Below are 241457 nucleotides of genomic sequence, written 5' to 3' on the forward strand. Positions count from 1 at the left end.
CCAAATAATTCATACCGACTAATTAACTAACCACGAACCCTCACTAACAATCAGGATGTTACCAGGAACGAACAGCTAAGCAGAAAGGTGCCAGGGTGAAGGCCAGTGGTTCCCCGGGAATGCTGGTTGACTGACTGGGGGAAGGGAGAACACGGAATGGGAAGTAGAGGGGCAGCTCCAGGGGAACTTTGCCTACTTTACAGTTTTGCCGAAAGCAGGACCTGCTGACTGGCCTCCACAAAAAGGAAAAACAAAATTAAAAAAAAAAAAAAAAAGTCTGCTGCATGGAAAGATTTCAGCTAACAAAGGAAGAGGAAAGGGCCAGGAGGACAGGGATACACGTGTTTGGACACATCCCCGCATGGGAAAGCTGACTCCTGAAAAGGCCAGTATCTGATGAGTGTGCAGGAAACCCTTTTGCCCCGTCAGCTCCTAATAACAACTGGTGTGTTTTATTTACTCTGTCAGAGCACGATGCAGAGGGACCAGGAAGGGTGTTCGGGGCCAGGTAAAGGCATGGACACTTGTCCATCTGTTTGTTCAGCCCTTTCTGTCAGATGGGAAACATTACAGGGAGGGGATTCCTGGGCCCCAGTGTTCATGCTACCTGAAGACAGATGCAGCATTTCAACCAAAACGGATAGCCCCTTGAGCCCTGGTGTCTTATGCCCACAATGATATCCTTCCTGGAAAATTCAGTCCTTGAAGAAGGGCAATGGACGAAGAGTGCCTCTCTATGAAGATTAAAACTTTAGAATATTTCCTAACCATGTAGAAGGCTAAATATGTATACATGCTAGGGTACACCATATGAAGTTGCTGGTATTAATCCTTTTTTCCCCCTAAAATAGTGGCTATTTCATATGGTTCAACCTGATATCTGCCTCTGCAGACTGATGAAATAGTGTGGGCAAAACACCCCCGGGGCAATAAACCTTAGCTTAAGTATATCGCACTATTCTTTCTTCAAAATCCTAGAGTGTTTCTGTTTCCTTGGAGAAAGTAATTTTGAGGGATTGGAGCATTTCAGATTACTTGCAGGAGGAAACAATTCACTTATATTCCTCCAGGATGTACCCAGCATTTGAGCCAACCACCAAAATGTTCAAGGCCCGAAGAAGTTTGGTGCTGGGGGAGGGTAGAAATCCCCTCGGGCTGAGAAGTGTGAAAAGAAATGTTTACAGTCCTGTAGATGCACAGAAAGAGAGTGAGCATTTCGTCATCTCATCCTATTATGTTCTCATGGAGGCTGTGTCCTTGCTCAAGGATAGGGTCAGTGGTTTGGGGCAGGACTAGAGCCAGACCCTGATGTGTGTTGAACCAACTCTCTCTTCTGAACCAATACTCATCACATAGGGAAAGAGTCTGAGAATCTGTGGATGGAAATCACTTTCATTTGCAGAAAAGAGAAAAATATTTAACACTCGCAGATATCAAAATAAAAATCTAGGAACAATAATGATAAGAATGCAACAGAATAACATGTGGAAAAGCCAAATAACAAGGGGATTTCAGAATGCTTCATTGAGAGGAAGGCGCTGTGGCAGAGCGGAGTGGTGCAAAGTGCAGAAAGAAGTAATTTTATAATTGGCTCAGGGAATTTAAAAAAAACAGAAGAGTCTGTTTTAATAAATTTTTTTTGGAGGATGGTAGTGTTTCAAGTTGGGTTTTGTGTGTGTGTGTGTGTGTGAGAGAGAGAGAGAGAGAGAGAGAGATGGAAAGAGCAAGTGGGGGAGAGGCAGAGAGAGAGGGAGAGGGAGAGAGAGAATCCCAAGCAGGTTCCACGATGTCAGCATAGACCCCAAGGCAGCACTTGAACTCACAAATTGTGAGATCATGTCCTGAGCCAAAACCAAGAATCTGACGCTTAACCAACCGAGCCACTCAGGTACCCTGTGGAGGATGATGGTATTTTAGTTGAACTATCTAAACTGCTTACCAACATAGCTGAGAAAATTTCACTTCCATGGATTATTCTGTCAATCATTTGTATTGAGTGCTTACTACAGACCAAGCACTGTTCCAAGTATTTGGGATATTATCAGTTAACTAAACAGAAAACATCCCTGCCCTTAATGAGCATATATTCTAACTGGAGAGACAGTGAACTAACAATAGGCATAGTAAAAAGCAAACTGTAGGGTGACTAAGAAAGGGATACATGCCCCAGGACAAAGAAAAGGATCAGGACAAGAGGAGGTGGGACATCAGGATGGAAGGGACACACATAGCAGTTTTCAGTTGAGTGATCTGCACAGGTCTTGTGGAGAGAGTGGCTTTGAACAAGGGCTTGAAGGAAAGGAAGGAGTTAGCTAAGTGTCTCCGGGGGGGAAGGTCATTCCAGGCCCAGATAAGCCGCTAAGACAGAGGCATGACTGGCAGGTGTGAGCCTCACCATGTGGTCCCTAGAGCTGGTGTGGCACCTGTTTCTAGAACATGGCTGAGATCTTTTATATGGAACATGGAGCCTTGATCCATCCAATTTACCCATGTTGTGCTATGCCATGCAGGACAAGACAAGAAGACCATGTAGTGGACCATTGGGAATCAGCGACCTGACCCTCCGTTCTGGTCCAAGTATGCCTGTGGTTGATCTCAACCATCTTCTTTATATTTGCTCTTCAGGACTTCAGTGACCGTGGCTTTCTTTCAGTGTGACAACAAATAGCACTCAATTCAGTTTAGAATGTAGTGACTGAATTAGATGAACCGCAGATAATCCATTCATGAGCTTAGGCATCAGGTATCGGAATGGTGGCCTATTCTAACAGGCAGAGTAGAGTGAGATTACCTGGCATCTAATACTAGTTCATACTAATTGATTGACCCTGACTAAATCACTCGATCCCTTCATGCCTCCATTTTCACATCTACCAAATCGAAATACTACTCTTTGCCAAGTCTATTTTCAAGCTTCTAATAAGGTTTTTTTTTTTTCAGTTTTATTTATTTATTTTGAGAGACAGAGAGAGAGAGAGCAGAGGAGGGGCAGAGAGAGAAGGGGAGAGAGAAAATCCCAAGCAGGTTTCTCGCTGTCAGCACAGAGCCTGATGCGGGGCTGGAACTCATGAACTGTGAGATCATGGCCTGAGCTGAAACCAAGAGTCAGACGCTTGACCGACTGAGCCACCCAGGCACCCCACAAACTCGTGATAAGGTTTAAGTGACATAATACGGGCAAAAGTATGGTGGAAGCTATAATGCAGAGTGAAATGTGGCTTACTCACCCCTGTGTCCTCAGCCCAGCAATAGTGTCTGACATTCCACAAGTGTTTATTGAATAAATGAATAGGTAAGTGAAATTTACAGTGTGACAGCAATCAAGAAAAAAGTCATTCTGTTAGATATGACTCATGTCTACACAATCAAAGTAAAGATGGGTCTTTGGGATAGCTATCTATATAAATCAGGCCAAAAAATATATTATTCAGACTTTCGCTTGAAGACTTTTAAACAGAAGTTATTTCAAAACATGATAAAAAAAATTATAGATTACTCTCAGCTTAACTTATTAACTCCTTTGATCTATAAAAACACAAGATATTCTTACCCAAGGCAGGGAAGGAAGAAGACAAATCAAAAAAGAATTAATTATTGCTCAGCAGATCAGTACAAGAAAGAGATTTTTTTTTAATGAAGACAAATGTGAATTCCTTTTTAATAATTTCTATATTGGGATAAAGATAGCTGTTGAATTGTTTCAATGTTACAATAAGATATGAAGGAGAGAAGGAAGAATTTTGTACTCTGGCCAAGATGTTTTAAGTGTGAAAAATTCTTCCCAGTGAGTACACACACACACACACACACACACACACACACACACACGTCCAGGTGAATGTAACCCCAAACTATTTGTTTAATAAAATTGAATTCCATTGAAAATGCTTACTCTGCATGAAAAACACATGCTCAGGCAGAAACATCCAGTTCTCCTACTGGGACACTACTTTTAATGGTAAAACGGGAATTTAATACTGTGAACTGAGATTCTGAAAGCCCGTTTTATTAGTCCTGCTTGCTCCATGTTGCCCAGCATCTAAGTTTTATCAAGGACCACATTAGGCAGAGAGGACTTCAGGTAGGAGTGGGAGGCATCTCCAAAGAATCTCCACTGATTTCTGCTCCTGGAGGTTTTCAGGGACATACGATTATTTTCCCTTTCCTAAATGTTTACTTCCCAGAGTGAAAACTTAGAAAGGGGAAAATTGTAGGAGCTTGTGGATTTGTTAAACTATGTGAAAGCAATGGTTATAATTTTCTAGATTGATGCTCAAGAAAGATCAAAACCTAGCCGCTATTCTGCGAGATTTTTCTTCTTCCATCTGGCAAAAATGGCTGAGAGAATGAAACATAAATTCTAACCAGAAAATCAACCTTAGATCCCAATTTCTGCCCTTTTATTTCCAGCAAAGCAAAAGAGACAATTGACCGCCATGTAAACGGCTAGGTTTGTCCTACTTCGGAAGCATAAACTTGGGGCACCTGGGTGGCTCAATCGGTTAAGCATCTGACTTGATTTTGGCTCAGGTCATGATCTCTCGGTTTGTGGGATCGAGCCCTACATTGGGCTCTGCGCTGAGAGTGGTGCCTGCTTGGGATTCTCTCTCTCCCCCCACCCCAGTAAATAAATAAACAAACAAACAAACATTAAAAACAGAAGAAACATAAAACTCTTGCCCTGTTGGCCACCTCATGAGGTCCATAAGAACGTTGTTCAAGATTCAAGAACCAAAGCGTGTCATGTGAATACCTCAGCATCAACCTCTGCTCCACACTACCTGTGTTCAAGGCCTTGTTCCACCACTTGCTAACCTTGTGACCTCAGACAAGTTACTCAACTTCTGTCTGCCTCAGTCTTCTCATCTGCAGAATGGGGATGGAGATAAGGTAATAATAATACCTGTGTCATAGGCTTGTGGGGAAGATCAAATAAATTAAGTGAGCTAATATTTTTTAAATGCCTGGCACATGTAAAAGCTGTGTTTGGGTCTGTGATGAGGAGGAGGACAATGCAGGTGACAATGACAGTGATGGTGAAGGTGTCCCTTCTTGGCATGCTACTCAAAGCAGACATGAAATACTTTATTACCAAGGACTGAAATCTTCGTAGCTGGCATGCTGTAGAGAAAGGAGCAGTTAAACACTAACAACCCAGCGTCCTGGAGCCACAGAGGACACACAACAGTGTCACCCAGCAAGTGTCTCAGCACCTCTTCTGCCATTCCCAAAGAGGAGACCATCCCCTCCCGAGTTACCACACTAAGAACAGACACCAGAGGAGAGGTGTGCTAACCCAGGAGGACCAAGCTGGAAGCCGGGAGAAGGCAGAAGGGCAGCCCTGGGTAGAGGAAAGCCAGTCCCACATCTTAAGTAAGTGACGGCAACACAATAGGGGATACTGGAGGGAGCAAACTGTCTGAAAAATGTGACTGATTAAAAACCCTTGTCTCAGGGGTGCTTGAGTGGCTCAGTCAGTTGAGCATCCGACTTTTGATTTGGGCTTAGGTCACGATCTTGTGGTCTATGAGTTCGAGCCCCGCATCAGGCTCTGGGCTGACGGGGGGGGGGGCCTGCTTGAGATTCTCTCTCTCTGTCCCTCTCCCTCTCTCTCTCCCTCCTTCAAAAAAAAAAAAAGCCCTCACCTCAAAACAATTTTGAATGGTTAAAGACAGAGATTACAACAGTCTGCAAAAAAATGAATGTGGGTGGCCATCAAGAAAGTGACATTCCACTGGGGTCCCTGGGTGGCTCAGTTGGTCAAGCGACCGACTTCAGCTCAGGTCATGATCTCACAGTTCATGGGTTTGAGCCTTACGTCGGGCTCTGTGCTGACAGCTCAGAGCCTGGAGTCTGCTTCAGATTCTGTGTGTGTGTCTCTCTCTATGCCCCTCTCCACCCCCAAAAATAAATACACCTTTAAAAAAATGAAAGTGACATTCCACTAAGGGAGGACACACAGCTCAGCAGAAATGGGGCAACTCAGGACAGGAAATCCAGACCCAACTTGCAGCTACACTGAGATAAGGGTAGAGGTTTGTGTACCTGCTGTCTATGACATTGGCCCATTTTAATAATATGATGATAATAATAATGATGAAGAGTGATTGAGCACCCACTATGTGCTAGGCACCATTCAGAGCACGTTGCTTGTTGACTGCAGGGACAGGTGGCGGTAGGGGTTTGAAACAACTTGAAGAACGTCTCTTCATAGCCATCAAATGAGCCCAACAGAAATAAAATTAATTAACAAAACGATTTGAACAATTTCTAAACAAAGCCATGAAAGTTATATGTATTTGTTAAGGCAAACTGATTAGTGATGTATATGAACAGGTCCTAGACTATGGAGTCTCCATGGCCAGTGGCAGGCTGACCTCTACTTCCCAGCAGCCTCTAAAATAGAATATTTGACCTCCTAAAATCTAGGACAGTATCTCTCTAAGAGTGATCCATAAAACACTGGATCTGGAAGTTTCATTTGCAAGGGAGGGTCTTTAAAAATTGGAAAATACTGCTTTAAGCAAAGTTGAACTGTTTTCGGTTGGTTTTGTTACATTATGCTTTACCGCAGGACTTCTCAGAACCTCTAATGGGCTAATGAGCATGGTTAATCCATAAGAAAGGGACATCAAGGGCAGGGTTTTCCAAATTATTTGATGAGTGAATCCTCCCCTGGCTCTCCCGCAGCATCTCCCGGAACTATTTTAGGAAATGCAAGTGTGAGTTCATTTTATCATTTCCCCAGGTATCTAGCCCATTCCAAGTCCCAGATATTTAGTCATGTCCTTCAGAGAGAAAAGAATCAGAAAGAAGTCTCCAATGTCTTTCCCTGGTGGAAGGAAAGGTTGAGGCAACACACCCGTGCGACAGATAAGCCTCCAGATCTCATTGGCTTCACACGATAGTTGCTCATTTTTCCTCAAGCAACAGTCCCATGCAGGCAGAATCACCCAGGAAGCCTTGAAAACCATTAGTTCTGTGCCCCGCACCCAGAAGTGCTGATCTGATTGTTCTGGATGAGGGCCGAACATTGGGGGATTCCTTCTAAACTCCTCCAGGACCCTAAACCAGGATTGAGACGCACTGAACCAAGGGATGGTAAGAACTTCCTCATCTTCCAGTCAGACCACTGGGTTAGCCTCTGAAGGGCCTGTCCGTATTGGAAGTTTCTTAGATTATTGAGCCATATAATATAATGTTATTTCCAAAACTCAAAGAGAGAAGGACTGCAGAGAGAGAAGAATTATTTAACCAAAACTAGTGTCTATAACTGCATGAGTCTCTCAGTTAACTCAGTGTCATGAAACACAGCCTCATATGCCTGACTTGTGGATAAGCCCAGACTTTATCCTTTCTGGTTCTGGGCCTGACATTTTTCCATCATGTCAGTGAGACTGGAACACCACCTCTTAGCTATTTATGCATTAAATAATCATTGTTTCAGGCAGGAGAGGGGAGTGGTTCATAGTACTGACCCTGGGGCCACACAGTTTGAAAACTGGATGCCCACCTACTAGCTGCGTGACCTTGGAAAAGTTGCCTAACCTCTTTGCCTCAGTTTCCTTCTCTGTAAAATGGGGAAAATAACTATTTCACTAAGAGTTGTGAGGATGAAACAAGGTAATCCATGGAGAAGTCTAGAATAGTGACTAGCATACAGAACATTTTCAACAAATGTTGACTGTTACTATTTGTTTTTATTATTTTCAAATGCAGGTCTCTGCTCCAGGCTCTTAGAGATACAGAGAAGATGAAGGCCTCTCTCTGTCCTCAAGGAATTCACAATTGGGCCTGGGAGACAGATATACAGACAGATGGATTGTGACAGATGTGACTGGGCTTTCCTAGTATTACATGCAAAATGCTGGGGGGGTTTCCCAGGTGGTATTGGAGGGGCAGGACAGGAAGGCTTCCCCAAAGAGGTGGCATTTGACCTAGACCTTGAACGGTAAGATGAGACCTATACACTCAGTCATTTGTTAGGACGTGACATGGAAGAGAGGAAGGGAAGATCGAAATGCCCCCTGTCGGCAACTACAAAGAGACATGTTTTTGCAACAGAGTCTGGCAGCCGTGCCAAAGTGACGGCCACCACCCTCTCCCAAGTCGAAGCCCCGAACTCCTGCAGCATTCCCTCTGTGGGATCGTTCCTGTTTATGGGGACTCCCACAAATACTGCCTGGCACCAAGATTGGGACTTTGCATTCGGAGAGAGGGGCCTGCAGTTTTCCATGGTGTGGCTGGATACGTGTCCGTGGGGCTGTGGGTCCAGGAGCAGGCAGGACCAGAAGCGGGATGGGCAGAGCCCTGGGAGGTGGGAGCTCGTTCTTGGGAGTTGCACGAGGCACAAAAATTCCAGAGCATGTCTCCGCCTCAGCCCCTTCAGGATATCCTGTCATTCAACCAAGACATATATAGAGTCGAGAGTGGCCAATTTCACCACGACCCCTGAATTGGCCATTTTTCCTGTCTCGAGGCAGTTCTCACATATCATCTGCTTCAATCCAGGAAAAAGAGGGGGAAGGATTTGAAAGCAAACACTGAAATGAAAGAGAATTCGCTAGGAGTTCATCAGACTAGGTCAGAATAGCTGAATAGTTCCGACAGGTGCCTGGAGCCAGAAGGAGCAAATATTTTCTCACTATGCTACAAAAGTTCATGCTTTTTCTTCTTGGATTGGTGGTACAAAATTTCTGCTCCCCGCCTGAAACTACAGAGCAGGTAAGATGAGACTCACATTTTTGTTGTTGTTGTTGTTGTTGTTATGTTCACGGTATGCTAAAAACCTTTTTGCTTTCCTCTGTGGTGATGGGTAAAGGGTACTCTCTGGACTTCATAAAATAAAGAGAAAGGCTTCAGAGAATAGGATCCTAATGGTCGTGAACCATCTTTCCAAAGGTGAGCTCACCCAGCTGGTTCTATTCCTATGCCAAACCCCGTTGTTAGGATCTCTGACGCTCATGCTAATGTTCCTCTTTCCATTGCAGATGTTGGTATCCCCCTGGGGCAGGGGGGTTTCTTTTGTGTTAATAATTCACTGTGAATACCTCCCATTGCATCATTTTGAATATAGAAAATAACCACGGCTGAAGACAGATGAGCAGACAGATGTTCTAGGGAGTTGTAGGTGATGTCTGGTTGAGAAACAGTGTTACAGAATGCATCAGGAACTCATCCCTTCTAGCTTCCACAGAGTTGTAGTAGAAGTACCCAAAGGGGTGCCTGGGTGGCTCAGTTGGTTGTGTCCAACTTTGGCTCAGGTCATGATGTCATAGTTTGTGGGTTGGAGCTCCATACCGAGCTCTATGCTGACAGCTCAGAGCCTGGAGCCTGCTTCGGATTCTGTGTCTCCCTCTCCCCTGCTCACACTTTGTGTCTCTCTCTCAAAAACAAATAAAACATGAAAAAAGAAAAAGAGGGGCGCCTGGGTGGCTCAGTTGGTTAAGCTCCCAACTTCGGCTCGGGTCATGGTCTCACAGTTTGTGGATTCGAGCCCCGTGTCAGGCTCTGTACTGACAGCTCAAGAGCCTGGAACCGGCTTTGGATTCTGTGATTCCCTGTCTCTCTGCCCTGCCCCTGCTCACGCTCTTGCTCTCTCTCTCTCTCTCTCAAAAATAAACATTAAAAAAATTTAAAGAAAGAAAGAAAGAAAGAAAGCGAAAAAGAAGTACCCAGGGTGGTAGGGTCAGCATCTCTCGTGAAACCCACTGGAACACCAACATCTCAAGCAGGCTCATGTGAGCTGTCTTTTTTTTTTTTAACAACATTTATTTATTTTTGAGACAGAGAGAGAGAGAGAGAGCATGAACAGGGGAGGGCCAGAGAAAGAGGGAGACACAGAATCTGAAACAGGCTCCAGGCTCTGAGCTGTCAGCACAGAGCCCGATGCGGGGCTCGAACCCACAGACCGCGAGATCATGACCTGGGCCAAAGTCGGATGCTTAACCAACTGAGCCACCCAGGCGCCCCTCACATGAGCTGTCTTAACAGAACAAGTTGGGTATCAGATGTGCAGCTAGGTCAGCCGAAATGAGGGGTAGGAACAAGGCAATCTGAGTGATTTATTTAAAATGCATTTCCCCAGGCATGATTTCTATTCATCATAAAACTTAAACATGATTCTGCATCTGAGCCAGGCAAATATTTATCCCTACCGACTCGATGCCAGTTGGATGTCCTCTGATAATGCTTTTCACAAAAATGCTGGAAGCTAGCATAACGGTTTCGTGCTCCAGCTTAGAGGTTTGAGAGTGGTGAGTTTGAACCGTGGCTCTCATATGTTTGTTTATCAACTATGTCTGAGGACCGGTCACTGTGCTCCACAGCCGACTAGTGGTCCAAGCCTGAGCAGGTTAATTCACCTCTCTGAACTGCAGTTCCTCCCCTGACAGTGCTCCACAAACAGCCAGAATCATCATCTTCATTATCATCATCACCATCGGCAGCATCGAGTGCTTGCTTAAGTGCAGAAATCAGGCCTTGACCAGGTTTAAAGCTGAGTTTGCTTTTCAGAGGAGACTGTGTAAGAGACCAAATAAGCCATTCCATTTGAAAAGGACAACTTGAAAGTCAAGAGATTTCTTGAAAAGCAAGTATTAAACCTGACCTTTTGAGAAAGAAAAGAAAAAGTAATGTCCTTCCATCTGCTTATCTAAGTGGGAAAACCTAATATAAAGAAAAGCCGGTTTTAACAGATGTAGAGGCTTCATGACCATTAAAGGGAGTTGATTCAAACTCTAGCTAAGGGTGGCTTTTACTATTATTCCATAAAGAATATTCCAGGGCTATTTTGGTTCATAATGATCATCAAATGAAAGCTGCCCATAAAAACAGATTTTATTTTTCTATGTGCCGTTGTACAGCATGCAGGGAAGAGGAATAAGCTAATCAAGGAATCAAAAGACCTAGGAATGCAAGCTGGTACAGCCACTCTGGAAAACAGTATGGAGGTTCCCCAAAAAACTAAAAATAGAACTACTCTACGACCCAGCAGTTGCACTACTAGGCATTTATCCACGGGATAAGGGTGTGCTGTTTCAAAGGGACACATGCATCCCCATGTTCATAGCAGCACTATCAAAAATAGCCAAAGTATGGAAAGAGCCCAAATGTCCATAGATGGATGAATGGATAAAGAACATGTGGTACATATATACAATGGAGTAATACTCGTCAATCAAAAAGAATGGAATCTTGCCATTTGCAACTACGTGGATAGAACTGGAGGGTATTATGCTAAGTGAAATTAGTCGGTCAGAGAAAGACAAAAATCATATGACTTCACTCATATGAGGACTTTAAGAGACAAAACAGATGAACATAAGGGAAGGGAAGCAAAAATAATATAAAAACAGGGAGGGGGACCAAACAGAAGAGACTCATAAATATGGAGAACAAACAGAGGGTTACTGGAGGGGGTGTGGGAGGGGGGATGGGCTAAATGGGTAAGGGGCACTAAGGAATCTACTCCTGAAATCATTGTTTCACTATATGCTAACTAATTTGGATGTAAGGTTTAAAAAATAAAAAATTAAATTAAAAAAAAAAGGAATCAAAAGACCAAAAGCTTACAGTGTGGCCTTGGCAAGTCACAGAACCTCCCGTCACCTCAGTTTTCTCCCCCCTAGAATGGGGATGATGATACCTCCCTGTTTATCTTCAGCATAGTCAAGATCAAATTAGGTAATGCGCTTGGAAGTATGCATAACCATAAATTTCTCTGTAAAAATAAGACTTATTCTTATGCAGCCTTTATATATTTCAGTAAACTTAGAAGTAGTTATGACATTCTCACCACCCCTACCTAGTGCTGGCCTGTGTGCTATTTGTGGATGGGAGTAAGTAAGAAGTAAGAGACAGGGTCCCCTCCCACAGGGATTTTTAAATGGAAAACAAAGACAACAAAATGTGTTCCACTGGCCAACCACATGAAGAGAAGAAGTTGAGAAAAGGAAGAGAGATGGGTGTGGTTTTGTGGAAATAGTGTCTCAAGCAGGGGCTTGAAAGATGAAGTTTGGGGAACCAAGAGGAGGAAGAAGCACGTTTCTATCAAAAGAGACAATAAGCAAAACACAGAGGTGGGGACAGAGAAGCATTACAGGAGCTAGCATTTACTGCCTAAAATATTCCAGATACTGGGCCAGGCAATTTGCACATATCATTTAAAGGTCTCCGTAACCTGGAGAGTGATTATTTGCACCTCCCCCTTACAGAGGATGGCAAAGGGTGAGGAATGCATTCAAGACTGTACACTTAGCAAGATACAGAGCTTGATTCCAATCTTAGGTTTTTTGACTCCCACATTTTGTCTCTCTTCATTGTATGAAACTGCTTCTTCTTAAACTTGATGGGAAATGAAGGAGATTAGAGAGAGGGGACCAAATCTATTTGGGAGAACCACCACCAACATCTTGGACAATGAGAGATCCTGAAGACAGGGTCAACGTGAGTCTGCATCATTCATACTAGCAGTTGATTCTCTACTGCTTAATGTTGCTAAGTGACTGTTTCTAGTGGGTCTGTTGTATTTCCTACAAGGCATTCAATCAACAAATATTTTACTAAGCACTACTATGTACCAGGCACTGTTCTATGTGCTTGGGAAATATTCAAGGACCAAACAGAAAAAGATCACTGCCTGTTGGAGCCCATAGTCTAGCTGAATTCTAATCAAAATGTTGCAAACACCTTTGGAGCAGGAACTATATGCTTCGTAGCATTTAGCACCCAGACTAGACTATTGCTGTAGAATCAATGCTGAAAGAATATTCTTGAGACCTGTTGATCTATGACCAATTGACCCTAAATAACCACTTTAAAATTTTTCCCATTTGGAAAGTGTACTCTATATTTCAGGATTCCCAATTGGGTAAGTGTATGTAATGAAGTTACCTTGCTTTATTTGACTCCACACTTTAGATCAAGGACAGCAAACAGGTGGCACAAGCAGCCTCCTTCATCACCTACAGCCATGGCAGACATTGCTTGTTGATCCCAACACTCTTTCTACATAAGGTTGAAGGCAACCAGCCAGTCATTACCAATCAACCTGTTGCCATCCCTGTCATTCCACGGACATGAAGCCAATGGGAAAGATTGGCCAACCAAGGTTCTGCTAATGGGACTTGATTTTTTTTTATGTCTTCACAGGCAAAAAGGTGTGATAAGACATCTCTGCTTACAATTAGGACTGAGTGCCGATCCTGCTTGCTCAACTTAGAAATTAAGTGCCCAGATGGTTACACAAAGGTTACCAATGGCTCCGTAGGGGTTCGAGATTGCAGGTACTCATGAGAAAATAAATGTACTCAAGTCTTGAAATGTAAGGGATTGTGAATCTAAACGGAAACTTCCCATCTCAAAAACTACAAAGCATTTCCGTGATTTTCCCTTACTTTAGGACTACATTCAATCCAAACTCACAACTTACAACCTTGCATCTAAAAAATATATTTTTGATTCACATTTCCATACAAAATTGACTATATTGCATTGCACACAAACATTTTCCCCTCATCGTGCCCTTCTTTATTTTAAAAGTCTGGGTTTTGTTTCATTTGGAAAGTTTCTAGTCAGAACATGGACTGAAAAGCCATGGATCTGGCAGTCATCTTATTAGCAAGCTATGGATCCTGATACTAATTAGAACCTAACGAGAGAAGACAAAGGAGTTACAGCTTCATACGTTTTCTGTGAGCATTGCATTGCTGAAATCCTCTAATGATTCAAAACTCTCATAATTCAAGGCTAATCCTTGCAAAGGAAGACGAGCAGTTTCACTTACCGGCTAATGCAAGCAGCCGCACAGCTCAAGTGTCAACACAATGTTCAGTGTACTAAGTCTACTGATTTAGACATTAGACATCTCTCAATGAGCTCATTCCTAATTCAGGGATGAAGGATCAGTACTATTTCTGATTTTGTATAAAATGGAAACTTAACACTGTTATATTACACTATTTTAAATTCATGTTTGCTTAATATGACCATGATATATTCTATGACCAAAATAATCAGTTTTAATAAAAGATTTCTGGGGCACCTGGGTGGCTCAGTTGATTGAGCATCCAACTCCTGATTCGGCTCAGGTCATGATTACAGAGTCATGAGATCGAGCCCTGGGTTGGGCTCCACACTGAGCATGGCACCTGCTTAGATTCTCTCTCTCTGTCTCTCTCTACCTCTCTCCCCTGCTCTCTCTCTCGCTCTCTCTCTCAAAGTAAAAATTTTTTAAAAAAAAGCTTCCCAAGACTAACTGACCTAGAATTATCAAGCATATGCAACAGGTGACCATTCAGGTACCAAAATGGTCACCCATTTTGACCAGATTCTCTTAGGAAGTATATAAAGATTTAGGATTCGAGGTTAAAATTATACGATGGCTTTATTGAAGACCTCTTTGTACTGGCAACTTTTTTTCATGGCCCAGGTGGGCACTTGGTTATGTCCTCCCCACCCTACCATCCCCTCCTCCAACACACACACACACACACACACACACACACACACAGGATAAGATTATTATACTCGTGCTCTCTGTTGCAGAATTGAAGACTTTGATCCGTCATTCATTTATGCTGAAATAAACCCAAGATTGGCCCCTGAGGGGATGTTTCGTTCTGCCCTTGGCTCTTCCTCTTCCCATCTTTGCGAAGAGATGCCCCTGCCAGTATTCTCAAGCTTCCAGAGGAATTGTCAACTCTGTCTCCATCTTGACGGCCCATAAAGCCAGTAGCTCAGGGACTGGATTAGAAGTACAACCTTAAACTCACCTGCACACTATTCTTAATAGCCCAGTTGAAAGAAATGATATTCCTGGAGAATCGTCTCTAGATACACTAAAGTCAAATCCTGGAATAAGCCATCCATGCAGAGATTCCATCAAAATAGACAATGGTGTTTAGCCTCCACAGAATTGCTATTCCAGATCTGTACCTCAGATGGTATAAAAACTGTTCTAAGAAATTCATCATTACATCTCCCTTGAGGATATTGTGACATATATTGCCCACTACATTACACCACCTCTCACAGAAATGTTTATATATAGAGTCCCTGCAAAAGACATTCTCATCCTAGGCAGTTTGATCCAGAGATCCTGTGCATCCCAGAACCTACGATCTTTTCCTTCTTGTATTAGCTGCGACAAGTGTGACGTCCACCGGTAGCATGTACCCAGAGCCTAACACTATTTCCTTTATCTACCAGCCCCACTTCTGACATCATTTCACCTTTATTTTCATTGTGCTCTGATATTTCACCTTTATTTTCATTGTCATCCATTTTATACAATTAAAGGTAAATCATGATTAAGTTTTATTCTCCCTAGACAGCAAAATTCTGTTCAATCTATGTTTTTTAACATATAGGCAAGTGTAAAGAAAGACCTAAATAAAAATCTAGGAAAATCCCACTGCCCAGAGTTAACTGAATTGCTCTGATCATGGGTTTATGTCTTCTCCTTCCTCTCTAAGGTACACCTTTGAAATCAGGAAGTATTCGCTGTCTCTCCCTGGATGCCGCCATATCTGTAGGAAGGACTATGTCCAACCTCAGTGCTGTCCAGGCCACTGGGGCCCAGACTGCATGGGTAAGTAGCACAGCACTTTTCTTGGACTTTGATACTTGATTTTCAACGTCCCATTTCACAGAAAATTGAAAGGAAGGAAGTCTGATAAAAGGAGAGTGTCAGCACCTTTTTTAGAAAATTCCATCTCAGTCTATATGTAGAAAATCTTTCTTGCCCTGTCAGCTTTTACAAAGAAATCTGCTTTCCTCCAGTTAGAGATCTCCCTTTAAGAGAATTCCCTTACAAGTCAGAAAAAGGGACAATTGAAAGGATATCCATTTTTATAAAAAAGATAACTGATCATAGAGAGGATGTAAGAATTCTGGGCTACTATAACCCCAAGTACAATTTTCTTTAAGGTGAGATTTTATTATAGCATCTCAAAGAACGTAGTTATTGTTTGACAACCGAAATAATAGTTAAATCTACTAAAACTTTAATCTTAAGATGGAATCAAACTCTATAAGGACCAGTTCCACTGTAAGAAAAACTACTAGCCAAATCTGAGCCAATAGTATAGTTAGACTCCTGTGGTCAAGCATAACATTTGTGAGCTAAAATTGAACTTCTAACATGATTAAGGATGTTAACACTCAAGTAGTAACTAGGTCCTTGCTAGGATAGGCAAATTATGAAAAATCTCTTTTTTTTCCCTTGGATAGTAAAAAATCAGGCATTTTAATTCATGCATTTACCATTTTTCCCCATTTTTCAGCGTAATGAAACATCTCCTTAAGAGTCCACTTAAGGAGAGGGGCGCCAAGAAGGCTCAGTTGGTTAAGCGTCTGACTCTTGGTTTCAGCTCAGGTCATGATCTCATCGTTTGTGAGTTTGAGCCCTGCATCGGGCTCTCTGCTGACAGCATGGAGCCTGCTTGGGATTCTCTCTCTCTTTCTCTATCTGACTTTTCCCTGCTCACATTCTCTCTCTCTCTCTCTCTCTCTCTCTCAAAATAAACTTTAAAAAAAAAAGAATCCATTTAAGGAGAGAGATTAGTTCTCTTTTGCTTTTCTTTTTTTCTGACTAAAATAATACAAGCAAATTGCACACAGCTTGCAAAGTTTAGAAAGGTATAGAGAAAGAACAAAATAGCAAAATAGAAACTTCTTTCTGTCACATATAGGAAACCCTAATCGGTTTAGCTCATTTCCCTGGTCTTTTTTTCTTCCCCTGTGGCTTCTAAACAGTCGAGCCCTTCTTGCCTGATGTTGACACTGCTTTTTTTTTTTTTTTTAAGTTCATTTAGTTATCTTGAGAGAGAGCAAGCGAGCAGGGCGGGAGCGGGGGAGCAGAGAAAGAGGGAGAGAGAGAGAATCCTAAGCAGGCTCTGCACTGTCAGTGTGAGGAACCTGATGTGGGGCTGGAACTCACGAACCATAAGATCATGACCTGAGCTGAAATCAAGAGTCAGATACTTAACCGATTGAGCCACCCAGGTTCCCCTTACATTGTTGTTGTTGTTGTTGTTGTTGTTGTTGTTGTTGTTTAAACTAATGATAAAATGAATAATAACTTCCATTTATTCAACATTTCTGACATTAAGCACCAGAGAGGTACTCATCCTGTATTACCTCCTTTAATTCTTAAAACACATCTTTGAGTTAGACATTTTTATCTCCATTTCGCTTGTGAGGAATCAGAGATTTAAAGATGATATCTTACCAATTTCTTTTGGCCTGATCAATGATAAAGCAAGTTCAAGTTCAGGGCTGCCTGTCACCAAAGCCTGCTGTCTTTCTACTCTGCCCCATTGCTGGAACAGAGCTTATAAAAAAAGAAAGAAAGGAAAGGGAGATCCTCCAAATGTGTTTCTAACTTCCCTCTTGATTGGTAGGTCCCTTTAGCCCTCCCAGTCAATGACTGGGTTATGCTCCTTATCCTGGAAAGGTCAAGGTTGGGGTTCAGGAAATCCTGGCCTTCTCTCTATTGACTGTTCTGTCGGGTTCACACCAGCATGGGGGCACTGCGTGATCGTGTGTTACAACAGAATCAAGTGGTTAACCCACCCTTCCAGATTTCAAGACCTTTTTTAGCTCCAGATGTGATCATGCTCACATCCAGTTCTTAGAGACATCCTGATATGATACAAAAACTTTTAGGTTGGTTTTTCTCTTTCTAACCCACAAAAACTAATCTGATGCTGTTATTGAACAGACCCCCTGTAGACAAGGCTTTGCCCAGGATACAGCAACCAAAGTCAGCATGTGCAACAGAAGGAATGGCAATGTGCAACAGAACAGAACAGAAAGAATGTCCCCCACAGCCAGGGGGACAAAAAAGACACTAGTCGTGCTCCCACGTTTTGGCTTGAATCCAGTTCTGTCACCGGGCGAGTTAATTGCTGCCATGCCAAATGGGGGTACAAAGTCCTACTCTACAAACCTGCAGTAATATTATAATATTAATGTAGATGAGAGTGCTTGACAGAGGGACACAAAGAAGGCACTTTAATAATGTTTTATAAATAAATGAATGAGTAACAGTTAAAACAGACTGTTAATGAAATGAAAGCCAAATAAAGTGGCATTCTTTCTCTGAGCCCTTCTTAAACAGCAGGTAACTCCTAACATGAGCAGGCAAACGGGATCCAAAATCTTCAGTGGGCTTCATGCCGTCACAATGTGCCAGGCGTGAATGGGGCAAGGCTCCTGCCTGCCACTGAGTGTGCACGGTTCCTCGAGGGGTCACACATTTCCTTCTGCTGCGTCTTGAGGCCCGAGAAGCAAAGTATGTGAAAAGCAGGGACCGGACAGATGGTCATTCTTCTATCCTCTTGTTGGAGCAAAAGGACACTTCCCTTTATCTGCATCTTCCAAACATACCAAATGTCTCCAAAGGCTTCCTTCCTTTAGTTCAGGAAAGAGATAAATGTTCTACTTGGCTGTATATTTCACCTCTCACATTCTGTGGTGATGACAAGTGAGATCTTGCCTATCGCTCGACATTTCCGCAAGGATAAGGCCATTTCAGAGCTGCTGACGTGTGCCCATACATCTTTTTGAGGAAGCCCAAGCCCTGGAATGGCCTTCTTTCCAAGGCAATCATGGCATCCGGTTCCTTTTCAAAGCATCAACAAATTCATTCACTCTGGATACCTCTGGGTTACTTCTAACACTGTTTTAAGAGTGCCTTATTCCAACTAGAAAATAACGCTTGTTTCAATTCTGAAAAATCAGAAAACACAAAAAAGCACAATGAGAAAAAATTACTCATCATCTGCTGAAATTAAGAATAAGGCATGAATTCTCACTTGGGGGGGGAAGATATGTCATCCTGACATAAGGAAGTTGTTTCTACCCAGATTTAACTTGCTTCTCCCTCATTAAAACTTGTACTGCTCTATCAGATCAGCACATAGAAGTCTTTACTCTATAGCACAAAAACATATTTTTAACGTTGAAACAATCACATTTCAACAACCAATATCCTACATGAGAGGAAATAGATTTTTTTTTTTTTATTGGAACATCCCAGTTCTTTTTATTCCACCGTGAACATTAACTGATTTGGGCAACAACTCAAAGTAATGGAAAAAGAATGCAGGCAAAAGGGTTACACAGAAATTGGACTGTGGCCAAAACAACCTGATTACTTCAAAGGGAAATGGTCTTGATTCTTCTTTTTGAGGTCAGCGTCATCAAATCCTGCACATGCATTTTTTCTTCTGCTGTATTATTTGTGTTTCCAGATCTCTTTCTTTCCTGTTCTATGTTTCTTGCCATTCACTGCACAGGTTGTAAATAACGGACTTCTACAGATTTGAAACCAGTCTTCTAGGCACATTCCTTTCGGCTTTGAGTGAGAAATAAAGCTGCGTTCACACGAGGAACCTATTTCACATCAGTTTCCCAGGGAGACAATTTCAGCCGGAGCTATAAGTGGTGCATATTCTCTGCCTGAACACTGTGAGCCAAGCTTTTAAACAAAGGTGGTCACGTGACGAAGTAGGCATTTCTGGTGTTCATTGGGAGAGAAAATTACAGGGAGGACTTTGGCCAAGATCTTGCTGCCCGGGAAGTTTATTATCTTCCTTTAAAGAAACAGAACTGCTGATGATTTGCTGACAGCTTATAACAGGTGAGCCTCCTGCGTGAGGAAAGTCCCAACACAAGAGACCACCAGAGTATCTAGTAACCAACAGGAAATGTGATAATGACCTAAAAGAGTTTTATCAGCTATTTGAGCCTCACAGTGCATCAGCAATGTGCTCTTATAGCACATTCTGTAATATCTTTTCAAGTATGGTTGCTGAGAACATCAATGTTATCATCTTTCTTCATAATGGGGACCTGAGGTGGTTGAACATGATTTGAGAAACAGGAATAGAGTTGACACTTTGGCCTTAACATTTTTATTTAAAAACTGAACAAGTCATTTCATAAATTTTGAACTTAAACCGTTCAGTTTAGGATATAAAGTGCAGACCCTTTGTACTCCCACCCTCCGGCTATCTTTTTCCCAAAGTTCCCTCCAGGGTTGGCCAACTCATAAAAATCAAACATTTATTGAGCACCGACTATATGCTGCACATAATCGCATATATAATAGATAGGTCTAGTCCCTATCCCCAAGGAGCTCACAGGTTAATATAAGAAAGAGACACAAAAGCAGACGAGGAGAATCAGTCATACCTGAGAGCCCCACAGAGGACCTGGGGATTGGGAGGAGCTTTGCAGTTTGCCCGAAGGCAGCCAGCTGGTAAGTGCAAAGGGCATGTCTCATGGGAGAGACCCAGCTCTAACCCGCTACTCTCCCATTTCCCCAAATGACTGCTGGTTTTGCCAAGTCAACTACTGGGAAAGCTGCCTGCCTCTCTCTAGCCTTCTCCTAGAACACTTGCTTCCACCATTAGCCAGATGCCTGTCACTGCCTGGAGTCGATGCCATGACCCCTGGGCTCCCTCTCGTTCTAACCTTTAACTGAGAGGACATGTGGTTTTACAGTAAGATGGCTCACAGACCCCAAAGTCGGATCAGCCTCTGGTCCCAGCATGCCCCATACTCTTGTTCTGGGACCTTGCAAGTTCCTTACTCTCTCTGTAGGGCTATCAGATTCAGTAAACGACAATGGAGGACACCCAGTTAAAATAATTACAGAGAAATAAAATACATGCATAGTGTCTGGGACATACTTATTCTAAAAAATTATTCATTGTTTTATCTGCAATTCAAATTTAGCTGGCATCCTACATTTTATCTGGTAAACCCTTCCTTCGGCCTTAGTTTTCTCATCTACAAAATGGAAATAATGATGCCAATACGGCTACCTCCAAAGTCGTGCTGAGGATTAGGTGAGCTCATACATACATAGGACTTAGGATGCGCCTGAAAGATGGCAGGTATTCAGAATATGCTAGTTACCATGTCTGTCTTTTGTGGTTCTCAGATCACTGGCTGGCCTCTTTATTCCAGCGGATGTGTCTTGGTTAGATTTTTTATTCTAAGGTACTGCTCTTGTACGCTCTGGCTTCGTGGTTCAGGACTCGAAATCTTAGTCAGGCCTGACTGCAATGCCCATTCCAGCACTTACCAATCATGTGATTTGGGGCAAGTTACCTACCTCTCTGGGCCTCAGTTTTCTTATCTATCACCTGAAGATAATGATGATGATAATGATGTCAACAGCATCCGTGCCTTCCTCAGTTGTTGTGAGAATGAGACTGTGCATGTAAGGTACTTAGTGACAGTAAATGCTCAACGAATTCTGTCCGTCTGTTGTCAGGCTGATAACTCACAGTGCTGGCAGCCTGGTTGAAGATGTTCCTGTGTATCCCAGTTTTTATGTAGCTTGTGGCCCTTAGGTCTATTATTTTTCTTCCCACCATTGTCTGCCCTTCTGTGGACTCTATGGGCCACTCTGATACCTCAGGCCAAACCAAAGGCCTGCTCTTCAGAAATGTGGGGAGAGGAGCCTGGGTGGCTCCGTCGTTAAGCGTCGGACTCTCGGTGTCAGCTCAGGTCATGATCTCGAGATTTGTGAGTTCAAGCCCCACATCCCAGAGCCCGCTTGGGATTCTCTCTCTCCCTCCCTCTCTGCCCCTCCCCTGTGTGTGTTCTCTCTGTCTCTCTCTGTCTCAAAATAAACAAATAAACTTAAAAATTTTCAAAAACAAAAAGAAATGTGGGGACGGTAAACATCAGTCTGTGTGGGCTGCTCTAAAAGAATACCATTACAACAGACATTTATTTCCCACTGTTCTGGGGGCTGGAAAGTCCAAGATCAAGAGGTTACAGGGTGCCTAGGTGTCTCAGTTGGTTGAGCGTCCAACTCTTGATTTCAGCTCAGGTCATGATCCCAGGGTCATGGGATCAAGCCCTGCATTGGGCTCTGTGCTGATCATGGAGCCTGCTTAAGATTCTCTCTCTCTCTTTTTCTGTCTCTCGCCCTCTTCCTCTGTCCCTCTCCCCCTCTTGCACTTTCTCTCTCTCTCAAATAAAAAAATTAAAATTAAAAAGAAAATTAAAAAAACAAGATGCTACAGATTTGGTTCCGGGTGAAGCTCTTCTGTCCCCACGAGGCAGAGAAAGAGAAAGTGCTCTGGTCCCTCTTTCCCTTCTTAAAAGGACACTAATCCCTTCATGGAGTCCCCACCCTCATGATCTCATCTAAACCTAATGACCTCCCCAAAGCCCCACCTCCAAGTGCCATCCTGTTGGAGTTTAGGACTTTAGCATATGAATTTGGGCTGGCACAGACATTCAGTCCATAACTGTAAGGATTCACCTTGGCCTTTAGCCCATGGATCACAAGCCACTGGAGACAAGGCTGGGCCAGGATGATATACCTGCTAAGAGAAAGCCTTCCCTCCTCTACAGAATATGTGATGTTGAAGATCAGGAAGATTCCAAGGAGACAGCAAATTGATACTCAACCAGTAGATGCCTTCACCCACAGGCAGACACCCAATGGGACCTGAATAAAGTGAGCTGCTCATCTCAATGAGAAGTATGTGTTGAGACACCTCTTTAGAAATAAGTCTAAAGCACTGAATCTGGCCTCACCAGCCCCTTCCTGCCCATAGCAACAGGAATGAAGGCCTCTTTTCTGTTCAGGCTAAATCTCATTTCACTTTCTTGTGAAAACACAAAGAGAAAACATTAACTTTGAATGTTTTGAAAATAATTGTAGGCATTCACTGAATCTTGATTACTTAATTAAATGAATGATTTGTAAACACATTTAAACCATGGAAAATAATTTTAAGCCGTCCACATAGAGAAGCACAATTCTGAGCCTTTAAAGTCAGAGCTCAGTGGGAATTGCCATCTCCAAGTCTGACAGCCGTGTGACCTCATTAACGGTCCTAACTGAGGCCCTACCTCGCTTCCACATCCTCTTAGGTAAAATGGCTATCGTTAACACTTCGTGGGGTGAAATGCCAAGGGCACTACATGTGATGTAATTGTAAACCTTGGCATGTCATCCAAGGCTTAGACTGCTAACAATAATAATGAAACGAACAGCACAGAAAGGAGACAAAACCAAGTCAAGTTGGTCTTTTTAAGACCGACATCTGGCCCATGAAGGTGTTCAGTAACAGTCTGCCAAATGGTGATGTGGCCCTGAAGAAACGTTTCCTGAACATCCTTGTTCCAGAACTATACTGAAGTATTCAGATGAAAAGTTTCAGAGATCAAAGGTAGAAAACTGAAGGACTTTAACCATGTGTTCAAGAGTAGCCCTTTCCAATTCTACTGTCTTCCCCTGTTTTCCTTTCTGGTGAGTCTAATCATAGAAAAGGACATCTCTAAGGACTAAACAGAAGTCAGGTTTCATTGTTTATTTACGGGGACATTGACTACATTTTCTAAACCTAGCATTAGGGCACATGATGAGCTAATGGATTGTTCTCTTTTTTTTCTTTTTTTTTGAAGTTTATTTATTTATTTTGAGAGAGACAGAGACAGTGCGAGTGGGGAGGGGCAGAGAGGGAAGGAGACAGAGAATCCCAAGCAGGCTCCATGCTGCCAGCGTAGAGCCCAAAGTGAGGCTTGAACTCAAACCCTGGAGATCATGACCTGAGCTGAAACCAAGAGTCAGACGCTTAACTGACTGAGCCACACAGGTGCCCCGTGTCCTCTTTTTTTTTTTTTTTTAATTAAAAAAAAATTTTTTTTTAATTTACATCCAAAGTAGTTAGCATATAGTGAAACAATGATTTCAGGAGTAGATTCCTTAGTGCCCCTTATCCATTTAGCCCATCCCCCCTCCGAAAAACCCCTCCAGTAACCCTCAGTTTGTTCTCCATATTTATGAGTCTCTTATGTTTTGTTCCCCTCCCTGTTTTTATATTATTTTTGTTTCCCTTCCCTTATGTTCATCTGTTTTGTCTCTTAAAGTCCTCATATGAGTGAAGTCATATGATTTTTGTCTTTCTCTGACTGACTAATTTCACTTAGCATAATACCCTCCAGTTCTATCCACATAGTTGCAAATGGCAAGATTTCATTCTTTTTGAGTGCCGAGTAATACTCCATTGTAACTCCATTGTATATATATACCACATGTTTTTTATCCATTCATCCATTGATGGACATTTGGGCTCTTTCCATACTTTGGCTATTTTTGATAGTGCTGCTATAAACGTGGGGGTGTATGTGTCCCTTCAAAACAGCACACCCATATCCCTTGGATAAATGCCTAGTAGTGCAATTGCTGGGTCGTAGGGTAGTTCTATTTTTAGTTTTTTGAGAAACCTCCATACTGTTTTCCAGAGTGGCTGCACCAGCTTGCATTCCCACCAACAATGCAAAAGAGATCCTCTTTGTCCACATCCTCGCGAACATCTATTGTTTCCTGAGTTGGTAATGTTAGCCACTCTGACAGATGTGAGGTGGTATCTCACTGTGCTTTTGATCTGTATTTCCCTGATGATGGGTGATGTTGAGCATTTTTTCACGTGTCGGTTGGCCATCTGGATGTCTTCTTTGGAGAAGTGTCTATTCATGTCTTTTGCCCACTTCTTCACTGGATTATTTGTTTTCTGGGTGTTGATTTTGATAAGTTCTTTATAGATTTTGGATACTAACCCTTTATCTGATATGTCATTTGCAACTATCTTCTCCCATTCTGTCGGTTGCCTTTTAGTTTTACTGATTGTTTCCTTCGCTGTGCAGAAGCTTTTTATTTTGATGAGGTCCCAGTAGTTCAGTTTTGCTTTTGTTTCCTTTGCCTCTGGACATGTGTTGGGTAAGAAGTTGCAGCGGCCAAGATCAAAGAGGTTTTTGCCTGCTTTCTATTAGAGGATTTTGATGGCTTCCTGTCTAACATTTAGGTCTTTCATCCATTTTGAGTTTATTTTTGTGTCTGGTGTAAGAAAGTGGTCCAGGTTCATTCTTTTGCATGTCGCTGTCCAGTTTTCCCAGCACCACTTGCTGAAGAGACTGTCTTTATTCTGTTGGATATTCTTTCCTGCTTTGTCAAAGATTAGTTGCCCATACATTTGTGGGTCCATTTCTGGGTTCTCTATTCTGTTCCATTGATCTGAGTGTCTATTCTTGTGCCAGTACCATACTGTCTTGATGATTACAGCTTTGTAGTATAGTTTGAAGTCTGTGATTGTGATGCCTCCTGCTTCGGTTTTCTTTATCAAGATTGCTTTGGCTTTTTGGGGTCTTTTCTGGTTCCATACACATTTTAAGATTATTTGTTCTAGCTCTGTGAAGAATACTGGTGTTATTTTGATAGGGATTGCATTGAATATGTAGATTGCTTTGGGTAGGATTGACATTTTTAACAATATTTGTTCTTCCTATCCAGGAGCATGGAATCTTTTTCCATTTTTTTTGTGTGTCTTCTTCAATTTCTTTCATCAGCTTTCTATAGTTTTCAGTGTATAGATTTTTCACCTCTTTGGTTAGATTTATTCCTAGGTATTTTATGGGTTTTGGTGCAACTGTAAATGGGATCGATTCCTCGATTTCTCTTTCTGTTGCTTCATTGTTGGTGTATAGGATTTCTCAATGCAACTGATTTCTGTGCGTTGATTTTATATCCTGCAGCTTTGCTGAATTCCTGAATCAATTCTAGCAGTTTTTTGGTGGAATCTCTTGGGTTTGCCATATAGAGTATCATGTCATCACCAAAGAGTGAAAGTTGACCTCCTGCTGGCCGATTTGGATGCCTTTTATTTCTTTGTGTTGTCTGATTGCAGAGGCTAAGACTTCCAATACTATGTTGAATAACAGTGGTGAGAGTGGACATCCCTGTCTTGTTCCTGACCTTAAGGGGAAAGCTCTCAGTTTTTCCCCATTGAGGATGATATTAGCGTTGGGTCATTCATATATGGCTTCTATGATCTCGAGGTATGCTCCTTCTATCCCTACTTTCTTGAGGTTTTTTTATCAAGAAAGGATGCTGTATTTTGTCAAATGCTTTTTCTGCATCTATTGAGAGGATCATATGGTTCTTGTCCTTTCTTTTACTGATGTGATGAATCACGTGAATTGTTTTGTAGATATTGAACCAGCCCTGCATCCCAGGTATAAATCCCACTTGGTCGTGGTGAATAATTTTTTTAATGTATTGTTGGATCTGGTTGGCTAATATCTTGTTGAGGATTTTTGCATCCATGTTCATCAGGGAAATTGGTCTATAGTTCTCCTTTTTAGTGGGGTCTCTGTCTGGTTTTGGAATCAGGGTAAGGCTGGCTTTATAGAAGGAGTTTGGAAGTTTTCTTTCCATTTCTATTTTTTGGAACAGCTTCAAGAGAATAGGTGTTAACTCTTCCTTAAATGTGTGGTAGAATTCCCCTGGAAAGCCATCTGACCCTGGACTCTTGTTTTTTGGGAGATTTTTGATTACTAATTTGATTTCCTTACTGGTTATGGATCTGTTCAAATTTTCTGTTTCTTCCTGTTTCAGTTTTGCTAGTGTATATGTTTCTAAGAATTTGTCCATTTTTTCCAGATTGCTCATTTTATTGGCATATAATTGCTCATAATATTCTCTTATTGTTGTTTTTATATCTGCTGTGTTGGTTGTGATTTCTCCTCTTTTATTCTTGATTTTACTCATTTGGGTCCTTTCCTTTTTCTTCTTGATCAAACTGGCTAGTGGTTTATCAATTTTGTTAATTCTTTCAAAGAACCAGCTTCTGGTTTCATTGATCTGTTCTACTGGTTTTTTTGTTGTTATTGTTTTCTATATCATAATTTCTGCTCTAATCTTTATTATTTCCTGTCTTCTGCTGGTTTTGGGTTTTATTTGCTGTTCTTTTTCCAACTCCTTAAGGCATAAGGTTAGGTTGTGTATCTGAGACCTTTCTTTCTTCTTTAGGAAGGCCTGGATTGCTATATACTTTCCTCTTATGACCACCTTTGCTGTGGCCCAGAGGTTTTGGGTTGTGGTGTTATCATTTTCATTGGCTTCCATATACTTTTTAATTTCCTCTTTAACTTCTTGATTGGCCCATCCATTCTTTAGTAGGATGTTCTTCAGTCTCCAAGTATTTGTTATTTTTCCAATTTTTTTCTTGTGGTTGATTTAAAGTTTCATAGCGTTGTGGTCTGAAAATATGCTCGGTATGATCACGATCTTTTTGTACTTACTTAGGGCTGATTTGTGTCCCAGTATATGGTCTATTCTGGAGAACATTCCATGTGCACTGGAGAAGAATGTATATTCTGATGCTTTAGGATGGAAAGTTCTGAATATATCTGTTAAGTCCACCTGGTCCAGTGTGTCATTCAAAGCCATTGTTTCCTTGTTCATTTTTGATTAGATGATCTGTCCTTTGCTGTGGGTGGGGTGTTGAAGTCTCCTACTATTATGGTATTACTATCAATGAGTTTATTTATATTTGTGATTAATTGATTTATATATTTGGGTGCTTCCCTATTTGGCACATAAATGTTTACAATTGTTAGGTCTTCTTGGTGGATAGACCTCTTGATTATGACATAATGCCCTTTTGCATCTCTTGATACAGTCTATTTTAAAGTCTAGATTGTCTGATATAAGTATGGCTACTCCAGCTTTCTTTTGTTGACCATTAGCATGATAGATGGTTCTCCATCCCCTTATTTTCAATCTGAAGGTGTCTTTAGGTCTAAAGTGGGTCTTGTAAACAGCTGATAGATGGATCTTGTTTTCTTATCCATTCTGTTACCCTATGTCTTTTGATTGGAGCATTGACTCCATTGATGTTTAGAGTGAGTACTGAAAGATATGAATTTATTGCCATTATGATGCTTGTAAAGTTGGATTTACTGATGGTGTTCTCTGGTTCTTTCTAATCTTTGTTACTTTTGGTATTTATACATATGTGTGTGTGTGTGTGTGTGTGTGTATGATGTATGTATATATTCATCTTTTCTTCCCTGATAGAGTCCCCCTTCAAATTTCTTGCAGGGCTGGTTTAGTGGTCACAAACTCCTTTAATTTGTGTTTGTCTGGGAAACTTTTTATCTCTCCTTCTATTTTGAATGACAGCCTTGCTGGATAAAGAATTCTTGGCTGCATATTTTTCTGATTCAGCACCCTGAATACATCCCGCCACTCCTTTCTGGCCTGCCAAGTTTCTGTGGATAGGTCTGCTTCAAACCTGATCTGTCTTCCCTTGTAGGTTAGGGACTTTTTTTCCCTTGTTGCTTTCATGATTCTCTCCTTGCCTGAGTATTTTGTGAATTTGACTATGATATGCCTTGTTGATGGTCTGTTTTTGTTGAATCCAATGGGGGTCCTCTGTGCTTCCTGGATTTTGATGTCTGTGTCTTTCCCCAGGTTAGGGAAGTTTTCTGCTATGATTTGCTCACATAACCCTTCTACCCCTATTTCTCTCTCTTCCTCCTCTGGGACCCCTATGATTCTGATATTGTTCCTTTTTAATGAGTTACTGATTTCTCTGATATCTTAAATCGTGCTCTTTTGCCTTAATCCCCTCTTTTTTTCTGCTTCATTATTATAAGTTTGTCCTCTATATCAATGATTCTCTGTTGTGCCTCCTTCATCCCTGCTGCCGCTGCATCCATCCATGATTGCAGCTCAGTTATAGCATTTTTAATTTCATTCTGGTTATTTTTTACTTCATTTATCTCTGCAGGAAGGGATTCTAATCTATTTTCGACTCCAGCTAGTATTCTTATTATCATGATTCTAAATTCTGGTTCAGACATCTCGCTTCTATCTGTGTTGGTTAAATCCCTGGCTGTCATTTCTTCATGCTCTTTTTTTGGGGGGGTGAATTACATTGTTTTGCATTTTGAATGGAGAAAAGGAATTAATTAGGTAGGAAAATTAAAATTAACAAATTAAACACACACACACACGCACACAAAAATCAAATAAATGATGCTAGATCCTAGGTGTGTTTTGGTCTGGGTGTTGAAAGTGGTTTGACAGATTAGAGAAAAAAAGGGGGGAAAGAAAAAAAAGGAAATCATTTGAGAATTTGAAAAAGTGAATACACTGAAGTAGACTAAAATGAGATGATGGAAGTAAAATAGAATTTGAAAAAATTTACACAAACAAAAATATAGGAAAGAAATTAAAGACAAATATTTTTAATAAAAATTGAAAATAAAAATGAATTTTTTCTTTCTGTACTCAAGAAAAGTAGTGTAGGGGCGCCTGGGTGGCTCAGTCGGTTAAGCATCCGACTTTGGCTCAGGTCATGATCTCACGGTCCTTGAGTTCGAGCCCCGCGCTGGGCTCTGTGCTGACAGCTCAGAGCCTGGAGCCTGCTTCAGATTCTGTGTCTCTCTCTCTCTGACCCTCCCCCATTCATGCTCTGTCTCTCTCTGTCTCAAAAATAAACTTTAAAAAAAATTAAAAAAAAAAGAAAGAATAGTGTAAAAGAGAAAAAGAAAGAAAGAAAATTGAATACATGGACTTGCTAACATATTGAGATAGGACTGAAATTACTTCGTTTTCCCCTTGAAGTCAGACTATGTAGCTCTTTATAGTTCATAAACTAAGTAGGTGGTGAGACTTGTTGTTTTTTTTTTTTTCAACGTTTATTTATTTTTGGGACAGAGAGAGACAGAGCATGAACGGGGGAGGGGCAGAGAGAGAGGGAGACACAGAATCAGAAACAGGCTCCAGGCTCCGAGCCATCAGCCCAGAGCCCGATGCGGGGCTCGAACTCACAGACCGCGAGATCGCGACCTGGCTGAAGTCGGACGCTTAACCGACTGCGCCACCCAGGTGCCCCGAGACTTGTATTCTTGAAGAGGGAGGGTGGTTGGCCCTGTTGGGAGGGACTAAGTGTAACAGCTCTGTTCTCCACTAGATGGCGCTGCTAGCACACTGGGGTGGATCATTGCGGCACTCAGAGGTGCGTAGGAGCATGCGCGGGAGTAGTGAAAAATGGCGCCACCCAGCCACCCAGTCTGTTCTCCCCGATCAGCAGTCACGCACCCGTCCTCTGTCTTCAGCTTTCGTCCACTTCCCACTCCTTCACTGTCCGTGACCAAGCCCCAGGCAGTACCTCTCTCCTGAGTTTTGTCTCAGATGCGGCTGTTTTCCCCGGCCCCTTACTTCCAAAGGACTGCGGCTTTGACCCGTTCCGTCCCTCTGCGAGAGGGTCTCACTGAGTAATGGCTGAATGAGCAATGGCCGAATGTCGGCTGCACCCAGGAACGCTTGCCGGACTCTGCTGTTGCCGGTGCCCCGAGACTGCGGCCAGGTACCAGCCCGCCCCAGAAAAATTTCGCGAGATAATGTCGCAGCAGCTTTTCAGGGATTATGTTAAATCACAACACCAGGCTTCACCCTTAACGACCTTGTTCCGGCACCAGCGAATGTGGCCATTCTCTGGGGTCTGCTGGCACCAGGTGGCTTCAACAATCTCTACCAAATGTCCTTCCAGCAGTGGAACCGCTTTTCCCCAAGTGGCCCGAGAACCTCCCGGACCCCACTCTGCCCCTGGGGATTCGCCCTTCCCACCAGAGCACCGCCAGGTATGGAGCTGCGGAGTTGCAGCCTTCGCGCTCCCCTTGTTCACAGTCTTAATGGAATTTGAACCCTCTCCTTTCTCCCTTTTTAGTTTAGTCCCTGCGGCTGTTTCCAATTTTCCACTTTCTCTCCAGATGCTTTTGGGGAGGGGTGCTTTTCCCGTATTCTCCCTCCCCTCTCCACCTGCAAAAGCACCTCTCTTCCCACGGCTTCTTGCTCCCCAAGTTCACCTCTCCACGCCGCGTACTTGCTGAATTCTTTGGTTCAGGTTGTGCAGATTGTTGTGTTAATCCTCCAATCAGTTTTCTAGGTGTGTAGGATGGTCTAGCGTTGGTCTGGCTGTATTTCATGGACGCGAGATACACAAAATCTTCCATGCTGTTCCACCACCTTGGCTCCTCCCCTCTTTTATTCTTAATTTATAATTTTCATACAGTAAAACCCACCCTTTTCAGTCTGCAGTTATAGGAATTCTGACAGACCTAGTTTGTATAAAACCACCACAATTAACCTAGAGAAGAGCTATTCAATTCCCCCCAAATTACCTTTGCTATCAAGTCCCCCCACCCCTCATCCCCCAAGTCCTGGCAAATACTGATTTGTTTACTGTGCCTGTAATTTTACCTTCATGTCATACAATCGGAATGATACAGTGTGTGCCTTTTGAGTCTGGCTTCTTTCACTTAGCATAACGCATCAAGGTTTGTCTGTGTTGCTGTCCGTGTCCGTAGTTCATTCTTTTCTAATACTTCATAGGCTGTCGGGACCTGGCTGCAGCCAGTCAATCCATTCACCAGCTGGGAGACATTTGGGTTTGTTTCCAGTCTGGTGCAACTAAGAATAAAGCCGCCATTGTGCGCATGCTTGCACAGGTTTTTATAATAACCTAAGTTTCCATTTCACCTGGCAAAATACCCAGAAGTGGGAGTCCTGGTTGTATGATCAATGCATGTTTCACTTGGTAAGAAACCGCCCGGCTGTTTTCCAATGTGTGTGTGAGACTTCCATTTTTTAGCGTCCTTGCTAGCAGTGGATAGAATCAGATTTTTGAAAAGCTTTTGCCATTGTGTGAAGCGGCATTTCATATTTTAATCTGCATCTTTTCATATGCGTATTTGCTACTCATCTATCTTTCAAGTTGTTTGCTTTCTTGATTATTGAGAGTTCCTTAAATGTCTGAGATACAAATCCTTCATGTAATACGTGATTTGTAAATATTTCTTCGCAGTCTGTAGCTTGTCTTTTTTCTCTCCTAACACTAAGTTTTGATGAGCAAAACTTTTGTATCATATTTAGATACATATTTAGATAGTGTCTTTTGTATCATATTTAGAAATCCTTGCCTAACCTAATATCACAAAGATTTTCTTTCATCTTTTCTTCTGGAAGCTTTATAATTTTAGGAATTATGTTTAGGTGTATCATCCATGCAAGTTCATCTTTGTATATGATTTGAGGTACAGATCAAGTTTCGGTTTCTTACATATAAATACCTAATAATTCCAGCATTGTTTCTTGAAAAAACTATCCTCTCCTCATCGGATTGCCTTTGGACTGTTGTAGAAAAAGCTGACCATCTCTGTATGGATCTATTTCTGGACTCTCTATTCTGTTCCGGTGATCTGCGTGTATATATCCCTTTGCCATACCACACCATCAAGATTACCATATCATCACACTAAGTCATGAAATCAGGTAGTATAAGTCTTCCAACTTGGTCATTTTCAAAATCGTCTTGGTCATTCTAGCTTCTTTGTTTTTCCAGGTAAAATTTAGAATCATTTTGTGACTATCTACCAAAAAGCCCTGCTAGAATTTTAACTGGAATTACATTGAATCTATAGGTCAGTTTACAGAGAAGGGACTTTTTAAAGTATTGAATCTTTTAAACTATAACCACACTGTATTTCTCCATTTACTTAAGACTTCTTTTATTTTGTTAGTGTTTTATCAATTCATCAATTTTATCAATTTATTTTGTTATTTGTTTCTTATTGATATTAGCTTGCAGATTTTGCACAATTTTTATTATGTTCATACCTAAGTTCTTGGTTTTTGGTACTATTTTTAACGGTATATTCTTATTTCAATTTCCACCTGTTTCCAACTAGTTTATAGAAATACAATTGATTTTTGTGTATTGATCCTGTATCCTGAGAACTTATTAAATTCATGTATTAGGTCTAATAACTTTGGGGGGATTCTTTTGAATTTCCTCTGTAGACACGTTGTCTAAGAATGGAGACAATTGTATTTCTTCCTTTCCAATATTTATGCACTTTATATCTTTTTCTTATTTTATTGCACTTGTCATGATGTATTATCTGTTTTGTACATCGTTGGATTCAGTTGGCTACAACTTTTAGAATTTTTTAATTTTTGCCTTAGATTTTTTAAATAACTTGTGTGTCTATGTTCATTAGAGATGTCGGTCTGTACTTTTCTTATGATGTGTTTGTCAGGCTTGGGATTCAAACTAAGAATGTTCTGTGTATATATGGAGCTGGGAAATGTTCTCCCTTCTTCTTTTTCTTAGAAGAGTTTTTGTATAATTTGTATGATTTCTTCCTTAAATGCGAAGTAGCATCCACCAGTGAAGCCAGCTGGCATGGAGTTTTCTTTGTAGGAAGGATTTTAACTTCAAATTCACCTTCTCAAATAGATAAAAAGATGCAGATCTGACCCTTTTAAATAAGAGAGGGAACCAAGAGAGGTTAGATTGGAAAAGTCTTAGATCATGTGTAGTTCCAAGAACATTTGGTAAAGCTGATGGGGAGCACTCCAGCCAAAGTCACCCAACAGAGGAGTCCTCCGTTTTGCAAGAATGGACCTGCCCTGGTATCGCTGCCATGCACAGGCATGGACCAGAAGCAGTGGCGGGAGGTGTGGCCTCATGAACAGGATGGTTGCTCGCTGGGAAATTACGCTCCCACAGGGTACACCTGAGAGGTATACGTTCATAGCGACTCTAGCCAGAGAGGAGGGCCTTGGGAAGCTGCCTTTATAACAACCACCCCCCCCACCCCCCAGGTGATTAGAAACAGCGGGTCCAGTGAATCACTCTCAGAGGAACACCTGCTTAAATTTTTAAAAAGAAAGGCTGGGGCGTCTGGGTGGCTCAGTCGGTTAAGTGTCTTGACTCTTCTGCTCAGGTCACAATCTCACAGTTTCGTGGGTTCAAGTGCCCTGTGAGGTTCTGTGGGCTCACCTTGCAAAGCCTGCTTGGGATTCTCTATCCCCCTCTCTCTCTGCCCCTCTCCTGCTCGCATTCTTTCTCAAAATAAATTTTTTTAAAAATTTAATAAGTGAAAAGAAGGGCTTGCTAACTGTCTCCTAAAGAAAAAGGAAGCCCAGACTTCTTGGACACAGCATCACAGTCTTGGGAACTGGGATGAGAGAAGCAGCCTAATTACTCTGGCATCAGCCTTTGGCCTGTAGTTATATTCTCAGAAAATGGCTCTGCCCTGTTTTCTGCTCTATGCTTTTTTAATGTTTACTTATTTATCTTGAGAGAGCGAGAGAGAATGGGAAAGGGACAGAGGGAAAGGGACAGAGAGAATGGGAGAAAGAGAATCCCAAGCAGGCTCCCCATTGTCAGCACAGGCTTGATCTCACAAACTGTGGGATCATGACCTGAGCCAAAATCAAGAGTCAGACCTTAACCAACTGAGCCATGCAGGCGCCCCACTGCTCTATATATTATCACAAGGCAAGGGCCGAGCAGAAGGGACACCCAGAGGTTGGAAGAGTCATATCTGCCTCAGAGGAGGGTCCCAGAGAGTGTGTTTGAATGGGGGGAAAGGTACAGGCAAGGTGAGGAGGGAAGGGCATGCCTGGGCCGTGGGAGGGACAGAAGGAACGGGAGATGGGAGAGGAGGTGGCTCATTGCAGGGAGGAAGCTAACGAGCAGAATGCGAGCGCGGGAGACTGGGATTCTGTCGTCATTGCCCGCAGATTAAAAATGCCTTGGAGAGAGAGCATTTTTGCAAGGCTGCACCGAGTACTGAGTCCCAGGGCTGAGGATACCCTGTGTGCTTCTGAGCCAGCCCAGAGGGCAAGCTACGGGTCACTCAGCACCTTGCACGCCTAGCCATAGGGAAAGGCACAGGGGCCACAAGAGGGAGACTGGCAGAACTGGTCCAGAATCTTCCTGGTCCTGCCCAGAGATGCGCCCGGTTCCCAAAACACCACCTCAGCCCCAGAAGGGCCTAATATCAAAAGAAAACGTTAGAAGAGCTATTTGATGGTCAACAATCTATGGAGACGCTCTCCCAGCACCCCTTGCTCGGCATTGTGAACGCAAGTGGGTTTCAGATGAACTTCAAAGTGTATGCCTGGCACCTGCTTGGTTAGACCCTCAGCCTTCCTCTTCATCCCCAACCCCCACTGCTCTTTTTAGGATAAAGACACAATCTTTAACAAGGCTCTTCTTTAATAATGTTGCCCCCTATTGAGACCAAATCTAAGTCAGCTGGGCCTTTGAGGGTTAGGTTTTTTGGTGACTGCCAGTAGGTGGATTGAGGAAAGTTTCCCCCCTTCCCCGCCCTGCATTAGCTTTATCCTAGTTTGTAAACCAGTGTTTACCTGATGGTCTGTTAATCCCTGACTCTCTCCCCACCAGACTGGTAGGACCATGGAAATAAGGGACCGAGTCCTGATTCAAATGGGTACCCAGTGATTTAGTCCCTGAGTATTGTTACCTATCATAGTGCTAATCTGAACGAACAGAAACTGGAGAGGATGGGGAGCATCCTAAATAACAACCACCATTTATTGAGCACCTAATATTTCCATCCCTACTGCAACCTGCCAGGAAGACACTTGAATGGAATCTCAGAGCCATGCATTGACTTTCCCAAAAGGGTACAGCTAGCAAATGGTCATACTGGGGCTCAAACCCAGGAGGTTTTGACTGCAGTGTCCAGGCTTTTTCATGACACTATTGAATCTCGTGTAGCCGGTGCCCCAGCTGGTGAGAGCAGCCCAAACCAACATATTCGTTTTCAAGGTGATTTATAAATATTCGCTACATGTCCGTGTGTCTTCTCTTTTGCTCACTCCATGAACATTTCTGTTCTCTGTGCTGTGACGCTGGTACACATTGGTGCTTGATGAGTACATAGGATAGTGACGGATGGTACAAGTGCAGTAGACTCTGGGGCACCTGCCAGGGTTCGAAGCCTGGCTCTGACCCTGTAGTGGGAAGGAAGACCACAGACGCAAAATGTATAAGCTAGACTCTGTAGGTTACCAGTATTCTGCATGCAGGAAAGAGACAGGGGAGCCAGGGAGAACACCAGCCACAGGTGTGAAACTACACTCTCTCATCTCCCCATACCTACAAGTACCACTGCTCTTTTATGTTTTAAGTTTATTTATTTAGAGAGAGAGGCGGGGGGCGCCTGGGTGGCTCAGTCGGTTAAGCGGCCGACTTCGGCTCAGGTCGTGATCTCACGGTCAGTGAGTTCAAGCCCCGCGTCGGGCTCTGTGCTGACAGCTCAGAGCCTGGAGCCTGTTTCGGATTCTGTGTCTCCCTCTCTCTGCCCCTCCCCTGTTCATGCTCTGTCTCTCTCTGTCTCAAAAATAAATAAACGTTAAAAAATTTTTTTTAAATAAATAAATAAACTAGAGAGATAGAGGGTGGGGGAGGGGCAGAGAGAGGGAGATAGAATCCCAAGCAGGCTCCGCACTGTCAGCATGGAGCCCGATGCGGGGCTCAAGCCCATTAACTGTGAGATCATGACTGGAGCTGAAATCAGGAGTCCGACGCTTCACCGAATGAGCCACCCAGGCACCCCTATAAATGTTCCTTTAAAGAACTAACCTAGTGACTCAAATGAGCCATCGGGGTCTCTTCCGGAGAACTGTTTCTCTCAGTAGATAAAAGTCTCTTTCCAAGAACCGTTTTTCATTTTCTATGGATGCTGATTTCTTGGAAGATACATGGCAGAGCGAGGTTGTGGGCTTTGTCAGTCGGGGTTGGAGAGGAGGGAGGGCTGGAAAGTGGACACTTCAGGTGCAGGAGGGGTGAGTCCCTCATTATCCCTTCCTTACCAGCTGGGTAACTCTAGGCAAGCCACACTACTACCCTGTGCCTCAGTTTCTTTATCTAGAAAACAGGGCAAAAGATAGGACTTAACCTCAGGGGATTACTTTGACCAGTAAATACGTGCATCCGTTATTATTATCTAGAACCCCATGTCATTTGCTATTTTGTGGAAAGCATTTGTCCTGCCAACTTTAATTTGGGATAATATTTGATTCTGCCTCATTCACACAAACACATTTCATGACCATTGCATGATTTCTGCTCGGTGTTGGCTGGTCCCGACCACTTATTTTAATGGTCAGACTCACCCAAACTGACATGAAATCCATGCTGACTCAGCACTCAAGGTGCAGAACAATGGCAAGTATAAAAAGAGAAAGAGGGGCGCTTGGTGGCTCAGTCAGGTAAACGTTCGTCTCTTGGTTTCGGCTCAGGTCATGATCTCACGGTCCGTGAGTTTGAGCCCCACATCAGGATCCACGCTGACAGAGTGGAGCCTGCTTGGGATTCTCTCTCCCCTTTCTCTCTGCCCCTATCCCACTTGAGTGCTCTGTCTCTCTCTCTCTCTCAAACTTAAAAATATGAAAGAAAGAATGAAAGAAAGAAAGAAAAAGCTTTTCTACCTCATTACAGCAGTACCTTCTATCACTTCCCATTACTTTAAATCCTCTATTTGATTTTGGGCATTGCAGTATCTGACTTTCTAGCTAAATGTCCCTCCCCACCAACATGTAATATAATGCTTGGCACATAGTAGGTATTCCCTGAATGATCAGTCAATGACTGAATTCCTCTAATGTCTAGAAAAGCTCCAATTCAGGTCTAGTATAGCCCAAAAGTGCAAAGTCCATGCTTGTTTGGAATTAGCTTGTGAGTGAAATCAAAATTCTTTTGCCATATGAAGCATTTCCTTAATTGGCACCAACCTCCTATTAACCCTCATCAACCACCACTTCTCCCAAACCCCAACAACCAAGTTCCAGCCCCAATAAACTTTATATTATTCCCAGAATAGGTTGTGCCCTTTTACAACCCTGAAGCTTGGTACTTCCTGTTCTGTTTCTGAAATGCCCTTCAGAAGGTCATTTAAGCATGGCCAACTCCTTCTAAACCTTCAAAACCCCAGCTTGAATGATTCCTCCTCAAGGATGTCTCCCAGACTTCTCAAGGCAGGATCGATAGCTCTCATCTCTGGGCTCCCTCAGTGCCCTGTGTAGAGCACTGAGTAAGAGGCCTGGCTTTAGAGTCCTGCTGAGGGCTGAACTAAATTCCCAGCTTTGCAACTTATAAAGTGTGAAACCTGGGGCAAGGTACATGGCCTCTCTGAACTTCAGTCTCTTCATCTGCTAATCAGCACCAAGAGCACCACCTGAAGGTTTCAGTGGGAATAATTTAATTAAAAAATTATAAAGTATTGGGGCACCTGGGTGGCTCAGTCGGTTAAGCGTCTGACTTCAGCTCAGGTCATGATCTCACGGTTCATGGTTTCGAGCCCCACATCGAGCTCTGTTGCTGACAGCTCAGAGCCCTGAGCCTGCTTCAGATTCTGTGTCTTCCTCTCTCTTTGCCCCTTCCCTGCTTGCACTGTCTCTCTCTCTCTCAAAAATAAATAAACATTAAAAAAAGAAAATTATAAAGTATAAAAATTAAAAAGCCTAAAGGATAGCAAATGCTCAAGAAATAGTAGATAGTCCAATGCCTTCTATCACAGCACCTGACTATATTGTGATTCATACTCCTTTGTGTGAGACTGGATGATGCCAACAGGAGTTTTAATTATTCCTTATCCCTGGCCACTAGCACAGGACCTGGCACACAGTAGGTGCTTACTGCTTCCATGCAGAATGCTTTGTGCGGTCACAAACGAGTGAATCTGAGACTTTTCATTCCCTAGAGTGCCCGGGAGGTGCCCGGTCCCCCTGCAACGGCAGGGGCAGTTGTGCGGAAGGCATGGAAGGAAACGGAAGCTGCTCCTGCCAGGTAAGATCAGAGACGTGGTCTCCTCCCCCTTCTCCTTTCCCGTGGTCCCTCCTTGAACACCTGTACAACAAGTGGGGTCTCTAAGAAATAGCGAGGTTCGTGAAAAGAGTATACGATCAGCAATAAAATGACCTCTTAGGGGCTGGAGACCTTTGAGAGAGTCAGTTCACTGCTCGGCCTTAAGTGCATCCATCTATAAAATGGGTTTGAAAAACATACCTATGTAATTACATCTGTTGAAAAAGTGAAGTGAGATCATCTATGTGAAAATATTTTGTGGGCCTCTACAGAGCTGTATAAATTACTGTCTTTGTTCCTGTTAATAATCACCACTATTGGGGCGCCTGGGTGGGTGGCTCAGTCGGTTAATCGTCTGACTTTGGCTCAGGTCATGATCTCACGGTTCATGGGTTTGAGATCTGCATCCAGCTCTGTGCTGACAGCTCAGAGCCTGGAGCCTGCTTCAGATTCTGTGTGTGTGTGTGTGTGTGTGTGTGTGTGTGTGTGTGTCTCTCTCTCTCTGCCCCTCCCCTGCTCATGTTATGTCTCTCTCTCTCTCTCTAAAAAATAAAATAAACATTAAAAAAAATTAAAAAAACAATAATCACCACTATTGGCAAACTACTCTGTGGTCACTGGGTCTAAGAGAAGAAAGTCTTTTGTTGTCCCATGAAAGTGACATGCTGTGAACTGCAAGCCTTAGATAATTTAAATACAAAGAAATTCCTCTGAAAGGGATGGACCTCAACTGTCTTCAGAAATGCAAAACTTGGGGCGCCTAAGTGGCTCAGTCGGTAAAGCGGTAAAGTGCCTAACTCTTGATTTCATCTCAGGTCATGATCTCACAGTTCGTGAGTTCGAGCCCCGTATCAGGCTCTGCCCTCTCAGCACAGAGCCTGCTTGAGATTCTCTTCCTCCCTCTCTGCCTCTTCCCCACTCATGCACATGCTTTCTCTCTTTCTCTCTGTCTCTGTCAAAAATAAAGAAAGAAAGAAAAAAAAGACAAGAAAAGAAATGCAAAACTGAGAGAGTTTTCATTTCCCTCTTGAGTGAAATTAACGATGAGGCTGTTAGCATTTACCCTCTGGTTGTATCTCTGGGCTAACAAAGCAGTTCCCTTCGGAAGTTCTCCAGACTCTTAGTGAAAAGTGAGGCAGGGATTAGTCTTCACGTTATAACATAAAACCAGCAAAGAATAAAGGCAGAAATAGAAGGAGCTTCAGGAAAGCACAGATGGAAGATACAGTCGAGAAACAAATGTTGACCAGAGCATCAGTGAGAGATCCAGGGCTTCCCGGGACATAGATCACTTGGGTCTCACGCCATCTGCCTGGGTGTTCCGCAGGACGGGTTTGGGGGAGCGGCCTGTGAAACCTGCACGGATGACAATGTATTTGGACCCAGCTGCTCAGCAGGTATGTCTGATTTTTGTGTAATCAAATGCATTCGTAAAGGCTGAAGATCAAACATGGCTTATGCAGCTGAAGGATATGTCAAGTGGCCTCAGAGAGGCTATTCTTAGGGAGGACTGGGGGGAAGCATCAAACAGTTATGCAGAACTAAGTCTACACAGGCAACACCAAGAGTGGACAAAAATGCAGTCTTTGAAAAGAGAGACAGTGTTTTCTGTGGTTTTCGGGGACCCCTCGCCAGAGATGCCTTCTGGCAAACTTGGCAACAAATGGTTTCCTCTCTCCAGGTTCCAGGATCCAACATCCACCTGTTGCCTGCCCTGGAGGTCTTTCTGGGTCCTGGTCTCAGCACAGACCTTCTCCCCAGGAGCCTCTTCTTCCACGATGGGCCTCACCACACTCTGTCCCTTCCTTTTGGGGAGTTCTCAAATACCTGAGGTGATCGAGGATTGTGGGCTCCATCTTGCAGATTAAACAAACAAACAAACATAACTGACGCTGGCTTGTCCACTCTCTTGGTCCCCGCCCCCCAGAAGTGGACTCTGAGACAAGGTAGCAGATTTGTCAGGTGACCCCAGCAACACTAAGAAAATGGCACGGGGGAAACAAAGGGTGTGTGTCCCATCAAGCCAGACAAGTGTGGATGCTTGGAGATTAATGCCCTGGGAACAGGGGCATCAGTGTAGAATAGTCATCTGAGAGTCATCCCACCAGAGGGGAGCGGGAACCGCAGCATGGTAGGCAGACTGATGGCTTCCGCAAAGTGTCCATATCTAATCCCTTGGACCAAGGAATGTGTTACCTTACATGACAAGGGGACTTACGTTTGCAGAAATAGAGAGATTTTCCTGGATTTTCCGGGCGGGCCCACTGTACACAAAGGTCCTTAAACGTGGAGGAAGAACACAGAAGGTATAGTGTCAGCATGATGAGAAGTGAGAAAAACTCCACCAGCCTTTGCTGGCTTTAAACATGAAAGGGGGCCATAAGTCAAGCAACGTGGGCAGCCTCTAGAAGCCAGGAAAGACAAGATAACAAACTGATTCCAGCATGGGGCACCTGGGTGGCTCAGTCGGTTACACGTCTGACTCTTGATTTCAGCTCAGGTCGTGATCTCAGGGTTGTGAGATCGAGCCTCGAGTCAGGTTCCAAGCTCAGCACAGAGCCTGCTTGGGATTCTCTCTCTCCCTCTCTCTCTCTGTCCTCCTCCACTTGCTCTCTCTAAAAAAAAAAACAAAACAAAACAAACAAAAACAACAAAAAAACCAGCCCCCAATGGGCATTTGGGCAGAGCAGCCTTCCTCGGAAGGGCTCACAGGCCTTACTGGAAGTTGGCCGCAATGCACACAATTAGTAAGGCTTAGAGAACGTGGGCATGGAAGGGACCGTGTCTGCCGGATTCAGAGCCTCCCAAAAAGGATATGTCCTGTAGCCTTTCTCCAACACCACCTTGGTTCTGGCCTTTATGGAAACGTCAAATTTAGTAGGCACGGCTTTGATTCAAATATTTTTTGCAAGAAAACCTATGCACATACATAGACATCTCATCCCCATACATTTGCACTGCGTAATAACTTTGACCTGAAGCAGCAGAGGTATTGTCTCCTTCTAATCCATGGTTCCTTGAAGGCAGGACTTGTCTTTATCTCCAGTACCTCCCACAGTGCTGCCTGATGAGTAATTGAAGGAGTGTATAAACGAGTGAATGAATGAATGAATGAATGATCTAATTCACTCCAACCACGTTGTCCTGACCCACAAACTTGATTTTGAGAGGCAGCATGTAGAGATAATTAGAGCCTTGGCTTTACACTCAGACTGGCTTCAGCCTAGGGCTTCTAATTGTGAGAACTTTGTTTCCTAAGCACATTCTCGGTCTTTGTCTTCATCTGTAAAAATAGAAACAATACTGTCTCCTTCAGTGTTATTATGAGGATTTAGTGAGATAATCAGTGTACAATATATGTTAGCAGTTATTAATACCTATTATTTCCTAGTGGCCCCCAATCTTATGTTTTTGTTCACCGACCACTCCATAGATTATTTCATAAAGTGTTGGCAAAAACTAATTTAAAACAGACGTTGGTATTCAGTGTGTTTTTAACATTATATATTATATTAAGGGAAATGTCTCCCAAATTGGCCCTTCCTTACCATAATACTAGGATCTGAATCACATATTTTAAATAAATATTGAAATGGAAAGGGAAAAAAAATAGCATCCAACACTGTTTACTTAACCAAGAAAGCCAAGTACGGTTTGGGGGTGAAAATTTGGAAAGAAGATGAGTCCATGGTGCCTCCAAGAGTTGGTGCTGGTTGATGATACAAGGAAATTCTAAACACTTCTAAAGAAAGTGTCCTGCCTTCACACCTGTTTGTGCCGTGGAGGGAGGGAGGGCAAATAAGCGGGAGAAACAAAGGGAGGTGGATCAGGAACCTAACCTGACGCTCAGGGAAAAAAAGTCCAAGCTCTAGGTTCCAATCAACAGAACTTGGGAGATAATGGAATGTCCTGAATCTGCACCATCCAAGCAGGTGTTGGACATACATGGCCACTGAGCACCTGAAATACAGCTAGTGCAATGAAGAACTGAGTTTTAAATCTTAGTTCATGTCATTTAATTCAGATTTGAATAGCCATGGGCTGCCTGGGGGACTCAGTTGGTTGAGCATCAGACTTTAGCTCAGGTCATGATCTCCTAATTTGTGAGCAAGCCTGAATCAGGCTTGCAGCTGCCAGCCCAGAGCCCACTTCACATCCTCTGTCCCCCTGTCTCTCTGCCCCTCTCCCCCTCCTTCTCAAAATAAATAAATATTTAAATATGTATACATATGTGCATTATATATATAACACACATACATATTATATAAAGAAAAATAAATAAATTTAGATAGCCGCATATGCCACACGTGGCTAGTCTCCACCATATTGTATGGTGCAGCTCCAGAACATAATGGTTAAGAGATCAGGCTTTGAAATCAGACTGTCATGAGTTTGAAACCACCCCAAGCTGCTGTGTGACTCAGGGCAAGCTATTTAACCTCCCAAAGCCTTCTTCATCTATAAAACAGGAATAATAACACCTGCCTGTGGGACTGACAGTGTAGCAAAGCCCTAAGCAGCAGGTCACAAACACTCACTCAATGGAAGCACATAGGCAGTGAGGACAAAATCAGTCCAACAGTAAGCAAGCCATGGATGGACAGATGGATGGATGGATGGATGGATGGATGGATGGGTGGATGGATGGCTCAGTGGTGGCTGGTCCTTTTCCATTAACCAGGACAAGAGCAACTTACAAACTTTCTCAGCTGGGCCTCCGCTGGGTGCCAGTGTTGTTTCATCCAGTGAGGCACTGGTCCCATAGCGGTGGCAGCTCTGTCTGTAAGTAGGACGGCTCTATTAGCCACAGTTTATTTTTAACACTGACTTTAACCTGCTGCCAGAACCCTCTCCTATCCTGCTGTTTATTAGTTTAGAAATGATTTAGAGTCACATCAGCCGAGGATTTTTATCCCCGCTGCCAATGCCCTAGCCTGCTCTGTGCCTCTCTCCTGGTTAGTGCAGATTGCAAAGTCCACTTTCTCCAACATAACCCTCAGATTGTTCCCACAGCTGTGTCACGTTCATAGCAGCAGCTAGCATTTGTGGAGCACCTGCTATGCACCAGGCAGTGTGCAAAGTTTGACATGCAATGGTCTCTCTGGATTCCCACAACTGTGCGAGCTGGGTTCCTCATTTTATGGAGAAAGAAGCAGGTTTCTCAAGGTCAAGCAGCTATTTCAGGGGCAGAAGCAGAATTTGGCTCCAAATATCTGACTCCAGAGCCTGGGTGCCCAAACACGGCACTGTTCTGCCCCTGGTGGTCTACCACACATTAGACCCCTGACAATGATATTCTAAAGAGGAGACAGATTCGCCAAGGAGCTGGAAATGCAGGTGACAGTTGTGATCTGTAACAGGATGCTACAGGAACACGGGGGAGCTAGCAGCTCACTCTGCCAAGTGGCATAGCACTGAGGGCTTCAGGCACAGTCCCTCTGACCCAAATGGCCAGAATTTCGACACCTTTAAAGTCACACACCCCAAGTTTTTTCATGTCTCTAAAGATTTGCTGACACCAGTTCAAAAAATTCCAAGGACTCTTTGAAAAGACATATCAGAATCCCTCCACCACTCACTTCTCCTTCCCAGGGACACTTTCTTGGCAATGGCTGGTGACCCTGCAATGTGTATCAGACATTCCCCAAGGCTGTCCTTGCCTGGTCAGTTAATCCAGTACAGAGTCTATACCAGAAGACAGGACACAGGGAGAAGCTCACAGCATGTAGCCTAGAGGGAAGCTTAGTGACAAAGACAGCTTTAGCAGTTAGCATCTAAGTTGGGAGCCTGGGCTGAGTTACATTCAACTCCGCCTTCTGCCTCCTCGCCCTCTTCCACTGGCTACATGACACTCAAGACCTTGAACCTCTTAGTCCAGCTTCCCCACTGCACTGTGAGTCCTTGAGTTTAGGTATTGTGAACTACTCATATTCATATATTCAGTAACTCCTACGGTGACTGCCTCTAGGTAGGAGCTGGGTAGATAACTTTGTTTTTTTTTTTTTTTAATGAAAGAGATGACTTTTTTTAAAAATGTTTATTTATTTTAAGAGAGAGGTCGGGAGGGGCAGAGAGAGAGGGAGAGAGAGACTCCCAGGCAAGCTCCACGCTGTCAGCACAGAACCCAACGTGGGCTCGAATTCACGAACCGTGAGATCATGACCTGAGCCAACATCAAGAGTTGGACGCTTAACCGACTGAGCCACCCAGGTGCCCCTGGGTAGATATTTTGTAATTGAATTGAATTGAGCCTTCTCTACTGAGACATAGTACACCTCCCTCCACACCCCAGTTACCTCCGTGACCAATTTGACTTCTCTCTGGAACTCCTCTTCCAACAGCTACAGCCGTAGGTGAACATCAAAGTGCTCTGTTAAAATAGAAAGGATGGCAAATCAGTTTTTGAAGTGAGGATGACGATTCCAAATCCAATTCAAAAGTTCACATTATCTGAATGAATAGTTGAGCTAGGTGTCTCCCATTTTTCATACGTAATTCAGAGTTAATGAGCCCCCCCTCACAGGGTGCGGCTAGCATCAGATGAGATAATGCTTGTAAAGCAAGTGGCAAAATGCCTGATGGGTAGTAAGTGCTCAACAGAGGGAAGTGCAGGGCCCGTTCTACAGTGAGCTGAGGGAGGGACATGCCTCAGGTGCCAAATTTAAATAGGCATCAAAAACTCAGTAATCATGGGGTGCCAGGGTGGCTCAGTCGGTTAAATGTCCAACTCTTGGTTTTGGCTCAGGTCATGATCTCACAGTTCGTGGGTTTGAGGCCCATGTCGGGCTCTGCACTGCCAGTGTGGAGCCTGCTTGGGATTCTCTGTCCCTCTCTCTGCCCCTCTCCTGCTCATGCTCTATCTCTGTCGACATAAATAAATAAACTTTAAAAATAAAGTTATTAAAATATTAAAATTTTAAAATATTTATTAAAATAAATAGTTATTAAAATATTAAAATAAAGTTATTAAAAAAATACCAGAGAAAGGCAGGATCCAGCTCTGCACTTGAGCTACCCTGTCTCATTCTCCCCACCTTCTGCCCTGCCTGCCCCTTCTCTCCCTATATCCTGTCTCCCCTCCTCACCTGAATCCTGGTCCTGCAGGATGTTGTCTTTGTTGATAATCTAGTTGTACAGTTATTGGTATGGTTATAAAGCACCCACAAAAAATGTTGTAGGTAAATACAGAGAGGGGTTACGGCTTCCAAGGGATTCCCGTCTAATAGAAGAAAAAAAAATGCACACACTGAGAAAGAAAAAGCGGCCCTGACAACTGTTGGCAGTCAGCCTTTTTGCTCCCAGCTAGGCTGTGGTGCTGCCCCACTGAGCACAGACAATTTCACAGAATATCACCATCGATGACTATATCCATACTGGAACAAGACACAGAAACCAAGCCACTGCGAAATCACATCTGGACAGAGAAATGAACAATGACAATGGGCAACAATAAAAATAACCCGATAGCTGCCTCTCCTGGTCACCGTGAGTCGGGGAGCTGCTCACCCTTCGAGGCCAACCAAAGCCCCCACCTCCATGGTGCCACTCAGTGGTCCCAATGCAGAATCTGCTTCTCTGGGCTCCAACAGCACCTTCTTTGTACCTTGTCCCCTACCACACCCTATTGTGACTACCAACTTTAAACCTGGTCCACTATCACACCAGACTGTCTATGCCTGAGAGCCTACTACCACCATTGGTCAAACAAAGTCAGCAGCAAGGGTCAGCAGTCGTGACAGAAGCAGCAGAGCCACTCGGGGATTTCCGTTGGCATGCAAAAGAGAGCACGTTGGAGGCCAAGTCATGGAGGTGTGAGATGCAGGAGGCATGTCTCTCCTAGGCCAGCCCACCCATCTCTTCCTCCCATTGTCATTGATCTATCCTGTCCTAGTGTGTGTCACGTTGTGTTGGGATGGGCTGCCTTCCTCTGCCGTTAGACTTGGAGGGCACGGACTTTACCCTTTTATCTCTGGGTCATTAATCCCAAGCACAGCACCCTGAACAAGAGAGGTGTTCAATATGTGTTATAAAGGAAGGAAGATAAACTAATGAGTCGTCCCCATGTGCTTAGAACCTAAGATGTATAAAAGGAAGCAATGGAAAGTGAAAAGTAAAGTTGTTGGAATTAGATTGGACAGAGCCTTGTTCACCAAAGAGAGGGATTTAGATTTCATTTGGTTATCAGTTGGGAGTCACTGAGATATTTGGGGGGAAGATCACCTGATGCCATTACTGATCATATGAAATGGGTGGAACGGAGAGGTGAGAGCTTGGACAGCAAGGCCAGGTAAAATGCTACTGCAGCAGTCCAGGCAAAACATGATCAACACCTGAAGGAGAACAGTTCTGATGGATACAAAAAGCAGGAGATTGAGGTGGACACAAGAATTCAAAGGATTTTTTTATTAGATGTTTGGAATACTTTATTAATCCTTGCTTTTCCAGTATTTGGTTAGGTTTTTAAGCAAGTGGGTCTTCTTAATTATGTTTCACTTGAATTAATATGAAGTTGGCTGACACTGAATGCATGTGTAGTAGGCAGAAGTATGGCCCCCCCCCAAAGAAGTCCGTATCCGGATCCCTGGAACTTGTAAATGTGTTAGGTTACATGGCAAAAGAGAATTAAGAATTAATTAAATAATTAAATTAAGATAATAAATTTGTGTGGTTTTAAGTCATAATTAAGTTGTGAGGTAATTTGTTCCAGCAGCAAAAGGAAACCAATACAGTATGTTGCACAGAGGTCTGGGCCTAGGATGCTGGCAACCCAGCCAGGTAATAAATCTTGCTACAAATGAGCTGCAAACTGAGTGCTAAGGAATTGACTATTTATTTCAAATGCCCCCTCATTTGTCATTTCTGAAACGGTCTGTCAGTGAGCCAAAAAGCCTGCTATTTCAAGCTAGAAATCATGGCATAGTTATTCTCTGCCCTTTCAAATTTCTTTTTTATGCTTGAATTTCCCCCATCATTCAGGAAGTAGGATTTACTCTAGTAGAGAGCAGATCCCCACCACCAGCAATGATTGAGCCAGTGGTAGCTTCTCTGTGTTAAATATGACAGACGCATACCAAACAAGTTAATTCTCTTCTTGAGGTGTACAAAGATGAAGTAACTAGTTTAAAAGTAGAGAAAAGCACTCCAGTGCATTCCAGTGCACCAACACATTATCTCATCCAGCTGGAGAAATTGCCTGAGGAAGGGATTACTGCCCTCATGTTATATGTAAATAAATTGAAGGTAATAAAAGGAAAATGAAGCCAAGATCTAAACCAGGGTCTCCAGGACCCCAAATTTATGGTTCTTCCCCTCTCATCATGCAGATTCTCAATAAAAACTATCTCAAAGCATTACTCCTCCAGAATCTTTGGAAGAGGTCTACATTGAGTAATGAACAACCCCCGTGTTCTGTCTGCAGTGTGCAGCTGTGTGCACGGCGTATGCAATGGTGGGGTGGACGGTGACGGAAGCTGTGAGTGCTACTCCGGGTACACTGGCCCCAACTGTGACAAGCGTAAGTACTGCTGCTTTCCTTGATGCTATACTGGGTCAGATAGACACAGACATATGTGCTTCAACTTTGTATTCACATAGTTGCATCCTGGGGCTCTACATGGGCAAGGTGCCATCAAATGTTTTCCTGGGAGAACACCAAAAATTAAAAAGACAGGGAAAAAAAGAAAAAGAGAGGATGGGAGGGGGAAGGGAGGACTGGGAAGGGGAGGGGAGGGAAGAGATAGTCTAGAAGAGTGGAACTCATGGAAGATTTGGGAGCAACGTACTGACATATCTATGCTTTAGGAAGGTCAAGCTGGTGACAGTGCAAAGGATAGAATAGAGAGGGTTGGAAAACCAGCCAAGGTCATTGTAATAAGTCGGCCACCCAGTGAGGGAGGTAAGGTGTGTTCTCAGTTGCAGGTCTCAAGGACAGAACATATTCATAGGAAACGGAGACCCACTAAGGTTAAGTGATTCACTAGAGGTCATAAAACTACTAAATCGAAGAGCTGGAACTCAGATCATTTGAAATTCTTTAAATGCTCTATCACACTGGGCCCAAGCAAGAGGTAGAAACCACAGGGTGATCGAAACAAGGGAAGTATAATGTAAAGAATTAGCAAGTTATGACAGGAGAGTGGCCACAAAAACGCAAAGTGAACTCTAGGGCGGCCGAGCATAACAGAGAAGGACAAACTTGGAAAGGGTGGCCATCCCCAAGGCTGAGTTCAAATCTTTTTGGAGAAGGTATGGTGGCAGCCCACTGGGTAGAGAAGAAGTTTTCTGGTTTGCCCAAGCCGGCATGGATCCACAGTCATTAGGCACACGAAAAACAACCCTCCGGGACACTGATGAGCCAAGCCTGGTGGGCAAGCACACAGAGGGAGTTGGGGTGTGGTGGGTGCCAGACTTGGAGTGTGCAATGTCCGTGTGTGGAAAAGCTGCAAGAAGGTGGTCACTGGGTCCAGGTTGAGGATGCAGGGCCACCAATAGAGTGTATACTCTGAGTGCATGGCTGGGGCAGAGCAGCACTGAATGTCCTCACACGTTTGCACCACTGACAGACTATGCAACAGCAGCAAGCAAACACAGCAGAAACACAACACTGCACAAAGGAAGCAACAAGTGGAGCCTTCTCCTACAATGGCCCTCAAGCACCCCCTACTGGCCAAACTTAACATATCACTGTAAAGGAGAAATGTTCGGAATCTTATCAAAGAGCAGGTAATGAAGGGTGAATTTGGAGCTTATCCATTATGAAATTGGACATTCTTCCTGTGACACTAGCCTCACTTATCCTCTGGATTTTACTCTTCTGATCTATAAAATGAAAGGATTGGACAAGATTCCAATTCAACGAATTCCAACTCGTTTTATTGAAAATCACTGAGGCACTATTAACAGTAAGGACGATGAATAAAACACAGCCTCTGGAGGGGGCAGACGCTCAAATGACCCGTTCAAATCAACAGCAGAATGAAACTCGAATGAATAGGATAACCCCTTTTGTAGACCTCAGTCAGCCTACTTCTAAGGCCACTCCTGTCATTGCCCAGTGGACTCATGAGCAAAGATTTTTTTTAATAAGATAGCAGACATAGTCCAGAAGCCAGCTTCATGAAGAACATAGACATATTTGCCTCCAAATGAAAAAATAATTCTGCCAAATCAAAAGGTAAACAATAGACTGGCACAAAATATTTGCAACCCACAGAGCAGAAAAGTTTTTCTAATAACATAAAGTCCATAGGCCATTTGCCAAAGAGCAGCGACTTCACAGGAGAAGAAATAAAAACTAGCCAACAGGTATAGAAAAAGTGCTTACCCCCAAGCAGAAATGCAAATGAATCACAGGTTCATTTAAAACCATAATGAAGTGGTATTTCAGAGATTTGGAGGTTTGGGTTTGGTTTTAGTTTTTTGCTCACTATGTTACATAGATTGCAAAGATAGATAATACCCACCTGTGGGTATGAGGAAAATCACAGTACTGTCAACAGAGAGATGAATTGCTGCAACCTGAGGGAAATTTATCCATTAAATTTTAAAATATGCTTATAGTTTGCTGCTCTGGCCCCAATTCTAGGGATTTACCTGGAAAAAGAGAGACACAAGCACCAGTAGGTAAAAATATATGTACAAAGAAATCCATAACAGTGTTGTCTGGAAACGACTGGAAGATTCATCAGTAGAAAATGGTTGAGTGAACTGTGGTATATCCTATACCAGTCAGGATAATGCCAGCTGCTGTAAGAAACAAACACAAAAATTCACTGGCCTAACACAAAGGTTTCAAAACTGTACCAAGGCACCCTAAGGTACCACATCAAACTCACAAGGGTGTTAGGGGGATATTGTAATTTTTTTTTAAAGTTTGCTTACTTACTTTTGAGAGAGAGCAAGAGCACAAGCAGGAAAGGGGCAGAGAGAGAGATAGGGAGACACAGAATCCAAAGCAGGCTCCAGGCTCTGAGTTGTCAGCACAGAGCCCAGTGCGGGGCTCGAACTCACAAACTGTGAGATCATGACCTGAACTGAAGTTGAATGCTTAAGCAACAAGCCACCCAGGTGCCCCTGGGATATTTTAAACTTTTGAGGGAGACAGTGATGCATCTGCAGAATACTGTACAAATGCTAGCTTGAGTTAGTTCATAATTTCAACATTAGGTAGCACTACATCCCTTTCAACAATATCATATCTTTATAAAGCTGTATTTTCAGTGCTTGCTAAGATAAAAAGCAGGTATCATGCAAAAATCCTTTCTAATGGAATTAGCGTGATGGTTTCCAATCTGATTCCAAGATTTAAGAAGTTGGGCAGTGTCCAAAAGCTCACACATTCCAGGGGCACCTGGGTGGCTCAGTCGGTTGAGCCTCTAACTCTTGATTTTGGCTCAGGTCATGATCTCACAGTTCATGGGATGTGAACCACGCATGCATGTGCTCTCTGTCTCTCAAAATAAATAAATAAGCATGTTTTTTAAAAAAAGAAGCTCACATATTCCATTTACAAGTAAATGTGGCTATTTAAAAATGAAGTAAAAGTCTTTCTCTTTATATTAACCACATTACTTTTTCAAATGGCTACTAAGGTCTCATGACACACTGAATTCCTTGGTTCTAACAACTTAATAAATGGACCTGGTAGGTATTTCTTTTGGGACATGAAGAAAGTTAAGATACTAAACACTATGACCTGAGAATTTAGGGAACCTCTGGCTTACTCATGTACAGTCCAGTGTGGGAATCTGACACCAGCTTCCCGCTACATGGTGATTACAGTTCCAGATTTTTCTATTTTGTGCCTCTGCCATTCTATAGCACCTCAGAGTGCTCTGCTTTGAGCCATGGAAAGAAGAAGACAGGACGGAAAAGTCCCTGCTTATGAAATCCAAGATGACACATACAAATTCCTCTCAATATTCCATCAATGGAAAGTAGTCACATGACCCCACCTGGATGCAAAGGGGTTGAAAATGTAATCCTTGAAAGGGCAGCCGCTTCCTGGCAACAATTCTACTCTATGGAAAGAATTGGGGGAATATTCTCTATGAATGTTTGGTTCAACTAGCCACTGTTGGGGACAATCCCCAGTTGAGTGTCTCATATTTATATGCCTCTTGAGTGTGGCACACTGACTGCTCTTCACTCCAATATCTTTTCAAGGATGTTTGTATCACAAACAGCCTTGGAAGATGTAGGGTGTCTCTTGGGAACGAAGTATAGACAGGCTTACTGCCTGTTCTAGTTATCAATGGCTTGCCTTTCAGCTCAAAAGTTGTCCTCTTTGCCTGCTCTGTGATAATGGAGGGGAACTTGTAAATATCTCTCAGTTGCCAGCTAGCAAGACATAAAGTCTTATCAATAGAGAGTTTTGGAGGGACACTGAAGAAGGAAGGGTTTTCTCTTCCTGTTTCTGGTTTAGTTCACTCACCAGAGCCCCCAGAGAACATGGTTTTTCTCCACTGCTCAGTCCTACACAGTTTATCCAGTGATAGATTCCTGCAGGGCTCAGCTTCCTCCAGGGTTTGACCACTGCATACTTTGTCAAGTGCTTGACTGAGGTGGCAGCAGTAGAGCCAGGAGCCCCAGACAGCACAGGCCTGTGCCCCACCATGCAGAGATGTGCTCGCTGTTTGGTATGGCTTCTCCTTGATGCCATGCACACCAAGGTCTCTGCAGGGTTGGCCATCTGGAGAGCCAGCCATCCCACCTCTCCCACACAGCTGACCCCTGAAGATGCTCTGGCCCCAGCCACAGAACTATACTACACTTCTGTGGGGGTGGCTTCTTAGTTTCTGGTTCCAGTAGCACCCAGTGGCCAGCAGCTTCCCCAGGCACTAAGTGAACCCGGGAAGCTGGGCACCTCTTTGTGGATGACCTTCCCTAGAGCCCTAAGGGGAAGATTTCCAGCAAGTCTCACCATTAAGGCACCTCAGCACCTTCTCTACCATTCAGTGACCAAGGCATGCCTTTTCCAGTGACATCTGGATCTCAGTCCTGGACAGAGGAAGGCTCTACCTTGGGTATTTATTTATCTCAACCCTAGGAAAGAGGTTGCTCTTTATATACCTGCTATTTCTTCATTCTTTAGAATTCCTTTTAACACTCATGAACCAATTCCCCATTATTGTAATTTTCCATTGATAATTCTTTACACTAAAACATTCCCTTATTGTGTGGTTTCTGTCTCCTGCCTGGGCCCTAACTAATACATTGCCTAGTACTTAAAAAACAAAACAAAACTTAGATTCCTTAATATTGGGGCTCCTCCCCTGTAATGAAATGAAATCCACTTCATGACCCTTTCTACATTGTCCCAGGGGACTCAGGGCTTGGAAGAACTAATGCAAAACTGCCAACACTCTGGCTATTACTCTTGATGTGAGCAATAAACTGTCCTTCATCTCTGACCCAGGAATCTCATAGCTTCTACTAGCATCCATGGAACTACATTAGCTCAATTTCGTAGCTTTGCATATTGGATAATATGCCAGATTCCTTATAGTTTCTGACAACCATCTGTGCCCCCGATGTGATGAAGCACCACACAGTTGTTAGAGATTACAGTGGATCCTTAAATAGCTCCATAATATTTGGTTAAATTAAAAATCAATTTGCTAAATATTTTCACAGGATTCCATTTTGTTTAAAAAAACATCTAAATAAATTTATAGGTGAATGTAGTATATGGGTTGTTGATATTGTTTACTTTGGGAATGAAATGGAAGAATGAGAATAAGAAAGAGTTCATTTTTACTTTCTACATTCTGGGGTTTTTTGAATGGTTGCAGTGAGTCTTTTTTAATTACTCTTTTTAATCACAAAGAACATTACATTGGTTGAATTTTTCAGAATCAGTTATTCTACTAATGCAGGTACCTCAACAATATTCCTTTGCAGCCATCCCTGAATGTGCAGACTTGCTCTGCCCAGAAAATTCCAGATGCTCACCTTCCAGCCAAGATGAAACAAAACTAGTATGCAAATGCCTTCCCAATTACCAAGGCGATGGCCAATACTGTGAACGTGAGTAGGATTTAGATCCTGCTAGTCATTCATTGAGATGTTTAGGTTACTAAACAGAAAAAAAACAAAACTTCATAACCTTTCTAATGTTAACACAATGACACTTCTATTTCTCTCTGTGTTAAGTTAAATGAAATATATAACAAGTACCGAGAAAATGTTCATCTGTGGTAGCTTTTCAATAAGTGGCAATTTCTGCTTCTATTATCGAAGCACATAAATAGATTCTTACACATAGTTTTATATCAACCATATCAATGTTAGGATAAAATACAGTCTGTCTTCCTTCTTTCTTTATCCTTCCTTCCTTCCTTCCCTCCTTCCTTCCTTCCCTCCCTTCCTTCCCTTCTTTCTTTCCTTCCTTCCTTCTTTCCTTCCTCCCTTCCTTTCTTTTTCTTTTCATGCTCATTCACTTTGTGAGAGGTTGTGTTATGTATTGAACATGAACTCTCAAGTCAGGCTGCCAGCATTCAAATCCCAGATCTGCTTATTATGAACTACATGACCTTGGACAAATTCTTTAACCTGCCTGTGCCTCCATTTTCCTATCTATCAAATGAGAATTATAATGGCTCCTCTCTTAGAGAGTTGTTGTAAGAATCAACTGAGTTAATGTATGGCAAATGCTTAGACAGGGCCAGTGCATATAAATACTACAAGAATTAGTGCTTTCTTTCATGCTATTTTATATTTAAATCCACACATAACATGGCATAGTAATATATCAATACAATATTTTTAGTTATAATCTCTGACAGCCATACATGAATCTGTTCAACAGGTAGGGGGCATCAGGTGGGATAAGATGAACTGTTTCTCTCTCTCTTAAAACAATGAATTGCCTGTGCAACTTTGATGAGCTCTTGTCCTGTCATTGCCTCTCAAGCCATCAATCCATGTTTAAAAGAAATATGCCATCCTCACGCTCTTTGCACGTACGAGGGACCGAATCGGCACAGTTGCACGTGCCAAGAAGGCTACCATGGGGATGGCCGAGTGTGCTTACCAGTGGACCCCTGCCAGACGAACTATGGAAACTGCTCTGCAAAGTCTACAGTGTGCATATATGACGGTCCTGGACAGGTGAGCACATGATGCTTGGAACTGGGGTGTCTCGCAGTAGGACAGCCACCAAAGGTAAAACCGTGCCGTAGGTGTCATTTGTCTGCTAGGTTGGCCCAGTTTGCCATTTTGATGCTCAGTTTGGGCCTCCTCTCCAGGCACACCTCCATGTGCTCAGGACGAACTTCCGTGTGTCCCTTCTCCGGTCTGTCTTCTGAACTCACACTTTCCCAGCTCCCCAGGGAGAATTTACCTGCCCTACACTCTCTTGTGTCCTGGTCCTAGACAGTGACGACTCAAATGCGATTAACAAATTAACTGTTAACCAAGTCTTGAGTGAATATGTCATTGACTTTCACCTACAATCCTCCTTTTCTCTCTCATATCTTTTCGAGGCAAGAGAGGACTCTTAGAACCAAAAGACTGTGCCCCAAAGAGATGAGCACTGACAAAATGTCAGGCAACACTGAAAGACAGTAGGCAGCACTGAGGATGTTCTGGGGGGGAGACCCTGCCCCTCTAACTCACATCATGATCTTGACCGCTAAAAACCAGCCAGGTCCAGAGACCTTTGCTGAGGAGTTCGGCTGAAAGATCCCTTTTACTAATACCTCATCCATCTATCAACTATTTAGTGGGTGTCCACTGAATCCATAACTGCACATCAAGTTCAGGGGAGAAAATCTATCCACACAAAAGGATATTGCTGCCCTAGTAGGAGGAAAGGCTTCAGTGTCTGACCCAAAGAGAGTCATGTGTCCCTAGCAATCCAGTCACCCCATGGCTCCTGGAGTCTCCTGCAGAGTACCCACCCAATCTCATCTTCCAGGGAAAATGCACATCACATGCCATTTCTGCTGTCAATGCCTGAGACAGATTTGGAAAGAAATTCAAGGAGCTGGGCCTCCATCCTCACAGTGCAGTCCCTTATGGGAAAAGTCACATTACACTCTGAGCCAAAGTCCCAGGACCTTGGGAGTGAGATTAAAAATAAACTTTGTCTCCAAAAACCGGACCCCAAGGCAGATTTTCAGGTCTTAGAAAGCCCCCGTGTTCACACAGAAACAGGGCGTTCATTATTTCCATTATTCCAGAGAAGGTTTCCTCAATTTTGGCATTATTAGCACTTTGGATTCTTTGTTGTGGGGCTGTCCTGTACATAGTAAGATGTTTAGCAGCATCCCTGGCCTCTGGTGACACTGCCCCCCTCTCCTCTTGTGACAATCAAAATATCTCTAGACGCTGCCCAACGTATCTTAGGTTGAGACTCCCGGCTGAAAATCACTCTTTTGAAGCAATGATATCTCCCATCTGAACTTCAGTCTGTACTCAACTGTAGACAATCTAAAACCGGGAATTATGGAGCCAGAAAGGCCCAGGGTTAGGAAACAAGAAAACCGAAAAGGTAAACTTTACAAACAAGGTGTAATTACACGTTTCGCAACCGGTGAGGTACATAAACCAGATCCCCAATTCTGGATACTTTGACACATTTTTAAGCCCGTGCTTTGGACCTGCCGCAAGTTAGCTTTTATGGCAGAACACAGATGGATTGAAGAAGGATGTCAGCTTCCATGACTAACGAGAACCCTTTGTTTTTCTCTCCGTGTCTTCTGAAGTCTCACTGTGAGTGTAAGAAACATTACCGCGATTACGTGCCCGGAGTGGGGTGCAGTGTGATCGATGTCTGTAAACTCAATAACCCCTGTCACAGGAATGCTAACTGCACTACCATCGCACCAGGCCAAACCAAGTAAGTCTGTTCAGTTCCATCGCCATCATTCCAAGTGCTGGTCAGTCAGTGCTGTGCCTTCCTTGAAGGGCAGGAAATGTGTCTTAGTCTCGTATTCACCCTCACCCCCACAGAGCACGATGCAAAAAGCATAGTAGGGGCTCAATAAATCTTTCTTTAATCACTGAATCATCCAACAGTCGTTTCCTTTATAATGACCATCAGAACATGCTGAAATACTGACCTGGCCCGGCAGCTCGGTAGTAAGTGGTCAGAGCGTGGGAGAAGGAAACCACCGTCGCTAGGAAAACAAACATCTGCTGTGATGACAGGCATTTGACCTCTAATGTATATACCTGTTTCCTCAGTCATGAAATATTGCTTGCTGGTAGTACCTAACAAGACAGGGGAAGGTGAATAACATGAGTGGTGCTTCCTGGACTCCAGGTTTTACAAGAAGGGGCTTACCGAGAGTAAAAATATTTGTGTGAAAATTCCTGAGGCAGAGGTGCTCTGCATGGTGTTAAGAAGATGGTATTCGGAAGGGAAGGAGCTGGGTTTGAGTCTCAGATCTGGTATCCGCCAGGGGAATGACCTTGGGAAAGTGGCATCATCTCTCTGGTCTTTGTTTCTCCATGTACAAAATGAGCACAGTGATGTCTACTTCACAGTGTTGTGAACATTACATAACAGAATGTTCTAGAAATTACCATAGAGCTATTATGTTTTTATGAGTAGGTGAGCTGAGGCTAGAATCCCAGTGTTTTGCTCCCAGACTGAGGCTTCTACCTTCTGTTCTCACTGTCATCGGTGTTGGAGAAGAACTCACTGTCACTGTAAGCTCAAAACCTTGGAGCACCTGGGTGGCCCAGTCGGTTAAGCATCTGACTTCAGCTCAGGTCACGATCTCATGGTTTGTGAGTTTAAGCCTCATGTCGGGCTCTGTGCTGACAGCTCAGAGCCTGGAGCCTGCTTCGGATTCTGTGTCTCCCTCTTTCTCTGCCCCTCCCCCGCTCACGCTCTGTCTCTCTCTGTCTCTCAGAAATAAACACTGAAAAAAAGTTAAAAAAAAAACCATAGTCGACACTGAACCATAAAATTATTAAGCAGTTTCTGTGCTCCTAGAGCCCCTTTCTGTCTTCTTTGAAGCTTATTCTTTTTATAGTTGGGTCTCAAATGTGTGGATCTGCCCAGATAGGTTTTATGATTTTCATGTTTTATCTGGGCAGATAAGTCTGTAATCACTATGGGTAAAGTCAAGAGAGCTTGATATCAGAACACCTGGGTTCAAGTCCCAGCTCTGCCATTTGCCTTACCCTCTCTCAATGATGTTTCCTCTGTCATAAAAGGAGGAGAATTGTACCTCCTACCAGGCCTGTGAGCAGGATTAAATGAGAATACATTCATCAGTCTCTGAGCAGAACATGGCATGTAGAAATCACACATGTGAGTGCAACACCAACATGTCACAGTCATGCGTGTAGACACATGTGCACCCAACACTCGTGTGTGTATCACTTACGTGCCTTTTACCATCCTCTCAGAAAATCTGAGAAGAATACTTTAAATGCTTTCTCTCCTTTATAAGTGGCATTAAAGCTTGTGTTTAGAATGTCAGTTGGGGCTGTCAGTGGATTTTAAGAGTAAGTGTGTCCCTCACAAACCTCGTTGATCATCGCCCCGACCAGAAAACGGACTGTCTGGAAAGGCTGGAAAGAGGACAAAGTTAAAGACTGGAGATGTTACATTGATAAAATAAGGGGCCATCACTCATTTAGTTCAGGCAATTTAGTTTACCATGGACAAAGATTTGTTTGTTCATGCCTCCCCAACATGGCAAGAAGTTTATGCAGAATATTCAAAATCATACTGTGTTAGTCACAGAAGTCCACCCAGTAAAGAAAAATGGGCTTGTCCCACTCACCACTGGAGTGACCTTGGACAGGTCACGTAACTTTTCTGAACTGCAGTTTCTTCCCCTGACAGGTCCGCTAAAGAACAAGAATATCTCCCTGGAAAGAGTGGAGTTGATGCATATAAGCATCCTTTTAAAGTTGAAGCTCCATGTGGATTATTACTAAGAACAAGTATCTTCCTGCCCTGCCCTGGGCACTACATTTTAGAGGGCTCCATTCAGGTCCTCCACTAGCTACACCAGGGCAAGGGACTAAAGGACTAAGGGGACCTGCTCCCCCAGAGCCTGAGCCCCCCTTATAGACCATGCTCAGATATCCAGAACCCCATAATTCTCTGCCTAAATGTCTCCAAACCAGCCTCCAGGACCTGCACAAGCTCTTCGGGGTATCCTTCTCCCCTGGGTATGGCAGAGGCTGATTGTTTATGGAAGGTGTGGATGAGCAACTTTGTTTCCACCGCTCTCATGAACACCCCCTTGGCTCCCGTCCCACCCAACTACTGTTCTTTTCTTCTAAAGTTTGTTTATTTTTAAGAGAGAGAGTGCAAGTGGGAGAGGGGCAGAGTGGGGGGGGGACAGAGGATCCAAAGCAGGCTCTGTGCTGGCAGCAGGGAGCCCAATGCAGGGCTCGAACTCAAGAAACGTGAGATCATGACCTGAGCCGAAGTCGGACACTTAACCGACTGAACCATCCGGGCGCCCCCCCAACTACCGTTCTTTAAACAAGCCAAGATATTCCCAGCTCCACACACTTGCAGATGCTTTCCCCCCCGCTTAGACATAGTTCCCTCTGCACCTCCTCTGAGTCAAGCTAATGCACTGATCCTTCACTGTTCAGCTCAAGTGTCTTCACCTCTAGGATGTCTCTCCTGGACTCCCAGTCCATTCAGCTCACCCCGGGCTCCCAGAGCGGCCCGGAATGCTTCTGTTATAACACTGATCACCCTGAACTGTGAGGAGTACATAGCACAGAAGTGATGTGCACAAATACTGCCACCTACAGGCTGCGTGATCTTGAGTGAGATTCTTAACCTCTGTCCCTATGCTCCCTCATCCATCTATAACGGGGCTAGTAACAGAACCCACCTCGTAGGATGGTTGTATTAAATAAGACACCATAGTAAATCCCCTACAAAGGGAACTGGGAAAGCAGCTATCAATAGAGGTTAGCTGTTAGGATTACTGATCTCTATTCCAATTAGAATGTAAGTCCCTGGGAATCCATGTCTTACTCATCTTTATTGCAACAACTTCGGTCATCAATTAAAACAATGTCATGAGGGACAGTTTGGAGGAATAAATGAAGGAATGAAGTGAAGAAGTGAAGGAAGGAAGGAAGCCTTTTGGGACACCCTATAATTTCACTAAGTCTCATCCAGCACTCTATGCAATTAATTCCATCCCATAACATATAAAATGCCAATATCTTATGGGTGTTTTTATTTTTTTAACTTTTTTAAATGTTTATTTATACTCAGAGAGACAGAGCATGAACAGGGATGGGGCAGAGAGATGGAGACAGAATCAGAAGCAGGCTCTAGGCTCTGAGCTGTCAGCAAAGAGCCATACGCGAGGCTTGAACTCACGAACCGTGAGATCGTGACATGAGCTGAAGTCAGACACTCAACCGACTGAGTCACCCAGGCGCCTCTCTTCTGGGTGTTTTTAGAGCCATAAGACAGCAAGAGACCTTTACTCCTAACAAAGAAGCAATTTACAGAAGAGGCACCTGATGTGAATGTGCCACGGCCAAATGAGAACATCTAAGTCAGAAAACTGTCTCCTAAAATCTCAGACTCTGGACCAAGATTTTAAACAACAATAAAAAGTATTTATATCTCATGCATTCCGTTCAGCACTGTGACCATTAAATTACGATTCTCCTGCCATCCTTAGGCAAGACAAGTCAAGTCACTTTACACAAAACAGACCATTGGCCTCATAAACAACTTAGAGAACTTTCAGAGAGAAACATACTTAGCAGTTTGTAAGTTCATTGTCTTGCTATTATTGGCTGCCTTCAAATGAAATTTATGTGATTTCGAACAAGAACTATTGTATCACTCCTAAGAATTACCAATCTCCCCGTGTGCTTCTCAAATTCACTGTCTTGTTGCACAGTGCTTAAGAGGAAGTGGATGCTTGAGCAGGAAACTCTTAGTAGACTATTGTTTCATGGTTAGATCTACCTTAGTGACTCCTTATAACAAGGTTTCCCAGGCTCAGCACTTGATATTTGGGGGCTGGAGAACACTTTGTTGTGGGGGCTGTCCTGTGTGTTGTAAGGTGTTTAGCGGCACCCCTGGCCTCTACCCACTAGATGCCAGCAACACACCTTCACCTAGTTGTGAATATATCCCCAGACATCCCCAAATGTCCCCAGGGCTGGGGCAAGGAGTAGGGGAAGCGGGAAAATACTGCTCTGTAAAAATCCCAAAGGCTCAGTCAGTAAATATCTGCCAATCTTCCATGCAGCCGGGAAACTCAGATGTATTCTAGAAATATCTTCAATGGTACTTTCTCCTAGAACCTGTCCCATATTTCTCCAGGCACAATTAGTCACTTCCTCCTCCGTGTCCCATAGCATCCTATTCAATCTGCCATTGTGGCATTTCTCCGGAACGTCAGCTGTGTGTTTGTGGATTTGTCCTGCTATATCCCGGCTCCCCGACAGGACTGGTGGTGTTATTGACACCATGTCTATCGCCATCATCATCACTATCATCATCATCATCATCATCATCATCATCGATCATCATCTATCAAGTACTGAGCTTTTCCTGTGTGTCTGTCACTGTGCTAGCTACTCTCCATGCATTATCTCTTCCATCAACAATCCTAAAGGTATTAGTAAACTCATCTCATGGAGGAGGAAGCTGACACTGTAGGTGGCTAAGTGGCTTTATCATGTTGCTAAAAATTGTTTCCAGGCCCATCTTCAGCAATGAGACACTAAAAGGACAAGATATCTGTTATCATCATCTTTGTAGCCCTCCTCCCCAGCCAGGTTCCTAGAGTTAAGTAGGTACTTGGTAAATAATCAGTTCAACAATTAGGCATTGTCCCAAGTGCTGGAATATAATGAGGCATGAGTGGGATGCAGATTCTAGGAGAGCTTCTCCTCCAGCAGAGGAGACAATATCTCAGGAGCTCATTTTGGTGGGGAGGGTTGTGCTAGAGGAGGGACCAACAGACTGCTCCTGTCGGGGAGAGTCAGGAGGCCAGGTAAGACCCCTTAGAGCAGGTCACACCTGAGCCAGGAGGAGAGCATTAAAAAAGAAAGCAATTTAGTATTGCCAGAATTTGCAATGCGCAGCAGGAAGGAGACATAAGCAAGATCCCCCTTTGGGGGTCTTTGCATGCCATGCTAAGTACTTAGACCTTCTTCTGTAGATAGATGGAGTCCATGAGAGTTTTAAGAATGAAGGTTTTCCAGATTTCCCTTTCGGAGAGACCAGTGAGAGGGTAGATTTGAGGGGAGGGAAATTAAGAGCAGGAAGACCAGTTAGGAAGTCACCGCAGCAATCCAAGCAGGGAACATAAAACTCTGAAATGTTAGTTCAGCCAACCTGTTGAAAATATGCCTATTTGCCATGGGACCATATTTGGAAACACAACTGAACTCGAGTGTATATCTGTCCTTTGGAAGCCTCTCCTCTTTATGAGTCATGTCTGCGGTATGGATGACCGCAGCCTCCCTGCAGCTCTCGTCTCTGCAGTGCCGCTCCCTGACCTCGTGTTTGGTTCTTCACTTATCCCAAGATCCTGTTGAATGTTGCCTTCCAAAGCACCTTGCCAGATTTAGCCAGCTGTCAACTAATCTTTGCTAGGTAGCAGTGGTGTGCCAGAGCCAGGGTTTACTGAGGCACGAAAGCTGATGGTTGAAGCTTCAGGATTTTGCAAGCTGGTTTTCCTCACGATGGCAGTTTGAGATTGGCCACGGTGGGAGTAGGACCTGTGGAAATTGGCAAATCCTGAAAAGCAGGGGCCCTGCCCCAGCTCCCGCTGAGAGCCGGCTATTAAACACTTACCAGCACAATACTGCCAGTGCGCCTTTAAACTTCATCCTTAACTGTATTCACCTTTTATAAAACTAAGCTATTGTATAAAATTTCTGCAAACTTCATTATTTATATATTCATTGCAATTCAATTGCTACTTATCATTCAGCTGTTAATTATGTACCTGTTCTGAACCAAACCCTGCCCTAGATCCTGACGTTAAAACAGGGCATAAATATGCACACGACCCTTGCCTTTTCCCTGTTCTCAGTGTAGATGCAAAAGCAGATACAAATCAAATAACTGCACAGGTTAGGATGAAATTACAGCTGGGATCGCTGCTACAGAGAAGGGCTACATGGTCCCATGAGAGCACACACTAAGGTGGGTAGGGTCCTGATCTACTGTTGAGGGTGTGGGGAGAGGTGGCCGATAGCAGAAGTTTCCTATGAGGAAGGGTCATTTGAGCAGACATCTCAACTAGGAAGACAGGGTAAGGGGAAGATCTACTAAGCAGATCAGTAGCTCTACATCTTGACTTGGAGCTGACTTCAGTAGTCTATTCTGCCTCAGTGGTTCTAGAATCTGCATTTATAATAAGCACTCCAGGTGACGCTGATGTACATGGTCTCTTGACCACACTTTGAAAAATACTGAGACGAAGAGCGTACAAAGATATCCAGTGTTTATAGGTATGCAAAATTTATTAAATATCCATTTCTCGTGGACCTACTATATGTCAGGTATTGCCACAGGAATGCTCACCTCTATTTGTGCCTCTCCTCTCCTGGTCTTGACCCTCTTCTTCTGGGCACCGTTTTCCCCATCTGCAAAATGAGGGAGTTGGACTGTAGGATCTCAACACGCTAAGACCCTGGGGCGCCTGGGTGGCGCAGTCGGTTAGGCGTCCGACTTCAGCCAGGTCACGATCTCGCGGTCCGGGAGTTCGAGCCCCGCGTCAGGCTCTGGGCTGATGGCTCAGAGCCTGGAGCCTGTTTCCGATTCTGTGTCTCCCTCTCTCTCTGCCCCTCCCCCGTTCATGCTCTGTCTCTCTCTGTCCCAAAAATAAATAAACGTTGAAAAAAAAAAAAAAAAATTTTAAAAAAAAAAAAAACACGCTAAGACCCTGAGAATGTGTTTTCACCCTCCCTGTAGATGCACTTGCCGGAAAGGTTACGTGGGTGACGGCTCGACGTGTTATGGAAACATCATGGAGCGACTCAGAGAATTAAACACTGAACCCAGAGGAAAATGGCAAGGAAGGCTGACCTCTTTCATCTCACTCCTGGGTATGCAGCTACGGGTACAGGTTTCCACGTAAAGGGCAACCTTCTTTCAGGCAAGACACCTCCAAGACATAATCATTCAGAAAGGGGTGAGCAGGAGAGGCAAGGTTTATCTATTGGAATTGGCCCTCCTAAGGAGGCATCTTGCAGGGGAAAGGGAAAGGGCAGGCAGCCTTTTCCAGGAGACAAGGAGTTAGTGCCAAGAGGTCCTGTCAAGCAGCAGTTCGTAGGCAGAGTCCTGAGGACAGGGTCCTGGAGTCACCACAGATTAACTGATCTGCAACAACAATGAGACGGGGCAGCTACTGATGTGAGGATGGAGACTGTCCTCTTTCCCTTGACCTTATGGGTCCTCCAGGTGTGAAGCAAGGTTGACAGGTAATACTGGGAAAAGAGAGTGACTAAAACCTGAGGCTGTATCCATGTTCGGCAATGGGTGCCATTTGACTTTTGAGAATAGTTTTGGTTGGTGTGATCATCTCACACCTGGCTGGATGTTTAGGATTTTTGCCCTCCCCCCTCCCCCAAGGACTAGTTGTCTGTAGTGACATGTCCTTTCCCAGTCCCCCAGGCAGGGTGACAATCTAAAATGCCCTCATCATTTCCAAATGCACTTCAGGGGTCATTACCCCACACCCCCTTGAGAATGAAATAATACAGCTGATTGCAGCCTTGGACAAGTCTTTCAATAAAACACAAGTTTGGCCAATCAACAGAAAATAAAACACAGACTTGACCAATCGACAGAAGTTCCAAAATAGCAAAATCTAAAATTTACCAGTCACCAAAAAATGATTTCCCGGAAAGAGCACAAACGGAGAATGGGTCAAGGCCACGTTGTCTGCATAAATCTTAACATATATCCTGCACAAATGCCCTTCTCTTTCCAGGGCATCCTACAGGGGACAAGCATTTGTGGCATGCCTCAGGCTTCTTACAGCCTTCCTCTAAGAACTCAGACTATCCAGTGACAGCAGACAGGGTGACAGAGTGTTCTCTGCAGGTTGTGCTCTCGAACATTTCCCTGGACAAAGTCCTGTTGACCTTCTACCCATTTATGTAGTGCTGGTCAACCTTGCCTGCTGTATGAAAGCCCGGAGCCCACCCTGACGTCCCAGCTTCTCCAGGGGGATAGAAACAGGACCAGCTACATAACATGTAGGACACCGTGCGTAATGACAAGAACTCCTTGTTCAAAAATTATTAAACATTTCAAGATGGTAACAGTAGAATATTAAGCCAAGCATGAGGCTCTTCTGAGCTGGCCTTGGATGGAACAGGGCTGTGTCTTTGCTCACTGGGATGACAACTGCTCAGAGAGTCCGGCGCAGGGACGGTGACCTGCTGGGATTGGCTGAGGATTTTGTCACATGACCCTCGTAGAAGGTCTCATTCCAGGGTCTCCTTGAAGCCAAGGCTATGGCTGCAGGACATGCCACACAATTATGCAGAAGCTTTGGGGGCCATGGCATTATGAAGCCATTCTTTCTTAGAGAGCTTCCTAGTTTACCAAGGCCTACTCATGCCAATGAGAATAGAGAAGATCTTGATTCAAAGGGCCTAAATGGATCCCAAGGGCCATTGCTTGATTTTACTCTTCATGTGCCACTGATTCATTTGGTGTTTTCTTTCTTTATGAATTTCTATTCCTAAGACAAAGCCTATGCCTGGCCACTAAGTAACCTGGGACCATTCACTGTGCTGTTGCCCACAGACAAGGGACTAAGAGGATTCAGTGTAAGTATTTACAATAAAGTGGGAAACCTCTATTAAATGAAACCTACTGATGATAAAGATGATGATCTTGAGAGACTAAAATGGGGAACTATTTACAGAAAGTATACAGATTGTAAACACACAGCTCATTGAGTTGTCACAAAGTGAATGTACTTGTACATCCAGCGAGACCATTACTGGCTCCCTAGAGGACCCAAGGATGCCCCCTTCCAAACATGACCCCTTCAAGGGTAATTAATGACTGAGGGATCTTAACTATAGTCATGTGAAAAATAGGATTTACATAATGCAAAACTGCTTACTTCCTGCAAGAATTAACCTAATATATTAGCTACATATTTGTTTCTTATAATCATCATAAATGATAACAGTGGTAGAGGAAACTAAGAGAAAACTGTGGTCTTCCATGTGAACAGCTGTTGTTTGAGGTGATGTCATGCAGTGGGAATGAAGCTCATAGCGCCTGGTGGAGGTGTCCTATCATGAGGGTGTCAATGAAATTGTTACATTCAGATTGATGGAGATAATGGACATATTGATTTGCATACAAGTGGTTTATCTTCATCCACGATATTTTGTCACAATAATTGTTGCTGCATGGAATAAAAACACAGGAAGTTCCAGAACGTCTCACCCTAATCTGTCACCACCGTTGGACAATCTGAGATGAATCAACAATTTAACTTCAGAAGTACCCTCACATCTCTCCTACTGGGGAGGAGAACTCACAAATATTGAATGTCTCTGCACTATGCACTTTGCATGTGGTCTCTTGTTTAACATATAGGTTTTATTTACACAGTTAATAAAAAGCATCTGTTGATTGATTGCTGATGATATATAATATTGACAAAATGTCGACTTGGTCCGGTGGATTGCAAAAACCCTAAACTTACTGTTCAAAAACTCCATGGGTCTAGTCTGCACTTTCTTTTCATGCGATTTCTTGTTTCATTTCCGTATGCTCCCCGGACTCAAGATGATTCCCTGGGTGCCTGCACCTTCCTCGCTCCTGGTGGTTTGAGAGGACATTGAGCATCGCCTCCCACTCTCCAGATTGTGCTCCCCCCAAAGTCACCTGTATCTGAAAGGGCCCAAGCCCAAGTTAGGGAGCCCTGGCATTGATGTCTTTGATTGGCCAATGCCTGCCTCACAACCTCATTTTCTCCTCCAAACAACAGTGGAGACTGAAAGAAGTGGCTCTCTCTCCTCAGGTAAAAGAGCTCTTGATGGATAAAGAGTCTGCTCAGTACTTTGTGAAACTCCATGTAATTGCTGGGCAGATGAACACTGAGAGTATGAATAACACAGACACCTTCTATACCTTGACTGGAAAGTCGGGAGAAATCTTCAATGACGATAAGGTAAGGGGCTCTCTGATTTTCACTCCCAGAACAAAAGCGTCGGCTGAACCAGTGCCCACAGCCATCTCTGTCTGTGGTTGGGCTTGCAAAGTTTATGAAGAACTTCTTTCCTTCTCCCTTGTTTGTCAGAGCACTTCCCTATGAGGAAAGAAGCGAAGAACAACCCCAGGAAGGACCAGGCAGGAGGGGACTGTTGTGAAAAGAGGGTTATAAAGTGTGGGATTTTGCTCTGGTCTGAATTCATTGTCAAGAGAACATCATTCAGGTGTCAGGGGGAAGGAGAAGCTTTATAGTAAACCTGTTTCCTGGAAGCACCGGCCCAAAGCCAGATCAGCTTCCCTCTTATGGAAGGAAATAGACTATATTTGCTTTAGGTTGCTGGAGTTTATCTTTCCTCTGCAAACCTAACATTGCTCTCTCCTAAGGCCGTTAGGTCTGTTCCATTGTTTGAGTAAAACTACCCTTCCCCCCCTCACAAATAACTCTTTCTGTGACTTTACTGAGCAGGAAGGCACTTGATTACTAGAATGTACGTGTGTGGGTTATGGCCTATATCGTTGCATTTCACCAACTACCAATAGCTGATAGATTATTGAGCACTTACTCTATACAAAGTACTGAGGTGAACCTTTATTTATGTTCTATAAGACTTGCAACAACCCCGTAAAGGAGATTTTTCAAGTGGGAAAACTGAGAGGTCGCAAGTAAGGGCCAGAGCCAGGATTCAAATGCAGGTCTCCTTGACTCCAAGGCCTAAATCATTAAGCAGTGTGTTGTACTGTGTGTGTGAGGATAGATGGATGGGTGGATGGATGGATGGATGGATGGATAGAAACCTAAATACATGGATGAAAATTTTACTTCTTTTCTCACAAGGACATTCTTTCACTCATTCATTCATTCATTCATTCACTCACTCATTCCTTCATTTATTCAGTCATATTTCTTTCCTATAGCTTGTAAGAGCCACATAAAGGAAGAAGTAATTAGCTTTAGTCATTTATGCAGCAAAAAAAATTTTATTGTGTGCCTTGTGTGTACAACACTCTTAAGTAGGTGATAAATTTACAATAAATTGAATTGTTTTGCCCTTTTTGACCTTGTGGTCTATTGGGGGAGACTTATGATTGCTTCTTCACATTTAGAAATCACTGGTAGTCATCAATGATTTCACACATTATCTCATCTGATCTTAACAAAAGACTAGTCAAATCAAGCAAGCAAATGCCATCTTTCCCATTTTGGGTTAAGTGACTTACCCACGCTCATATAACCCACAAATGGCCAGACCCAAGGACTTAAGACTTCTAATCCAGTACTCCTTCAAGGATACCAGCTTAATTTTATTTTTCTTGGTGTTTTAGGACAATCAAATAAAGCTTAAACTCTATGGAGGCAAAAAGAAGGCAAAAATTATACAAGGGAACATAGTTGCTTCCAATGGGCTCCTGCACATCCTCGACAGAGCCATGGACAAGATGGCACCCACATTTGAGAGCAACACTGAGGTGAGGCATTTCAGGTAAAAGTTAGGTCAGTCCAAAGCCATCTTTCTTTGTTCCCTGGAGAGTCATACTGAAGAAGAAAATGCACACTATGTGCTTGTCCTTTGTGTGTCCTAGGACCCCAGCCATGGGGAAAATGGGATCATTTCTGTTTTCAGTAGAATTCTGGGTACCTCTGCCAACAGAAAGAAAAGCCTACAATAAAGACAGGCAAGATCTCAATTTTGTGACCTCTTTTATGGCCACATATGATGATTCTGTCCAGTGACCAGTTGTCATGAAAAGTTATCCCTCGTGCTTTGTGGAGGAGGACAGTCCTCACCGCAATAAAAACTTATTCCTTTTGACTCGTTTGATGATGGCCAAAGTCTATTTCCGAACACGCACATCTGAACCACTAATTCAATAACAACAGGAAACATTCTATATGTGTTGCAGTTGACCGGGTTCTTTTCCATCCACATTCACACATAAATTCTGTCATGAACCTTTTAATGTTGGGACATCTATTTCTTAAACCACCTTATTTCTTCTCGTGATTTTTAGAAAACCATAATGACAATGTTACAACCAAGATACAGCAAGTTCAGATCTTTGCTAGAGGTATGTACTTTTCATGAATTTCTGGAAAATGGTTTTATGTCTTGTCTTTTGTATAATGAACAAGGGTGTCAATTATAAATATGTGCTGAGGAATTACTTCAAGTATTTGTCAGAGATAGGTTGTAGATTTAAAATTTCATTTTTCAAATGCAGGAAACCAATGTGGGACATGCTTTAGATGAAGACGGGGCTGATGGACCATACACCATTTTTGTTCCAAGTAATGAAGCATTAGTTAATATGAAGGATGGCACTCTTGATTACCTCCTTTCTCCAGAGGTATGGTATCCTACTTACTCTGACGGCATCATGTCAGCATTACTGCCTCAGTCTGCACCCATACAGATTTTTTCCTAAACTAGGGATGTCCAATAAATAACATATGTATCACCACCTACCCTCCCTCAACCAAGGCAGAAATCGTTAATCAATCACAGTTCTCTGGAACTATGGTTGTGGCTCCAATCTCCTGGTCAGAGTTCCAAGTAGCTATTACCAGTCAGTTAGACTGAGCACAGGAAATAAAATCTATCTGCAACCCCAGATCTAAATGATTGCTTTGATTTTTCCTGGGTCTTCAAATATTTCTCACTAGCAAAATCAAGATTTTAAGTTCCCTCCAACTCTAAAACTACCTAGAAAATGAATTCTAAACCAGGCCATTCTGGACCAGGTGTAGGCTAAATTTGAAAGGAATAAATGTTATTTTTAGATGCTCCATTCATTCCCTTCCATTGCTTCCATCTCTCTTCATAATAACCCTCTCCTTATATACCATAATCCTTCAACTCTTTCACATTTTCCTCCAGAAAGGAGATTTTTTTTTTTACTCCTTCACACAAGAATGTAAATGACTAAAACCATTTCAGGTGTTTCCTCTCCCAGAAATAACAGCCTTAAACTGAACAGAGGGGTAACAAATTATGGAATTTTGTTCATTAGAATGTCAAATGATGGAATTATAGGAAGGGCCACAAGCTTTCCTCCAGTGCCCTGAAATTATGCCACCATCTTGGAAATGGGGCCAGACTATCCATGACCTCATGTAGATCAGTTCATTATACAGAATGGGGGGTCTGGATCTTTTAGAGTAGTGATTCCCAAACTTCAGTAGACTTAGGAATCACCCATGGGGCTTGTTAAAGTAGAAAGTTTCACAAACCATACCCCAAGAATTTTGATTTAATGACACCTGTATGAGACCTAAAAATAGACATCTGGGGAAGAACCAACTTTCTAACCCAGGTGACCTGGGCTACACTGTTTTTTGAAACCTCAAACTCATTGCATGTATAGTTTAGAGATGTACATGGATACATACCTTTCTAGAATACTTTCAGGTATCTACAAGGATATTTTGCTTTCAGAAAACTTTGGATTAAAAATATGTGGATTGAGGAGATAAATCAGAAGGTAATCTCTTACACTGCAAATAGATGTTCAACATATTAAAACATTGCTACAGGTTTCCACTTAAAATGTCAGATTTCCCAGTGTCTTCAAGATAGGATGCTATTTTTAAAATACTATTCACATGCAAGTTTTCCGAAATGTAGCTATTGCAGAAAGATGGTTATAGCTCTCTTTGGAGCTCACACTCATACTTACTTTTAAAGCTAAAAAGTAATGTGGCTCCCCTAGGAAATTATTAAAATCTTGAGATTATATGGCCTCGCTGAGTACATGGCTTCTTATATGATACCATTAAAAAAAATAATATTAAAGGAGTTCTCAGACACCTAACCAGCTACACTTAAAATTAAAACAAAACGTTTTAACTAGAATTGAAAAAAATCAACCTCCCTGATTTTCTGTCAAGCAATTTTGCTCAGAAACCTCTTGTCTTCCTCTCTCCTCATAACTCCTTCCAGCTGTGGCTGGAGCTGGCTTGCTCTGGCTCTGGAGAGTAGATTGTGAACCTCTTCCCAGCTTAGTTCAGTGAGATAACCTTGTAGCTTGAAATTCTCACCTATGGTAAGAATATTACCATGACAGAAATTGGCCAACTCTATAAATCTGGGCTACTTTTTTCCCCTGTAGAACCGATTTACCAGGACACTACTGCTTCTGGCTCTCAATCTCCTTGTTCTCAAAGGCAGTACTTTTCTTCCCACAAAGAATATAAAAATTTCAAATCTCTTTTTTCTTAGCCCAAACTGTTCTTCTACTTTAATTCCTAGGTGAGGAATCAAATGATCATTTCTGCTCTTTTCTCAGGTCCAGAACCTGTTCAGTTAAAACTTCTCAATCTGTAGGAAGGTCCTTCTCTCTCCATGCATTTTAATAGCATCTTTTAGCTTTATTTCGGGGAACAACCTCAGCTGGAGACAGTAAAGCCCCCATCAGCTAAGCCAGTGAAATGGAAAATAAACTGATTTCATTAGAGGAATGGTTTCTAATTCTGATTTTGGAATGCCGTGTTTCCTTTCCAGTGTATCTTTCTGCTTCTCCCTGAGGCAAAATTTCTGTCCTGAAACCACCCTATCCCCACAGAGACCACAGCTACTGATTACCAGCCCCAGTTTATGACTTCATCACTGAACTAGGCAAAATGAAAGCAGAGGATACCAGAGACTGGCCCTTGCCAGCTCACAGATACCCTGCAAGTAAAATGGGACAAAGGGAGGTGAAATTAAAGAGTTGAAGGTCACATTAACAGTTTGGTAGAAAACCCGCTCTCTTTCTGCCCTAGCATCAAAAGGCTTGGTTTTTTGTTATTTTTACCTAAAACAGCAGGGAGGAAGCGAATGTCTTCATAAGGGAAAGGGTGCACTACACCGACAGGCTCCCCAACACCAGCAGCACCTGGACACACATCCTGTCAATTTGAGCCGCGCTGGACTGAATGATGACCTTCATGGCTCCCAGCCACGGGACAGGAGACAGGCTCTCCACAATGGCAGGAATGACGCTCATCCATCCCTTTGTCCCTTTTATTCTCCTCTTTCTTGTAAAAAGGATCCAACACCAATGAATCCGTAGGGCTTTAGGAGTGAATTACCCAGCTGATAAAGGCTTTCCTACAGAATCGGAGGGTTGGAAGGGGTCCACACCAGGCCCGTTCTCTTGCAGGTGAAACCAAGACTAGAGGAGCTAAGTGGCTAGCTCAAGGTCACAGAAGCAGACTCGGGATTAGAACTCAAGACGCCAACGTCCAGCTCAGTGCTCTTCCCAGGACCTCTTCCCCCATTCAACTTATTGGCGCAGATGTTTACGCAGGGTCCGCTGTGGGTCCTGCACTGTACCACCTGGCGACGCTGATTAATAAGCCAGACAGGCCCCGTCCCTGCCTTGCAAGAGTTTGCAGCCCAGTTTGGGCTGACGTTCCCCGGCGGTCCCCACTTTTTCTCACATTTTCTGCCACTGAACGTCCAAACTTGTAATAGCATTGCGTCTACCCCCAAGCCCTCACTTCTGAGTACCATAAAGCAGCTGCAAGGGGAAGTGAAGACCCAGAGTCAAAGTGACTTGCTCAAAGCCATGCAGGAACAGAGCCAGGGCTCCAGAAAACATCACTTCCAGGGCTGGCTACCTGGTGTCCAACTTGAACATTCTTACGGAAACCCTGCTCTGCGCATACTGCCTTTGGCTTATGGATGTGGTGGCCATGCAATCCATCATCCACACCGGGACACCTGAGAGCGAATGGGGCTGCCAAAATAACAGGTGTGAACCAGGGCCGTCCCAGACAAGCCAGGATGCTGCCTGCGGGTAACTCCCCAGGCGCAGGGACCAAGAACAAATGCAGAAGGGAGTCTGAGAGAATGGAACTCAGATTCAGCAGGGATTTCTTTTGGCCTGGGACTTTTCGCTATTGTAACGTGTCCCTAGAATGGTCAGCCTCTGGAAGGTTACTATGATCTTGATTCGTGATCCTCCTCCTGTCCAAGCCAGAGTAACCATGGCTGTGCCACGTGAGAAGCAGAACTCAAGGATGGCGGGGTCTGGGTGGCTCAGCTGGTTCAACATCCAACTCTTGGCTTCAGCTCAGGTCATGATCTCACAGTTCATGGGATCGAGTCCCACGTTGGGCTCCGAGCTGACAGGATGGAGCCTGCTTGGCATTCTCTGTCTCTGTCTCTGTCTCTGTCTCTGTCTCTAATAAATAAATAAACATTTTCAAAAATAAAGAAGCAGAACTTAAGGGCTATGAAGCTTCTAACTCTCAGCTCTGACTCTACTGGGAGATTGCAGACATCCTGCAGCAGACCGCCATGGCCACTGGTCCCCAGAGAGAATGGTTCCCCATGCTCCTCACCTCTGTACGCTCTCCCCACGGCACCCCTGTGGGGACCTGCTGATGGTCCCAAGGCTCTCTTTTTCCCTCTGCTGCTACAGTTTTTCCAAAGTATGAGAAATCTTTGAAGGAGAGATGACCATGTACCATGGTAGCACAGAAGGGGAAAACATCCTGACCACATATTCCTAAGGATTGTATATTCCTAAATAACCAGTATGTGGTCTGACAAGCAGGCATTTATTTATAGAGAAAGAAAACAGAATCCTAAACTGAGGCTCTCTTAGAAAATCCAGAATGTAGCTTTAGACACTCAGAGAGGTAATGGAGCAGAGTGACTGAGAACTTCTTAGTCTTATACCCTAGGTTAACTTTGGGACATCTGTCGCGTCTTTAAAACTCGGTGTTATCATGCATAAAATGAGTCGATAGCAGTCCCTCCCCCATAGGTTTTTAAGAAAATTAAATAAAATGTGTGCATAATGTTTTCAGAACAGTCCCTGACACAAAGCAGGGATTTGGTGAATGTTAGCTATTTGCAGATGGGGTTTTTCTCACCTTCCACTTCCTAGTGAAGAGTTAATGGGTCATTTATTTTTCTTATTTTTTATTTATGTGCCCAGAGTCACTGGAGGAGGTACCCACAAGAGGGGGAAAGTTGTGTTTTCTGCAATGACTAAAGAAGTATTTTGATTCCTTTGCAGGGATCTCGGAAGCTTCTGGAACTCGTCAGATACCACATTGTCCCATTTACTCAGGTTGGCCCCACTTTCCTGCTCTATTTTTCCCTGCTTTCCACATATCTGACCCCTCTTAAATTCCATTATTACAGTGCTAGAAAATGTGTGACAATTGTTCTTTATCTGTAGCCCTGAGCATACCCTTAGCAATGAATAGTGAGCCTGTTATCAGAGAAATCCTCAAAGCCACAAAACTCATGACATCAAAGCTCCCATTATTTATTTCATAGACTTCCAGGCTATTTTTTCCCAGTGAGAACTTTACAAAATCAGGGCTCTATGCATTGCTCAAAAAGTCTCTATTGTTCTCTTTTGCAGCTTGAAGTGGCCACTCTCATTTCGACCCCACACATTAGGAGCATGGCCAACCAGATCATACAGTTCAACACAACCAACAACGTAGGTGAAAATTTTACCGCAGGTGTCATGACTCATATGCATTTATGCTCTGCTTATGCTTGTTCATCATGTTATCCTACCTCTATGCTAACTCACAGGCTTACAATCTTTATGATTATTTCATTCGCTTGCCATTTCCTTCATTTCATTATTTCAATTCATTATTAATTTGCTGAGCAGCTACATGTGTGAGACTCTGAACTAGATGCCAAGGATAAAGCAATGAAGAAGACAAGCTTACATTTCAGCAAGGAAAACAGACTTTAAACAAGGAATTAGCAGCCAGTTAATTATTTAATTATAATTGTAAGAAGTGTCATTGTAATTATAATGAGAGCTTACAATAGGAGGAGGCTGTACCAGTCTGGGGGTCTAGAGGTCCTCAGTGAGGGAGCAATGTATTAGCCAAGCTTCAACGGATGAGTACAGTAAACTTGGTCAGAGATGAGTAGAAGAGAGTTCCAGGCAGAAGGGAGAACATGTGCAAAGGTCCTGAGGTGGGAGGGAACATGACTTATTCAAGAAACTCCGTGAGGCAGTGTTATTCCAGTACTTCTCGGAGCTAATACAGCCAAAGTCTGACAGCATGCAGATTATGGTTCTTGTTGATTCACTGTTGGTGGTGATGATGATGATGATTCATCTTTTCTGTATCTACCGAGTTGCAACTATGTGCTAGACATCATTCTGGGTCCTATATGTAGCCCACTGAGCAAATAGGGAAAAGTCTCTAGCTGCATGGAACTTTCATTCTAGTGAATAGGATGACAGACAATAAACAAATTAAGTAAGTAAAACACAGCATCTATTAGAAAGTAGTAAGTGCTAAGGCAAACAAACAAACAAACAAGGGGCTGAAGCAAGGGTGGGGCTGACATTTTACATAAAGTGCCCAAGAAATCCTCATGGAGGAGAAAATATCAGGGCAAAGTCCTGAAGGAAATGAAGGAACAAGCAGCATGAATATCTGGAGGAAGGAACATTCTAGAGACAGGAAACAAAGAAAGGATATTCCTGGATGAGAAACAGCAAGTTCATCATGGCTGGAACTGAGGGGTTGAAGGAGGAGCGGTAGGAGAAGTCAAGGCAGTAGGAGGGAGAAGGAGAAGTGGGGTCAGGTCACACATGGCCGAAGAACTCTTTACTTTAAATGAGATGAGAGACCGTGGGGGATTTCAAGCAGGGCAGATGACATGATCGGATGCATGTTCAGGAAAGGCTAGTCTGGAGCTGAAGCTAGCTGGAGCTAGTCTGGAGAAGAACGATGGTGACTCAGACCAAGGAGCAGGGGTGTGGGAAGACGTGGATGCATTCTGAAGCTATTTTGAAGGAAGCCTCAAGAGAATTTGCTGATGGATTAGAGGAAGAAGACTCCTGAGCTTCTGACTCGACCCCCCAGAAGGATGGAGTTGCCATTAATACTGCAGCTGGAGCAGATTTGGGGGGAGTGGTGTGGAGGTCAGAATTCTTTGCTAATCTATTCATTTTCTGCTCCCTGCCTACAACATTAGCAAGGGCTTGTCTGGTTTGGTTTTGGTTTTGGTTTTGGTTTTGGGGTGGGTTTTTTTGTGTTTTTTTTTGTTTTTTGGGGTTTTTTTTTTACTGATGTATCCCCAGCACCTAAAGCAGAGCTTAATACAAGGTCAGTAAATGTATCTGAATGAATAGATCCCCAATTCGCCAACAGAGAGGTAAAACAGTTACGCCAAGGTCTCTTAGCAAATACATTATAGAGCTGGAATATGAGCCCAGCCCTTCTCATAGCAACCTTCCACTCAAAAAAAAGTTAAGTGATGTTGAAGACTCTTTAGAGAGGTTGCCACTACTCAGCTCTGCCTGAGGATTGCTGGCCCTGCAGGACAGAACAAAAGGTGTCATTGCTTCTTTCCAGGGACAGATTCTGGCAAATGGTGTAGCAATGGAAGACACTGAAGTCACTGCCAAAAATGGTCGAATCTACACCCTGACTGGAGTTCTTGTTCCTCCCTCCATTGTGCCCATTCTGCCTCACCGATGTGATGAAACCAAGAGAGAGATGAAATTGGTAAGGAAACTAGAAAAATAAAGAGGGGCCCCTAAACAGCCCCACAGAGTAGGCAACATTCTTTCCTCTCACAATTCTCAGGAAGCTGACAAGGAGAATTTCACCACAGGAGACTCATTCCAGAGGGGTTTCCGCCTCCATGAAGAGGCAGGCAGACCCAAGGTCCTATTTCATAAAGTGTTAATGAAAGCTCCACTGGGGAATTTTCCACAATGATCGATGCCTTCCAGCTATATTGGCTTTTTAGAGCTGCCATAACAAACTACCACAAACTCAGAGGCTTAGAGCAACAGAAATTTATTCTCTCACAATTCTGGCGGCCAGTGGCCTGAAATCAAGGGATTAGCAGGGCTGTGCTCCCTCTGAAGGCTCTGGAAGGGAGATCCTTCCTTGCCTCTTCCGGCTACTGCTGCCTCCCAGTGATCCTTGGCATTGGCTTTCTTCCCTGTGTAGGTCACTGTGTGTCCCCTTCGCTTCTTTTAAGGACACCAGTCATTAGATTCAGAGCCGACCCTAATCTAGTATGACCCCATCTTAACTAACTACATTTGCAAAGACTCAATCAGGAGAACATGAATTTGGTGGGGAACACTATTCAACCCACTACCCTTGAAGAAGCAGGATCAATCCCTGTCTCTGTCACCTGGGACTACCTTGCTCCAGGTCCATAGCTTTACTCTAAGAAACTTAAAATAGAATTTCTTCTCAGGGAGATGCTCTGGCCTCACCAATCAACCATCTTTCTGTTTTTCTTTTCAAATACCAAACTTTCTATTTGCCTAAGAGCTTGGGTACCCTCTAATGGCCTTTCCTGTTTCCATAGCAACTTACTTGGTTCAGCTGCTTCTCTTCAAAGCACCCCAAATTTCAACACTGCTGCACATGTAATCTTTCAGTTCCCATGGAAACCATACCCCCAAAGTTGCAGCAATAATAGGTCTGGGACACTCAATAATACTCTTCAGGACACTTCAATAATGCTTCAATGATTGTTCTCAAAATATCCTTGGAATATGGGCATTGAACAAGGAATAATGGCCTCATTTTATAGGTTTTATTTATTCCCTCTTCTTATCGTGAAGGCTGGAAATAGCCAGTTGGACACCTGGCACAGGATTGTGGCTGGCTCTTCTGATACGTTTTAGGATATTGTGATGGGACTAGTCCTCTGTGCCCTTCATATACCATAAGGAGGATTTGATTCAACTCTGAGCACCACCTTTTAAGAGAGGCAGAGAGTCACTTTCACGGCCAGTTTCTGGCAGTGATTTATGCTTGGTTCATTCTCTGAAAAAAGTTTTGGCAAGTGCATCACCTGGCTTGGGCCGGGGTGAAGATCAGAATAGGCCAGCTGAGAATAGTCTCATCTTCTATTGCAAAGGTGAAAGATTTAGGAAAATAGGGTCTCTGCCAGAAAGACTCAACAGGAGTCTAATTATTGACTTCAGAGCTTCCCCACCCCAAGCAGCTGCAACTCAATATGTGACTTTGAGAGGCAACCCAAAGGATTTTGGTTTAATAGGAGAAAGAGCTTGCCAACACCTGCCTTAGGATAGTCTTCTTTTACTATTTTCTCTGGGTTTAAGGCCAAATCTATATGCTCTACATGATTTAGGATGGTTTCGATGAGGTCTATTAAAAGTACAAATGCATTCTCTGTGAAATATTTAGGGCAACACAGACTAGGAGAGGCAGGCAGTGTCTAGAAGTCTCAATTTTCACCAGCTTGAACCCATAGCTGCCTTTAGGTATGTATGTTTAGAGGTTTAATTAGTAATTCTCTGTTCTAGTTAGAGCCCCCGCAGGAAACAGAACTTATCCCAACAGTTCAAATGAAGAGACTTTAATGAAAACACTACTACAGAGAGGTGGGCAGGGCTAAGGAGACAAACCAGTGATGCTGGGGCATCCAAGGAGAAGTAATGGCAGGAAACCATTACCACCCAAGACCAAAGAAGTGAGGAGGGAAGGGACTGGAGGTACCTGAACCCAATGAGGGCTGGAAGGATGGAAGAAGTGACATCTATCAGGAGCTATAGGAATGATATCCAAGCAGAGATGTAGGGAAGAAGTACCTTGATCTTGCCCTTCTCCTACCCACCAGTCTCCTGCTGGCACCTCACATTGGCCAAGACCAATCAGAAGCTGGCAGGAGAGGCTGAGAGACCGTTCTTTGACGTCTACCTGCTGGAGCACAGAGCCCAATAGAGAAGGTCAGAGAATTGATCTGGAAAGATTTGGAGGCACACACCCCTCTCCTTCCTCCTGAATTCAGAACCAATAAAGCAAGAAGCCCAAGGGAGTGAAAGGCAGAGATTCAACATTCAGCTCCACTGGTGGGAAGCTAATTGGAGTACAAAGCCATAAGTGTGCGGCCAGCACTAATGCGTCACCCCTAGCAGGTGGACAACTGCAGTGCCTCCCTGGGGACAGGCGCCTTACATGGCACAGAGTCAATCAGAAGCCTGAGGCCAGTGGACCTACAGTCTGACCCTGAAAGCGGGGGTGGAGTGGGCCGCTCTGAACAGGCTGAGCTCCAGGTCCCAATCCCCCTGGCACTGACTTCACTCCTCGCTGGAGAGGCAGCAGTGGGGAGTGGAGACAGAGGCCTCGACTGTTGAACTAGTGGAACCCCCTCCGTAGGAGGGACACATGAGACTGGATCGGGTGGTCCCTGCTCCCTCTTCCAGGGGCACCTGTACTGATCCATTGTCTTCCCTTCCAGGGCACCTGTGTGAGCTGTTCCCTGGTGTATTGGAGCAAATGTCCTGCTAATTCTGAGCGCACAGTGAGTGTGACAGCTTCATGAAACCACACAACACCCAAGCAACCCCCACTGGTGGTGTTTTTCATCCTTTCTACCTTTCTTCTTAAAAGATATTAATTCAGGGGTGCCTGGGTGGCTCAGTCAGTTAAGCATCTGACTCTTGGTCTCTGCTCAGGTCATGATCTCACAGTTTGTGGGTTCGAGCCCCACATCAGGCTCTGCACTAGCCGTGTGGGGCCTGCTTGGGATTGTCTCTCTTTCCCTCTCTCTCTGCCTCTCCCCTGCTCACTCTTTTTCTCTATCAAATAAATAAACTGAAAAAGAAAAAAGATATCTATTCCAACTGGGGTAACTTCACACTAGCTCTTAGCCTACTATATGGGGAAGGGTAGACAGAGCTGTGTTTGAATCCTTGCTCATTAACCCTAGGTGCATTATTGCTTAGCCTTTACACTAACTTCCTTTGTCTGTAAGTAATAATAATAATAATAACAATAATAGGATTAGCATAGATAAAAACCCAAGTACAATACGTATCAAGTGGCTACTCAGTAAAGGTTCATTCCTTCCCTACTTAGCCCTCCTAAGTTTGTGCAGGGGGGGCAAACCTTTACCTTCACCATCTTAAGGTCTCCAGCTGGGCCTGAGAATTAAATTAACATTAGACGGATTAACAAGAGGAAAGTTCACAGCTTTAACATGCTCCTTGGGAGCCCCCTGAGGAAAATGAAGAGGCAAAGAAATGGCAAAACCCAAACTTTTATATAGTAGGTTGACTAAAGAGAGGCAATTGTGGAAAAGTCACGAAAACGTACAGGAAGGCTCGAGGAAGTTCACAGCTATTTTAACAAGGTCCACTGGTGCAGGTTTTTCTTGACCTCAGCTTCCTGTCTCTGGTGACAAGATGTCTCTTGGGTCCTGATGCAGGGAGGGCATCTTTCACAGGACAGTTTGATCTCCTGTTTTCAGAAAGAAATGGGGAGGTCAGAAGCCAGAGTGTCCCTTTTCTATCTGCTGTTTTTCAAGTGCTTTGAGTCAAAATAATCCCTATGCCGAAATGGCCTTATTTGGCACATTCTGCCACACCATACTCCTGTTTGCCCTTCCTAAGCATTTTTCTAGATAGAAATACAAAGACTATCAAGAAAATGATATTAGGACCATCAAACCCTTTTCAAGTTTCACTGAATTCTGGACACATCTAATGAGAGCTGGTTCCTAGAGCATAAAGACAAATGAGTTACTGTTTTGTTCTGGTTTTGTTCTTGTGTTGAGAAGCTCTAATCTAACAAGGAAACAGATAGTATATAATAATCCAGAATTCACATGTCAAGGACTCTACTGGTGGCAAAAGCAAAATGCTCCAAGGTAAAATTGATGAGAGAAATTTCTGCCTATAATTTTGTCCTAAAAGAGAGCATATCAACCAGAAGTTTCATTCAACACTAGCATAGATCACTAGGGAAGGACATGAGATCTTTAACACAATCCTACTGAGAAGCACTTAATAAGGCAAAACGTTAAAATTAAATGGGCACAGCTGTTCAGGTATTTATTTTGCTCAGTACAGCCATCACCGCTGAGTCCTGCAGGATGCTGTCAACCAGGGAATATGGAGAGGGAGGAGAAAAGAGGAAATCATGTTGACTAGCATCAGTAATTGTTGTGTGCCAGACATTGTTCTAAATGCTTTATATAGCAAACCTATGAGGTAGGTATATTATCATTATATCCATCGTGTAATCTGGGAATGAGGTAAGGAAACATAGAATATCTTGCACAAGGTCACACAGCTAATATGTGGCAAAACCATGACTCTACATTGCCTCAGCCCAAGTAAGGAAAAGAAGGAGAGGAAGAAGGGGTAATTAGACCATGGGTTAGAACCAGAAAAGCCTCAAAACTGCCCTTTGCAGGCTCCTATGATCTAGACTTGCTTAATTATCCTGAGATCCAACAAGAGGACTGAATATTTCTTCTTCAGTGTCCTCAAAATTCCTTTATATATCTCAGATTTTAGGATTTTATAGTCCGTGAAATTCTCAGTGCTACCTTCTTAAGCTTCAGCATCAACGTTTCTCTGACATAAACTTTGAGCCAGGGACAAAATGCTTACGATAAAACCTGGGATCAGCATTATCGTCCCATTTCACAGATGAGGCAGCTGAGGCCCACAGAGACTACGTGACTTGCCTCTGCTATCCTAAAGCTAGTACATGGTAAGACCCATTCTCAGGACATTTTAGAAAAAAAAGATTTACCTGTCTGGGCCTCAGTTCCCTCATCTACAAAGAGGGATGAAAAATATCCACATGGAGTTAAAGATAAATGACCTCATATATGCAATGTGTCTGCCTTTAGTAAGTTCTCGCTGAAATGGGAGCTCTAGATAATTATGATTAGGCACCAGGGGTTACAGAGTGAAAAGTTGCATTTAAACCTGCCCCCCTACCCATACACACCACTCCTGATTGTAGATCTTTCTACAAATTAGAGAGAGACTCTCTACTGCCTCCAAAATTTCTATATAGCAGGAGCTTAGGGATGGCTATTGATTGGAAGGGAGGCTAAGCCACATCCTGGATGAACAGGAAAGTGTTCCCTGATTGATTGGCAATGTCTGCTATGGCACGAGAGGAGATGTAAAGATAAATGTGCCCTTATTTGTGCAAATCCCGCCTGTATTCTACCAAGAAGGTAACCGAGGCCTAAAGAAGGTGACTGAGCTCCGGCTGGGAGCCACGTGGGCTGGTGTGCTCTGGGGCGCTTCCCTGACATCGACAGTAAATGGAAGTAGGATGTCCAGTATATGCAGAAGCTGACCAACCCCCAGAGGACCTCAAAACACAGACTCAGTGCATTTTTCCCATTGGCTTTCTTCCAGACGCTCTTCACACACAGATGTGTCTATACTGGCAGAATAAGGAGCCTGAAGAGCGGCTGTGCCAGATACTGTAATGCCACTGTGAAGGTGAGGCCAGCAGCAAAGGGCAGCTCCAGGGCGACGCTCTTGGGCCTCAGGGTCTGCGGGCTCACAGGTTGCTGGTGGGGCCTTGGCAATGTCTTCCTACAGGGGAATGGAAGGGCGGGCTCTACATGGTGTCTGGGTCACCCCCCTCCCTGCATCCCTCTCTCCTGTGGCTCCCTATCGCTCTTAACACAGAGCCTACACTCCCGATGCTCCCGCACGGCCCAGCCTCTGCCAGGGCTCCGACCTGTCTCTTACCCTCACTCCCACATCAGAACGTGCATGCTTTCCCCTCCCTCCCTCGGAGAACTCTTCCAGGATTGTCTTGGAACTGGTTCATCTTTCAAGTGTTTAACTCACCCCCTGTCACCACCCAATGCACAGTGGCCCCCCAGTCTCCCCTGACCTTTGTCCCCACCTGCCACCATTTCACTACAGTATTTTGTCTTCCCAGCGATTACAGATCTCGGAAACTTTCTAACTTTCTTTCTTTCTTTCTTTCTTTCTTTCTTTCTTTCTTTCTTTCTTTCTCTCTTCCTTCCTTCCTTCCTTTCTTTCTTTCTTTCTTTCTTCCTTCCTTCCTTCCTTCCTTCCTTCCTTCCTTCCTTCCTTTCTCCCTTCCTTCCTTCCTTCCTTCCTTCCTTCCTTTCTTCCTTCCTTCCTTCCTTTCTTCTTCTTTCCTTTCTTTCTTTCTTTTTCTTTCTTCCTTCCTTCCTTCCTTCCTTCCTTTCTTCCTTCCTTCCTTCCTTCCTTCCTTTCTTCTTCCTTCCTTTCTTTCTTTCTTTTTCTTTCTTTCTTCCTTCCTTTCTTCCTTCCTTCCTTCCTTTCTTCCTTCCTTTCTTCCTTCCTTCCTTTCTTCTTCCTTCCTTTCTTTCTTTCTTTTTCTTTCTTTCTTCCTTCCTTTCTTCCTTCCTTCCTTCCTTCCTTCCTTCCTTTCTTCTTCCTTCCTTTCTTTCTTTCTTTTTCTTTCTTCCTTCCTTTCTTTCTTCCTTCCTTTCTTTCTTCCTTCCTTCCTTTCTCCCTTCCTTCCTTTCTTCCTTCCTTCCTTTCTTCCTTCCTTCCTTCCTTCCTTCCTTCCTTCCTTCCTTCCTTTCTTTCTTTTTTTTAATTTGTGGTCTCTTCCTGGACTTGATAGACCATGGGCTGCATGAGCACAAGCCTTCACGTCTCGTTCTCACGGTGCCAGAGCCGGGTTGGCACGCGGTCGGCCTTAGTACATGTGTGGCAAGCAGATGGCTGTGCACCAGCCGTGCTGTCATCTGCAAGAGAGAAAGTCGGGCTCACACAGGGTTGATTATAATAATGGAAATTAAAATATACTTCCTTTGAGGAATTGGCACTCTGCTTGCGGTTTCAAAAAGCAACATGCATTTTGTTTTTCAGATACCAAAGTGCTGCAAAGGCTTCTACGGGCCGGACTGCAACCAGTGTCCAGGAGGCTTCTCGAATCCGTGCTCTGGGAACGGCCAGGTGATGAAAACTTTGTCATGAATGCTGAGGTTGACCTGTCCTAAGTCAAGTGGAAAAATAAGTTTTAAAATCACTAAACCAAGAAGTGTTACAGTGTCAACCACTACTCCCAGGAAGTACAAGAAATAGATCAGTTGCTAAAAGAACAGAAGGTTCTGCAGCAGAAGGAATCTGGGGACAGAGGGCAACAGGGGTGGGGAGTGGGGAGTCTGGTGGTGTTCCAGGGTTTGCTTTCCTGCTGCTGACCACTTGACCTTGGATAGCTCAACGAGGCTCCCTCTGACCCGACTTTCCTCTTATGGGAGGTAGCAGGGTACCATGCATTGACCTCCAAGATTCCTTCCAAAACTAAGATTCTGTGATAATTTAAACAAACAAAAAAAAGCACTGCCCAGTGATTGCTTTTTTTTTAAGTTTATTTATTTATTTTGAGACAGAGACAGAGACAGAGTGCTAGCGGGGGAGGGGCAGAGAGAGGAGAGAGAATCTTAAGCAGTCTCCGCATCATCAGTGCAGAGCCCGATGTGGGGCTCAAACTCACGAACCATGAGATCATGACCTGAGAGGCAAGATCAAGAGTCAGACGCTTAATTGACTGCACCACCCAGGTGCCCCTGGGTGATTGCCTTTTTCAACCCACCTCCACAACCTAGTAAAATGTAAAGGCCCAAATTTAACTCACCTAGTTTGGAGGCTAAACAAACAAAGGTAAAACGAGCTACGGTTCACATGGGAAATTACAGATCTACGCATTTAAGAAACCCACATCTGAAATATGCCCCTTTTGAGGGGAAGGAAAAACCGCACTCATGAGCGGGTTGAGGTGAGGTGAGGAGAACAGGGCAGAGCGGGTACTAATCAGCTACTGCAGCTGACGGCGGGAGGCACGGGGGCCCGACCGGGATGCGCGGCGAGCGCTGCAAAGCCAACCTGGAAAAGGCTGAAAAGGCAAAAAGTCTTACACTGCAGGGGGAGACACTGCTGTCTGAAGTCATAAAGCAGAGCAATGGAGACAACGGCCAGCCTTCTTGCTGAAGGTCAGTGGCTTGTCACACCATCCCTCAAGCATTGTTTGCAGGTTCCCAGTGCGCCACCGTGACCCCCCTTCCTCCCTGAATGGCTTCCCTTAACGTTCGAGATCCCAACTCAGGAGCCCAAGCCTGTCACTGTTTTAGCATCCTACCCGATACCAATACAACTCTGCTTTCTACAAGGAGTCCCAAAGAGATGGAATCTGCACTCAAAAGAGTCAGGCCATGGCACGATGGCATCTGGGACTCCTTCACGGTTGAGCGTTGTCCTAACGCCCCTGGGGCCTCCTTTGCTCGCAGTGCGCAGATGGCCTCGACGGCAACGGGACGTGCATTTGCCAGGATGGCTTCCAAGGCTCCCAGTGCCAGTTCTGCTCCGACCCCAATAAATATGGACCCCGGTGTGACAAAAGTAAGTGGTACTTCCCAGGCTTCCTCTGGCTCCTCGGCCGGGATCCCTGCTGCACTGCAGCAAAGCAGTAGTGCAAACACGGCCCCTTGGCTAGGCATCAAACAAAGATGCAGTTACATAATCTTGAAAACATGCATCATGCTTTTTAAAATTGCATCATGTATATATTTAAGAGGAGAGATACATAGATCTACCAAAATAAATATCGATGTATGTTTCTTCACTAAGATTAGAACTTGAAAGAACAAAATGATTAGATCAGAGTTGCTGTGGAATCAGGCCGACCAAAGTTAAATCCCCACGCTGCAACTGACAGGTTGTGTGACCTTAGAAAAAGTCTCTCATGGAGCCTCAATTTCCCCATTTATAAAATGAAGTTTGGTACCCACGTCATGGGTTTTTTATGAAATCAGATCATAATTTAAGGCTTTAGCACAGAGCTTGCACCAGCAGGAAATCCGTAGATGGAGCTGTTACTATTCTCACTACTAACTCATCCATTTGTTACAAAGAACACAGCCCTTCCCCTCTCTTACCTTGTCTGATCTTCATAGCTACCTTTGAAGATGGCCAGGACATTAGAGCACAGCAGGGGCACGGCTGCCGATCTTAATCCACTGTTCTTTGTGCCAAATAAGGTTTCTCGGGGAAAAAAAAAATAAAGTTTTATTACAAAGCCTACTAACGCTGGCATTTTTATGAGGCCAGTGGGGCAGGATGCCGAGGTCAGGGAAGACTTGGTGGGGGCTGCCTACACCAACGCCTCTCGTCCTGCTCTGTGGCTGCCTGCCATCCCTGGTGGGAGAGCCTCCCCTTCCTTCTGGCCCCCTGTCCCTTGCCAATTAAGCCCTGGCTGGTTTAAAAGTTTATGAAAAGTCTTTTGTTTTAAATCCAGCCATGCTTTTCCAGCCCTCTCACTCTGGCTCTCTTCCCTATCCTGGATATTGGCTCCAAGCACCCACAGGAATCCCTCTCCCATCACCCTCCTGGGGCAGAACCACAGATGCCTTCCTTTCTGATCATATCCAAATCCCCAAATCCTTGCCACTGAAGTTTGAGAAACTTCCCCTCCTTCCTCTCTCTCCCACATGCATTGGAGCCTGAGTCTGAAGCCCACATTGCAATTTTTAAACACCTGTAATCAAAAGCAAAGTAAACAGCTCACGTGGAAACTGGTAACAGGCATGTGGAACACCAGCTACTACACTGACCTACTGTGTCGGCACTTGGGCACGAACAGAAATGAAATTTGAAGGCCTAAGTTCGAGTCCCTGTTTGAAAACTTAGCAGCAAGTTAAGCAATTTGCTTCGCCTCCCTGGGCCTCCATTTCCTCACCTGGAAATGAGGATGATGAAAGCACTCACCTTCAGAGGCTGGTGACTGTTCATGAGATGGTGCAGTTCAAGTCTGGCCCAGTGCCTAGGACGAGGTCAGTGCACAGATACTATCAGTTATCCTGGTTTGCTGTGCTAGAGAGTGAGGAGCATGTGTCAGCTGCACATCAGAGGCCATGCTGGCATGAGAAACCCCTTCTACGGATTCCAGAAAGGTCAGAAATTTCCAAACTAAGCTCTCTAACCACGAAGTAAATGAAGACCGAGTTCCTTGGCCTCTTTCACACACACACACACACACACACACACACACACACACACACACACGCAAAGCATTTCTGAGACTGTGTTATTCCCCTCCTTGATGGGACAGCCAAGCTCCCTGTCTCAGGCACACTGAGAGACACTTGACAAACTAAGAAATAGCCCCAGAGCCTTCCTCAGGCTCAGCCCCACGTTCTTCTCTTCTCTGTAGGCATGAGGGGCGGTGAGGGGAGGTGGTCTCTCTCCTCCATACCTCATGTGTCCCATTGCTACACTCCTTCCCCCAACCCCTCAATGTCCCTCTTCCTTCCCTTCCAGAATGTCTGTGCATTTACGGAACGTGCAATAACAGGATCGACAGTGACGGGGCCTGCCTGGCCGGCACGTGCAGAGAAGGCTCCACAGGGACATTCTGCCACAAGCAGACCTCCACCTGCGGGCCCTACGTACAGTCCTGTCATATCCACGCCACCTGTGAATACAGCAATGGGACGGCAAGGTAGGCGCCACCCTTAACAGCCCACAGCCACTGTGCTCCCTGTAGATAGACCCCACCCATAACTACACTCTTTGCAAACAAAGCCCTGCTTTCTCTGGCTGCCAGTGTGGCTTTTGTGGAGAAAACCTCAGACTGAGCTGGGTTCAAATTGCAGCACCCCCTGCTTTGAGACTTACCAGCTGTGTGACCGTGGGTAAGTCGCTTAACCTCTCTGAGTCTCACTTTCTTCATCAGTACAGTAAGGATGATGTTGCCTACGTAGCAGGGCACTGGAGATTATAAAAACTGAATGTAAAAGCACCCAGCACCAGGGCTAGCACATCACAGGTGTTCAGTCATGGAAACTATGATTATTATCACCACTTATGCAAAGAAATGAACATTTGTCCACCACTTTCCAACCCTTTAAAAATGCCTTTACTGGGGCACCTGGGTGGCGCAGTCAGGTAAGTGTCCAACTCTCCAGCTCAGCTCAGGTCATGATCTCACAGTTGGTGAGTTGGAGCCCCACATCAGGCTCTGCACTAATTGCACAGAAACTGCTTGGGATTCTGTCTCTCCCTCTCTCTGCCCCTCCCCAGCTTGTGTGCATGCGTGCTCTCTCTCTCTCTCTCTCTCTCTCTCGCTCTCTCTCTCTCTCAAAATACATAAGTAAACTTTAAAAATAAAAAAATAAATAAAAATGCTTTTACTTCCTAAAGCCATTAATAATGACTCCCCTGTTAAAGGCATCTTATAGGAAATTGGCTCTTGGTCATTAGATCATGCAGTGGGTTTAGAGACATGGGAGGGGCAATGTCAGAGGAGATTTCCCTCTCCAGGAAAATCTGCTTCAAAGTCAGTGACCACCCAAGAAATATCCTGGGAGATGCAGAGAATGTCTAGTATTCTTGGTCTTGTTTTTAAAGCATTTTTCTTAATTTGCAATTGCATAGTTACTTACTTACCTGCTTATGATCTGTCTCCCCCACTAGACCGTGGGCAGCGTGGGCCCAGAGACTGTGTCTTTTCCTCCACGGTGGTCCGATAGAAATGCATCTGCCTTGAGAGTTAAGATCTACATCCATGTATAAGTCAAAAATCACAAGTTATCAAAACTGTCCTTAAAACCTCTGAAATCACCCACAAAGGGCTATCAACATGGGTCTGCAGCAATACTATATAAACTTAGGTAAATCAAACAGTGTTGGAACCCATCAGTCTGGTTTTTTCATGCGGGTACCAGACTAAGTATTTTTTTTCCTCCAGGAGCCTTGATACATGAAAAACAATTCTATTTAAATTTTTGTGAAGCACTTATGATTGAATTTGCCGCAGTGACATGGGATAGGATGAAGCCACAGGCGACCCAGCACCTCTCAGAAGGGTCTCAATAAATTATCAGTGGAATGAAAGAATGAATGAATGGCGTGTTTGATAGTTAAAGTATCATGATGGGACATTTTGAAATGCGTGTCTGAGAGAAAGGGTGATGGGTCAGTAAACTATGTCCTCTCACGGAATCAGACTCCTGAGAGTGTCTTGCTCCAAAAAAAGAAAATCTGAGGGACCAGAGTGGGGAGAGAGGAGAGGTCTCATCTGACCGTCATTTTCAAGTACGCTAAAAACTATTGCATAGAAGGGACGGGAGTTGTTCTCTGCAGAACCACAGATGCTAAGCTAGAGGCAGATTCCAGCCCTGTGGAAGCAGGAAAGCCGCCAGACGCGGGGCCTCACGAGAAGCAAGCGTGTCCAGGTGCCCTGCTAAAGGTTCCACATGCTGATCTCATCTCCACAGCTCTGGGAGCGAGATTTTAGACTCTCGTTCCCGAGGAGGAAACAAAGTCTCCCAGAGGTTAAGGGACTCGTCCAGGGTCACACGACTGCTATGAGATGGGGCCTGGCTTCCCAGGTCTGACTGCAGACCCCCCGAAGTGCCCGTGACCACCTGACTACACTGGCTCCCTCCACGAGGGCAAACTGTCAAGCGCCTGGCCAGGAACCGGTTCAGCCCTGGCTGGCCGGCTTTCTCTTGGGCAGTGACTGCTTCCACGTCTGGGGCTGAATTTGTGCACTCACTCTTCTTTCGCAGCTGTGTTTGCAAAGCAGGATACGAAGGGGACGGAAGCCTCTGTTCAGAGATGGACCCTTGCGCAGGATTCACCCCGGGGGGCTGCAGCCACAATGTGAGTGTTGGTCTTCATTTCCAAGCGGCCTGGTGTTTTAGGAAATCCTGACGGAAGGCCTTACCAAAAAGAGCGGTGTCTGATGGCTTTTCGTGTTAGCAGATTTGCTGGATTCCTGAAGCTTTGAAGATGGTGCTGGTGATTTCTGTGAGCTTCCATTCCTAAATCCACATGTGCAAGGGACGTCCCAGGACCACAGAAGCGCGGGTCTTTGGGCTCTTAAAAGCACAGCCTGAGGATCAGATATTGGAGATTATTAGTACTAAACTACAGATTCAACTGTTACAGCTTACAAGAGACGAGTGCACCTGATCTCATTTGCTCTTCCCTCCCCGCCAGCCCAACGGGGCAGATGTTCTTATCCCCATTATACTGATGAAGAAACTGAGGTTTGGGGACAATAATAGAAACTAAATTCTATTATTGGATATAGCCCAGAGGTATAGCCCAAGCCCACCGCTGCCTTCAGAACACCTTTTGATTACCACCACCAGGCTGGAGTCACCTCCATTCCTTACCCACAGTTTAGAACCTCTCTGGCCCACCCACCAAGTATTCATGGCCCACCCACAGCCACAGTGACTTGAGGTGGATCAGATCGCGTTTCTCCCATGCTGAAACCCCTTCAGTAACTTCTCTTGGCTCTGAGGGTGAAATTCAATGTTAATGCCTTGCCCCACCCCCACCAGATGCCCCTTGGGCTAGTCCCGCCCACTCAACAACATACCTAGCACCTTTCTCCTCTCCTGCTGCCTTTCAGCCTCCTAAGGTGGTCATCCCGACAGGTCTGGACTTGGTACCATGGTTAAGAGCTTGGTCTTCAGCATTATAGAAACCTGGGTTTGTGAAGTTTTGTAGCTGTGTGACCAGAGGCAAGTTACTTACCTCCTCTAAGCCTACTTTCCTTACCTGTAACACAGAGACAATAACAGTACCTTCCTCAAGATGATGGCTTATACCAGCCAAACACTAACAACAGTCCCTGGCTCAATAAATGACAGCGATGTTCATGGTGATGGTCATTGGCTGGCCAACAACAAGCAATTCTGTTCCTTAAATCATCTCACCTTTTCTGTGGATCTCAGTGCAAATGTGCATATAGGATACAGTGCATACAGAAATAATTGTTTCTATTGCACTCCATGCAAACATGCGTTTCTAGAATGTACCTCCTTTTTTGGCTTTTGGGATCATGGGGCTCTGAGGTTTCAGAGATTTTGCTTCTTTTCCTCCTGCAGGCAGAATGCATCAAAACCGGCCCAGGGACCCACACATGCGTGTGCCAGCAGGGATGGACCGGGGACGGCAGAGACTGCTCGGAGATCAACAACTGCCTGTTGCCCGGCACCGGTGGCTGCCACGTCAATGCAACCTGTTTGTATGTGGGCCCCGGGCAGGTAGGTGCCACATACTAGAGAGCCTAGAGGAGCAGGACTCCTGCAGTGACTTCTCCCCGCTAGACACAGAAGCACTTTGGCTGGAACTTACTGCAGCTTTTTAATCCTTTGTAGTAGGGGAGAATGGGTTAATGGTCACAACAAACCTATGACGTGGGTACTTTTTTTTTTTTTTTTAAGATTCTGTATATAAGTGAGATCATATGGTATTTATCTTTCTCTGTCTGATTTACTTCACTTAGCACAATGCCCTTGAGGTCCATCTATGTTGCTGTAAATGGCAAGATCTCATTCTTTTTTATGGCTGAGTAATATTTATATAGAGATATAGATATAGATGTAGATATAGATATAGATATAGATAGATATCTCACATCTTCTTTTTCCATTTATCAATGGATACTTGAGTTGCTTCCATATCTTGGCTTTTATAAATAATGCTGCCATGAACATGAGACTGCAGATATCTTTTCAAATTTGGATAAATATTCAGAAATGAAATTGCTTGAAGGTATAGTAGCTCTAGTGTTCATATTTTGAGGAACCACCGTACTGTTTTCCATAGTGGCTGCACCAGTTTACATTCCCACCAAGAGTGCATGGGTTCCCCTTTCTCCACATCCTCGCCAACACTTGTTATCTCTTGTCTCTTTGGTGATAGGCCTCCTAACGGGTGTGAGGTGACATCTCATTGTGGTTTTGATTTGCATTTCCCTGATGACTAGTGATGTTGGGCATCTTTTCATGTGTCTGTTGGCCATCTGAGTATCTTTGTTGGAAAAATGTCTATCCAGATCTTCTGCCCATTTTTAAATAGAATTGTTTACTGTTTTGTTACTGCATTGTATGAGTTCTTGGTATATTTTGGATATTAACCACTTATTAGATACATAATTTGCAAATATCTTTTCCCATTTAGTAGATTGTGATTTCATTTTATTGATGGGCTCCTTTGCTATGCAGAAGCTTTTTAGTTTGATGTAGTCCCACTTGCATATTTTTGCTTTTGTTGTAACATAGGTACCGGCGTTATTCCATCTTACAAAAGAGGAAATTGAGGCACAGAGATGCTAAATAATTTGCTCACATGACATAGAAAATAAATCATGGTGCGAGATTCACACCCAGACTCCAGAGCCCCACTCCTAGTCACCACCTGACCGTACAAGTTTCAGTAGAACTCTACAATCCGTCAATCACTCTCACTTAACCTCATGTAAGGGAGACTGAAGCAGAGAAAGCTACTGCTTAGGACCAGTCAGCTCTGGAGAGGTGATGACGACTGTACTGTGATTATAGCCATGGAAAGTCCTATTCCTTGGAAGAGCTCCCCGCTGTCTTACATCTCACCAAGCATTTGGCAAGCAATTGCATTCATTTTGACTCACCTGAATTGCCAGATTGCATCTGAGAAAGAAAAAAAAATGTCTTGGTATCTTTATCAGTTTGCTAAGGATGCCGTGACAAAGTATCTCTAGGTGGGTGGCATAGAACAACAAAAAGGTACTGTCTCACAGTTCTGGAGACTAGAGGTCCAAGGTCAAGCTGTGGGCAGGCAGGTTTGGTTCCTTCAAAGGTCTGTGAAGAAGAATGTGTTCTGTGCGTCTCTCCTAGCTCTGGCTAGTTTGCTGGCCATCTTTGCATTCCTTGGCTTATATGTGCATCATCCTGACCTCTGCCTTCGTCTTCACATGCGTTCTCCCTGTGTGCCTGTCTGTGTCCAAATCCCACCTTTTTATGAGGACACCAGTCTAATTGGATTAGGACCTACCCACATCCAGTGTGACCTCATCTTAACTAACTATATAATAACAATCCTATTTCCAAGTAAGGTTACATTCTGGGGTACTGGGGTCAATATTTTAACGTATGAATTGGGGATGGTGAGGAATACCCAGCCCCACCCATATTAGTATCTATCTCCTCTCTACTCTTTCTTTCTGTGGACAAATTTTAAAGGCATCCTGATGTGGGAAATGGAGGAAGAGAAAGGTCTTTTTATACTGCCATGTAAGAAATAAAATAGACCATATTTAGGATGCCCACAGTAGTTACTAGTTGGCTTGAAAATAGATATTCCAAGTTGGCACAAATCCTAATTACCATGAATATTTATTTTAAAAGACAAACCATGGGGCATCTGGGTAACTCAGTCGGTTAAGCGTCCAACTCTTGATCTCAGCTCAGGTCATGATCTCACAGTTTGTGAGTTTGAGCTCCGCGTCCAGCTCTCTGCTGTCAGCACAGAGCCTGCTTCGGATCCTCTGTACCCCTCCCTTTTCTGCCCCTTCCCCGTTGGTTCTCTCTCTTTCTCTCTCTCTCAAAATAAATTTTAAAAACTTTAAAATAAATAAACAAATAAAAAGACAAACCATATTTGGCTTAATATGTCAGGGTAGGGGTGCGAGAAGGTGCTACCCCAATACTAAGTGGAGGAGATTAAACACCCACGTTTACAAAGTCTTGCCCTATCACGTAAAGACGTATTTAGGTGCTACTGTCCACATATACTTGCATCTAAGTTACACATATTTACCTTATAGTGCACACATAGCAAATAATAGTTATATTGTTAAAGATCAAAATTCATAAGTAGAAATTCTATTCATTTCTTCCCACAACTTAATGGGCTGTCTTATATCACGTATGGCCCTTCTAGGATGATGAATTTAAAAAGGAAGTAGCAAGAAACAATCAGACTGGGAAATGTAACGTAGAATGTGCAGACCAGCCGCTCTGGAATTGGAAGTGTAACAAATGAAAGACATTTGTTCTGTTTTCTCAGAGGGCCAAGCAGCTACGATTTCTGTGGTTCAGTTTTCAGGCCACATGATGGCAAGGCATGAAAGGCAGTTGTTTTCACATCTCCCCTTTGTTCTTGGAATTACAGAATGAGTGTGAATGCAAGGAAGGATTTCGAGGCAATGGGATTGATTGCGAAGAAATCACTTCGTGCTTGGAACAAACTGGGAAATGTCATCCACTGGTGAGTTACTTCATTTTCTTTAGCCTTACCTTAACAAGAAAAAAAGCTGGGACTCCTGGATGGTTCAGTCGGTTAAGCATCTGACTTTGGCTCAGGTCGTGATCTCGCAGTTCGTGGGCTTGAGCCCGTGTCGGGCTCTGCGCTAACAGCTTGGTGCCTGGAGCCTGCTTCGGATTCTGTGTCTCCCTCTCTCTCTGCCCTTCCCCTGCTCACGCTCTGTTCCTCTCTCTCTCTCTCTCTCTCTCTCTCTTTCTCTCTCTCTCTCTCTCTCAAAAATAAATAAATTTTTTTTAAGTTTAAAAAGAAAATAAGTTACCTGAGAAAGAAAGAAAGCTAGATTACTTCTTATTCGGACCTACTAATGAACAAAATCTTTTCTCCCCCTGAAGAGAGTCCCCAAGCAAAATGAGAGTAGTTCTTAACAAATTTCACCCCAACCCAAGTGTTGGAAGAACCAACATGTAACACAGGGTCCCCAGTGAAATCAGAATTTCAAATAAATAAAAATTCTACAGCACAAGTATGTTCCAAAGATTGTGTAGGACAAATTTATACCAAAAATTATTCATACCCTCTCCAAAGTTCATTTTCAACTTGGTAATTTTTTATCTGCTAAATCCAGCGATTCTGAACCAACAAGATAACTGGACTCCCATTTTCAATGTCATAACAGAGTTTACCACAAATTATTGGTGACAATGCCCATTCTAGGGTAGAGTGTGTCTTGTGTCTAAATTATGGAAGAACAGGCTTGCAGAAGAGCTTCATTATGCACCTGACATCAGAACCAATGAAGATTGCACCTTAGTCACAGTGCTTTTGAAGGCCAGGAGCAGAATCCACACAAATCAACTTACGCAAAAAAGGAATTTGCAGGGAGTACCCTAGGGTAGCACCATGGCAGGAAATACAAGCAGACTTCCCAAGGACCCAGAATCAAAACCTGAAGACAGCAAGGTCAAAGCAGCCTCTTCCTCTAATCCTCTGAGACTATGTGATCTCTCATGTTGCTTTTCTCTGTGCATCTGTTTTCTCTTTGTCTCTTTCTCTCTCTCTCTCTCTCTCCCTCTCTCCCAACTTTTAACGTTTCTCTTTGCATCTTGGGGGTACACAGCTCCCTTTTCTTAGATCAACGTCACCCTCCACCCCCAAAGAAGAAAGGATCTGACCAACTCAGAGGAGTCCACGTGTCCACATATGAGCCAGTCAATGATGGCCAGGGAGGGTGACGACATATTGGGAACATGGTTGCCAGGGTAGAGGCAGAGTAGTTGTTAAAGAAGAAAGATGGGAGAGATGCCCCCACAGTATCTATTTCTCAAGAATCATGTGAGCCCTTCATAAATCTGAAGGAGATCCAACACTCTTGCTACGTTTAAGCCCAACCAAGTCCTGACAATCCAAACATGGGAAGTTATTGCTACTTTCACTTCCTTCCAAAGCCTTTAGGAAGAAACATAGAGATTCCAGATAAAATCAGTACAGGACAGCCGGCAAAGTTTGAATTTCAGAGCCCCTTCGCCCCCGGCGAAGTTTGAATTTCAGTGAATCCTTCTTCAGCACCAGTGTGCCCCAAACATTACACGGGACATACTTTCACTAAAACGTATTTGTTGATCTGAAATTCAAATTCATGTGGTGTCCTGTGCTTTCATAGGCTCAATCTGAGCGGGATGAAAGGACAGAATGTAATTGTGATTAACGTTTATTGCCTCTGGGCACATTTGCATGTGATAACTGTTGTTGCCGTTTTCATGGTGTTTGACAGTTTTAAAAAGCTGTCCCCTATATGGATGCATGTGACATTCATAGCCCAGCAGCGAGGCACCAATCGTGTAGACAGGAACCTTTCATTGCTACAGGGCAGGGTCTGTGGGTCACTCCCAACATCTTCCAACCCCAGAGCTGCACGTTCCCACCTTAGATGGAGCCAGAGGGCTCACGGATGTAACTGGAGGCAAATCTTTTGTGAGGAATGCCAATTCTTTCTTTTCTCTTCCTTTTGTCAGGCAACCTGTCAGTTTACTTCTTCTGGCGTCTGGAGCTGTGTTTGCCAAGAGGGCTATGACGGAGATGGCCTTCTGTGCTATGGAAATGCAGCCGTGGTAAGTGAGCAAGACAAGCTCTTGTGCAGAATAATAAAGACAAAAGTCTTTTAGAAACTAAACAAAACTCTTCGCTAGGATGCCTTTACAGTGCTCTGCCAATCATTTGCTCCAGGAAATTCCCTACGAAGCAAGCTGCTTCGTGCAGATGGCATATGTGTTCTGTGGGTCACAAGCCTAAAGGCTGCTGAGGGCTCGCTTTTGTTTGGTACCTTCTATGCACCAAGCAGGGGGACTTCCTTTCTTGGTGTCCTACCTCTTCTGTTCGCAAACTTCCCTAATGAGCAGCTAACTGACCCTGCTAGCCCTCTAGAAGACAATCAAAGCTAAGCTGCCCGCGGGCCTCAGCGGCAGAGTGGGGGATCCAGCCCGAGGCTGTGTAAGCGCAGGGCTCAGGCACTTAGCCACCAGGGCCGAGTACTCAGGGAGAGGGCCGTGCACATCACACCGAATTGTCCTGGCTCAGACGTGGTCTGTCTCCCCAACCTCAGGACTGTGAACGCTTGAGGGCAGATCTTTGTCTTGTCTCCTACTTCACTCCCAGTGTTTACAAAGAGTTGTTGAATGAGAAATAAATCGATAAATGTTCTCACTTCATTTTGTTCAACTTGCTGCACTTTGCTTCCTGCCCCTCCTCTCTGCTGAAACCACCGGGCCCACAGTCCTCAGGGCTGTGCCCCCTTCCCACCCAAGCCTCGCCCCAGCCTGCGTTCCCCTGGGCTGATGGCCCATCTGGCCCTCGGTCTTCCTGCCTCTTCAGGGTCCTGCCCACCCTTCACTTTACGCTCTTCCTTCTACTCACCCTGTCAGGCCAGGAGCTCCTGACACCCAGATCATGGAGGGGTGACCCAACATTTTCTCACTGCCCATGAGCCTCGTGTCCTAAAACCTAAGCCCCAACACTCTGCTTTCACAATGCCCTCTCCTCAACAGAAAGCAAGATGAGGTCCAAACCCTTAGCCCGGCGCTCCGGGCATCTCTACACGGGCTCCACTCACTTAGCCCAGCCATCTGGTGACCTGTTCCACTCGCCTCTCCCACAGACCCTGGCCTCCTCTCCCCGTCTTCCTGCCATCAACTCATGTCCCACCTGCACCCCCTCTCCCTTGGAGCAGCCCCCTCAGGAGATCACTCATGCATCTCAACTCTTGCCCTTGTCAGTTTACTAATTCGCTATCTGATAGGTATTTACTAACTCATTTAATAACCTCAACTACTTTCAAAAAGGAGTGGAGACAACTCTAAGATTTATTGCCTCTGTGCATATTTGCATATGATAACCATTGTGGCCATTTTCATGGTGTTTAATAGTTTTAAAATGCTGTCCCCTACACGGATGCATGTGGCATTCATAACCCCAGCAGCAAGGCATCATCACATTCATTTTTCAGACGAGACACCTGAGTTCTCAGAGAGGTTACGTGACTTGCCCAAGATCGCACTGGTAGTAAAGGGCAGACTCAGGAAATGAACCTGGTCGTTTTAAACTCAAGGGCCAGAGTTTCCCCTACCACACCTGCACGTGTCACTGATCTAATGGCACTGCCTTCAAAGTCTTAACTTCCCCCAAACAAGTAAAGGCAGTGTGTGAGGGCAGAAGTCATCTTTTCCTTTTTGTGTCTTCTACCCTCCCTTCACTCCAACCTGGTGCCCACCACAGCGGCTCAGTATACATGTTCATTAACACATTCCACGGTAGAGAAATGCAAAGTAGGAGTGGCTAAGATGGAGCATGGCCCGCATCACAGCTTCTATTCTAAGCACTTTAAAACCTTAAGTCCTCCAAATTTCACATCAACCTATCAGTTGGAGCTTTTATTATCCCCATCTTATGGACAAGAAAATTGAAGCCCAGAGAGACTAAGTAACTTGCCTAAGCAATTAGGAAATGACCAAACCAGAGTGAAAACCGGGGTGGTTGGGCCCTGCCTCCCAAGCCACTACTCAAGGTTGGCTCTGAAAGAGGGCTGCCATTGAGCCCTGTGGCCCTCCATGAGGTTGGGTGCCATGTTCTTAACAACTCAATTCCAATTTGGAAGAACTTCAGGTGGTTGTCTGTCTGAAGTTTCTGGAATTCCTTCTTTGCCTCAAATATAGAGGGTGATGGAGCCACTAAGCGTGAAAGAAATGCGCAGCTCTGGCAACGTGGAAATTCAACCAGCTGGGGCTCCCATTCATGCTGGAAACACAAATGAGCCCAGCCATAGGAAGGCTAAGTGCGTGCTACTCAGACACGCACTGTGGTTATGCTTCTCATTCATTGTTCCTTTTCTCGTGTTCTCTCTCATCTCTCCCTCCCTCCCTTGCACGACATGAATAAGGAGTTGTCATTTCTCTCTGCGGCAGCTATATTTAACCAGTGGATAAATGTGAGTACCTTTGTTGGAATGTAGGAAATGTACATAATTTTAGAAATTTGGAATGCATGGAACAGAAAACCGAAAGGAGGGGAGCTGGTAGGAAGGAGGGAAGGCAATCATCCGGAGCGGTGGCTCTCCACGCTGACTGCACTTTAGGATCACTTTGAATAGCCATGCCGAGGCTCCCACCTGCACACCCTCTGATTCGATTGGCCAGGGGTTTACCCTGGACATCATGCATTGTAAGAGCTTCCTGGGTGATTCTAGCACGCAACCAGGGCTAAAAACTTCTGGTCTAGGTTAAGCCGGAGGGGTCAACTTTTCAACCAATTCAAATGTATACATATGGCTTCATGCATCAAGAGGTCTTTGTGAAAAGCCAGCATATCATTATTGCAATTCACCGAGTTGGATTTGGTATTCATAGTTACAATCTGGGGTAATCCATGTGCACTTAGCTGTCAGTCCAACATGCCTAGAGGAGCTTTTTCTTCTCCCCTGGAAAGTTCTATAATGCAGAATCCAATCCCCGCTGTACCAGTTGTCTGAATCTCTCTCATCTTTGCATGAGTGGACCAAGGTCCCTTCACAACCAGTGGTTTATTCCCTTTGAGAAGACACGTGCCAAGATAGGTAATCCACTCCGGGATGGCTAGTTACTGTGTAGGGCCTCTCTGCCCCCACCACATGGAAGGGCAGGGACTGAGAATCCTATTGTACAATGATGATTTCCGTGTAGACTAACCCCACATGCGTAAGCTTGCCTGGTGGTGAAGTGGACCCAACTCATCACAATACACAAGAACACATCCTCCCCAACCCTACTTTCAATACTTGAAATCAGCCATAGTGGGAGGGTACACACCACAGAAATCAGGGAACACTACATATGAAGGCTTTTTGTTTGTTTTTCCTGGGAGCAGCTGTTAAACCTAAGCGCACCACTTCTACCCAGAACTGGCTCTAGGGAAGAACGAAAAGTAGGTTAAGTTTGATTTCAGGCCTCCAGTGTGTCCCCCATGCTGAAATGCTTCCCATAACCTTCCCACCATCCTTATTCCAAGGGCATCCAAGGGTTCCCAAGGTTCTCCACACATACATGTGCACACACACACCCACACACACATGATCAGCAAGACGGTGCTCTGATTCTTTGTTTAGACTAAAGGGTAAATGACTGATCATGACTCAAAGTCTGACTGGAGGATCAGGAAAATGTGCCTTTTGACAAAACTCACAATTTAAATCAGAAGAATGCATCTCATAAGAGCATAGGGGGCACCAGCCAGTGGGTGGGATGGATTTGGGAAAGGGGTCCCTAAGACCTTTCCAGTATCCCTGAAATTACTTCGCATGGGAAGTTTTCATCTCTGCCAAGCATTCAGCCAGCCCTGTCTGTCCTCTAATGTGAATCAGGCCTACTTTCCTTCCCTCCTATGATTCAGAATGCTTCTCTACAAGCCATGCTGTCAGCCGCCTCAAACCTCACTGTCCTCGTGCCCTCCCCGCAAGCTATTGAGAACATGGACCAAGATGAAAAAGCCTTTTGGTTGTCCAAGAGCAATATTCCAGCCCTAATAAAGTAGGTATTATGTATTTAATTCTTCACGATATCTTATTAGCATCAGTGTGAAGGAAGTTCAGTGGAGGGAGGTCACGTGGTCCTTGAGATCCATGAAACTCAAATGTTCCAGAACTCTCCTACCCCAGGATGATAACAGTTAACGTTATTGACAGCCAAGTCTGTGCTAACTGCCTTAGGTGTAACTCAGTTCATCCTCCCAGCAACCCTATGAGATGGGCATTAAAATTAGACCTATTTTAGAGATGTGCAAACTGAGGCAAGGGTGATTAAGTAACTAACCCAAGGTTTCATGTCTGATAATTGCAGGGAAGAGGTTCTGGCTCCAGAACCTATTTTCTTAACTTCTCAATGATACTGCCTCATGCATGGATCCTTCACTGTAGCCATTACGGACTGTCGTTTCAGATACCATGTGCTACTAGGCACGTACAGAGTGGCAGATCTGTGGGCTCTGTCACCTTCTGACATGCTGGCAACGTCTTTGCAGGGCAACTTCCTTCACCTGGCAAAGGCAGATGGGGTAAGAGAATGTTGTAATTTGTCTGTTTAGTGGAGATGTGTCATCTGTGTTCATGCTGCCCTCTTAACAATTTCTGTGTTGTGGAAATGTCCAAACATGAGCAAACATGGATCAAGAATAGAACTTCCATGTAGGCATCACCCAGCTTCAACAACTGCCAACGTATACTCATACACACACACACACACACATTACTCTGTAGTAGTGATCCTATAAAATGTGCACCCCCCCCCACCCACTGGTTGGCCATGTGGCTCCTTCCAACAGACCACAAACTGATCCACAAAGGCAAATCTTTCCATTGTCCTGGGTAAACGTTATGCAATTTCACAACTTTGGTTATTTGTATATGGTTAACTAAAAGCTGATTACTGGTAACCTACTAGAGACGTTATAGATTGCCAAAATTGTATATTAGGTCAGGGTGGATCAACAAATATCTGTTGAGCACCTTCTACGTGGAGTTAGGGCAGTGCCAGAGCCCCATAGAGCTTGCCTTCTGGCCCTTACTGCCATGTGTCAGGACTTAGATTCCGTCTTCATCAGGAAGTCTGGCTGCCCTGCTGCATAGGGCAGTGTTTTATAGCTCTTTATGTGAACTGCACAAGATGAAAATGATGATTCTGCTAGAAAGTGGGAACTGCCACATCAGTGGACCCTGGGCCACAGTCAAAAATGTCTTAGAATTACTGCTCTAAAACATTTTTACCTTTCTACTCATCGGCGTGAGCACTGTGAAAAGGGTCTATGCCTAGAATTACCAGAATGTATGTACTTCATCAGATCAGTCTTTTTAGAAAGCCAAAAAGAGTTGAATACAGCCCATGGATTCTTTATATATTATAATAATTCCAGTGCATTACATACATATATCAATGTGTTGTTTTCCATAAGTGTTTAATTTTTTTTATGTTTATTTATTTTTGAGAGAGAGAGAGACAGAGCACGAGCAGGGAGGGGTAGAGAGAGAGGGAGACACAGAATCTGACGCAGGTTCCAGGTTCCAAGCTGTCAGCACAGAGCCTGATGTGGGGCTTGACCCCATGAACCACGAGATCATGACCCGAGCCCAAGTCAGACATTTAACCACCTGAGCCACCTAGGCACCCCTTCCTTCAGTGTTTTAGCTGATTCTCTTAGCAAGCATTTATTGAACACCCATCCTGGGCAGGCTAATCGTAGGTTCTATACATTCTGAGACAAATCAATTGGGACCATTGACCTGGAGGAACTAATCACCAGAGACACATTTTTAATGAGTTCCTATGTCTGATATAAACGTCTCCCTTTAACCAAAAGAGATGTGCAAGGTGGCCAGGAATGCTTATTTCAGGGATTCTGCTGATGTAACTTGGGAGCTGCTCAGGGTGAGACGAGTCCCCTTCTGCACCTAGGTTCCCAGAAGGGATTTTAAATAAAGGGTAATGGTGAGGAGAAGAAGAAAGGAAAGTAGCGAGAATGGAGTCCCAGTTGTGTCATGGTTAGTTGGTGACTGGGTTGGTGGGTAGGTGGGGTAATTAATGCTCTTGAAAAGTAGCTGGATGCTGATCAGGAAAGTCGGTTACTGTCCCCATTAGTTTGCTAAGGCTGCTTTCACCACGCGCCACAAAGCGAGTGGCTCAAACAACAGAGAACTTTGTCTCAAGGTTCTGGAGGCCAGAAATCCAAGATCGAGGTGTGAGCAAGATTTGTTCCCAAGGGCTGTGGAAGGAGCTGTTCCAGCCTCTCTCCTTGGCTTGGACGTGGCCTTCTTCACGCTCACACAGTGTTCTCCCTGTACAGCTATGTCCAAATTTCCTCTTCTTTTTTAAATTTTTTTTTCAACGTTTATTTATTTTTGGGACAGAGAGAGACAGAGCATGAACGGGGGAGGGGCAGAGAGAGAGGGAGACACAGAATCGGAAACAGGCTCCAGGCTCCAAGCCATCAGCCCAGAGCCTGACGCGGGGCTCGAACTCACGGACCGCGAGATCGTGACCTGGCTGAAGTCGGACGCTTAACCGACTGCGCCACCCAGGCGCCCCCCAAATTTCCTCTTCTTATAAGAACACCAGCCATATTGAACTAAGACCTACCATGATGATCTCATTTTAATGTGATTACCTCTATAAAGACCCTATTTCCAAATAGGTTCCATTCTGAGGTACTAGGGGTTAGGACTCCAACGTATGAATATTGAGGACACAATTCAACCCACACAACACTGTCTACACTGCTTTTCAAACTGCAGGGTCACTTTGGTGAGCCTCAACCAGCACTCTTCAAATGAAATAGAAAAGACAAGAATCGGTATTCTGGGACCTCCCAAATAGTAGAGAGGAAAGTATCACTTCATTTTGATTGTGTGCATGCGTGTGTGTGTGTGTGTGTGTGTGTGTGTGTGTGTGTGTGTGTATGATGTCTAGTGTGTCACAATGTCACAATTAAGGACATTTCTAGCTTTGGGTCATAATCCAAAGTGTGAGAGTTGCTACTGCTCAAGAAGTGTAAAACCCAGAAACACTTTTAGTCCGTGGATGTACGACTCTAAGGACACTCACCTTCCCATGGTGGCTTGCATTTACAGAATATCACAATCGAAGGAGCATCTGTCATTGACAGCGACAATGCAGCCACAAATGGCGTGATACACATCATCAACAAGGTACAGACTTGCAATGTTTCACACATCCTGTTCTGTGTCTTTTGCGGGGACAGCCGACCCTTAACGTAAAAGTAACCTGTGTTGTGCTCCATGACTTTAGTGTTAAAACTGTTTAGAGGCTCTGTTCATTCAGTCAGACTCAGCCTATTTATTCAGGCTATATTCTGCCACGGGCCCTACATCAAGGATGGTCACCTAGATTATATTTCTTACTTATGAGGATATCTTAATCAAGAACTGGAGGAGAAGCAAGGGGTTATGTATAGTTTTCCTCTCCCCTTTCTGCATTGTTGCACCCTAAAAAGATGGGGGGAAGGAAGGCCCTAGAAAAAAATGGAAAAGGGTAGAAAAGGTATTTTGAAATTTTCATTTTCTTCTAAGACACAATTCAACGGTACTCAAAGGTATGTGATAAAAAAAAAAAAAACATAGTGGGAAATGGGAGTTTAAGCTATCCTGTAATTTTCAGTTACTATATTAGGATTTTCATTGAAAATTAAGGTGAGAAGTGAGGGTACATTGGGAAATTTTAAAAGGTGGGAGATTGGAAAAGACAATTAACTAATAGCATTTTAACTAAAATTATCCTCACTTGGCACTTATATACTCACTTTTGATTTTAATTTACAGAAAAGTTCAATTATTTCTATTCAGAAAAGAGAGGCAATTTTAAGACTCCTAGATGCGTTATTTTGTAAAAACCTTGCAATTTCTTTGTATTACTGAGATGCATTAAGAAAAACATTTTTGAGCAAGTGATTCATCACTTGCACAGAAATATGTTGGGTTTATGACTTTTTTTAATGTCTATTTACTTAGAGAGAGTGGGGGGGGAAGGAGAGGGAGAGGGAGAGGGAGAGGGAGAGAGAGGGAGAGAGAGAGAGAGAGAGAGAGAGAGAGAGAGAGAGAGAGAGAGAGAGAGAATCCCAAGCAGGCTCCTCACTGTCAGCACAGAGCCTGACGCGGGGCTTGAACACATGAACCGTGAGATCACGACCGGAGCTGAAATCAGGAATCAGACACTTAACCGACTGAGCCACACAGGTGCCCTGGGTTTATGAAGAACATTACTTAGCAAAGGTATTTTTCTTCTCCAATCCTGGCTTTCCAAAGGACTAAAAACCTTTTTGGAAAACATAAAATTACCCCGTCTCATTTACACACCTTGTTAGTACAGCGATACCTCAGTCTGTCTCCTGAACTGAGTATTATCATGGGGCCAGTTCAGGTCTCACCTCCTCTTTCAAGCCTTCCTTCATCCCTGCGGCCCATATCATCAAGGATGGCGTGTACTATCTGGGTACCATCACGTAGCTAGCTATGTGACCTTGGGCAAGCCACAAAACCAATCTGAGCCTCATTTTTCTCCTCTGGTAAGAATTAAATAACACCCTCTCTCTCAATGCCTGCTGCCCAGCAGGCCTTCCCTCCACAAATGCTGGTTTTATGCCTTTCTCCTTCCTCTGTCCTCCCATGGGATGAACTGGGTGTATGGTTCATCCAGCACACGATGCCCTCCCACCTGACGGCGGGTCCCGGGGGGTGGGCCGCACCGCTGTGTCCCTCAGCAGCAGTGGCACCCAGCCTCGTCCACGGTGACAGTTAGGATGGTTGACAGCCCAGTAGGTACAAGGCACCGTACAAAATATCACGTCACGTTCTCTCATTTAGTTTTTACACCGGCCCTAAGAAAATAGACGTGACTGTCCTCACGTCACAAACAGGACAGATAAGGGGCACCCAGGTGGCTCCATCAGTTAAGCGTCAATTCTTGATTTCAGCTCAGGTCATGATCTCACGGTTCGTGAGTTCGAGCCCCGTGTCGGGCTCGGCACTGACAGTGCGGAGCCTGCTTGGGATTCTCTCTGTCTCCCTCTCTCTCTCCCTGTCCCTCCCTCACTCGTGCTTGCTCTCTCTCAAAATAAAAAATAAACACTCTTTTTAAAAACTGAGACAACTAAGGCCCCTCATGGTTAAATAACTGGATTGAGGAAGAAGTTATGTGACCGCAAAAGATTCCTGGACGCCTGTCAACTGGCTCAAGGTCTCTGCTTAGCCTCTGGGTTGCGCTGGCCCCCTAAGGACCTCCTATACCCGCCCTTGGACCTTCGTCAGGGCCACCATGAACACTTGTACAAGTTGTGCCGTGTATAAAGGCGCCTGACTAAAACCCAGCCCACTTCACTCCCCAGGCTGTGCACCCATCTGGTATCACCAAGTGTCAGAGGAAATGGTGCCCTTTTTAAAATGCGCAGAGAGGGGCGCCTGGGTGTCTTGGTCGGTTAAGCGTCCGACTTCAGCTCAGGCTATGATCTCACGGTCCGTGAGTTCGAGCCCGGCGTCGAGCTCTGTGCTGACAGCTCAGAGCCTGGAGCCTGTTTCAGATTCTGTGTCTCCCTCTCTCTCTGCCCCTCCCCTGTTCATGCTCTCTCTCTGTCTCAAAAATAAATAAACGTTAAAAAAAAAATTTTTAAATGCGCAGAGGCACTCTTCATTGCATATTGTCACATGACATGAACCTACGTACCAGAGGGCAACAAGCCCTGCTGACACATGCTAACAGAGTTTGGGGGCTTCCTTCCCCAGGTTCTGGTGCCTCGAAGAAGTCTAACTGGCTCCCTACCAAACCTGCTCACGCGGCTGGACCAGATGCCCAACTATTCCATCTTCCGGGGCTACATCATTGTAGGTACCAAACTCTCTGCGTGACCCACTCGCTCAGGTTACCTGGCAACGGGAATCCCTCATGCGTTCTTGTCTCCCTCCATTGCAGCAATATAATCTGGCGAGTGCGATCGAGGCAGCTGATGCTTATACAGTGTTTGCTCCAAACAATGACGCCATTGAGAATTACATCCGGGAGAAGAAGATTGCAACTCTAGTAGGTATTGGGAAGGATAACCAGGCAAATTATTTTCTGAACATTCAAACTCAACCTCTTTCCATCCATCAGTCATGTACAATCTCAATCTTTCAATCAAAACTTCCTTGTCCATGTGCAGACACTTAACGTAAACCCGCACCGAGACTTTCTCCGCTTTCTTGTTTCATTCATACCCATGGAAGCACACACTGGGGCCCTTGGACACGAGGACGCAGGTGTCCCAGGAACCTGGAAGGATTCTCATAGTCACCCTTCTTCCCGGCCCTGCCTCTCTGGCCCCGGGCCACTGAGATGTCTGCGGCAAGGACGGAGAGAAAGTGGGTGGTCTCTGTCTTCATCCTCTTCTCCCACCTCTGTCCTTCCTGGTTTCTAACATCTGGGGCTACACAGCCCAAATTTGTCAAAGGATTTTGTCAAAGAATGCAGAGCTCCAATATGACACTGTCTGCCTCAAAACCCTTGAATGCGTCCCCATCTCAGTTCAGACTACCTCCCCAGATATCTAAGGCCTCCGTTAACTGGCCACCATTCATCCTCTATTCGGTGGTGGCTCCGGAATTTTCACATAGGGGCCGGGGGTTGCCCTGCCCCCAGCCCCCTGCCCCATGATGAGAGGACATGTTTGAAGTGTATTCGCACAGCAAGCACACAGCTTTCTTTCCCTTACATCTTCAAATAGGGTGACTGAGCCCCAGATACTAACGAAATGCAGACTTACCTGTGAAGCCCCTTAGTGTCATCCTTGGGCCCACCCATTCTCTGCAGAAACCACGTGGTCTAACCGGAGGGACAGTCTCAGAGACCCTAAACAAGCCAAGATGTGTTTGGTGCCTTTGTTCATATCTACCCACACATGTAGACACACATGTGCACACACACATGTGCGTGCACACACACACACACACACACACACACACACACTGCCCTTTTGCCTTCACTACCTCCTGAATCTCCCTACCTATTCTTCAAGTCCACTCTGACTGCCTCAGGGAAGCTGGCCCTGGCCACCAGAGCCTTCAGAAAATCTCCCCTGCCTCTGAATTCAGACCATTTGCACACCCCTGCAGTACTATCTGGGTGAATTGACCTTTCAAGTGAGCGAACCTTAGCTCTCCAAGTAGATTATAAACTCCATGAAGTCAGGGACACTGTCCTAGATTTTTGTGACTCGCATATTGAAAAAGCAGGACACCTGGGATGGGATCAGTATCCTGGGATCTCCTCTGCCCTGCCCCAGTCCCTTTGAATGTGTCCAGTGGAAAATATTCTTTTCCTCCCCTGGGATGAAACTTCAGGCAATCCCACAACTTTCCCGTTTTTCCCAAAAGTCCTATGACCATGTGAAGTCACAAACACAGTCTCAATTAAGTTAAAAAAATTCCAGTAATAATCAACATGTCGAACTGGATTTCAAATCACATCTCTCACTGTTCCCTGCTGGGGCTTTGTCTAGGTGAGAAACTGGAGGAGGGGGCTTGTTCTTGAATCAACCAGGGTCCATCAGGAGACAGAAGCCATACCGGAGAGAGTTTAATATCATGAATTGTTGATCGGGTACAAAGCTGTGTAAACATAACTGAAAGGTTAAAAGGAGGGAGAGAGAAGTCACAGAGGTAGCAGTAGCAGGAAGCATCTAGACCCAAAAGGCTGGAAGAGCAAAAGGAAGAGGTTAGAATTACTAAAATTTAGAGAAATGCAGAGCAAGAGCCTCTCAGAGCTGTAACTCCGGCCTCTGCGGAGGGGGCAATGTTCACCTGGCGTCTCTGACCCTGAAGGAGGGTCCCTGGGGGTCCAGGACCCAGACTCCAGCAGGGGGTGTTGCCTGGCAGGGGCTGAGAAGCCCTTCCCTCCAGATCCAGCTGCCCCTCTGGGGTGCAGACCGGGGCTTGGGTGATGCCCATAGAAACAGGAAGCAAACAGAAGGAGGAAATCCCTCCTCCCTCCTTCAGTTCTAATAGGCCTCACAGTCTCCTTCTAGCACTTTCTACTGGCAGAACCTACCAGGAGCCCAGGCAAAGGAAAACTGTGGACTGCGGTCACAGCTGCGGCATCACAAAATCAGAGTGAGGAGGGTGGGTTCAGGGTTCTCAGGAGGACAACTGAAAAGGGTAGGAAGGGTCTTACCTGACTGGTACCATCTTGAGATGCCATTGCTGTTTCTGGGCCAGGTCAGGGTTTCAAAGCGTGCTCTCTCTCCCCCTCCCTCTTCCTACCCTCTCCCCACTTTGGTGGGTCCTTCGGAGACCCCACCCATCACCAGTGGTCTCTGACTGCTGTCCCCTGACCTGTGTGCATGCATCCTACTGCTGTAGTCATTTATCTCCTCCTTGAGCCCTAAGCATCCAGAACCCGCCTCCAGCTTTTCCCCAGGGGGAGCCTGTCTGCCCCAGTGAGCACCCATCTAAGATAGGACCTAAGGCCCCAGTTCTCTCAGAGAACCACACATCTTGTCCACAGGACACACATCCTCTCTCGTCCCAGGCCAGCGCTGGGAGTGCTGGCCTGTCCACCCTCCTCCCCCCTCCACCCTGCCAGCCAGCTATGACATGAGATTGCTCAGCTCTGAGTATAACCTGGTCCCACAGGTCACCCTATCTGCAGGGCACACAGATCATGTTCTTCAAAACATCCCATCGAATCTCCTCTTGTAGCCCCTGAGGCAAAAGGCAGGCTGGGGTGTGGGGACCCTCTCTTCACAGCACGTCTCTTGAAAGAAATCATCTCAGTCTGGGTTTTAGGGTCACATCAGGAGTTCCTGACCATCCCACATGGAAGACCGGCCAAGTCCGAGGTATTGCGTCTCAGATTTAGTATTTAACATCTATCGCCTCATGATGTCTTGGCAAAAACTTGCAGTTCAACAAGCTGTTGCTCTTGTGATCCCCACGGTGCCTGGCAAGTGACTGGGACAGGCTGACCTATGGGTTGACTCTCAGTTCTGTGTGTTGCCCAGGAGGAGGACGTGCTCAGGTATCACGTGGTCTTGGAGGAGAAACTCCTGAAGAACAACCTGCACAACGGCATGCACCGGGAGACCATGCTGGGCTTTTCCTACTTCATCGGCTTCTTCCTCCGTGACGACCAGGTGCGATCCTTTTACTTATCACCCAGGAAGGAGGGGTGCCTGGGCAGCCCAGTCGGTTAAGCGTCCGACTCTTGGTTTCGGCTCAGGTCATGATCTCATGGGTTTCGTGGGTTCGAGCCCCGCCTCGGGCTCTGCCCTGGCAGCATGGAGCCTGCTTGGGATTCTCTCTCTCTCCCTCTCTCTCTGCCCCTCCCCTGCTCCCGCTGTCTCTATCTCTCTCAAAATAAATATATAAACCAAAAAACAAAACCAAAACAACAGGAATGACAGGAATGAGGGTCTTAGCACCAATCCACCAATCATCACTTCCATGTTGAAACAAATCTCACCAGTGCTTCCTCCGCCTTATCCACAAAGGACAGTTGCCTATGTTCCACCGTAAAGAGAAAACAGACTGTCAAGCTTCAACACACTCCCTGTTACCAGCCTCGGGACAATCAGTGCGGCTTCAGTAATCATGGTATTTGAATTCTAGCAGTCACAGGTGCCCTTTGACAGTGATTCCTAACAAACCCAACAGACAGTCCCTGAGCACTCTCTAAGATAACAGTGGACATGGCAGCAAACCCAACTCCCAGGACATGGCACTGGCTGAGGGGGCCAAGTGACACGTGGGGTCCAGCAGCCAAATGAGTAACGTCATGATTGCCTGATCGCACAGACTGCAGTCCTGGGACCGACTGCCCCCACACGGATGCTCAGTATTTACCTCACACAACCCCTAATTATTTCAAAGTCTTCAGGATTCATGAAAAAGAATTGATGAGACTAAACATTTGAAGTATTTCAAGTGTAGGGGCTCCTGAGTGGCTCAGTTGGTTAAATGTCCAACTGTGGCTCAGGTCAAGATCTCACAGTTTGTGAGTTCGAGCCCCCATTGGGCTCTGTGCTGGCAGCTCGGAGCCTGGAACCTGCTTCAGATTCTTTGTCTCCCTGTCTCTCTCTGCCCCTCCCCTGCTCTCTCTCTCTCTCTCTCTCTCTCTCTGTCTCTTTCTCTCAAAAATAAACATTAAAAAATTTTTAATTTAAAAAAATAAAAACAAAGTGCTTCAAGTGTAATTCTATTTAAATATTTCAAACATCAAGGAAAATCAGTTTATGAAAATTCAGCAAGAAACTCACAGGGTGATTCTAGTATAAATTCTCCTAAGGAAAACTAATAAAAACGAATTATTGTTTAAGATTACCTAGGTGTTCTGTGAAAAGGAAAGTTTAATCACAGACATTTTTGAACAATAATATTATTGGAGCCTTTCAAAAAGTGCAATCCTGGGGCACCTGGGTGGTTCAGTCAGTTAAACATCTGACTTGAGTTCAGGTCTAACAGTTCATGGGTTCGAGCCCTGCATCAGGCTCTGTGCTGACAGCTCAGAGCCTGGAGCCTGCTTGGCATTCTGTGTCTCCCTCTCTCTCTCTGCCACTCCCCTACTTGTACTCTCCCTCTCTCTCTCTCTCCCTCTCAAAAATAAATAAACTTTAAAAAATAAAAATAAAAAAGTGCAATCTTAAAAGCAATGCTCTCAATGGTATTGTCATTGAACCACAAGTTAATTTTTGGGTGCGTTTTGTTTTAACCTGCTTGGGTTAAAAAAAAAAAAAAAGAGCTTGAGTCTTACAGAATAATCTAACTCCAAATATTCTCCTCTGACTCCTGTAAATAATCCCACCTATTATACAATAACTTTGAAGAGATCCTTTTAGATACATTTTCTTATTTTTCCCATTAAGCAAGTTTTGATTGGTAAATAACTTATTTTTTTGTTTTTATCCATATCATTTTTTTAAATGTTTATTTGTTTTTGAGAGAGAGAGTTTGTGAGAGTATGCAAGTGGAGGAGGGGCAAAGAGAAAGAAGGACAGAGGATCCGAAGCGGGCTCTGTGCTGACAGCAGAAAGCCCAACATGGGATTCGAACCCATGAATGGTGAGATCATGACCTGAGCCGAAGTCGGCCGCTTAACCGACTGAGCCACCCAGGCACACCAAACTGTATCACTTCTTATTTCATCACAGAAAGACGAATTTTCCAATGCATTTAGTTGGAGCAGTTTCAGCTCTGTCACGTTTATTTTCCATTTGCTCGGAAATTCTTTGATCTAGAGAAATCTTACAATAGAGGCTTTATCCTAAAATAAACAAATAGTTCTCTTACAGTCAAGGTTTTGCTTTTATTGATAACTCATTTGCTTTCTCTTAGGACAACGGAGTTGTAGGAAAAATCTCTCTAATCGAGTAAAGTTGTGTTCAAATAAAAATTTTATTTTTTATTTTATTTTTTTTAATTTTTTTTAACGTTTATTTATTTTTGAGACAGGGAGAGACAGAGCATGAACAGGGGAGGGGCAGAGAGAGGGAGACACAGAATCTGAAGCAGGCTCCAGGCTCTGAGCTGTCAGTACAGAGCCCGACGTGGGGCTAGAACTCACGGACCGCGAGATCATGACCTGAGCCAAAGTCGGCCGCTTAACCGACTGAGCCACCCAGGCGCCCTTCAAATAAAAATTTTAATACAGCCTGTAATTCCTTGAGTACATCTCACCATGAAGATGATTCAGACTTTTTTCATGCAAATCAACAGTATTACAGCATCAGAAGTTCTGCCATTTTGATATTTTTTAAAGTGTTCAGTGTCTCAGAATTCTGGAAGTTTGTGGTGCAACCACCATTCGACATGACCAGTAAAGTTCCCGGCTAGTCTTACAGATCTACACAGACGCTAGAACACCTGTGGAGCTCGGCCGTGATTTACCTCAACACCCAGTGGAAAGTCACCCGACTTCAAATAAACATAAGGGACTTCAACATTCCATGGGAGTTCAAGTTTCAGCACTTGGAAGAATCATTTTAATATTGCTGCTGTGGGGAGTCTGGGGATGTTATTAATCATTTTGAAGCCCTTATTGGTTACAAACTTAACTTTTTCTTAGTGCACTGAAGATTTCCCTTTCTCCCAACTCACTCACTCACACACACACACACACACACACACACACACACACAGACCAATTTTTTAAAGAACCATTTGTTTCCAGTTTTATTAGTTACATTAATGAACGAATTAGTAGATTCCCTTGTTTTGTATTACTCAATCATTAAGGTATCCTCTCCTTAAAAAAAATCAAAATAAAATGAGTTATAGCTCAAAGTTGAATTGGAGTTAGCAGCCTTTCTTGAAGAACCTCTGAGCATTCACCACACACTGGGAAATGATACTATCTAGTGGAACTCTTTTCACAAACAAAAACACTAAAAAAATGCTAGTTATTTTTTTTTTCTTAAGTGCCTGTCACTTGGCCTTTGTGAGGGTTGCTTGCCAATTAACCATAGAGATGTGCTAAAAGGCCAGTGAGTCTCATTCTCCACATCTTCATTTTGGAAGGCATTCACACCTCCAGGACCACCAGTCCACAGCACAGCTGAGCACGTCCGTGGTGCCATTTTGCCAGTGGAACTAACATAACAATCATGATTCAGAATTCCTCAAATGGTCATAAACCACCTAATGTGAGAGGTGGAGTGAAACCTTAGAGATTCTCTAGAACAGCCTCTTCCTTTTACAAAAGAGGAAGTTGAGATTTAGAGAGGAAAAACCATTGGCCCATCGTCACACAACGAGTTGGTGCCAGGTGCGAGACTGTTACTTAGACTCTCCTCCCTTAGGAGGGCCTTTTCCACTACAGTGTGTTACCTTCCAGGTGAATACTGGAATATCTCCTAGGTTGTTGTGATATTGTTGCCTCCAATCCCGATCTTCCCTATTTCCCTTGAAATCACTACACTAAAACTCACATTTAACCCTCTTGGTTATAGCTCTACGTAAATGAGGCTCCAATAAACTACACCAATGCAGCCACTGACAAGGGAGTGATCCATGGTTTGGGGAAAGTTCTGGAAATTCAGAAGAATAGATGTGACAACAACGACACTACAATTGTACAAGTAAGTTATATCCAAGGCCAATGATGCAACTGTTGGCTTAGTTTTTTATAAATTTGTTAAGCATAAGTTTCATCTATCAGGGTATCTCAATTCAGTTGAAAAACACTGAGTGAGCATCTCTGATGTACAAAAAAGCAGAATCAGCTTGGCTCTACAAAGGTATATAAGACATGATCCCTACCCCAATGGACTCAAAATCTGGTGCAATAAATTATACCTTGAGTACCTGGGAACGTGCCTGGGGGGTTGTATTGAGCAGAATTCTCAAGCCATGGTCTTCGTCAAAGGGAAAACAAGCCATGCCTAATGCAGGCTCAGAGGGGGGCTATGGTCCACCTATGGCAGATATTGGCCAAACCTGGTCTATGAGGAGAGAAAATAAAGAGGTGGGTTATTTCAGTGTAACATAAGATGCAGTAATGGAGACTTTTCAGTCCATGAGATAGCGTAGGATCTTTCTCGATAGTAATAGCTGCTGACATTTTGGGGGCGCTTCTTATGTGCCAGGCACTGCACATATTCTATGTGGTTTTAATGGTTTTACACAGGTTAATACACATGTTACATGTACCATGCTCACAATACCCTACAAAATAGGTACTATTACTATCCCCATTTTGCAGATGGGGAAAACGAGCCACAGAGAGGCTAAGTAATGCACCAGGGTCACAGAGCTAGCAAGTGGCAGATAAGGAGTTAAAATCCAGGCAGTCTGGCCCCAGAGCCAGAACCCTGAACAACCACACCATCCTGTCTGGTGCGAGCCAAGTTAAGAACCAGTCACACTGACCTCCTCCTGTTCTAGGAATGGGTCACATTTAAAATTGTCTGTCATTCCTAACTAGTGCTCATTGTTTTACAATAGTATCTATTAGCTCCGTACTGACCCCTCAGCTCCCCATGCTCCCAAGGCCGGCACGGTGTGTGACACATCCTCTCAGTCTGGGAATCTCGACAAATTCACTAAATAATGGGTTTTCCATGAAGGAGGGCTGTTGTTAAAGGAATTGGGATGTAAATGAGGTAAGAGGATAATTAGTATCAGGGAGTAGAGGAAAGCAATGCTAAGACATCCCAGACCTCAAGTAGTTGAAGGGCTTATCTAAATGAACAGGAAAGAAGCTGATCGGATGAGCTCCCCTAATATCTTTCTGAGTTTCAATTCTATGTGCTAATACCTTCAGCTTCAAGGTCTGGAAAATACTTTGCAGTAAAAGCAATAACCATGAAATGTTCACTTTGCCTCTGTGTTTTACCAAGGGAAAATGTGGGAAGTGTTCCCAGCAGCCGATCTGCCCACCTGGAACTAAACCACTAGTAAGTATTTTGTCTTCTTTTATCAAATAATTTCCAGATACTAGGCGGTCCGAATTAGAAAATGAACCTCAAGCATATCTCGTTTTTTCTGCCCTCATCCCTGTATTTTAATCCCTGTGTTTTAATTTAATTTTACCTTCTTATATTACATGCATCTTTCTGAAGTCTTGAATCCATTTTTTTTGGACCAAAGTAAAATTTAATTAGTGCATAAATAGAAGCCAGGGTTCACATCATTCGATGCACAATGCAGGAAGAGATTTTTCACTTTCTACATCTTTCACATCCCAGAAGCCAGTTGAGGATAAGAGCAAGAAATCTTATCAGAGAAGGCAGACTCTATATCCAAACAACATCCAGTCTGGATGAGTTTCCTTTTAGTTGAAGTTACAACTTCCTCTAAGAAACAGATGGCAAACTTGGGAGAAGTAAACATGTCTTTGAATTGATTACTAATCTATGTTTCTTGTAGCTATTTATTATAAGAGCCAGTCCTGATAATGTTCCAATCGTTACCAAAAAAAAATAGATGGGGAGCGCCTGTGTGGCTCAGTCAGTTAAGCGTCTGACTTCTGCTCAAGTCATGATCTCACAGTTCGTGGGTTTGAGCCCTACATCGGGGCTGTCAGCACAGAGCCTGGAGCCTACTTCAGATTCTGTGTCTCCCTCTCTCTGGCCCTCCCCCACCCACCCTTTGTGTGTGTGTGTGTGTGTCTCTCTCTCTATCAAAACTAAACGTAAAAACATTTTTTAAAAATAGATGCTTATGCACCTTCCATAGCATGAGAATAAAAATTTTTAATGATGGGGCACCTTGGTGGCTTAGTTAAGCATCCAACTCTTGGTTTTGGTTCAGGTCATGATCTCAGGGTCATGAGATCAAGCCCCTCTCCCTCACGTTGTCTCTCTGAAAGAAAGAAAGAAAGAAAGAAAGAAAGAAAGAAAGAAAGAAAGAAAGAAAAGAAAAGAAAGAAAACTTATAATGAAAACAATGCTGATTCTCTCATCCACTTTTCCTACAACTTCTCCTGAGTTAGTTTTCTAGACAAAAGTTCTGTTTACAGAGTACCACCTTAAGGTATCCTAATTTGGATTTTGCCTGCTTTCACTTCTGGCAGTCAACATTGTGATTTTGTGTCTCCTTTCTTACAAAGCAGCTCCAAGAAACCAACCCCCTCCCTTTCCAGAACATTTCAGTCAGAGAAACAGCGATATGTCACCCACGTACTTTCTCCTAGGGGCTGGAACTTCTTCTTCCCCAAAACGTTGACATCGTTTCTATTGCATAGGGCGAAGAGACAAGGAGATGCATCTACACCTTTTATTTCATGGGCAAGCGATCCGTGTTCATTGGGTGCCAGCCAAACTGTATGAAAACCGTCATTGTGAGTATAAGGATTGAATCGCCCTTCCAATTCCTGCAGCAGATGGGGAAATGTAATCATATGTCATACATGTATTCCTTCCGCCTCTCCTCTTCCTCCTCATCATCCCCACTCCCGTTGTCATCGTCATTCAAGGTAGCGGTGGTTAACAGTAAAACTCAGGCCAGCCCTGTAAGTCAGGAAACAGGTAAAAGCTGCAATATTCAATTGTGTGGTGAAGAAACAGAAGGACTGAGACGCTAGAAGGACCATGGACCATCTCATTGTTGCAACAGGGTGAAATGCCCTGTGAGTGTGCTTGCATGCAAAGGGATGGAGAAGACAGCCAGCTCCCTAATAAGAGAAAGAGAAGGTGCACCTGCTTGTTTAGAAAACGAACCCCAGAGCTAAGTACGTCTGTGCTGTTGCTTTGGGATCTGCGGGAAAAGTCTTTATAACTTCCTGCCCTGCTTCTCTCCCAGAAGACTAGGCATAGCCCCTGCCTATCCTACAGAAAGCAAGGTGGTCTGGCCCTCAAGCTGCAGAGCTTTTGTGGGCTTTTTTGGTTTTTGTTTTCCAGGATCCAGAAATGTTTTATTGGAACACAGCCATGCTCATGCACTTACTTTCTTACTGAAGTAGAATTAACATACAATGTTATATTTCCTTTCACCAGTACAACAGGTGAATCAACAATTCTACAGGTGGAATCTAAAAACAAAACAAAGGAACCAAGAAACAAACCAAAAACACAGAGAACACCGTTGCCACGGAGGGTGGGGAATGAAATAGGTGAAGGGGACTATGAGGTACAAACTCCCAGTTATAAAGTAAGACACGGGGATGCAAAGTACAGCGTAGGGACTATAGTTAGGGATATGCAGTAGTATCGTATGGTGACAGATGGTGACTGAGCTTATTGAGGCCACCACTGAGTGACCTAGACATTTGTGTTTTGGCAAACTCAAGAATAAGAGGCAGAGACGATGGGGGTTAAAGATGACGCTCATCATGAGGAGCACTGAGTAATATATGGAACTGTCCAATCACTATAGTGCACACCTGAAATTACGATAACATTATATGCTAGCTATAGTGGAATTAAAATGAAAACCTTAATAAAAATTTTAGAAAAGTAAAAAAAGCACACAGCCAGGAGGGCTTCCCTTAACTCCAAGAGATTCATTTATAAAATGCAGAAGGCTTCCCCTGCAAAGGTGTCTCACCCTCAGAACCAGTGGGGACGACATAAGGCACACCAGGGAGGGGCCCGGGGTCCTGGATGGTGACCACAGCTGACACATCCCCCTCCACCCCTGCATCACCTGCATTATTCTTTTCTCTGTTCCTGATGCCCTCTTTTCCCGCTGATCTTCATCCCCGCCTCTCGCTGGCCTTTCTGTTTTCCCTCCTTCCTGCCCTCCGCTCCTTCCCGCTCAGGGTACCTCTCATGCACTGTCAGAGCTCCGGACAAAACCCGGGGATGGAGGTGTGGCCGCCTCCCTCCAAGCCCAGCCTTGTCCCCCCTGGTTGCAGACGAGAGAATGCTGTGCCGGCTTCTTTGGCCCCCAGTGCCAGCCCTGCCCAGGGAAAGCCGAGAACGTCTGCTTTGGAAATGGGATCTGCTTGGACGGGCTGAACGGCACAGGCGTGTGCGAGTGTGGAGAGGGCTTCGGGGGCACGGCCTGTGAGACCTGCACCGAGGGCAAGTACGGCCCCCAATGCGACCAAGGTGCGCACCCTCCTCCCCACCCCGGCAGGACCCGCGCCAAACCTGCCAGGGCCCAATCCTCGCCGCTCCGTCGCCAGCCTGTCTGGGCAGGCGGGCCAGAATCCCACCCCTACTATCAGGGAATTGTAAGGACGTCCGTGTCCTGCGATATGCACAGAACAGTGTTTCCAAACATTTCCAGTCACTAACTGCACCTACCAAACGACCCCCAATCTGTTCGCGGACGTTCTCCCACCAACCTCACGTTTCTGTATTTGTCTGTGCGCCTGGATCCTCATGTTGCTTACCCTCTCGGGTTTGGACGTTGCTTGATAGTCTGAAATGCCCGTTCCTGCACAGTCTCTCGTTTGGTCTGCACAGGAATCTTAGATACTTGGGTGTTCTGGTACCCATTTTACAGACGAGTATATTAGGGCAGAGTTGAATGGCTTCCCCCAGGGTCACACCTGATGAGAGGCAGAACCGAGATTTGAATCACACCTTACTTGGCTCCAAAGCCTTGCTCTTGAATCCTGCTGTCCTCTGTGTAAAGATTACTCTATTAATTCACCTTTAGCAAGCCACCTGCTTTAAGCTGTTTTGTTTTCACAAAAACCATCATCTGTTTGCATTCTCTGACCCTGACTTCCTTGTGCCCAGGGACACACGCACACACGCACTTGGGAGGAGTTTCTTAATCCACGATGGGAAAGCAAGGAATTTTTCTACCTTGCACTAAAAACCATAAATTGGACCTGGCTATCACTGCTTTATCAGTAGCCTGTCCAAGCCAAAATCAATATATAAATGAATCATTATAATTGGACCATATACCATATAGTTGGAACTATAGTGCTGATTCTTTCTGTCATTTGGAAGCATTTTCTGTTTCCATTTGTGCAGGGCTTCCTAACCTGTGATTCATGGGGTCATGGAGTCTAACAACGCCCCAAAGCTGAAACCTTTTCTCGGGGGAAGGCATCCAAAGCTTCCAGCCAGTTCTCAGAGGCTCATGACACTGCTGCGTAATAAAGGAATTGGCATTTCTATGTTACTAAAGAAGGCAACGCCACACCAGGGTTATATAAACCTAGTGGACAAACCTTAGGGAACACACGTGCTCCCAGCCCAGGCTGTCCCACACAACCCTGAATCCTCAGATGACTTTAGCTGAGGACGCTCTCAACCTGCTCGGGTCAGCAACCTACAGTGCTTCACAGTCCCACAACCGTGGTCTGTGTCAGATCATGGCCTGGTTCGATTCTGTCTCCTGTGCCCCTGCCCTCCCTGTGAATCCAGCCCTCCATTAACGACAATGAGTCCCTGGAACCAGGTTGGCGAATGAAATGCCTCTCACGGGAAGTGACACTTTATAGTAAATGATAAATGAGCTCCTGAGCACAGGTCAGAGGTCTAACAGTTTGTGGGCACTTTTCCACTTAGCGTGTTCTTGTGTCCACGGGAGATGCAGCCAAGGACCCTCAGGTGACGGCTCCTGCGACTGTGAGGTTGGCTGGCGAGGAGTGAGATGTGACAGTGGTAAGGGTGAGCCCCTCGGTCCTTATGATCTGCTCTTAGCCTCGCGTCTTAGCAGCTACATTTCTTTCTTCCTAAAATAGAAATGACGCCTCTGTTACTTCCTTTGGCAATCCAAGTAATTCCTACTTGCTGCAAAAAGTTTGTAAAATAAAGACAAGCAGAAGGAAGTAGATCAGAACTGCTCACGTTCCCACAGCAGGAAAGAACTTTCGCTAATGTCTTACATTGACCTACTGGCCTTCCACTCTTTTTCTGGGTGTATAAACATCTGTGTGTGAGACCACACTGTACATACAGTTTTACAGCCTACTTTTTCTTTTTTTTTTTTTAAGTTTTTATTTAATTTTGAGAAAGAGAGAGAGAGAAAGGAAAGATTGTGTGTGCACAAGTTGGGGAGGGGCAGAGAGAGAGAATCCCAAGCAGGCTCCACACTGTCAGCACAGAGCCCAACACAGAACTCGATCCCACAAACCATGAGATCATGACCTGAGCCAAAATCAAGAGCCAGACACTTAACCAACTAAGCCACTCAGGTGCCCCTACAGCCTACTTTTTCATTTTACAGTATGTAACGGATAGCTTTCCACATGGATAAATATAGATAAATACCATTTTTCAGTTTTCATGCAATATCTCAGTATATGACTATACCATGCTTTCTCAAACCAATTTTCGATTGTCATCGTAGCACTGCCATGAACATACATCATTTTGCATTTGTCTAATTCATCCTCTGATATTTCTAAAGATGGGATATCTGCGTCAGAAGTTGGCACTTTGGGGGCGCCCGGGTGGCTAGGTTGGTTAAGCATCTGACTTCAGCTCAGGTCATGATCTCAAAGTAGGTGAGTTCGAGCCCCGCACTGAGCTCACTATTGTCAGTGTGGGGCCCACTTCGGATTTTCAGTCCCCCCCCTCTCTCTGCCCATCCCCCCCCTCTTAAAAATAAACATTAAAAAAAAAAGAAGTTGCACTTTTGGAGGGAGGGTTTGCTACTTCTTGCCGAGTTGTCCTGCAGAGGTTATATGCGTTTATTTTCCCCCAACAGGATCTGAACAGGCCCATCTCCCCTAGCCACACCACACTGCGCTGATGTTTCTTTTTTTTTTTTTTTTTAATTTTTTTTTTTTCCAACGTTTATTTATTTTTGGGACAGAGAGAGACAGAGCATGAACGGGGGAGGGGCAGAGAGAGAGGGAGACACAGAATCGGAAACAGGCTCCAGGCTCCGAGCCATCAGCCCAGAGCCTGACGCGGGGCTCGAACTCACGGACCGCGAGATCGTGACCTGGCTGAAGTCGGACGCTTAACCGACTGCGCCACCCAGGCGCCCCTGCGCTGATGTTTCTTAATGTGCCCCAAGGACAGCCCTCCGGACTCACTCCTCTTCCTGCTCTCCCTCCTGGGAGAAAAGACCAGCCCACCCCACCTGCCCCCCCCCCCCCAATCTAGAAACCACCCACGTGGCCTTCATGCCTTCCCTGGCCAGCATGTCTGCATTATTCTAACATCCACATCCCATCCTGTGGCTCATCCTCTCAGTGAGAGGCTTGGGGTCTGTCCCTGTGCCTCCTGTCCTAGCTTCCTCCACTCCATCCTCCACATGGCTGCCAGAGAGAACTTTCCAGAACACAGGTGTCTTAGTTCAGGCTGCTATAACAAGTGCTATAGATGAGATGTCTTATAAGCCACAGAAATGTCTCTCTCAGTTCTGGAGGCTGGAAGTCTGAGACCAGGTGCCATCAGGCTCTGGTAAGAACCCTCTCCTGGGTTGCCAACTGCTGGTTTCTCACGTCCTCACACGTGAGAAGAGGCAAGGGTGCTTTCTGGGGTCTCTTTTATAAGGGCACTAATCCCATTCATGAGCACGCTTATGACGTAACCATCTCCAAAGACCCAAGCCCCAACACCTTCACCCTGGAGATTAGGTTTCCACATATGGATTTGAGGGGTGGGGTGACACAAACATCTCCCCCCCGCCCCGCCATAGCAATAGGTAAGACCATTATTCCCACCCCCTCCCCAGGACTTGACAACCTGCTATGACTCTTCATTGCCTCCAGGAGAAAGTTCATTGCCTCCAAGGGACACATCTTAGCAGGGTAGAGTACAAGGCTAGTCACCGATTGGCACTCACCCAGTTTTCCAGCCGGGTCTCAGTGCACATCGTGCACACGCAGCTTCCGGCCTAGAAATGGAAATAAGTGGTCAAGAGTGTTCAAAAAATAGTAGTATGAGAGCACAGAGGAAAGAGCCTCTAGACTGGAGCCAGGAAGAAAACTCCTCTGTTCACGTGCAAACTCCCCACTCCCAAGCACCTGGCAGGCATCACTGAGGCCAGAGAGGGGCGCCACCTCCGTCTCAAAAGAGCACGCCGTGTAGCCACCCCTGTTAACTGAAGTTGGCTCAAAGGTTTAGAGCATGTTTCAGGGAGGAGGACCTAAAAGATGACTGGGATTTCAGTAGACAGAGAATGGAGAGATCACAGACTTCCAGGCTCAAGGAAGAACATCCATAACAGTACAAAATTGCATTGTACCCATTTAGCACCTTGGAGCCTGTCAAGGTTCCCCCTGACACAAAACAGACCTCTTTTGCAGTCAGGTCTCCGCTGCAGGGCCTTCTGTGTGGCTCGGCCAGCTCTAATGAGATTCTATCCCAACGGCTGTTAACGTGGGCATCCTCCCCAAAGGGTACTCTTTCTTCATCGCTAATGATTTCTTTCTGGATCCTCCCCTGCTGAGAAATATCTGGTAACTGAGCATCCAAGAGCGAGAGCCCATGCTATTCCAGGAAATTTAGGAATTAATTCAGCTAATAGATAATAGGTACCTTGCTATATGCCTGTCCCTGGGCTATTTTTGCAAATGCAAAAGAAGGGGGGATGGGGTGCCGGGCTAGCTCATTCATAGAGCAAGCAACTCTTGATCTCAGGGTTGTGACTTCAAGCCCCATGTTGGGTGCAGAGATTACTTAAAAATAAAATTTAAAAAGAAAATTTTTAATGTTTGTTTTTGAGAGAGAGAGAGAGAGACAGAGCGTGAGCGGGGGACGGCCAGAGAGAGAGGGAGACACAGAATCGGAAGCAGGTTCCAGTCCCTGAGCTGTCAGCACAGAGCCCAATGCAGGGCTCGAACTCACAAACTGTGAGATCATGATCTGAGCTGAAGTTGGACACTTAACAGACTGAGCCACCCTGGCACCCCCAAATATAATCTGTTTTGAAAAAAGGCAAAAAAGCCTTTTAATATTAGTTATAATTAAGCTTTGCTTGTTTATTTCACTCCATAATAAAATGATGAAAAACTAGAAAGAATAAAGAACACAGGAAATAGAAATAAGAGTAGAAAAATCAGGCCCCAGGGAGGAACATGCATCAACCTCCAGACACTGATGAGGGATACTGTGTTTTACTCTCCTCGCAGCCTGGCATACAGTAGACACTCCATCAGTATATTCAGCCTTCAGATTTGGTGCTGAGCTTCCTGGCAGCCAAGGCAAAACAAGGATTTATAAGCTCATCAGTTTTATGTAGCTCACGTTATGCATATCATTACTTCTGAGGAATTAAATCTTTTCTGGGCAGTAAGTACTCAAAGAAACCTCCCGAGTTAGGTTTAGTAAGAAAGGACTGAGCCAGCAATTGGTTCTCTTTTGCAGAGATCACCAAAGACGACTGCAATGGGGTATGCCACACCAGCGCCAAGTACGTACCGCTGAGCTTTTCTCTGGAAGGGATGCAAAGAGGGTTCTTTTCTTTTTTTAAAGTTTTTTTTTTCAACGTTTTTTTTTTATTTATTTTTGGGACAGAGAGAGACAGAGCATGAACGGGGGAGGGGCAGAGAGAGAGGGAGACACAGAATCTGAAACAGGCTCCAGGCTCTGAGCCATCAGCCCAGAGCCCGACGCGGGGCTCGAACTCACGGACCGTGAGATCGTGATCTGGCTGAAGTCGGACGCTTAACCGACTGCGCCACCCAGGCGCCCCAAGAGGGTTCTTTTCTAGGAGTGTCCATGTCAGGCCCTGTCTTCGGGGTAATAGGTTCCTGAGACCCTTTCTGAAGACTTATGATGAATTTAAGTATGAAAGGAAAAATCTCTCTGAAAAGGCCACCATCAGCTTGCCACATCCAGCCTTTGAAACAAGCTGCCACCTGAGTTACCTGGCAAATCGGCAAAAAAGCCAGCTGCTGCCCCCAGTTCAAGCCACAGGGGCCCTTTCAAAGAGGCCGAGGGAGCCCAGTGCCCCTGACTGCTGTCAAACCTTACTCCCCATTCACAGCGAAGCCTTATGTGTTCATACTTCAACGTCATACTCCGAACTCCCAGAGGGGTGTGATGGCTTAACTAATTGGCCCAGTAACTGGACTTAGACCTGAATTCAGATCAGCCTCTGTCATTTTCATTGTGTGCATGACCTGGAGTCAATTTCGCTTCTAAGCCCCAGTTTCTCCATCCGTAAATGGGAATAGTAACATCTACGGGTTAGGGCTACTGGATAGCGTGTAGGTTATGAGAAGTAATGTGGGAAGCACGGCTCCGAGGACATAAGTGGCCCTCTAAAGATTGCTGGCTGTCCTCCTTATCCCGGGCCGATGCCCACCCATGTACTCTCTGCAGTTTCGGCCGCCCATCCAGGGCCATGCTGGGCAGGGACTCTCCTTCCGAGCCTTAGGCAAGACCTATGAGTGAAGCAGGGGGCAGGAGCCAGGACGCTGGGGACACAGTGGGTGGAGGTTCTGTATTCTTTCCCCACAAACGGCACTTGCCATTTCTTGTTGCAGCTGCCTTCTCAATCCGGACGGGACAGCCTCATGCAGATGTGCAGCAGGATTCCAAGGGAATGGAACAGTCTGCACAGGCAAGCAAGGAAGGGACCGCTGGGGTTACAAGGGTGGCACAAGTCCTGCAGACTGTACCATTCTGCCACCACCAACCACTGCTGCTGCCCTGGATGTAACAGGGCAGCCGACCAGGCCCCCTGGGCGAGAAAACTGCTGTTAGCGGTTGGGGCGTGTGTTGGGTTAGGAATGCATGGGACAATTGTACCTGTTCTCTTCTCCAAGCAGCCGTTCACAGCCTTGACCACAACTGAAGTCACCTGGGGAACTTTGAAAACACCAGCTTGATTGACCTAGCATGTGACCCAGGCGTGGGGACTCTGGAGTGGGACAGACAGGGACCCGAGTCCTGGTTCTTCCTCCTACTACCCACACAGCTTTGGATGGGTCTCTTATTTGCTCTGAACCCCCTTAGCTCACTTTTAAAGTGAACATAAAACTGTGTCCCTTGCAGAGTGGTTTGGGGACCAAACGACCTCTCTGTGCAATGGCAGAATGAGGCAGAATTTAAAACAGCCCCACACCAGACTCTCCTGGGTTTGAGTCTAAGTTCTTATAACTTGTATTAGCTTGGGAAAGTTGCTTGACTGCTCTTTGCATCATTTTCCCATCTGTAAGTTGTGGTCAGTAAGAGAATCTCCCTCCCTGGACCTTTTGGTGAGAACGAGATTAATAACGGTGAGGTGCTTAGAACAGCCTTTGCACAGAGCACTCGGTAAATGGGATCTAATACTCTTAAGGTGCCCACCACATATTTGGTGCTAGAAAACTGGAAATGCTTAGCGTCATATTTCTCTCGAGCACCTTGTCCAGCCAGCCTTCAGTCCAGATTGTGGTGAACAATGAACATACCAACCTGTCTTCTAGACCATCTTACCCCAGGGGGTTCTCCCAGCGTGCAGGCACCCTGACCCTGGTCCCAGATGTTTCCTGCAGTAAGATGTGCACAGTATGCCCGTGAAAACAGCTGGGAGGAGCAAATAACTGGAATATTTTTCTTGCCCTCTGTTTTTAGGAAATAGCAAAAGCAGGGTTATAGGAGAGCGACCAACATTTCTGTAACACTTTCATGTATGTTATCAGATGGGAGTCTCCAAACCTGCAAACAAACCTCAACAGGTGGACCCCAAGGTTCAGATTCACTGAGTGGCTTGTCCAAAATCACACCGTGGGACTCCAGGTGGATCTAGGTCTTGATCCACTTTGTGTACATGTTGTGAGGCTGAAGTCCAAATTCTTCTTCTGAGGGTGAATATCCATCTGTCTCCATATCATTCATTGAAAAGACTCTTCTCTCCCCCATTGAAATGTCTTGGCACCTTTGTGGAAAATCAATTGACTCTGGATGTATGGGTTTAGTTCTGGACCCCCAGTTCTATTCCATACATAGACGCCCTTTATCAGGTTGAGCAAGTTTCCTTATATTCTTTGCCTGTTGAGCTTTTATTATTAAAGGTATTGAATATTATCAAATGCTTTTGTTCCTTCTGTTGAGGAAGGAACAAGTGGATTGGTCTTTAATCCGATTGATAGACTGTAGTACATTAACTGATTTTTTTTTTAATTTTTTTTTCAACGTTTATTTATTTTTGGGACAGAGAGAGACAGAGCATGAACGGGGGAGGGGCAGAGAGAGAGGGAGACACAGAATCGGAAACAGGCTCCAGGCTCTGAGCCATCAGCCCAGAGCCTGACGCGGGGCTCGAACTCCCAGACCGCGAGATCGTGACCTGGCTGAAGTCAGACACCCAACCGACTGCGCCACCCAGGCGCCCCACATTAACTGATTTTTAAATGTTAAACCACCTTGCACTCCTGCATAAGTCCCACTTAGTCATGGTGTATTATTCTTCTTGCCGAATTTGATTGACAAGTATTTTCTTGAGGATCTTTGTGTTTATACCTGTGAGGGATATTGATGTATAAAGTTTCCTTGAGATGGCTCTGTCTGGTTTTGGTATCAGGCCTCATAAAATGAACTGGGAAGTCTTCTCTCCTCTTCTAGTTTTTGGAAGAGCTTGGGAAAATTGGTATTTATTCTTCTTTAAATGTTTGGTAGAATCCACCAGTGAAGACATCCGATGCTCTGCGTTCTTTTGAATTATCCGTACTTAATCCAGTGCCCGGCATTTTGAAGTAGCTTCCATTTCTCACGCAAGTAAAGAATGCATCACTGTTTTTTTTCCCCCCCCCTCTCTCCCCGGCTGGGCTCTGTGTCGCGTCTCCCTTCTGTAGCCATCAATGCCTGTGAGACCAGCAATGGAGGTTGCTCTGCCAAGGCTGACTGTAAAAGAACCACTCCAGGAAGCCGGGTGTGTGTGTGCAAGGCAGGCTATACAGGCGACGGCATCGTGTGCCTAGGTGGGTACCATCCTTCACCTGTCCGGTGGCAGTGGCTTTACGGTCAGAGCCCCGGTAAGTGATCCTATTATTAGGACATGCCACTGTTGGAACAGTCTGTGCAGGAACGTATGAGGTGTGTAAAGGTGACCACAGGGGTATGAAGGTGTGTGATGTCCAAAAATCGCTTGGGAAGGAAAAAAAGGGAGACACTTTTTCCAATTAAGCATGATGGTGCTGACTGAATTTTGTAACATTTATTAGTTCCTTTCTTATACAATAACACATTCTCACTGTAGAAAAATTAGAGAATGCATATATGTTGGGGGGGTGGGTAGATTCTAGAAATAACCACTCTTCCTATGGTCGTATCACTTCATTTGCTATGGATGCACCTACTTGTTTAAACAACAGTTCTGTCTTATGATACATAATACTTACTATGCTTAGCAATGCAAAAGAACAGCACTCCCAGAAAGTAAGTGTTTCTCCAAATCATTATCTTAATGGCTATACACTGTTCTACTATTAAAAGTATGCCATCATATGCTGTCTGACTTTTAACATTTTAGTTGTAAAAAAAATACATTCACACCAAAGTATTGCAAGAATGGTATAAAAGAAGACCCACTCGCTCTTTACCTGGATTCACTATTGCAAACATCTTGCTTCACTTGCATTATCATTTGTTCCCTTTATATATGTACCTCTTTTTCCTAAACCATTCGAGAGTAGACTTTTCTCATATTCCCGTTATCCTTAAATACTTGGGCATATCTGAGAATGAGGATAAGTTCTTACATAGCCACTGCAGTTACCAACTTCAGTCAATTTACTATTGTTTTAAATGTTTATTTATTTTGAGAGAGAGAGAGAGAGAGAGAGAGAAAGCGGGGGAAGGGATAGAGAATTCTAAGAAGGCTCCGTGCTCAGTGCAGAGCCTGAGGCAGGGCTTGATCTCACAGCCGTGAACTCATGACCTGAGCTGAAATCAAGAGCTAGACATTTAACTGACTGAGCCACCCAGGTGCCCCAAATTTACCATTAATATACTACTTTTGTCTAACTACCATTTATATTCTAATTTTGTCCCCTGACCCAATTACATACTGTTCTGGCTTTTTTCCTCAAGTGCAGGAAGTAGTTTAGGGGTGGGCATCATATTGAGCTGTTATGTGTTAGTCTCCTCAAATCAGGGATGGCTCCCCAGCCTTGCTTTGTCATTTATGACATTGACATTTTGGAAGAATATAGGCCACCACCCCAACTTTTTTTCATAGCATATCCTTCCTTTGGGGTTTTCTGATGTTTTTCCATGATTATATTGAGACTGTGCATTCTAGACTCGATATCACAGGAGTGATATCGCATCCTTCTCAGGCTATCATACAGGAGGCTCATGATTTCCAGCTGCCTCTCTTTTGTGACGTTAATTTTGACCACGCAGTCAAGGTGTTGTCTGATTTCTCCACTGTACAGTTCCTTTCTCCCCCATTGCTACTAATAAGCCACCAATAGGGAGATGCTTTAACACCAAGCAAATATCCTGGTCCTCATCAAAATGTCCTTCTAAATTTAGAATCTGTCCCTGAACCAATTTTATGATGAGAGTTACAAGCGACTGTTTCATTCCTAACTCTCTTCCTTCCCAGCATGTTGGATTGGATCCAAGATTCTGTTGTTCCAAGTCCCTGGCTGCAAATGCTCATATTCACTCAATAGCGGGACAGAAGCAAGCCCACAGATGAGGCCCCTGCTGGCACAGCCCCAGCCCACAGGAGCTGATTCTGAGAAACCGTATCTGGTACCTTCCCTGCTGGCTTACTTCTGCCACAGAGCTGTCAGAAAACTGAATCACACTTTGACACCTGCTGACACACTTTGACACACTGACATCTTGTCCAGTTCTAGCCATCCTGCCTGGTTCCTCAAGATGTCTTGATTGGAAAAGGAGGCTGGATTTTCATGCCAGGTTCTGGCTTTTTGTTTTAAAGAGATCAACCCATGTTTGGAGAACAACGGTGGCTGTCACAAGAATGCAGAGTGCACACAGACGGGGCCCAACCAGGTGAGCTCAGCCCCGCCCCCACACAGGGTCCTAAGTTTTCCTAGGAGCAAGTTCCTGGATCTTCAGACCCACACCCGAGGGAAAGGGGTTGAGAACAGACCTATGGGCACCAGCAGCATAAAACCAATATTTTAGGGGGGAATTCTGAAAGAATCCCTAAAGAGGCCAGTCTTTGGGAATAAGAAATGGTGGCTGTGAGGGGACCAGGGGGTTCTTGGGAGAAGGGGCTTCCTGAGTGGGGAGGGGTAGACATCTGCAAACACCACATGGTTCCAGACTCACCTAGAAAGTTTCCCACGATGCTCTCCTTTCAGCTTTCTGATGCCTAGAAAGCTGAGGCATCATCTTCTTTGGCTTGAGGCCTTGAAATGCATGTGCCACAGCATAAGATAGCACTTTTAGGGGCACCTGGGTGGCTCAGCTCGTGAAGTGTCTGACTCTTGGTTTCAGCTCAGGTCACAGTCTTGTGGTTTCATGAGTTCAAGCCCCACGTCGGGCCCTGCACCGGCAGCACGGAGCCTGCTTGGGATTCTCTCTCTCTCCCTCTCTCTCTGCTCCTCCCCATCTTGTGCTGCCTCTGTCTCTCTTGAAACAAATAAGTATGCTTAAAATAATTAATTTTTTAAAAAGATAATGTTTTTAGGCCCTCTGATAATCACATACTCCCTAACACAGTGAGTTTTGCAGCCCAAACAAGCACAATAGTCAGGAAATTATATACATCAGATACTGGATGATGAAGTGAAGTCCCATGGAATGTTCTATCAACCTTGTTTAGGCTGCAACCTCAGTGCCAGTTCTCCCAATGATTAGAACAAGCAGGTGTCGGGGCGCCCGGGTGGCTCAGTCGGTTGAGCGTCCGACTTCGCTTCAGGTCATGATCTCACAGTCTGTGAGTTCGAGCCCCGCGTCGGGCTCTGTGCTGACAGCTCAGAGCCTGGAGCCTGCTTCCGAGTCTGTGTCTCCCTCTCTCTCTGCCCCTCCCCTGCTCATGCTCTGTCTTTGTCTCTGTCAAAAATAAAAATAAACATTAAAAAAAATTTTTAAAAAAAGAACAAGCAGGTGCCTAAAGAGCCCAAAAATAAGGGGGAAAAAATACCCTTATTTTGAAAGAATTGTGTGTGTGTGTGTGTGTGTGTGTGTGTGTGTGTGTGTTTACACATATAGTCTTGTTGAAAACCAGAACAGGCAGTATTTGGCTACCTTAGACACGTTTTGGGGTTCAGCAGAGCTCGTATTTCAAACCACATATGGAGAAAGGAAAACCTAGAAGCATTTTGGTGCTCAGGGTGTCCACAAGTCCTTCTCCAGACCTAGAAGGCAATGAGAGGGACCCAGGGTTGATCTCTGGGACAGGACCTAAGCCCAGGAGGGGCAGCTGGTGGGTGTCTTGGTAACAGTTTGGGTCAAGGTCAGGACCCAGAAGAAAGGAAGAGGCAGAGGAGTGAAAATCTGCCATTTGGCCCTGGCTGACCCTGTCAGTGAGTCCAGGCTCTAACAAGCAGACATCAGACCAGAGCCACCTCTCCTGTGTGTCTTGGGTGGATTGGAAAAGAAAAGCCGCCCCTCTGGTGGACGCATTAGGAGCAAGTGCCCTTCCTTCTGGGCGCAGAACTAGGTAACTAGAGCGTAGCTGGGTTTCAACCCTGCCTGCTCCCGTGCCCTTGTTCCTGAGCAGAGCACCGGGGAAATGGGGGTGAACTAAACAGTCCCCAGCTTCCCATGGACAGTGTCCCCTCCCTCAAGTTGAAGCCCCCACTGACATCGTTGGCCAAACAGTGGGTCTGACTGATTGTTTTCACATGGGCCACCCATGTGAGGCCAAAGCCCCCCCTCCAGCATCTCCCAGGGCCGGTGCCTTGGGGCTGAGCCTGGGTGGAGAGGCACAAGGTCTCCGTGTGAATGGGAGTGGGTCATAGCTTAGCCTCCTTGCACCCGAGCTTTTACCAACCCAAGTGACAGAAGGGGTGAGTGCCAAGAAGGCAAGGGACCAAATAAGGTAAGAATGTATTAAAAAAGAAATGAAGCCTCTTGGCAGCAAAGTCAGGCTCCGTAGGAGATCCCAGTGCTAGAGTGAAATGTGCCGAGTGCGCTAAACGTAGGATGACGATTACCCTCGTAGGATAGATCTTGCCAATATCACATATAGACCCTTGTGACGCCACCGTGACCACCATAGACCCGGAGCGTGAGAGCCAGCAGAATCTCTCTGTGAAATAACCCGTTTCCCTCCCCTCCCCGGACAGGCAGTGTGTAACTGTTTGCCCAAGTACACTGGCGACGGGAAGGTCTGCACGTTCATCAACACCTGCTTAACCGTGAGTAGGGCTCCGGTGCCGAGGCCCGGAGACGTCCGGCCTGGGGTGCCTCCTACCTGCCTTGCGGGGGACGGCGCATCAAGGAGGCCACATGCAGAGGCCGCTTGTGGGCCCTGGGGCGTATTTTCCCCTCAGGTTCCAGTTGTAGCTGGAGAAACTCCATTCTCTGCCTCTGTCCCCACCTCTGTGCTGGTGTCTTCTCTTCTACTAAAATCTACCGCGGACTTAAGGCCCACCTGCCTCATCTAGGATGCTCTCCTCTCAAGGTCCTTAATTACATCTGCAAAGACTCTTTCTCTAAACGAGGTCACATGCACAGATACAAGGGCTTAGGACATGAGCATACCTTTTAGGTACAGAGCAAGCGAACGGCACAGCCAGAACTTGAATCCATGTCTGTCTTACTCAAAGGCTGCACCCTTGACCACTTCAGGGGTTCTTGTTCCTCCCATAAAGCGGTCAGCCCCAGAGGAAGTGCTGTCTATGTATGCATCGTACTTCCCTTATTCATATCACTGCCCACCCGGAGCCTCCAGCTGTGGGTATAAGAACAGCCCAGATGCCACATAGTTAAAGCCCTTCCTCTCTGAGCTTCATCCCGATCGTCCCCTTGTGTCGATCTGGCAAATGCCTCAGGAGAACATGTCCTCACATGAAATGATTGCAGAAAACAGGGTGCTGGGGCATGGGGCTGTCACAAGCAGACCCATGCAGCTTTATTTGCACAGCGACTCTTCAAGGACCATTTCCACCTGGTTTTTTCAATGGCCGCCTTGTCTTGGCAACTAATGCAATGAACCATCTTGCGCCTGACAGTCAGGTACAAGAGTCATTAACTCTTGGCCACTGCACCCATGACTGCCACCACCCACTGGAGCCTTTCAAGAAGAACAAAAGTTTGTTTTCTTGCAAGATGAGTGTTAAGGCATGCTTTTACGCTGGTGAGTGCAGTCCAACAGAGAGAAGGAAACTGATACTGAAGGAGAGAAGGTGGAATGTTCCAGGAGGAGGGTACAGGAGTGGATGAGGAGAAAGGGCCCCAGAGCCCAGAGGTGAGCCCCAGGCAGGAGCAGGGCCAGTGGTAGGTAGGCAGGTAGTCGGTCAGTCAGGCTGTTAGTCAGGTAGATCATTAGCCGATCAGTTCGTTCGTCAGTGAGCCAGTCAGTTAGTGAGTCACTCGTGGGCACATGCTCTGTGGAGCCCTTACTGTGAACTAGCTTAAAAATGCGTCTGATCGGGGTGCCTGGGTGGCGCAGTCGGTTAAGCGTCCGACTTCAGCCAGGTCACGATCTCGCGGTCCGTGAGTTCGAGCCCCGCGTCAGGCTCTGGGCTGATGGCTCAGAGCCTGGAGCCTGCTTCCGATTCTGTGTCTCCCTCTCTCTCTGCCCCTCCCCCGTTCATGCTCTGTCTCTCTCTGTCCCAAAAATAAATAAAAACGTTGAAAAAAAAATTTTTTTTTTAAAAAAAAATGCGTCTGATCGCTCTAAATAAGTTCTTAGTCCCGTGAGGACAGAGACGGCTCACATTTCTACATATCCAGTAGGAAACCTCTCACAGCAGCTCCCCGGCTCCCAGGCACCATTTTAGGCACTGGGAATTCATCAGTGACCAAGTGGACGAGTGAAGTCTCGTCCCATAAAGAGTTTACACTGAGGGGGAAGAGACAGACGCCTCGTGTGCAAATGACGAGTCAGACCGTCAGTTGTTAGTTCATTTGTTAGGTAAGGAAAGTAGGGTTGGTGACCAGGCGCAGGCAGGTGGTGAACGTCAGGGCGGGAAGGTGGGGTGTCTACGTCTCCATGAGGTATGAGGTGAGCCCATCAGCTGAGAGTGAGGGGCAGTGGTTGAGAGTTGGAGGGAGGAGTGAAGGTGTGAACTGTCTTCCCCAGAGAGAGAAAAGTTGCTCTCTGGATGAGCACCGACGTGATAGCTCTGAAGGCAGGTGCGGACATCACACACGTGTGACTTTGTCCCGCAGTGCCCCGCGAGTCAGGGCCGGCCCAGAGGCAGTGGTTTACCAAGCCGTTGTGTCAGCCGCTGTGCCGGGACAAAGCTAGGAGCAGGGGCCAACTGCACCGGGCAGGTGGGTGAGAGAGAAGCAGCTGGAAGGAGGGGAGGCCCCTGTGGGTCAAAGGAGGCTGGAGCTGCAGCATTAGAAGAGGGGAGTTGAGATGATGAAAGCTGGTGGTCAGAAAGAACAGGATGCCTGAGGGAGAGCCTCAGGAGGGGTCCACTTTAATGTGGAGACGAAGCCAAGGGTGGCCAAGAGGTGGTGGCAGACGCAGGGTGTAGACGGAGGCCACTGACAGAGATGTTCACGCCACCAAGCATGGCCACGGGTGTGAAGGGAAAGCTGGTGATCCAGGCGCCACCACCAGGACCAAAGAAATGGGCCATCATGGATTCCGTGTGTTCTCGGGGAGCTGGGTTCTGTGAAGGATGAGGCAGTAGAAGTAGTTTGGAAGCTCAGTAGGAAAGACACTACCCCAGCCCCAGGCCACGAAAACAGCTTTGCTTGCGGGGTGCGGGGGAGCAGCGTTTGCGGGAGACAGACTCGTCTTCAGTAAGAGGCGGAGAGAGTTTTCTGGAGACTGCTGGGAGTTTGTTAATGGTGATGAGTTTCAGAAGGCACCAGGAAGGGTTTGTGAGGGCAGGAAGGGGTGGGTGTGGGGTCAGATCAGCAAGGAAGGGCATATCCGTGAGGTAGGAGGGAACCCAGAGCGTGTAGACTTGTTGACAGAGAGAAGCAGGAAAGTGGCACAAGAGGGGGTTTGTCTTGGTGCTCTTACAGCAGGCCGGGTATCGGGACGGTAAAATCCAGTTGCCTTAAGAGATGGCAACTGGTCTTGAAGAGCTCACTGAGCTGTGTCTGCTTGAGGCAGGAATCTGGGACAGACAGGAAGTCCCTCCTGGGCCCAAATATCATGCTCCATTAAGGCTCTGGGAACAAGCATTAGAGGGAAGGAAGATTTTATAGCCGAGCATTACGTCTGTTGACCTCCTTCTTTGCTCAACCCCATCGGGGTTCTTTTTCCTAAGCTCACATTCTTTCCCCACTTAGAAACTGCTTAGGCTGCAGACTCCTTCTTGGTGTTCCTATGGATGTTGGCTTTGCATTGAACTTTGCTTTGTTTCTATTTTTAGGTCTCTGTCCCATCTTCCACAGTTTTTAAGCTCTTTGTGGACAAGGACAGTGTGTTCTATCTCTTTTATACCAACTGCCTTCTAGCTGATGACTATTACCTGGCCATTATGAGAGCAGGATTTAAGCCTAAAGCTGGGAACTGTCGGGCAAGATTGGTCCGTTTCTAGTCACCCCCCGTGTGCTGAGAAAGTTTCCATTTGGCACCTCTGGGCTTGTCCATTTACAGCTGGAGATCTGCTCGGTTGGACTCGCCCTCTTGGGATACGTGGCTGGGTGAATACATAGCTCTTACTATAGGGAGTTAATAGGCAAGTTCAGGAGAAGGGCAATAGTGCAAACCAGTCAGTTAGAAGGTGGGTACAAAAATACATTTCAGTACAGAATTGCTTTGTGAATATTGGCAGACCTGGCAAGCGAACCGGGCTGACTCTTACCCCCCACCCCTTGGAAATTTTACCAGAAAAATGGCGGATGTAGTGAATTTGCCATCTGCAATCACACTGGACAAGGAGAAAGGACATGTAATTGCAAGCCAAACTACATCGGGGATGGGCTCACCTGCCGCGGCAACATCTATCAGGTAACGAAAGGCCTGTTTCCATAGAGCGAACCCTACTTGCCTCACTGTGCTAGGAATCCAGGTCCCTAAGGGCTGTGCAAGAGTTTTGTAACTTGTAAAGCTCTACAAAGATGTGAAAGCCTGCTTTTATATAAATTGGCAATGGAAAGAGATTGTATCTACCCATGAGAATCCTCACATCGATGAGTTCTGGAGTCAGAAGCACCTGGGTGTGAATTCAACTCTGTCAATCAGTAATGAGACATTAGGCAATTACATTACCTCCCTATGCATCAGCTTTCTAATTTGTAAGAAAAAAAATTCTAATGGTACCAACCCCATTGGGTTGTTAGCCGATGTAATGTACGTAACGTGCATAGAGCACACTGTAACTCAAAGGCATTACCTTGATGTGGATGCCGTTGGAACATATGTGTGTGTGCACACCCACAGGCATCTGTACTGGCCATAGCGGATGAGGAGCAATGATACTTGTAGATTTCTACCCCTTTATAAAGTGAACGTTCTGTTATTTGGCTTAAAGAGGGACTAGAGCATTCTGGCTAATCAAATATGCTTGTTAATGGAGGAATTAAATCTTCCATAAACCTATAACTGTTTTTTTTTAAATATTTGAACTTTAAAAAGTGCTTCTAAACCTTAACTGCTTTTGGAAATGGCTAGACCTTTCTTTGATAAATCAGATGGTGACTCCAGCAAGGTTTTGGAACTCACAGCATGTTCCCATAGTCGTTCTGAACATCGGTGGGAAGCCTGTAGGTGGGGCTTGAAAAAGAAGACCCACGAGGGCAGATTTCCAGCTGAAAGTGTGGTAAAGACTCTCAAACTTACAGAAGTTGCCCTGCGACAACCTTGAATTGATCTTGCGTGTAACCCAAGACATGAAGTGACCCTCCTCTATCTTTGTTTCCAGGAGCTTCCCAAGAACCCAAAAACATCCCAATACTTCTTCCAGCTGCTGGTAAGAACATGTGTGTCTGTCTGTAGCTGTAGGAGTTGGGTCTCCAGCCAGATACAGAGAAACTGTAGCCTCCGGAGTCAGTGAAGGGAGAAGAAAGTCTGGGAACGTGGGTTTCTGGCCCATTCTACATAGAAGAATGCACTGTGTGCAAAAACTGCCATCACACCAGAGGAAAGAAGCATTCCTGGGGCAATTGGTTAACTCCGGGTGAAAATATTAAGTTAGGTCTTTATGCACATCATACATTGGGATAAGTTCCAGATATATTGAAAAATAAAAGATAAAAATATAAACGAATAAGGGGCACCCGGGTAGCTCAGTCAGTTAGGTGTCTGACTCTTGATTTCAGCTCAGGTCATGATCTCGCGATCCATGGGTTCAAGCCCCGCATCGGATTCCGCACTGACAGTGCAGAGCCTGCTTGGGATTCTCTCTCCCACTCTCTCTGCCCCTCCCCCACTCTCTCAAAAATAAATAAACTTTAAAAATATATATCTAAATGAATACAATCATAAAACCTAGAAGAAAATATAAGTAACCACAGGCTCTTAACATTGGCAAGAAGGCAATTAGCATAGCTAAACCAATCATCTTATAATCAATTATCCCAATTATGTAAAATATTTGCATGTAGAAGAGACATTGGAAAAAAATACCTAAAAATAACAGGTTGCATCTAGGCAGTGGGGCTATGGGTAGTTATTTCCTTCTTCATGCTATATTTTCAAATCTTTAATACAATAAGCATATTTTTTTTTTCCGAGAGAGAGAGAGTGAGCACAAGTTGGGGAGAGGGGCAGCGGAGGAGAGAGAGAGAAAATCTCAAGCAGGCTCTGCACTCTGTGCAGAGCCCAACCTGGGGTTCGATCCCACAACCCCGGGACCATGACCTGAGCCAAAATCAAGAATTGGAGGCTCCACTGACTGAGCCACCCAGAAACCCCAACATATGTTATTTTTATAACCAGATAAAAATAAACATTATTTCAATGACAAAGACTAAGAATGAATTTGAATCTGAGACTAAATAAAACACAGATCTCCAGATTCAGTTTTCACTCCCCTCTGTCACCACTGACTTTCTGTATTTGTTTGAAACTGTACGTATGTTAATTAGGTACCTGCCATGTGGCCCCACCTTCCTTCCCACAGGAACATTCTGTGCGAGATCTGAGCGGTCCGGGCCCTTTCACTGTCTTTGCACCTTTATCTGCAGCTTTTGATGAGGAACCTCGGGTAAGCATGAAGCTCTAGGCAAGCCGAAGAGGTGTGGAACGGGAACCCAGTCTTTGGGTGTCACCCTGGAACCAATGCTGGAGACATTTCTGGGCAGGAGATTTAGGATTAGCTAGAGCAGATCAGCAATGAAAGGGGCTGCCTGTCAGCTTAGGGACCTCCTATCAAAAGAAAGCATTTAAGTGGATTTAGGGTAACCAATGGCCAGAGGCCCTCTGAAAAACATTCCTGAATCAGGTAGGAAGCTAGAAAAGATCAACAATTCTTAAATGATCCAAACCTTCCATAGACATAAATAAATAAACAAATAAACAAACAAACATTAAAAAAAGAAAAAGAAAAAAGAAAACGAGAAGCACAAGAATGCTGGGTAAAAGCTTTTAAATAAGTCTTTTTTTCTTGCAGACCTTATCAGAGCCTTTACTATTCTAACATTCACCGGGACTCCTCATGCAGGATTACCCATTAACATATAATACTGTAGCAAACATTTATGGAGTGTGCCAGACACTGTTTCTAGTATCTGACCTAGATTCATTCATTTAGTGTTCATGACAACCCTGTCATGGAGTGCTATCATCCCCATTTTTGCACTCAAGGACATTGACAGAAGTAAATTTCCCAAGGCCACACGACTAGCAAGTGGCGGAGTAAGGATGGAAACATGACTCCAAACCGTGCATTCTTCTCTACACACAAAAACAGAGGCACAAAAATACTTCTGGAAAGTTTTTGACATTTGATTGTTTTTCTCTAAAAAAGCATCAAAAGAGATACCATGAAGCAATTGAAGCAATGAGAACCTTGTGGGCTTCTTATTACACTGACTTAATGGCTAATATTGTTTGTGCTTTGATTTACAATGGAAAAGCATCGTGATCTTTTCCACACTAAAGGAAATCTGGCCCAGGTACCTCTCCAAGAGGCACAGGTGCGGTGCAGCTTTGCCCAGCATTTTTCACAAGAAAAGTCTTTTTGCAAGTAGCATCTCACAGGACTTGGGGTCCTTGACGCATGCATTGAGAGATGCTGGACCAGGGGAACTCCAAGCTCCCTTCCACTCATTCTAAGAGTCCATATCGGAAGCAGGGAAGAAGGGAGGGCCACTTTCTCCCTCTTGTCTGAACAGCCTGTACCCTGTAAACCTGACCACGAGCCACCCCTGACTGCCTCCTTCCCAGTGCAAGTTGGGGGAGAGTCCCTGGGGAGAGCATGGAGGAGGGGAGGGCATGGAGGGGGCCAGCAAAGGCTGGAACCCTCCCATCTTCTGTTACAGATTAAAGACTGGGACAAACAGGGCCTCATGCCCCAGGTTCTTCGTTATCATGTGATCGCCTGCCACCAACTGCTTCTAGAAAACCTGAAATTGACCCCAAATGCTACCTCTCTCCAAGGGGAGTCAATCGTCATCTCCGTCTCTCAGGTAAGAGAGGCCACCTCGGGAAGAGGACCATCTTTCTTAGGCCCTCTCTCTTCTCTTCTTTAGACTAATACCAGTAATAATAGTAATAACAACAACAACTAAGACATGTTGAGTGATTGCTATATGCCACGTAGTATTCTAAGTATTTGATGTGTGCTAACTTTTTTAATCCTCCAAAAAATCCCATGATGTAGATACTATTCTTTCCCCAATTTATGAAGTAGGAAACGGAGCTCAGAGAAGTTAAATGACTTGTCCAAGGTCACACAGCATGTAAATATTAGAGCTGGAATTGAAACTCGTAAGCAAAGCAGCTCAAGCGGTCATCAGAACGGCTTTGGGTTAGAAGCTGGAGGGGGTGAACACTTTTGACCGAAGCCACCTGACCATGCTGGCCCCCTCGCCCCCCACAACAGAGGAACTAGTAGTGACTGTAGAATCCATTGCAAAGGGAAGTAAGTTGTGGTGGAGGCAGAAGGTGGTGCAGACAACGCAAGTGATGTACTTGTTACTTCATATTTGAGAATCACAGCGAAATGACCACTGTGGTTGATTCTTTGCTATTAACTCCTCCAGGTGAAAATTACAGTCTTGTCTCAGTTTTCCTTTTATAGTCATAACAAAGAAACGTGCTCAAGGAACTTAGATCTTCAGATTTTGCCCACAGCCCTACTTAAATGTTCACTTTCGTGATGACTTAGCATGTTGGTAAAGCATTCTGGAAGAAATGACTGTCCATTTCTCTTTGTGCTCATTTTTTTTTTTTTCTCTCTCTCTCTCTTCTTGGTTAATTTCAGGACACGGTGTATATAAATAATAAGGCTAAGATCATATCCAGTGATCTCATCAATACCAATGGCATCATCCACATCATAGACAAATTGCTGTCTCCCCAAAACTTGCTTGTCACCCCCAAAGATGCCTCTGGAAGGATCCTGGTGGGTTCATTATCATACTCTCAGCCCAGAGTGACTCATAATACTCAAAATGTATTTTCACAATTCTGATTTTGAGGCATCTTAATTTTGCTGCTTCAGTCTCAAGCTACTATTAAAAGCCTAGTGAATATTATTCTAGTAAGAAGTAAATAGGTAAAAGCCTAATTTAAAGAGATAAATGGATTTTATAAGTTTTTCTTTAGTTTCCACATGGACAGATGGTCTTGCATAGATTTGGAAGATGGAGAAATTACATAGATGGATGAGATAGATGATAGGTAGATAGATAGATAGATAGATAGAGAGATAGATGATAGATAAGTAGATAGATGATAGATATCACTCAAAGCAAACCTGGAGTAAAACTCATTTTCAATTGAAAGAAAAGACAAATTTGAATTTGATTGTTATTTATTAGCATCGGCCAGGGTTTTTCATTGCAGACCACAGAACCCACTCTACCTAACTTAAACAAAAAGGAGATTCTTAAGATACTAAGTTTAACAGCAAATCTCTTGGAAAGCCAGAGAGTCTAATTCAGAAGCTACATAGCTGGGAACAAAGCGGCCCAGGGATACCTGCCAGGGGAAGTCACGTGACTTTCCTGTGGGACTGCTCTGACCTGTCTCCAGCCTCACCCCCTACAACCTCCAAGTCCGAACACCAGATGCCTCCACCATTGTGCTGGTCAGAATCTCCTGCTAGCGGTCACCTCCGCCTCTTATTGTTTCCTTCCACCGATAATCCTTGTAAAAACTCTTCTGTTTGGTGGATCCTATGTCACACACGGGGCTGGAGCTGCAAGGCAGTCTGGGAAAATGTCACACATGGTCCCCCATCCGCTGGACTGCGGAAAGGCGTGGGTACGTCAGAGCCGGAGTGGGTGCTGACGAGCCAATCTGCGGTACCTCTCACGTTATCTTACCCTGATTTCATTCAGCTGAACTTTTGTTAACGTGCTTGGTGAACTGTATGGAGAAAGGTATTATTCCTATTCTTATTGCCTTTGCAGCAAAATCTTACAACAGTGGCAATAAACCACGGCTACACCAAATTTCACAACCTACTACAGGTAAAAACCCAGGGGATTACCTGCCTAAGGAGGTTTCTTTTTTGAAGGGTTTTGTTTGTTTGGATTTTTGGGGGGAGGGGTTGTTTTGTTTTGTCATTAGTGTTTTGTTTTATTCGGGGAGCAAGCCAGCCATTGTGGGAATCTGTGTAGGAAAGTCCCGACTTCCAATAGAACAAAGTCATTCTCTGTCACTCCATTCCCAAAACAGCATTCGGTTTGTTCAGCTATATAATGTACACCGGCCAAATTAGAAATCGATGCACCTGCGGCTGAAGCAAGGGAAAGGACTCAAGCATCACATCTTGCACTAGGGCTTCACATCTGGAATTCTCACCTCCGTAATAGGGGCAGGCAAGCTGACATGCAAATCTGGGAAATCTATGCCCCAAGGCATAGGTACACATTGCATTTAAAACTACAGTGAAACCTTGGTTTGCGAGCACAATTCGTTCCAGAAACATGCTTGTAATCCAAAGCACTTGTATGTCAAAGCGAATTTCCCCATAAGAAATCATGGAAACACAGAAGATTCGTTCCACAGCCCAAAAATATTCATATAGAAATGATTACAATACTGTAATATGATACAAAAAGTAAAGAAAATACAAAATATAAAGACAAAGAAACAAATTAACCTGCACTGACCTTTGAAAACCTCCGTGGCTGTTGAGGGAGACCTGGGAGAGGAGGGTTATTGTGCAGGACGACTTTCACTATCACTGTCGATGTCACTACTATCTATTGGCTCGAAGGAATCTTCTTCTGCATGGGGGCCATTGTATATGCTCGCATGGATGTTGACTACAGTCCAGTGTTAACAAACTCTTGCCGTGCACTGTATTTAATGGAACTGGCAATAAGGCAGCAGAGGAAAGGGTCTCTCTCTGTCTGCAGGCAGCCTGAGCTAGGAGGAAGCAAAGCATCCCTAAGCTTACTCTTGGATGGAAAAGCAAAGGCCTGTCTTTGGTGCTTTGAAGTGACAAAAAATATACTAGTGCCAGTTGTGGGCACCTTCCAGTGTTCCGGAAAAATCACTGATTTCTGCCAAACACCATGGCCTGAGACCAAGCATCTGACCATGGGAGACGATCACTCACAATCCCACAGCGAGGGAGGGAGGGAGGGAGGGAGGGAGAGAGAGAGAGAGAGAGAGAGAGAACCATTGGCTCAGCTGTGATCATGTGATGTTTGGAGTCACGTATGAGTGATGCAAGACGTCACTCATTTATCAAGTAAAAATTTGTTAGAAATTTTAAGTGTTTCTGTGGAACACTCGTAGAACAGGTTATTTGCAATCCAAGGTTTTACTGTTTATCTTTCTGACTTCACTTTTCCCACAAATTGAGTAGAGAAACTTCTTGTCCAAAGATTTCAGAGGAGAATCAAGGAGGGACAGGGGTCTTCCAAGGTCCCCTCTCCTCCTCATACCCTGAGAAGCCCCAGGAGGACTCTTAGAACCCAGACCCCCACCCCACCCCCACCCCTACCCCTTTTAGCATTGCCTACAAACTTCTGCATTGACCAGCGATTTCCAAAATAGCCTGGGGCTCACCCTCGGAGTTTTTCAGAAATGGAGATGTCAAGGTGTTCAAAATGAGACTCTCCAGGGATGTCAAAGGCAAGTGTCTCTGCCTGCTCACCCAGCCCCAAAACCTCATAGTCACCCTCACACCTGGGTATCACGTCTGGTTGAACATAGGCTTTTAGAGAAAGTTAGCAAACCTCTCTGGGGGGCTCAGTAGGAAGGAATAATAAAACCTACTTCATAGGGTTATTGGAAAAATTACAAGGAAGAATATATATAATGCACCTGGGTTACAGAAGGTTCTCAAAAAGATTCCCCTCCCTTTGTCTAGCAATTTCTCTTCTGAGTCCATGTGATCTAGAAATCTCATACAGGAATATCTCAATATTGTGTCAGTTTCACTTTTTTAAATGAAATATGGGGAAATGCTAAGTGGACCTTCCAGAAATTAAAATATTTGGGCAGCAGTAGCAAAAATCAAAAAAAGATATTTGTTACACGTTATTTTTGCATTCACAAAAGCCCAGAATTGACTTTCTGTTTTGCTCCCTAAGAAAATGAGGGTCAGAATGGTTGGGGCGCCAGGCTGTCACCCTTGAACCAGCTGGAGTCCCGGGGAGCCCCGGGGCGGGCACGACGGGCCCCACCCCCCCACCCCCGGCTGGCTTCGGTCCTCAGAAGGATCCTGTGCCTTGTGGCTGGGCTTTGCCGTGCATGCGCCCGACTCCCTGTGTTTCAGGACGTGGGCTTGCTGAGCATCATCACTGACCCCATCCACACTCCAGTCACTCTCTTCTGGCCCAGCAACCAAGCCCTGCAAGCCCTACCCCCTGAACAGCAGGATTTCCTGTTCAACCAAGACAACAAGGACAAGCTGAAGGAGTATCTGAAGTTCCACGTGATCCGAGATGCCAAGGTACTCTGTTAACACACAGACGTGAGTGCAGGGGTGCCCAAGGGGGATCAAAGCCAGGAATGGTCAATGTGTCTCCGCCTCCGAGGTGCGAAGGACACCTGGGCATGCCCCCCTGCCCCTGGTGTCCTCTTCGACTGGCCCCGTGGTTAATGGACCCCCGCAGTGCGCCAGGCCTGTTCTGTTTCTCCGACCTCCCATGATTTCCTTTCCAACTTGAATCAATACCCAGGAGCATCGTTTCCTCTCTCGTGCTGCAGGTCAACTCTCCTCGGCCCCACTTCACATGCAAAATGGCTGTTGGTAACAGTTCCCAAGTTCCCAACTCATTCTCCCCCAGTTCCACAGTGTCTAGGCAAAGGGCGGATTCCCCCAGACGCGATCACTCCTGAACGGATCTACCGTGACCGGGGAAGCAAGATCTTGTAGCCGCATGGTAGCTCCTGCTGAAACCCTGTCACTCTGAGTCCTCAACCAGCACCCATGTCTCTCTCCAGGACTGAGTCTGCCTAATCCAAGAATGCCAAGCACCCTAACTTTGGTTCATTCATGGGGCCTGTATTAGCGTCTTAGGGCTGCATAGCAAATAACCACAAACTGGGTGGCTTGGAACAACAGAAATGTATCCCTCAGATTTCTGGAGGCTGGAAGTCTGAAATCAAGGTGCTGACAAGGTTGTTCCTTCTGGAGGTTCTGAGGGAGAATCTGTTCCATGTTTCTCTCCTAGTTTCCGGTGATTGCCGGAAATCCTTGCCATTCCTTGGCTTGTAGATGATGCACCTCTCTAAGCTCTGCCCCTCTGGTCACATGGCTGTCCTCTCCCTGTTTCTTTGTGTCCACATACAATTCTCCTTTTCTCTTTTCTTCTTATGAGGACACCAGTCATACTGGATTAAGGGCCCACTCTACTCCAGTGTGGCCTCATCTTAACTAATTATACGTGCAATGACCTTATTTCCAAGTAAAGTCACACTCTGAGGTAATGGGGGTCAGTGTATCTTCAACTAAACTTTTGAGGGGTCACAGCTCAACCCCTAACAGCACCCTATGCCATTTCCCTGACCTGTCACTGGCTTCATACACCAACACAGCATCTGCTCTGGACTCCCAAGCATGGAAAGGGTGTGGAAGGGGGATTGAAGCTAGCCCAGCGGGGGGACACTTTCCCTACAGACAGAATTTCCAACTTCTAGACAGCCCATGATTATGCTTCCTTTTGATTCTATCGGCAGTCATTTTAAAGCTGGAAAAACCTGTGGCCGGATTTGGTTGGTTGGCAAAGCTCCTCTGGGTCCTCCTTCAGCCCAAATTTGGGGTATTAATGTGGTACCGTCGCTCTTACAGATTTTAGCGGTGGATCTCCCCAGATCTGCTGCCTGGACGACCCTGCAAGGCTCTGAGCTGGGCGTGAAGTGCGGCACTGGCCGTGACATTGTGAGTATTAACAGCTTTCCCCAACCACTACCTCTTCAAGAAAATATTCATTTTTTTCCTCCCATTGACAGCAAGCCCTTTTCTCTGGCTGCCTTCGGGGGTCTTACCCTGAGAGTAAGTATTTAGCTGTGAAAAACCTGATAAATCCTGGCCAGCATAAGCCCTGGTAGCAGGTGTTAGGGGCCCCCCGCTTACACTTGCAGAGAGTGGCTTTCGGTTGGTTTGTTTTTGTTTTGTTTGGACAAAGATAGTATACTGTTATTCCTTTCCCTTCCTTCCCAGCCCCACTGTGGCCTCACCTCTAGCCCCTTGTTGGCAGGGGGAGCCAGCTCTGGGTTCCATCTACCTAGATCAGCCAACAGAGAGCAAGTTTGCAGTTTTCACCTTCCCTGGCTAGTTTCTGAGCAATATTGCCTCCCTGTAATTCCACATAATGAATGGGTGTGATAGGATAATATTAGCTATATCCTATATCCTGCATATAATGGGAAATCCAACATGACAGTGCCTTAAATACATAAGGACTTGTGTCTTTTTTAAGAGAAATCTGGAGGCAGCCAATCCAGAGCTAATATGATGGCTCATTGGCGGAGCTCCTTCTGTTTTTCTGCTCTGCAGCGCATTTCCAACCTCAGTGTCACCTCAAGGTTCATCGTGGCTGCTGGAGCTCTAACCATCATGTCCACTCTCCAGGCAGCACAAAGGAGGAAGGACAAAAGGGATGCAGCCCCCAGCTGAGTTGATTCCCTTCAAGGAGCCTTGTTAGAAGGGCCATACAACATTCTGTTTATATCTGATGACCAACCTATCAAAGAAGTATAATAAGAATATCCAGTGCTCATTCTGGGTGCTAATATAGCTTTCAGTGCATTTTGCAATGTATCATTTAGTGTGATCTTTGTAACAACCCTGTGCAATGAAGTCATTAATCCTATTGACCTGGTGAAAACAAACCTCAGAGTAGTTCGGTAACTTGTTCACAGTCACGCAGTACATAAGTTGAAGTGGGGGGATTTAATCACAGTTTTCCACTCTTCTTTCCACTGAATCACGCTGTGTCCATCCCATCAGTAGATGCTGAGATTTATCTCTCTCTCTTTTTTTTTTTTTTATTGCCAAAGAACTACCTAAAAGCATTTTTCTTCCTTAGGGGGATGGGGAAGCTATATTCAACAATTTCCTAGCTGGGTGAAGTTAAGGAAGAAAGCCCTGGAATTGTTGCAAGCAAAGCCCAATAATGTATCTAAAACACTATTTAGACAATGCCCAGTACATGGAAAAAGAAGTTATTGGCATCATTATAGAGCTAAAGCCATTGCTTGTATCTTCTGAAAAAAAAAGGTTGTGCCGGCACTTTGCTGGCAGCTAGCACTAAGTAAAAACAAACTGCACTATTGCGCATAAAGTGGCCACGTTACCTAAGTTTATCCTGAACCACAGGCAGGTCATGCCTGCTCCACCCCAACACCCTGGCTGCCCCTGTTTCTACTTTGGTGGAGGCAGTGTTACAGAGTAGCCAAGAGTGTAGGCTCGGAGGCTGACTGCTTAGGTAGGAACGCCCACACCACCACTTGCTGGCTGTCTGACCTTGGGCAAGTTATTGAACCTCTGGCTGCCTCGCTTTTCTCATGTGTAAACAGGGATACTCTAGGGTTGCTGTGAGGATTAAAAGAATTTGCACAGGTAAAGCACACAGAATATTACTCGGCACATAATACATGCTGAGTGTTTGACACATATATGCATATATACCATATATATATATTTATATATAGCATACACACACACACACACGTATACATACATATTTAGTTCTTTCTGAGCCTTGAAAGTGCTGACCACTTGATACAACCTAGGTAGAAGAGAAGTCTGAGAAAGATTGTTGACTGTTCTCTCTTTCTCCCTCTCTCCCTCCCTCGCAGGGCGAGCTCTTCCTGAATGACCAAACATGCAGAATTGTACAACGGGAACTCTTGTTTGACCTGGGTGTGGCCTACGGCATTGACTGTCTACTGATTGATCCCACCCTGGGGGGCCACTGTGACACTTTTGCCGCATACAATTTTTCGGTCGGTCCTAAAATCAGTGCTATAGTAGGAGACACTTGGGGTTCAGCCCTCATGATCTATCATGGACTCTGCCATGAAACCACACAGGGTTGGTCCTCAAGGGAGCCCAGGACCCATGAGATCTGAGGGCCAAATGATGGTGCTCTTGAGAGTCAGAATCAATAGGCATCTACGTGGCTCTATCCAGGCCTTGCACATTCCCATTTATTCACCAACCTACCCATCCATCCATTCCCTTGTCATTAAGGAAATAGTTGTGGTGTACCAACTGGGTGCCAGTTATTCTGCAACAAGCTATTCATTGTCAAACCCACCTATCCAGTCATTCACGTATTCATTCAACAAACATTTTTTTTTTTTTTGCGATTCTGCCAGATGAGACCATATAAAATTGCCCTATTTATAGGGTCTGACTACAAAAAATGGCAACTTCATATGGTTCAACCTAGTATTATATTATTCAACCTAGGTTGAACCATATGAAGTTGCCATTTTTGTGCCAACCTCCATTTATTTTATTCATTCATTCTTTTAACAGTGGTGATTCAATCTCTATTCTGGGCCCTGGTTGTAGGAGGCATTTTAAGATTTTACACTCATTCATCCATCATGTATCATTTATGGAGTACTACATCTGAGCCAGCCATTTGGCTCAATGATGATGTTACTCCTAAAATAATCCAATAACAGGAGTTGCTAGTAACAACTCTATGATGTAGATTTGGGAACTGAGTCTCAAACAGGTGAAGCGTCCTATGTGGCAAAGTCTGTGACCAGTTGGCTTTGGTACTTGGCAACTTGTAGGGATTCGATAAATATCCCAAATTATTCAGACACCAGTCCGATACCAAAGTAGGCGATGAAAACCCAGCTGCCCTTTCTGCTGTAGGGGTTGTGGCCTTCCTAACTTCCCAAAGTATATTCGCACACATTTTTGCAGTTAATATTTTCTGTCCCCGATCCCCTGAAGATCAAACAGAAAGAATCATTCTATTTTGTAGATCAGAAACCTAAGGATCGAAATGCGTGACTGGCCGAAAGTATCACACCTAGTTTATAACGAAAGTGGTATTTGTGTGCATGCTTCTGGGGCCAGTCTACCAGATGCCTGTATGGCAGTGCCCTGGGCCAGCTCTGTCTAGCAGGGAACTTTTCACCTCAAAGAAATAAACCAAGGAGCCGAGGGCCAAGACAGACCTTCAGAATTCTCCATGGCAAACTGGCAGTGTGTTTGCTTTTGCATTCTTGACCACAGCCAGAATCTTAATCAAGATTAAGTTCTTCATCGACCCGTCAAAATATTAACCAGGGGCATATCCTTGTGTTTACCAATATTCTTGATATTTAAGCATTTCTTTTCTTGCATACTAGGGAGATTGTTGGAGTTGTGACAATACCCCCAGCTGTCCGAGGTGGAGTAAATCAAAGGTAATTACAAATGCAGTGACAACGTTTGGAGAGCAGTATGTTTGTTCCATGATTAGACCCCAATCTTCTGGGAGGCGTGAGTAAGTGTGCGTGTGTGTGCATCTCTGGGTATGTTGTATGACTGTAATTTACAACATTCTTTTCACAACCAGGCATTCTTAGCCTAGCTGAGATGAACATTCTTAGCCCAGGCAACTTTTCAACCCAGTACCTACCTTCTAGGAACTGTCTAGAAAAATCATGGGATTGTAGACTTAGAAGGGACTTTCCAAGATAATGATAGTTATAAAAATAATAGTTGCATTTTGAGTGCTATTCCTGTCCCTGGCTCTGTGTTGTTCCCTTTATTTATCCATTACCCCATTCTTCCTTATAACATTCATAGGAAGCTATTACTACCTCCACATATGAAAAAAAAAAAAAAAAGAATCTCAGAGAGGGTAAGCAATTAGGCCAAGGCCACACAGCTAGTAAGGAGCAAAGCTAGGATAAGGGTCCAAAAAGCAATGCAAGAGTAATGGTTAAGCCAATGAAATTTGGAGTCCATAGCTATGGGATACAATTTCAGTGGGCAATCTTTGGCAAGTTACATAATCTATATGGTTTTGCCTCCATAAAATGTAGCAAATAACAATTCTGTGTGTGGTTATTAGGAAAAGTAAAATTTTAAATGTGGGTACAGAGCCTGGCACATAGTAAGCACTCACTAAATATTGCTTTTTTTTTTTTTTCACTTATTCCAAAGCCAATTTCTCTCTCCTCTACTGGTAAAACCCCTAACAAAAACACCCCCGCAAAACAAAATGTAACTCATCCCTTCCCTGCTGATTTGGGAGCCTTGCCACAGACCCCACGCATGATGGAAAGCTACCTCTACCCCACTCTCTTTCCAAGAAACCGCAAACTTCTGCAGCTCTAAGGGTCAACAAGTCCTTCCTCTTAAACCTGGGGAGAAATCTTTCTGTGGACTCTAGCTCTGTCCCCTCCCCCACCCATCTGCCTATCTATCCCCCTAAGCAAAGAATTCCTCTGTAAAGGGCTCTCGGGCCATTGAGTCCCATTTTCAATTTGGGCAGTACCCAGGTTCCTCCACTGGGGGCGGACTAGAGCCAAAGAGCCCAAGTCTGGGCGGTGGAAGGAGGAGGGTTGGATCACTTTCTTCCTCTAGGGAGTGAAGCAGAAGTGTCGATACTACCTGTCCTTGAGAGGGTACGTGGAAGGCTGCCGGGAGCAGTGCGTCATGGTGGTTCGGCTCCCCAGGTGCTGCAAGGGCTACTTCGGGCGAGACTGTCAGGGTGAGGGCGCCTCTTACCACCTCGGGATCCTGATTGTCCCATCACTGCGCGGCATTGTGAAAGCACAGACATTGCGGGGGCGGGATCGAATGCATGGCTCTTCATACCTCCTCTAAGAAAAGATCCAAAAGCAGTCATTCTAAAGAGCTGGGTAGCTTTCCTTCTCCTTTTTCCTTTTGCCATATTCTGTTTCTTACAGAGTTGAGACTCTACTGTGTGTAGATTGTCATTGTGTTGCACTTTTTTGCTCCACATTCTAGCAGAAGACATTTTCCAGGCTGCTGGAAACAGCACATTTCATTTCTGAAGCTAGTCCATGATACTGATTAGCACATGAGTTTAAATGCATCTAGGAGAATTCTACCTTGGCACAGTGCTGTGCTGTGTGACCATGATGTTTCGGATGCCATTATTCCCTGTTATGGGGTGAACCTCCCTCTCTTACCTCGCCAGGAAAGGGCTCCTTGCCAAAGAACACTTTGGCCCATCCTGAAATCTCTACATAGACAGAACTTCTAGCCAGTTATACATCAACAATAGCTGAATAACAAAAAGCCCTTCCCATCTGCCACACATTGTTTTAATTAAGCACATTTATTGAGTGCTACTTCCCATATATGGCAATACACTTAAACCTGTTGACAAGGGGCGCCTGGGGTGGCTTAGTCAGTTCAGCGTCCAACACTTGATTTTGGTTCAGGATCTCTTGAACCATGAGATCAAGCCCCCCATGAGGCTCTGTGCTGTCAGAGCCTGCTTAGGATTCTCTCTCTCTCTCTTCTCTCTGCCCGTCCACTGCTCACACTCTCTCTCTCAAAATAAATAAATAAACATTTAAAAAAAAAAAAAAGATTTAAACCTGGCAATGACCTCTAAGAAGTAGATGCCATCATTATCTCCATTTCACAGATGAGAAAATAGAGGCAGAGAGAGGATAAGCAGCAAGCCCAAGGTCCCACAGAATGTCTCCCGAAGCCATGGTTTCAACCACCATGGATACTCCATTCACTGTGGTCCGGTTGAGAAAATCCTGGGCAGGGTGTACACGCAATCACCCAGTGTCTGTCCACACTCCATCACTTAAGTGTGCGCTTTTCACAAAAACCAGTGTCACCCCTTCCACTTGTTCGGTGCCTTATGTTTTTTAAAGCACTCTCGGTTACAGTAACTTATTTGATCTTCAGTCACAATGTGATACAGATCCAGTGGGCACCGTGTCGTCACCATCATCACCATCTGGAGCTAAGAGAACTGAAGCTCAGACAAATTCATCCCAGATCTACTCAAATCCAGAGCTCCTAACCCCTAAATACAGTGCCTGGTTCAGCATATCGCTCTGCCTCGGTAGAATGCTATCAGATACACTTAAATTCATGTTCCAGAGGCCACTGGCTTGCCCTAAATACCCGTGACACTATGTGGGTGAGTCCCCGGGGCCACAGTCTTCCTGGGCCAGTGGATATCAGCCCCGCAGCTGAGGGCAGGTCAGCAGCACATTTACTAAGGTGCCGAGCGGTTCTGGGCCTGGGGAGGCTGTCGAGTCACTGCCGTTTCATTTCTTCCAGCCTGCCCTGGAGGAGCGGATGCCCCTTGTAATAACCGGGGGGTCTGCCTCGATCAGTACTCGGGCCTAGGAGAGTGTAAATGCCACACCGGCTTCAACGGGACGGCGTGTGAGCTGTGCCTGCCCGGGAGATTCGGGCCTGACTGTCAGCGTACGTTCGTGGCTCCCACTCCCCCTGCCTGTTGTTCGGCCGCTGTGTTCCCTGTCCTCGTCCACGCCACCTGCCTGGCCCAGAAACATCCCTCTTCCCCTCTCTCCCCGTCCACCCACCTCCCATCTGCCTGCCTTCACGTGCTTTTCCCTCCCTGGATGTCTCCCAGTTTCCATCCATGGAAAGAGCCTCACCTCCAGAAGTGAAATCCACATCCCTGCAGCCATCAGGACAAGCTGTGGCTGAACAACATTCATTCATTCATTCAACCAACATGAATTTAGAGTCCTTATTAATATTGGTAGCTAATGTTTCTAGACCACCTCCTACGCACAAAGGCAGGTGTGTTTTACTGCTTAATCCTCACAACTACCCTTTGCGGTAGTACTGTTACGATCCCTACTTACCAGATGAGGAAACTGAGGCACAAAGAGGCCAAGTGACTTTCTCAGAAGCCTGGAATTGTTCTAAGTTGTAGGGATGCAGTGGTGTTGGAAGGGGGCCAAATTCCGGCTCTCAAGGAACGTACACTCAAAGGGAGGAAACAGATTAAAACTGCAGAAACAAAGATAGTTATAAAGATAGAAAAAGAAGCAGGTGATGGGGATGGAGAAGGAAAGGAGGCACTGTTTTAAAAGACATCTCACACCAGGAATATTTGAGGAGAAACCTCAAAGAGGCGAGGGGCCGGTGTAGGGATATCCAACAACAGCCCAGTCCAAAGGAATTTTCCATCATGCTGGAAATGTTCTATAGCTCTATTATCAGGAATGGAAGCCAATAGCTACGTGTGGCCACTGAGCACTCAAAATGTGTGACTAAGGAACTGATTTTTTAAAATTTTAATTAGTTTAAATTTAAATAGCCGCTTGTGGCAAGGGCTGCTGTATAGTATGGTGCAGACTAGAGGAATGGATTTCCTAGAAGAGAAATGAACAAACGCAAAGGTCCTGAGGCAGAAGTGGGCTTGGCATGAAAGGAACAGCAAAGAAGCCAGGGTGGCTGAGCAGAGTGGGCAAAGAAGAGAAAGAGAGGAAGGAAATGAAATCTGAAGGTCACCAGCGGCCGGGTAACATAAGAGCTTCTTGGCCAGAGACAGCCCTTAGAATAGACAACATGTCTTCTAAGTGAAGGACTGTGAGTGGTGGGGGGAGCGGTGAGGGGAAGGGGTTCATGAGCACATTGGAAGTGTTGCTTCCGCTGCCCTGAGAATATGCTGTAGGAGAGCAAGAGCAGAAGCAGGGCCGACACCAGGGAACTGAATGCAACGGTCTAGGTGGCAGCCGGTGGTGCCTTGGGCTGGGGTGATCGTCCTCCATCAAGGTGGCAAAAAGTGGAAGAACGGATCCATACCTTGAGGATCTCACTGTCAAATGGGTCTCTCTGTTAGGAGGCCCCCGATGAGGTTCTCTCCCCCTTGTCTTCAGTTACAAACCCCATGACACGCTCTACTTCTGTGCTTATAACACTCACCGTGTTTGTAATTACATGTTCAAAGCCAGTTACTCCTGGACTGTAAGCCCCTGAAAACAGGAACCTTATGTCTTCTGTTTCTCACTGTAACCTCATTGCCGAGTCATGTCTGTCCCATGATAGCCACCGAATATATTATTTGTGCAGCGTTTGAAGGAATGGTGCCCCCCACACGGACAGCACAGCCAACGGGTGGTCAGAGAGCTGGCCGATTGGATTTCAATGCCTGATCACTGATTACTGACCACGTTCCAATTTGCTTTACAGCCTGTGGCTGCTCAGACCACGGACAGTGTGACGATGGCACCGCGGGCTCCGGGCAGTGCCTGTGCGAAACGGGGTGGACGGGGCGCTTCTGCGATACTCAGACAGGTCTGTCATGGGAGTGTTCAGCTGGCGGCAGCACCGTGCTGCAGGGGCCCCTCTGAGAGCATCTAACTGACGTTGGGGGTCTGAGTGACCCCTGAAGAAAACAACAGAGCAGGTGTTTCCCTTTCCACAAGGAAAAGATGATTTGGATATGTGGCCCTGGGCCTCGGGAGGTTTGGGGACTTGCAGGAAAACTGGGTGAATAGATTTAACTCAAACCCACAAAGCCAGCATGCAGTCCTTTGCAACCATGGAAGGGCCCAACTCGAGTAAATGATACAGGACTGGGCAGGAGTGGTCCCTCAGGATCGTGGCCCCTTGGGATCATGGCCTCTCGGGATCATGGTCCTTAGGATTGTGGCCCCTTGTAATCATGCTCCCTTGGGATCATGAGCGGCCAGTGTTCTGCAGCCTCCAGTCCATTCTGAGCCCTGTGTTCTGGTGGAAGGTCCTCCCGTCCACCCAGAGCCCTGTGTTCTGGTTGAAGGCCTGAGATGTGAAGGGTGAATCCTCCACTGTGAATTGCAGGGGGCAGAAGGGCACGACTAAGTTCTTCCTATGGGTTTAAGCAAGGTTCCAGAATCCCCTAGCTCAGCTTCCTCCACCTTCCCCCCTCCCCTGACCACCCCATGGCTTCCTGCTACCTGTTGACACTGCAGTCCTATTCACGCACCAAAGCTCTGGACTTCTCCCAAGCTTACTGGTGCCCTCAGAAAGCCATGGAATTTCTCCTCTGATTTAACCATCTCCTTCTGGAACCCTGTGCCCTTAGGGCCAAAGAGCTACTCTGCCAAATTCATCCTTGTTGAGGTATAAAGCTTTAACTGGTTGCCCATAAAGGTGACATATTACATTTTAGTCTGAGTAACATTTCAGGGTTAATGTCTTAATATTAAGGAGCAATTCTGGAGTCTCAGAATCCACAGGCTGGGAGAAACCTTTGCAAATCACCCTGTGCTCCCACTGTGAGGGGGCACTTTTGAAACTCAGTGACAGGCTGGAGAGCGAGTCTTAGAGGGTCCCACGTCTTCCCGCCACAGGCATGTGATGAACAGGGACCTCTTTGTTTACAGTTTTGCCCCCAGTGTGCACGCCTCCTTGTTCAGCTGATGCCACCTGCAAGGAGAACAACACGTGTGAGTGTAACCTGAGCTATGAAGGGGACGGAATAACATGCACAGGTGAGTCCTGTCCGCACGTGTGAAACAGCAGGGCAGTGCAGGAGCGGAGCGGGACGTGGTCTGAGTGCCCGGACTTCCTCCTGACCCTTCCACTCCTGCCTGGGCCATTTTGCCCATACCTACCCTCTCTGCGACTCAGTTTCCTTAGTGGGTTTACTCATGCCTGACCTGCCGACCTCCCAGGTCACTGTTTTGAAATCGCTGCACAGACTCAAAGTGAGGCACTTTACTTTACAGTGTTTTTGTAACTCCACAAATCTGGACTTTTAAAAAAATTCAGAAATTACATTACAATACTAAAAAAAACAAAAAACATTTACTGGGGCACCTGTGTGTGTGGCTCAGGTGGTTAAGCTTCTGACTTTGGCTCAGGTCATGATCTCATGATTTGTGGATGTGTGCCCCGTGTCGGGTTTCGTGCTGACAGCTCAGAGCCTGGAGCCTGCTTTGGATTCTGTGTCTCCTTCTTTCTCTGCCCCTACCCCACCCCTCAAATTTCAAAAAAAAATTTTTTTTAGTAATTATACTCATCACTTGGAGAGAACCACTCTGAACTTGGCAATGTCTGTATTTAGTAGTTAAGATACAGCTCCATCCACACGGAGACCCAAAGGAACAGTGGTATACACGAGGCAGATGTTTAGATGTTTATTTTTATCTCATATAATAGTTTGAGTGGAGGCATCCAGAGCTAATGTAGGTCTGAAAGGACATCTGGGAGCCTGACTCCTTCTATCTTATTGCTCTGTCATCGTTCACTTGCCTGGCCTGAGAGGGTCAGTACCATCAGCACATCCCAGGCAGCAGGATGGAGAAGGAGAGGAAGGAGGCAAACTTCTTTCCCTTTAAGGATGCACCTAGAAGTTGCTAAAAATTTTGTCTATTCCCATAGCATTGGCTGGAACCTCATCATCCGGCAGACCTAGCTGCAAGGGAGCCTGGGAAATGTAGTCTTCAGTTGGGGAGCCATGAGCCCAGCTAAAACTCCATTGCTGTAGAAAAAGGAGACAATACACATTGGGAGAAACCTACTAGTGTCAGCCCCATGTACTTTCTAACTTCTTTCATGAGTAAATATTCAAATAGAGATACTTGCTTTATAGAAATGAGCTCTTGCTATACCTGCTATTTTGTAGTCTGCTACAAGGCAGCCAGGAAGTGGGTCACTCAACAATGGCACCAAAGACCCAGGTTCAGTCTTTCTATTCTGCTATCCTCGGAGAAGGCCTTTTGTCCTCATGTTTATTCTTTCAAAGTCTCAAGTGGCTGCCATGACTCCGGGCAAAAAGCCAGGCAAGAGAAATCAGATGGCTTTCCAGCTACCCCTTAAATCTAGTATTGGGTTGAAATTTGGGAGATGGTGAAAACAAAGGTCCTAACGGGTAGCACAACACAGTGGGGAATGCATGGACTTTGGGGCCAGACCAACCTGGGTTTAAATCCCAGCCCTACCATGTTACCACTGTTTTGCCTTTGTCGGATCAGTTAAACTCTCTGTGTTTCAGTTTGTTCATCTGTAGAATGGGGGTAATGATGCCCATCTCACAAAGTACTCAAGAGTGCACTAACTCTGCACACGCATACACACACACACACACACACACACACACACACACACACACACAACTGTCCTAACATTAAAACTACTACCAAAATGGAGCCTAGAGGTATATGACAAAGGGGCCAGAGGTAGACGGATATCATCAGGCCTGGTCTTTGAGGGTATCGGCCACGGGATACCAGTGTTTGCAAAGGCTAGCAGAGAGGCCACTGGGCATGGGGAAAGAAGGCCCCAATATGTCGGGGACCATTTACATCCCAACACCACTGATCCCAGGGCTGCCCATGCCCCCATCTGAAGCCCACCTTGCACAGACAGTGCTTAAATGAGCTGTCTCCCCTCTGCTCCTGCAGTTGTGGATTTCTGCAAACAGAACAACGGGGGCTGTGCCAAGGTCGCCAAGTGTTCCCAGAAGGGCACGAGGGTCTCCTGTAGCTGTCCAAAGGGCTACAAGGGGGACGGCCGCAGCTGCATAGAGATAGACCCCTGCGCCGACGGCCTCAATGGAGGGTGTCATGAGCATGCCACCTGCAAGATGACTGGCCCGGTGAGTCTCTCGTCCCTCCCCACCCCCCACCCCCAGGATGGGAGCCCTTCTGCACCTTGTTCAGCCTGGCTTCACCTCACTTAATGTTCAGCCTCTTCCTCAGCTTCCTTCCCACCTCAGTGCGTGTGTTGCTAGGTCTGCAGGCTAAAATGCAAAGTGGCATTCTAAGCAGAAAGAGGACATTAGGGGGAAACTGGTGAAATCCACATAAAGCCTATTGTTTAGTTAATACTAATGTACCACTGTTAACTTCTTAGTTTTGACCAATGTGCTATGGTTATCTAAGAAGGCAAGGTAGGGGAACCTGGTGAAGAGTATATGGCAACTCTTTCTGCTATCTTTGCAACTTTTCTATAAATTTAAAACTATCCAAAATTAAAAGTTTATTAAAACAAAAAATGTTGGTGAGAAGTGGCAGGAAAAGTGCAGGTTTGTGCCCTCACCCAAGGCTTTTTAGAGTGGAATCGGGGGCGCCTGGGTGGCTCAGCCGGTTGGGCGTCTGACTCTTGATTTCAGCTCAGGTCATGATCCCACAGTTTGTGAGTTCGAGGCCCACATTGGATTCTGCACTGTGTCAGCGCAGAGCCTGCGTAGAATTCTCTCTCTCTCTCTTTGTCCTTCCCCCTGCATGCATGCTTGCTCGCGCTCTCTCTCTCTCTCTCTCTCTCTCTCACACACACACACACACACAATAAATAAATTTAAATGTATATGGAGAGTGGAATCCGTGCCCTGGTGCCCTGTTTATCCATTGGCAAGAGAAGATGGTGGACAATAAAGTCCATTATTGAACTTGGAGTCACTCCCTGAGCCTTAGCTCCCAGACTTAACACTCTGTGGCCCGGGGCTGGCTACTTACTTTCTCCGGGTGTCAGTTTCCTCATTTGCTAAGTGAGCCTAATAATAATACAGCCCTCACAGAATTGTCATGGGGATTAAATGAGATCATTCATTGATTCAGCAAGTGGTCACCAGGCACTTACTGTCTGCCGTCGCAGGTGCCGGGATGTAGCAAGAAAAAGCTTATGCAGGGGTGGAGGGAGGGGGTCATGCCCAGTGCAGAGACAAATGCACGAGATACTTTCAGAAAGCACCAAGAGTGGGGAAGCACATAAACTGGGCCGGTGTGCTAGAGAGGGCTGGGACAGCTGCTTTATTTAATGCGCCAGGGACGCTCTCTCGGAGGAGGTGACATTTCAGCTATGACATTTCCTCATGAGCCTGTGCAAACATGAGACGTGGAGGAGACGCATTTTCCTGGTGCTGCTGAGCGTCTCCTGTGCTGGATGGTGGCCCGCAGAGCGTGGAGGGGTCCCGGGGTCCTAGAAGAGAGGCTTCTCATCTTTTCCGCTGTCCCCACAGGGCAAGCACAGGTGTGAGTGCAAGAGTCATTACGTGGGAGACGGGCTGGACTGCGAGCCGGAGCGGCTGCCGGTGGACCGCTGTTTGCAGGACAACGGGCTGTGCCATGCCGCTGCCAGCTGCACCGACCTCCACTTCCAAGGTCAGTGCGGCCGGGGCTGCTGGCCCAAAGCGCCCTGGTCTCTGTCAGGCTCCAGGAAGGTTTTCAATGTTTATTTGTTGGACAGCGAGTGCACTGGCGGGGGAGGGGCAGCCAGAAGGAGAGACAGAATCCCACGCGGGCTCCGTGCCCTCAGTGCAGAGCCCGACGCGGGGCTCGAACTCACAAACCGTGAGATCAAGAGTCATACACTTAACTGACTGAGCCACCCAGGCGCCCCTCAAAGCACTCTAGTCTCTATCAGGCTTGGGGAAGGGACTTGTGCAAAAGCAAAGGGGAATACAATGAAAAACCATGGCCAAACAGCCCAGGCATTGCCCAGGACCCAGTGCCCAAGGAGGTAGCTGGCTTCCGTAGCGGAGGAATGGAATAAACTCAGATCTGGACCCTGAGCCTTAGAACCTGGATGGAGCGCAAAGGTCATCCGTCCTGACTTTTCCTGATGCGCCCTTTCCCCAAGTTGCTTAGCAACCATTGACCGGAATTGAATCTAAGGAGCATAGTTTGCGGTTTAACAACAGAGAGGAAGCCCCTGCCACACGAAGATACAATTTCTTAGCAGTTGTTTTGATAATACACATCGATTGGCATTTACGGCATTCTCTTCCAAGGATGATTTGAATGGCTTGTAATAAGCCCACAGGTGTAATGAAAGAATCACCACACGCAGTCAAGTAAAAAAGCCAAGTAGGAAGTGTAGAGGTTCAGACAACAGGGCATCTGGAAACCTAGCAGAGGAAATCCACGAAGGACCCAGCCACACACGTAATTCTGAGCCAGCGCAGGAAGGGTTTCAGTGGTTCAGAAAGCAACTCGGGGCGTTATGTGCTCTGGCCGATCAGGATTTATGGGAGGTCTCTGACTGGGTTGGGTTTGTTTCACAGACACGGTCATTTTAGTGAAGCAGTTTTTCCATAGCGCAATAATAATTACTGATTTAACACCCGTTATGTACTGTCTTAGTGCATTCAGGCTGCTACATCAAAGTTCCATGGACTGGATGGCTTATAAACAACAGAGATGTATTTCTTACAGTTCTGGAGGCTGGAAGTCAAAGAATAGGGTGCCGGCATGGTCAGGTTCTAGGGAGGGCTCTCTTCTGGGTTGCAGACTGCTATCTTCTTGTGTCCTTATGCAGCATAAAGGCTAAGGAAGCTCTCTGGGGTCCCTTTTATAAGGGCACTAATCCAGGATGCCTGGCTGGCTCAGTCCGGAGGGCATGTGACTCTTGATCTGAGGGTCGTGAGTTTAAGCCCCATGTTGGGCATAGAGATTACTTTAAACACACACACACACACACACACACACACACACACACACACATATACTAATCCCACACAAAAGAGCTTTACCCTCACGACTTAATTGCCTCCCAATGGCCCCATCTCCTAACATCAACATATTGGGAGTTAGGATTTCAACCTATGAATTTGCGGTGGGGGGTGGGACACAAGCATGTGGTCCATAAACATGTATCAAATCCTAAGACACCTCAAATCCCTTTTGAGGATGAGATAGAAGAAGTGTAAGCAACGGAAATATATAGGATATATGATATTGTCTCCTTGCAAGGAGATTGCCCATGTAGCTGAGGACATTTTTTAAATTAATAAGACAAGGAAAGGCAAGTAATAAAACAGCAGACAGCAGTTTATCTCATACAGATAGTGCAGTGAGAAAGCAAGAATAGAGAAAAATTGAGAGCAGGACTCAAACAGATGTTTGTACTCCCATGTTCCCCGAAAAATGGACATAACCTTAGGGACCATCGGCAAATGAACGGATAAACACACTGTAGCCTATTCATACAGTGGGATATTATCCAGAAGGAAATTCCGGCATGTGCTGTGATATGAAGTAAACTTGAAAACATTATGCCATGTGAAATAAACGAGACACAACAGGATAAATATTGTGGACATATATAAGGTATTTATAATGGGCAAATTCATAGAGACAAAGTAGAACAGAGGTTACGAGGGGCTGCAGGGAGGAGGGTGGAGAGTCATTATTTAATGCAGACCGAGTTTCTGGTTGGAATGATGGAGACATTCTAGAAATGGATAGTGGCGATGATTGCATGACATTGTAGATCTACTTAAGACCACTGAATTACACACTTAAAATGGTCAAAAAGGTAAATTGTTATGTTATGTATATTTACCACAATATTTCAAAGAATAGTCAGGGATGGGAGAGATCTCTAGGTAAGATGAGAGAGGGAGTCTTCAGAGAAGCTTAATAGAGGCCTGGGACTGTGGCAGAGACTTGAAAGTTGTCAAGGCAATGACCTCAAGGTAACAGGGTCTCGCCTGGGAAGAGGGGTGAGCTCAGGCACGCAGTGGACATAGAGAGTGCAGACAAGTCAGTCATATAAGGCTTCGATCTCGAGAGAGCAAACCCAATGGTGGTTGGGTTAAAGCAGATGGGAGGGAACATGGCACAAAGTTTGGAAGCTCCGTTGGGGACATTCTGTGTTCAAGGTAAAACTGCCAAGCAGAGAGATTCTACAGGCAGTTGCTGTTTAGGATGGGGGCCAAAACGAGCAGCTGGAACAAGGACGTTGATCTGTGGGTCATTTGCCTCAAGAAGTAGGAAGTCTAGAAGGTGCTCGGCTTGTTTCTAGAGGACACGATCCATTCGGCCAGCCTTGCCTGTTCCATGGCTCAGTCACAGGTGGAAACTTATTCAGTTCATCCATCTTCTCCAGGGGGCTCTTCTCTTCTGCTGGCTCATGAATGCCAAGAAAGTGTTGGCAGTGTTGCTAAGTGACCAGGTATCATATTGGACCCACGTTCTGTTGTAGCTGAGCGGTTACCCTTAGCAAGACAGGATGGCACTGGGCTAAGGCCCCAGCTTTCCCTGTGGCACAGTTACAGAGCCATCCCACACTCAGGAGGACATGCCCATTCTCCCGGGTCAGAGGAGGGCAGACCGGTGCAGCCTTTGTGGCAACCAATGTGACAGTGTGTGCTGAGAGCCTTAAAATAATTCATGCTCTCCGGCACCTGGGTGGCTCTGTCGGTTAAGCATCCTGCCCTTGATTTCATCTCAGGTCGTGCTCTCACGGTTCATGAGTTTGAGCCCCACGCTGGGCTCCGAGCTGACAGCACGGAGCCTGCTTGGGATTCTCTCCCTCTCCCTCTCTCTCTGCCCCTCCCCCTGCCTCAAAATAAATAAATATAAACTTAAAAAAGCTAAAAAAATTGTTTTAGGGGCGCCTGGGTGGCGCAGTCGGTTAAGCGTCCGACTTCAGCCAGGTCACGATCTCGCGGTCCGTGAGTTCGAGCCCCGCGTCGGGCTCTGGGCTGACGGCTCAGAGCCTGGAGCCTGTTTCCGATTCTGTGTCTCCCTCTCTCTCTGCCCCTCCCCCGTTCATGCTCTGTCTCTCTCTGTCCCAAAAATAAATAAACGTTGAAAAAAAAATTAAAAAAAAAATTGTTTTAAATTCATGCCAAGACTCAGTAGCTCCATTTCAGGGAACCCATCCTCCAGAAACAAACTAAGGAGGGAATAAAGATAAACGTACCATCTCAGCATTATTTCACATCATAAAAAATTATAAATAACATATATCGAACACTAAAGGATGATTAAATATACTGTTACACGTCCATTCAAATGCACTGTTAAGAACTGTGTTGTCTTAGTTAGAAGACAAGGTTATCCATCCTTACCCAAGCTATTATGCTGTTAAGTGCTTGCATTTCAGACCCAAGGCTGATAGGATCATGTAGCCTGTGGATCGTGCTACTAGGCTGTAGTCAAAGAAGATCTTGAACTCAGCTCTTTTTTGGGGGAAGAAAGTGCCCTTTTTGTCGCATTTGATAATGAACTTGACAGTGTAAAAATGTGACTTGGTTCTTGAACTATTTCTGGTCTCTGCATTCCTTGTCTGGCTAAAATATCAGCCAGTAAACATGATAAATCTTTCAGTATCTTAGGGGAGAAATGGCTAGAAAACCTTTTTAAGGGCATAGTGGCAATCAAAAACATAGAGTCCTTGGCAAAAACCTATATGTCTGTAAAGTTCACAAAAATTATTAAATTTTAAGTATTGAGGGGGAAATCATGTTGCCCAAGAAAATTTATAATATGGGGAAATCATGATGATTTAATGTTAAGTTTTTTAAAAAAAAGATTTCTGGGGCACCTGGGTGGCTCAGTTGGTTAAGCTTCCAACTTTGCCTTAGGTCATGATCTCACAGTCTGTGAGTTCAAGCCCTGCTTTGGGCTCTCTACTGTCAGTACAAAGCCCACTTTGGATCCTCTGCCCCCCCCCCGCCCCTCCTCTCCTCATTCTTTCTCTCAAAATAAATAAATAAAAACTTAAAAAATAATAATAAAAAAATAAAAATAAAAAAAGACTTCTAAAAACTCTATATGCAGTATGCAACCACATTTGTAATGTATATGACATGTAAACACAGAGGTAAAAAGACTAGAAGAGTACGAAATTATATCGAAATAAAAAGTCACCAAAAGAAAGTAAAAATTCTTTAGGGGAAGTACACCAAAATTTAGCCATGGAGTAATTATTTTTAGGGGGTAAGATTATAGGTGATTTTTGTTTATTTCTTTTCTTACTTTTCTGTATTGCCCAAATTTCTACAATAACATGTGCTATTTTTATAATTAAGCTATAGTTGATAGCGTGCTATAAACATCGGGGTGCACATGCCCCTTCGAGTCAGCATTTTTGTATCCTTTGGATAAATACCTAGTAGTGCAATTGCTGGGTCATAGGGTAGTTCATATTTTAATTTTTGGAGGAACTTCCATACTGTTTTCCGGAGTGGCTGCACCAGTTTGCAGAAAAGAGATAGATACTTTAAATGCTGTGTTTTGACATCCCTGGAAGGGGAGGGCCTCTGGGATATGGCTGGCCTCCGGCTTTGAGAGCTCTTTGCTGGAAGTCCTGTCCACCAGGCGGCTGACCTGGACAATTCCTCTCTTTTCCTCTCTAGACGCCACCGTTGGAGTGTTCCATCTACGCTCCCCACTGGGCCAGTATAAGTTGACCTTTGACAAAGCCAAAGAGGCCTGTGCCAACGAAGCCGCGACCATGGCAACCTACAACCAGCTCTCCTACGCTCAGAAGGTGGTCCCCAGTTCGTGGGCACCATGCAGGCAGGGGCTACAGGGGACAGGGTGCAGCCTCTTCTTAGCGTGAGGGAGACTTGGGCCGTTACCTTCTTGGAGGGGAATGCAGGGTCCTCCTAGAGCAATACTATCAACGTGTCATGTCCACTGGGCACGTACTACGTGGCAGGAGCTGTGCAGGTGCTTTGTTAGCAATACCATCCATCTATACAGCATCCCTGGAAGTAGGTGTCACTCCTCCCATTTTACAGACAGGGCAACCGAGACTCTGAAAGGTTAAGTAATGTGCCCGGAGTCAGCCAGCCAAGAGGAGGCAGACCCAGTACTCAGATGCAGCCCTTACTCCAGACGTCTGTTCTCTGCCATGACATTCATGCACCAAGGCAGAAGCACAGACTGGGAGCGCATGTGTCACAGCTAAAAACCAGAAAGAGATCAATAACCACAGGCCGACGATCTCCCCGAACCCACAAAACAGCCGAGTTTCTCCGAAATGTCTGGAGGGGCTGTGAAGGTCATAAGAGGGGGTTGCCCCAGCTCTCGGATACAACCAGGTAGGAGATGACTGATAGGAAATCTTAATTCAGGAACGGACAGAAGAGAAATGAGTGTGAAGGGCGTGGGTCCCTCTAAGAAAAAAAGAGCACTGCTTTCATCCATTCAATGAATTGATCAAGAACAATTTAATGAGAACCTACTGTGTTCCAGGCACAGGGGTACAATAGACAAAATGAGCCATCACCCTGGCTCCATGGAGTTTACAGTCCGATGGGAGAATCAGACACGCGGCAGAGGACCTCACACCAAACACTCAACTGTAGCTGACCCACTGATCACCGCCGCGTGTGTCCCCCACAGGCCAAGTACCACCTGTGTTCTGCAGGCTGGCTGGAGAGCGGGCGGGTTGCTTACCCCACAGCCTATTCCTCCCAGAACTGTGGCTCCGGTGTCGTTGGAATTATAGACTATGGACAAAGAAACAACAAGAGTGAAACGTGGGACGTCTTCTGCTATCGGATGAAAGGTAACCACCCCAGCTACGCTTCCAATTCTGGCCACGTAGCTGCTGAGCAACCCTCAGCCTGGCCAGCCAATCCCCAAGGGTGAGCTGGAGCCGCCGTGGCCCCTGCCTCACCGGAGTGGGACCCTGTGTACCCCTGCCCTCCAGATGTGAATTGCACCTGTAAGGTTGGCTACGTGGGAGATGGCTTCTCGTGCAGTGGGAATCTGTTGCAGGTCCTGATGTCCTTCCCCTCGCTGACAAACTTCCTGAGGGTACGTACCGCGTCTGCTTGGGTTGCCTCAGGGGAGGAAGGCAGTTAGTACAGAGGCAAGTCCTTGAAAGAAGCCAAAGGCTCTCGGTCATGGTTAAGACCACGGGCAGTGGACCACATTGCCAGAATTTGAAGCTTGGGTTTGCCACTTACTTGCACCACCTTCAACAAGTTACTTTCCTCTCTGGGCCTCAGTTTCCTCAGGATGGAGGAAATGGAGAGGATGATAGCACCAGCCTCATCAATGAGTTAGTATTTGTAATGCACTTAGACTGTGGCCAGCACGTGGAAACTGCCACACTGGGCTAGCTGGCATGGTCTCTTTTTGCATCCGGAGCAGCTTAAGAGTCTGATCTGCAGGAGTGAGACACTCTCTTGTCTTCGCGGACAGGGCAGGGCACAGTTGGTGGGGCCTACCTGGTGACAGACAGTGAGCCAAATTATCAATGTGGAGTCAACTTTCAACTCGCACTTAGCGCTGCACTTACAGTCACTTCAGTATTCTACAAGTTAGGCCCAATGAAGAGAAAGCTCCAGTTGGAGAAGGATTTGGTGCTGCCTGATCAAAGAACAAAGCTAAGAAAAAGAACAAGAATAGCTAACAGTTCTTGAGCGTTCACTTTGCACTGTGCGTGTATGAACCCTTTCAGAGCACTTATAACTTAGTCCACACAGAATGTGAGCTCCCTGGGGGAAAGGAGTTTCTCTGCCTTGTGGCTGGCATATAGCAGGTGCTCGCTAAACACTTGTTAGTATGAATAAATTCTCACGCGACCTCGTGAGGTCACTTCTGCTATTATCCCCATTTTGTAGATGAAGAAACTGAGGCTTCCCAAGGTCAAGGGCACAGCCAAGGAGAGGGGACTGGGCATAAGTATAGGGCTTACAGGATCAGGATAGAAGTTAAACCAAGAGCTCCAAAACGGTGAGTCATTATCCATAGACCAAACAGTATCTATCTAACGGTTCTGACATTCAGGATTACCATAAACACACCAAAGGCAAACACTCAAACTCATGTTTCTGCGGTGCAGGGGCTTGGCTTGTGCCAACATTTCAGAGAAAACAGTGTCAGAACAAAACCCACTGGCTGTGCGTCCGTAACTTCTCTGGGCTTCAGTAGCCCTGTCAACACAATGGCAAAGTTGAACTAGGTAGTTCTTATAATGTTTCAGCAAGTATTTGCGACTGCTTACCACGTGCTTGCGATATATCAGTGAACAAAACAGACACACAAAGTAAACAGTAAACAGAATAAGTAAATAGTATTGAATACTAGAAGGTGATTATAAATACTGTGGGTGCCCATTTTGCTGAGTGATAAGGGAAGGCCTCGGTGGGAAGATGGCATTTGAGGAAAGAGTGAATGGAAGAAAGGGAGTTAGCCACGCAGATCTGAGGCAAGAACATTCCAGGCAGAATGAACAACCGGGCAAAGGATGAAAGGCAAGAGTGTGCTGCACAAGTCTGAAGAAAAGCAAGGAAGCCAGCGTGGCTGGAGCAGAGGGAAAGAGAGGCCAGCGGGGCCCCGTAACAGGGTCCAGATGGGTTGGGCCTCCTGGGCCATTGTAAGGCCTTTGGCTTTTCCTCTGAGTGAAATGCAGACCATTGCAAGGTTTCAATAAGATTCGACCTCATGTGTCAAAGGACTGCACAGGCGGCCATGTTAAGAATGGTCTGTGGGGGCGCCTGGCTGCCACAGCAGGTTGAACTTCATCTCTTGATTTCGGCTCAGGTCACGATCTCGTGGTTTGTGGGTTTGAGCCCCACATCGGGCTCTGCGCTGACAGTATGGAGCCTGCTTGGGATTCTGTCTCTCCCCCTCTCTCTCTGCTTCAACCCCACTCAAAATAAATGAATAAACTTATTTATTTGTGATGTGGCTGTGACTTAGGCCCGTAGCATTCACTGAGAAAAGAAAAAGTGCCCCTAAGGCTCTCCGGAGAGGCAGTCAGAAGAAACGCAGCCTGAGCGGGGGCCAACGTCAGGAAGGGTCCGGGATGGGTGGTGCCCCACAACCCTGCACACCAGGACTGATCGCTCTTTCCTCTCCCCAGGAAGTGCTGGCCTATTCCAACAGCTCGGCCAGAGGCCGGGCATTTCTGAAACACCTGACTGACCTATCGATCCGCAGCACCCTCTTTGTGCCACAGAACGGCGGGCTGGGGGAAAACGAGGTGAGGCGGTGCCTGGTGTCTGTGCCTTAGACAAGTACTTCTAGACAGTATCAGTATCTATCACCACAAGTCACCCCAAAACTCAGTGGCCGCACATTTACACAGCTCACACGTCCGCGGGTCAACTGGCGGGTCTGGTCTCAGCCAGGCACGTTCGCGTGTCTGTGATGGCCTGGCTGTCGGCTGACCGAGGCCGACCTGCCTGGGCCTCTGCCCCACGGGCCACCTGTCCTCCAGCAGACCAGCCCGGGCATGTCCTGGTGGTGCTGGCAGGAAGCGGTAGTCAGGAGTGAGCCCAGTCCTGCCAGCGCTTTCCAAGCCCCCCGTCCGTCACGTTGGCTGACGTGCCCCTGGCCCGGACGGATCATGTGGCTGAGCCCAAAGTCAGAGCGGGGAGCACTCAGAGTTCCAAGGCGAAGGGCAAGAATGCAGGAGGGGGAACAACCAGAGTCGCTGATGTCACCAGTCTGCCACACTAACGTCCGACACGTCACCGAGGGATCGGCAGTTCCACACAGGTGGCTGGCGGCAGGCTCTGACAGCCCCCCCCGCCCCGCCCCCTGGCCCGGCCCACCCAAGGGCTGAGAGGAGTGTAGCTCAGCCCCCTGTTACCCACTCAAGACCCAGTCTTCATGAACATGACATTCGGTGCCACAGCCTAGCCAGGTGTGAGCCTCTGGCTGAGAGCCCAGACGAGCAGAAGCCTGAGAGAAACCTGACATTCCTTACCTCCACACGGAGGCAGAAAACCAAGGCCATGAGAAGCGATTTCTTTTTCCGGGGTCATCCTTATTATTAAAGACAAAATTGCTTGACTTCTACAGACCATTCTCGTGTTTCTCCTTTCCTCTCAGACGCTGTCTGGGCGGGACATCGAGCACCACCTCGCCAATGTCAGTGTCTTTTTTTACGAAGATCTTGTCAACGGTACCGTCCTGCAAACTAAGCTGGGAAGCCAGCTGCTCATCTCCTCTAGCCAGGACCAGCAACAACTGGTATGAGACATCTTCCGGATTTCCTGGCAGAACTGGAGATAATACATGCAAAGCTCTTAGCATACAGTAGGTGCTTAATAGCTGGCGACTAGTACGCGGACCGGACATAAACTCTAAACCTGCAGTCTAGGGAAGGTATTAGCTGCACATGGTAGCACACCACGCCCTTAGGCAGCCCCTGCCCCTTGATAGGCAAATCGCTGCTGACCACCAGCCCCAGAAGCTGGTAATGAGTGAGGAACTTGACATGAAGCCATTCTTAAAGCTCTCTGACTCTCCGCCTCTGTCTCCTGATGGTGGCGCTGATGATATTGGTGATGACAGCGATGGGGATATTGACGACGATCGTGAGTGTGATGATGGCAGTGACGATGATGGCGGTTATGATGGTATTTGGACGATGGTGGTGATGGCGTCAGTTTTGATGACTAACGTGGTGATACGGTGATGATGGTGATGGTGACAAGTGGTGGCGGTAGTGGTGACCGTGACCGCCGTGGTGCCGGAATCACAGGCACTTGTGAGGAGTCCGTGGATTAACGCTTACAGCGTGTGACAGTCGTTCACGACGTGTGGCAAATGCCCAAAGAGTGTTGCTTTGCCATCTTTACCTGACAAATGGCTTAAAGATTAGTGGTTTAGACCAGGGTTACTCAAATTTTAAGATGCATTTAATCACCTAGAGACTTGGGAAGATGCAGATCCGAATTCAGTAGGTGGGGCATGGGGACCTCAGTTTCCGCATTTCTAATGAACTCTCAGTGATACGCACCACCACAAGACCGTAGATCAAGCTCTGACTAGCAGGGGACTAGATCACTTAAAAATCCATTTTCTAACAGCCCGGGGTGGTGCGTAGAGCAGTGGACCCGAAGTTCGGAGGCTCAGGGTTTGCCATTTGCTACCCGGATGGTCTTAGACAAACCATTTTCCTTCTGAGCTCTTACCTCTTAGATAAGCAGGTGGGACAGAATGGCCCCTAGGGTTCCCTGCAGCCATTAGATCTGCCTTTCGGCCCAAGGGCAACTAGTGTGTTCTGGGCTGTCCAGATGGTGAGCAGAAGTCCTGCGCTGCGTGTCGGTAGCAACAGGTCTGACACGCAGACTGCAGGACCTCGGAGAAACTGAGCAACTTCCTTCCATGGAGGGAGGGGCTGCCCGAGTGGGGAAAAGAGGCAGATGGCCACAGATCTCCGCCAGCCCTCCTCTCATTTCCTCTCATTTCCCTCTCTCCTCCTCTCATTTCCCCAGGAGACCAGGTTTGTCGATGGAAGAGCCATTCTTCAGTGGGACATCTTTGCCTCCAATGGGATCATTCATGTCATTTCCAGGCCTTTAAAGGCACCCCCCGCCCCATTGGTGAGTATCCAGGGTTCCTGGTAAGGGGTCCGGCGTCCATTCCCTAAGAGGCAAACTATCCCTAGAAGCCCTGTTTCCTTTCCTCTGGAGACCGGAGGAGCCTCCCACGTCCATGGCGGCTGGCCTCAGGGATCCAAGGCCCTGGTTCATCTCACTCCTGCTCCCGCACGTCAGCAACATAACCCCTGCCACCATTAATATTTGTTGAATGAATGGGCCAACAGAGAAGCCACTGGAAGGGGAGTAAGAAATCCTGAGCTCTGGTTTGGCCCTTCCCCTTCTTCAGCTATGCAACCCTCGACAAATCCCAGAACATCCTGAACCCCATTTTTCTCATCTGCAAAATGGGAGTCATAATGCCTACCTCCAGGTTCTTGGGAGAACTAGGAGTCAAAAATATAAAATAATTAGGATAGTCCCTGGCACACAGCACGGGCTCTTTAAGGGTTGGTTGGCTGGTTGATGGTGTCAGTATTCTTCTTTCTGAAAGTGTGCGGGAGGGGCGCCTGGGTGGCTCAGTCGATTGAGCGTCTGACTTCAGCTCAGGTCATGATCTCGCAGTTGATGAGTTCGAGCCCCACGTTGGGCTCTGTGCTGACAGCCTGGAGCCTGCTTCCAATTATGTGTCTATCTCTCTCTATCCCCTCCCTTGCTTATGCTCTGTCTCTCTGTGTCTCAAAAATAAACATTAAAAAAATTAAAACAATAAAAAATAAAAGTGTGGGGGAGAGGTGAGCCCAGCTGGCTACTGAGAAGCGCCATAGCATACTGGGTAATTGCACAAGCTCCAAAGCTAGGCTGGTTCAAAGCCCACCTCTACTCCTCTTTGGCTGTGTGATATTGGGCAAGCACTTACCCTCTCTGTGCCTCATCACCGCCCCCCTCCCAACCATGTAAACACAGAAACAGTAATAACTCCCTACCTCTTGGAACTATTCTAGGTTTAACTGGAGTGTTTCACGGAAAGGCCTTAGAACAGACCTTGGCAGTGGCAAGGGCTACATACAGGTTACCTGTCTTATCTTTATTTCCATCCCAACTGGCCCCCAAGATGCCTCAGGCCAGCAAGAATGGGGTGGGCTCCAGAAGGCACCCCTCTCCTCGGACGGCACCGGTGTTAAGCATCACCGCCTCCCCTTTCTGTGTGCAGGCCTCAGTCCACGCTGGCTTGGGAACAGGGATATTCTTTGCCACCATCCTGATCGTCGGAGCCGCCGCTCTCGCTGCCTATTCTTACTTTCGACTAAACCGGAGAACAATTGGCTTCCAGCATTTTGAGGTGAGAGAGAGAAACATGGGAGCATGGTGGTGGGGCGCTCTCTGCACTCCAGCCCCTGGCTCTGGGCTCCTTCAGCTGACCGGTGGCTTCACTGAGCTCACCCGGTAGCTGGGGGCTCAGCGCGCACCCCCCCGCGTCCTGGGGGGTCTCCGGCTGGGAGAGGAGCCACGGTGCAGCCGTAAGCCCTTCTTCCCGGCCGAGGGGAGCTTCGGTGAGGAGGGCGATGGGCTGCCAGCAGCACAGGCTCTCGGAGCCTCCGTGCAGGGGTCTGGCTTGGAGGCACATTCACCGGGCACCCGGAAAGTCGCTCACCTTGGAGGAGTCGGGAGACAAGCACCCACTGTGATCGGTGGGGGCTTCAAGGCCGGCTGACTCCGGGGGTGGAGGACAGGGTCGGGACCTGCACGGTCAGGCCCCACGGTGCAGCCAGCCTCAGATGTCACCCCGTTTTGAACTGCTGGGCCCAATGTGGGTCAGCGGGTCTTGGCTGAGCAGGGGATAACTCTGGGGACTGGGCTTGGCAGCAGCCCCACGGCTGAGCACCTTCCCTCATGTGCCTTCTGCCCCCGCCCGGCCCACCCTGTGCCCCGGCTGCCCCCACACCCGCCTGGTGAAGACGGCGCAGAGCCCCGGTGGCAGGCCGGTTCCTCATAGCAGGTCACCTGCCTATTAATAAGCTCCAGCACTTTTACCAACAGTGTGCATGCTGTATGAGCCCTTTTATGTCAAGTTCAAGGACAGGGAAAACCACTCCAGGGTGATGAAAGTCGGAATAGCAGTTACCCTGGCTGGGATTGGGTACTGGCGGGCACAGGCATGAGAACACTTCCTGGGGAAGGGGGAGGGGATGGGAAACACCCTACACACTGATTTGGGTGGTGGTGACACCTGGACGGACAGATTGAGTCACCGTGCGCTGAACACTTCCGAGTGGTGCACGTTGGTCCCAGCCAAGGACTGTTACAAAGACAAAGCTCTCGGAGGGGGAGGTGGGGCATGGCTGGCTTTTCCTGCTGGCTTGAATGAGCCGCTCCTGCCCTGGGGACACCTTGGCTCTAGCCTCTGCTTGTCTTTCTGAGCAGTCCGAGGAGGATATCAACGTTGCAGCTCTTGGGAAGCAGCAGCCTGAGAATATACCGAACCCCTTGTATGAGAGCACTCCCTCTGCTCCCCCAGAACCTTCCTGCGACCCCTTCATGGTGAGTTTGCTTCTTTACCTAGAACCAGAGTCAGTTGTGGGTAAATGATGTCTTTCAGCAAATCCAAATGGAAAGCTTTGCACCAAGAAAAGCACATTTCTAGGACATTCTTGGGCAACAAGCCTAAAAAAGCCAGTATTGCAAGTTGACTGAAGCCATGCTGGCTGTTCAGTGTCCCCGAGTTCTCTCAGGGGGACTGAAGTCTCCAACAATTAGAGGTAATCAGGGAGAACCAGAGGTTGCCCACCCCCAACCTCGTGACCAGGTGAGAAGTGACACGCTACATGCACAAATCCTGAGCTTCATTCTGCCACACACATTTGTGAGGGAGCCTGTGCAAAATAAGACTCAGGCCCGAAAAAGGGTTTTTTTCTTTCTCATGTTACGCTTTAAACTTATATTTAAATTGTTGGGGTGCCTGGCTGCCTCAGTTGATAGAGCATGCGACTCTTTTTTTTTTTTAATGTTTTATTTATTTTTGAGAGAGGGAACGCAAGTGGGGAAGGGACAGAGAGAGAAGGGGACAGAAGATCTGAAGCGGGCTATGTGCTGACATCAGCGAGCCCAATGCAGGAATCAAACTCATGAACCCTGAGATCAAGACCTGAGCTGAAGTTGGACACTCAACCAACCAAGCTACCCAGCTGCCCCAAGCACGTGACTCTTGATCTCAGGGTCGTGAGTTCAAGCCCCATGCTAGGCATGGAACCTACTTTAAAAAATGTTTTTAGGGGCGCCTGGGTGGCTCAGTTGGCTGACCGTCTGACTTCGGCTCAGGTCATGATCTCACAGTGCATGAGTTCGAGCCCCGCGTCCAGCTCTGTGTTAACAGCTCGGAGCCTGGAGCCTGCTTCGGGTTCTGTGTCTCCCTCTCTCTCTGCCCCTCCCCCACTCATGCCATGTCTCTCTCTGTGTCTCAAAAATAAACATTAAAAAAAATGTTTTTAAGTAAACCTATTTACAGTGTCAACAAAAGGTTTCTGCCCATTGTCAGGGCTGCTTCTTGCCTTCGGAGCTATGTTCCTTTGGATGCCAGCGGGCCGGGTCCCATGGGACCAGCCCAGAGGCTCCTTGGTCCTGGAAATCAAATGCGAGCCAGCAGGAAGTGAGAGCAGAGTTTATTGAACATACAGAGAGAGCAGATGCAGACGGAGTGCCCGGGAGGCCATGACAGGAAAGGAGCGTCAGTCTGGTCTTTGTTCTGGGTCTGGGGTTTTTTTACGGAGGATGGCGGTCTGGTGTACACGTCCTCTCAGGCTTCCGGGAAACAGCCAGAACAGAGACGAGGGTCCAGGTGTTAGTCCTTGGAGCCAGAGGGCCTTGGCGTAGAGATATCTAGATCAGGTGGTCTGGAATAAGCCTATGATGGCTTACTCCAGTCATTCTCACCTTAGATGTTATCTGTTCTAGAGAAATCATGAACTCCTGCGCCTGACAGGGAGGTCATAAGGGATTTGCCTTCCGAGGCACGTGTGGAGCAGGGTAGGGGTGCAGGTCCTAGCAAGAAGAGATGCAGGAAAGGAGCAAAAGCAGATTTCTATGGAGTCCTTCACTTGCCCCATCTCACTTTGATCAGCTCTTTTGTATCTAGAGGGGCGTGTTCTGCTCTGGTATTCCAGGAAATAACCATTCGTTTCTTTCTAGTTAGTGGTCTCTGAGCTTAGCTGGGGCCCCACTGACTTCAACCCAGAGGGAGCCCATGGCAAGGTACCTGATTCACACTGAATGTGGAAGGTACATCCTACCTGTCATCTATTACCGGGTCTGGAGGGAGAAGCTAGTAATAACATTTAACGCTTCTTTTTATATAAAGATAGGAATTGGCAGCTAGCATGTACCTCCGCAGACGGAGCTGACGGCATCACTCAGGCCGAAGGAAATAACTTGAATCTGGGCTGTTGGTCTAGAACCCTCATGAAAAAGGAAGCACAGCCAGAGAGCTGCTGCGATTGTTTTGCGCGTGAACACATGCCGCCCTTCCTCTCAAGACGTTATGGTTGTTGAATTCTTGTAAGGTGGTGCTGAAACATTAAATACTGTATCGCCCCTTTTTTTTTAAATTTTTTTTTTAACGTTTATTTATTTTTGAGACAGAGAGAGACAGAGCATGAACGGGGGAGAGTCAGAGAGAGGGAGACACAGAATCTGAAACAGGCTCCAGGCTCTGAGCCGTCAGCACAGAGCCCGACGCGGGGCTCGAACTCACGGACCGTGAGATCATGACCTGAGCCGAAGTCGGACGCTTAACTGACTAAGCCACCCAGGCGCCCCATGTATCGCCCCATTTTTAAGCTCGCATAGTGCAATCAACGTTTTTGTTTTTCTGCAGTGAACCAAACGTAAAGATCTTGTGTTCTTATTGCGATAGATTGAAAGATAACCAGATCTTATCCTATTTTGTGTTTCTAATCAAACCCGTGTAAAAGTTTCCCCATCCAAATTGAAAGGGCAAGTTCAGCTATGCCTATCTCAACTAGTAGTTTATTTCTGTAAGCGTTGTTATGTGGAAATCGGCCTCATTTAAACAGCTGCAGGGGAGGTGGGGGGAATGTTATCCATCTTATTCAAAGCTCTTTGCGTCTTCTCAGCTGCTTGTCCCCTTCTGAGGGTGCCGGCCCCAGGCATGAAGGATTCTCCCGAGGCAGGAGAGAGGGTATCCCAAATGCAGGAGTCAGATGAACCTTTCTCATCAGACCGGGTGGCAAAAAAAAGTTCCAGGAATAGAAGTCCTAAGCTGAGGGTGCCGTTCCCACAAGTGACCTTCTACATTCTCCTACCTTTTCTATTCAGGGTGGGGTGCCTATACAACATCTGTAGCCAATCCAGTCATCTGGAACACGTCTCCTATGCTAATTAACGAAACTTCGGTGCCAATCAGAGCCGCAGACGGCACAAGGCTTGGGTGCTGCCTCTGGAATAGGGCTTCTGAGTGAACTCTATCAAATGCTCAAGAATTTTTCATCTGAAAGGTTTTAACTTTTTTTTTAGGTTTCTTTCTTTATTTTGAGAGAGGAGAAAGTACAATTTGGAGAGAGAGAGAGACAGAGAGAGAGAGAGAGAGAGAGAGAGAGAATCCCAAGCAGACTCCACACCATGAGCGCAGAGCCCAATGCAGGGCTTGAAGTCACGAACTGTGAGACCATAACCTGAGCTGAAGTCAGACGTTTAACCAACTGAGCCACGCAGGCGCCCCTGAAAGCAGTGTTTTGTAATCCTATTAATAGCCACCTTTTGTAGGGTGCCGATACCTTCCTTAAGGTAGTACCTAAGTTAATCTTCATATCTCCCTGTGAGGTAAATATTATTATGGCCCTTTACAGATGAGGGGGAAACAGCAGAATTGAAACGACCTGTCTAGGGCACACAAGCTTCAAGCAGCAGCGACTGCCCCCAGAACAACCATCCCGCCTCCCGACACAAGACAGACGGCCACGTGAACAGGCCCTCCTACCACAGACGTGTGGGCAAAGCACTTGGAGAGGGACTGTTTAGGCTGTAGGGAAGGCAGAAGTTTTCCTCCACCTCTTAGGGTCCCTGGCTGGGTGGGAAAAGTAATCTGGACAGATTCACAGGAGAAAAGCATATACACTTTATTGAAAGTTCACATGTACGCGGGGGCCTTCCGGACAGCCGAGAGCAGGAAACTTTTCTTTTACACAAAGAAACAAGAATGGACGAGACAGGGGTTTGGGCTTGGGGTAGTAAACGGTGAGGCAAACTAGAAAATAAAGGGTTAGTTTAACCAGGTTGTTTGTGCAGATTTCCTGGCCCCAAATTCCTCGTCTCTGGTGCTGTCTTCTTTTGTCCTGGAACAGGAGGAAGAGGGAGGGACAAGGAGGGGAAGGTCGGAGTGACCATCCTGCTGCTTCTGTTTTTTTCAAAAATTCCTTCAGCTTAAGATATTAAAAATGCCAAGGTGCCATATCTTGGGGTAGTATGTCCTGAACCCCTTCAAGGCTTCAGACTGGTGGCCGGAGGGAAGGCTCAACCTGGAAAGACTTGACAAGCGGAAGGTCCCGCGCCCGGCGTGTTTCAGACCCCTCTCTTTTCCAGGACGCTGAAGACCAGCAGCCGGACGGCAGTGACCCCCTGGGGGCGCTGTGAGGGCCCAGACCTGCAGTGGCCCGCCATCCCCGCAGCCGGCCGCCCGTCAGCCAGAGCCGCCTCGAGGCTGTCAGCTGCGAATCCTCAGGACGTCGCCTTTCGGAAAGGAAGGTCCCTTGACGTTTTAAAGTATGAAGCACTCAAGCAATACCTCAGCTCTTTGTTAATCTGAAGGATCGCTTTGTTTCTGTGGGTGAGGGGCCACGTTAAGTCCACCCACCAACCCGGGGGACTTGCCCCTCCGCTGTCCTTCCTTTGTACCTCTCTGTGGCACTTCACTGCCTCCTCCCCGACACTATGACCTTTGTCTCCTTTCCCTGTTAGAGTGTAAGCTCCCAAAGGCAGGGACCCGCCTCTTCCATCTTTGTTGTCGGCACCTAGCCCAGTGTCTGGTACGTGCCATGTGCTCAATAAATGTTTATGGAACAGAAACGAAGTCAACGGAACAAAACCAGTGTTTTGGGAAACAAAAAGAGTTTGCCACGGGAAGGGTCAAACTTTGAAGGTAAAATCCACCTTTTAGGCCTAACCGGGGCCTTTCGATTTAGCCAAGACCTGCCTTATAAGTTCTTCTTTCTTAATTCTGTCTTGTTTGCTGAAGAAGACGTGATAACCACAACGAGATACCGCTTCACACCCACCAGGAGGGCGATAATCAAAAAGACAGCTAATAGCAAGTGTTGGCACGGACGCGGAGAAATCAGAAGGTCCGTACGTTGCTGGTGGAGATGTAAAATGGCGGAGCCACTTGGAAAAAGTTTGGCAGCTCCTTAAAAACTTAAACATAGTGATCCAGAAATCCCAGAAATTCCTAAGTATATACCCAAGTATATATATATGTCTATATAATAACTTATATAGTCATGTTCATAGTAGCATTATTCATAATAGCCAAAAAGGAGAAACAACCCAAACATCCATCATCTTATGGATAACCAGTGGTATATCCAGTGATGTATCATTCCACCCTAAAAGGAAAATTAGTACTGCCGATGCATGCGAAACCATGGATAAAACCTGAAAATGCCATGCCAAGAAGGCAGACACAAAAGACCACACGCCGTATGATTCCACTATATGCAATTTCCAGAATAAGCAAACTCATAGTAGATTAGTGATTGCCAGGGACAGGGGTAAGGAAGGAATGGGATTAGTAGTTTTGGGGTAATGGAAATGTTCTGGAACTTCCCAGTGGTGATGCATAGACTTGGGACGGTTCACTGTGCACAGCTCTCCCAAGCAATGCAGGATGTCTGCTATGCCAGGTCCCTGCCCTTAAAGACCCGAAGTGGCCCTCCCATCGCTGTGACAAGGAAGCACCCCCTCCCCCGCAAACAACCCACCACACACTTCCAGATGTTCGCTAGGGGGCAGGACTGGCCAGGTTTGGGAATCACTGCTGTGGACAGAGAAGTGAAAGCCTGGGTTGAGCAGACCTCAGGCTCTCCGGATGCCCTCAGGGCCCAAATAACTGTTCCGCGTCATCAGAGGTGTTGCAGAGGTAGGTGAGAAATTCTGCTGGCCCCGTGTCTTAAATTTTTTCACAACTCCAGGAAAGGCGTAGCTCACCGTCTCTTCTAGGACAACACGCCATGATGATAGCAATGCCACGTTTCTAGATCGCTCCCCAAAACGAATGAGGCACAGATTGTCCGGTGAGTCCTCCAGTACCACTATCACAGGTGCAAAAAGGCAAGCGATTAAAAGGAAAACCAGCACAGGCACCTGTGTGGCTCAGTCGGTTAAGCGTCCAACTTCAGCTCAGGTCATGATCTCATGGTCCGTGAGTTTGAGCCCTGCGTCAGGCTCTGTGCTGACAGCTCGGAGCCTGGAGCCTGCTTTGGATTCTGTGCCTCCCTCTCTCTCTGCCCCTCCCCGACTCCCGCTCTGTATCTCAAAAATAAACATTAAAATAATTTTTTTTTAAAAAGGAAGACTGGCAGGCTACCCATGGGAGGAGTGACTGAGGCGCAGTTCCCGGCACATCTAGAGGTCAAGGAAAATAAGGTGGTTAAATACGTGCGCACATGGACACAGAGAAACAATTTTTAAAAATAAGCTCTTCAAAGTATTTATAAATTTATCCAAAACCCAGTAGTGATGTGACTTCATAGCAGTCACTCCTAATTTTGTATTATTCGGTAACATCTGCCCGCAAAACACTGCTTCCAAGTTTGAGCCTTCCTGGTAATTTGCAGACAACCACGTGGATGACTGTCTTCTCCTTGCTCTTAAGAGGGAACAGAGACTCCAGGGGGGTTCTCTGCTGCCTGCCTAAGTCTAAAGCTCATGCCAATTTTCTGTCTGTGCCTTACCTACATTCTTCAAGCTCTGAAAACGAGCGAGTGTGCTTTGCTGGGGTGCTGGGACAAAAGGAGCGAGAAATGACCCACACGTCTTCCTCTCCTCAACAGGGTGTTCTTTTTAGGGCACGTTAAATTTGATATGGCTTTGCCACTAAAGCACACAAAAACATACGACTTAGTGAACTGGATGACATAATTCAAATTTTTATTTGGCACTAAGTTCAATATCCTGTAACAGAAAATCAACATTTAGAATAAATAGCAAATTCACGTTCAGAATAAATAGTAAGTCTACCTAGCTCGCATCTGTTGTGCCCGATACCCTACAGGCACAACCTGTCATTCTGCTAAATACCTAGAACACGGTTTCCCCAGCCCGGGTCCAAGCGTGCAGTACAAAGTACAGAAGTGCTGTAGCGGGGTGGGTCCCCGGGGAAGCAGACGCCCAGATGGAGTTCACGTGCAGGAAGAGTGTGGGGGGAGTGTTCTTGGGATCGACACCCGGAAACGGAGAAGGAACGAGAAGGGAAGGAAGCGGGGCTGGCAGGGCAGGAGCCGGCCGCTCCAGGAAGGAGGCAGGACTTGGTCGGAGGCAGGGCTTTTTCTGGAGGGCAGCCCTCGACGTGGGCCACCAGCTGAGGATGGTAAGCGGCTCACCCGGCGGCCGGAGGTGGGGGAGTCCTGCGCTTGGGAAGGGTGTTCTGGGCAGCCACGCCCATCGCGTCCGCGAGCACCACCACAGGTCGGCGCAACGGAGGACAGTCGGCGAGCGCCGGGCCCGTCCAGTTCCACCCCGCAACGGTCACGCTGCGTGCCGCAAACGCTGGCCACGGGCGTGCACGTGCCCGGGGAGCCGCTTAGGGGACCGCGGCGCGCTCGCCTCCAGAGCGTCTCTCCAGCGGCCGCACGCAGCTCTGACCTCGTTCCCCTGCGTGCTCTTAGCGAGGTGAGCTTGCCGGAGCCACCGCCACAAGCCACTCGCGCGGGGGCGGGGGGGGGGGGGGCGGCAAACTCCGGCTGGGGAGCCAAGTCTAGCCTGCAGCAGTTTTTGTACATCAGGTGGTGATGGCACACGATGTGCCCGTCCCTAGAGCAGTGACCACAGAAAATCGCCGGCAAAGCCGCCAGTGCTTCCTACCTGGCTCTTTACCGGCAAGGCTCGCTGAATCCTGCATCAGAGAAACTTCACTCCCTTTCTTTAATCCGCCAGGGTGTTAAAGGTTAGCTAAACTTGGAGCCAGGCTCCCAAATGCTAATGCAAAAAAAAAAAAAAAAAAAAAAAGAGACAGAGAAAAAAAATTGGTACGAAAGGAAATTAGTATTAAGAGGGCAAAACACAGACTCCCCAGTAGTTGAATAGAGCAATCAAGGAACCCTGCCTCCGGCCAAGTTTAGTCTTAGAGCATTCTGGAAAAGAGCCCCCGAGTGGGTCGTTGGCAGCAAATGAGCCTTCAGCAGAGGGAATCAAGTCCAATATTTAGCACACTCTACTGCTTAAAAGGCCTTTGGGAGGAAGAGAGAGGAAAAGCCGTTTAGTTCACCCAAAGCTCAATTAGCTAGGAGGGAAGATTACTTCTCATTTCTCTTCTGCGATAATTAAGAGGGCCAATACATTCGCACAACTAGTAATTTGGTCTAAGATGGGACTGAATCAGTAACAGGTGGTTTATGTTACATCGCATTCATGGTGATGGCAGGAAGTGGAGCTGAAGGAAAAGAGAGAGAAAGAAGAAAAAAGAGGCTATACGAGGAGGAAAGGGGGAGCCCTGAGCCAAACTCCTAAGATACCTGAAAAGCCGAGTTTCATCCATAAACGGCTGCAACGCCAGCCGTGCAGGCCCCCGCCAGGGCAGTCTGCTGTGGGTACCACGAGCCGACCCGGGCTCTGCAGCGGGCACGCACCGCCCCCGTACCACCAGCCTAACCAAAGCTATTTTTCAATGTGCAGACCAATTTAATTGTGCTCACTTTCCAAACTGATTTTTTTTTTTTTAATGGTAGAAAGGAGACTCGCTTCGCTTGTACCAATATGCTTTCATCAGTGTGCACAACAGAGAACCGGGGAGAACGTGACGCCCAGCGCAGCGGGCCAAGTCCCAACAGAGTCCCAAGAGGGAAAGGTTACAATCCACCCTGACTGAGCACACACGAGAATGCCCGTGTCTGTCCTTGCCGTGGAAACGGCTGTCCTGACCCAGGCTGCTGGCCCTGGCGTGGGCGCCGTCGCCAAGTGTGGGACCTGCTGAGACAGATGCCAGGCTTCTGCTACGCACGCCAGATCTCAATCCCGCCATGTCCGAGGGCCCAGAGACTGAAATCTTAATTGGTAATATATTGTAAAATACACTATTCACCCCGAGAAAATGTTCTCCCCTAAGGCGTGCGTCACCTAACCTAGCTATCCGTAAAAGACAGTTTTAAAAATATCTCTACTTCATTCTGGAGGAAACAAAACACAATGCAATGGGCACCTAACATCCCCTGACTACCTGATTAGATCAAAAGTAAGAAAAGACTTTTTTGCTTCCTCGCTCAGCTTCTCCAAGCAGAAACTCTAAGGCCAACAGCACCAGCTCGTCCACTGAAGACCCTAACACCAAGCAGTTCTGGGCATCCACCTGTGCCCATTAAATGCCCGTCTCCAATACCCTCTGATGCTCAAAACACATAGGAGCTAACACACAGCAGACAAAATGCCTACCCCATTCCCAACAAAAGAATGGAATACTGTGTTTATAACAAAAATTTACAAGTAACAAAGGGGGCCAAATCGGGTCGACTGGGTCTAAAGGGCATTGCAAAGGGCATCGCAAAGGATGTCAGGGAACTCATTTAATTTCTGATGAAGCTAGCATTTCATCAACCCCTGGTTCTGATACATTTGCCACACTAAAACCGCGGACACGGCGAGCGCTCTCCGCAAGCCCCCCTTCCGTGGACCTGCCATGCTGCAGGGTAAAGCACGAGAGTCCCGCGCGTTGCCTTAGAAAGCAACGAGACGCTCGGCGAGGGCGAGCGGGGCTGCGCCTCGGCCGCCTCCGGGCTGCCAGGCCCTTACCCTCTCCCACCCTCAGCACAGCCGCCTAAAGAAAGCCACCCACGCTCCCAAAGTAGCCACACAAACACGGCAGGGAGGGACCGCGAGGGCTACACGGTGACAGGGCCGCCTCCTCCCCACCGGCTGGTTAACGCGAGTGTTTTGACAAGATTCTGACAACCCAGCAGGTGTCCCGGCGGGGCATTTCATCACAAGGACGTTTCTTCGCCTGTGTCACTTTCTGCCCGCCGACGGGCGCAGCAAACCAACGCTGGGGTGGCGTTTTCAGGGGTGACGAACTCCCACGAGGCCCATCACAAATCCCCGGGGCGCTTGCGGCCCGACCGCACGCCGTCTGTTCTGCAGGCGGGGGAGTAAACCGGAAGCTCCTCTCCCCCTCTTCCCCTGCCCCGGGGAAGCAGTGAGCCGCCCACGCCACGTGGCACTGCGCGGCTTCCCCGGCAGGGGGCGGGCACAGCGAGCGGACACGGAGGCCAAGGGAGGGTCGGGGGACCCGCGCCTCCTCTTGTTCTTTCACAGAAGACGTCCCAGGGAGGCCGAGTCTCCCTTCGAGCGCGGGGCCAGGAGGCCGAAGCCCCAGCGCCGCGGGCCCGGGGAGTCGGCCGCGGCTTGGGGACCATCTACGCCCCGTGCCGCCGTGCGAGGCTACCGTGGAGCCTGCGGGGAGCGGCTTGCGGTCCCCTGCGGCTCCCGGAGCGTTGCCTGTGAACGTTCGGCCCCTCGCCCACGAAGAGGCAAGAAGGGTTTCGGCCCTTCCGCCGCTGGAAGGGAGACCGGCATCGAGAGGTCTCACGGGGCCCGGAAAAAGGACGCCCGGGCCGGGACCTTGGTAAACACGACGGCCAATCACAGTTTCAATACCCGGCCTGCCCTGAAGCCCAACCGGTACGGGAAACGCAGAGGCCAGGCTGCCGGCGTCTGTCCCGACAACTCGGTGAGGAGTCTCCCAAAGGTACCAAATAAATATCAAAAGGTGTATCTGTGTCTTGGCCGAAAGCGACACTCATTTGCACACGAGTCGACCGCACACGTCCAGCCGGCCGGGGGTCGGCTTCCGGCCTCTTCCGCGGGCGGGCCCCGCTTACTCGGCCTGGGCCTCCTGCAGGAGCGGGGGTCTGAGGGCGGGGGCCCGGTCCGACCAGGCGGGCAGCTCGTGCTGCAGCGGAGTCCGCCGGGGGTAGAACGTGTGGCTGACGTCGTAGTTCAGGAGGCAGCTCAGAGACGCCATGTAGATGTCAGCAAAGCGGGACAGGCGCCTCAGGAAGTAGGTGGGATTCTGGTCTGTGCGGAACAAGCTTCCGAACTGGGTGTTGAAGAAATTTTTGGTCATTTCTCTGAAGAAGCAAGAAAAGAGCAAAGCCACACAGAACAATTCAGAAGAGTCTCTTTTTAAGTTACTGAAATCAAAATCCCCCTTTCGAGTTCTACCAGACATTTCAAGCAGAGATAATACCTATCCTTCTCAAGCTATTCTAAAAAATAGAAAGGGAAGGAAAACTTCCAGACTCATTCTATGAAGCCAGCATTACTTTGGTTCCCAAACCAGACAGAGACCCAGCAAAAAAACAGAACTATAGGTCAATATCCTTGATGAATATGGATGCAAATATTCTCAACAAGATACTAGCAAATCGAATGCAAGAGCATATAAAAAGAATTATTCACCATGATCAACTGGGATTCATTCCTGGGATGCAGGGCTGGTTCAACATTCGCAAATCAATCAACGTGATACATCACATTAATAAAAGAAAAGATAAGAACCATATGATCCTGTCAATCGATGCAGAAAAGGCTTTTGACAAAACTCAGCAACCTTTCTTAATAAAAACCCTCGAGAAAGTCGGAATAGAAGGAACATACTTAAAGATCATAAAAGCCATTTATGAAAAGCCCACAGCTAACATCATCCTCAATGGGAAAAAACAGAGCTTTCTCCCTGAGATCAGGAACACGACAGGGATGTCCACTCTCACCGCTGTTAACGTAGTGTTGGAAGTTCTAGCATCAGCAATCAACAACAAAAGGAAATCAAAGGCATCAAAATAGGCAAAGATGAAGTTAAGCTTTCACTTTTTGCAGATGACATGATATTATACATGGAAAATCCGATAGACTCCACCAAAAGTCTGCTAGAACTGATACATGAATTTAGCAAAGTTGCAGGATACAAAATCAATGTCCAGAAATCAGTTGCATTCTTATACACTAATAATGAAGCAACAGAAAGACAAATAAACTGATCCCATTCACAATTGCACCAAGAAGCATAAAATACCTAGGGATAAGTCTAACCAAAGATGTACAAGATCTGTATGCTGAAAATTATAGAAAGCTTATGAAGGAAATTGAAGACGATATAAAGAAATGGAAAAACATTTCGTGCTCATGGATTGGAAGAATAAATATTGTCAAAATGTCAATACTACCCAAAGATATCTACACATTCAATGCAATCCCAATCAAAATTGCACCAGCATTCTTCTCAAAACTAGATCTAACAAACAATCCTAAAATTCATATGGAACCACAAAAGGCCCCAAACAGCCAAAGTAATTTTGAAGAAGACCAAAGCAGGAGGCATCACAATCCCAGACTTTAGCCTCTACTACAAAGCTGTAATCATCAAGACAGCATGGTATTGGCACAAAAACAGACACATAGACCAATGAAATAGAATAGAAACCCCAGAACTAGACCCACAAACATATGGCCAACTCATCTTTGACAAAGCAGGAAAGAACATCCAATGGAAAAAAGACAGTCTCTTTAACAAATGGTGCTGGGAGAACTGGACAGCAACATGCAGAAGGTTGAAACTAGACCACTTTCTCACACCATTCACAAAAATAAACTCAAAATGGATAAAGGACCTGAATGTGAGACAGGAAACCATCAAAACCCTAGAGGAGAAAGCAGGAAAAGACCTCTCTGACCTCAGCCGTAGCAATCTCTTACTCGACACATCCCCAAAGGCAAGGGAATTAAAAGCAAAAATGAACTACTGGGACCTTATGAAGATAAAAAGCTTCTGCACAGCAAAGGAAACAACCAACAAAACTAAAAGGCAACCGACGGAATGGGAAAAGATATTTGCAAATGACATATCGGACAAAGGGCTAGTATCCAAAATCTATAAAGAGCTCACCAAACTCCACACCCGAAAAACAAATGGTGAAGAAATGGGCAGAAAACCCAGTGAAGAAATGGGCAGAAAACATGAATAGACACTTCTCTAAAGAAGACATCCGGATGGCCAACAGGCACATGAAAAGATGCTCAATGCCGCTCCTCATCAGGGAAATGCAAATCAAAACCACACTCAGATATCACCTCACGCCAGTCAGAGTGGCCAAAATGAACAAATCAGGAGACTATAGATGCTGGAGAGGATGTGGAGAAACGGGAACCCTCTTGCACTGTTGGTGGGAATGCAAATTGGTGCAGCCGCTCTGGAAAGCAGTGTGGAGGTTCTTCAGAAAATTAAAAATAGACCTACCCTATGACCCAGCAATAGCACTGCTAGGAATTTACCCAAGGGATACAGGAGTACTGATGCATAGGGGCACTTGTACCCCAATGTTCATAGCAGCACTCTCAACAATAGCCAAATTGTGGAAAGAGCCTAAATGTCCATCAACTGATGAATGGATAAAGAAATTGTGGTTTATATACACAATGGAGTACTATGTGGCAATGAGAAAGAATGAAATATGGCCCTTTGTAGCTACGTGGACGGAACTGGAGAGTGTGATACTAAATGAAATAAGCCATACAGAGAAAGACAGATACCATATGTTTTCACTCTTATGTAGATCCTGAGAAACTTAACAGAAACCCATGGGGGAGGGGAAGGAAAAAAAAAAGGTTAGAGTGGGAGAGAGAGCCAAAGCATAAGAGACTCTTAAAAACAGAACAAACAGGGGCGCCTGGGTGGCTCAGTCAGTTAAGCGGCCGACTTCGGCTCAGGTCATGATCTCGCAGTCCGTGAGTTCGAGCCCCACGTCAGGCTCTTTGCTGACAGCTCAGAGCCTGGAGCCTGTTTCAGATTCTGTGTCTCCCTCTCTCTGACCCTCCCCCGTTCATGCTCTGTCTCTCTCTGTCTCAAAAATAAATAAACGTTAAAAAAAAAAAAAACCAGAACAAACTGAGGGTTGATGGGGGGTGGGGGGGGTGGGTGATGGGTATTGAGGAGGGCACCTTTTGGGATGAGCACTGGGTGTTGTATGGAAACCAATTTGACAATAAATTTCATATACTGAAAAAAAACAACAACAAAAAAAGACAAAAACAAAAATCCCCCTTTTATTTTCATAGGACTCACTTGAGGGGAAAACTGGCCTAGGGCAGCCCCCGCCCCTCATCAGGTAAACTGTGTCCATCCACTCATCAAAATGACTGTGATCACATTTCCCAGTCAGGCCAGCCAGAGAACACGTGGATGACCCTCTAAACATACCCATTATGTTTTCCAAACCAAAACAAACGAGGCAGGAGAGGGGCATGCGGGCAGATGCAGAATGCTCTCATGTCCAAACTTCCCTCCTCTATGGAATGGGATCCAGACTCCCTTTCTAAACGGTTACAGTGAGAACTGAGTAAGGTAAGACAACTAAAGCCAGACGAGAAACTCCAAAGTACTTCGATGTCTGAGAAGTTAAGGCTTATGTTGTAGTGACGTAAATAAATCTCCATCATCCGTTACACCACTCCAAGCGCCTCACCGCCTCCTTGCAGCCCAGGTGACAGCATTTTGCAAGGCCGCTCACCCGCCCCAGGCTCTAAGGCCCTGCAGCCATGCATCTGTGTGGAAATCAACACCCCATCGCGCGCGCGCGCGCGCGCGCACACACACACACACACACACACGGGATAGGCGCACCGTCTGCTGGCTGGGACCCCTACACACAGAACAGTCCCCCAAAGTAGATAAATACCACTTGACTGTTAATAAATCAGTTACAAACACAGCAGAAGACATAACCGCGTACACGCTGTGTGACAAAAGCCACTAGCTGGTAGCAGCCACCTGTACGGTACATGGTGACAGCAGATGCTGTGACAACCAGAGTAGAAAATTTCACAAACTCCTTTAGGTCTGCAAACAGAACAACATAAATGGTTTTTACGCTTTTGGTGAAAACATCTCATTAAGGTGTGAGGTTGCTGGAGACTTAAATCCAAAACCGAATGTGATGGGGAAGCAGCTCCTTCATCTGACAACCTGAGAGTCCTGGTCTGGCCTTTGGGTCATGGGGCCCGAGGTTCAATCACACGACAGGCCTCCCCGCCTCCCCTCACCCTCTCAGGCAGCACTTTTAGACCAACATTAGATAAAGAATCAAAGCAGAATGAGCCCCGGGCAGCCAACACCTCCGCCAAGAGGGCGGAGGAAGGACTGAATTCAATATGGCTGTGGCCTCTGCAGCCCCAAGGGAGGATCCTGTCCCCTCTGCACGCTGCCCCCCCAATCAGGCTGGCCCTTGCTCAGAGGCCAGAGCCCGGGCAGTGACCGTTCCTCCCAGTAAACAGTGTCCGCACACACGGCATCCTTCTAAGGCAGGCACGACCGTCCACGGGTCTCTGTCCGACGACTGTTCCCGGAGATGCCCACCCGCCAAACTTTGCAGACGGCAGGCGGGCCCGCCTCACCAATAAACATTCTGACACTGAGTGCTGGCACATTCCCGGTTACCAGTGAGCGCCGGGCTGTAGGAGCCCTCGCCGTGGTTCAGAGCCCGGCCTCTATGCTGTCCCAGGAGCCACGCCGTGCTGCCGGTGTGACCGACCTCGGGGCCACCAGCTGCCTAAATGGACGAGTCAAGCCGGCCGGGAAGACGGATGGGAAGGAAGAGCTCCTTCAAGCCCGGCCTGCGGAGGCAAGGGCAGGAAGTGGGAGGAAGGTCGCTGCTGCCTCAAGCAGATGTCACATGTCCCTCACGAAGGGCGGACACCGCTAGTTCCGGGACAAAGGGGGCACATTCCTACCCGGCAGCTAGGAAAGGACGGCTGCCTCGGGTCGGCCCTGGGAAAGGCGTGTGGCCCGCGCAGGGTGCAGGCGGGTGGCAGACTCACATTCAAAGCAGGCCCCTCTTACCTCATCTCCTTTCTTTCCTTTTTCCACTCCTGCAAAACCAGCTGTGACTCAGCATCTCTGTGAACCTGCAGGACGGGACACAAGCTAATTACCGAGGATGCTGTGGCCGCAAATAAGCTCAGTAGGTTATGAGAGGTTTTTAATGGGCAGCTTCCCTTGGAAGAATTTCACTCCCTGAGGGCAAACACACAGGCGCTTGCGTGAAGTAACACATTTTCAGCTTCGCAGTTGCAGTCCTGCCTTCTTCACCAGAACAAAAGTTTCTAAGCAACATTAGAAATGTGGTTTGACAAATCAAGATGGAACATTATGAGCCTATTAAATAAGGCCCCTATTAAACTGGAGCTACTGAAGTATTGTGAAGGCCATAAAATATGTGTGCATGTTATGTGTGTGCCCTGTATCTGCTACACATATGTATCGCATATATAAACATACTTAATACACACCACCTATTACATATATTACATGTAGATATAAACATATAAGTGGCAGTTAAGTGGAAATCATTTCAGCAGGTCTAACAGCACATCGCTAATTGCAAGCGTGTCAAAGTATGTGCATATATTTGGAAACTAACATGGAAGTTTTTCTTCAATCTGTGCAAGGAAAATAGGGTTATAAATGGTTTTAATGTTTTTCCTGAATATTATATGATCTTTTAACGCGTTCAAGAGAGGGATGCCTGGGTGGCTCAGTTGGTTAAGCATCCGACTCTTGATTTCAGCTCAGGTCATGTTCTCAAAATTCGTGAGTTCAAGCCCTGCATCAGGCTCTGTGCTGACAGTACGGAGCCTGCTTGGGATTCCGTCTCCCTCTCTCTCTCCCCCTCCTCCACTAGTACTCTCAGTCACTCTCTCTCTCAAAACAAAAAGATAAACTTAAAAAAAACAAAGGGTTCAAGAGAAAATAAATACTCGTTTTGTAAAAGACAAGAAGGTAGAGTACCTCAACCAGACGGAAAACACAGAATTTTCTGGTTGGGCTGAAATGTGAGCAAAAGGCAAAAAAGAAAAGCGACAACTGCCCACAACCTCACAAACGGAATCTCACAAGTCTCTCTCCAAGGCTCTTGGGGCTAAACAGAAACACGCATGCCAGGGACAGAAGTGCGCGTGATGGCAGGGGACAGGTGGGGCTCCCTGCGATCCATGGTCCCAGGGGCAGCCCTGGAACCCGGAGGAAAATACCAAACAAGCAAACCATCTGCTGCTCACGAGGGAGCCAAGACTCTGTTGATCGCATCTGCCCAGCTCAACAGCCTAACAGTCACCGGCTAAGGCGACTCCACCATTCACACAAAACCCATGTTCACTGAGCCTGTAATGTGGATATTTTCCCCAACACCACTGCCTATACCACCAGGAAGCAGCTACCACTGGATGGCCACTGGCCGGCTGTGCGTTACTGGGGCACCGGAAGACGGGTCCAGCGCTTCTGGGGGTGGTGATACGGGTTCTGTGAACATAGTTTTCACATTTTAATCAAGAAATTACTATAGGGGCACCTGGGTGGCTCAGTCGGTTAAGCGTCTCTTGGTTTTGGCTCAGGTCACGATCTCACAGTTCGTGGGTTAGAGACCCATGTCGGGCTCTGTACTAACCGCGCAGAGCCTGCTTGGGATTCTCTCTCTCCCTCTCTGTCTGCCCCTCCCCTGCTCGTGCTCTCTCTCTCTCTCTCTCAAAATAAATACATAAACATGAAAAGAAATTTTTTTAATAATAAAAAAACATTACTCACTATAGAATCCAGGCTCTACATGGTATGTGACTAGATCAGAAAAGGTGAAATGTGTGGGGAACCGCAACACATTTTTATACACACGTACACACAAACAAACGCGTACGTACACATATGTATTCAGCACCTACTATGTGCCCAGCACTGTGCTACATACGTGCTGAAGATACGACAGAGGACAAGACAGAGGCCCCGGTGGGGGTCACGCCTTGGTAAAATGACAAAACAAAGTGACAGCACAGAGAGTGAGGAGTCAATCTGAGAGGGAACCCCCACCCCCACCTTTGCCCACACACCCATCTCAGCCCCTAAACTAGCACCTACGTCCTTGCCTACGCAGGAGGGTCCCTTACTCCGCCCATTCAGGTAGGAGGGGAGAACTCTCTGGTGAGGGGGTTACCGAAATTAACCTACCCACACTCTCTTTTTCGACACTAGCTGCCACAGGGCATGTGAATTCTCTCCACTGTTGCCCTGCAGGTGGGCCCCCATCCCAGGGCAGGCCCTGCAGACTTGAAATCAATCTAGAGACTACGTCTGCTGCACCAGTCCTCCCACCCAGTGTGAGCAGGGTACTGCGACCTCGCCAGCCCAACGGCCTCTACCAGAGGCGGACAAATCCGGCCCACCACCACTTTTTTCTGTCGGCTTCTGAGCTTAAGAAAAAGTTCCTTTCTAAATGGTTGGGGATGTGAGGAATCAAAAGAAGAACAACGTTATCGTGCATGAAAATGATACGAAATTCAAATCTCAGCGTCCACCGATGTCACAGGGACAGCACCACAGGCGTTGCCCGTGGCTGCTTCTGTGCCGTAAGCACAACTGAGTAGCTGTGACAGAATGCTTGGCCCACACAGCCCACCGTACTGACTGACCTGGCCCTTTGCGGAAGTCTGCCGCCCCCTCAGCTAAACGTGGTCGTGACGTGATAACCTGGGAAGACTCTGTACCACCGTCGGCCAGCACCGCCGCCATGAACCCACCATCCCGGGCTGCGCTTCAAGGCTAGTTAACAAAACCCTCTTTGTTCCTTACGGCCACTTTCTTAAAACCAACATCATACTCTTGTATTTAATTCATCAGACTTGGCTCCGAATGACACACTCTGCTGGCTCCACGAATAAAAAAAGCAAACCCGGCCTCAGATGACAAATTTTTCTCTTCAGGAAATAGTCCAAATAATGTGCTACGTCTCTGAAAATAACCCCCACGGGGGAGTTTCCAGAAACATGTGACACAGGATCACTGGAATAATTTAGCTTTTCAGGTGAACATGGGGGCAGCGGGGAGGGTGGAAAGGGAACAGGAAGAACAGTGAGAAATGACATTCATTTGGATTTTTTTTTTAATTGCCTGCTGTACTTCTCTATATCCCAGTGAGTCTAACTGGACAGAAAGCTGTCAAAAGTGCCGGAGCCTGAGGCGACAGTTCGAGGTTAAGACTCTAGAGCCAGACTGCCTGAGGCTATGTCCCAGCACGCCCCCCACCCCTTCAGCAAGTTATTTTCTCCTCTGTGCCTTGGCTTCTTCATCTATAAAATGGGGGTGTTAGTGCCTACTTCGAAGAGTGGTTTTGAGAAAGAAACGAACATGAAGCCCTTAGCATCTAGAACACGGTCTAGAATATGGTATCTAGAACATGGTAACTAGAGCATAGTGTCTAGAACGCAGTTCTAGAACGTGGTTTCTAGAACATTCCTGTATAGCTTGGTTCTGCTGTTCACTAACTTTGGAATTCAGGATAAGTTACTTATCTTTCAGCCTCAAATTCCCCTCCTATAAAATGGGGTCGGCAATGTGAATGGTAATTCCCTTTTCTTCCTCCCTCAACCTTATACCTTATATGTTTCTAAGGTCACAGAATATTTTCAGCACTTCCATTCTCTAAAACACACATTCCTTAGGGGCGCCTGCGTGGCTCAGTTGGTTAAGCATCCGCCTTCAGCTCAGGTCATGATCTTGCGGTTTGTGAGTTCAAGCCCCACGTCGGGCTCTGTGCTGACAGCTCAGTGTCTCCCATTCTCTCTGCCCCTCCCCTACTCACATTCTCTCTCTTTCTCTCTCTCTCAAAAATAAATAAACATTTTTTAAAAATTTAAATACACATTCCTTAATCATCAAACTTTTTATATAGGTCAGAGAGCAGAAAACAAAACAACTGCCCTCAAAGCTAAAATGTAGTGACACTACCCGTGTGCAGATTGTGTCTGTGTGTCCGCCCAGCTGCCACCATCACAGAGGGACTGCGCCTGAGGTAGAGTCTTTGCCACACCTGAGACCTCTAAACCAAAGAGCAGGGAAGCAAGTTCACGTCGTGCTCAAAGGCATGGACTTGAGCATCACACAAGCCTGAGTTCAAGTTCTTGCTCTGCCCTCTTACGACCTCAGACGTGTTGCCCTAACCTGTCAAACACCCAGTGTCCTTACTCTAAAGTGGAAAAAGCAGACCCACCCGCACAGGGCAGCTGGGGTGTCAATGAATAACGCGTGTAGAGCAAGCGCTCAGCACGACGTCTGACACACAAAACGTAAACTATTATTACTGTGTGACCTATGCACAGACTTGAAGCCACATTAGCCCAGAATCGATGGCTTTTATTTTTGGAAAAGCATCTCAGGGACAAGCATAGCACGGGAAACAGAACGAGTCCTCACCACAGACGAGCCAAGAACAGGTGGAGCCAGAGCACAACGGAAACAAGGCCCGGGACGTGCGAGGACACACGCTCTGGACTGTGTGCGCCCTGGAGCCACCGGCCCTCGTGGCTCCTCCTGAGCTCACCGCCAGCCGCCGCCACACCGGCTGCCAGCTGGCTGGCGAGGCGGTTCCCTGCCCGTTCCACAGTGGGCTGGCAGGCTGCGGGCAACAGGCCGTGGCCAGAGGCTGCAGGTGCGTCAGCCAGGAGAGCGGGCACCCACGCTCCTTGTCCTAAGACAGCACGCGTGCCGAGACGGCTGCGGGATAAGCTGGCCGAACCAAGCGGGAAGCAAGGCGTTTCAGGAGACTGGGAGTGGGTCCCCAGCAGCAGGTCAGAAAACCGCCGAAAACAACATTCCTCACTAACTGTCCAAACCTGGCTATATAGCTTACATGCAAAAGCAAAAAATGCAATATACAAATGCTTGCAAAATACAAGCAAAAAATGGCCACTGAACTCCAGCCAGCCAGCCAATTGTAGGTATTATCTTCAAAACCAAATGGAGGCGGCATGCGGGGACCTTAACTTTTGCTTTGAGACTCTCTCCAGTCAGCTGTGGTGCCTAGCCTGATGTATTCATTCCACAGGACCCTTCATGTTACAGATGGGGAAACTGAGGCCCAGAACTGAGAAGTCCACAGCAGGCTAAAGGCAGAAACAAGACTAGACCCAAACATTAGCAGAAATTCTCGAATCCCACGATCCCATGGGACCTCTCCCAACAGAACTTTAGTGGGGAAGTGAGGACACTTGGATTTCCACTGAAGGAGGACTCTACAGAGACACCTGTGTTTACATGGCCCCATAAAGCTCTTTCTCCAAATGAATGTGTAAGGCATTTTTAAAGTTCTCTTTAGGGAAATTGGCAAAACACTCTTAGGGGCAAAACAACCCAGGACTTATTCTTCAGGGTGACTTACACCTCATGTAACCATGAATAAATATCTGAAATAACTCTGATTTATGGACTAACTTCAGACTTACGGAAAAAGTAGGAGAGAAAAAAAAAAAAAAATCCCAAACCTGCATCTGCTCCAATAACCCGGTCAGGGTCTGCAGCCAAGTCATGGTTTGAATGTACTGCTCCGTGTTCATGATTTTGAGCTCAGATCTTAACTCCGGGATAATCGCACCTGTTCGCCAGCCATGCTTCAGGGTCAAATCCTAATCGCAAAGATCACAAAAAAGTCAACTCATCTCAACAGAATTTAAACCATTTCATTACCTTTCCCAGATGCAACAGGTGTTCACTGAACTACTCTTCAATTGTAATGGTTAGTTATTAACCAAGCCAAATTCAATGAATTACATTTAATTAAAACCAAGTCAGCCCCAGGCTCTGACCATTACACCCAAAGAAAGTTTCTGTTTTGGGAATAATTGCTGTGAATCACAGCCCCTGCAGAGACACAGGGTCTCCGATCATTAACTGTGGTCTGTAAAACAACAATTAGGTCAGGGGCAGAATGAGGCTCAACCGAAATGCTGACTGTTGAATTCATCCACAGACCACTGGGGATCACCCACTGTGTGTCAGGCCTTGTGGATTAGGGGGAATCCTAGAATCTCAGACTCGGAATGATCCTACAACACACACATACGTGGTCAAATTTTTCATTCCAAATACAGTAATCTCATGATTTGACACTAAGCCAGAATATCTGACGTCAGCCATATCCTGGAAGATCTTAGATCTACAATCAACCATACTAAATGGTCATTCATTCCCTCATTTGGCAAATATGTATCCAATCCTCACAACTGCTAGGCCCTATTCTAGATACTGAGGATAAAACAATGACAAAAACAGACAAAACCCTGCCCTCATGGGAAATACAGACAAAAAATTAGCAAGTAATACATAAAAGCAGGTGGTGATAAAGACAATGATCAAAAATTAAGCAGAATAAGAAGGAAGAAAGTTACCATGGTATATATACAAAGTGGTTAGGAATACCATGCCAATAAAGGGACCTTTGAGCAGAGATCCCAAGGAAAGGAGAAAAAGTATGCAAATATGTGGGAGGAGAAAAATTCAAGCTGGGGTGGGGGGGGGGACAGCAAGTGCAAAGGCCCTGGGGCAGGAACATGCTGGGGGTGGGGGTAGAGGTAGAACTGTTAAGGAATGGCAAGGCAGGGAGCCTAAGGCAGAGTAGGAGAGAGGGCTGAGGTAGGTCATGCCTTCAGAGAGGTAGGCTGGAGGACAGATCAAGCAGGGCCTTGTAGGAAACAGGAGGAAATCAGGCTTTTACTCTGAAGAAGAAAGGAAAGCTTTGAGGTTTTAGGGAGTAAAGTGGTATCAGGTTTACAATTTTAAAAGTTCGCTGGCTATTCACCTACAGCTAGAATCCCCACTCTGTAAGTCCTAAGGATGACCAGCCTCTTCACCTACTGAATTTCCTTAAACCTTTCAATGTTTCATTGAAGGTCTCTCCTCGAGACCTTCATAGGTCTCTCCTCGAATACATGGAAACCTACGGCACCTTTGTTTTTTGTTTTTTAATTTTTTTTAATGTTTATTTTTGAGAGAAAGAGATAGAATATGAGTGGGGGAGGGGCAGAGAGAGAGAGGGAAACACAGAATCTGAAGCAGCCTCCAGGCTCTGAGCTGTCAGCACAAAGCCTGACGTGGGACTCGAACCCACGAACCTCGAGATCATGACCCGAGCCGAAGTCGGACGCTGAACCGACTGAGCCACCCAGGTGCCCCTGGCACAACCTTTTAAATATTGCCAACGGTGGCAAACTTTTGAAGGTAGCTTTTACTTCTGAAAATAGGTAAAAAGTCATCTGGAACATTCCTAAGACTAAAGCACATGATAATACATTAATAATAATAAAACTAATTTTCTTCTGTGCCTCAACCTGGTTCTCAAATCTATCCCAAAAGGGGCACCCAAATGTGTTTTGAAAACTAGCAGCAACGTTAGAAGTACCTACATTCACAAGGTGACTCCTTTGAAGGGTAATGTTCATTGCCCACATAATTTCTGACATTTTTTAGGTAATGAATTGATCTCATCACTTTATAACAGCAGTTTTCAAACTCCGGCATGAGATCCAACTATATGCTGTCTCCAAGAGACTCATTTTTTTAAAAAATTTTTTAACTTTAATTATTTTGAAAGAGAGCCCGCATGCATGTGATCAAGCATGAATGGGAAAGGGGCAGAGGGAGAGGGAGACACAGAATCCCAAGCAGGCTCTGTTCTGTCAGCACAGAGCCCAATGCAGGGCTTGAACCCACAAACCATGAGATCAAGACCTGAACTGAAATCAAGAGTCAGATGCTTAACTGGCTGAGTCACCCAGGCACTCCATATTTTTTTTAAAAGATCATATTTTTAAGTAATCTCCATACGCAACATGGGGTTCAGATCTACAACCCTGAGATCAAGAGTCGCAGAGCCCACTAAGCCAGCCAGGCATCCCTCCGAGAGACTCATTTTAGACCTAAGGACACACATAGGTTGGAAGTGAAAAGATTAAAAAGACCTACCAGGCAGACACAGAACATGCCACCCAACAAAAGCAGAATGCACATTTTTCTCATAGTGCACATGAAACAGCCTCCAGGACAGACCTTGTGTTAGACCCTACAACAAGTCGTAATACATTTTGAAATCACACAAAGCATCTTTTTTGATCACACAGAATGAAGCTAGAAACCAACAACAGAAGGAAAAACATAGAAGTTCACCCTCTGAAACAACCAATGAGTCAAAGAAGAAATCACAAGGGAAATGAGAAAATATCTTATGACAAATGTAAATGCAAATGCACACACGACACACCAAAACTTATGTGATGCAGCAAGTGCAGTGCTAAGAGGGAAATTCACAGCCATACAAATTTACATTGGAAAAAAAGAAAGGTCTCAAATTAACAACCAAACTTGACACCATAAGAACTAGAAAAAGAACAAACTGAACTGAAAGCTAGCAGAACCAAGGAAATAAAAAGATTATAGCAAAGATTAAAACAGGGGGGAAAAAGGGGGCGCCTGACTGGCTCAGTTGGTTAAGTGTCTGACTTCAGCTCAGGTCATGATCTCACTACTCATGAGTTCGAGCCCCACATCGGCCTCTGTGCTGACAGTCTAGAGCCTGGAGCCTACTTCAGATTCCATGTCTCCTTTTCTCTCTGCCCCTACTCTGCATGCGCTAAACACTTAAAAAAAAATTTTTTTTTAACAGGAAAAAACAAAGGAAAAAGAATAGAAAGACAATATAAAAAAAAAAAAAATAAACCAAACCAAGAGTTGGTTCTTCAAAAAGATCAACAAAATTGACAAACTTATCTTGACTAAAAACAAACAAAAACCAGAAGACTCAAATTACTAAAATCAACAATTTAAGCAGTTACTACCAACTCTAGAGAAATAAGAACAATTGTAAAAGCTGTAAACTTAGTATAGAACGACTTGAATAACCTAGTGGAAATGGACAAATTTCCAGAAGCAAACAAGCTACCAAGACTGAATCATGAAGAAATAGGAAATCTGAAAAGACCTCTTGACTAGTAAGGAGACTGATCCGTAATCAAAACCCTTCCAACAATGAAAAGCCCAAGACCAGACAGACAGTTTCACTGGGGAATTCTACCAAACATTTAAAAAGGGATTAACACCAATCCTTCTAAAACGCTTCTAAAAACTGAAGAGGAAGGAACACATCCTAACTTATTCTGAGGTCAACATTACCCTGATATCAAACTTTAGCATGAAAAGCTAGACACAGACAGCTGAGCCCCACCAGAGTTTCTGATTCAGTAGGTCTGACATGAGGCCTGAGAAATCGCATTTCCAACAAGTTCCCATGTGATGCTGATGTCACAGGGACCACGCCTGAGGAAACCATTGCCTTGTGAGTGCCTCTCAGAAGGCTAAGACCTGTACGTGTGTGTCCCTTCACAGGGCCACGTACCCGCACTCCTCAAGGGCAGCACAGAGTTATCTCATCAAGGCCCAAAGACACTGGTTCTCAAGAGGCCATGTCACTCGGCCAAACCTTCTGGTAGTACGGACACCCTGACAGCAGCACTCTATATTTCTGTGTCACTAATAAGCACTTCTGTATGCAGTCCCTGATTTAACTCTGCTCACAAATAAGGACGCGGGGGCTTGGAGGACGTGTGCAAGCTCATCCAGCTAAAAACAGCAGAGCTGGGGTGAAAACCTGCCTTGCAGTTCTGAGCCCATGATTCCTTCCGACAGACCTCAGCCCGGTGGACAGACTCGATTATGCAGGGTGCGTGCTGAAATGGCCTGGGACTAGGGTCTCTGCACACAGGCGCTGGAATCTCCCCCCACCACCACCACCACCAGGCAGTCTGAAGTCTGAGTCCACAGACCTCAGACGATAGCACGTGTGCTCTGAAAATGCCTCCCAGGGGGGCCTACCGTGCAGCCCGTTACAGCTCACCGCTCCGAAGACAGGCGTCGGACGCAAGAGGGACACAAACACGAGACCACAGTCATGTGGGTCAAAATGCTCAGAAATACCAATCAGAGTTTGATCGCCAGCCACGACCCTGCTCTGGTGACTCGGAGGACACTGAGCATCACTCAGACTTTGCAAAACGTGCATGGTGCAACTAGCCCGGGCCCATTTAACAAACAGAAATCCCCTGCACCAGGAGCGGGGCACGGAAGGAAATGTAACTGATTCAGCCTCGTTCTAATTATAGATTAAATCGTAATTCAAGACACCACTCTAGTCATTCCAATGGGCATGAAAAGCCTCACTTTCTTATAATAGCTGTTTCCTGGAAATGCCAGTTTTTGGAATTGCAGGAGCTCCAACTGAGTTTACAGACTCTTCTATTGCACATGGATGCTTCTGATATTTAAAAAAAAAAAAAAAAAAAAAAGAACGCTTACATTTATTTCTTACCATTATTTAAGTGGATTTTTCTGATAAATTCTGAGTGAATTGCTAATTTCTCTACCATTTAAAAAAAATGATCTTTTTTATAACTATGATCCATTCTATTCTACAAAAAAATGAGACATAAAAAAAAATATGTGACCTGAAAGCATAAAAGTGTTTTAAACAAAAGAGAAATTCCTTAGTAAGTAGGACTAACACATCTGTCCCCCAACAAAGAAATGGAAAAAAAAGGGCTCACCGCCAGGTCACTGTATATGTGGTCGCCAAAATACAACACTTTGGATCCTCTCCACCCAGTAAGCTTCAAAAATTCATATAAATTGCCCTGCAAGAATAGAAAAACAGAGATCTTTTAAAAAAGAAAAGAAAAACATAGATATCATGTGAGATAGAAACCTGTGTCACCTGTATAACCTGTAGCCCAAAATATCTTTTTTTATTTGCTTTTATAATTTATTTAAAGTATCAAAATATAAAGATAAAAACACCTTTGTGTGAAATCTCTCAGACCTTTGTTCTAAATCAAATGTATGTTCCAAAAATGATCCGTATTGTATATACCTCTTTGTAACGATCTTTTTACACTGAACACTCTGTGACCATGTCAGTAAGTATTAATCTACCATTTCAGTAGCTGAGAAGTACTGTGATTCCTTTTACCAATTCCCTCATGTTGGACACTTGTTACCTATTTTGTAAGTCATGATAAACATTCTTGTAGCAAATTTTTAGCTACATGTTAATACTTTTCTTGGTCTAACTTCCTAGAATTGGAATGGCTGTATCCAAGCAAATCTTCCACGGCAAGAAAATACACTTACCGGCAAACCCGGCCTTGTGTTATAGACCCACCAGGAACGTATCAGGGTTTGTTTGTGGTTTTTTAACCACAACTATGTGGTAATACTATTCTATAATTTCATGTGTTTTATAAATATTACAGAAATAAAAAGTTTTAAAGGATGAGATGAAGCAAACTCAGTAACACAATCAGGGTCAGAAATTCAATCATTTATTCAAACATTTGAGAGCTTTACTGATACCAAAATATATCAAAACTACATAAAACATAGCTCATCAGGAAACCATTACTAATTTAGGTGAGTCCTACACCATGTGACTCAATGCTTCTTGAAGTGAAAAACCCAAGGTTTACTATTAGCATCTTAAATTGTACAGACTATGAAAGTAATGCTTTAAATTTTGTTTTCAAAGACTGCTCAATTCTGAGTTAATCTGGATACAGCACACTGAAAATACATTGACTTAAGTTTAAATTTTGCTTTAAGTTTAAAGCATCAATTCAAGCAGAACTCTCAGAACTACACCCGACACACGGTAAGACTCAACAAATGTTGGCTGTTAGCATTTTATAACTGACCACAAAGCAAAGGAACAAAAAGGAAAAATCGGTCATGAGGTACCTGCTTGTAAATCTGGCCTTTCTGCAACTTGTGGATCTTATCCCAGAGTAAGACACCTTTCTCGTTCACCTTTCGGAAAGGTCTAACAACAGAAACAGGAAACATGATCTGTGGGAATCTGCTTATGAAACACGACACAGTTACTCACTGGGAACAGAAAGGGGCTGCACAGACCTCAAAAAGCCTGGGCACCCAAACTCCACCTCCACACTCCCTGGTTCAGTGCCCTCATCCAGGGCAGACCCCGGTATCCAAATGTATTTACAGAGGAAAGAACTCCAGGGTCAAATAAATTTGCAAAACACGAGGCACTACTTATGGCCGTCTTAACAAGTCATCCATGACTCTGAAAAGCCCACCCAGTACAGAAACTTTCTTTAACCCAGATTTCCTAAATGCATTTGATCACACAGAAAATCTGCTTCGCAAAAACACGCTTCTGGAAATGCTGCCTGAGTACGTGTGTCGAGCTTGGCACTTGAAATTCAGCCACTCTACATAAAAAACAAATCTGAGGATGAGGCATATCATTTTATGATGCAAAATGGGAATAAGAATAAAGCCTTCAGGGAGCTCCCCTCTACTTAGATGGGATGAAGCCTGATTCATGAATCGATCAATAAAGCCAATTATATCTTTAAAGTTAAAAAGAAAAAAGAATGCATGCAGGGTCTATTTGCCTTTTTTTTTTAAATTTTGTTTTTAATGTTTATTTTTGAGAGAGAGAGTGAGACAGAGTGTGGGGAGGAGGGGCGGGGGAGGGCCAGAGAGAGGGAGACACAGAATCTGAAGCAGGCTCCAGGCTCTGAGCTGACAGCACAGAGCCCAACACAGGGCTTGAACCACGAACCGTGAGAACATGATATGAGCCGAAGTCGGACGCCCAACCAACTGAGCCACCCAGGCACCCCTGTTTGGCTTTTTGTAAGATAACATTTATTTGGCTTGTTTTTCTGATTAGAAAAACATTGAAACTGAGTGCAAAAAATCTGGAAAATGCAGAATACGATGAGGAAGAGGAAAATGGCCTATAATCCCAGTGCCCGGCTATAAACATCTAACATTTCAGTAGGTGTCTTTCAATCTATAAAGATAACATTTGTTACCCTTCTCTTTTTTATGAATATAAATGAGGATCACCATATATCCTGATTGGTATCTTTTTCTCCTCTAATACTGTGAGCAATTTCCCATGTGATTACATATTTTTCGTATGTTGTATTTTATGATCATAAAACATGCATGCTGCTTTTTTTCCCAAACACATCATTTCTCATGGCTGTATAATATCTCCTCCTATGGATGTTCCTTCAGGTTGTCTCTGACCATCATTATAAATAAAATGGGAGGAACAGAGGTGTTGCAGGTGTGCAGAACAAAGGCAAAATAAATGGGTGCGGGGGGGGGTGGGCAGGGAGAGCTGTGCTGCCCACCGCCCCCCCCACCAGGAAACAGTCTAAGACAGCACTCTGCCACTGTGTATAAGTGTAACAAGGAGAGGGTGTCCTTGGTGAAAGGGGAGATGAGGCCCTTGTCCTGATCACACCCTGGGATCTAATAAGAAAGTTCGGGAGAGCGTTTTCTCAGTGAGAAAGCAGCCAGCCAACGTATAGCTGTTTTTGATCAACACTCTTAAGTTTTTCCTTCATTCCCTTGAATTCTCAGTCTCTGCACATGGCTCTTGGATCTGCCTCTTCCTTCAGGAATCACTATGACACTTGGAAAATGGGAATTTAGTGTCCCAAGAGGAATTTAATCCATTCAACATGAACTATGGAGCACTGCATTATGATACGTTAAATCACCTGGCAGAGAGGGAAAGACTGCCTGGTTACCAATCGTGGAACAGAAAAATGTGGGTTAAAGTGCTTCTTTATACAAAGTGCAGATTATTCTTATAACCCCAGTGCAGTAACTGCCAACACTATTGATATCTGGGGGGACGACTCTTGGTGAAGAGGTCGGTTCTGCACATTAAAGGCATTTCAGGATCCCTGATCCGCACCTATTAATGCCAAGAGCACACCGGAGTCACTGTCAGAACCCACGACTTCCCGCCCCTCTGTTTCCCATGACAGGAACACACCACGTAAGCCTTGGTAGAGAGGTACTCCACTTGACACATAACTTCTGCAGAGTTCTGCAGAATCCAACTGGAATTTTAAATGCACCACTTAGAGCTGTACGGAGAAAAATACCCACCAGGCAGTTTTGCTGTTGCTGCTGTCTTGTTACGCTTCACAATGCACCTGCATCAAGAAGTCTAACTTACGATGTTAACACTACGCATGGCTTTTCACTGCTGTCAGTAGTTGTTGTTTTTTTTTTAAGTTTCTTTTTTATGTTTTTATTTTATTTTTGAGAGAGACAGAGAGACAGAGCGCAGGCAGGAGAGGGGCATAGAGCGAGAGGGAGACACAGAATCTGAGGCAGGCTCCAGGCTCTGAGCTGTCAGCACAGATCCCGATGCAGGGCTTGAACTCACAAACCGCGAGATCATGACCTGAGCTGAAGTCGGACACTTAACCAACTGAGCCACCCAGGTGCCCCTCAGTAGTTTTCTTAAAGCCTGACTCGTAGGACTCAGGTTGAAGTGAGAACAGTCTCAAGCTGTCGGCCATGCACTAATCTCACCCTCTATGCAATTACTTGCTAGAAGGATTAAAAATCAAAAGCTATAATGTCAGATGCTTCTGATTTTCCAGCTAGATTTTACCAAGTCACACTACGTAAGTATTCACGGCAGCAAAGGACTAAAATCTAGCTCTCCCGGAAAGACACTCACCTCCGCTTATCGTTAAAGAAGTTTGGCTTCTCAGCCTGAACGATGACCACATCAAACAGGTCCCTCCAGTCTTTTCCAACAATATACCTCATCCCTTTGTCCCTGGAACGACACGTCAGCCAGGTGAGTCTCACAAGAGAGGGATTAACCACTTTTGCAACTTTTTCTTTCCAATTTCCAACTGTTCAGGTCAGTGGGAATACAAGGCGTGAGCTGGAGCCAGCAAGGTCACCCACAACAACTTACACAAAACTACTGGGGCTGTTGGTGATGAGAAACATCTTCTTGCCATGATCAGCCAGTTTGGCCAGCACTGCGCGGGTCTGCTCGGCGTAGCAGATGTACTTTTCTGCGAGCAAGAGAAGAGTACACACGGACTCAGCGTGAAGTCCGTCAGGCTGCAGGTGGTTACCAAAAGGGGCCCAGGGGCCCGGCACTGTCCAGGGCACCAGGGGCAGAAAAGTCTTAAGGCAGGGTGGCCCCACCAGTACCGGGTCCATCGGGGACCAAGCCCCTGCCTCCTGCCTGGGTCTGAGTGAAAACACGAAGTGCCTGCAGCCGCCCGCTCCCCTGTTTTTGAGTCACTGTTACGCCAAGTTCTGAGACAAAGGGGAGGGAGACATCTGAACCGTGAGGAAGCCAGGTCCGCACGGTGCACTTGGAAGGGCCCTACGGCCCCTGCTCGGCCCCGGGAATGAAGGCAAAATGCCTGCGCCGTGGCCTGGCAGGGGAAGGCTGTCTTCACCATGAGGCTACATACCGATATCTGCTTCGATTGCTCGGTACATGATTCCTTTGATGTGCACGTCTCGAATTGAATCCTGTCCAAAGAGAGGTTTTTAGTGAGTGAAACCATAAGTGAGGTCGCCTGAGTAACAGGACAAGCGAGACGGCATTCGGGACGATGTCCGCCTTTAGAAGCCTGGTGATGCAAGCACCAAATGAAATCGAAATTCTGGCCCATCTGGCACAGGCGGCCCCTCGGGGGGGGGGGGGGGGGGGACTTAGGTTTCCATGGCGACAGTGGCAGGTTCCAATGCAGTTGTCAAAAGGGCCCCTGGGAGGAGGTAACTTGTGCGAACAACTCTGAACAAAGCCCACGTGATACATGGCAACGTCTATGCAGGATCACGCAGAAACGGTCCCAGGGCATCTGCGGAAAGGGAGTCCTTGCTGTTTCCTCTCTGCACCCCTCCCTGGACCCCAAGGGCAGGTTCCATCATCTAGAGAAAGAGGTCGAGGCCAATGGCAGGACCTTCAGTTCAGTGAGGCGGGGATCGTCAGGGAGATGGTAAGCCAGCCAGTAAGCACCATCAAGAGGAGGCCGCTCACCGCCCCCACCGCCCCTCACCGCGCCCCAGGGTGTGGCAGCCTGATGGCCTGCAGCTATCAGAGCACAGCCGTCCTCTCAGGGGGCACTAAGCAGGTCTGCTACCTAGGCGGCATGCCTGGAGGCACATGGACACTTACTGGAGGGTGTGGTCGGGGACTGGGCTGCAGGCAAAACAGGGCCATAAGCCTTAGAAAACCGGTAGACTTCTGTCAAAAGTGAGCACCTCTGGACTATAAACTCAACCCCGATCACCTTCTAGCACCGGCTTGTTCAACTTCACATCAACAGAAGGCAGGGGTTAAGAGCAAGCCGGAGCCAAACTTACCTGGCCTGAAATCTAGGCTCTACCACTTACGAGCTGTGTGACTTTGGGCAAGTTACTCAACCTCTCTGTGCCTCAATTTAACTGTAGAATGAGGGTAAAAATAGTACCTACCTCCAGGCATTATTGTGAGGATTTAATTACTTAATATGCATAAAGCACTCAGAAAAACAGTGCCTGGAATATATGTAAGTGTTCACTGTTGGTGCATAAACATCTCTCCTCATGCCTGCAAAGGGTTATATAACTGAAAGTGATTCTTCTTCTTTTTTTTCACAAGTGATTCTTAAAGTATTTCAGGGCACCAAAAGGAGAACAGAAACTAAATATTTAACATTAGTTCAAACAATACCAGACTAACATTGAGAAGCTAGACTTCATCCTTCATCTTCCTAAAACCCGTAATTTTAGCCAAAATTTAAAACCAGTCCTAAGCATGTAGGCATAAAAGCATTATAGTACATAAGTACAGATCTTTTAACTATAAGTACTTAGGGGTACCTGGGTAGCTCAATTAAGAATCCAACTCCAGACTTTTGCTCAGGTCATGATCTCACTGTTCATGAGATCCAACCCTGCATTGGGCTCTGTGCTGCTTGGGATTTTCTCTCTCCCTCTCTCTCTGCCCCTCCCCTGCTCGATCTCCCTCTCTCAGATAAACATGAAAAAAAATTTAATACACAATATATACTACATATATGAATATATATGCATATATTTACTATATATATTTGAAATAAATATTATTAATACATGAACATGTTTTTAAGTACTGAACAAAGTTCAGACAGCTTAAAGAATACATATAAACACACGTTTGTGAATATAAGTGAAAATATATAAATGTGAAGTTACATAAATGATGTGCATATGCATGTGTGTAAGTTTCATAGCTGTCTATAAACCTCCCCCACTGGGTTTCTGCACAGCTTTTGCAGGGCCTGGGAAGGCCTCCATGGAACCTCTGGGGACAAGAGGGCTGCAGCCTTGGTGTGACGTCACCCTCTCCACAGGCAGGCGCAGGGGTGAGCTGGGTCGCAGGGGTGAGGTGGGCCGGCTGGACCTCAGCCACCACCAGCCCCTCTGACCAGATGCATGGGCCCTGCCTTTTGGTCGGAAAGAATTAGAAATCCAGATAACAGTATGAGTACCCTCTTCTTTTAACACGAAATTAGACTGATTTCCAAGTGTTCTGGTGTAATATCTTTCTTAACAATTTTCAAGGTAAAACCGTAAATAAAAGAGATCCCAGACGAAGGACTGTTTCAAACACCTAGCCAAAGGAGGCTAATGATTCTGTCCCTTTGCTGAAATGCTTGGAGAGTCGTGGCATCACCGCCTCTCACCTTGACGTCTTTGTACAGATGGACAGGCTCATAGTCAATGTTGTTCTTGAGAAAGTACTCGTTGACACAGGACAGGAGTGACATCTCTGGCAGGGAGAAGATGTCCATGAACTGCTTCATGGTGTTTCCGTGAGAACTCTGCAAGCAGGGAGGAGAACTTCAGAAGTGGAGACTTACCTGGGGGAGGTCATCAACATCTGGATCCCTCTCCCTAAGAAAAGGATAATTCTAACAATAACAAAGCAGAAGCCTTCACCTTTTCTTCTCATTCCCCCCACAGCCGACATCCTACTCTAAGCGTAACTGGGAAATCCAAGGAAATGCCCTGATTTCCCCCCCAAAAGTCTAACCCATGTCACGCTCCTGTGACAACTCTGTCTAACTTCCAGCTCACTCTACCCCACCAAACCCAGAGGAAAGTCAGCAAGTCGATTATGGCCTGGGGAATGGCATTAAAAGCCACGTAACTCTCCTGAATGCGAGCACCTCCGTGCGGCCATATGTGAGCCTGAAAAAGAGCCTTTCTCTGAGTGCCTGCGATTTGTAGCCCTAAGTTTACCAGCTGACCAGGCATCTTCCAGTGCATTTGGACAATGTAAACAAAAGCCCACCTAACAAGACTGGAGCAAAAGCTCAGAGACAGAAGTCAGAGAAGCAGAGGCTTCCCTGAGGCACAGGGTGACCCGTTATCTTGGATCTCAGGGCAGGTGACCTCTACTACGCGGACTTTATCAGAAAGTGGGGACACACTGGGAGGAAGGGTGACAGACAGGGGCGGGTGCACGGAAAGTGTAGAGAGCCTCTAGCAGGTAGGGAGGAAAGGGCTAAGAAAGGGCAATCTTGAAGGACCTAGGAGAAACACCAACATACGAGCCTCTCTCAAATCCAGGGTCTCCCAAAACGTCCCAAGTGCCCTTGTCAGTGCCGCAGGAGCACACAGAGACCCCAAATCTACCAGGCCGTGTTTCGAGAAGGAAACAGATAGGCTGCCTTAAATGAATAATCTCTCATTACCTTTCCATAAAAGTCACTCATCTGTTCCAAAGGCACGTGGGACCCCTCGTACATTTCAATGACTTCTTCATCGGGGACAACGCTGAGGCCTCTGGAAAAATCACGGGCAGTGCAGTTAGACTCACGTAGCAAGAACAGCGATTTTCAGACCTCTGGCAACTGCTGGGATTTTCGGCTGAGGTGCCAGACACCGCGGTCACGAGGAGGTGAGACGTGCCGCTGGTAAGCGCTACAAATCACAGGTGAGAAGCTGCTACCATTACTAACAGCAGGCCATTGGAATAAGGACAGAAAAATAATACGTCCTAGACGCCAGATGTGAATTCCACACACTCATTCACTCACTTCTCAGCAATCCTAGGAGGGGAGCACTAGCATCCTCCCATTTCCCAGCAGAGGCAACTGAGGCCCCGATAGGTCACATATCTTAGCCAAGGTCACCGAAGTAAGAAGTGGTGGGTCAGGACCGGACCCCAGGCTTCCTGGCTCTCAGGCCCAAGCTCCTCAACCTCTACGTCGTGCTGCTTCTCTCAACAAAGCACAAGGCCTTCCTTTGCCTTGCTGTGGGTCTTTGTTTCCATTTTTATGTTTTTACTACATTAGGGAGAGACAGGCTAGCTTTGTCTGTATCATCCTCCTGACCTCTGATGCTCTAACCTAAGGTCAGCGCTGAGGAGGGAAAAGCCATGCATGAGGCTCGGGCGGACTAAAAACCCCATGACACAAGGCAGGAAGCCCAGATGCCACCTCCAAGAGGGATGACCCCAGATGCTATATGACAGCAAAGGCCAGTTTCCTCATCTACAAAAAGCCAGGGTGACATCTGCCATCTGCCTGCCTCCAGGAGCCGCAGCAGAATCTGTGAACCAATCCAGCCCCTCCACAAAGGGAAGGGTGACTTTTGGAGTCCGAGTGACCTGGGTTTCACCCTGCCTCGGCCACCGGCGCTGGGAGCAGGTGCTGTCACTGGGGATTTCACGTTCTCCTATTTCCCCACCTGGCACTGCCTGCTCCAGCGTGTCGTGAAGAAAAATGTCTGTTCCCCAGCCGCGTCTCTCGGGAAGGTGCTTGAGAAACAGACACCAGTGGTGAGGAGACCACAGAATGAATGGTGGGAAGTCTCCGCGGTGCCACGTGGGAGTATCCACGATGCAACAAGAGTCTTAGTTACTAATATGAACAGGCTGCTTATCATATAAAATCACCTGGCCAACAACACATACAAGCTGTAATTGATGGCTGACATGCAGCTGTGATGGGAATCTAATTTCAGCCTTTTCCCTTTGTTCTCCACCCTCATAGAACTTTCAAAAATACCCAAGGAGATGCATTAATATTTTGCCCCCGATCTTGGTTAACTTGATACATTGCACTTTATCATTCACCAGATCAGTCTGGACAATGACCTTGGGGCAGAGCTCCTGCTAAAGTATCAGTGCTCAGGCGTGCACACGCCTAAGGCTCTAACACTTAGAAACTATAAAAAGTGGAAGAACTCTGCTGGGGGAGTCATCCTTCTGCCCCCAAACTAGGCACTACCCTAAGACACACTCACAGGCACAGAACCTCACAAGCTGCATCTTTAAGGCCCAAGTAACCAAAGGTCAGCTCAAAAGCGGGGAGAAAGCCAGCTGCAGCCAGCTGAATTCCGCGACAGGCTGGTGGGGAGGGAGGGGGTTTGGGGGACCGCCTGCACCTAGATGTAACCTCAACCAGCGCTAGGATCAAAACAGAAACTACTTGGGGGGGGGGGTGCACCTGGGTGGCTCAGTCAGTAAAGAGTCTGACTCTTGATTTCAGCTCATGATCTCACGGTTCGTGGGTTCGAGCCCAGCATCGGGCTCTGAGCTGACCGCGCAGAGCCTGCTTAGGATTCTGTCTCCCTCTCTCTTCCTCTTTTCCACTCACTCTGACTCCCTCTCTCAAAATAAACGAACTTTAAAAAAAAAAAAAATTGAAACTACTTACACAGCTCTGTGTGACTGAGAGAAATAGAAAGGTTAGGAGTGCAAATCTGACCGAGTCTGTCCGGGGTTCAAATCCCAGCTTCCTTAATTAGTAGGGCTATCACCTGGACAAGCAATTTAACCTCTTTGGGTCTCACTGCCATTTTCAAAATGGGGAACAATGATAGCGCCTCCCTCCTGGCATAACTGAGAAGACAGAAGAGTATACAGAGGTGCTAGCAAATGTGCCTGTGATGAGAGCAAATGCAGCTTTCACAAGGTCCCCATGAAGAACTTAAATCATGGGTACAAAATGGGACTGTGGGGACAGCCAGTCTGCCTCCTCCTCTGCCCGTGGCATCCACTCCCACAGCCCACAACACAAAAGTCGAACTGATGTGGGAGCCGGGGACCCGCAGCAGGTCTCAGAAACGGGTGAGGCTGAGGAGGGGGCACTCTGCCCGGCCATGGGCTCATTCTCACCCCTTTTAAGGGAAAAGGAAGGGCATTCCGCGTGCTTCTGCCGCCCTGAGCATGCTCTGGTCTACACGACGAGTCACCCTGAGGCAGGCAGTGGAGTTATGCCAATCTTACAGAGGAGGATACCAAGGCTTTGGGATGGCCAAGAACTTGCTCAAGGCCACACACATGTGAGCAGCGGGGCTGGTGTGACCCCAGAGCCCCCTCGGCCCACCACATCCCCTCGGCACTGCGGCCACAGCGACCGTCCCAGGACCTAAACCTGGACACTCCTTCTCCTCCAAACGCCTCGGCGGGGGTCTCGCTCTGCCCCACACTCCCTGACACGGTGGACAACTTGTCTACAGAAGAAGAAACAAGACAATCAGGAGCCACAGGACGGCATCGTCCAAGAAGAGGAAGGAAAGACCAGGTCAGGCTGAGAGGGCAGGGTGAGACCTCCCCACAAGTCCGCCCCGAAGGAAAGATGGGTGAGATTTCAAGAAGCAGCGAGGGAGGAAAACCGTACCGTGGGAGAAGGCCAGCATGAACAGGTGGCGAGCAGCAAGAAAGAACTCAGAGGAAAGGAACACATGCACCCTGTGCCCTGCCTCACGCACTCCGAGACCAGCTATACCTGTTGGCAAGAGAGAGTTCCCTTCTCCTGTTGACCTGGGGCAGGGCGGGGGGGGGGGGGGGGGGGGGGGGCTGGGTGCATCACACAGAGGGGTCTGCCTGGAGCAAAGCCAGAGGGAGAGAGCCAAAAGATTGAAAGAGTTGTGAGAGGTCAGTTTGGCCCCTGGAGCCAGCCACGCCTACAACAAGCCCAGACCACAGGCCCTGGGTCTGAATCCTACTTCTGTGCGGCCTTGGGCAAGTTACTTAAGACCTCTGTGGTAATACTAGTACAAGCCTCACAAGGTTATTCTGAGGATCAAACGAGTTAACTGAAATAAAGCCCTTGTGACGGTGTCTGTGCCGTAGCAAGACGTCACGTTTGCTAGTGGCTGTGTATTATCACCAGTACTATTATTCTCATCAGCATCGGCATCTCTTCTCCCCTCTGAAACACCATTAAAATGATAATAAAAGAATAAACTACTCCAAAAGTCAAGGGAAGTGAGAGCAAAAACATCAGCAGACAAGACATTTCAGTATGTTCACCGCAAGACACAAAGCAAGTGCCTGACACAGCAAGTGGAGAACAGAGGCCCACAAGGGACACCAACGAGAGGAACCGAATAACCGCCACAGCCCCCCAGAGAGGCTCAGCCCTGTGAGGCACTGGGGAGCTCCTGGAGGATGTGCTCCAGCAAAATGAGGGAGTAAACCAGAGAGAGGAAGGGACAGGAACCAGGGAATGGGGACAGAGGCCAACGCAAGCTCCAGGATGAGCAATCAGAGAAGGGTAGTCAATTAAAAAAAAAAAAAAAGTAAGTGATAGATTATCTAAAAACATTTGAACTGTTGGGAAATAAACACACGGATGATATCTGTGATGGGGCATTTAGAAAAAACCAGGGACACCTCTACGGAAAATGAAGCAAATAAAAAATGATGTTGTTATGAAATCTAAGAAAAGGCACACGCTGTACAAGGAAGAAAGCAGTCACGGTGCACGACCTGGTGTTAAGAAGGAAATAAGACTGAAGAGTCACGATGCAAACAATGACCAACACTGGAGGAACAGGCAGACATGGACCGTCACGAGGCTCTAGAAACGAGACTGCAGAAGCCGTGTGTGTGTGTGCATGCCAAGTCCTGTCCCGTGGCAGAGATGATGTCCAGAATTAATAAATTAGGAAACAGAAATATGAAAAATAAGCACGTTACTGGAAGAAAAATGCAAACAAAAAAAAAAAATCAAGAGTGTAAAGGGGTTGGAGGGCAAGGGGGGGACACAGGACTGCTGCCCACCACAACACTTTCAGCACTGATTCTGTGAACATATTTAACTTGGATAAAAAAAAATGTTAACTTTAATAAAGAGTTTGTGGGGCGCCTGGGTGGCTCAGTTGGTTAAGCATCCGACTTTGGCTCAGGTCATGATCTCACAGTTCATGAGTTCAAACCCCATGTCGGGCTCTGTGCTGACAGCTCGGAGCCTGGAGCCTGCTTCCGATTCTGTGTCTCCTTCTCTCTCTACCCCTCCCCCGCTCTCACTCACTCGATTTCTCTCTCAAAAATAAATGAACATTAAAAAAAACTATAAAAAAATAAAAAGTTTGTGAAAGAAGAATCTAAGATATGCACACCTCTGTTTTTAAGGTACAACAACGACACTCCTAAATCCTCCCCAAATTCAAGAATTAGAAAAGGCAAAATCCTTCATGTTCAGTTTCAAAGATTTCAGCCTCAACTAAGTACTTCTATTAATTCTAATAAATGGGGGGCAAGGAGGGGGGAATGTCTTAATATCCAAACTACTCAACTGCCATGGTGGGAACCAGAACCCGCTGCCTAACCCCAGCACCCCTCCCCACCCAAACCCGTATCCCAGAACCCTCACTCAGCGGGCAGACAGACACCCCTGGAGAGCCCTCCTCCCGCAGAGTCCCCCAGAGTGCCCCTTCATAGTCTCAGCACACGTCCATCATCGCCTTCGTCACTACGGACTGCAGTCACTGGCTTATTTATGTGGCTTCCAACCTACACTCCCAGCTCCTTGGAGCATCCTCGTAAGCCAAACCCTCCAGACCTGGCATGACAGTAGGTGCCAATCAATGTTCCTGAAGGAATGAGTGGATAAATCACAAATACGCACACAGAAACCCTCTGCATCACTAAGCGGTCAGTGGGTCTTGAAACCCAAAACCACTTGGTTACTTTGGGTGAATTAAATTTACCTCCTCTTACTCTTACCTGTAGACAGTTCCCAACTGGATGTAATGAAAAGCATCTATCTTCATCAAAACCGCCTTCAAAAACATAAACACATGCACAGGTGAGTAGCGCAGAACAGACAGCATGTTTACGAGGACTGTGGGTTATAAATCGTGTCAACACCAGGCTGACATGACAAGGAAGTACCCTGTATGTATCTGACACGGGCCTTGCTGGCTGATTAAAGCACCGTGCAACCTGCCAAGGAAATGACTGCAAAATCTGCAAAACAATATGACAACTGGCTCTTCCTTCTAGAAATAAACAGTATCTTCCAAATGGCTAATGCATTCACTCATTTTTTCCAACACATAGTCTCCTGAAAAAGACTTTATCTAAAGATGTTTTTTAAATCATTCAGTTCTGCAGCCCCAAAGAATATAACTGAAAATCACGTTCTGTGTTCAGCAAAGAAAAGCACCAAGAGTACACGTTCTTCCCAAACACCATCAAACTGTAAAAGAACGTGAGGGTGAAACCTACCCGCTGCACATCGTAGTGAAGTCCACGGATGGCAAAATTTGGGTCATACTCATACTTCCTGATTTCCGCCGGATACTAAGAAAAAAAGAAAGGAACCATTTTTCAGCAAACAACGTACTGAGTTCAAGACACGGATCACATCCGGTCCCTGTACAAAAGCTGAGGTGGCTGATGTACTTTGGTGGGAAGACGGGGTCAGGACGGAGCACAGCTTGGCCCTCTGTTCTCAGACCAAGTTCCTCTTGGCCACAGTGCCCTCCCTCCACCCACTCCCATCTACCTGCCCAGACACAGGTAAGGCCTCACCCCTGCCCCAGCTTCTCTCGTTTTAACTCCCTCTGCCCATCCCATCCCTCTGCCTTGGGACTCCTATTTCCCTAAGACCCCGGAGACACATCTGCTTCTACCTCCAAGACTTCACTTCCTCCTACTGTATTTAAGGCTGCTGATGAATAGTCCCCTCTGTTGGAAGCACAACTTCTCCCAACACGTTATCAACCATCCATTCAGCTCACATGTGAGCACCTCAGTGTATGAGCCCCCTGCATGGCCCCACTACCAGGTTTCATGAAGCAACCCAAGCAGAAAACTTTTCAAAGGGGGGCAGGGGCCCTCCATACAGCGTTCATTGCTTTCCTCATCTGGACTGTCAGCCGCTGCTCACCCTTCGGGGGCTGGAAAGACCTCACCGTTATCAGGTGCAGTCTCCCACCCACCCGGGCCAAGAGGGCCCCTCCCTCAGCGTGTGGTACCCAGTTCCTGCTCGAACACTGTGACTCAGAACACACGCTGACTTCTAGAGGCAGCTAGGTTCCCCTGGCATTTCCTATTCTTAAACCATTCTTCGAATTCTGCAAAAATCCCAGCTCCATTCTTATCTACTGGACTAGGCATCCAAGTCCTTCTCTCCCTCCCCAAATCCCAGAATTAGAACACCAGCTACCCCAAGGGGAGCACCAATGTACCGAGCGCGGTATCTGCTGCTACTGCACACGGGCCCTACCATTCGCATTTTACAGATGGGGCACCAGGGCACTGAATGAAACAATGTGTCCTGGCCACACAGCTGGGATGCGGTGGGGCGGGGAGTCAGGCCTGGGCCTTTTTGCCTGCTCTCCCGACTCCCCTCTGCCCTTGGAGTACAGTCTTGCGGGACAAAAGAATACTCCTGAGCCTAGAGAGGCTGTGTCACCAGGATCTCCCAATCACGATGTCAACTGCTTACGTAAAAACCCAGACAGCTATCAAGACGCACAGGAGCCTCTTTGCACGACTGGACTAACCTGTCGTGACCAGGGCCACGTTTGGGTGAGGACGCTTCCTGCTCCCACCAGCTGAACTGCACGCGGCAAGTGTCTGAGCTGCACAAAGTGCTGACTCAAATGTCACATCTGAGCTCATTTATCTGATGCCCGCCACTCATGCCAAGAAATCACCAAACGCTATTTCCACTCAGGGGCGTTTCCAAGACCTCTGAACGCTGTGTGCGGTTCCATGTCTTTACTAACACACTTCACACACACATGCCCGGAACCCACCACACGGCACCGCGATCCTGCCCATCCCTGGAGTCTTCTCCTGAACTTGGGAGTGAGGAGGAAGGGGGAGGACCCGGGGAAGATACTTCAACGTTCCTGAGACAGTGCTTCTTCACTGAGCCAGCCACGTGCTACCCGCTGTTCTGGACACGTCTGCGACTTTATTCTACGTACTCCTCACGGCACCAGCACGGAGGAGGTCGAGCATCTCATGTCCGTTCGTTGAATAATCTGAGAAGCGGAGTCAAACGAACGGCTCAGGCTCACAGAGATAGACGGAGGCTGGGCCGGACTTGAGCCCCGGCCCGTGTCACACCCGAGTCCACGTCAACCACCTGTAATCAACTCTGATGAACGCTGAGCCACCGCAGGAGACGCCCATCCTGTGACAGCAGAGCCTGACGCGTCCGACCGCCCGGTGGGTTCGCTCAGGAGGTTCACGGTGGGACACAGGGCTGGCCACCGGCGCGAGAACCAGAGACAGAGGGTACGCTCTCTGCACACAGACTCCTGGAGGCTGTGGTGGCTCTTCTCTGAACGAGGTCTATCCAGACTCCCCAGCAGGACACAGACATCACAGGGAGACACGGCCACGCACCCACCCGTGGGCCCCAGAGCGGTGTATTCTTGGGGAGCCACTCCCAATAGACACACCATGTTTTTACGTCACAGGCGGCTGAAAGGGCCTCACAGGACACTGTTGTCACAAAGAACACAGGCCCCAGTGCTGAGGGACCAGGCGTCAAATCCCAGTCCTACTCTGTGTAGCTGGGTGACCCTGGCAAGGTCTCTAAGTGTCGGTTTTCTCATCTCCAAAGTAAGGATACCAGGAGACCTACCGCAGGTGAAGTAGAGGGAAGAAAGCAAAGGACGCGTGCGGGGGGAGCCCCTGGCTGGCTAGGTCGGCAGAGCATGCAACTCTTGATCTTGGGGTTGTAAGTTCAAGCCCCACATCAGGTATAGTAATAATAAAATCTTTTTAAAAATTTACTTTTAATTAAGAAAACAAAAAGCAAAAAAAAAAGGAAGCCTGAGGGGCGGCGGGGCAGTCTCTGGCACGTAGCCGTAGCAAGTTGCAGTGAAACGGAGGTGCTTTGCTGGACTAGGAATCGGGAGGCCTGGGCTTTGAGACCCCCTCTTCTAGCCTCTGCTACTTCCCAGAGGACTTCAGGCAAGTCATTTAACCCCCCCACCCCTTCCTTCATATGAAAAATGAAACAGACTTGGGGTGATTTCTCTGCTCCACTCGTGCCCCCTGAATTGTGATTTCCCCTGCAACCAATCAAGTCAGAAATGTCCTCACGGCGGGCCCCTTTCCAACCCACACACGTGCGCACGTGCACGGGCCTGTGTGCACACACATACACGAGCTCACGGCATCTCTGAGAATAACCGTCAACAGGCTTGTCCCATCGAGGAAGCCAGAGCTGCTCCCATCAGCCAGGGGGTTACGCTTTTCTCCACTGGCCTAGGACCAGATTTTCTGGACTCTTCAGAGTGGAGAAACTTTCCACCAGCCTGAAAAATATGACTCACTCAATGTGTCGTGAAGATTACTGGTGTCTCTAAAAGCAGAACAAAGGGTATAAAAAGATAAAAGACCTAACGGCACTGGGGATTTTTATTAACGCTGTCTGGTTTCCTTCAGCACCTGGATTGGTTCTAATTCCAAGGGTAATCTGAGCAGGCTATCACGTGGGGACAAAGGTGGAGCAAGATGCTCCAGAAATGTCCCTTACAGCTTCAAGCACAGTTAATGCCCAGGAGTGCCCACTCTGCATACCCAGAAATGTGTACATTGTCCCTCCAGGTCTGCGGCTTGGCCGCGTCTCCAGCTAATTACAGAGCTCTCCACGGGGCTAGCAACCTATGCATCACAGCACCGCTGCTGAGTTCCTGAGGTCCAGATGCCTATAAATATAGGTTTTTCAGAGGTCTCTGAACGTTTCAGGAGTCTAAATTATGCGTCTAGTCAGTGGCAGGGCAAACGGGCATGAAAACAAAGCTCTCCAAAATCTTCACAAAATGGGAAGCGAGGACAAAACAACCTGTATCCGAATGGTGACTCCACACCAGGCGCAACACTCTCATCTAACCGTGTAATTCCATAAATAGGTCACGTGCTTACTGAGCGGGTCCTTTACGCCAAGGCCTGGGAACATGGCAGGAGCGAACAGATGGAACAGATCGCACAGTCGCTGACCGAAGTTTACATCCCACCATGGGGAGGCAGACGTACACAAACACCCAGCAGAATGCCCCGTGGTGAGAAGTAATACAGAGCGAATGCTCTACAAGGGCTTGGAGAGCTGAAGAAAAGAATAAGAAGTTGAGGAGCAAGGCCTCGGACCGCCTGGGGCCGGGAGGGATCATCCAAAGCAGAGGAAGAGCAGGTGCAAAGGCCCTGGCAGTTCAAGGAGCAACGAGAACTCTGGTGTGAGGACAGGTGGGGGGGAAAGTGGGGGCGTGGGAGCAACGGAAGGCCTTCTCTGTCATTCCAAGTGTGCTGGGAGGGCTTCAGGGGGCCTTGGGTCCAGGAGTGATATGGTCAGAGGGTGATGGTGGCCTGGCCCAAGGTGGTGGTCGGGAGGGGGGAGAAGGGGATGGAGTTAGAACATGTTTTGAACAAGTATCTTTTGAAAGAGTGAGAAGAGAGCTCACAGCTGCACAGAGCGACCCCCTCCCAAAGAGCAGAGCATAGAAAGGGAAAGAGTAACTTCATGGTGCAGAGACGCTATAAACACACCTCGGCCACGTGATCAAGGCCAACATCAATGGCGGTGAGTCATGGAGACAGCACACACCCTTGATACGATATGGTGAGAATGGCACTTTACCTCTGTGGTCTTCCTCCCCCAGAACCCACAACCTCAGTCTACGAAAAAAAATGGCAGACAAATCCGAAGAGAAGGCATCCTAAAAAATACCTGACTAGTACTCTTTAAAACTGCAAGGTCATCACAAACCAGGGAATTGTGAGAAACTATCAAAGCAGAGCCTAAGGAACCATGACAACTAAATGTAATGTGGCATCCTGGATGGGACCCTGGAACAGGGAAAGAACATCAGGTAAAAACTAAGAGGATCTGAACCCACTATGGACTTCATTAAGTTAATAATAACATTATGAACGTGGTTCTTCAGCTGCGATAAATGTACCACAGTAAACTGTGATCAAGAGGAAACCAGGCATGTGTAGACACAGGAATTCTTGGTATTACCTCTGCAACTTATCTAAAAACGTAAAACTCTCCTAAAATTAACGGTTTATTTTAAAAAGAGAAAAAGGAGAAGGGGCACCTGGGTGGCTAGGTCAGTTAAGCATCCAACTTCAGCCCAGGTCACGATTTCACGGCTCGGGAGTTCAAGCCCCACATCGGGCTGTGTGCTGACAGCTCAGAGTCTGGAGCCTGCTTGGGATTCTGCGTCTCCTTCTCTCAGTGCTCCTCCCCTTTATGATCTCTCTCTCTCTCTCTCTCTCAAAAATAAACATTAAAAAAAATTTTTTTAATAAAAAAGGAGAAAGCAAGAACCCATAGCATTATGGCTGATGTTAGGCTCCAGATTTAAAAAAAACGGGTGAATGTCAGTGCCTGTTAATGACAGGGAACACTGATGAGGGTATGGATGTGGAACATGAAGTCAAGAACTCTTATCACTCTCCTTCTATTCCTTGGTGGACCCATGAAAGGAAAATACAGTCATTACCCTATATTTTGTTCTATTTTTATGAAAACTTCTTTTTCTGAAAAAAAAAAAAAAGAAAAAGAAAAGCATAATTAAGGGGCTAGAACTTTTACATTTGCTTTTTGGGAAGATGCTAAATTGCAAACTTACTGTTCTATTACTGTGCATCTCAAAAGCAGATGTCTTTCCATCTCTACAAGTACATTTAGTCTTTGGCAGGAAAAATGGCACCAAATTAAATGCCTCTTGGAAGAATTATTTTGTTTAATCAGAGCAAGAGAAAAATCTGCATAAGCATAATTGACTCTATTAATATGCCTGACATAATTAGTGTTATGACATATTTCTTTTATCCAAGCAACAAACAGACATAATGGGAATGAAACTTCAGTGATCTTAAGTCCAGAAGCTTTTATAATCATGATTGTACCTCTTTTTCCCCACCTGTTTCATCTCCCTTTTCCCCCATTTCATACATTTTTTATCTTCATAATTTTTTTTATCATCATGAATATTTTATTTCCATATGAACAACAGGGTGGAAATGAAAGGTGTTATTAATCCCACAAGGAACAACATGGAATAAAGAATATTTATGCCTTGGAAACAGATCTGAGTTCAAATTCTGGTTCTGTCTCCTACTGATCTCGCGGCTTTGAACTACGTGCTCATCTCCATTAGCCTCAGTTTCCTCACCTGTAAAACAGAGACAACATCTATTTGTATGGTTGTCACGCATATTAGAAAGACCAGTAGTGGGCTACCTGTGTAGCTCAGTTGGTTAAGCATCTGACCTTGATTTCAGATCAGGTCATGATCTCATGGTTCCTGAGTTCAAGCCCCGCATTGGGCTCTACACAACAAGGGGCCTATTCAGGGTCTCTCTCTTGTGTGCGCACTCTCTCTCAAAATAAATAAACTTGAAAGAGAAAGAAAAGAAAAGAAAAGAAAAGAAAAGAAAAGAAAAGAAAAGAAAAGAAAAGAAAAGAAAGAGAAAGGCAGTAATGGCTAACATTTATTGAGTGTTTTCTATGGGCCAGGCACTTTATATATATTAACTCATTTAATTACAACGACTTTGTGAGGACAGTACTGTTACTGTACCCATTTCACAGAGGAAGAGACTGAGGCTCAGAGAAATTAGGTGAGTTTCTTGAGACTACCTGAGAAGTAAGTGGTGAAGGTCAGGATTTGAACACCAGCGGTCAGGCTCCAGAACCTGTGCTTCTAGCACCAAGCAGAAAATCAACAGACAGGACTGTTAATAAAATGACCGCTATTTTACGAGTGATAATCAAAGTCACAGCAAATGCCACAGATGACCTAGGTCTAGAAGGCCATCAGCAATGCAACACCCCTTCAGTTCAACCTCCCCATGGGGTCGTGGAGAGGTGGTGCAGGTTGGCAGACAGGGCAGTGAGGGCGGGACCAGCTAGTTCACACTCTGCTTTCACAGTCAGGGGAAATGTCTGCAGGTTAGATGGAAGAAAAGAGAGTCTCCTGAACAGATGGGCAAATGCAGCTGGATGGCAAGTGGCTAGATGGGTTTACATATGGGAAAGTGGCCATAACTAAAGAAAGCTGCCTGTTGGCTTAATGGCAGAAGGGAAAGTTATTTTTGACACACGCCATTACTGAATTTTGAATAAGGAGAAAATGACTTGCTTATTAAGTCCACTGATAACCAAAAGCTGAGGGGATCAGGAAATATGTTGCCTCAAATGGTGAGGATCCAAAACCAATGGAAATTTTGGCAGCATTAATAAAGGTATGGTATCCAGAACCAGGGAGGTGATGGTCTCCCTCTATTCCATACTAGTCAGACCCCACCTGCATGAACATCTTCAGTTTGGGGACTCGCATGTGAGGGGGATAAACCAGAGCACACATAAAGAAGGGTAACTGAGATGATAAAAGACCAGAAAGGCAGCCAAATGGGAATGGCTGAAAAAACTCAGAATGACCAGCCTGGAAAAAGAGACATCTTGGCCAGCATAACGGCAGGACTACAGAACACATAGCCCAGTAGATTAAACACTATCCTAGCAGATAAATCAGGTATAGAACATTAGTTCTCCTGATCTAGGTTTCTAGATTTCGCACACCTACCAGTCTGCCCACCCCAGCCCACCTTTGCTGACAAACTCCTTCCGGGGTCCCGGAAGTATCACCTTCTTTGTTGTTCTCCTAATTCCCTCAAGCAGAGAAAGTTGTCCCAACATCCTCTACACATCCCTAGCTCTTTGTTCAGACGCATGGAGACGCCTCCAGGAGGTGGACGCGTAATTCCTCTGCTTACACGACTGCCTCCCCACTACAGTGCTGGTCCCCATATGCTACTCATCCTCACTCCCCCTGCTTCTACCACAGGGCCTGACACAGAGGGGGTACTTAGTAAAGGCTGAAGGAATGTGTGAAGGAATAAAAGAGAAGACATCGATGGTGAAAGCTGTCTGAAGGCAGAATTGTTCGACCCGCCAAATCAGAAGTGCCCCCTGCAGAAATGCACCCCGGTCTGAGACAGACCCTGGAGCTGCACTTCTCGGGGGCGTTCTGGGGGTTCTCAAAGGGCACTAGGACCTGCTGACCTCTGAGGATGCTTCTCACTCAGGTTCCTGAAATAGATACTCAAAGTGGACTACAGAAAAGCATGTTGGGTTCTGAGTGTTTCTTTTTGCCTTCCTTACTATAAGGTCTCAACAACACTATGCACCAGAAGACAGTCAAATGTTCTTTATATAAGAACAACTCAAGTCAGCTTGAGCTTCCGGCTCTTGATTTCAGCTCAGGTCACGATCTCAGGGTTCATGGGATTGAGCCTCCACATTTCTCTCTCCCTCCCTCCGTCCCTCCCTCTCTGCCCCCTCCCATGCTTGTTCTCTCTCTCTCTCTCTCAAAAATAAATAAATTAACTAAAATAAATAAAATAAAATAAAACAAAACAGAACAGAACAACTCCAGTCAGTGATGAGGTTAAAATATTGCCTATTAGGGGCGCCTGGGTGGCGCAGTCAGTTAAGCGTCCGACTTCAGCCAGGTCACGATCTCGCGGTCCGTGAGTTCGAGCCCCGCGTCGGGCTCTGGGCTGATGGCTCAGAGCCTGGAGCCTGTTTCCGATTCTGTGTCTCCCTCTCTCTCTGCCCCTCCCCCGTTCATGCTCTGTCTCTTTCTGTCCCAAAAATAAATAAACGTTGAAAAAAAAATTAAAAAAAAAAATATTGCCTATTATTTGAAGGATTTCTTCTAACCAGAGCTCAGCAGGCTGCCGGTTCATCAGCTCTGGGAGAAACTCCATCACCACTCGGTGAGAAATGAGAGCACGGAGTCTGTAGCCCAATCTCCGCTAACGCATAACTTGAAAATCTTTCATTAAAGAGACATCTAGAGATTAAAAAAAAAAAAAAGCAACTATTTTCTGGTACAAAGTTCCAGTGATGGGAGATAAACAAGTTCTGGAGATCTATTACACAGCACAGCACCTACAGCAAACAACACTATATTGCTAAAATATCTGCTGAGAGGGTAGATCTTATTTTAAGTGCACACACGCACGCAAATAACAATAATAATAATGAAGGGGGCAGGAGGAAACTTTGGGAGGTGACAGATGGTTTATGACCTTGGTGGTGGTGATGGCTTCACAAGCATACACTATGCCCAAACTCATCAAGTTATATACATTAAGTGTGTACAGCTTTTTGTACGTCAATCATACCTCAAAAAAAGTGGTCTGAAAAAAAAAACCAACAGGCTTCTGGATAGAGTCATTTGGAAGGGAACAAAATCTACTCATGCATTCAACAACAATTTACTAAGTGATGTCTGTGTGCCAGGCACAGGGCCAGATACGCTCACGGCTGCTCTCCAAAGTCTAAGAGAAGGAGGAGGGAGACCACAACGTCCCTGTGCTCTTACCCGGTGTTCGTTGATGAGAAGGTCCCGCGCGGCATTAAATATCAGCGTGTGGAGGTGCTTTGAGTAAAACACCAGGGTATAATCGTAATCAAAGCCATAGATTTCAATGTCCGACAGGCTCATCTCATTGTTTGAGAAAATGGCATCTGGATTCAACAAGTTGTTCATAATGGAAGGCACCAAGTCTAGAAGTAAAGAAAAAAATGTATATTATATCATGTGATAAATAAAGGTTAGTAGGATTCCTCAGTGAGTCAACCAAAGTGCAAGCATGAGAAGCCAGTCGCAAAGGACTGCATGTGGGATGATTCCATTTATCTGAAATGTCTAGAATAGGCGAGTCAAACGGAGAGACTGCTAACGCGTGTAGAATCTCCTTTTGGGGTGATGAAAATGTTCTCCAATTGGTGATGAGTGATGGCCAGATGGCTGTTGTGAACTGAAAGCCACCAAATGGGAGACCTTCAAGTGGGTGAATGGTACAGTATGTCAATAATATCTCGGGCGCCTGGGTGGCCCAGTCGGTTAAGCGTCTGACTCTTGGTTTGGGCTCAGGTCATGATCTCACAGTTTTGTGAGTTCAAGCCCACATCAGACTCTGTACTGACAGCATGGAGCCTGCCTGGGATCCTCTGTCTCCCTCGCTCTCTGCCCCTCCCCAACTCGCACTGACTCTGACTCTCTCAAGATAAATAAATAAATAAACTTTAAAAATAGTATCTCAATAAAACTTTATTTAAAGAGAATCTTTGGGGGCAGCTGGGTGGCTCAGTCAGTTGAGTGTCCAACCCTTGATCTCGGCTCAGGTCATGATCTCACAGTCATGAGATCAAGCCCCACACCGGGCTCTGCACTAGGAGCACAGAGCCTGTTTAGGATTCTCTCTCTCCCTCTCTCTCTGCCCCACTCTCTGCTTGCGCACAGGTGCACACTCTCTCAAAAATAAAATAATACAAAAAGGAATCTTTGTTTCAGTATCACAAGAAGATTTGTTTCATTTAACAAAGAACATATACTAGTTACAGATTTCAGAAGATGGAGAAACACTTAGATAATTAAATTTAAATATCACACATCATCTCCTCACCCAGAAGAAAACTACTAACATTTAATGCATTAGTCGCAATACTGTTTCATGGATGTGTTTTACGCAGTTGGCCTCACAGTGTACGTATAGCTTCATGTGCTCTCCCCACTGTGTTCTCCCATCACCACCAACAGGTGCATGTGTGAAATAAACTATCACAACATCATCCTTCTGTCTCCTCTCTGCACTGCCCAAAGTGTCACATCATTTTCAAGAAGTTATAAAAGAAGTCTAAAGATACCATCTTTGCATTTGATTTTTACTTTCATGGAACACAGTTAAGAGTTCATAATTTTTCATTTTCCACCCATAATGACAGTAAGAATAAAACTACAGAGGGAGGCATCTCCCAATTATTAGAGGAGTTGGAAGATGCATTGACAGAGAGTAGCCCCCTAGAGCCTAATCATGACGGATGAACTGATCACAGAGGTGAAATCTCAGACTGTGGGTCTTCAACCACCATATCCTCGACGAAATCAGGATTAAAGACTGTACGGTAGATTTCCAAAAACAAAAAGGAAATATGATATTCAGTTAGTCCTTCCATGGCAAGAACCCCATCATGCAACATTCTGTGACAAGAACACAGACCACTCTATCCTCCTGAGAGGATATGTGACTGTATTCTTTCACCTTTTATGATGGTTGCACACCAAAACGGCTCATAAGTGGGCAAATGCTGAGAGCAGGTGACTTTTTGGGAGACAGGTACAAATTTCTAACACGTGCACACAAAACTCAAACCGTCCACATGTGACTGCTCTTTACATTACTGAGGACAATCTCTCGACTCCACTACAGGGGTTAATATTTATTAAGCACCTACTATATGCTACGTGCTATCACAGCACTTTATATTATCTCATTTAATCCTTACAGCAATCTAATGAAGCAAATACTGTATTAGCCCAATTTTATATATGAGGACCTTTCAGCACAGAAATTACGTAATCTGCTAAAGTATACACAGTACTCTGAATGGCAGAGCCGAGATTTGAACCCAGCAAGTCTGGCTCCAGAATCTGTGCTCCTAACTCTCTTCCCCGGGGTTACAGGAATCAACAAGCATTTGAGAAGGGTACACTTTACCCTAAGTAATCCTTCGTCACTTTCGTGCTCACCAGAGTCTACACTGCTCCCCCCGCCACCTTCCCTCTGCTCATTTCTTTGTGGCTAGGAATGGCCCATGTTACCCACTTTCATTCTAAGGGGCCACCTGAAATACTCAACAGGTACTGCTTTCACAGGGTGGGTGGCAGCTGCAATGAGGAGACCAGGCTAGCCACTGCGAGGTATTCTGAGCATCTGAGGAGGTTCCTCACAGCTTTACAGCTTAGATCCCTTTGAGAATCTAATAGAAACCACAGAATCCTCTCCCCAGAGAAATGCACATACGGATTTTGCAAAAAATCCCAGGGAGGCTCACCCCCTGAAGCCTATTCACAGTCACCAGGTAAGCTGTCATGTTACACTAACTTAAAACTAAGCCTTTACGTTCCCACACGGAATACCCAACAAAGGCAAATGCGTGACTAAGTGAATGAATTCATGAACACATGCACCTATCTCTCTCCCACTGACAACCTAGGTATGGCTGAGTCTACCAAAAATCCAAATTGTCAAGAGGCACCGAGTCCCTTTTATTACTTTTCTTTTGTCAAAAATCAATGAGACGTTCACCTTGGCTTTCTTTTGCAAATTTAGACACTTGTTACTGAGGGCAGTAAACAAGGCAGTGACATTTAAAAAAAATAAAACAAACGCGAAGGTAGACCGTTCACAAGAGCTAGTCCCGGGACAGGGAGAAGCCAGTAGTCCCAAGCTCTTCGGCACGTAACACCACAGATCTTCTGGCCTTACGTCATCAATGGGCCACTGCGGACGATGCTATTTTCTGACTATGACCACATGGCACTATCCACAGTAAGTAATGCAGGATCACTTACAGAGTGACCAACGGCTCTGCTTTCACACATGATCCTTCCATGGGAAGTTCTAACAGCCTGTTCAAATTAGAAGTTCATGTTTAGAAAGGGTTGGCAATAAAGTCTCTCTCCCTTTCTACAACCTGAGAAGAAAATGTGAAGCCATCAAGGAGCCCTGCCGGGATGGAAAGTCACTACCAGCACATCTCCAAAGGCTGCCCAGGCGTGTCCCGCTGGAGGGAAAGCCCAAGGTGTATTAATCACATGAACATCATCACCAAAAAGCTCAGATGTTTAATCTGTCATCACTCAAAATAAACACGAGGAACATGGGAAGCTTAAAAGGGATTTCAACGCCCCATAAAACCACTTCAAAAACGTGCTGAGAAGAAACACAAGTAATTACAAGGCAAAAGGAAAGAATGCCGAACACTCACAAAAAGACAAACAATCTGTCTAAACTGTAGACTCTAGAGTATAAATGGAAGAAGGGCCCTTGACTAGTCACCTCTGTTCTTTCCCAAAACAGAAACAAGACTGGGTACCAATTTAGAAAGTGAATTCCTTTTGTACCGAATGGATGATGACAGCAAGACTATACAGTTAGTACAAAGAAATAGAGAGACAGCTCTATTACTCTGTCCAAAGCTCTGATGACAGCCTGGTTCCAAGGCAGACACCTGGGCTAGAACACGGAGGGCAACTGAGGCCCCACTAGACTTTGCATGACTGAGAAGGAATCTGGGTACAGCTGTCTATAGGAAGCCACAGACTGGGGCTCATGCAGCATAGCCTAGCCTAAGCTGCCTAACACAGCTACTACTCCTCAGCTGCGTTTCTTTGGGAAATCAGCCCTCCCCAGTTGTTATGGCCTGTGTGGCCTCAGTGAGATTCCACTCCCGACTCCAGGAGGAGAGCACATGACCCAGACCTGGCCAAACAGCACCTGAATTCCCCACCAACATGAATTCGTTGGGAGAAAGCTTAGGACCCCCTCTGGCCAATCATCATCATACTTTCCCTATAGCCAAAGTGTACCAATAAGTTCCAATCGGGAAAATTTCCGGATTTAGAAGGGAATTTCACAGAAGAGGCATTCTTTTCTTCCAAACTTGGATCTAAAAGGATACAAAATGAGATGGGTGGGGCCATCACTAAGAACCTTTAAAAAGGCCAGTGGCGGAGAGGGGAGCCCTGGGTGGCCCAGTCAGTTAAGCAACCAACTCTTGATCTCAGCTCAGATCTTGATCTCAGGGTCAGGAGCTCAAGCCCTGCACTGGGCTCAGAGCTGGGCGTGAGGCCTACTTTAAAAAAAAAGAAAAAAAAAAAAGCCAGTAGGGAAGAAAGCAAGGTCAAGAGACAAAGCTAATACTACCTCTGGATTTTCCAATTGCACAAACCCATAAAATTTCCTTTAAAAATGGTTTGTTTTGGTTTTTTTGCTTAAGCTAAATCAGTTTGAGCTAGATGTCTTATTGCTTGCAGTCAAAAAGATCCTAACTAGGGGCGCCTGAGTAGCTCAGTTGGTTAAGCATCCGACTTCAGCTCAGGTCATGATCTCACGGTTCATGGGTTCAAGCCCCACATCAGGCTCTGTGCTGACCACTCAGAGCCTGGAACCTGCTTCAGTTTCTATGTCTCCCTCACTCTCTGCCCCTCCCCTGCTCACGCTCTGTCTCTGTCTCTCTAAAAAATAAATAAAACATTAAAAAAAAAAAAAAGATCCTAACTAAAAGTTCATTTCAAGCATATTCAGCCACTCAAAATTCTTACTGCCTACAAATGTTAACATTTTAATTCAGTATTAAATGCATTCCCCGTTTAGACTCTAAAGCATCATTGCAATCTTAAATTCTCGTTCATATGCCCAACTTTCAGCAAGACGGGTAATCTACCATTACTCTGTTCTCCAGAATATGCTGTAGTTGAGTACCAACTTGAATTAAATTCACCTAGAATATTCTCTCTTTTTCTAACTACATAAACACTGGCTAACTATAATAAAAGAATGTCAGATAAGATTTTCCTTTATACTGTGCTGCAAAACAAACACCAGGTGAGTCAAAGAATTAAAGCTCTTAAAAAAATGTTTAAAAGGTGTGAAAGCTAGATTACTATTTACCTCATCTTTCCAAATATAAAAGCAATAACAATAAATCACAAATGGAAAACATCCACAGATTTACAATCTAAACATGTGTATCCAAAAATAGCACAGACAATAATTTGAGGGAAAAGGTTATATTAAACAGAAATTTAAAGGTAAAAAAGCAAAAATATGAATATGCTAAATATTGAAAAACAAATCCATGGATGCCTGGGTGGCTCAGTTGGTTAAGCCTCCAACTCTTGGTATCAGTTCAGGTCTTGATGTCAGGGTCATGAGTTCAAGCCCCACAATGGGCTCCACATGAAGCCGACATAAAAAGAAAAAAAAAATCCAATAAAAAAGATAAAGGGGATGCGCCTGGGTGGCTCAGTCGGTTAAGCATCCAACTCTTGGTTTCAGCTCAGGTCATGATCTCAGGGTTCCATGGGATGGAGCCCTGCATCAGCTCCACGCTGACAGCACATAGCCTCCTTGGGATTCTCTCTCTCTCTCTCTCTCTCTCTCTCTCTCTCTCTCACTCACTCACTGTCTCTCTGTCTCCAAATAAAGGAAAAAAAAGATAAAGCATCAGAGATTTCCTCCATATGAGAGGAAATTAAATTAATAAATGTAAATGTTCAACCATTCTAATCATAAACAAAATTAAAAGTTAACTCTCGGGGCGCCTGGGTGGCTCAGTCGGTTGAGCGTCCGACTTCAGCTCAGGTCACGATCTCACAGTTCGTGAGTTCGAGCCCCGCGTCAGGCTCTGGGCTGATGGCTCAGAGCCTGGAGCCTACTTCCGATTCTGTGTCTCCCTCTCTCTCTGCCCTTCCCCCATTCATGCTCTGTCTCTCTCTGTCTCAAAAATAAATAAATATTAAAAAAAAAATTTTTTTTGAAAAGTTAACTCTCTCTGAAAGATGAGTTAGAAATGGTTTTACTGTACTTCATTTACTTTTTTTCTATAAGAAGCATGTGTTACTTGGCTCAGGAATAAAAGATACCATTTTCCTCCCATCAGATTGCATCAATGTTTTTGTTGCTTTTGTTATTTTGTATGTGAACTCTTTGTGGCGGGGGGGGGGGGGTCCATTCTTGTTTTTTGAGGGTTTTGTTTTGAATGTTTATTTATTTTTGAGAGAGAGAGTGCGAACAGGGGAGGGGCAGAGAGAGAAGGAGACAGAGAATCCAAAGCAGGCTCCAGGCTCTGAGCTGTCAGCACAGAGCCCAATGTGGGGCTCGAACCCACGAACCTCGAGATCATGACCTGAGCCGAAGTTGGATGCTTAACCGACTGGACCACCCAGGTGCCCCTCTTGTTTTGTCTTTAATGACAGAGCAGAGCTGGTGCTGGTGCTGACACTGGGCAGCCTCACTCCTGGCTATTTAGGAGTGTAAGTCAATTCAAACTTTCTAGAAAGCTTCCTAGAAATGCTTTCTAGAAAACATTCATACCCTTTGACCTACTATTTCTCCTTCTGGGAATCTATGTTAAGGAAATGTTCAGAAATGTGGATAAAGACTTACATACAAAGATTTCATTACAGTGCTATTAATAAAGCATACCCCGGGGAAAAATACGCTCCATTTGGAAGCTCAAACATACATCTCAAATACTTGAGCCAAAACACGTTAATGAGAATAGGATCAAAGAGAAAAGCTGAAATGCACTTGAAAATTCTTGAAGTTCAATTTTTGGACAATGCAAACCACAATCCAAAGACATAAAGATGCCATTTTTCTTTAACTAATTAGGATTTTTCATTTTGGTATAAGCCCTACACTTCAAACTATTCTCCCAGAAGAAAAAAAAAAAGAACATTCAGATCTGAAGTCCCAAAGAAGAAAAAGAAGGTAAGGGGGACAAAAGGAGAAGGAAGCAACTTTTTTTCTTAGAGGTGACAAAAAACAGAGGGAAAGTCTACATTCCCCCCTATACCACCACTCAGCTTTCTGTGAACCTTCCCAGGGCTCAATGGGCCAACAAGGAATCCTCGTGGCTAATAATTACGTGCATTTGCTTCTCTCCAGGCCCCAGATGAAGGTGCACAGACCTCACTTAACATAGTTATAATCCCTGCCTTACAAAGAAGGAAAGTAAGATGGAACTAAAGTAACAGCTCAAGGTCATATTTCTTTGTAATATACATCTATGCTCCTAAATCAACAAAAGAGCAGATTTAAAGTATTTGTTTTTCTCTAAATTGACCAAATCTCTACTTGAGGTTAGATTTCATCATATTTGTACACTTAATGAATATTCACAAATATTCAAAATATTTTATTAATTATTTCATACTTCTTTAACATGGCTTCAAATTCTCTTTTAAATTTTTTTTTTTTCAACGTTTATTTATTTTTGGGACAGAGAGAGACAGAGCATGAACGGGGGAGGGGCAGAGAGAGAGGGAGACACAGAATCGGAAACAGGCTCCAGGCTCTGAGCCATCAGCCCAGAGCCCGACGCGGGGCTCGAACTCACGGACCGCGAGATCGTGACCTGGCTGAAGCCGGACGCTTAACCGACTGCGCCACCCAGGCGCCCCTCAAATTCTCTTTTAAAAGTTCGTGGGGAGCCTGGGTGACTAAATCAGGTGAGCTCTTTGTTTCGGCTCAGGTCACCACCTCACGGTTCATGGGTTCGAGCCCCATGTCAGGCTCTGTGCTGACAGTGCACAGCCTGCTTGCAGTTCTCTCTCTCTCTCTCTCTCTCTCTCTCTCTCTCTCTCTCTCTTTCTCTGCCCCTCCCCCCCTCAAAAATAAATAAATAAACTTAAAAAAAAAAGTTCACATGTTGGGGCACCTATGTGGCTCAGTCGATTGAGCATCTGACTCTTGATTTTGGCTCAGGTCATGATCCCACAGTCATGGGATCAAGCCCTGTGTGGGATTCTGTGCTGAGCGTGGAGCCTGCTTGGGATTCTCTCTCTCTCTTCCTCTGCCCCTCTCCTCCACTCACTCTTTAAATTAAATAAATGAATAAATAAATAACCTTGCATGTTATAAACAACAAGATTTCCAAATTTCTTTTAAAAGGATACATATAGGGGGTGCCTGGGTGGCTCAGTTGGTTAAGTGTCTGACTCTTGGTTTCCGCTCAAGTCGTGATCTCACGGTTTGTGGGTTCGAGCCCCATATCGGCTCTGTCCTGACAGTGCAGAGCCTGCTGGGGATTCTCTCTCCCCTCTCTCTCTGCCCTACCCCATTCACACAGTCTTTCTCTCTCAAGAATAAATAAACTGTTAAAAAAAATTAAAAATAAATTAAAGGATACATATAGAGAGGTGCCTGGGTGGCTCAGTTGGTTGAGTGTCAGACTTCAGCTCAGACCATGATGTCATGGTTTGTGGGTTCGAGACCCGTGTCAGGCTCTGTGCTGACAGCCCAAAGCCTGGAGCCTGCTTCAGATTCTGTGTCTCCCTCTCTCTCTGCCCCTCCCTGACTCGCACTCTGTCTCTCAAAATTAAATAAATATTTAAAAAAAAATTTTAAGGATACATATAGATTGAAAATATATGAAAAGAAAGGTATAGGGACTTTTTGTGTCTATGTTGAAGCAGGAGTCACATCCCCCTTCCACTGTCTCTACTCCAAGTGAGCTCAAGGTTCTGAACCCAAACTGTAAAGCTTTTAATGTTTCATCTGCAACTGGAAAGTGAAATGATAAGGAAAAGACAATCACCTGAGATGATTTTCTCTTGGCAAACTTCACCAGTTACAACTTCCTCCTGTCAAGTAAGGCTTGGGCAAAGGCAGTCGGTTCTACTTACACCTGTCTGAAAACCGTGAGTGGGTCCTAATGCAACCGATGTGTTAGAGAACAATTTGACCGTAATGCAAATGTCACGCTTATGTTTACAATGTTATGTTTAATGCCAACAAACGTGATCTGATGTGGTTCTGACGACTTTTATCCTTTCTGCTAATAAGCAGTTACAGTAAGGGAGCTAAGAGTAGAGCAAACAGTGTGACTTGAAATACAGACGATTCACAGGAGCGCTATTAGACCTCAGAGATTCAAATACAACTATTTTCAGCCAGAAACTACTTTCTCCAGTATCCCCAGTTTCTCCAATGGCCATTCAATTGTAAATCGCCTTTACTTCTTCAATAGTCCCATAGATGCAGAGACAAAACCAAGCAACCAATGTATCCTTTTCACCACGAAGGTGAACATTACGGGGTTACCTGTCCAGCGCACCCCAACCCTTAGATAAGAAATGACCGTTCCCCACCTCCAAACACACGAATTCTGTGTTCTTCTGGGGTCCCGCGCCACCCCTCCAGCCGTGTTTGGCAGTCCAGGCTAGAGCACCGGATTCACACTGAGCCACACTTCCCGCTCCTGCGGTAGGAACCTGCTTCAAGCCAGGCGAGCCCAGAGTCCTTCTCTTATTTCTTTGTCTTTACTTTATAGTTCTATTGAGGTACAAATGATGTATAAGAAATCACAGCTTGACAAGGTCTGGCATATGTATACACGTATGAAGCCATCATCCCAATAAAGATAAGAAGCATATCTAGCATCCCCAAACATTTCCCCTCACCCCTTGAATTCTCCCTTTATCCTTGAGACCATCCCCACGCAACTACTGTTCTATTGTCTTTTTAAGGTTTATTTGTTTTATTTTTGAGAGAGAAAGAGAGAGAAACACACAGGGGAAGGGCAGAGAGAGAGAGAGAGAGACAGAGACAGACAGAGACAGAGAGAGAGAGAGAGAGAGAGAGAGAGAGAGAATCCCAAGCAGGCTCTGCGCTGACAGCACGGAGCCTGATGCGGGATTCAATCTCACGAACAGCAACATCAGGACCTGAGCTGACCACTGAGCCACTGAGGCATCCCTGTTCTATTTTTGATCAGATTCATTTGCATCTTCTAGAGCTTTATATAAAGAAGGTCGCACAGTATGTAGTGTCTTGGTACACTGGTTTTCCCACTTACTCAACCCTCAGGCATGTTTTCAGTAAGCACTACTGCACACCTACTATGTGCCAGCCACCACACAGGGAACAGTGCGGGGACCCTAAGTGAGTAAGTGATGACGCACGAGCTCTGTAGCGACAGCATCACAGGCAGTGGGGGAGGCCGACACGCGAGGCGAAGGGGAACTTAGCCCGGTTCCCCTCTCAGACGAGATGGCAATTCAAAAGTCATTTGTGCTGCATCTACAACTCTAAAAAGCACCTCTCATTTTTCCATTAGTTTAGATATTTCGTCCAGGGAAGAGCAATCCATGACAATTACAACTACTCATCTGAATAATTAATAATGCACATGACATTTGCACAACTCCTACCAGAAGTTAAAATAACATCTTTATTACTCAGTAAATAAAATCCGCCATTTTGACTGCTCTGTGACAATCTATCATGCTTCCCAACGTTCTAAAAATAAAACCACACGGGACTACATTTGAAACAAAATTACATGTGATAATGGTTTAATGACAACCTAATCTTAAGTCATTTGATAAAACACACAGTTGGTAGAGTGTGTAACTCTGTCTCAGGGTTGTGAGTTCAAGCCTCACCCCCAGTGTGGAGCCAACTTTAAAAAAAAAAAAAAAGAAAGAACAGGGGTGCCTGGGTGGCTTAGTTGGTTGAACATCTAGCTCTTGATTTTGGCTCAGGTCATGATCCCAGCGTCATGGGATCAAACCCTGCATCTGCACTGAGCATGGAACCTGCTTGGGATTCATCCTCTCTCTCTTTCTCTCCCCCTCCCCAACTTGTGCACGCACGCACGTGCTTTCTCTCAAATAAAAAAAATTTAAAAAATAAAAAAAAACTTAACTGCTCAAAAGAAAAGTATTTGTTTCCTGAGGGAAACTTCTTAGAAAAAGAAAATGTAGCCATATCAAAAGATCAAATACTAGGCAAGCTATCAAGAATTTTTCATTAAAGTATGGAGGAAGTAGAAAGGCAATAATTATCAATGCCTTCTATACCATCCACTGGGCACTTCCCATTGACTATTTGATTAATGCTCACAAGAGCTCCCTAGGGTAAACACTGCGACACCCAGTTTGCAGATGAGAAAGGCTAAATTGGGAAGGTCCAAGGTCATACACTTAGCAAACAATAAAATGTCGGTCAATTGCCTGGCAGACTATTTGGCACATAGCAGGCACTTCATAAATGTCAGTTCCCATCTCCTTTACACATGCATTCAACTCATATTTTTCCTAAACAGCATAATCCCAGAAGCCAGGTCCCCTGACTCTTTCATGGGATCTCTGAGATCAAAACTATTTTTATAATAATGCTTAAACGTGCCAGACAGAATACTGTTGATTAGGACATCCACATCCTAATCCCTAGAATTTGTGGCTATGCTATCTTTACATGACAGAGGGGAATTAAGGTTGTAGATTACATCGGGCTGCTGATCAGCTGACTTTAAGAGAGAGACTAGGCTAGTTTATCTAGGTGGGCCCTAATCACAAGGGTTAAGTGTAGAAAGGACAGAAGATTCAGCGTCACAGTGATGGAATGTGAAAAAGGCTCCACTGACCATTGCAGGCTTTGAAAATGAAAGGGGCCCTAAACCAAAGAATGCAGGAAGCTTCTAGAAACTGGGAAAGGCAAGAAAACATTCTCTAGAGCCTCTAAAAGGAACAGAGAACTGCCAACACTGATTTTTAAGACACTGGAAAGGTAAAGAGATTCTACATCCCCACCATCCAGTTTAGGAAATAAACCCCTTAAATCTTCACCTGCATTCTCCTCCCGCCAAAGAGGTAACCACCACTCCGACGCTGGTGTTTATCATTCTCCTGCATTTTTTACTTTTAGCACACGCATGTGCCAACACCCTGAATTTAGCCCGGCGAGACCCATTTCAGACTTGTGATCTCCAGAACTATAACTGATTTGTGTCGTTTTAAGTCACTGAATTTGCAGTGATTTGTCAAAGGAGCAGTAAGAATTTTTGCCTTTTTCACTCTTATTTTCTCACCAATTTACAGTGGAGCTTTCCAGAGGCCACACAATGTCTGACAACTCAAGGGACAGAATGCAGAATCCGATCAGAGACCCCAGCCATCGCCTACTAATCCAGACACTGCAGAAATCTGCAAGAATGTGAAACTATCTTTTATTTTGGAAAGTAGTCATTTTTCATCGAAAAAGTGTGTCATTTATGTTAGCAGGAAACAGATTTGTTGTTATTTCAAATGAAGTGATAAATACCTATTTTTTTAATCTCTCATTTTTAATTTCTAATATAGCCACTATCAGTGTAATCTATACAAACAGAAAAATTTGGGGACCTTCAATAATTTTAAGTGTGTAAGTCCTGTGAGCAAAACATTTGAAAACTGCTACCCTAGCTATGCCTGCCTTGTTCGCTACTATAAAGTAAGCCACACATAGACGATACTCAAAAAATACTTGTTAAATAAAATGGATACTCAAACAACATTCTGACACTGAGAGTAATCATGTTTCTCAAGCAGGTTTTCCTGCTCAAAAGAGAACAAAAACATTCCAGGTGGGCCCAAAGTAATCACAAGAGTTACATCTTGGAGAGTTATGTCTCTAAATACAAATTAAAATTTTATTCTGGTTTATATATCATTATCTCATAAATTCACTTAATATAAGACAGTTCCCCCAAACCCTAGTAAACTGAAAAAGGGGAGTTTCTCACAGTCAAGGACCAACCCACTAAAGTACAAAAGTGTCTTACCAAGCCTGATCAATCGGCTAACCTCTCTTTCTCACTGCACCATCTTGATTAAAACATGAAGTATGTAACTTCAAAAATAAAAGAAAAAAGAAAATACCACCTTTTTTTCTCCTAGGCACCCGCTAATAATGCATGACAGGCACATAAAAACTTCTAGGGGGAGGTAGTGATCTTCAATCTGCTAAATGCTTTTTTTTTCATTCTTTTTTTAATGTGTATTTATCTTTGAGACAGAGAGAGAGAGAGAGCGCGGGAGGGGCAGAAAGAGGGAGACACAGAATCCGAAGCAGGCTCCAGGCTCTGAGCTGTCAGCACAAAGCCCAACGCGGGGAGCCTGCTAAACGCTTTTTTAACAATTGTAGGGGAAAAGGCTTTTTATTCTCTTTTTTTCCTTCATCTAAAATAGAGCTTGTCAAAGTCAGGACCTCGTTGACAGGAAACCTCACAGGAATTAAGCCTGCCTTGGATTCTAGGTGTCCCAACAGAAGCAGCATGCCCCTGGGGCAGGGCTGGCTGCGCCCCTCGCTCTGAACCAGTTGGACAACATGCGGCTCCCTGTGGTCAGTACCAAATGGTTCACTTCCAACGGGGTATCAGGAATCGACAAGCCAGACTGAATGCAAAGAGCTTCCAAAGTAATGAAGTCAAGGGGAGGGGCAGCGATGATGCATGATCACCATCTTCATATTTAAACAGCTATCATATGGGAGAGGAATTAGAATGACTCTGTGTGACTCAAACCCTCCAAAATAAAATTGGCAGGCTTGTGCTCATATGGCAAACTCAAGCAGATGCCAGATGGCCACTAATAAGTGCTATGGAAAAACGGAATCCTTCTTCCAGCAAAGGGATGGATAGATTCTATGACCTCGAAGGGTCTCTCTGCTTCTCTTCTAATTTAGGAATTTCTTTCCTACCTGAAAAATGTGGAAATTATTACATGGCATGTTTCCCCCTGAAATCTTTTTGCTACTTCTTCCCATGGCCACAGGATCATCAATATCTTACACCAAAATAAAATGAGACATTTAAAAAGTACCTGTGACCATTTTTAAGATACACGGAAAGGTAAAAAGATACTACATCCCCATCATCCAGTTTAGGAAATAAACCCCTTAAATCTTCACCTGCATTCTCTTCCCACCAAAGAGGGTAACCACTACCCTGACTTTGGTGTCCATTATTCTCCTGCATTTTTGACTTTTAGCACATGCATGCATATCACTATAGGTGATCTATAGTATCTTTTATGTGTTTTCAAGCCTTTAAAAATTAGTATACATGTAGGGGCGCCTGGGTGTCTCAGTTGGTTAAGCGTCCAACTTTGGCTCAGGTCATGATCTCAAGGTCCGTGAGTTCGAGCCCCGTGTCGGGCTCTGTGCTGACAGCTCAGAGCCTGGAGCCTGCTTCAGATTCTGTGTCTCCCTCCCTCTCTCTGCCCCTCCCCTGCTCGCACTCTGTCTCTCTCAAAAATAAATAAACATTAAAATTTTTTTAAAAAATTAGTATACATCTGCAACTTGTTTGGTTTTTTTCATATATATATACACACACATACACACACACACACACACACACACACACACACTCGGTGTTGTTTTTACAAGAGTCATCCATGTTGGCATATAGGCACAAGTCTTATTCAGGAGACAACATACATTTTCTGTAAGTGTTTTGGGCTGCACCCATGGACCATACATTCTGTTCCAACTACTCCACTCTAATGCCCTAGCACAAAACGAGCCCCCAAAAGTATGGAAATGAATGGGTATAACTGTGTTCCAATACAATTTAATACATGAAAATAGCAAGCAAGATCTGGCCCATGAACTATAGTTTGCAACTCTTCCCATAGTAAACATTATTTTCTTTCGGTGTCACTACAGCATTTGTCTGATATGAACACCTTTTGGGTTTCTTTGGTTATAGCATTTGCCCCAAATCTCTTTTCTCATTCTGTTAATTTCAACCTTTCTTTGTTGGTGAATCTCTTATAACAGCATCCAGCTAGAATTTGTTTCTTTTATCTGATCTGACAATCTTTTAGTCTGAGTTGATCATGATTACTGACATATCTGGAATTATTCCTACTACCACATTTTATGATATTTCTTGCTTTTTCTCTGTTTCTTTTACCTCTTCTCTCCTACTCTCTTTTCAACTTATTTTTATATTGTCAATACTTATTTAGATTTACTCACATGTCTACCAATACCTTTGCTTTCCATTTGGGACTGAGTTGAAGGTCTAGCCATCCAGGGAGAGTTTCCATTTGCATCTATCAGGAATCCCAGGACATTATCACCTTGGGACCACTTTTAGTTAACTTCTCAGTTTGATTAACAGACCATGCAAGCAGACTATATTCAAACCCAAACCCGTATGAGGACCAGCCTGATTCCAGGGTTACAGGGAGATTTCCACAACCTCCCGACACACACAGGGAAAAACGTAGAGCAGAGACCAAGATATCCAAGTTTCCCTGTTGTCTTCCTGCATGGAAGACATGAGATTTATGTCCTGCCTGGATTTATGAGATTCAGAGAGGGAGAGACAGACAGACAGAGACAGACACAGAGAGACAGGCAGAGAAACAGAAAAAGAGAGAGACAGAGAGAGAGAGACAGAGAGAGAGAGAGAGAGAGAGAGAGAGAGTGTGTGTGTGTGTGTGTGTGTGTGTGTGTGTGTGTGTGTTCCCTCCCACCAAGCATAGCCAATAAAACCCAACAGGTGCTCCCAGGACAGTAACGCCTTCAGGGCTGCTCATCAGCCTCCTTTTTTAGGCCCTGAAGACTCCTTGAAGACTCATGCATTTTAAAGACTCTGATAAGCCTACCCGTAACAAAGCTTTTTTGACATGTATTTTCAACATTTCCGTAACCACATCTCTCAGAAGATGGTGGAACACAGTCTGAGAAACACTAGTCCCATCTTAAAATTACCTCATTATTATGAAGCTGTTTCCTTAACCCACTGCAGTTCCTTGAGGGAAGGGTTTGCACTTTATGTTTATTCTATATACACTAAGCTTATACGACTGTCCTATACACACAGTCCTTACAAAATGCCTAATTTTTGAATGAGAACGAAATGCCCTCAACTGAGAACTCTGAATAAAATCCTTCAACACCCTGTAAAAGCTTCTAACACTTTGCACTAATCCCCACACTTCTTTCCACAAGTTAATACACTTCACAGCCCCAGCTAAGCAGCCAAACGGTCTGGCTCTACACAGACCGGCTCTGAGAAGATGCCTGAAGGGGCGGGGGCACTGAGCATCCGAATCCCTTGCTTCTCTTCTGTCCCAACCGGCAGCCTCACCTGACACAGGTCAGGGATGAGTTCCAGGAAGGTGCGCACGGGGCGGGGGGTGCATAACAGGAAATCACAGACCACAACACAAACACATCCATCCCTTTAATTACAATCGCACGATGATTTCTTAGAATTCACCATTCTAGGACACGGTTTCTTGAGCCTGGCCTTACCGACACCTGGGGCCGGATTATTCCTTGCTGTGAGGACGCTGTCCTGTGCATTACAGATTGTCTAGGGGCATCCCTGACCTCCTCACACTGGAGGCCAGGGGCAGTGCCTCACCCCCAGGTACGACGAGCCAACAGGTCTCCAGACATTGCCAAATGCCCCCCACCCGGCCCCGACGCCGGTGGAGACCCGCGGCTCTGCAGGGAATTTTTGCTGGAGGTTATAAACCGGTATTTCTTTTCCTAAAAATACGAAGAACCATTCCTTTGAGCTGAGTTTGACAGGATGCATAAATATTCTACTTCCAAAATCTCAAGTTTAGAAAAAAAAAAAAAAAAGAAAGACAGCTCAAATGAGGGACATTCTACAAAGTACTTTGAGGACACTTCTTCTCAAAGCTGTCAAGGTAATCAAAACCTTGAGGAAAACTCAGAGAAACTGTCACCACCAAGAGGGGCCCAGGGAGACATGAAACTAAATGCAGTGTGCTGTTCCGGGTGGGATCCTGGGGCAGAAAAGGACATTGGGTTAAAAACTAGGGAAATCTGAATTAAATATGGACTTGAGTTAATACTGATACATACTGACAATGCATCAACGTTGGTTCACCAATTGTGACGAATGTGCCACAGTCACGTGAGGTTGGGTTTACAGAAACCACATGATTTTTCTGTAAGTCGAAAACTGATCTAAAAACTAAAGTTTCCTAAAAAACTTCTTAAAAACAAAAATGGAGGGGGGAAAAAGAAGGGCGGGAGAGGAAGGGTAAATAAAACATGTAATGAAAATCAGCTCTTCCCTGAGCAGACCTCATTCTGGGAGAGCCTGCAAAGGGCTTGTTTGCATCAGCCAAGAGATCCCATGACCAGAAAGCAATCATCAGAAAGAGAGAAAAAAAAAAAAAATTTATTTTGTCCTTTCATAAATTGAAAAAAATAAAAATAAAACCACATGTTTTTGTCTGAATAGCCGTATTTTTTCTGACCTCTCATTCCTACAGACACAGTTCAAGTGTCACCCCCAGCAAGGGTTTCTGCAGCCCCTGGATCCCTGAGCAGTTCATCTGCTCTGGTGTCAAAGCCCCTGGGGTCCGTTGTTTATGTCCCCCAAGCTGACTGTCACTTATCTGTTTACCAGTCTCCCCCCCACGTGACAGCAGTCCCACGCTGGGCGTTGGCAGGGACTCACCCACGGTGGGCCCCTCGCCCTCAGACTTGCCCATCTGTGAATCAACAGCCGTTAAGCCCACTGCTAGGTACCTAATAAATTCTTGGTGAGTGAATCAAGCTGGACATGTATATTCTTACAGACCTCGGCTAATGGTGGGTAGGAACGGTGCAGCCCCGGACAGGGAGAGAAAGGAAATGTCAAACGTTAGTCCCTGTGTTCTCAGGGGTGAGACAGGGACCTCCTAGGTATGTGCCAGGGGCATGAAGGCGGGATGGGGCACACCGATATATGATTCCCAGACCTGTAACACTTGAAAAGGCTTACACGTTGTTTAGTCCAGCGGCCTCCTTCTACAGAGAGACATCCAAGCTAGAGCGATCAGGGGGCTTGTTCAAGGCCACGCAGCTCGTTTGGCACTGCCCTAAGCTGAAGGGTACCTAGACTCGAGCTAAAGAACTCATCTCCACCCCTTGCTAAGTGTGTGTCTAAAACTGGAAGTTACTTACTAATGAATAATACTAGCTACTGACTACTATACAGCTGCTGTGTGCCAAGCCCACGCTAAAAATCCCCACATTATCCCCAGATCACTGGTGAGGAGACTAAGATCAGAGAGGAAAGATAACAAGTAACTTGCACCTAAGACCACAGAGGTATTTAAGTCTCAAAAATCTCTGAGCTCTCATACTCCACAATTTCACTCTGATTATCACACCCCAAAACCCAAACTCTGGCCTCATGCTGATCTTTATCACCCAACACTCTAGCTGTCTCACTCGGCAGGCACTGTTCTAAACACCTTCCATGGATGGACACAATCATTTCTCACCAAACCCTAGGATGAGGTACTGCTGACATCCCCATTTTACAGATGATGAAACTGAGGCTTCATGAAGAATGGCAACAATTCGACCTGTAGTTTCTTATAAAACTAAGCATGCAATTACCATTCAACCAAGCAATGGCATTTAGACAAATGAAAACATGTTCACACAAAAACCTATATACGCAAATGTTTACCGCAGATTCTTAATTGTCAAAAACTGGGAGCAACCCAGATATCTTTCAGTGAGTGCAGTACAGTTCAGCGGTGCACCACGGTTAAAAAATGGTTCAGCTGTGGTTCATCCACTCCATGGGACGCTACTCAGCAATAAAAAGAGAACACACATGGACACAACACACACAACCACTTGCACGCTCAGTTACGCTCAGTTAAAAAAGCCAATTCCAGAAAGTCACATACTGTTTGATTCCTTCTATATAACATCTTTGAAATGGCAAAATTTTTGAAATGGAGAACAGATAATGCCCCAGGGACTGGAGAAAGCATTGGCGGGAAGTGGACATGGCTATAAAGACAATGTGAGAGATGTCGCTAATGATATTCCGTATCTTAAGAGTATTAACCGCAGCACCGGATTCTTGAACCTGCATATGATAAAACCGTATAGAACTAAATACACAAACACAAGTGAAGTCAAAGTAGAGGGCTCTGATTAAGATCTGTACAATGTATCAGCATCGACACACTGCTTGAGATACTATACTATTCTTTTGCAAAATGTTACCACTGGGAGAAACTTGGGTAAAGGGTATGCCAGACCTCCGGCATCAATTTTTACAACAGCGTGTAAATATATAATAATTTCAATTTTAAACAGTCTTGCAAGTCCCAAAGCAGAGCTAGATGATCTACATCTGTTTCATCTAAGATCTGCAACGTCCAGGATCTGGAAAGGCACCCTTTTCACCATACCACACAGCCACTTCCAAATGCAGTGCAAAATTTAACTCTGAGCAAAGGAAAACTAAGAAGCCCTTTTTTACAGAATTCTGCGTTGCCAGCCACTTTGAGCTCTCTCAGAAAATTATCCCAGTTGGTGAAAATCAGACCCTTGCTTTCTCTCATTAAACTGACTTCTGGCCAAAAGATTGAAAATGGGATCCTACCAAAAGTTCTCTCCCACCAAATACTTTCCTTATCCACGCTACCCCACCCCACCGCACTGCCACCATCAGTCAGTACAAACATTTCAGTTCTAAATCTTCCTTGAAAGTAGCAGCACCAATGGCTTAACACTGGCCTTTAATACCAGGCCCCAAATGGTCAGCTGCTACAGAAAAGTAGCGGAGCACAGGAAACGGGACAGAGGGTCAGGGGCTGAGACAGACCCCAGGTCAAGGTGTGACCTTGGCCAGGTTCCTTAAACTTGAGTCTGACTTTTCCCATCTACAGGATGGGGATGTGGCATCGTCCCTCCGAGGTATGGGAAGGATTCAGGAGGACCATCTATGTGCCTGGCACTAGGATTTCCTCGGGCCTCCCACCGCCTCTGCCCATTTCCCTCACCAAGCTGATTTTATGTTCACCTGCCAACAAAGGAGTCACTCCCTGGAATCCCCTCCTCACTAAGGTTGGTAGATAACCCAGAACACTCTCAACTTGGACCCCTCCTATTTCAAACACGGCAAAAAAAAAAAAAAAAAAGGAAAATCGCTTCTGGCCACCGACAGCAGCCCAGCAACTCAGCTCCAGAGGCACTCGCCGCCTGCCGGACTCTGGCTGCTACTATTATTACTCTCCGTTATTAACAATACCTAACAGTGCCTGGGGGTGACTGCCTCCTAAGCGATATCCGTGGAGCCCAAAGCGCTTCCGATGTAGATTTCTGGCTACGAATCGCCAGAATTTATAAAACTGCTTTCCCGACAGGAGAAAGGAAAATTGTAAAGTTTCTGGAGGTGCATTTTTCCGCGTTTCCCGGAATCGCACTGCGGGGGAGATGTCGCCGCAGTTGGGACTGGGGGAGACCGAGGGTCACGACTGGAGGGCCCTGGAGGTCAGCAGCGGGACCCGCGCGGGTGCGAGGGTGCCCGCTCACCCGCTGACCGCCTGAGACGGGCCCCTAGGCACTGGAGGTTCTGCGGGAACCGCCGCACTCACCTTCCGTGCTCCTCTTTGCCTCCCGGTAGCGCTCCCACAGGTAGCCTTTCATGTCCGGTGCCGTTCCAGGTGCTGTGCACAAGGGCCGCGCGGGGCCCGCGCGCCGCCACCCCCGGGCCGCGGTCCCGCAGGCGCTCAGCAGAGCCGCCGCCGCCCTCGCCCCGGCCCGACGGGCCACAGCCGCCGCCGCCGTGGCCATGCTTCCCGCTGCCCTGCTGCTGACGGCGCCCAGATACCGGAGCTCTACCCGCGCTCAGCCAGCCGGCGGGCGGCTCCCTGCGTCGGAGCACGTGGCGGCGGCGCGGCCCGCCCCTGTGGCCGCCGCGGGGGCGGGGCCTGGGCGGGGGCGGGGGGGGCTGGTCCTCTCCGACAGGGGGCGGGGAAGGGGCGTGTCTGAGGCGTGGTCTGGCCCTGTCGGGCAGGAGGCGGGGCGGGGCGGGGGCGGGGTCTGGGCCTGTCTGACAGGGGGCGGGGAAGGGACGGGGAAGGGGTGGGGCCTTGGGCGGGGCCTGGTCCTGCCTGGCAAGGGGCGGGGCGAGGGCGGGGCGTGGGCGGCCTGGCCCTGGCGCCCAGCCTGCTGTGGTCGCTCCAAGATCCTACCTGTTTCCTCCTCCCGCTCGCCGACTGAGGCCGTTCCCCCAACTCTGACTGCATGGACAAAGTGCCTCTAGCCCAGGCTTCAGGACGTGACCTCTCTCAGCATTAACAGAGTCTGAATTCTGGCTCTCTGCTGGACTGCGGGGGCGGGTCTGGAAGGTCCCTCGGTCCCCAAGATTGGATCTTTCCAGCGCCGCCCAAGAGGGGCAACTGGGCCAAGGCCCCACATGTGGGCTGATCTGTTTGAAAGTCATCCTCTGCCCCCGCCCCCGCCTACTGCACAGCCTAGAAGGCCAGTGCCCCTCCAGAAATTCCTGCCTCGAGAGGGAGGCCCTCGGAATACCGCCACACTGCTCCTGCGCCTGCCTACGTTCACAGGTGCACCCGTCTTCCCTCACATCTGCTAGTCTGCACCTGTTCTATGCATTGTGGTCCACCAAAGACAAACAGTAACCCCCACGATGCGACATTTCTGTGTGACTGAATCAGACTTGGCTGCTGCAGGAAAGGCCCACCCAGAACCCCGCTGAGGATCGATGAACTCAGAGGACTCCCCAAGCTCTCGATTACTGTGGTTACTGTTGAGCAGGGTGTTAGTTGGAGTACAGGGAATAACTCAAGGCTGGCACACTGCCTGGAAGACCACACTGCCATGTGTGAAATAAGTCACGATTTAAGACAAATAACCTAAGCATTCACCTATGCTTACCTTGTTGGCTGAAGGGATCAGAAAATGCTTCTTGGAAAAACATGGCCTCTGAGTTAGGACCTTTACAGATAACAACTACTATTTATTAAAGGCTTGCTATGTGCATTCTCATGCAATCCCCTCAGTAATCCTGAAAAACAGGAGCTGTGATTTCTCCCATTTTATAAATAATGAAACTGAGGTCAAGAGAAGTGGAGTAATTTTCCTGAGGTCCCACTGCTGAGCCCATTCTTCCATCTGGCTTCCTAGTATATACTCTGTAGAATTTAGTTAGGTGATAAAATAGCCAATAAGTAATCCTTAACAGTTAATGGGTAACAAATCACTGATGAGACAATTAAAATGTTTCAAGTAGATAGGATATGGGCACCTGGGTGGCTCAGTCAGTTAAGCCTCCGACTCTTGGTTTTGGCTCAGGTTATGATCTCACAGTTCATGAGATCCAGCCTTGTGTTGGGCTCTGTGCTGACAGCACAGAGCCTGTGTGGGATTCTCTCTCTCTCTCTCTCTCTCTCTCTCTCTCTCTCTCTGCCCTTCCCCTGCTCAAGCTCTATCTCAAAATAAATAAATAAACATTTTTTTTAAAAAAGAATAATATAGATATGATATTAAATCCATGGACTCTGGGGGAACCTGGGTGGCTCAGTCAGTTGGGCGTCCGACTTCGGCTCGGGTCATGATCTCACAGTTTGTGAATTCAAGCCCCGCATTAGGCTCTGTGCTGACAGCCCAGAGCCTGGAGCCTGCTTCCGATTCTGTGTCTCCCTCTCTCTCTCTGCCCCTCCCCTGCTCACACTGTATCTCTCTCTCCTTCAAAAATTAATAAACTTAAAAAAAAATAAATCCATGGACTCTGGTACATTAAACTTA

At 45.9% G+C, this 241457-nt stretch overlaps 2 protein-coding genes across 2 annotated transcripts; one reads left to right on the forward strand and one right to left on the reverse strand.

Annotated features, from left to right (window-relative positions):
- Window positions 1-8646: 8646 nt before the first annotated feature.
- Window positions 8647-173955, forward strand: STAB2 (stabilin 2). Its single transcript, XM_047066788.1, has 69 exons — window positions 8647-8724; window positions 13153-13286; window positions 15477-15592; window positions 38410-38495; window positions 39841-39910; window positions 47932-48027; window positions 53415-53540; window positions 54427-54623; window positions 56222-56355; window positions 63406-63539; window positions 65191-65273; window positions 66488-66637; window positions 68002-68145; window positions 68689-68745; window positions 68899-69024; window positions 73687-73740; window positions 74041-74121; window positions 76013-76165; window positions 78891-78953; window positions 81817-81903; window positions 83284-83370; window positions 84702-84813; window positions 86731-86911; window positions 88983-89076; window positions 90315-90473; window positions 93364-93459; window positions 95469-95564; window positions 97886-97933; window positions 99370-99506; window positions 99915-100029; window positions 102596-102673; window positions 105260-105358; window positions 105447-105554; window positions 108511-108642; window positions 112453-112581; window positions 113842-113898; window positions 115188-115283; window positions 116799-116994; window positions 118417-118512; window positions 122173-122218; window positions 123297-123373; window positions 125589-125714; window positions 127688-127761; window positions 130008-130079; window positions 133685-133804; window positions 134718-134765; window positions 135918-136001; window positions 137278-137424; window positions 138222-138362; window positions 139375-139434; window positions 141699-141875; window positions 143217-143306; window positions 145229-145375; window positions 146747-146803; window positions 147972-148098; window positions 149664-149813; window positions 151554-151658; window positions 152729-152836; window positions 154751-154944; window positions 156307-156448; window positions 161434-161567; window positions 162428-162593; window positions 162738-162844; window positions 164901-165020; window positions 165875-166015; window positions 167266-167373; window positions 168524-168652; window positions 169735-169851; window positions 173905-173955. Exons 1-69 carry the CDS (start codon window positions 8647-8649, stop codon window positions 173953-173955), a joined length of 7650 nt encoding a protein of 2549 aa, XP_046922744.1.
- Window positions 173956-176449: 2494 nt separating this feature from the next.
- Window positions 176450-239544, reverse strand: NT5DC3 (5'-nucleotidase domain containing 3). Its single transcript, XM_047066789.1, has 14 exons — window positions 239282-239544; window positions 218882-219066; window positions 209742-209816; window positions 209238-209293; window positions 203971-204061; window positions 202957-203094; window positions 200716-200776; window positions 200202-200304; window positions 199956-200057; window positions 197171-197252; window positions 195985-196071; window positions 190879-191019; window positions 185417-185481; window positions 176450-180653 (listed from the first exon to the last, which is right to left on the reverse strand). Exons 1-14 carry the CDS (start codon window positions 239478-239480, stop codon window positions 180401-180403), a joined length of 1638 nt encoding a protein of 545 aa, XP_046922745.1. The 5' UTR covers window positions 239481-239544; the 3' UTR covers window positions 176450-180400.
- Window positions 239545-241457: the final 1913 nt, after the last annotated feature.

This window comes from Lynx rufus, unplaced genomic scaffold (genome assembly GCF_022079265.1).
Source record: "Lynx rufus isolate CCGP_SWC_20201006 ecotype Redwood Valley unplaced genomic scaffold, mLynRuf1.p SCAF_7, whole genome shotgun sequence".
NCBI classification, from domain to species: Eukaryota; Metazoa; Chordata; class Mammalia; order Carnivora; family Felidae; genus Lynx; species Lynx rufus.

What these genes read in the sequence shown, in the direction of transcription:
- STAB2 (XM_047066788.1), top strand. Translation starts at nt 8,647, where the DNA reads ATGCTACAAAAGTTCATGCTTTTTCTTCTTGGATTGGTGGTACAAAAT. An exon ending in CGCCTGAAACTACAGAGCAG is followed by an intron (nt 8,725 to 13,152) that starts GTAAGATGAGAC and finishes ATGTCTTCACAG; the next exon opens with GCAAAAAGGTGTGATAAGAC. An exon ending in GAATGGAACAGTCTGCACAG is followed by an intron (nt 123,374 to 125,588) that starts GCAAGCAAGGAA and finishes TCCCTTCTGTAG; the next exon opens with CCATCAATGCCTGTGAGACC.
- NT5DC3 (XM_047066789.1), bottom strand. Translation starts at nt 239,480, where the DNA reads ATGGCCACGGCGGCGGCGGCTGTGGCCCGTCGGGCCGGGGCGAGGGCG. An exon ending in CAGTTGGGAACTGTCTACAG is followed by an intron (nt 204,062 to 209,237) that starts GTAAGAGTAAGA and finishes TGATTTTTCCAG; the next exon opens with AGGCCTCAGCGTTGTCCCCG. An exon ending in ATCTGTACAAAGACGTCAAG is followed by an intron (nt 200,777 to 202,956) that starts GTGAGAGGCGGT and finishes CTCTTTGGACAG; the next exon opens with GATTCAATTCGAGACGTGCA.